The 241,093-nt window shown below is 39.7% G+C and overlaps 7 protein-coding genes and 3 long non-coding RNA genes across 20 annotated transcripts; 8 read left to right on the top strand and 2 right to left on the bottom strand.

The window, feature by feature from the left end:
* Nucleotides 1-3,354: 3,354 nt before the first annotated feature.
* Nucleotides 3,355-10,930, top strand: LOC105356741. The gene is made up of 2 exons (XR_910837.3): nucleotides 3,355-10,210; nucleotides 10,292-10,930. It is a non-coding gene; the product is annotated as an uncharacterized LOC105356741 (long non-coding RNA).
* A 12,851-nt stretch (nucleotides 10,931-23,781) lies between these two features.
* On the top strand, nucleotides 23,782-35,939 carry lonrf2 (LON peptidase N-terminal domain and ring finger 2). Of its 2 annotated transcripts, none has more exons than XM_023951119.1 (12): nucleotides 23,782-25,371; nucleotides 30,557-30,675; nucleotides 31,319-31,441; nucleotides 31,802-31,957; nucleotides 32,209-32,434; nucleotides 33,197-33,296; nucleotides 33,391-33,505; nucleotides 33,653-33,774; nucleotides 33,932-34,118; nucleotides 34,196-34,330; nucleotides 34,426-34,575; nucleotides 34,930-35,939. In XM_023951119.1, exons 1-12 carry the CDS (start codon nucleotides 24,627-24,629, stop codon nucleotides 35,086-35,088), a joined length of 2,337 nt encoding a protein of 778 aa, XP_023806887.1. In that variant the 5' UTR covers nucleotides 23,782-24,626; the 3' UTR covers nucleotides 35,089-35,939. The 2 variants fall into 2 exon arrangements, with proteins under 2 accessions (XP_023806887.1, XP_023806886.1); XM_023951118.1 differs by having other exon boundaries at nucleotides 34,909-35,939.
* Nucleotides 35,940-41,336: 5,397 nt separating this feature from the next.
* On the top strand, nucleotides 41,337-119,001 carry LOC101157981 (mitogen-activated protein kinase kinase kinase kinase 4). 5 transcript variants are annotated; one of them, XM_023951176.1, is made up of 31 exons: nucleotides 41,337-41,692; nucleotides 41,909-41,974; nucleotides 73,752-73,808; nucleotides 81,583-81,708; nucleotides 85,844-85,954; nucleotides 86,093-86,183; nucleotides 86,831-86,961; nucleotides 89,217-89,271; nucleotides 90,347-90,425; nucleotides 90,535-90,710; nucleotides 90,839-90,911; nucleotides 91,792-92,002; nucleotides 95,709-95,870; nucleotides 96,222-96,308; nucleotides 97,253-97,585; nucleotides 98,992-99,138; nucleotides 101,674-101,780; nucleotides 102,977-103,137; nucleotides 103,327-103,424; nucleotides 104,100-104,278; nucleotides 105,152-105,266; nucleotides 105,715-106,071; nucleotides 106,573-106,687; nucleotides 107,562-107,729; nucleotides 110,418-110,561; nucleotides 111,527-111,661; nucleotides 113,169-113,269; nucleotides 113,388-113,537; nucleotides 115,583-115,742; nucleotides 115,835-115,974; nucleotides 116,440-119,001. In XM_023951176.1, exons 1-31 carry the CDS (start codon nucleotides 41,636-41,638, stop codon nucleotides 116,521-116,523), a joined length of 4,176 nt encoding a protein of 1,391 aa, XP_023806944.1. In that variant the 5' UTR covers nucleotides 41,337-41,635; the 3' UTR covers nucleotides 116,524-119,001. The 5 variants fall into 5 exon arrangements, with proteins under 5 accessions (XP_023806944.1, XP_023806945.1, XP_023806946.1 ...); XM_023951177.1 differs by lacking the exon at nucleotides 97,253-97,585; XM_023951178.1 differs by lacking the exon at nucleotides 105,715-106,071.
* Nucleotides 119,002-122,099: 3,098 nt separating this feature from the next.
* LOC101157738 (interleukin-1 receptor type 2) lies at nucleotides 122,100-129,613 on the top strand. 2 transcript variants are annotated; one of them, XM_020713334.2, is made up of 10 exons: nucleotides 122,100-122,670; nucleotides 124,678-124,771; nucleotides 124,857-125,115; nucleotides 126,273-126,447; nucleotides 127,260-127,437; nucleotides 127,975-128,061; nucleotides 128,153-128,212; nucleotides 128,341-128,476; nucleotides 128,633-128,778; nucleotides 128,903-129,613. In XM_020713334.2, exons 2-10 carry the CDS (start codon nucleotides 124,687-124,689, stop codon nucleotides 129,052-129,054), a joined length of 1,278 nt encoding a protein of 425 aa, XP_020568993.1. In that variant the 5' UTR covers nucleotides 122,100-122,670; nucleotides 124,678-124,686; the 3' UTR covers nucleotides 129,055-129,613. The 2 variants fall into 2 exon arrangements, with proteins under 2 accessions (XP_020568993.1, XP_023806420.1); XM_023950652.1 differs by lacking the exon at nucleotides 122,100-122,670 and having other exon boundaries at nucleotides 124,518-124,771.
* On the bottom strand, nucleotides 128,234-134,899 carry LOC105356740. 3 transcript variants are annotated; one of them, XR_002872458.1, is made up of 4 exons: nucleotides 134,504-134,899; nucleotides 128,886-128,984; nucleotides 128,574-128,762; nucleotides 128,344-128,459 (listed from the first exon to the last, which is right to left on the bottom strand). It is a non-coding gene; the product is annotated as an uncharacterized LOC105356740 (long non-coding RNA). The 3 variants fall into 3 exon arrangements; XR_002872459.1 differs by having other exon boundaries at nucleotides 128,574-128,691; XR_002872457.1 differs by lacking the exon at nucleotides 128,574-128,762 and having other exon boundaries at nucleotides 128,234-128,459.
* On the top strand, nucleotides 133,766-157,646 carry LOC101157495 (interleukin-1 receptor type 1). Of its 3 annotated transcripts, none has more exons than XM_004081522.4 (12): nucleotides 133,766-134,071; nucleotides 143,964-144,041; nucleotides 145,084-145,336; nucleotides 145,530-145,722; nucleotides 147,490-147,661; nucleotides 149,327-149,389; nucleotides 149,809-149,944; nucleotides 150,038-150,189; nucleotides 151,235-151,378; nucleotides 152,916-153,083; nucleotides 154,463-154,722; nucleotides 156,788-157,081. In XM_004081522.4, exons 2-12 carry the CDS (start codon nucleotides 143,966-143,968, stop codon nucleotides 157,079-157,081), a joined length of 1,911 nt encoding a protein of 636 aa, XP_004081570.3. In that variant the 5' UTR covers nucleotides 133,766-134,071; nucleotides 143,964-143,965. The 3 variants fall into 3 exon arrangements, with proteins under 3 accessions (XP_004081570.3, XP_020568992.2, XP_020568991.2); XM_020713333.2 differs by lacking the exon at nucleotides 133,766-134,071 and adding an exon at nucleotides 136,012-136,032; XM_020713332.2 differs by lacking the exon at nucleotides 133,766-134,071 and adding an exon at nucleotides 143,788-143,830 and having other exon boundaries at nucleotides 156,788-157,646.
* A 4,045-nt stretch (nucleotides 157,647-161,691) lies between these two features.
* On the top strand, nucleotides 161,692-188,066 carry LOC105356773 (interleukin-1 receptor type 1-like). Its single transcript, XM_020713330.2, has 12 exons — nucleotides 161,692-161,792; nucleotides 166,195-166,272; nucleotides 167,131-167,383; nucleotides 168,169-168,361; nucleotides 168,980-169,151; nucleotides 170,110-170,172; nucleotides 170,451-170,580; nucleotides 170,652-170,803; nucleotides 183,265-183,408; nucleotides 184,980-185,147; nucleotides 185,341-185,594; nucleotides 186,773-188,066. Exons 2-12 carry the CDS (start codon nucleotides 166,197-166,199, stop codon nucleotides 187,127-187,129), a joined length of 1,962 nt encoding a protein of 653 aa, XP_020568989.1. The 5' UTR covers nucleotides 161,692-161,792; nucleotides 166,195-166,196; the 3' UTR covers nucleotides 187,130-188,066.
* Nucleotides 188,067-190,952: 2,886 nt separating this feature from the next.
* On the bottom strand, nucleotides 190,953-191,479 carry LOC110017430. Its single transcript, XR_002292835.1, has 3 exons — nucleotides 191,326-191,479; nucleotides 191,151-191,246; nucleotides 190,953-191,042 (listed from the first exon to the last, which is right to left on the bottom strand). It is a non-coding gene; the product is annotated as an uncharacterized LOC110017430 (long non-coding RNA).
* LOC101157257 (interleukin-1 receptor type 1) lies at nucleotides 191,171-203,456 on the top strand. Its single transcript, XM_011489235.3, has 11 exons — nucleotides 191,171-191,256; nucleotides 193,903-194,113; nucleotides 195,103-195,271; nucleotides 196,176-196,350; nucleotides 196,496-196,564; nucleotides 198,404-198,530; nucleotides 199,586-199,725; nucleotides 199,873-200,013; nucleotides 200,162-200,329; nucleotides 201,158-201,346; nucleotides 203,057-203,456. The coding sequence occupies exons 1-11, from the start codon at nucleotides 191,193-191,195 to the stop codon at nucleotides 203,248-203,250; spliced, it is 1,647 nt and encodes a 548-aa protein (XP_011487537.2). The 5' UTR covers nucleotides 191,171-191,192; the 3' UTR covers nucleotides 203,251-203,456.
* Nucleotides 203,457-224,166: 20,710 nt separating this feature from the next.
* Nucleotides 224,167-240,509, top strand: LOC101157014 (probable ribonuclease ZC3H12C). Its single transcript, XM_023951145.1, has 6 exons — nucleotides 224,167-224,611; nucleotides 232,831-233,692; nucleotides 235,820-235,959; nucleotides 236,036-236,270; nucleotides 237,290-237,396; nucleotides 238,763-240,509. The coding sequence occupies exons 2-6, from the start codon at nucleotides 232,920-232,922 to the stop codon at nucleotides 240,160-240,162; spliced, it is 2,655 nt and encodes an 884-aa protein (XP_023806913.1). The 5' UTR covers nucleotides 224,167-224,611; nucleotides 232,831-232,919; the 3' UTR covers nucleotides 240,163-240,509.
* Nucleotides 240,510-241,093: the final 584 nt, after the last annotated feature.

The following is a 241,093-nucleotide window of genomic DNA, read 5'->3' as shown; positions in this document are numbered from 1 at the left end:
GATGGATAGATGGATGCATGGATGGATGCATAAATGGATGGATGGATGCATGCATGCATGGGTGGATGGATGGATGGATGGATGCATGGATGGATGCATGGATGGATGCATGGATGGATGGACGGATGGATGGATGGATGGATGGATGGATGGATGGATGCATAAATGGATGGATGGATGCATGGATGGATGGATGGATGCATGGATGGATGCATAAATGGATGGATGGATGGATGCATGCATGGATGCATGGATGGATGCATAAATGGATGGATGGATGGATGGATGGATGCATAAATGGATGGATGGATGGATGGATGCATGGATGGATGGATGGATGGATGGATGGATGGATGGATGGATGGATGCATGGATGGATGGATGGATGCATGGATGGATGCATAAATGGATGGATGGATGGATGGATGGATGCATGGATGGATGGATTCATGGATGGATGCATAAATGGATGGATGGATGGATGGATGCATGGATGGATGGATGGATGGATGGATGGATGGATGGATGGATGGATGGATGGATGGATGCATGGATGGATGGATGGATGCATGGATGGATGGATGCATGGATGGATGGATGGATGCATGGATGGATGGATCGATGGATGGATGGATGCATGGATGCATGGATGGATGGATGGATGCATGGATGGATGGATGCATAAATGGATGGATGGATGGATGCATGGATGCATGGATGGATGGATGGATGCATGGATGCATAAATGGATGGATGGATGGATGGATGGATGGATGGATGGATGGATGCATGGATGGATGGATGGATGGATGGATGCATGGAGGCATGGATGGACGGATGGATGGATGGATGCATGGATGGATGGATGCATGGATGCATGGATGCATGGATGGATGCATAAATGGATGGATGGATGGATGGATGGATGGATGGATGGATGCATGGATGGATGGATGCATGGATGCATGGATGGATGCATAAATGGATGGATGGATGGATGCATGGATGGATGGATGGATGGATGGATGCATGGATGGATGGATGGATGGATGGATGGATGGATGGATGGATGGATGGATGGATGGATGGATGCATGGATGGATGGATGCATGGATGCATGGATGGATGGAGGCATGGAGGCATGGAGGCATGGAGGCATGGATGGATGGATGGATGGATGGATGCATGGATGGATGGATGCATGGATGGATGGATGGATGGATGCATGGATGGATGGATGGATGGATGGATGCATGGAGGCATGGAGGCATGGATGGATGGATGGATGGATGCATGGATGGATGGATGGATGGATGGATAGATATTTTTGCTTACAATGGACTACCATTGTATGTTTATGTTTGCTGTTTACATTACCTTAAGAAACATTTTATTTTTTTATTTATATGGAGAAATTGTTAGAAATCACCTTCCAAAATAATTTAAATAATTTATTTATTAGTTTTTAATTGGTAAGAGCAACATCTTTATAATTATAATCGCTGTATATGCAATTAACATAAGTTAAGAACTGACTTTAATTTCTGATCCCCAAACTTTGAAAGTGCATCAATTGATGAAAAATAGATTTTGTGTAACGACCCTTTCCAATGTAAAATTGTTTTGTTCTTGCTGCACTTTTCTGATGATGGAGGACATTTATAAAGAAAATGAACCTTTAATTGAAGTTTTGGGTGTTTCTTTATTCATATTGTTGTAAATCAGGAGCAGAAGAAAATGATTGCTGGAAAAAGAGTGTATTTGTTAGGTAGAAAATACGCTGAGTGGGCCAGATGCTCCTTCTTTTTTTGTTTTGCTCCATTGTGTTGCATCCACTTATAGACGACTGGATCCAGGTTCAACTTAGTTTTCCTCGTCCCAACTGGCGCCTGGCTCAGAACTGTAGCACTGCGTGCCATTTCTGTTGCACTGCCAATGTTAGTTTGGGGGTTGTAATTTTTCTGCTCTGCAGAAACTATGTCCTCCAACACAGGTTTTATGATTCATACTCAAAAAACCACTGAGAACGCTTTTCATGATCAGAGTGGGTATTTAACCTTTTGAGGAAAATACATTTCAAATCAGTTGATCAATTTCCTTCAAGGCTTTCGCTTAGTTGTTAATGTAACTCAAACTTTCACCTTTTTCTTTAGTTTGTTATTCTGAAAATTGCGCATTACCAGATCAAATAGATTTTTTTTAAACTAACAGACAATTCATCGAATGATGTTAGCTTGTACATAAAAATGAGTCGTGAACAGGTGAATCAAAATCAGTATTTCTGCAAATATCCATCTCTGACATGTGGCACTGTGCCACTTCCAGCAGGATAATCTTTAAGTGAAGCCTTCCTCATGTTTCATGTACTGCTGGCTAATGTTCTAGAGAGAGGCAGAGGCACTCCTACGATGCAAACAGCCCGTGTTTTTCCTCCATGACTCATCCTTGTTGTTTACGGGAATCATTTGAAAATCTTCCACCACAGAAAATTCAAACTCATCACACACGTGTTGGATTACGGCGAGATAATCGTTTTTGATGGTCCACCACGTCTTAACGGTAAATGTATGCTCGTCCTTCCTTCCGCGTGGAGAATCAAGAAGCCATTTGTTTTTCAACAATAAGATTCAGTACTGCAATATTAAACTATATTATCAAAATAACTAATACACTTTATATGATGAACTCACAGTACATAATCCTGTTTCTGCGCTAATTTTTCACATGCACAGCAAAATAAAAATAAAAATGCATGAATATCCATGATTGACAGAATAAACTGTAGTCTTATTCAGCTGGATAGATGGCAGAGCTACTGTCAGATGTTAATCCAACGTCGACACCTGTTGAGTTCGGGGATTTAGGGTAAATGAAGGCAGAGGTTGAATTTTTCATTGAAAAACTCTTTATCAGTGACTCAGATGGAATTCACATTGTTGGATAATTGATGCATGAATTAAAGATGATCATATGAGACTTAATAATCTCTAAAGAAAATGCTGGTATTCTTTTTATTTTGAATCTTTTTTCACTGTATGTATGTGATAACTATTTACACACATATATTTTTCTTCCCATACGTGTGTTGCTGAAAAAGATTTAACACTTTAGAGCACAAAAATAAAATATTGTTATGGTTTTATATATATACATATATATTATTTATTTATTTCTGTGAACGGCTCAGTGATTGGAATATTTCTACCTTTTCATTTCAGTCTGTATGTGTTTCTGATGTACGAGTTCGACGAATCGTCATTCATTTCCTCCGTCAAACTGGTCTATATCATAAGATTTGATTAAATTCTAAGGAACACCTGTGGGGGGGGGGGGGGGGGGCATTACACATCCTAGTGTACAGCCTGCCGGACACTATTCGAAGAAGAAGAGTCTCTCTATAGCAGAGGTATTTTATAAATCCAGGCCTTGAGAGCCGGTGTCCTACATGGTTTCCAACCAATCTGCCAATGAAGCTTCTTTTTGGCTAAACACACCTGAACCCGATAATCAGCAGCAGATAAGGCGAGATTTCTTGAAAACCAGCAGGAGGCCGGCCCTTGAGGCCTGGATTTGGGCACCCTTGCTCTATAGGAACAGAGAAACAGAAGAAGAGCATCGCTCGCCATTCCCTCAGCTATAAGGCAAGCAGAGCAGGAGTGTTTCCCCAGAACAGTCAAGCAGAAAAAAGCAGGGGTCTGCAGGCTGAGCTGGACCTGGACCGGCACGATGCAGACTGCAGCGAGTGGAATAAGAGCTGCAAAGAGTCTCCTGTTGGGTACAGAGTGGTCAGGTCATTCTGTCAGGGAGGACGCAGTGGAGTACTCAAATGCAGAGGAACAAAACCATTCTCATTCACCAAAACACAACTGTTGGTTTGCTTCATTGTTGTTTGATGTTGTTTTGATTTAAAAAAACAACAACCCTTTTCTAACTCTGGTCCTTCAAATATTCAAGATTCAAAGGTTCTTGACAGCAGCACAACACATTGAGCAAATGAATGATGCAAAAACTTGTATCTTTTCAAAATAGATAGACTTTATGAATGTAAAAAGCTTAACATACCTCTTCATGCTTCCATTTCTTTCTGCTTACTTTCCATCTGATCGCTGTGTTTCTTTGGTTGAAACAAGCTTTTGTTGCTTTTGTGACCATTTTAAACTCAAATAACACATGTTGACAGTATTTATTCATTTGTTACTCATTAAATAGAGTTACAGGCAGGCTGTAGAGAATAGGTACTTCACAAGTATAGGACAAGTTAAGATTTGACTACCACTCTTCTAATCTTTCACTTTAGCTTTGCCTACACAAACAGTTCTGTCAGTATTCCATGAAGATGCACCAGATTCTTGCTGTGATTTAGGATTCCAGGTATTCAGTCTGCCTCTGCGAATACTCAGTCTTTATTCCCAAGCTTTACTGAAGCATGACCTGCTCACATTACTATGCTTTTAGTCCATTTTGGAGAACAATTATGGTGCTTGTCATGTGGTGCCTGTCCAAAATATCATAAAAAGACGTGTCTGTGTCAATGTTTACCTGTGGTCATCAAGAGTCTCAAATGAGGAGCAGAAAGAACGTTTAAACATTATGTACCTTATGGCTAACAGAGTGAAATGACCGAGAATCATCTTTGAAATACACTTAAATATTGTCAAGAACAGTAAAACTAAAGTATCCCATTAACCAGATCCGTTTATAGTAAATTGAATCTTTTTTTCCAATATGATTTTAGGTGTTTTTCCTGCTTAGAAAAAGTTTTTTTTTTTATCTTTTTATTAAATCTGTAATATTAAGTTTAAGAGTGTAAACAGTGCAGTGTTTTGATAACTATTGGTGGTGCATTCAGATTTTCACTCAGATTACAGAGAGACACAGAGTTATTTTACTATTTACATATTTCTCCATAGGTTTTGTTACAAATATTATTTATTAGGGTTAAGTTTATATCTGTATGTTGAAGTTAAAGTACCCACCCATAAATTATCCAGATTGTACTGGCTGCATTAAATGGGAAAGTCCAAAGGCAGACAATAACAATAATAATAATAATAACAACAACAATAATAATAATAATAGTTAAATAAAGGGCATTGGTAAAAACTGAGCTAGAATGGGCTAAAACCAACAGTTCAAAAAGGGTCACAAGACAGAGAATCTGACTCAGATCAACTTATTACAGTCTACTAAAGACAATAAACAAAAATAAAGCATCTGTGTGTAAAGATTAGTTACCTTAAACCTGATTATGAACACGAGACACATTTAGAAAAAAGCTCTACCTAAAAACACAAAGGAAAATTTAGCAACAGTTTTTTTTGGCACAAAGTTTCAGATAACTAACATGAATCATAAGAAAACACCTAAAATCCCCTCATTGGTAAGTTTGTTGAACTCTGCACTTGCGTGTTTTCTTCAACCCTTACAAGAACCTAACTGCATGGCAGTTTACTCCCCACTAAGGCTGGTTCCCAGTCAACAATAAAATTGCTGGTACTAGGAAATTTGTAATAATACAAGCAAAGACCAATAAATGATCTTCTTTGTTGTTATTTTGCAAACAAACAATTTGCCTTATGCTTATTTAGCCTCCATGACTTGAAATAGTTGTTTAAATTTGAACTTCTGATGACAAAAGCATCCTTTTCCCTCAGCATCCGAGGGTGTTCCTCACAACGTAACAAATAATTTGTATTTACTTCTCAAGATAGTACATTTATAAAATGATCATTTAAGTTATATATTATCTGGATTCATCACAGATGAATTCATTAAACAAGCTACTATCATGTGACCTTTAGTCATTTCCTATTTTTAACAAAGCTGCAGTTTGTCAAGAGGCAGAAAACTTCACCTATCTTGCTAGCACCGTCGACAAGCCGGGAGGAACTGACCCGGACGTCAAAGTACGCACCGCTGAGGCAAGAGCTGCATTCCATCAGCTGAAGAACATACGGGGAGCAACAGATCTGACTCTCAAGCTCAAGATAAGGATCTTTAACCCATACTACTCTACGGACTACCACTAAGCTGATGAAGAAACTCCAGACCTTCATCTCAGAAGAATCCTGGAGGTGCGCTGGCCCAACATCATCAGCAACCAAGAGTTATGGGAGCAGGACGGAGCAGCAACCAGTAGGAGAAGACGTCTCCAAAAGACGATGGCGATGGATTGGCCACACCCTGGGAAAACCTGCAGCTAGCACTACAAGGCAGGCGGTGAGATGGAATCCCCAAGGGGAAAAAAAAAGGAGGGAGACCTAGGAGTACGTGGCGCCGAGATCTGGAAGCAGGGGCCAATAGCATGGGGAAAACGTGGGGGACAGCTGGACCAACTCGCCCAAGACCGCTCTGCCTGGAGAGCTTTTGTTTGCGGACTATGTCCCAACCGGAGTGACAGGCGGAAGAAGAAGAAGAAGAAAAAGAAAAAGCAGTTTGTCCATAGTTTTTTAGGTTCTGTTTAGTTTCAGCAAAACATTTTACGTTTCTCCATGAAATGTAATATCCATTTGTAAATTCCTGTTTTATTTTGAAATTTTTCTTCTGTCCTGAGTCATTCTCCTATACAGTCAATTGTGATTCAGGACGTTTTTGTCATATCGCTGTCCTTTTTTTTGTCTAGTTTGTTTATACTCTTTGCTTTTAAAAAGACCTTAATTCCTTAATTCCTCGGAATTCCTGAATTCCACATCCGCCCTATGGACAAACTCTAAATACAATGCAACCAGCACTTAATTGACTACAATAAAAGAAAAATATGAATTCATTATTTTAAACAATAACACTTTAGATCAAAATCCTTTAAACTTTGACTTTACGCTTAAACCTACTGCATATGAATTTTGCCCAAGTTGTTCAAAATCAAATGTGTGGCAGTATTTCCCTATAAGAAAAACCCAAAAGCTTTATAAATCTGCTTTAACAGCTCCACTTTTCTGCCTTCCTCTCATCAGATCTCATACTAACAACACATCTTGCTACAATATTAGCATCAGTCCCTCTTGGCAACGTGAGCCACCATATATTCCTCGGCAAAGATTGAGTTTGCCAGGCAACTGATGGCTCTCCCGGTAGTGACATAGCTTCACGCTGGCGGCGGCTCTGCAGAGGCTTGGGATGCGCTCAGCTGCAATGTGGGAAGATGTGAAGATGTCCTGCAGTTTGGTGGTTTTCTCTGCAGCCTTTAGGACTGATTGGTTAGCTGAAGCAGCAGCTGTCTCGTCTCTTGAGTGTGTTGTGGTTTTCTCATGTTAGACGACTCTTGATTGTTGTCTCTCTTTGTGTGTAATTTGATTTGAAGCCACAATCTAGCCTGATTATCGAACTGTTGCAGCTTCATTACACTTAATGTGCAAATAAACGCAACAGGCTCCACAACAACCATTTCGCGATAAGAACAAAACAAAAGCAGAAACAGGGAAAATGTCAAAAGATGTCCTTTTGGGTCAACATTTTACTTTTAAATGGCATTTTAATCCCTGGAGATTTAGATATCTACAACTCAATGGGTCCATTCTTCACCTGTGCACACAAATGATAAAATAACTTTCCTTTTTTTTTTCCAGAGGATATCATTACATTATTTAGGAACTATTCAACTGAATTTGTATAGTGGAGAAATTGTGCAAAGTGTTACTAAAAACTATCAAGTTATTTAGTTTTTTTTGTTTATTGTGATGCTGAAGTTTATGTACTTGCTGTACTTATAGAGTTATTTATTTGTCTGTTTTGGGTGATGTAACAACAATGTGGAGGTTTGGCAAAATCATCTAAAGTACAACTTTCATAACTTGTTTTTTAATGCCAGTAGTTTCAGATGTTCTGTTCTGTTTCATGGTCACAGGTTCAGAATATCATGCACTTTGGCAATATAGTGGGTCTCATATGGAAGATCTGAATCTTTTAAAAGTTTTTCTGGAAAAAAAATCATGCTTTGTGGTTTGTGGAGGATCCGGATGCAAAAGAGCTTGTCAGAAACTTCAACCAAAACCAAAAAAAAGGGGGGCTGCAAAAAAGCAACATGCAAAGATGCACTTTAGAGCACAAATCTCTAAAAATTTTGACTTTTATAGACTTGGGGAATAATCACACTGAAGACCCCCTCCAATGAAAATTGTGTTCTTGGAGTTTTTAACATCTTCTTGTGGCATTTCTTTCATTATGGAGGACAGATATAAAGAAATCTGAGACTAAAATTGAATATCTGGGTATTCAAATTGTTGTCAATCAGGTGCAGATGAAAAGATCTGCTGGATAAAGCTTGTAAGTGTGACGTTACTATAGCAACCCTCAGGCTCCTCGCTACGCTCAATTCTGATGCATTGTAGACAAATAGATCCATGTACGTCTTTGTTTTCCTCGTCTGAGCGGACATGGATAGCTCCAATATTTTTGCTGCACCAGTAACGTTACGTTTGGGGTGTGAGGGGCTCTGAGGTAGTTGGGAGTTGGGTCATCTGGACCCTACAAGACTGTGCGCTGAACCTTTGAACACGTCAATGTAAGGGTGGGGTCATCTGGACCCCATACGCTAGCAGAAGGGTTAGTAACCCAAACTTTATGTAAGCAGTTATCAAAACTACAGCAGAACTAAAACAAACCTAAATCAGAAAAATAAAAATATTCAACACACAGTTCTTGGACAAAATGAGAACAAAATAACTACAAACAGTTAACCCTATAAGAAAAGGGGACAGCTCTCTGATGCTCCTGAAAGAAATCAAATTGAACCGGACCAGGGATGAGGGCGGTTGGAGAAGGGTCAGAGCAAACAGCAAACAATGAACTATAGAGAACTAAAAGTATTCTTAACTATATCGTTGTGGTCCATGCAGAATATAGTCCATTTAAAATACACGTCAACTATTAAAGCTAAATGTTGTGTTTGCTTGATTCTTTTTGTTGAAGAATTTGTGAAAACAGTCAAAGCACACATTACTGCTATATCTGAACACATTTGATGTTTACCATTTCTCAGACTTTTAATATTTACGGAATAATTTACAAGTAAAAAAAAGAAAGAAAAAAGACAGGATTTGTTTTCAGGGGAAAGTATAGAGAAAAATAGTCCCTGGGTTTGTTTGTTTTTTTCTTTTTTGTTGGGGCGGTTTATCCAAACTATCGGTTTGTCACTGAGACACATCAATGTTCCTCCCCTTATTAACCCCATAACTCAGCTTCCCCTTTCAGCTGACCTCACCTTTTTAAATAACCCTCTGTGTCTCATCTCACACAGTCAAAGCGTCTCTAGTGCCACTCAGGGAACATGCATGAATGTGTTTTCTCTGCTTTGTTGGGTTCGGTTCGCCCTTTCAACAACTGTGATTTGTGATCAAATTACCTTTTTTTGCTGGATACAGGTCTCACCTGGAGAGTTCACCTGACAGCACTGATAACAATTTTACTTTTTAATTTGAGTCTGTCGCATGTAATGTAGTGAAAAAGCAACAAAAGTTGATGTTTTGTGATTTAGTAAAGTGACAAAACCACAGTTAAAAAAAAGCCTAAACACGCACAAAAAAGGCACGTTTTCTATTGTTGAATAATTCTACAAATATTTAAACCAAATCAAACCATTTTTTAAAACACATTTCATGCATTTCTAGCTCAGAGTGAAAAAAAAAATAATAATAACCTTTTACATAAAAACTATAAAAAAAGAAAACTATTAAAACACACACAATGTCCCCAACCCCTTGATCTCAATACCCCCCAAATTACTAAACAGAGGGATTACTAAATACAATTTATACAATTTAAACTATTATTACAGCTTTAGGATCCATCTCTGCTTCAGCATCAGTATTGATAAAAGGAGATAAAGTACTCATGTCGGTTGTGATCAGTAGATTTAGTACTTGGTCCCATAACTCACATATTTGTATGTGCAGTGTTCTGTTTCCTTTATTAAATGTACTGCAATCACTTGTACCAATGTCAACTTATTTAGATACATTTTTTTTATTTATTGTTCATCACTGACTGGTTAATATTTTTTTAAAACATTTTTTGAATCATTTATAATATATACTAGTAAAAGAATAATATTGTAATTACATTAATTATGTCATGGTGCCTCTGTCAGACTCCTCCCCCTCCAGCTCTGCTCTGCTTCTGAATGCCACCAGCTGTCGTCACTCAGCTCATCACCCTCTGCTGCTCAAAAGGAGACCCAGCTCCAGTATTCAACGCCAGTTCGTTGCCCCTTATGGTGACTAAGCCCAGTCTTGCCTTGCTATGGGTTATCTTAGCATGCTCTCGTTCCTGCTCTAACCTTATTCTCCTGCCTCAGGAAAACCACTTCACGAGTGACGTCAGTGTGGACCTTCTTCCAAGCCGCCTGGGAAAACCCGAAGACCTCTCGGCCTACGTAAACTGTGTTAACACCTCCAGCCACGCCACAAGCCACTGTCTAGTCCAGACCTCGCCAAGCCAACGCCACAACCATCCACGGAAAAAAAAATTATTTCTTCCCTGCCACTTGCCTGTCTTCATTCTGGGTTCCAGCATCTGGGTTCGCCTCGCCTTGAAAATCATGAGAAATTTAAATAATTAACTCAAAAAAGAAAAGAAAACTGGGGTTTGACTTTATTTGTGAAAGCCCCGTTGGCATTAAAAGGGAAGATCCCCATCAGTTCATTAACAATTTTGCACGGTCATTAAGTTCTGTCAAAAAATTCAGGAAGGGGGTGAGGTAGGACACAAAAGGTAGGAGACCTTATGGCAGGAATTCATTTGATAAATAAACTTAAACAACAACAAAGTGTGACCCAAGGGGAGGAAAATGTGACAAATCCGATGACATGACAAGCATGAACTGAAAACCAGATATTTAAATTTAGTGAGGGTCATTTACTGAAACTAGAACAGCTGTGAATAGAAACTTAAACCTGATGTGAAGCAGAACCAATAAAACAGATCTGACAACAAACCAAACTAAAGTCCAAATTGTATTTAATCTGCTCAATCTCTATACTATACTAGAGTGGCTTTCTTCTTTACCTCGTACCCGGTACTTGAGTAGTATTCTTTTTGAAAGTTACTCTTCTTTTACAATTTTTGGATACTCCACCAGTGTCTGGCTACTTCCCACATGTCATGGTGATGCAGTGTGTTAGTGTTTTCTCAGGCCCCATTACCTTTTATGTTTTTCCTTTTTTCCTATGAGGAAACGGGCAATTGATAGATCTCACTTGATCTTAGAATGATGTGGCTCTTTGCCACACAAAAATTTAGTGAAATGAGCCTGAACGCTAAAGACCACTGAACCGGACACTCCCATCTGTGCCGTTTGTGTAAAAGATTTGGTCATTTATGCTTTTAAAGTGAAAAAAGGTGCATTCATTTACAAGAAAATAGAGCAACAGAAAGAGCTTGACTCTTACATTTGGTTGATAAACATTTAAATGTCATGTAAGATGCAGTTGTATTTTATTTTAAAGAAGAAATTTGGCACACTTGAATCTCTGGCTTTGGTTCAGCTGCCTTGGACAGCTTCTTACTGCAGACAACTTATTAATATTTTATGTTAAAAGAAGAGGGAAAGCTTTAAAATCAGTCACTTTCACCATTACGAAGCAGCTGGTGCACATTCAAATGAAATAGAGGCTGTAGAAGACATTCATAACGTAAATCCCCAGACTTGCTTTGTTCTGTGCATTTGGTTGTAGTTGTTACATAACGAGATATAAAGAAATAAACAGATTAAAACTAATTAGCTTTATTGCTGCCGTCCATAGAAGGAAAGTCTCTGGACACACAGTCATCATTCTGCTCTTCTGCAGTGTGCCTCCATAGTCACTCAGCTTCATGATGATCAACCCCTGGTGACCAATGCTGTGCGATCGGACTGAGTCACAGGACACCGTCCACTGGTGAGAGACAAGTGAGGACATGAGAAGAGGCAGTCAGAAATGGCATGCACCGTTTACAGAGCATAGCACCACCCAAAGACTGGATCCTTTTTTTCACGTGGTTATTTCCCATGTGCTCAAATAATCCCGGGTCTGGGATTTGGCTGGTAACCTTCCCAATCTTTGCACCTCTCCAACAGCTTCGAAAGTAAAAGGTAATCGATTCCATTGTTGACCCACTAACCTATATTTGCAACTTATCCTTTCAAACAGGAACATTTCCACAAAAAATGAAAATAGCCAAAGTAATTCCACTACACAAATCAGGGGACAAACACCAACTAAGAAACTACAGACCAGTGTCTTTACTCTGCCAATTCTCAAAAATACTAGAAAAGTATTCCTCATAAAACTTGAAAGTTTTATACAAAAACACAAACTAATATCCGACTATCAATATGGTTTCAGAAAAAACAGATCAACGTCCATGGCCATTACGCAACTAACCAAAGAAATTATAAATGGCACTAACAATAAAGAGTTCGCAGTAGGAGTGTTCGTCGATCTGAAAAAGGCTTTTGACACATTGACCATAACATTTTAGTAAACAAACTGGAAAAGTATGGAATACGAGGACCAGTATTAGAATGGTTAAACAGTTACATTAATAACAGGTTGTCCAACTGGATGACTGTAAATCATCCCTGCTAAATTTAAACTGTGGAGTTCCACAAGGGTCAATATAAGGTCCCATACTGTTCATCCTCAACATCAATGACATGCGCTTGGTATCAAATACACTCAAATACTTTCTATATGCAGACGACACAAGTATAGTCTGTACAATAGTAAAAACAGTAAATACAGAATTAGGGAAACTAAAACAATGGTTTGACAAAAATAAACTGTCCCTCAGTGTTAACAAAACTAAATTCATGATTTTTGGAAATCGCCACATTCCTGCAGATTTAGAAATAAAAGTTGCCATTGATAATCATGTTCTGGAAAGAGTGACTGAAATCAAGTTCCTTGGAGTAATTCTGGACGACAAAATAAACTGGAGGCCACAAATGAAGCAGGTCAGAGCTAAACTTGCCAAAAGCATAGCAGTGTTGGGAAAAACGCGCCATACTCTCACTCACAAGGCACGTTTACTAATATACTTATATATTCATCCATAATACTACCATATTTACAGTACAGTGCACAAGTTTGGGGAAATACTTATTAAACAAACCTACAGTGTTTATATATCTTACAAAAAAAAGCTGTTCGAATTGTCCATGGAGTGGATTATGGGACACATATAAATGCTCTGTTTTTAAAGTCGGGTTTATTGAAAATATGGGCTCTAGTGAAACTGAAAACAGCTCTCGTCATGTACAAAGCCAGACACAAATTACTTCCAATAAACTTACAGCAACTGTTCAAAGACAGAGACGGGAGTTACAATCTAAGAAAAAAACTGAATTTCAAAAAGCAGTGCATTCGAACAACAAAAAAGAAAATGTGTCTATCTAATTGTGGTGTGGATTTATGGAATGGATTGGATGAAGATTTAAAAAAAAGCAAAAGTTTACAAATATTCAAAAAATCCTACAAGAAGTCACTATTAGAAATGTATAAGGCCAGAAACGATTAGTTAAAAAAAATGTCACTTTAGCACAGTTGCCATGCAGAATTGTATTGTGAATGTTTTGTAACTATCTGTAAATAGCAATATGCGTATTGAATACGCACATCATAAGGTTTTGTAAAAAGGGGTGGGAGCAGACAAGATTTTCTCTTCAACCCAAGCACGCTGTATTATTTTATGTCTTTTAAACCACTGTGTGCTGACTTTCTCATTTGTTTTGTGTTTGAAATAAACTAAACTGAAACTGAAACTGAAAGTTGTTTTGGACAAAAAACAATCAGTGACAGATCAGATGACAATTTTGTCCCAGCATGCAACACTGTGTTGGGTGCATGCTCCTCGCCCATTGCCTAAGTGTCCTGTTTTTTTTTTAAATTATTTATATTTATTGTTTTCCTAATATTCCACACATTTGGGTTATATCTCATCCTAGTCCATTTCCTGTGTGTTCAGCCTGTCTTAAATCCATGGGCTGCAAAAGATACCTGAAAAGATTATCACAATTCATTTTGGGTGCTGTCTGCAGCTGCAGAGTGAAGATCTACCCAGTTTTTTTCCACAGAGCATGAACTATTTCCTCACTCTTGTCTTTTTTCTGGTAGTAGCTGTGTTTTTGTTCACAGCCCAAGGGAGGTTTTTCAGTTTGACAGACTTGTTTGTAAGCAATTATAAAACCTCCAACCTGCTGCATGATTTGTGTGCTCAATAAACAGCCTGCCGAGATGAGCAGTGGGGAAACGGATGCAAACACATCTGTAGTTCAGGCGTCAAACCTCCACACTACAAGTTTTAATACAAGATTGTTCACAATAATTACTGAGGACTGCCTAAACTCTGGACCTTAACATCTTCTGTCGCACATAATCTGTCATCTTTTGTCACACATCACACCCAAACCTGAAAGTCTGTCTTGTTCACACCCAGATTGTCTATTTTGCTGCAGCTGAACTTCATGTCTCTCCTTTCAAATGCAAACGTCCACCTCTGCAGATGTTCCTCCACCTGCTCACTGCAGATCACAATGTCATCTGCAAACATCACGGCCCACAAAGATTCCTGTTAATCTCACCAGTCAGCCTGTCCATCACCACAACAAACAAGAACTCAAAAGCTCAAAGCTGATCCTTGGTGCACTCCCACCTCGAATTTGAACTCCTCTGTCACACCTATTGACAGTACGAGAGAACTAGGCTCAATGAGTGTGACGTCACCCATAAAAAATGGCTTACCTCCAGCTCCAACCAAATGGAGTCAACTCAGTCACCATTTTTTTTTCTATGTGGACGTCACCATGTTGGAGCCAGAGGACGTTGGTATGCAGTGATTGGTCTGAATCAGTCTATTTCTCTGTTTCTATGCCAACCACTCTCCCTCCTTTGTGCCCAACTGGTCATGCAAGTCTTCCTAGCACACCCCTGAACATGATTTCCACCATCAAGTTAGTTCATCTGCTTTCCTTATTTCAGATGATATACCAACTACTCGGTCTCCCTGATTACTTTGGTTGTAGCTTTCCTCCATAAAATCCACACAGCATTCTTCCATCTTTCTCACCACCAGAGTCTTACCACTGCAGACCAGTTTTTCGAAGTGCTTCATAAAAACAGGTCGAGAAACACATTACATCATTTCCTGCCACCAAGCTTCAACTATGGTAGTGGGACTCATATCAGGTAGGTGTTAGTCAGCTTATAGGAATCATGTGGCTCGTGTGGCGGCATAAGGAGAAAAGAACAGACATTATTCTACTTTACTTTCAGTGGGGATTGTGTAGAAAGAGAAACTGACTTCTGGAAGCTCAGATGAAGGAGGGCCTGATGAGCTGCTGAAAAAAAAGCTCCCAGCAGATACTAAACTTCTTCATTGCAATGAGCAAGAACATCACTTAGGAACATCTGGTGTTCTTCAATCAATGCTTCATAGAAACTTTGTAACATGCTGCATTTGCATGAGGTTCACCAGTTGCACAGTGGCTCAGAGGAAAGCTCCCCAGAGGCTCACAAACGTGGCACAGAAGATTTTTGAATTTTTTCCAACACCGGAAGACCTGCACTCTGCATAAAGATAAAGCATCAACATCACATCCCAGACATGGTCTGTTTGAACTATTAAGACATAGAACAAAGCTAGAAAAAAACAGACTAAAATACTGCTTTTATCTAACAGCCACTCTTAATAATAATAAAAAAGAAATTCACAGTTTTTATGGGATGTGAAACAAAACTAGACAGATGGTGAATGAATCTGAGCAATTTTTCCATTTTGTTTTTCTTTTCTTTTTTTCAAACTTTGTTCATTTCCGTATTTATTTTTATGTACTAATTTAATGTATATGTAACTGAATGTTTATACGATTCCTGCACCATGACTGGTTGGCACTTTTTAAATGTTGTATGAGTGAATGGTGCAATGACAATAAAATGATCAATTCTACACCGCCATCCTCCACTTTCTGCCCACATCCCCCTCAGCCATGACTTTCCAGTCACTGATCTCTTTCAGGTTACGTCTGCACCGATGTAATCAACCGCACAGTGACGTAGACACCAAAAATCTCTGAAAATCCCTCATCAGCTCTTTATTACTTTATGAATAACTTATTTATTTATCATTTGTAAACACATTGTGAGGTGTAATGCAGCTTTAGTTTTATGCCAGGTTTAAATTTGAAGGATTGTTTTTTTTACTGTTGAAAAACTGTTTTGTAATAGAAAGGACATGATTTTTTTTTTTTTTTTTACAAAAGCAGGCACTGCCGAGCAGAGTCAAATACATACATGGTGATGAACAGGAGGAAATTGCCTTCAGGTCATATAAGTAGCCGACTTGATGAGTGAAAGTTGTGAGAAAGGAAGACAGAATCAACAGTCCCAAAAGGGGGAATGGGTCCTCACCTGGCATCAATCGTAGCCTAATGAGGCTGATTTTAAACTGAATCAAAGGTGTGTTGCTGACAATGAAGAAAAGAGAGTGTGGGCTCTGACAGCCAAGTGACAGGCAGCGTTGATTAGGGACACCAAGCCAGAGCATTAGCTGTGATGTCTTATAGGCCCAGATAGACGTGACACAAGGGTCAGTCAGGGAAAAAGGACCTCTGAATGTTTTCCCTAACCTGCAACACTGGTCCATGAGGCAGTGGTTCCCCCAAAAGAAGGGCTCTGTTGCTTCCTGTTCTGACATAATGCACACATTCACTGACACGTATACAGCTTGCGGGAAAGCTGCCACACCAGATAAAAGGCACCCAGATGTAGCAGGAGGAATTCATATGAGCAGCTTTTTATGGCATTAATTACTCAGATGAGCGTGCTTTGATGTTATGCATTCTGTTCCTGGTTGTGATCTACTAATGCTATGGAGTCATGTAGTGACTCATGCCAGAAGGAGAACAAGGTCAATTTTAACATCTGACTTGGTAATTTCCAAGAATAAGCCGTGTTATTTGGGTACGAACGTATCTGTGAGCAATCCCTGACGATCTATGATGAGCTGCAGGAACCACCATAAAGCTGAAAGATTTTAATGAGTACCATTAAGGCTGATGAAGTATCCTCTGAAGTACTTTGAGACCGTCGTTTCTGACTGTGAGAAACTTTCTCTGCTTTTGTCAGACTATCAGTAACTGTGCAAATGCATTTTTTAGGGGTGTAATGATTCATTTGAAAAACAATTCGATTTACATCCTAATTTGTGGTTGACGATATGATTCATAGCCAATATTAGTCCATCTTGAACGATTCGATTCACTGACCTAAAATCAATCCAGAACATCTTTAGCCAAAAATTCCACCAGTGTAACTCAGAGAGAAATACCTGGTACTGAACAGGGGAGGTGAAGTTTTCCAGTTTCCTTGTTTTTCCTGCAAGATAACCAAGTCTAAATTAAGTATGTGTACAAAAAAACAAGCAGACAAAACTTAATGTCAAATCCATTCACATTTTAGTTTCCTAAAGTTCAGCCCACTGTTGTTTTTCCACATCCAACTGGATGGTCACATGTCTTGGCTAAATTTAAAGCGTCTCCATACACTGGACTGAAATGATGGGCCGATCAGTTTGTTTCTAACATCACATGTTCTGTGATGCACTTGCCGTTTTTATTTTACAGTAAAACAAACCTACCACGTCTCAATCCAAATCATATTTTCCAAGATTGATGTAACTGTTTTATTCCATTCCATGATTGTATAGGTCATTTTAGTTAATTACTTGCTTCAGACAGATCGATCTGGTTGGATGGTAGGGAAAAAAAAGTATTAATTGATTAAATCGATTAATGTTGATCACTTGGTTGAGTCTTTGTTTGAAAATCTGTCTACCTTTGGTAAGCCATGAATTATAGGAAGATGGAAGTGACCCAAAAAAACGTGTGTTCTGTTGTTTTGTTTACATATAATAGGAAAGTCCCCCACCACAAATTGCTATTAGATCTACATGACCATAGCTGCTTCATGTCACACCTGACACAGGTAGTAATCAGCCGCAAGAATGACAGAGGTTCTGAAAAACCAGCAGGAGGTCTGGAGAACACTACTGGAACTGTGGGGTGAGGAAAACTTTTATGAAACCTTGTGTTTAGGTTTAGACTGCCATCTTGTGGTAAATGTTTTATTTGTTCTTCAGAAGCACCTGGGCAGAATATTTAATTTAAAAAAAAATCACAAGAATTTAAATTCAGTGTAACAGTTAAACAAAGATTTATTTTACTGCAAAGATGCTGAATTTTTGTTAGTTTAACACCAGCATTGAAAAGCAAAAGCTTATAAAAGCTCTTAAAGGAATTTCTTACATTAATGGATAATTATTGTTGCTTGATTTGATTTTTTGTCTGGAAAATATGGCTTGCGCTGTCAGAATAAAACCAAGGTATCAAATCAAATCAGTAATGATTAGTGTAATCCCTAATTTAACCCTTTGAACATTTTGGTATAAATTCACAAAATTGGGCTAAAGCTTTGTGAAAGTGAATATTACTTAAATAAGTGTTTTACCACAACAAATAGGTCTATGTGAAATGTTTGTGAATGCACACACGCATGAGTGTCATGAAAGTTTATTTGTGTGCTGTGCTACACAATCAGGTAACTGTACAATCAAACGAGTGCCTTATTCACTTCACATTCAAGAAATTATTTAAGCTAAGGTTACCTTTATCTCTAGAAGACATACTGTATGTATATGTTTATAAATTATTTTTACACTGAAGTTAGGTTTCTAAAAATAGAGTTCAAATTTAGGGTCTTGAAATACAGACTCTACATTCATGATTTAAAGAAATAATGCTTTTGTCAAATTCTTTTTTAAAGGTTTAGCACCTTCAAACTTTGTACACAATTTATTTACTTTTACAGGCAAAGTTCATTGCATCGGTCACTTCTTGCTGTTCTTCAGGCTTGGGACGGAGCACTGAGCAAACTTTGTGGTATCGAACCACAAAAAGCACTTTTGGTTCAAGGCTCATCTTTGGTGATAAGCATAAAGAATTATTTTTTTCTTTTTAATCTGTATGTATATGGTTAACAGTATATTTTTAAGCATCGGTTTAGGACTTTAGACAAGGTTTGTTTTAAATTTGCCTTTTAACCATTTTAAGTTTCAAGTCTTTATTGCTTATTTTGCCTTTTTATGTCTTGACTTGATTTAATATTTCCAACTTGACCTGGAATTTGACTTTGCCATCCTGACTTGACTGTCTTAGACTAAATCTTGTACATCAACACTCAAGACTTATTTAAAATTGACAAGCAATAACTTTATATCCCAGAACTAGTAAAACACTCATAATGCTGTAATATACAGCTAAAGTTAAATTAAAAATAAGACATAAAAACCACCCATGGTTATTTTATTTTATTTTTGCAAGCTGTGCATTTCAAAAATATTTTTCTGACACTGTTTCCAGTTTTGATCAAACAACTTTTTCGTCCTTGTTTTTTTTTTTAAATTAATACTAAATGTAAATAACTTTTTATTACGATAATTAAGCTAGAATTTAACCTTTGCAGGTGTAAGTATGCCTCAAGAGTAAGGTGGATCTGCGTGCTCAAATCACTGTTTATTTCAGAGTTTTTTTTTTTGTAATTATGAGTATTAGTTCAGTATTTGTACGGTAAATGGTTGATAAAATCCTGATGTAAACATTATCAATTTTTAATACAGTGAATGCAACTTGGGATAAGCAACGACGGGAGTGTCATCCTCACATGCGCCCAGTCCAGCGGAAAAGGGTACATCAGGTGTTCAAAGCACCATGGCAACCGCAACATCCCTCCCTCTGCCCCCCCACTGTTAGCTGCATGTGTGCGAGCCAGCAGCAGGATTTTTCACGTGTTCCTGATGGCCGTCCCGATTATTTACTCCCACTGACTGAGAGCACATTGACAATGAGCTACACGAGCTGGAAGACAGGTGCTCTAAGGGAATGACCGTGTGTTATGGGGGTCTGCTTCTCATGTGTGCATGCATGAGCGTGCATGCATGAGCGTGCATGTATGCGCGAGTGTGTTCATAAATAATGGTTGTGGTTGTTACAGAATCAGGCCGTCAGGAGTCCTTGCACATGTTACTGAATGATAAAGCAAACGCATGATGCAGACTAAAAAATTTATTCTGCTGAGGCAACAAATAAAAAGGTAAAAAAGAATCAATTATTTGAGCTAGTTGTAAGAAGAAGCAGATTGAGCAATAAATACGTTAGAAATATAGTCGTTTTTAAGTTTATAATTTATGTTTTACTTTTATTTTAATTCTTCTTTATGTCTTGTCTTCACAGTGTTGACATTTGGACGTTGAGTCTGTTATAAAAATTCTAATCTACTGAATTCTATTCTATTCTATCCTATTCTATATTAGGTTTTAAAATGTTTTCTATTAACATGCCAGAAGACGTCCTGCAGATATGTGATACTATATTATAGTTAAAGTTTAGCTATTTTTCAAACCTTTATGGTGAGAATAACTCATAACAACTCATTTTATTGATTTGCTGTATTCAAGGGATGCAAAATGTGTTGATAATTAACTCTTTAGCTAATATTATTTGCACGTATTTATGTGTGACCAAGCACAAAAACTGAAAGAAATTCATGTTAGACACACTTAAAACATGAGGCCAAGATGCAAATTGCTGCAGTGCTCACATATATTCTAACCCTAACCCTAACTCCACCCTAACGTCACTTCCTAATTATTTATAAATCAATTAAACCATTTTAAAAATGTGTAGTCTGTATTATATTTGACACAGTGCAGAAATAAGGTGCATTTTTTCTGAACGCTCATTAATAGTTTTTGCATCTTAGGCTTACAATGTCGTCACCAAAAACGTACTGACTCACCCAATGTTTTATAACTGATGCTATCTCTCAGGTTTTGTTGATTTAATCAAAGGGTTTTAAAAAAAAAACTAAAAAAAACCCCACATTCAATTCCAAAATATTTGAATTTTCTGAATTTTCAATTCAATTCAATTTTATTTGTAAAGCTCAAATACTGGTAATTGTAAAGTTAAACGTACAATCAAAAGGATCATAAATGCATACAATTCAATAGGATAACACTAAACTTTAACTAAACAGACTAACTAAACTGGGCATCCCTGCCCTTAGACCTTCCTTCGCCGTGAGGAAAAACTCCTAAAAAACGGATTTTGGTCTGAAATTTTAAAGAAGTCTTGAGTTTTCATGCACAAGATGTAATTTAACATATAATCGGTTCCACATCTGTGTTCATATTTGAAACATGCTGCTTTCAACAATAAGTTTCATTTGAATAATAATAACTTAAACTTATGTCAATAGCCAACATGATTAATGTGTTTAGTTGTAGTTTTTTTCTGCAGCAACTGTCCTCCCTGTTTATGGTTGGTTTTGGGACCAACTCCATCAATTTGGTGTGAAAAATTTTGCAATGTCAGCTATTTGTGCCTTTGTTTATAAAAGACAAGATGGTGAAGGTAAACGTGGTACCACTGCATGTCTGACATTCTTTATTTTTTCCTGTTTTTAATGCTCCAATGAGAAAACAAAGACAATATTTGTGTAAAATGTCGGTCACTGAAGCTTGCTTTGTTAGGAAAGGGTGTATTATAGGAAGCATGACAGGTTTCTGCAGACTTGTTATGTTGCTATGAGGCCCGCTGTCCCATGAGAAATGAATTGTATTTCAGCAGGAACTGTGACATGTCCAATGAGTTTGATTTTCCAGGACAATCAATATGAGTCACCCTGATGTTTTTGTACAAGAGGATGTTTCTCTCTTTTGATTATGGAACATATTGGACACCATGTTTGCCACAGGGAACTGAATCTCAGTCGTTTGTCATTCTGATGCAATGAAATATGCTTTAAAAGTTCCAGATCAGCAGCCACGTTTCCTCATCTTTAATAATGTCTTTGTGGGCTTAAACAGAATGAACTCACATCAAACTTCAGGGCAGAACTGTCAGACTGTCTTTGCAGATTTGGGTTGAGTCTAAGGTGGTATTCAGACCGAGAAAACCATTTGGTTGAGTCCTGAACCCTGCGTTTGGTCTGTATTCAAACTGCAGTCCAGCTGCCTTTCCTGGTTCAAACCAAATCTTGTAAACAGAACTACATAACTAAAAAAATCTCTTCACTCATTGGTCAAGATTTTACGAGGACAAAGTAACTAGAGGCAGAAATTATGGAAGTCCTGATTCAAACTTTATCATTTTAAACGCCTGTATCGGTGTCAGGTACAACACTGTTTACTGCTACTTGGGTCCAGCTGAGGCATGCTGCAGGGCGGTTCTAACAGGAGGACGTCTAAGAAGGTACGCTGATAAGTGTTTATGACTGATTGTCGGGAAAACAGCGAGATTACATGAGATCAGTGAGATAACAGTAAGAAACAATGTGGATCACGTCTAAAAATGTTTTGATGAGCCTGCATCAAAACATGCATTTCACTGAGTTGCTGTGTTTCATCCCTTTGATGTTATGGAATTATTTCAAAGAGAATTCTGTTCATTCTCTAACAGAATTCTGAGACTTCTGTTAGTTTTTACTAAATATCAGATCTGTGAAAGTAACTTTTCTATAGTGACGCCTACATTTATTTATTAATTCTCTTTCTCTCTTTTTTTTAACACTATTTGCTTATTTATAAGTCAGGGTAAAACAAGAAATCAGAATTAAGCAAACAAAAATATGAATAGCCGGGTGGAAAAACATAGGCAGAGGCAAAAATTGAGACAAAATAAAATAGCAATGCTTTTGCAATATTTGGATACACCTAAATTTATATCCAGCAATAAAAAATTCACTGCTTTTGCTTTTAAGTAGATGCAAAATGAAAGTGGTTTGATGCATTGTTGCATCAGTAGATGTCAAGATTCTCTATTATTACTTAAAACCCTCAAAGTGACACCATCACCCTGAGAAAATGATCTGTTTGTTCTACAGCTAAAACTATGGACCAACTAAGCAAATTTGATTTTATCATTTTTTAATAAAAATATAAAATTGAGCAGAGGATTTGCTAAACAAAAAAATTAATAAAACACTAAAAGGCAGCCAAGAATGATGGATGAAGTTACTGCTGCTTCAGGATGTTACTCTCAGTTCAGTTAATGTAACTGGGACACAAGATTCACAACTAGGACACTTTATTCTGAAACTTAGAGAACTCAGATCTCCTCTGTCACTCTCTTTTTTTCTCACCCATGTTCTAATTAAAATAGCTCAGTGTTTTAGAATACCAACATCCATCATTTCTAACTGGAGTATGGCTATTTATATTTGAATTCCTTCATTAATGGGGTGATGGGCTGCTGTTACTCCCTGCCCAGCCTGAGTCACTTGGACTAAATGTACCTTTGTGTGGAAGCTGTCAGAATTGGGTCACAGCTGTTGTGAAAACGTGTCTGGAACCACAAAAAATGTTAATTGACTCTAAATGAGAGGTCTTGAGAAGAGACTGCTCTTTCTGCTCATGTGAGGTGGCATACTAGGGTGTCCTGGTGGAGGGGAAAAACTAAACCTGACACGTTCCTTATATAAAACGTTACATAAAACATTAGGCTGGCGCATAAAAACCAGCAAAGAGTGGGGAGTTTTATTCCAAAAGCAAACAATAAGGCCTATCTTTTCCATCAACAACACGTGCTAAAGCTATAAAACTAATACGTGTTAATTGTTTTTAAAACAAAAACCGACTTTCAAGCATTGATTGTAGCCTGTAAAAGGTTATACAAGAATATTAAGTTATATAAGTAAGCCACGGAACCAGCCAATAGTCGCTCAGATCGTGGGTCACGTGTCACGCTGCGCTTGCTTCGGACAACTGTATATGAAATCCAAAGACGGTTTTAGCTGTCCGTGCTAGGTGGTTAGCTAGTAAGATGTTTTTATTCGGTGGAAACTTTATTTTTTCGTGGGATTTCGCTTGCGTGAGGGACAAACCATGAAGTCCGGGTTCGTTCGGGGACGAGAAGAGGAGAATATTTGGCCCGAAACAACATTTTTTCAGACTTCTCCGGGCGGCAAAGGAGCACTCGGGGTTAGCTAAACAAGCGTTAGCCGTTCTGCCTGGCTTCAGTTCCCGAGGTCTGTTATATAAAGCCAACAACCGCCAGATCCACGGAGCTCGGTGCTCTGTAGCTAAAATGTGATCAAAGTGACTGATTGATTTGTCATTTTTCCTAGTTTCTTCGCTTGAGTTTAGTTGGAATCGTAACTGTAAAATGTCACTACTGCCTAGTCGGTGGAAAAAGGGCTTCCTACTTGATGAACCGGGAGGACTTAACTAATGGATCAACCAAAATAATCCGTTACACTAGTGTAACTCTTTCTGTGGATGGAACATTGTTGCCCAGCAAAAGAAACAAAAAATGGCGAACTTCAAGAAACCCGTAGCTCCTTAGCGCTCATTTCTTCTTTAGCTTTAAGAATTCGTCGGCTTTTTTGGGTTGTCACGTAACAACAAATGTTATAAAAGGTTCTCATTTGATCGGAAATGACTCTAACCTACTTCCACTGGCAGCTCTAGCCTAACACTGATTAACAAACATGGCAATAAGAAAATCTTAATTCCCGACTGTGGAAAACTTTGTCTGCTTCTGTCAGACTATCCGTGACAAATATATACCGTTTTGGTCGTTCGGTGTAACGAAGATCATGGAGGCGGGAGTTGAATCCCACCGCACCGAGCAGTTCCTCCACCCGCTCTCCAACCCGGGGGCTGCCGGGATCTGCCCCGAGATGCTGGAGGTAGCAGAGGAGGCTAACCGTGCGGGCGACTACGACCTGGCCGTGGAGATCTACAGCTCCCAGCTGTCGGATCTGCAGCATCCGGATCGGGGCTTGTACCTGAGAAAGGCCGACTCTCTGGCACGCGCTGGCCGGATATCCGAGGCGCTCGACTCCTACTGCATAGCGGCCAACCTGAGCAAAATTCACCCAGAGGAGCTTCCCCATCTAGTGGACACTATAGCCCGGACTCTGCGGGAGAAAGAGCTGGGTCTCCCCGCGACGTTCAACGCTAAAACCGGCGGCTCAGGTGGCGACGGAGCCCCAGAGGACGGAGACTGCGAGGAGGACGAGCCCCTGGATCTGTTTTCGTGTCGCATGTGCAAGTGTTTGCTCCACGAGCCCACCACCGTGGAGTGCGGACACACTTTCTGCAAACGCTGCTTGGAGGAGGAGGAGGACTCCACCACCACCACCAGAGGCTGTACACAGTGCAAGCAGGCGCTGAGCAAAGGCGACGGGCGGAGAATCAACGTGGTCCTCAGCGGCTTGGTCCACAAACTTTTCGCAACGGAGAGCAGAGCCAGGAGATTCTGGATTGAGGGGGAGATTTTGTGGAAAAAGCAGAACCAAGCGGAGGCATTGGAGAAGTACAACGCAGCAGTGGATCAAGGTGAGTGACAGCCTTCAAATGTTCATGTTTGCTTGCAACACTTAATTTAAGTCATCAGAGCGCTTTAGACAGCGCTTTATTTAAGTTGGGTGTTATTAGACTTTAGATTGCATGCATCTATAGGAACAGGGAAACTCTAATTTAATGCATAAAGTGAACTGTGCATGCCCCCTAATGTGTCATTATCTACAGATTACAGCTAAAGTTGGGATGTTTGTTCTGAACAGGTGACCTACTTTTCACTTCACTACCTCGTGTCACCACTAAGCGGCGTCACTGTGGGCATTATGTGACGCACTGCCCGTTACCTAAGTAGCACACTTCCTCCCCCCTCTGCACCAAATCACGATTTCAGATTCAGCCCATCCAAATTACTATTTCACTTCAGTTATTTGACACTGTCATGGGAAATTATGTGTGTTTACTTTTGACTTGGTTACCTCCACAATGTCATAATCCGTCTTATATGATCAGTTGTTCTATTGGCTAACACCTGTTTAATAATATACAATGCTCAGCATCGACACTCCTCCTCTTGCACTGCTGCTGTTTCATAAGTTTTGTTGGATAACAAGCAAGATAATAAGTTTTCATAACCTTCACATGTAACATTTAAACGAGGCAAGTCGTGTCTTTTATGAAACTTACCTTTTCTTTCCCTCCATCTATTATTTTGTTCTCCGTTCATGCAGCCAGATCTGTCTGAGCCGAACACAGAATGCCACACTGTGTAGTGAGTTCCAGCTTGTTGCACAACCCTTAATAGAAATTATAAAATCAATGTGGTGTCTGTTAGATAAATTCAAGCATTTTGGTGGCACTGTTTCCTAAATCCTTCTCCCAGGATCAATTTTGACTCATGCCATCTGTGTTCTGAAGGATTCTGGGTGACAGGAGGACCGAGTTCCTTCACAGTGTTGTCACTGCCAGACAGTGTTTTCCCAATAAAGACAGCAGGAGGCCTTCTGGTGTCTGCAGTGTAGGATGGGTGTTAATGGTTTCAAGAAATGAGATTCAGCCCTTCTCTCCAAGTTGCCTTTTAAGGGCATCTCCTAGTGTAGTTTTCCAAGAAAAAGAGAGGGAAAAAACATGCAAAGAAGTTACGGCTGACATTTTTAAGCTGTAGAGAAATCATAAAAACTTGGGATATAGTGAAATATTCTTTAACCAGACAGACTTCAATTGTTCAGTTACCTGTTTTTAGTTCAGATGGAGTAAACAAGGTGGAAATGAATGTAAAATGTGACTTATAATAGAGGTTAGGGTTTCTTAAGTGATTTATTTATTTATTTTTGGCTTTGTCTGGGAGATTGAGGCTTTTTATGGCAGTCAGGGGGGGGGGACTATCACAAGGCCACTGAGCTGGTTTGTTCCCACACACCATAATTTTAAAGCACAATATTCAGTAACTGAATGCCTGTTACAAAGATGTTACTCATTCATTCATTTTCATCCGTTTTGTCCCTTTCGGGGTCACGGGGCTGCTGGAGCCTATCCCGGCCACTTGTGGGCGAAGGCAGGTGGCATCCTGGACAGGTCACCAGTCTGTCGCAGAGAGATGTTACTAGTAACGTTTTTTAAATGGTGCATTCACGTTCATTATTTCATTTAGAAATCTCAAATTTTAGTGACCGTTTTCCTAAACGAAGAAGGAATGAAGCATCAGATGATCCGCGGACAAATGTAAAGCTACGATTGTCGTGTTATCCAACAGAAAAAAGGGTCCAACTGTTAACTTGTTAGAATGTTGATTTTTAACACCGCTGAAAACCCTTCCTACATGCTTTTCTATACAGAAATGCTGTTAATTCGCTCAGAATTAACAGAATTCTCTTAAAAACAATGCCATAATTGAAATGTGATCAGATGGATGCAGGCTCATTAAAACAATGTTAACGTGATGCACATCGTTTCTTACCATTTTCCCAACAATCTATGTCATAAACACTTAGCAGCCTACCTTCATACCCGACGTCTCCTCAGCACCGCTTTTGCTTGCATCCTCTGGTTGCTTGCATCCTCTGGTTGCTAGCATCCTCTGGTTGCTAGCATCCTCTGGCACGTCTTCTTGTCAGTAACCGCCTTGCAGCATGAACGGCTGTACTAAAGTAATAAGTAAAAAGTGTGGTTTCCGACTCAAAACTGGTGATCGAAAAATAAAGTTTTAATAAGTCAACTGTCTGAATAAGGACTATGAAGCGCAGCGTGTCCATCTTTCTCTTGTTGTGTTGACCCGCCCCCGTATTCCTGGCCAATGACTGAAGAGGTCTTTGGTCCCATAGACCAGTGTTTTTCAACCAGTGTGCCACGGGAGATGGCCAAGTGTGCCTTGGGAATTTGCCCTCATTAATTGATGTAAAAACATTTAAATCTCCAGGATTTCAGCTCTTTGTTCATCCAAACAGGCCCTGATAAAACACTGAGTAGTTAGGAATATGAAAGATCATAAAATACTTTTTTCTTTGTGTTTATTTGATTCTATTAAAGACATTGTATTAAGAATAACGGTATCGCGATTTAGCCGTAGCGTCAGCTGTTTTTGGAAAAGTCCCGCCCCTTTAACTGTCTCCACCAATCATTCTTGGAGGCTCAATCTTAGTCATCAGTCTGACCAATCAGAAGTGGTTAAAGTCTTCACTTCCTTGTTCCGATTCTGCTCACAAATTCTCTCAGTTCCAACAAGAATACCAGGTAAAGCTCATCTGTAGCGGTGTAGCTTTCCACATAATCCGGTATCAGACCGTGGAACAAGTGAACGGAACTATGAAGAAATGATCGCCGGCCGTTTTCACACTACATCTCCCATGATGCATTGGTTAAAGTGACAGCGTCTCAGCGCACAATGAGTCGTCCTTGTTAAACGTCTTGAAACCACAACGAACACACATCAAACAGTTTTTAAATCTTCTAACGTAACTTTTATTACATCTTTCAGAAAAAAACAGCTGCAGCTTCCAGCTTTTTCTGCCACAATTATCACAAAAATGCATGTGAGATTGCGGAGGGGCTGTAGATCAATACAGACTATGAGTTTCTCCTTTTTATTTTTTTAAATTTTCGGATGCTGTTGTGCCGCGGGATTTTTGTCGAGGTCAAAGTGTGCCGTGGTTCAAAAAAGATTGAAAAACACTGCCATAGACAACGTGAAGATGTCAGAAGCAGAGCGTTTTTTAGAAAAAAATAGTTGTTTTTTATCTGATGTTTTCATTATGATGTGACATCCTCTCTGTTTGCATTTCACGTAGTGTCCATTGTTAAAAATAACACCTACAGTTTTTCTTTGTATAATAATGGAATAATTAGGTTGGAAATTTGTTTTAAATCTACCAGTCAACTTTTCCGTTGAGTCAAAAATGAGATTTTGATCTCTGTGGGGTTGTGTCTTCAAACTTGGAGCATCAAACCAAACGGAGCAAAATCCGTTTCCAGGCTGTTGCTACCAAAAATGCTCTTCCCAGTGCGTTCTAGTATTTCTCTTTATGAGATGCTCAAGCTAGCGAATTTGGAATGAAAAGTAGGATATATTTTTTTGTGGTCATTTTCGCCCAACTGGAGCTGAAATAAATGTAATTTGAGCATGAGAAAATAAATTTAAAAATCCTATTCAAATAATGTCTTTGAAGATTATTTTAGTCATTTATGTCAGCATTATTATAGTTGTCTTAAATTTTCTGCATAATTTACTTAACTAAGTTAGAAGTTACACTGTGTGTGATGCACTAAGACTAAGTAAACTTTCCCAAGGAAATGCATAAAAAGGTGTCTTTACCTGTTTGAATTCATTACACGCATAAACGGCATTTAAACTACTTCTGTTTTTATGAATATTAATAGAATTAATAATGATGATGCATTTTCAGAAATCACTTTTTAACCTGTTGATTGCAATTTTCTGGCAGGATTTGTGTTCCCTGTTTGCTCCCGCCATACAATTGTTCGGCAGAGATGTCAAGATGGATTCAGTTTACTTAACGTTTCTCAAGTTTTCTTATCAAAAACAGTTGTTTTTTTTTGCTTTATTTTTAAGATAGAGTTTTCACACAGTGTTTCAAACCAAACAAAGGTGAAACTTGCATCTGTAAAACATTTTATTCCTACATTTAAAAGAACAAAGTACAGATATACAAGAAAAATCCTCTTTTTTTTCTTCCTTCAAAACACGAAATCAGCCACTTTCACGTGTTCTTTTGGGACAACAACTGAATGACATGACGTATGTAAAACAGCACAATCCGGTTGGGTAAGAATAGCAAGGAAAATGCGCATTTCCAGCCCACACGTGCACATATTCCCCCTTCCATGTCTCAAAACAAAACTCACACAGTCCTTATTGCGGTTAAAGTCCCAGTCCCTTTCACGCACCGAGCTGTGTGAAAGTAGTTCTCTATATTTGACCCGTCCTCTGGGGGAGCGGTGAGGTGCAGACACAGCTGTGCTCAAGAACCCCCCCAATCCAACCCCTTAATGCTGAGTGCCAACCAGGGAGGCTCTGGGACCCATTTTTAGAGTCTTGAGTATGACTCGGTTGAGGATTTGAATTCACAACCTTCCGGTCTCAGGGCGGACTCTCTACCAAAAGGCCACTGAGCTGATTTTTGCAAAAAAGATATTCAATCCGTACGGAAAATCCCAAAATGGGCGGACAACTGCACAGAATGAAAAGAACCCCTTATTTTCTAAAGCTTTATTATTCTGTATTGTCCGTGCCGTCACAGATAACCTCCTTTTGTTGAAGAGTTTATTTTGCAACTTTTGTGAGATTACTTTTAGTTGATTTATATTTGACTTTAACATTAAGAAAATAGTCTTTAGTTTCAGAAGAAACAAATGTTTGCTTCTCAGTGTTGCAGGTCAAACAAGCCAGTGAATTAAATGACAGACAATCCTGTCAATCGATAAACAAACAGGTGAACATTTCTGCAGGAGCGTCACCAGATCCACATTTGATAAATTCATGTGTCCAATTACCTTAAAACGAAAGCAAAAAGGTCAGCTTGTGCTGCAATGAAAATAATCTACTGGCAGGTGCCTTATTCTTAAATGTATTTTCCTTGTCCACGTGAATCTGTTCTCATGCTACATGTTTCATTATTGGCCCACTTTTGCTAGACCTAGAAACGCCCGTCCGTCCCTCCCCTGGAGGCAGACCCTCTGAGCTGATCTGTATCTGTTCTTGTGTGGGCAGGGCCCTCTTTAGGCCGGCTCTTGTGTGAACGGGCCGAGCTGCACATGGAGATGAGGAACTTCGCTCAGGCGGCGCAGGACGCCAACACGCTCTGCAGGTTGAAACCTCTGTGGACAAAGGTGAGCTTTTGGTGACCCTGAATCAAAGGGATTTGAGGCCAAAACCCTGCATGGGTTGCTGTAAAGTGTTGTTTGTCAGTGATATCTTTTCTGAAGTGTGCACACTGTTACTGCCAAGAACAGCTTGTTTCCTAATGACAAGAGGAAAGAGTTTTTGTTGTTTTGTTTCTAACACAAGCAGTGCAAGATAGGCAGCTATGACCTCACTTTTTTCTCTTCAGTTTAAAAACCCATAAACATTTTATTAAGGTAAAACATCCTCTTTGTTTTAATGTCTACTTCTCCATAAATTTAACTTTTTTTTTTTTAAAACTGCTAAAATATTTTTTTCTGCACTCAAAAACCTTAATAATGGGCGTCAGTTTAGCTCAGGTGGTATAACAGGTCATCTGACAACCAAAGGGTTGGCAGATCGATTCCCGCTTTCCACGAGCCGAGCCGTGTGGGATAAATAAAGTATCAATTATGATTATTATTATAAAATGTCTCCTTGACTAAATTACTATCACTTACTTTGCATTTCTGTCACATAACTGTGCAGACTCTGAACCGGCTACGTTCACATCGGGCGTTTGGCGCACGTTCAAGAACGCTCGAAATGTTTCTGCTTGATAACACGACGACGTCTCTGTTCTCTTGTTAGGCCCACGCCCTCAAGGCCGCTGCCCTGAGCAAAGCCGGCCGACACGATGAGGCTTTCCAGGAGTACCTGCTGTGTGTGGCGCTGAGGCCCAGCTGGACCAAAATGAAACTGGAAGCTCAAAAGGTGAAGTTCTTTTTCTCCTTTTTTTTTTTAATCATCCTGATTTATTCTCATTTGATTTATACTATTTTGATTTGTTTTGATGTTTTATTCTGTTATTTATTTATTTTTTTTACCACAAAACAATTACCAAAATAATACATTGAAAGGATACGGAGCCCCTAAAGGGACATTTAAGTAAAAAAAAAAAAAAAAAACCACCTGTTGATTAACTCAACACTGCCAAACAGTGATTTGTGACCAGGATATTCTTGTCGTCATACTTTTAAGGCAGAGGACGTGCAATGACCTCACGCTTCTGTTGCTTCTTTTCATCTCCGTGGCCTTTCGACATCAGTTAATGACCGCATTTTGTCTCCTCAGGTCCTCAGCGAGCTCTTCTCCTCTGTGTTTGAGAACGAGGAGCTGACAACCCCATTGCACCCTCTGCAGGGAGGCCTGGCCTCCAGGCTCATCAAACCCCCGGCGTTGCTCAGGTCCCTCAGGCCGCTGACGCAGAGAGCTGGCTGCTCCTCACAGGTTGTTGAAAAAAAAGATCCCAATGTCAATTGTCAATTCCATAAAATCTATTTTTTTACAAATGTAACCTTAATGAAGTGAAGTAATTCAAATTGTGGTTACATTCACATTTCTGTTATTTTTGACATTATTTGTGATTCAGTTAGTTTTTTCTTTTTAATCAGTTTACTTTGAGTTTTCAACTTGTTTATGTCTCAGAACCTTGCACTATGCGATTGTTAATTTATGTCTCTGTCTGGCGATACGTGTAGGAAACGGAGTTCAGCGTGTTCAAAAGCGCTCCGGCGGATGACTTGTCCTCCAGATCTTCTGCTCTGCCTCCTGGCAAATCGGATCCGGCTGCAGGAGAAGGCAGCTCCAGGAGTCTGCCTGACGTTTTAGCTGCCTTACCGGCTCCCCCTGGTGGCCTTAAGAGGAAACGCAGCACTGAAGACCCTTTAGCAAACTTTAACCTTCCCTCCAAACTTCCTAGACCTGGTAAGGAATAAAGCTTTACTAAAAAAAATAAAAAATTAAGGCTAGTTTAGAAAATCATACTTATTCAGATTTACTGTTAACTAATGACATAACTACAGATTTCATTGATAATAAAATTATATAGGTTCATCTCCAGACTTTAGCCGGGAGTTTTAAATGAAAAGATCTTTTTTTCAACTCAAATCTCTCATCGTGTTTCAGCACTGCAACATCAATAAAGTGCAAAGTAAGGCATAATATGAGGAAAACTTGCCATTTAAGATATCAGTGATCACTATTGTGATTATGAAATAACTTGTGATAAATGAACAAATGGCAAAACAGCCAGTATCATCATTTCCATTTCTCTGCAACAGCTGAATTTAATTAAGAGTCTACTCAGGAGGCAAACATCTAACACTAAAGGGCTCCATCCGATTGGTCAAATGCATAAAGGGATATATTTAATTCATTAAATACTTCATAAGATTGTTTCAGCACATTTAAGGTAACCATTTATTGCGGTTTTCAACAACTTTTACGATACGCGTATTGCACAGTTTGATATAGTGAAGACCATAAATTTGCGATTTATTGTGCAGGCCTAATGCAAATAATGTTGCAGTGAACGGAAGCTGAGGAGACTAACTCTAAGTACTATTAACAGATCTGAAAAAAGTATTTTTACCCCAACATGCCACAAAAAGGTTTAGTGAAGTTGATGAGATTTTACCCTAGAAGGACTTGAGATCTCTGTTTATGGAATTGTGTGTCCCCTTGCAGATGAACCGTGCACTATTCAGGACGCTGCAGTAGCTGGAGGAAGGCTTGTTGCCACCGAACTGTTGGACAGCGGAGACATGGAGTGCTCACTTTGCATGAGGTGGATGTTCTGACCACATCTGTTTGGTTTAGAAGTTTGTTGTTTTTTTTTTTTTACTGATGCCATCATTTGATCTGGTCCGTTTGTCCTACAGATTGTTCTATGAACCTGTCACCACCCCCTGTGGACACACCTTCTGCCTCAAATGTCTGGAGCGCTGCCTGGACCACAACTCTAACTGCCCCCTCTGCAAAGAAAATCTAGCTGAGGTATGCATGCAGCACCGATACCGTTATCCTGCCTGCAAACTTAATTTAGGGTGGTTTATAGTTTTACATGCATTTAAAATGGATCAAATAAAGGGCTTGTTTCTCGTCGGTGTACGATCTTGACTCCTTTTTTTTGTGGTGTTGAAGTATCTTGCAGCCAGGGGTTATAGTAAGACCTTTCTGATGGAGGAAGTCCTGCAGCGTTACCTTGGAGACGAATTGGTGGAGAGGAGAAAGATCCACGAAGAGGAAATGAAGGAGTTGTCCAAGTGAGTTTAGCTGTTTAGATTTTTGAGACATTTTAAGTGGAACTGCATGAGATGTTTGTGCTGTGTGATGATAATTCCGCTCCTCCTTGGTTTGACTTTTGCTGCAAACATTCCCGTGGAAACCCCCACCAGCAGAACCGTTTTCTGTCCGTTTCAGTTTGAATCAGGAAGTGCCCATCTTTGTGTGCACAATGGCATTCCCAACCATCCCGTGTCCCCTGCACGTCTTTGAGCCGCGCTACCGCCTTATGATCCGCCGCTCCATGGAGACGGGAACCAAACAGTTCGGCATGTGCATAGCCGACGAGCTGAAAGGCTTCGCCAATCACGGCTGCATGCTTCAGGTGAGGAGGGCCTCTACTGGTCTCGGCGTCCGTTTGGTTCCCGTCGGACCGGATTCATTCCAGGTCAACTGTTGCAGGTACGAGACGTGAAGTTCTTTCCCGATGGGCGATCTGTGGTGGACACCATCGGCATATCGCGGTTCAAGGTTCTCAGCCACGGCCAGAGAGACGGCTACAACACCGCCAAGATAGAGTACCTGGAAGACTCGAAGGTGAGCCGAGAGACGGATGTGTTCCCCACGGGCATTTCATCGTGAGAGAAACCTGGAGCGGTGGCAACAGAAGCTAATTGTATGTTTTGAATCAGGTTTATGGGGAGGATCTGAGCGACCTGCTGAAGCTGCATGACTCTGTGTATGAGCAGGCCAGCAACTGGTTCACCTCACTGAAGGACAACATGAAGAGTCAGATCCTCAGCCACTTTGGACATCTGCCCAGCAAAGACCCAGACCCACAGGTATGAAGACACACACTTTTACACCGTCTTGTGTTGAAACTGGAAGTCCTGTCATCTGCTTTAATGTTTTGGGACATGCAGACATTTGAAGACCCACTCCGATCCTCTTTTGATCTATTTTAAAAGTCTTCCCAGGGGTCTTTTAACTATAATCATGCCGTTTTTAGCCATTTAAAAAAACAAAACTGTCGTTTTCTAGGACAGGTTTTGAAGAGCAGTTCATTAGAAATTCCCTTTTTAGTTGTGGGCGAGACTGTTGGCACAAAGCAACCCCTCCCCCCTTGCTGAGAGCTCTCTGTTTCCATGTTCATGAAGCATGACTTGCCCTCACAGATGAACCCGGTGTCTCTGCAGGCCAGCCCCAGCGGTCCCGCCTGGTGCTGGTGGCTGCTGGCCGTCCTGCCGCTGGAGAGCAGAGCCCAGCTCACCATCCTAGCCATGACGTCATTCAAAGACCGCCTCATCGCAATCCGGCGGGTCCTCATCTTCGTCACTCGCAAGAGGCCACGGTGATCCGGCATCTACCCTGGGCAGGGAGGGAGGGGAGGGGAGGGTGCTGCTGGGGCATCTATGCATTTCAGAAATGTATGGTTTCCTTCTTTCCCTGTCGTACCCATAGGCACTAACTGATGCTGCTGTGTTGGCGTCGTTTCCCCTCCTGTGCTCCAGCGTCTCTCACATGTTTTTGTGATATGTAGCCTTCTTTGGGACGTTTCTGTTGACGGCGCTCAGGCCTGAGGACATTCCTGTCGCCTCCAAAGCCCAACCGCTTTCAGTCAACGCTCCTCGTCTTTGGTTTGGAGGCGAGTCAAAGCGAGGGCGCTTCACCTCAGAACACTTTAGGGTGGTTTTTACTGAAGGAAATGGGCACTTTCTCACAATAAACTAACTCATTTATGGAAAATTACACAAGTGAATGTACCGATGCGGCTGTAGCATGTGGATTTACTCCCACCCCCCGCCCCCTTCCTGCCTTACTACATTTACAGAAACAGTTTTGGAGCATCCGATCCGATCCTGCACCAGCAACCGTCCCCCTCGCTCCCCCAGCTAGAAAAATACCTCAGACTTTTCTGTGAGGAGGCACAGAGAGTCCCAGCCATCACCGTGTCCCAGCAGAGGGGATTTCTCCACTGTTGAAACCACGAGCGTCTGAGAGAAGATCAAAGAAAGACGGTGCACAGTGTCACTTCTGTTGGAACATGCAGACAGAAATGCATCTCTCTCCCTACTGCTGATCTGGAACTCTGGATTGTAGCATATCTTTATAAGAAAACAGCTGTAGTGTTAGGAGTGTGTATATTTCTCTGTTTGTTTTTCTCTGCTTTACCATAATCTGTACCAGTAAACCTCCGTTTGACTCATTTCTTGTGTATCTTGCATTACTCTGCAGCTCAGCTCAGCTTTCAGAATAAAATGCACTTCATTTGTGAAAGAAAGTTGCAGCATTAAAATGTTTCATTTGACCCAAATGTTGGACCTAAAACAGGAAAAACCAAAGGCAAACGAGGACAGATTTGATCCAAATCTCTCTAAATAGTTTGAAGACATGAACACTGTCAGATTTGATTTGAAAAGGTTTATTTCAAGTAATCAAAGCAAGAATAAAGCACCAAACAATCAGCAGTATCAATTTAGGATAATTAGACATTAAATTAAAGATTGCTTCAAAGGGAGAGGAAGGAAGTGAACTAATATAATCCCACCCCTGATCTACCGCTTGACATGATTTATCAATATCCGGTTCATAACTTTTATCAGACATTTAGGCCTCACCAGCGCAGTTTCAGGTCATTAAGTATCAATAAATCCCATGACAAAGATTAAGTTCTTAATAATTATGTAAAATAGACAAATCCAGTATGGATATCAACATAGCACATGCAGATCAATGATCAAAACTATGTGCAGGTTATTTTCTTTAGTAAAATCAAGTGAAGTGATATAATTAGAGATCAATCACTTTAACCATCTTCAATAATTGATTAAGCAATTTTATTATAACTATAAAGTAATGTTGTGAAATAAAAAAGGGTCCATATCCTGTCGATTGTTCAAGGTTGGTAATTCTGTCTCCTGCTGATTGATTGACAGCCGTCCTTCAGGGTTTTTAAGTTCTGCAGATATTGTTTAAGGTTATTTTCCTTCTATAGCCGTTTCTAAAGTTAGGTTGATGGAAACTGCAGACAAAGCAGTATTTATAACCTTTGTATCATGTCTAACCTCAACTTCAAATACAAAAATGACAACATTTTATTCAAACTTCAACAATTGCTCACATTTTACTTTTTATTTATACCCTAAACACAAAAACTGGTAAATAGAAGGAATTGAATCTCTGCAGTTCTCCAATAAGGATTTAATTTGAGGTAAAGTTTCAACATTCAGTGCTTCTTATTATTATATTGACAAATATTGCATATATAGTACATGTCAGTCCTAATTGAGTGCAGATTTCATTGAATAAACCAGATTATTGAACTTGCCAGAGAGTTGAAAGAAAACAAAAACACCTAAAAAAAATTAGAAATGTTCGTCTTTTGGTATATAAGCTTTCGCTGTTTCGCACATTTGGTTTGGCAGAGATCTTTACACCGGGTGCCTTCCCTGATGCAGCCCTGTATTTTACCGGGCTGGGGACCGGCACAGGGACACCCGGACTTGGGCCCTCTTGTGGCTACACTCCGTTTATCGTCCAACAGCGGCCGTTCTGTAAGAGACACCAATCAACGCCAATAAATGCCGGCGTAAATACAATATGTGTTCGGCCTGTGGTGTGATGTCATCACCAGTCGCCCCCGTACCAATCTGGAAGACCGAACGCGTATTGTACCAACACCGGCTGCCATATCTTTCGAATAAACGCCGGGCTACTATTGGAAGATATGCGGTAGTTAGGCAGTAGCACATGGACCCTCACTGGGAATCAAACCCTGGTTTAAAGTTTAAAATGAGACCAAGCATCAAACTGTTTCAACCGCTTTTTTGTTGGAGGATTCAATCCTTTTTACATGCAGTGTCATCTCTTTCTGAAAAACATAAAACTTAGTTTTTTATTAATTACTTGTGTATGCAGTATTTAGCCTTAATTATGAGCAAATGAACTACTGAATATGTATATTTATTATTTTTTAACATAAATAAAATATCCAAAAACTACATGTTCATAGTATAATGTACTATGTATGTGCAGTCCTTACACTGTTACAAAACAAGTCAAATCCTGGTTGTAGTGTTCAGGTTTGGTTTTGAACCACCAATATTTTGTCACCAATAAAATGTAAGAAATATTTTTTCAAAATTATTCTTGAATTGTACCCAGTGAAATACCTTTTTTTTAAAAAACAAATTTTAAAAATATCTGGACACAAACTGTTCATTTAGCCTTCTCTCACCAGAAACAGCTGAAAGGGTAGAAGTTATGTTGCCTGATTTGAAAAACGATCCATGAAATGAGTTGAAGCTTAAGATACATTAGCTCCAGTCCAAAGATTCTTCATCTTTACCTTAAAACTGTTTAAATGGTTAGTGGAGGTCACTGATGCATTGGCGGTGTGCATATGTCATGTCTTGTGTCGTCTCCGCATCACACTAATGTTCATGATCTGCTGTGTCTCTGATTTCATTGAGACTTTTTTTTTTTTAAATAAATTAAATTCATTAGTTTCTCTCAATTTGTTTTGTATTAACACCAAGCAGGTTTAGTGTACTTTATCTAAAAAAGAAACAAAAACATTCATGCTTACATTTCCAAATAGGCGAGGCTGCATCATCATAAAAAAAAAAGAGTTTCTGCTTGTAGTAGAAGAACAGACAAAGTAAACGCACGAGTTTCTGATCTTATTTCCAATTAAATTGTGATGTATTGGTAACAAGTAATTGAGTTAAATTTATTCAACCTGGTTTCTTATGTCTATCCAACTCGATAGTTGTTTTTACAACTCAAATTTGCATATTTATCTAACTAAATGTAATTTTACTCCAATTCAATTAAATGTTTTTCCAAATTAATTTATTGTACTTCTTGAACTCTCATATGTCTATTTACTCATTTTTATAAAATTAAGGAAATATTGTGGTTATACATTATCTATGCTTTAAATCAACATGACTCTGACTGCAACTTCAGTTCTTATTCCATTGAGATGCACTAGTGGTGCTAAATGTCCTCATCATCCTCTACCTCCCTCTCACTCATGATGCAGAAAGAATTAAACATAACAGGACAAATAACTCGGCAAAACACAGTAAAATAGCTAAACAACTAAACACATTTGGTCAAAAACCCACACTTAAACCCAAATCCGTTCAGACAGGCAAAGGGAACGGTATCCCACAATTCCTTGCGGTGCCGATCTAACAGCAGCACCAAAGTTACACCTACTTAATTGAATTAATTTGAATGCAGGTAAAATCAATGTCTGATAACTACGTGTTATTTTTAAGTTTAAGTTTATCTTAACTAAAGTATATAATGAAGTTAGATCAAAAAAGTTCTTTCCAACATCCAGACGTGGTCTTATCACCCTCTCATGGTGGAAAAAGTATTATCTGAGCTTCTTCATCCACTAAATCATCTTCAAATGGACACGACATGCTGCTTCACCTCTCTGACAACAAACTAACCTTCAACTAAACCTGCTCCAGACCAGGTTATGTTCAGAGGATTAGTTGCCATGACAACTTGACCTACCCTGAAACACACCTCCATTTCTGGAACGGAAAGCTGAGGTTATCCACTGCCTTAGCCTCAAACTTACCGTGGTAACTAGCATAACCTGCTTTCTGGAATACCCCCAGAAACACATTTCCCCCGTTTTAAATGACAACAGGATTTTCAGAACAATAAGATGAATGTATCAGTGGATGCTTCTCAGCTACTTTATAGTAAATAAGCTTGATCCCGTTAGGTTCTAACACTTTAATATGATTCACACAGTCTCCCCTTTGCTGAAATTGAGATTTATTACTTTGTTTTTTTCCCTTTTTTGTAACTCTTTCTGTAATACCGTTTCTGTCCACAAGAGGGCATTGTTTGCTCGGGAATAGGCAGCACAGAGTAAAGTGACCTCTGGAAGGGACTGAACACCTTCAGCATATTCATGCTCCATCTATTTGACCCATACTGCATGTTACACAGAACACAAGTTTGGATTTTTTTTTAAACTCATCAAATTGTATCTGTTTTTGGCTGAACACTGATTAAAGTTATGTGAGATTCTTAATTCTCAATTCAGTGTCACAATCTTCTGTTTACCTGTCGTGTCCTAAGTGAAGGTGGGCTGGGGGGTCGTCCTGGAGGGCTCTGGCCCCTCTCCTCTGGCCCTCTATGGCGCACAGCTGCCTGCACTTTAGGCTAAATTGTTTAAGTGTCTCTGTTTAAAAGAAAAAAAACACTTTATTTCTTTCTCGGACATAGTTTTTTATGATAAATTCACCTCTGTGTTAAACTGTTGGTGTGGTGTAAGCCTTCCCACACTTCCCATTATCCCTTTGATTACACTCTGCTAGCTTACAGCCCCCTCACAACGTACATGGATCGGTTTTTCTGCAAGTGGATGCATCAGAATGGAGCAGAGTAGGGGCCTTGTGGCTTTCCGTAGAAGTTCCTATATCACACCTACAAGCTTTCTACAGGCAGCATTTTTGCTTCTGCTTCTGATTCACAAAATCTGATGAAAGAAATACAATTTTTAGGTTAATTTTCCTAATACATGTCTAACGTCATCAGAAAAATGCCACAAGAACTTGTTAAAAACACCCAAAAACATGATTTTCATGGGAGTCTTTAAAATACTATAAACAAAGGAATGTTATTTTTAACTTTAATCATAAGAAATGGTATGTCAATATTTTCTACCGTTGTTACATTTGTTGCTAATTTTGTTTTTAAGTAAAGCTAGTAAAATAAAATATAATCTTTTTTTTTTAAAATATTTTTTGTTATAACCACCTGTAGTTAAACGTCTGTTGTTTTGCCTGTCTATTTGATGAGCCCCAAGGTTTATTAGCAGGATATTGATGGCGGAGTCCCCCTGAAATAGGTCCGTGTAAGCCCCTTGATCAGGTGGAAATATATAAAAAAAAAAAAACTAAACATTTTTTTAAATGAACTTTATTAACAATAATGCACTTACAAAATATCAAACATTGACACCCCACACTTTGTGCAAATGACACAATTTTCACATCTGCCAGGAAAGTGAACAAAAATGTCAAGAAAGCTGTAATAATAGTAATATAAAAGAGGCAGAAAAAAATAAAACAAAAATAATAAAGATAAAGGATTTTGCTGAGATGTGACCATGTTTCAACTTTTTTGTTAGTGCCTAAATAATTCCATACTATTTACATCCAGAATAATTTCTTTCTGACAAGTGTAAAATACTGTTTTTTGTCAGCATATTTACACTTGTGAATGAAATAATTATAACTATAATTAAATAATATAATTAAATAATCATAATTAATTAAAAGTTAACTTTATAAATTGTCTCTGCATTAAATCTCCTTTGAATAAAATATCCAAATTCGTAGAATCATTGCTTTCAGAGTCTGTGATGTGATGTCTTGACCACGCCCATAATTAGCCCCCAGGTGTTTAAGCACGATGATTGGCGGAGAACGTCCGTTTATGGTTTATGGCCGCATTCTGTGTCCCCCTGAAATAGGTCCGTGTGAAACCTTGTTCGGGTGGAAAGATTAAAAAAAAAAAAAAAAAAAAAAGCTTAACATATGGGGCGTGTGGAAGGGAGGGGGCGGAGAGTCGACGTGCACACACACAAACGGGTGGAGGGTGGAGAGCGGAGGGAGGAGGCAGGGACAGGCAGGAGCTCAGGCCCTCTCTGGGCGGAATGTAGCGGCGGCGGCGGATCCCTTTAGCCGGACCAGAGAGAGCAGAGAGACGCGCTGTGGACGAGGAATAAAAGCTCCGTGATTTCACCTGGAGGATGAGACGAGCGGCGTCCGTTTGAGGAAACTTCAAAGCACGCCGTCGTTGCGTTTGATTGACGCCGATTTTTTTTTAAATTTATTTTATTATTTTTTTGTTGCGAAGAAGATGGCGAACGATTCTCCGGCGAAAAGTCTGGTGGATATAGACCTGGCATCCCTGAGGGTGAGCGTTTTTCCACACTGACATTTTTATGGAAATATGTGTTCAAAAAAATCTAATATTTCTGTTTTGAGCAAAGCTAATGTTAACTCAACCCTGCGGTAGGTTTTCTTTGTCTAATATTCACTGGGCGCTGCCGGTAACCACACCAAACGAACCCTTTGCTATTAATGTAACGAGTTAATCAATCAAGATGTTTTTATTTCCTTTAAAATTCAGGATCCAGCTGGGATTTTCGAGTTGGTGGAAGTGGTCGGGAATGGCACCTATGGGCAAGTCTACAAGGTTGGTAGTTTTTTTTTTTACGTGCTTCTTGAGTTAAAGCCCCTGCCCAAAATAAAACAGGCGGAAACTGAAGTCAAAACATTGCATTTATGCACCCCCCCCCCCTCTCTTCTCCTCTGGGATTGAAGAATATGTTTATTACAACATGCACCCCTCCCCTCCTTCATCTGGGACTGGTGCGGTCTGGCCTGGATTATCCCTGATAGCATTTTGGCCTAACAGCTATGTCATCCATCCATCCATTCATTTAGTTGTAGTGATGCAGTTCAGCTGTGATGTTGTCCATCCTCCTCATCCTCACCCCATCCAGAGCTTCATCTCACTGATGGGGGGGCCAACATGACAAGGCTGGGCTGTAGCCACGCTGACCGACTTGTGCGCCATTGGGGTGGGCGGTGTTTCATTGCGCATTTGCCATCGCCCAGACGGGGGGCCTTCATCTGGAGGAGCTGGCTCTTCAATCCTCTCAACGCGCTGATAATCGAACACGTCCGTGTCGTGGAGGTTTCCTGCCCTCCTCACATACCCCCCCCCCCCCCCCCCCCCCCCCTGTAAAGGATGAGCAGCGACATCATCCTGTTGTTGCCTGGCAGAGATAAGAACATGGGAGCTGAAGGCCGGGTTAGAGCGTCTGCATCAGCCTCCGTTCGCTCGTTTTCAGTTTGAAGTCATCACAATCAGCTGTTGGAGGCTCGGGTTTCACGCTCCAAACCCCGTTGCAGCTCTGGCTTTGAAGAGCCGTGATTGGGGCTTATTTGCTTGCAGCTACTTTGTGAAGCAAACGCTTTATTATTCAGCTTCCCCAACAGTCCCACTGTGAGTTTTGAATCTTTCCACACGCTGTAGGTTGGTTCTTCTTAAAGCAGATTGCTCACACTATGATATCCTCCATTGCTGCTGCTGCACACTCAGGATTGGGGAAGTCTTCATCCGGCTGTAAGCAGAACGAATACCCAAAAGTCTTGTCTGCTTGTGATGCATGTTTTAGTGCAGACAGGACTGTCCGTTGTTGTTTGTTTTTTACAAGCATAATTAGGAAACTGATCTTACAGAATAATTCAAAGGTTATTTTTTTCAATTCCCTCATGAGGCTCCAAGAGTGACTTAAAGCAATGAAATTCATTTTAAAGGCTTGCTCTTTGACTCCACACCGCCCTCGGCAATTGCGTGTTCAAGCATCTGCTGTCCGTGAAAAGTCAACGTAAAGGGTTGTATATGTGCGTTTCGGGCTTCTGCATTCAAAAATGAAAAAAGAAGAAGAAGCCCTTTCTTGTCCGTTTTGAACACTATGGGCTAAACGTATGTCCAAGAATGCACATCTAACCCTTGTGCTGTCTTGTGGGGTCCAGATGACCCCACTCCCAACATGCCTCCAAGGCACTTTAACGTTGGGTCATCTAGACCCCACTAGACAGTGCTCTCAACCTTTTTTCTTAAATGATTTGTGATCTTCACTGGTGTCCATGGATTACATGAAATCCTCTCCACCTTTATCCACCTTTGTCATGGTAGGAAGAACACGTCAATGTAAGGGTGGGGTCATCTGGACCCCACAAGATGGCACAAGGGTTAAGAATGCACGTCAGATGCCCGGTGTGAACGTAGCATTATATGGAAGACAAAAGCAACTTTTCAATGAAGTCCTTATGACTTTTTGTATACTGTTATATCATCATTTATACTTTATTTGTGGGACTATAAATCGCTCCGCGTCCTAAGTTGCAGCCTCCAAGAATTACAATATATATATATATATATCTATCACCTAAGCTTTTTATCCCTTGTGCTATCTTGTGGGGTCCAGATGACCCTACCCTTACATTGACGTGTTCTCCCTACCATGACAAAGGTGGATAAAGGTGGAAAGATTTCATATAATCCATGGACACCAGTGAAGATCACAAATCATTGAAGCAAAAAGGTTCAGAGCACTGTCCAGTGGGTCTAGATGACCCAACTCCCAACGTTAACACGTGAGCCTTTTTTTTGTTTGTGTTGTTTGGTAAATCATCTATAAGTCCCACCTCTGGCCAAACTATGCAAAAACCGCAACTCAAACTCCAAAAAATACTGTATATGGGATCTTGGAAATACTATCTATACTATATCTGCTGGAATGTACACATTCTGGGTTTAGCTGCTCAGAATTCTAAGGCAGTTTTGGAGAAGATGCACTTATTTCTCTCCTTGACCCACAAAGCTTTCTTTTTTCTTTTCTTTTTGCCTCCCTTCTGTGTTTTGCCCGCTCATGTGCAGTTGATCCTCAACACTCTGAGCTTCTCTAGCCAGCAAACGGCAACCAAGTGTGACCGACTGAGGCGTTGCAGCTGTGTGCAACGGCAACAGCTGTAAGGATAGAAGAAAATAAAGGGGGGGTGGAAGAGACAGAGACGCTCTAAAATGACTATAGCATAAATGCTCAGAAGAAAAATGCTGGAGGATTGAGATGCATTCTCCAGGGCCAGTTGTTTTGTAAGTCCATCATTTCTGCAATTGTAAAATCTGCTGCTACTCTTTTTTTTTTTTTTACTAAATTGTTTGATTTGAATCTATTTTCTCGGTAGAGAGTAGATCTTAGTGTGGCTAAATGGCAGTTGCTGTTAAAAAATACTCTAAAGTGTATATATACAAAGTGGAATAAGTCTCCTTTTCATTTGTGAGGTGTTGGAAAATTCAAATAACAGCTAATGAGAAAGGCAGTCGTCCCCCCCCCCCCCCTCTTTTGACTGGAGGGTTAAGACCACACTCGGGCAAGTGGAGCTGGGAATCCCCCTCTCAGAGGAAATGGTTTAACCCATTTATGACTTGCAGAGTTGAAGACCTTCTCTTTCCTCAAAACCTCAAATCTAATTGTTTCAGGCTCACTTTGAACTGGAACGTTTCTAACTGGAACAAAGACGGGTTTTGGGGATTTTATTCCCCGCCATGATTTGTGAGGAAACGCTGAGATGGCGGTAGGAAGTCATCAGCGCCACTAGAAGTCTGTGGATTTTCCTTGACGGTCAGATTAGAAAAGCCTCCGCCATGTTCCTATTTTCACGCACCCACCTTTGACTGTATATGAAAACTGGACTGAGTGACCCCGCCCCCATGGCATTCCAAACAGGAAGTACCCCCTTGCACCAAGAAGCCAAAATCCCACAGACTTTTAATGAGAAATAAACAGCTGTTACTCATTCTATTTTTCAGAATAACCATGTTCTTGTTAATTAATTCTTATTTTGTTTTCCAATATATTTTTTTTCTTTAGTGCAAGTAATTCAAGTTATAGACTGGCCAATCAGATGCCTCGATAAAAGTATCAGGAGGCCGCCTGCCCCCACCTGAAAGTTTTAACAAGTTTAACTGACAGGTTCTCCCGAGCCCACTTTCAGGGGTAGGGGTGTGGAAACCAGCTTCACCGCTGATTGAGAAGAGTGGTTGCCATAGAAACGGCAGCTGCGGTTACATGGACAAAATTAATCGGAAAGAATCCGATTGGACTCATTCGGAGACAAAATTTCTTTCTGATCGAGATAAGTGGGCTATGCCGATGGTTGATCCGATTGTGGATTGCTGGCTTTTATGACATGCGTAGACGGTGTGGCGCTGCCGAGGAGACTTCGGACCGCAGTCCGTCCGGCCGGCCGCTCTGCGTGAGCGAGCTGCCAAACTCAGGAGAACCATGTCTCCGGGTAGAACCCGAGCAGAGGAGCGGTTTTGGGACGGTGTGTGAGCTAACGAAGGTGACTTTTGAGTGCAGAAATGCCGCAAAGTCCTGAGAAACCGTGTAAATAATCATGTGAATTTGTGTTTCCAGTCGTGTCCAGACAAAATAAAGACTGATGTTATTCCCGCATATTTACATGCAGCCAAGATGCAGATTGTGGGCATAGATTTTTTTTAAAGTTTACTCACAGCTAAATGTTACATATAATGTATGTATGGCACCTAATCCTAACCCTTCTTCCGGGTCCCTTTGCCCAAGAATAAAGCACCGGCCGCACGGATTTTGAAAATTATGAGCAAATACGCACTTAAGAATAAACATGACAAGAAAAGAAAGTTTAGAGGTTCTTCTTGCTCTTTGCCGCAACTTTGTTTACAACAGAACTCGCTATTTCTTCTTCTCCGGCCATATGGCTGGTATTTTAGAGAGTTCTGCGCATGTCCAAGTGATTTATTCCCACTGAAAGAGTGGCGTACGTAAACGTTTGTTATGGTTGGATAAAGGTTTTCTGGGACCATGTACACAGTTCAATTCTTTGATCAGACCAAAGGCATTTTGGACATGTAACCGCTGACTCAGACAAATTCAAACCCTTCGCTGATTACTGATGTTGTTTGCTCCAATGTTGCGATATCCATATCGCAAAAAAAGGCTGATTCAATTGATTTACTTTTGTTGGAACAGGAAGCAAGTCATTTTCTATGGGTGATGTCACACTCGGTCCAATACTCATATACAGTCAATGATAGTCACTCAAAATGTCTCAGGGATTTGTGATCTACTAGATCCTGCTGTCAAACCCCATTTCCAGCAAGCAGTACTAATCAGGTCATTTGTCTGATGATTTGGTCATTTTCTCCACTGCTAAGTCATAGTTTCACCTGAAAATTGTATTATCTAGAAAAGTGGAGTTATTCTTTAATAATAATTTGATTTTTGTTTTTTAAAATTAAAATAGCTTTTCTTTTGCCAGTGTCTACTTTGTCATGGAGGAATAGTGTTTCCTGCAGCTCAAGCTGTTTGTTTTTAATGAAAAAATAGTTTGATTTGTTCATTCCGCTGGGATGACACACTGTACCTGTGAGGGAAAAATGACTAATTGTTAGCATTTCAGCGCGAGCACAGACTGATTATTTGAGTCTTGATCACACTTTTTACACGGACGTTTTTCATGTTCTTACCAATAAAGACTAGAAGTTTAACTCTTTATAAAGTTGTATAACTTTTATGTAAATGCTGCCCATTTTTACTAAACGTTTATGCTATTCAGCAGTAAAGAACACAGATGATAAAAAAGCCGAATGTCTACTTTTTCTAAAGGCCTCCAATTCCCTTTTGCATGCATTTCTGAGAAACCACTTAGTGCTGCCCTGTGTTTCAATCTAAAAGTGTTTGATGACAATAGAGAAATGCATCACATTTGAGGAAATGGAAACAGGAATCAAATTAAATGTACTGTTAAGATAAAAACAAAGTTTTCACTTCCTTTGCACCTGTCCTTCCTGCCTTTCTTGCCATTCTTTGCTGTTGATAAACTGCAGTTGGGTGTGACGCCCTGCAGAGCGAAGTTGATCAAAGGATAGTAAGTGGTTGGATTTATCAGATCCTTGGCAGGTTTGGAAGGCACGCAGACGCCGGAGCATGCACACCTTTTTTTTTATTTTTAATCAGCAACCTGCAGAGTAACTGTTGTTAAAGAAAAAAGAAATCCAAGTCTGACCTGAACTTAGCCCCAGTCTGGCTTGAAACCTCACCGTTTGAGCCCTGTGATGGACCAGCCAACCATCTAGGTGACCCACCTTCGCTCGGAAAGTAGCTGCGATAATCTCCGCTGACCTCAAACCGGGTCAAGCGGGTTTAGAAAATGGACGGATGTATATGACCACTAGTATGTCGTCAAGCAGAAATAAAATACCCAGCTCTTAATTTTACTCAAAACCAATACAATATAAATGTTTGTATAAATATATCTTAATTTCATGATCAAAAATGTTTTGGATTAAAATGTGTCTTGGAAAAACAAGGTTTTTTGGGGGGGTTAGTATTTAAACATCTATTAATTACAACTTATGCTTCTTCCCTTTTTAGGCATTTTCTGAAGTACTTGGTAATCCAATACTTCCAATACTAAACTGCTTGAAATAGCTATACTATCTTTGTCGGACACTAGAATGTTTTTGTTTTAGAAATGGGTAAGGCGTGAATTAATTGATTAATTTCCTTTAATTTATGTATATAAAATTTGTCCCTGAAGTGTTTTCTTTAATATGTAGCAGAGATTTGTGTTTCACAGAAGAATGTTTTGAAATGATTTCAGCTTAGTGCGGTTCTATTAATAGTGGAGCCCCAGCTATGTAAAGTGGAGGAACTACAAAGCTGTCAGAGGGAATCGACTCATGCAAAGCTGGCTCACCAGCCTTCCGGCTATTCAAACTGGAATGTTAGTCGTGTCTGCCCTGACCTTTAACAGTGCAGGAAGTTCAGCCTGGCTGCAACGACAGCAACCAGACCGGCAAGCAAACTTGTTTCCAATAAGAACTTCGCTTTCCAGCCTAAGACAGTGGTGCTTTAGTGACCTTTCCAAATGGAGGAAGAGGAAGCTGTTCCGAGGATGGCATCAACAGGAACTTCACTTTTGTGTAGATTTATGATGAAGTTGGGCTGGCTTCTTTTAATGATTGATTGTAGAGATATGGAAAGAAGAACCAAACACTGCGATGGCTTATTTTTTTCTTTTTTTGGTTTGATGTACTTGCCTTCTTTTTGTCTGAGTGAAAATTGGACACAGAGCCCCAGACCATATCTAGGTCACACTCTGGGATGCTAACTGCAGACGCATGTTGCGTTGGCGCTGCAGACGCATGTTGCGTTGGCGCTGCAGACGCATGTTGCGTTGGCGCTGCAGACGCATGTTGCGTTGGCGCTGCAGACGCATGTTGCGTTGGCGCTGCAGACGCATGTTGCGTTGGCGCTGCAGACGCATGTTGCGTTGGCGCTGCAGACGCATGTTGCGTTGGCGCTGCAGACGCATGTTGCGTTGGCGCTGCAGACGCATGTTGCGTTGGCGCTGCAGACGCATGTTGCGTTGGCGCTGCAGACGCATGTTGCGTTGGCGCTGCAGACGCATGTTGCGTTGGCGCTGCAGACGCATGTTGCGTTGGCGCTGCAGACGCATGTTGCGTTGGCGCTGCAGACGCATGTTGCGTTGGCGCTGCAGACGCATGTTGCGTTGGCGCTGCAGACGCATGTTGCGTTGGCGCTGCAGACGCATGTTGCGTTGGCGCTGCAGACGCATGTTGCGTTGCCGCTGCAGACGCATGTTGCGTTGCCGCTGCAGACGCATGTTGCGTTGCCGCTGCAGACGCATGTTGCGTTGCCGCTGCAGACGCATGTTGCGTTGCCGCTGCAGACGCATGTTGCGTTGCCGCTGCAGACGCATGCTGCGTTGCCGCTGCAGACGCATGTTGCGTTGCTGCTGCAGCCTCTCCAAGTGGATGGACTCAAACATTAGCTGATGCATGGACGCTGAAATCACAAAAGTCTAGGATGTGCCATGTAGGATTAAGAGATAATATTTTTATGATGTAGTGCTGTAAATGATGCGTAGAGTGCTAACAAATTATTTCTGTTTAAGTTCTGTGCATGTTTGTGCAGGACAGCTGCTGTGAAGGGTTGACGGGGCAAAGCTGATTCATAGCAGAGAGGGAGGGGGATGAGCTTGAATGTATAGATATATTTTTTTCATTTTGTCACTTTGAGCTTTTTTTTAGAAGTCCTTAACACACGTAAACTGTGAAAGGATTTCTTTGGATTTCAGTCGAGTTTAACACCTTTTCTGGACTCTCTCTTGGGTTTTGCTTTACTGTTCCACATTAAGCGGTGGCGGTGGATACACAGGCTACAAAAAAATCCCCAAAATCCTTCACAGTTTTAGGAGCTTTGCCTCGTGCAGCTCCTAAAACGTAAAAAAATCATGAGCTTTCCGTATTCTCATACGATCAAGCTAATATTAGACAACTAGCACAAAACCAAAATAACAGGGATGTCTGTATCTAGAAGGGCAGAGATACCAGGATCAGACAGTAGATGATAGAAGATTGGACATCAGGCAAAGGAAGTGGTTAAAAGTAGCAGTGGAAGGCTAGTAGAGATGGTAAGGATTCACCCTCAACCCTGTTTGGTAGGATAAGTTGGAGGGGGTTGTTGATGAAATTCAATCCACTATGGTGGCTGTAATCCCTTAGCATGAGATGGCACACGCCTGAAGCAGAAGGAGGGAATTAAGCTTAGCGTGGATCAGAACCAACAGAAAAAGATATTAAAAATAATTTGCTGCTTTTCAGCTATTAAACCTCTAAAACGGTACTTTTTTACGTGGAGGACACCGATTTTTCTCTGTTGGTCTGTGAGGATTTATGGGAACTCTTAAGTGCCTGAAATTAAATTTTGTTATGCAAGATGTGAACAAGTAGAACTCTACTAAAAATTATATACAAGCCTTTAAGGTTTAGTTTAACACATTTCTTGGAAATCCACCCTAATAAATAATTTATTGGGAAGAAAACTATAGTTGAAAATGTTTTTATGAATATTTCAATCATAATGTCAATACATTTACAGTTGAGGTTACATGACGTTGTGTTTACCTATGGATTTTAATGAAAAACATGGGTTGTAACAATCAAAGATCATCTTGGCTATATGACTGTGTAATTTAAAGTCTAGTGGTGTGGGCTGATGAAAGCCTTATCCTATATGTATACCCGGATACGGGCTGTCTGTTGACGGAAAATGGGCAAACCTATATGGGGCGCGCAGAGGTCCCGCACAATTGTAGACTGCTCGGTGAGTGCATAAAATAAAAATGTTTATGCGTGTCTTTTCTACGGGCAGGCTGCAAGAGACATAGCACAACTTCAAGAGACAGATCACATAGCGCCTGAACCAATTCGCCCAATGTGGGCGTCCTACGGACACATACCACATACACACCATGGGAGTGCGGCATACGCACATCGTTGGTAAGGGGCTAGTAGTCTCTGACCTTTCTAATGACTAGAGTATGGTGTAGGGGACAGTGTACGACATCATTACCTGCAATTTATGTAGCCTTGTGAATCTTTTACAATACACTTAACACACATGATAATTATACGTTCCATTTTCAACAACGTCCTTTGAGGTGGGAGTACGAGAGTACGAGCCTAATGGGAAATGCAGGGACACACCTGCTCTCCCCTTAAGATGCATCAACACAACAAAGCATCCCGCATGGCGCCCTGCATGCTGATTCCTGAAAATATCGGACAAGTTGACCGATTGTGATAAAATGTCTATTTATTGCAATTCCTAATCAATTTTACGAAGAACAAGATGGTCAAGATGCCGTTTGCTTTTCAAAAAACTTGTTTTGCAATTCCTTTATCTTATATGTTAGCCTAATTCCAGTATTGGCTTATATTTAGCTCTTCTCGTCAGCCACTATTTTGATTGTGGCCATGAAATCGCTGTTAAACTTATTAATTAGTCAAGTATCTATCCCAGTTTGCATTGCATGGCCAGAAGGCCCTCATTTTTTGCTCCCTCAGCCAAGTGTTCACAAGTCAAAAAGATGGTATCATGTTCCCAAGGCACGAGTCACGTGTTTGTTGGTTTGATGGGTTCCATGCCTCCCTGCTTCTTCCCAGGACTCCCTGCGTATTGATTTTCCACAGCAGTTGTGCTCATCTGGTATAAAAGGCCCTTCATTCTTTTATCAGTGACCTCCTCCTGCCTGATAAAAAACCTCTGAAAGCTTCTCTGTTTCAAGCTAAAATGGCTCCTACATGGGGCTGGGCTGGCAGATGGAAGCAACAAAGTGTGTTTTGGTTTAGTGTCATCTTGTCACTCTGATTCTGGGAGTGTATAGATTGCTCGAGTCCTTTCAGACAATGTTCTTAACAATGGAAACGCTTTGGTTTTTAGCTTCAGGTAAAGAATGGCAGATGCTTCTTGGGTTTTGTTGGAAAGCCAGTTTGTTTTAAAGACCTCTCTTGACCAGCCTTCCTCCTGAGCCTTTGGTGTTGAATAGAAGTGGCTTTGCTGGTTTGGTGGATAAAAGAAACGTGTGTCTATCCTCTTGCCCCCCCCCCCCCCCCCCCCCTTAAGGCAGACTCTAACAAACTTGGCGTCTCGTTGGGGTTCTTAATGACAGTTGCCCGCCTGTCTGAGCTTCTGTGGTTTAACCGGGTGGACTTTGTGTCAGTGTGTGTGTGGTTGTCAGGAGTTTACTAAACTGGTGACCATCTGGACTGGGGAGCTACTGTTAGGCAGGGGGGGCTTGTTTGTCCTAAGTTCAATCTGAAGAGAAGACTTTAAGAACAGAGGAGTGGAAAGACAAAAAAGCCTGAGATCTATAAATGGTTCTCATTTAAGGGCAAAGGTCATTAAAAGAAAAGATGTATCACAACTTTAAATAGAACAGGACACAATGAGGAACTGCTAAGAAACTGAGATGTGACACAAAATATTGAAAATTTTAAATTAGGGCTACTTTTCAAGGATATATGCTATAAATAATTTGCTGTAATTGCAGTACTTTTACTTAAAACACAATATATTTAGTATACATGTCTACCCATACTGCCTAAATGGTTTTTCATTGATGACACAAAGACAGCAGTTATAAAGGTGACTGTGTAAAGTGTTGGATTTTATGTAACAAAGGTATAGAGTGAAGTGTCATTTATTTAGGTTTCCTTTTCTACATAACCTGTTGACATGATAGTGAAGAGTTTATGGATGTTTTGGATCATTTCAGGGCTCTAGACTGCAGACATTTCTATTTTTTTACTCTTTAGTCTAACCCTTTTTCTTTGTTCTCTTACTCTCAGCACTGAAATGCAAACATTAAAGTATTTATTACTTATTTGAATGCAGTAAGAAAGGCATTTCTGGCATTAGAAAAAACATTGTTTTAGACCTTCAAACTGGATTTTACTCAGTTCTCTCCTCTTTGTGCTGTCAAAAACAGAACTGTCACCAAATGTGACATCATATGGATTAGTTTGTGTACTACACAATATATTATGGTTTTTAATTGCACTCTTGGGTCAAGTCCCTGAATACGTTCTGTGTGGAGTTGGCATGTTCTCCTTGTGCATGCGGGGGGTTTATCTGGGACTGGTTAAGGAACTGTCCAGATGAACTTTGCAAACGTCTATAGCTTGCTGACACAGTAAACAAGCCATTAAATTGGGTTTCTCTGACAAACTGGAATCCAACCGAATTCAAAAGTCCGAAAACTTTTATGTCTTTACTTCTCTTTCTATTCACCATTAACCTCCTTGTCTTTATATCATTCTTAAAAACACAGAAGCATGTTTGTTACTTTGGTTATTAAAACATTCTGTCTTTCTTTGTCGGAGCTGCTCAGCCTTTTTCAGCCATGCACACATTCAGGCAGCTGGCAGGCAGACCGACGGCCTCATTAGCTTTTGTTTTCATCTGCTTCGAAACACCATGAGCTGGTTCAAACTCTCATCTGACCACAAATCCTGCCGTGTGATTGGACAGCAGGGATGAGCCTCAGCCAGCTGACTGGAAGCCCTGCCCCTGATTGGCTCAGTTTGTCAGAGCACTTCCTCCTGTAGCCGGGCAGATTGCACATGCTCTCACGAGGACTGAAGGGTTTTAAAATGCATATAGGAGCAGTCATGAGACACAGTCTCAGCCTGAAGTCCACAGGAATCATTTCCTGTTACATAAATGCCCAAGAAATCTGGGATGCGTTTCTTTAAAGGGAGTTATTACTTTAGGAGTAATGTGTTACATTTTATTTATTTATTCTTGAACAATTCAGTATGCTTTAGTTTTAAACGTATGATGATTCAATTCAGTTTCAATTCAGTTGTATTTAAATAGCCCATTACAACAAAGTTGTCTCAACGGGCTTCACTAATTGTACAAAACATTAAATTGGTTATTACAGTAGCTGATTGCTAAACTAAACTAAACAGGCTAAACCACACTGGGCATCCCTGCCTTAGACCCCCCTTTATTGATAATTGGATGCTTTTACATTTTTAAAGTCCTCTGCATGCACCTGTAATAGTAACTATGCAAATTATTGATGGTTGTATCCATTCTGATCATCTCTGGTTAAATAACCAGGATCGGAAAACTCTGACATAATTTATTTGTTTATATTGACACTTTTTACAGTCAATTTAGAAAATGAAATTTGAAGTTTTTGCATCCTTTTAAAATCATCATCATCTTAACATATTACAACGAAATGCATGTTGATGTATTTTAAATATTGTGATGAGATATAAACAATTAAGTCCTGAAAAGTCACCATAGCTAAAGTGCTTTTTTTCAAAATAAAATGATGTATATTTCTACTCTTTAATGAATAATTATTACATGTTATAATTCACGCTTTTTTTGTCTAGTAATCACATACACCTAAGAAAATGAAGCTATTTCTAGACATTTGCAGCTATGACTGAAGTAAGAAAACTGAACAAAGCAAACCCTTAAAACAGTGGTGGGTCTTCAACGTTTGATTATCATTATGTAAGTCTGTCTGTAGACCATCTTTAGGTCAGGAAAAGGTTTGTAACATCATAACAATACAGCTAGCAGCATGTTAAAATGTTAGTGGCGACTTGGTGCCAGAGCTGTGGTTTAAATCATAAAGACACATAAGGAAAACAAAATGGCGTTAAAGACCCACTATGATAAAAATTGTGTTTTTTCACAAATCATTGTAAATCAGGAGCAGACAAAAAAATGCATAGATCCATGCACGTCTTTGTTTTCCTCGTCTGAGCTGGCTTCTGCCTGACAGCTATATAGCTGGATAGCAGCAGTATTTCTCGCTATTTTTGTTGCACTAATAATGTTAGATAGGAAGTATGAGGGGCTGTAAGCTAGTGAGAAAGCTTTTAAAATGGCTCAAAAGATGATCCAAGAGTGCAGATTAAAAGTGGAAATCATTCAGTCTTTTCATTTCTGTCCCTTTTGATAGTGAGGACAGTGGAGTCTGATGTACATTGCATTGTGTGTTTGTGAAGTGGTGAAAAGAGAAGCGTTGTTGAATATTCCGCAGTATCAAAGGTGCCAAGAGACTGTCACACTTGGCAGCTTTGCCTCTTTCCATATAAAGCCTGTTGCTGCACTATTGGACACAGACCCATGAGTTCTTGTGCACATTTGCTTTCCACGTTTAAACCTCCCACAGTCTGTGATGAAGCCTGTGCTTTGTTTTTCTGGGTGTTTGGCTTTGAGCATGCTCAGTGCAGCTGCTATACAAGTCAGTTTAGTGTCAGATAACCCCCCCCCCCCCCCCATCTCTCTTTCAGGGGTTTTGAGGTTGTTTTGATAACTAGTAGTGAAATAGTTTTGTACACAAGTGAGCTCCTTACAGGTGGGAAAAAAAGCTTTTAGTTACACGGATTTCAATAAAAATTAAGAACATTTCTTTATATAAATAAAGAAAATGTGTGTGAAGAAATGTGAAGAAACTGGATTCTCTAGAAAGGACTGTATTATATTAGTTCGTACCCCGTCAGTTTCTTGCACACAGACATAAATGAATAATGACTTGGAGACAAAACTTATCTTTTGTGGAGGTTTTACTTCGTACAAACACGAAGGGGACAGACAGATGAACATGGTGCATTCAAAGTCCGAACCAAGGAGCTCAGAGATGGGCTTGGTATAAAAACCCTGCATTTGCATATTCAGAAGATCGTCCGATGGACCCCCGTGTGAAAATCACGCCCTGGAAGAGACGCATAAATCCTTATGTTTCACGGGCCAATCTTTTCCAGCATAAGTGAACACAATCACTTTGCTCCCAAATGCAATCTCTTTTGCTGCACTCGCCGTGCACAATAAATCAGGACGTGAACTGATTGCATCTGTGGTTCAATAAAGGCCCATTGCATAAGACTGGCCTGCTTTTAGCTGGATTTGCCTTGTAAACTATTTATTATTAGATGTTAAAAAAAAAACTAAAAGAACTAGAGAAACGCATCACTCTTTTTGTATCAGCACCTCACCTCCTTAACCTCACGTGATTCTCTGCAACCCAACACGATAAGACTCCGGATGTTCAACCAGCTGTGCAAAGTGCACCATAACCCTTTAATAATTAGTTATGACCCATAACTAACCATTATGATCCATAACTAACCATTCTCTCCTTTTCCTGTTCTCCTCAAGCATGTCTTAGATGCTTAGCGATTCTACATATCAAACCCACCCTCATTAATAAAACTAGTGTTTGTTGAAGTATTTTACATAAATTACAAAGAAAACGAATACGTGAGCCCAGTGATTTTTAAATTCTTTTCTTTTTCCTCATCTTTTGCTTCCTTTACATCATAAAAAGACCAGAAATATGTAATTTGAAGGAGTCTCCCTGGTTCATCTGTAATTGAAGAGCTCCCGGGTCAAATTTCATCCATCTATATTCCCTTTTTAAGTTTTGTACTAATGTGTTGAAACACTTTTGACAGCTTTTTTGCTGAAAAACTTCAGGATGCTGACGCAAATGTAAATAAATATATTTTCTTAAATTCTAAAATCCACATCGCATTTTTACTAATGATTTAACACATTTGATTATTTTTCTTACATTGTGTTTGAAAGTCCCATGACCATCAAGAACTAAACAATGGTGATGGGAGCTTTAAATATGTACCACCTAAACTTTATTGGGTTGAAAAAAGCCTTCATTGATATTTCTGCGGTTTGTTATGGAGTCACGTTCAGAAAATAAGCTTTACTGCCCTACCATGGAGTCCTAAGTGTTTTCCTTCTTTTCTCCCTTAGCACGTCTGCTAATGTGACGGATTCAGACGTTGCTCCTCCTAACAGTCACCTCTTCTTCATTATTCACCTGTCTAATGAGTCACAAGCATTACTCAAGCTAATGAGAAATTTTGGTTGCAGGAATTAGTCACCCGTTCTGTTTTCAACACAGACGATCCACTATATCTAAAGAAACTCCTACCTGGAATATAAAGCGAATCAACCCATTTTATTCTGAACATTTTTTTCTCCATCTCAGTATTTGGAATTGAGTCGTCTGTTTTGCACAGATGAGTCAACTGTAAAGTCTGGGTTGACTGTCGTGTGTTTAGATCTGCATGTGATTCAGATTTACAAGAAACAAATGCATCCTTACATCGCTGGCACTTTCATTTTTGAGTTCTACTTAGTTCTACTTAGCTTGGATAACTCCTTACTCTCACAGGCAAGTCTCTCAGATAACTCCGATGAGCTTGTTTATCTTTTCTCATCGTGGCGTTGCTCTGCAGCGAAGCCGCTTTGTAATCACCCCTCGCTCTGCTCTCTTTTCTTATCGTGTCTCACCGCCGTCAGCCCTCGCTCCACATCGTTTGATCCCGTGGCGACTTGTGAGGCATGCTGGGATTGATGTTTATTTTTGGTCTTTCAGCTGATGAGCTCGACTGGCCCCAGACAGGAAACGCCGTCTCTCTCGCTGAGTGTTGACAGTGAAGAGATGCTGCAGTGTGGGTCAACGGGTTTTAAAGATGTGACCCATGTTATGTCACGCGTTGATATCACTTCAGTCTCACCTTGTGATGATCTTGTACAAGGCAGAGTAAATTGTCTTTTTTTCTTTTCTTCTAGTCTTAAAGTCTGACTCCAATCATCTTTCGATCTATTTTCTAAGTGTTCCCAGTGGTCTTTTAATTATGATTATGCCGTTTTTAAACTAAAATCAAAACGCCTGTGTTGTTTTCTAGGACTTATTTTCTGTAGAGCAGCAGTAATTCATAAAAAATTTGCCTCTGAGTTGTGGGGAGGACCGTTGGGGTGGAGTGAGCCTACCCTCATTTCTCATGATCCCTTCACTTGCATACAGCCCCTCGAACTCCAGACCTAACATTAGGGGTGCAACAGAAATGGCGAGCATTAAAAATAAATGTAAAAGGCGCCACCCAGTTTTGAGGACAGATACCAGCTCAGACGAGGAGAACAAAGACGTTCATGGATCTATTTGTCTGCAAGTGGATGCATTGGAACGGAGCAGGGAGCTATTGGATCACCGATTGTAGTTTGTACGTAACAACTGCAGCATTTTTTCATCTGCTCCTGATTCCCTTTTTTTAATAAAGAAATACTTAGCAATGCATTTTTTATCTTAACATTCTGAATATGTGTCTCCATCATTTCTTGAACTATTGTTGATATTGGATGGAGAGGCACATCTGGGGCTAATTGTCCAAATGAGGGCAAATTCAACAGGAGGTTTGACTGTTGTTGGGGCGCAACAGTTGTTTCAGCTTCAGCCAGGACGTCCTGTTGGCACGCCATGGGTGGCACGAGGGCTGGACGAAAGGATAGTGAACGGGTGACGCCATCCCTGAGATCAAAATGGATCAGGCCGATGCAAGTCTTACTCAAGTGAAGACCAGGAGACACAGGGAGAAACTTGTCTTTATCTGGATTCAAATACTTTGAACTTTATCGGCCATAATATTTTACACTGGATTATAATTGATTTATTTTTTATTTTTTTTTAGCTTTTTAAAGCTCAAAGATTTAGCGACGCAGTGTTGGATCAAGGTGTTGGTTGATTTATTTATTTAAAGATATTAATAAAACCAGTATTTTCAATGAATACAAGAAGCATGTTGGAATCTATTCATCACATCTTCAAAAGCAATACAAGTTATTAATACAGACTGGCATAAAAAAGCTGTTGTTGTTTAAAAAGGTATTTGTTTTAGAATTGGTAGGGATTAAAAACAACTGGCACTCCTGATGGCTCATTAGTTTGGCGAGTTGTGGCAAGTTTGGAACAGTTAACATCTTGATTTTGAGGTAAAGAGGTGTTTAAAAAGATGGCAGACAGGCTGCCTCGCAGTTCCTTTTTTGGTTTTTGGCAAATCTGAACATTTTTGTTAACATTTTGGCAGCTCAGATTCCTCCCATATAATAATTGCATCAGGAAACGAGAAGGATCGCCTTGCTTGTGTTTGCCTTTGCTCTGGTAGCTCCCCCCCCCCCCCCCCCCTTCTTTTCCATCTACTGCAGAAGCTGTGTCTGACGGACTGCTGCTTCTATCTCCCTGTGGCCCAGTTTGACAAGTTGCTGTCCCGCATTAGTCTAAGGAGGTAAAAATAAAGATTAAAAGGAAAAAAATTGTTTCATTATTGCCTAGATACAAATTTGAACAAAAAAAATACTTGAGAAGATCACATCATTTACAGTGTTTGAGGTTTTTCTGGATGACAGACTTATGACCCATCCACAGTATACCTCGCCTTCAACAATCAGTAACTGGGATAGGCTCCAGCAACCCCCGTGACCTTATAAGGGATTACATGGGTTTTGAAGAAACATGGATAGATTAATGGTCGAAAAGGATGACTCAATGTTTCCATCATTCTTTGACAGATGTCTGGTATCTGCTGCTGTTTGTGGTTTTGATTTGGTTTCCCTCATCCAGGTATTATCCAGATATGTGATCTTTGCCAAACCAGACCCACCCTCCTGCGGTGTAGGTCATGTAGGAGAGAGCTGATGCTTATGCAGTCGACGTTGATTCAAGGCTTTGACCAAATCTCTCTTTACTTCTTTAATCTCATTGGTCTCTACAGAGCACCTGTGTGGTTCCTATGCCACAGAAGAACCTTTTTCTTATAAATCTAAACCTTTAGTAAATGAATTTAAAGACAGATTCACAAGTTAACTGTGTCAACAACCAATTGCCCCAAAAAAAAAATTATGATGATAGCCATAATGGTACCTCTGTATTTTTTATAGGGTCCATTTAATTAAAATTCTTAAATTTTCTCAAAAATTGACCGTGTGCCTTGTGGTCTGGAGCCTGCCGTAGTGATACGTACTGTGTGGCAACAGAATGACCTGAAAATCCAGTGTATTCTCTTGTATTTTATGTTTTATTTGAACATTGTTGGCAGTTATTGTCAATTAGTTGACTGATCTGACATGTTGAACTTTGCAGAGGCTGTGTATTGTAGATAAGGGAGGCAAACATGACAAACAATGCAGATCACTAGAAAAACTTCCCATCAACCTGGCTGTCCAATCACCTGGCTCTTGTACCTAGACATTCTGGTTAATGTGATTCTACCACGTCATATGACTCTTTTTGTTTCGCTTAATGTACTCTATAATCCGGGGTCCATGTGTATAATAATAGACCATTTTTTTCTGTTTGTTTTTTTTTAAATATTGCATCTTATAATCAGGTGTGCATTGTGTTTCTAAAAACTTGTTTGTATTTAAGCCTAAAGGTCTCGATCTGTGATCATGTGTCTTCACAATCCTGTTTTTTATGGAAATGTATTCAAAGGAGTACACTTTTTAAATATTAAACCCATCTGATGTAACCACAATTATTTTCAGCATATTTCAAATTTCTTGGTAAAAGATCTTAGATAATCAGCATTCCTATGACCTTTTATTCAACTTTGATACAATCTCTACCGAAAACTGAATTCATTCTTTATTGTTTTGATTTTTTTGCTTGAGGTTTTTCTTCAGATATGAGAACAAATGTTTCTTAAGGACACGGGGCCTCTGGTTTTCTCTTCAATTAGAATTTTTGTTTGAGTTGAGCCTCATTCCATATTGTTTAAGGGCTTCTTAGAGTTTGTTTGATTTGCTTTTCAGTATTGGTCATGACTTAAATTCTATGAGGGGCAAAAAATAGAAAAAAAAAAAAAAAGAGGCAACAGTGAGTCTGTGTTTACCGAGCTGCTTTTAAAATATCCCCACCATGTCACCCTGTCTGCCAGTTCAGCTTTCCTTTTTTAAGCTGCGTGTGTTTTTACTGGTGGTTGAAACTTCTCGATCTCACTTAGGTGCACCTCACCCTTCTCTGTGCTGGAAAAAGAGCAGCTTTCTTTCATTACAGCCCTCTGAGAATGCGAAACCATCCTCAGACCTCACTCTCGCCATGTATAATTACCAGGGTTAGAGCCCCCCTCCCCCCAATGCAACCCCTTTATTACCATTGCAACTCTTTGAAGAGGTGATAAAGATGTCGGTGTCGAAGGTTCCAGTGATTTCAATTTCACCCCATCTATAAGCTGAGGGAGTAGTCTGCACCTTCTTAACCCTTGTGCTATCTTAGATGACCCCACCCTTACATTGACCTGTTCTCCCTACCATGACAAAGGTGGAAAGATTTCATGTAATCCATGGACACCAGTGAAGATCACAAATCATTGAAGAAAAAAGGTTCAGAGCACTGTCTAGTGGGTCTAGATGACCCAACTTTAAAGTGCCTAGGATAGCACAAGGGTTACAAATGATTTTTTTCAATGTGCCGCATTCCTAATTGTTGGAAAGAAAACCGTCCCGGTCAGCATTTCACACCAACACAACGTCTCATCTGGTACCAGCATCTTCTTGGGAGGGAAGGGTTAAGCTGGACATGTCACTGCTAGGATTCTTCGTAGGGGGAATCTGCTCCAGAACTAGGCTTTAAATGACAGAGCAGGAACAGGAGAAGATGATTCACGGGGAAAAGTGATCAGTTTTCTCAGCCACGGCTCTAAAGATCTTGGCAGAGTCTGAGGCCCTTTGAAGAAACTGTTCCCATCTTTCTTTTTTCTCCTTCCTTCCGCTCATGTGTTCAGTGGTTTGTCTACCTGCCAGCTCTACCAGGACACTGAACACTGCAGCAGCTATCAAAGGGCCAAATCATCAAGGGAACTCGGGCTTGGCTCGGAACTGGGCTTGGTTTTTCTGCTTAGTCAGATGCCTCTTGTATACATATGCTAAGTTGAAGTCAATTTAACAGTGAGTGTGAAGCAGACTAATAATAGCTGCTTTGTCAAGTCAACCAGTTTGGTTGGTGTTCTGTTCAATACGTGGTCACAAAGTCCACCCTTCATACAAACGGAACAATGTTATTTTTACTTTTAAAACCATAGTAGCAGCCTTTAGGACAACTGTGTCAAACTCAAATGTGGCCCTCCATGTCATTTTATGTGGCCTGCGAGAGCATAAAAGTTTTTAATTTCTTAAAATAAAAATAAAAAATTGGTGTGCTGTGTATTTATTCATATCTAGGGGGAATCAGACTTAAAATATGAGATTGGCCAACTATACATTAGGACTTAAACACCATCCATATGACCTAACCTGACAGAATCAAATTTAAAAGGATTTATACTAGAGTAACAAACAAACGTATTTTTTTATGCACATGCAATTGTCACTTTAAAAAGTTATAATAAATAAATTATGAGTTATTTAACATTAAGGAGTAGGTACATTTATTTTTCATTACATTTAGTTACATGTATAAGTTATATCTGCCCCTTTGAGGACAGACACTATGCTGATGATTCAATCGATGATGGACAACTGTACTTCTTCTTTCTTTCATGTTTAGTAGTTTTGATATTTGAACTAAAATTATTTTAAATAAGCAATAATATTTAAGTCTGGCCTACTTTAGGGAAAATAATCTTTGAGTACTGTTATTGTACCTGTTATACTTTAGAAGTATCACATTAAGCTAAGCACACGTGCACTCGTACCATGTGGTTGAGAAGCGGCTGGTTCAAGGAGTCTCATAGCCCTACCGTAACTCTTCAAGCAATCAATCCAGCGGATTCTGAGGCGCTGATATGAATCACTGTACAGAGTTGAAGTGCTTACACCATCGACACAAATCCACAAAGAGGATTTTTATTGCAGAGAAAAGCAACTTTGCACCAATTGCAACACATTTTAAACCTGTAAGTGTTGGCGACTATGACCTGCCTTCATTTTTCTTGAATCATGTCATCACCACAGCTTTTGAGCAATTAATATTTTTGTTTAAGAAAAACACTTTCACACAAATAATTGTTGGAAACTTTAAATTATACAATAATTTAAAATATATTTATTTTTTTGAAAAATGCTACACGCTAAAATAAATTAGACATTGGATCCAACGGAAGCATTCATATTTAATATTCATTACGAGTTTTCTGCCACATACACACTCAAAAAAACAACATTTTAGAAGTCCTCTAGCTTTCTTCTAATAGGTGAGTGCACAGTGGTATGTCACGCACATGTTGCTCTTGCTTGTGCAGTTTTGAGTAATTCTATACTCCTTTCGACCTCTGTCCTAATTATGCTGTGGACCAAGCATGTGTGAGCCAGACGAGGTTTTGCATGGCCTATGTGATCATAGTATTACATGCAAGGTTCATGATGGATTGTCCTCCAACTTATTGCTAAAAAACCATTTTGGTCCATCACTTATCCAGTTTGAAAATGCAAAATACAAGTTAAATGGCAAGTCTTGGAAATGTCCAGCATGAATTTGTTTTAAAAGTAGAATTAAGACAGGGTAGGTAGGTTTCTGATTGCATAAAAAATGGTCAAAGAGTATTAAGTCGGTATGCAGCACTGTGTGTGTGCTCCAACTGCAGAAATGCAGGACATGCATCAGGGGCTGTGTGAAAGTAGGCCACTTCAAACTGCCCAGACAAACACGAAAAAAACACAGATGACTAACCCCAGCACACGCGTGTCATCCAGACGAGCTCCGTCTGACGCCGGCCGGTTGAACACACATGCTGCTCCTCCACTCGCGCTCTGTTTCCTCTCTCACATGAAGGATCGCAGCTGAATTAGCGGAGATGTGCAGCGATCCATGAGTGAGGAGCAAGACTGAAGGCCTTCTGTTATTTTCATTTGGTTTCACACTTAAAAATCTTCTTTAAAATCGCATATCAACATAGTGGTATTTAAAAAAATAAACCTTTTATTGTTGTCGCAGCATTATGCTGTTTTCATTGTTTCCAGGTGCTAATAATTCATTACAATACTACAAATATGTAATCATTGTGCCAAAGAATAAATATTTTACTCAACGACTCATTGCAATTCAAATGTCTGTGATACAACTATTATGTTTTGATCAGTTTTGTGTTAAACCATAAACAAACATGAATTGCATTCAGGAATACCAAGGTTATAAGGTTATAAAATTGCAAAGGATACAAAAAAAAGTCTGATCAACCTTTTTTGATTCTTTTCAGGCATATTTAGTTAAGTAAATATATATTAGCTTGTGTGTTTGTTTTATTTATTTTCATCAGACAACCTATAGCTGTGGTTAATATAATTGGGATTAAAAAAATACTTTCTTAGTATTAGGAAAAGGACATTTTATGTCTGTCTATGAGATTTGAGGTAAGTAAAGACTTGTATGGTAGCTTAGCTGTTTGGTTTTGAGTTATTTCAGCATCTAGAGTTAGAAAGGCCAGTGTAATAAGTTCATCAAGTTAAGACTTTTCCTGGTGTGGTCATGCACTGATCATGTTTAGGTTGAAGCAGCTCCTGGCTCTCGGTAATTAGCTGGTGTCACTGAACCATTGTCTTCCTATTTTTTTCCACTTTTGCATATAAAAAAAAAGTTGTATCAGAAATTTAGGGGGAGGATTTACAGACATTGGACATTAAAAACTGAAATTCTGCGAAAGAAATGATTATTTTCTTTGAGCTTCTAAAACTGGTTGGTCTTCAATTTACAAGTGCATGCAAAAAAAAAAAATCTGTGTTCCCTTTGGAGATCTTTATTATTGTTTCCAGACTATACATCTGTAAATATCAAAGGAGTTTACCTCACTGTAGAAAAACCTGCGCAATTTTTGTGATCCAAAGCCAACTCTATACTTGTTTGGTGTCCAACTTGTTGCTGATTGCATGGATCTGATGATGTCTGGGTCTAATTGAGTTAACAATCCATGTTATCAGCGGCAAACAGTGCACAGATCGCTCCAAAAGAGCATGGAAGTAGAGCTAAAGGACCAGGATTGGACAGTCCTGAAGTAGGAAATGTCGTCAGGTACAGACTCCTATCAAATGGCTCTGATTAAAGGATGAATTTAAGAAGCTTTAAGACTCAGTAGCTCTCAGTATCCCTGCTCCCGTTTCGATGCAGGGCAGAAATGGTCTGTCATGCGAAGTTAGAGTTGGTGGGTGGAGGTTTCAGGGATTCAACGTGATAGTTTAAGAGTTGTGTTTAAGACGCACTTGAAGGGTTATGTCGTAAAATAATTTCACTTTGTTTCTAGAATGAAGTTATTTTTTGTTTCTGCCATTTCATTATAATTTTCAGATAGGGCTGGGCGAAATGGCCTAAAAAAAAAATCTGATTTCATTTTTTTTAATTAAATTTCCGATTTTTTTTTTTTTTTTTTTTTTTTCCCCCCCGACACCCCCACCCACACACACACTTAAGGAAAGCAATAACTGCAAACGGCAGACAACTTAAAGCAAATTTTGCTTTTATTTCATCTAAAGCAAAACAAATGTAACCCCCATTTCTGGGATGAATAATAAATTCAGAACAACTCTTGGAATCAAAGTCCCAGCTGTATTTTAAGTCACACTTTGTAATCTAGACTAAAAGGAGACAAACATTCACCTTGAGAGTAGCACCATTTTCTAAAGCATTAACAATACAACTCATATCTGGGGTCTAAGGTTTTAATTAAATTAATAAACCCCGTCTTCTCCAGGGTATATATGGGTACCATGTTTTTGGCTATATGTAAATATGTAAAGCGACCACTTCGGTTATTGTTCGCCACCGTGCCCCTTTCCTAGGGATGGGTACCGAGCTCCGGTATTGAACGAGCCCCGGGGCAACATTCTTCAAGACCGCAGTATCCGTAAGATCTGACCTCCACGGTTCTGCTATCGGTGCTGGAGAAGTCGCATTTTTTTTGTGTCCCACTAGATATAAACCAGAGCTGTGACGACGGGGGATTTTTGATCACTGCGGTGATGAAGCAGCAGGAGTCGCGGTTGTAGAATGAGTATGAGTATGTGTGTCAGCGCGCTGCGTGTGTCGGAGGAATGAGCGCAAGCCGCGCGACAGTGAGTGACAGCGTGCACAAGTGTTGTCGGCGTGCACCAGTGTTCATGTTTGGTGATAGGGAGGGAAGGAGAACAGTAATAAAAGGTTTCCCGCAGGTGTTGGAAAAGGTTTGTGGTGCTACTGCCTAAATACGTAGCCACAAGTGGCAGTGCCGGTCCACAGCCTGGATAAAATACACAGTCAGGAAGAGCACTTTCTTCTTAACCATCTGATCCCCTGATGGGATAGGCCTAAAGATGAACAATATTTTAAAAAAAAAACTTCGAGGTAAGTTTAGAATTTTTATAATTTGGAATTGGTTTAAGCCCAAAAAGTTATGACAAACCAATTATGGTGAAATATGAAAAAAGCATTAATTATTTGGTGCAATTTATTCAAAACCTATTGGACCCACTGCCATGACTTAGCCACTTTAAGTATCTAGTTTTCAGTAGTTATTGTTCTGTGACTTACTAAGGTATCTAAACTGATTACCGGTTTCTGTTATTTAAAAGTAATCCCTTTTCAATATTGTAGTCAGTTTTATGTGATTCATTAAATCAATCCTGTCACACTGATAAAAGTACATACCGGTAAGTGTATGAAGCAATTCGCATTGTCAGCTGTGTTTTCCACATTAATTGTCATTGTTATGGAATAGGTTTGCAATCCCACTGCAGCTACTTTTTACAATTCTAGAAGGTTTCAGAGAAGTAGTCCAAAAATGGAGCCTTCCACTCTGTGTTACTCAGCCAAACTGGACTACAAGGTTTCTTTGACATGTTTTCTAGCTTGAATCCAGTCACCTCCCAGCCTGCGTTATCTCCCATCCTTTTACATCTGTTTACAAAGCTTCATTCTGAGCCTGCGAGCAGGCCTTTCCAACAGAAAACTGTTGCCTGATTCATTTCTCTGAAATCTTCCAGTCAGCCAACATCAACACTAATGAGCCATGGAAAGAGAATAATGAGCTTTAAGGAGTCCATCTCATCTTGGGGTAGACGGTTTTTGGAGGCGGAGTCGGCCCTGGGTCGCTCTAACATCAGGGCCAATGGCTTCTGACAGCAAGCTAATTCCTCCAGTGTTCCTACGCGTTTCAGTCTTAACCAATCAGAGCATCTGATGAAGCAGTGATTTTTCATAGCTCCTTCTCTCTGACAAATATTCAATTTTTCATATAAAAAGGTCTTTTGTGAAGGGGGAAATTTGTCTGTGTTCATGTTCAGACCAGCCTAGTGAAGCTCTGTTTTTAGTTCAATCACATTTTTAAGATAAATCAGATACTAATCGCATCCTGATGTTCATTTGAACAAAGCATTCTGTAGATTAATCTGGATGTGATCATGCAGATGGTATCTGGCCTTCCTTAATTACATCTCTGTGGTTTGTGTTAAAGTTTTTCTCTTTTGCTCTTGGCATGCAGGACAGATGGCAAAACAAAAACGTGTCTGATTTGGGCCAAGTTTGATTTTAGTGCTTTATCTTTTTAAATTTATTTCTTTGAGGAAAAAAACTGATTTTAGTTTGGCTTACTGTCTTTCTTTCATGTCTCCAGATGTTTTCTCTTTTAAACCTTTAGCCCCAGAAGACTGGAACTTCGCAGTGCAATAGGGACAGGAAGGATATCGCCAGACTAAACAATCTAAAAATGATGCAGAACAGTCTTGATTTTATTTTATTTTTACTTTGACTCACCAAATAGATTCAATAACGGTGTAGCTTACACTGACCTATATTTGATATTTTTTATTTCATTGAAAAAATATCTAGTCTTTTCTGCACTACCATACAGGCTAATTATCAGTATATCTCATACATTGACTCCATCAATCAATTGGATAATTATAACGTTAGCGATCTGGCGGCAGTGTGTTTGGGCTGCACGAGTTCAAGTATTTTAACTTTGGCGTCAACCAATCAACAACTCAACTTTAGCGCGTGAGGCGTTGATTAAGTGATCAGAGGGTGGAGTCCTCTTGAACTTAAAGACATTTTTCTTATTTATTTCGAGACAAGACAAAAAAAAGTCCTTTAAATTTTTTCTCATTTTTATCTTATTTCTCCTCTGACTAATTCGGGACAAGTCGCCAAACGGCGTCACAGAGAGACGGAAGTAGCACTGAAAGCGGCCGTCATTCAGACGTGATACCAGACATTGGAGACGTGATAACCAGCGTAGAGCCTTCATAATGAATCAACCTGATCTCTAAACATCATTGGTGTCATTGGTGTTAAGAGTTTTATTCGACGTGAACGCAAGATTAGGTTGAAGCTGGACCATTCTGTGCCTCATATTGAAATTTTCAACAAATTGGAGTTCTGCCAATTTGTGGTGACAAACTGTAGATGTTTTGCTGATGGTGTTTGTTAAAACGACCATTGGGGCTTTGGCATCCTTCATTATATGAATCTCTGAAGGGATTCACATAATGTTGTTTCAGCTGCTTCTATATGCCCCGCTGGAAAGGCCCTAATGTTGTGGTTTGGTAGCCTGGTTCTGAGCTTTATCAAGTTTCAGCCTCCCTCATAACCCCCCCCCCACCACCACCCCACCTCCAGGTTTCTAAAAATGAGTTGATGGGTCATTACGTTATGGAAAGTTGCCCTGATGGCCAGACTACCAGATCTAATTACACAGCTTGTAACAGCCCCAATACAATCTTTGCTAAGACAACTTTGCGGTTGATTTACAATCGTATAGCACCAGTTTCTCAGGTAAGATGCGGTGATGAACAATCACGCAACTGGCCCTGCTAAACTGTTCGAACTTGTTGATGAGAATTTAAAGGCAGCTGTTCTGTGGAGTCATGCAGAAAATGATCCCTCCTCTGGTCTGGTCTTTTCTTTCTCTATTATGATAAACACATCAGATAAAAAAAGTTTTAGGTTGGGTTATTCATGTTTTCGTGATTTCTGGCACCCTTGTTTGGGTCATAAGACTTGTTAGTTTTCATGCTCGCTGAGCTACAAAGATGGGAAGTGTGTGATTTGTGCATGTGTAAAAGTTTGTGTATCTCAGCCAAAGCTTGCACCTGGCCTCCTTGTGTATATACCCCAGAGCTCAGAGGAGGGGGCAGATAAAGAAGTCCTTGTCCCTAGAACCATGACACACAGAGAAGCACATGTGCATGCGCACACACACACATCCTTTTATTCTCGCCCAAATCGGCACAATTTCCAGCTTCAATCTAAACCCAAACTATATAAATGTTTAGACAACAAACTGTTATGATGGCATAAGCGTCCCTCGAAAATGACTCTACTCGGCTGGTATTTCCGTGCGGGGGACAGTCACAGAGCTTCTGTCTTCCTTCATCCTAATTCACACATGCAGACAGTCTGACACACACTCGTAAATTTATATTATCGTTGTGGCTTCTTAATTTTTTTTCTGTCTCCACAAAGCCCCAGACACTTGGCTCCCTCCCTTTTCCCGCCTATTCTTTTCACTCATCCTCATTCTTTTCCTACCATCCTGTGGAGACTGGTAGCAGGACTCCAAAACTCATTTAGAGAATTTAAGCAAAAAAATAAAAACATTTGCTTGGTTTATTTGTGTTTTTTCCTTTCCAGATATTGCTTCTATTTCTCAAAACATACATACAAAAATTAAAATGATGTTTGTGTAAATTGAAAGTTCAATAATTTAATATCTTAATTACAACATAATTAATTATATGATTCAGATCTCAGTGTGGTTAGACTGTTGTGAAAGTCTCTATATAATAAGTTTTAGTTGCATCTAATTCCAAGATGAGGTTCCAGAGATGAGAAACATTTAACTGAGCAGTTTGTAGTTAGATAAGCGTGAAGAGAATGCTGTAAGAACTGCTGTGATTTGTTGAAACAAATGAAGCTTTATCTAAGGTTAAGGCAGTCTTTAGTGAAGTCAGGTTCCCCTTGCTGTCCTTTTCTATAAAACTGCTTTGGCCAGATTGTAGAATTAAAAAATGACTTAAAAGAGCCTTTTACATTGGCTTGTTTGTAGTTTATAATTAAATTCATATTGCTGCATATTAACTCATTTGAATTACTTTTAGACAAAAAGTGACGTGTTAATTCAGTGTCAGAGCTCATATACGGCAGATACGGACGCAGACCTGCAGAACAGGGGGGAACAATCAACCTGACAATATGGCAAGGGGCAAACAAGCTGATTGTGGTGATGCAGCCTGACTGCAATATTAAGAACAAGAACAGTTTCATAAAGTCAAGGGCTGATAGGAGCTGAGAATGTGGAAGGTAAAAGTTCCTTCTGCTCTATAAAAGTAGATTCAAGAGATTCCAAAGGACAGAATTAGAAATAGCTGTTTTAGTGAGTAAATTCTCAGACATCCGGTAAACGAACTAAGTGAAAACAAAAAACAAAAATATATATATATGTTTTTTTTTCAAGTAAATGAACACATTTAAAAATATATTTTTTTTTTAAGAACAGTTGTTTTTTCCCCTCATTTTGTTTGTTTTTGAATTTATACTTTTATTCTATTTTTCATTTATTTTTATTTTTAGTCAAAAGTCATTTAATTCTTTTGTGCTGCAAACATTTTACAGTTCTTCTTTAGGGCTGCACAGTATGAGGAAAACATACAATATTAGTGATAAATATTGCGATGGCGATATAACATGCGAATATAACCAGCAAAAACCTCTACCGTTAATACGTCATTTCCATTTCACTGCAACTTTTCAATTTAGATGAGAGTCAACATAACTTAAATTCTGCTCCAAATGACCCTCAACTACAAAGGAGGCGAGCATCTAACAAACATGAGTTGCATCTGATTGGTCAACAACGTAAAGGGCTCTATCCGATTGGTTAAATGCATAAAGGGATATATTTTGATTCGTCAAGTACTTCTAGCTGCCATAAGACTGTTTTAGCACATTTAAGGTAACCATTTATAGCAATTTTCACTGTCATTCGCAATATGAATATTGCACAGCTTGATATTGAGATAACGATAAATTTGCGATTTATTGTGCAGGCTTAATCGTCTTGCTAGTCCTAACATTTTTTCATGACCTTTTTTTCCTTATGCAAAAGTTTCAAGTTATAAACTGACCAGTTGGATGCCTCAGCAAAAAGAAGGTGGTACCTACTAGGCTAAACGTCAAACTTCTAAAAGTTTGACAGATTCTCTTGAGACTTCCTTCAAAGCATGTGGACAACAACCTCACTCCTGATTGGCAAGAGTGGTTGCTATAGAAATCCTGACAAAGACCGGTTCGGACCAATCACTGTTTACTGATGTGGTCTGGCTCCAACTCAGCGGCAGCTGTATTGCGAAAGAATAGCGACTGAAATAACTTTATTTGGTTGGAGCTGGAAATGAGTCGTTCTCTATGGGTGACATCACACTCAGTCCAGTCAATATGTAAAACACAAGATTTCTTATTTGTGCATAATCACAAATCTGTAGTTATACAGGTGTGATTTATTACAGTGATTGATCTGCATTTTGTGATGCTACAAAAGCCCAAGTTTTTAATTTTGATGTTTGATTTCTCTATACCTCAAAAAATATGCGCTTTTTCCTTCATGAAGGACTTATACTCTAAAGAAAATACACACAGAATCTACATCAACATGTGAAAAACAAACCGTTGCCAAACACAATTTTTTTTTTTTCACTTCCTGAGCCCTGCAGACGTTTCCATGATGGAGGAAACTGGTTCAAACAATCCCACACACAGACTTGAGGAAGTTTACTGAGGATAAATCATGGTGTTAGTCACGGGAGAGCAGATGACCGAAGAATTATATCATATTCCAAGGAAGCATGGAGTCAGTAGGGAGGCATTAACCTCAAGTTTCAATAACTGCTTTATCTATGCCGAGCTATAAAAGTCTACTAAAAGATGAAGAAGTTTTAAATCCTTGTAAATTCATAGAAAATGTTTTTTAAGTAAACGAAAACCAATGTAATTAAGAAACACAATTTACTTCATTTTTTTTGTTGTGTTGTTGTTGCAACATCAAAACATAAGTGAACTTGCGCATTAAGCATTTGTTTTTTGTGGAAATTAGTGTCAATTTTAATTTCAGTTGATACATTTGACTGAAACGTAAAAAAAATGTGCATCAAAAATATAGAAAAATATTTAGGCTACCTTTTCTACAGAGACAACTGAAATTAAATAAAAAAAAGTTACCATCAATATTTGCAACTCTTTTGGCTACTTTTTTTGGAAACGTATTGCATTCAATTAAAAACCTTTTTTTTTCGTGGATAAAAAACCCCCCAAAATAAACGGGGGTGATCAACATTTTCAAAAGCAAAGAACTCCAAACAGGCTGGGCCCTAACCTCATCTGCCCATGAAAACTATACGATGACCGGCAATTGAAAGTAGAAAAGCCACAAGGTATCCGTGCAATAGACATGATCATTTATGTCCTCGTCACAATACTACCAGTCTGTTTTGTTCTTCCTACTTTGGCTTTTCCGTCCACAAACATTGCGGAGAAAAATGTTGGTTGTAGTTCTATTGACCAGTATCAACTGTTTATTTTTGTCTGTAGTGATGCATAAAACGAGTTTGTCTTGATGTGAAGCTGCACAGGAAGGCAGGGACCGTCAATAAAGTACACAAAAACACCCCAGACGAACAATTTCTCATTAACTCGCCATAAGTTACCTCAAAAACATCACAAGTAGTCATTATTGCTAAAACAAACTCCACAGAATTTCCTAGTATTATTACTCTTTCTCGTAGAGTAAACCAGCCTGTTTGAGTAATGCAAATAGTAGATGCATCCTTATTTTCATAGCGAATTCTAAAAAGAATTGTAGCAAATTCAGAGAACATAACGAAGTTGACAAAGTTGACCACACCCACAATGGGAGCATCCAGCTGGTCACCCACAGACTTTGCTGCTTTGTGCCTGATATTCACCGCAAATGACTCAAACAAAATAAACAACCTGTTCATTCTGGTTAATATTTAATACTTTCCCAATATTTTGCTCTGTATTGTTTGTGGATAAAGTACGTAGGAAAAACAAAATTGACTGGCAATATGTTGACGAACACATAAACTAAACGGATCGTGTCCATGAGACGGACACTTTGTGGCTTTTCAACTTTTAGTTGAAGGTCGTGTTATCCTTTTCGTGAGCAGATGAGGTTAGAGCCCAGCCTGTTTGGAGTTCTTTGCTTTTGCAGGTCTTAAAAATGTTAGAAAGAAAATCATGGAAAACATTTATACAAAGATCAGCAGCCTTTGCAGAGAGTGTAAGCTGAACTTTACTCAAAATAACTCTCAATATTGTTTAGTTGCAACACATTTAATTCAAAACGGCACACTTATTTTTTCAGTTCATCATGTCTTAGCACAGTGTATATCACTCCGCCAGGCTCCTGACTACGGTGGCCATGATACTCCAGCAATCCATCAAGCATCGTGGCTTAGTAGTTTATCATAATGAACATCTGGTTGTCTTTTGGAAGCAATCCTGTTGTTTCCACCATGTTCCACCTGTAGACGTTTGTTCTCTTGTAGCTTTCGCAGATTCTCCCCTCAGTCACCCTTGACCTTTTCACCCGCCCGGCTGCCTTCACAGACACATGCCCCGTGGCTAAACTGAAATGGGTTAATCCCGCATCACACAGGCTGTGCACTGCGCCAAACCGTTGCAGACCGAGGGCTCAGGTGTCATGAATCTATTCCCCGCAAAGGAAACTTTATAGCTCAGCTCATTCTACAAGCATGACGCGGTCATTTTCGTCTCCACTTCCCCATCTGTGAAAACAGTTAATCACTGTCAATATTTCTGACTCGCGCCAACAATTTTACCTATGCAGTACAAAACCATTCTAATATTTTGGTTACTTTACAAGAAAAAGCAAGGGAGATGGGCTTTACATACTGCTTATGTTAATCTATGTTGCACTATGATAATAAATCAGTTTTCTGCACTGGACATGCAAACATCTGTGACTTCATTTTCCAATTCTTGACAGGATTATTTAAACATGCACTGTAGTATTAGCCAACCTTGTCGGATTTACTGATGTTCGGCCAACTCCTCATGCACAGTAATTAAGAAATGGTAGTGACTTTTTTTGTCCTTTAATATCGGTTTTCACCCTTTTAACAGATGGCACACAGATTATCCAATGAATGTGTAAGTGGTGCTTGATGACAGCATGAAGACGAGTCCTTCACCTCATCTTTTTTCATTTGTGTTTTCAGGGTCGACATGTTAAGACGGGACAACTGGCAGCCATCAAGGTCATGGACGTCACAGAGGTCAGTGTCTAACAGAATCCAGGGGTTTTCAGAAAAGCAGAAAACCCAAGTTAGAAGGGAATTTGTAAATAGTCAGTAGAATAAACAGCTTCTCTATTCAGCATCTGACTGAAGTATATGTGTTGGGATAAAATATATGTTTTGTGTAATAATTTTATGAAAACAGACCAGCCAAACTACAATATTTTCCACAGTATAAGGCGCACGTACAACTTTTTTCCTCAAACGACAGTGTGCCTCACTGTCTGGAGCGCCTTATGTGTGGATTCATTCTGGTCGTGCTTAACGATGTCAAAGTGATTTTGAGAGGAACACAGCGCTCGGTCAAAATGTTGGTCTGTTTTTAAGTTGCAAACACGTTTTGGTGTTATTGTGAATTTGCTAACGTGGCTAACATGTAGTGGTGTTGAACTGTGTGGTTATTCTTTAATTTTTTTTAACATGTAACTAACAAAGTTGGGAATTAACATAGTCGCAGTAAGGTCTGGTTTAGGGGTAATGTGGAAAATAAAGTAATCACGATAAATCCAATGTTCAAGTTTTTGTGAATTAGATGGTATGATTTTCATTGTTTTTTATTCAATTAATTGTGTAATTGGACATTTCCCATACTCCCTTGCTCTGTAGCTGCTCTCTAATCTACTGTAAGTTTTTTCTTGCAACAATCACAGACCTTTAGGTCTTTTTTTGTGTGAAAGTGTTTGGAGCTTCATCTGACGCACAGGGGATTCTGCGTGTTTTGCTGTTCACTTGCAGGTTTATCTCAGAAGTCTTACTAGAATTTCCTTTTTGGTTTTATTAATTACCTTTTAACACCAGAGCTTTAGCTCCAGCGTTTACATTCTGTTGACTTCTGTAACTCTTCAGTCGTTTACGTAATTGACGTAATTCCATCCGATTCTGTAGTGGAGTAAAGCAGCATCAGTTGATTCTGCCAAGCATCAATATGCAACGCTTCGCTAATGTTTGCAGTTGCAGTTTTGTGCTGCATATCAGCGAAAGGTACGTGTTGATTGCGTAAACAGTCAAGGTGTTATTTAGGTGTCACCAGCAACATCTCCGGTGTTAAAGGGTTTAGTGAGGCATGAGGAAAAAACTAGCAAAGAGTTTTGGGTCACCTAAACCTTTCCTGCAGACTTTAGTGTGTATTGGCTTAAAGCGTCCCACAAGGTGGGAGTTTAGTGGGTTTTAAAGAAAGACACCACTGGTTTGAGCTCAGTTTGCATTATTGTGCTGTCATCCAAACTCCAACAATGAAGACAGAGCTGCTTAGATCTTCCACAGCTCTGGCTCTAGTCGAATGTTGTCACAGAGAGAATTAAATCTTGCGAGCAGGAGCTGTTTAAATCATTTCGTTTGGGCTTGTATGTAAACCTTCTTGGCTAAGAAATCTACATTTTTGTTAAATGGTTAAAAAAAAATAGCTACAGCGTCAGAGGCAAAAGCAGAACTTTAGCTCTAACCATAGAGATCAAAGGGAGCAGTGAGGAAAAGATCAGGGGATATTTGATGGAAATATGTTTATGCATTCAGACCAGCTGAGTCACTGAAGAGAATTGCACATGCTGGGGCGTGGGGTTCAAGTCTTTTAAGTAACTTTTCTGTTTTTTTTGTTTGGTAGTTAAGACTTTTATAGTGGTTCCTTTTCCGTTTGGTTCACACGATGAATTTATCTGGGCACCTTTTGAAAAATGGCAGGTACACAGTGGAAGTTTGTTTACCTCGTAACATCTTTATAAAAGGAAAAAAAATCAGATTGGTAAACAAAAAGGCAAAGATGGACTGTTGGGCGTAAAAAAAAAACATGCAACATTTTAATTGTCCAAAAATAAAGAAAAAAATTACATTTTTATGTTGCAAGCAAGTATTTCAATGTAAAGCAGCATTTTGCTTTAAGGTTTTGGCATACATGTGTGCAAACGCTTTGGAAGCTAAAATTATAGTACACACATACTGTCTTTGACAAAGCCTGTTCCTATACTTGGAGTCAACATATGGCATCTTGAGAGTGGAGTGTTAAAATGAAAAGATTCCAGAGTTGTTGGTTTTATGGGATGGGTCTAACTGCTGGTATTTGAGATTTATGTGTGCTTGATTTAATGGCAGGGCTTGGGTTTAAAATGCTGGCATGTGTTTGTGCATGTTTTGCTCCACAGTTAAATATGCCATGGAAATAGGCACTCTGTTTTGCAGCATACTTTTGCATGCAACTGTTTTTTCTTTGCTTTACACCTAGAAACACTGGGTCACATGAATATTGTTTAAATAAGAGAATGACCAACAAATGATGCGTAGAGAAGTCAAAAATCACACCACAAATCCTCAAAGTCAAAGTCATGGGCTGTAGTGTTCCGTCGTTCCTTGGTATTAAACACATTTTTGATGAGTAAAGATCACAAGCAGGAACCACAGTGACATTGCAAATGATAACATCACACTTCAAAGCAGTTTTACTTGGTAAATTCGTTTTGAATGTGTGTTTCGTCAGGAGTGTCTTGGATTGATCTCAATTTCCAACCCTGTGGCTTTATGTAAGAAGGTGTGAAAAAAATCCAAATTGTTTTTCAGATTAAGAGGCAGGAAGGAAGGGAAGGGCAGTATAGCTCCTATTTTCAAAATGAAAGGCTCTGAAGGGGCCACACAGTAAATGAAAGTGTTGGAGACATGTTGTAGTTATCTCTCTTAGAATGATTCATAAACATTCATTAAGTCCATTGAAGTTCATTTAAAGTGCATTGGTTGTCTCGCTTGAATCAGTCTATCTTGCATCGTTCTCTCTGTGTGGAGTTTGCATGTTAGCCTTGTGCATGTCTGGTTTTCTCTGGCCACTCCGGACTCCTCCTCCCACAGTCCAAAAACATGCTTCATGGGTAGGGCTGCACGATATGAGGAAAACTTGCGATATGCGATATTAATGATCAGTAGTGCTATAACGATAAAACTTGGGGTATGTAAACAAATTGCAAAACAACCAAAACATCATTCCTCTTTCATTGCAACAGTTTAAAAATTATACTCCAAATGACCCTTGTCGACATAGGAGACAAACATCTAAGATAAAAGGGCTCCATCTGATTGGTCAACAACGTGAAGGGCTCCATCCGATTGGTTAAATGCATGAAGGGATGTATTTGGTTCGTCTAGTACTTCAAGCTGCCATAAGATTGTTTTAGCGCATTTAAGTTAACCATTTATTGCAATTTTCACCGTCTTTTGCGATATGCATATTGCACAGCTTGATGTCGCGATAACGATACATTTGCTATATATTGTGCAGGCCTAATCATGGGTTAATTAGTGTCTCTAATTGTAATGGATCTGGTCTGGTGACCTCCACATTGCTTTATGCACTCACTTGTGGTGAAAAATGCACCACCGGTGATCAAGCTGCTAGTGGCGCAGAAGTCAGCAAAGATCTCCCCGTTTTCGTTCATTTCCCCAAGTCCTTGGCGGCCCATAACCTCTTTGTATCTGCTGTTGTCACTGCCAACCTTGGCGTTGAAGTCACCCATTTCAATGATGATGTCTCGCTGTGGTCAACTTTGCAAAATGGTGGTCAGTCCGTTGTAGAAGTTTTCCTTTTCTTCTTCATTGCTGTTTTTGTTGGGGCATAGCACTGGATAATGTCCATGTTTATCCTTCTTTTGTTAGTTCGGAACGTCGCCACCAGGAGTCTGGAGCCATTTGCCTCCCATCCAATAGGTGCTCTCTGTGCTGTCCTGGACAGCATCAATGCTACTCCATGCATGTGGGGTGAGCTGTCTACCTCGTGTCTGGAATATAGTATCAGCTCTCCCGAGGCGAGCTTCATCTGACCGAACAAGTCCACCTAGATTTGCTGATTCCCAGCACACCGAGGTTGTAGTTTTTCATCTCAGCCGCCACCTGAGCAGACTTGCCAGTTGCATACATGGTCCTGACATTCCATGTACCGATGTTGATAGTGGCCCTGGTAGAGATGATGGCCGTCGGCCTGGCAACTTCCAAATAAGTCTGGCTTCCACTACCAGGCATCGTAGTACCTCCAGCCAGAGGTCCATCCTCTCCCAGGTCTGGAATTCCTGTTATATTTCCTGTTAGCTCCAGTAGCAGTGAAGGTTTTTTATTGGGACAGTCTGCTGACCCTTCGCCCAACCCTCCTCCTTCCTCTGTGCTTGGAACCGGCAAGAGATTCTAAAGAACCTCCCAAGCGTGGGGACCGCTGGAAGAACTCGCCTAAGACCGGTCCGCCCAGGGAGCTCTTGTATGCGACATATATCCCAACCGGGGGTAACAGGCTAAAGATGAAAGAATTGTAATCAGGTTTGATTGTGAGTGAGTGTGTTTTTATGTGACTATAGGATGGATTGGCAAAAAGTCAAGGGTGTACCCTGCCCATACCTAACAGTAGCTGGGATAGGCTCCAGCAATCCTATGATCCCAAAAGGAAATAAGTGGGTTTAGAAAAATAGATTAATGAAAAAAATAATATGTTTGTCCTACCTCTTTTTTCCTGTGCTTTTTTGTTCTTCCAAGAACTTTCTTTGTGCTAACAGTTTTTCTCGTTCATTTTCTCTGGCTAGGTCTTGTAAAACCTACAGAGGAATAAGCACGATGGTTGTCCTCTGTCTGTCAATGTTTTTTCTTAGTGAATTAGAAATGTTTTTAAGACCTGTAGGCTCAAACTGCCCTCAATAAATGTTAAAAAAAGATAAACTGACAGGTTTAAAATTGGTGCCCAAGACAAGTTCCCTGGAGTGGTTGCTTGTTACAGACATGCCTTCTGGTCTCTCAAAGCCAAAGCCTCTATTTTCCATGATATTTCCAATTGGCGGCCCGCCTGTCCCTTGGGGTCGTGGTTTTGTCAGCTTTTGCTCTCATTGTGTGCTGCAATACTTTAGCAACTATATGGCCGCCACCGAGTCTCCCCATTGTGTCATGCCCAAGAATGATAATGAGCGGCTTCGGGAGTCTTTGTTTTTGAAAGGCAGACTTCAGGGGAAGGTGAAAACGTGGCCCGTAACGATGCATAAAACTTGCTCCGCTGGTCCATTGTTTTTAACCTTTTTTGAGCCAATGTACACTTTTTCCTAGACAAAAATCCTGCGGAACACCAGCAACTAAAGATTAAAAAATAAAAGGAGGTAAACTATAACAATCTTGTGTGCATTTTTTGTAATTATTGTAGCACAAAAATTTGATGTTGCAGCTGTTTTCCCTAAAACTAGCTTTAGTTTTCAATAAGAATTTTGAACTAAATGAGTTGAAAATTCCTCGTAGTCCCTATAGGAGACACTTAAGTCCGGCTGCAAGGACAAATGGGGCAGACAAGGGCGAGTCAAAGTACATGGGCAGCTTTTATACGGGGGAAAAAGAGCGAGAGAGGCAGTCAATGCATGACAGAGAGAAGGTGATGTCATTATCTCTGTGCTGCATCTGGATCCTGGCATGTAGGTCACAGTTTGGCTGCCAGTTCTCCATCCAGCTTTACCTTGTTTGTCCACTGGGTGTGTTTTTTTTTAATGTTTGCTGTTTGTTGAACCAGTAGTTTAAGGTTCTAAAAAAAATGGCAGCAGTGACTTAACCTTATTTTGCTCCATCACAAAAAAAGGGAGGTTTATGATAGAAAGTCATAGCATTGGTGTAGACTTGAAGGATGATGGTTCTCACAGTGCTGGTGCAGGACTTAAAGGTATGGAAATTCTGTACAGATTGTTGAGCAGCATTAGAGTAATTTGATTGAAATTGATTAGGATGAAAAAAAAAATCATGGCAATTTATTTTATTTTATAGGCAAATTTGATCTATTAAAGGAATTTAAACTACTGTACAACATCTTCTTTCTCTTTCGGCTTGTCCCATCGGGGTCGCCACAGCGAAACAACCTCTCGGTCGAGGATGAGTCGCATGGTTAACTTGGCAATGTTTTACGCCGGATGCCCTTCCGGACGCAACCCTCTCAATTTATCCAGGCTTGGGACCGGCAGAGAAGGGAATAGGGAGCAGCCCGGATTCGAACCCTGGTTTCACGGACGGAAGTCGCCGCAGACCAGCACGAGCTAAACCGGCTCCCAGACTACTACTGTACAACATGATGTTGACAAAAGTTGGCGATAAAAACAGAAGTGCTCAACTTTGAACTGGTGGGGAAAAGCGGGTACAAAGTTCCATCTTCACTTCATCTTCATTGTGTTCGTGGTCAGCTAATGAATCGTTTCTAAACTACGGACACACTGAGCCTTTGACTCTAAACGCTAAAACGTGGGTCCTTGAACGCGAGTGTTTTAATGCTGGGCTTCACCCTTTAAAAGGCTTTACTACTTAAGCCGATTGAGTTTAATTCCATTTAAATCAGCTTTTTATTAGAAGTTGGGCCTGTTTGACTCTTTGAAGTCATTTCTGTTTTGTAAACAAACCATAATAAATCAGATTAATTCCCAAGCATTGTTTATGAATACGCAGACATCATCAATCACTCACTTTTTGTTGGACTTTTTTTCTGAAAGTTGCATTAAAGAACGCAAAACGATGGCTCTCTTCTTTAGCATAAAAAAATCTGTGGGTTTTGTATCCACTCTGACCTTATCAGTTAATGTTTGGAGATCATATATTTATCTTACCTTTACTATTCCCATATGGTTTCATCAACCACCGGGTTGACTGACGGGGCAGACCGCTCACCTGCTGGGAGTCTGGCTCAGCCTCTGCTGCCTCTCTGCTGAGTGGATTAGCAGGAGGAGCTGGCCATCCAACTGATGTGCTGGCCTCCTGACTGGCTGGCTGGCGGGCAGGCTGGCAGGCAAAGTCACTTGCTGTCTGTCACCAGCACCACGAAACAGTTAAAAAAAAAAAAAAAAGCATGTTGCGATGTTGTACTTAGGATGTGTTTGCAGGGTGATTCCTTATAGATCTGCTGTTAAGTTTTAGTTTTGGCTGTAGGAAAAGACCCTAAACTCAACATGTGTTGCTCTTTTCATATATTGTCAACATAGTCATAGAATTAAGCGAAAACATTTTCCAATGTCTGATAGCATAGAAACAGTGTAAAGTGTTCATAGTCAAGCCCAGCTTTCTGGACTCATTTAGAGATGATGTTTGTGTTGGTTAGCAGAAAACTGAGCGGTAACTAATGGGTTTTTATGGAAATAGAGGGATGTTGCAGCTTTTCTTGTGATTTTAAGCTCTGTAACTCTAACCATGACTCTAAAATGTCATTAGAGGGATGTGTGCAGCTAAGAAAGCACCAAAACATTGATGTGGTTTTATCAAACTCCGTGTTAACTGAAAATTGACATTAAAAAAGGAAATGGGTGGATAACTGCAGTCTGAAATCTCTGTTATATTCTTCAGGTTAGTTGTGTTCATTTATCATTACACTATGTTGTCTAGAGAAGCTGTCCAGCTCTAAAGAAATCACATTTTCTAAAGATTTACCATCAGTACCGAACAAAGCCAACATGTCTCAATTTGCAGTGTTCCCAAGTTCCTGGTCAGCTCCTGGGAGTTTTCCTTTGTGGTCATCCAATGTGGTTGGAATTTGTTTGGTAGCCCAGGCTGCAGTGAAAGTGTCACGTCACCCTTTAGTGCTGCATTATGAAATGGGAACTCCTGGTTTCATCAAAAAAAACTAGAAAAAAGTGACATGACCGTAATCTCTAAAAGATGGTTTGATAATATTTTTCATCTGCTTTGTAATATTATAAAACTATAATGAAGATGACATAAAAAATCACAATCATCAGACTGTCCTACAAGCAGAAATAAAAATGTTAACTTTAATTAATTTGTCCCGCAGGATGAAGAGGAAGAAATAAAGCTGGAAATCAACATGCTGAAGAAATACTCTCACCACAGAAACATAGCTACATACTATGGAGCCTTCATTAAGAAAAGTCCACCAGGTCATGATGATCAACTCTGGGTAAGTTGACCAAAACCAGAACATAATGCTTTGCTGTTAATGCAAATTTAAAGGGAGCAGAGGTATTACTAAAGTACTACTTGGTGATCTATTTCAATCTCGTTTCAGCTTTAAAATATCAAAAACAAAAAGGTTCTTATGTTACAATGCAAAAAGTAAGTGAAAAGTTAGCTCTGTTGAATAAGAAATGGAAAATAACCATTAAAAAATCACTGGACAATAGTTACTTTTTATGGATCATAGTTTCATATTTGTGTTTTTTGGTCTTGACAAAATTATCTGAATTTCTTTTTTTAATTTAGCTTTAAAAAAAGTGTTATTACAAAAAAAAAGTAAATGTTTTTCTGTTAACATTGCTAAAAACAGTGCTTGTTTAGTCTGCTAGTTTGGAGTTTGTCTGTCATATTTAACGGATCAGGTCTAGGAAAGACTGTCAGGTGCTGGACATTTGTGGCCTGATGACTGGCTTGTGGTTTGAAGCAAAAATACTGCTTTAATGAATAGAGACCCACTGTGTTACAGTACATTTGCTCCATAGATAATTCCCTGAACACAAGCAGACCCTCTGAGGTTTGGGGTTTCCCTGTGATCGGGTTGATATATCTGCCCAAGATTTAAGGGGGAGTCGTGTTTCATGTTAGGGAGGTTGCCAAAAAATACGCTGGCTCCTTAATGATCCTAGATTTAACTAAGTACAGCGATGCCAGCAACATGAAGCCTCACAGGGTTGAATCAAAGGCACCAAGGAAGGTGAGTTTGGTTCCATACATGTGGGCGTCACAGCCTTTAGAAAATTATTTACATTTTTTCAGGACTATTTTCTTCCAATACAGATTTTGAGGCAGGAAATTAGACCAGAAAAACCTTTAGGTTATCACATCAGACTGTAGGAGCAAAAGTTAAAATCAACAAGCTATACTTTTGAAGAGGAAACAAAAAAAGTCGGTCCAAACCATTGGTTGTATATGAGAACTGGACCAAGTGAGTGTGATGTCACCCATAGAAAAAGAAAATGGCTCACTTCCTAAATTAAGTCAAGTCATTCACTTTTTTTTCTTTTTGCAATACGTATAGTGGTGGACAAAATTGTTGGTACCCCTCAGTTAAGGAAAGAAAGTCCACAATGCTCACTGAAATTACTTGAAACGTTCAAAAGTAACAATAAATTAAAATTTAGTGAAAATTAAATCATCAAAATCAGCCATTACTTTTGAGTTGGTGATTAACAGAATTATTTAAAAAAAAAAAAAACTCATGAAATAGGGCTGGACAAAAATGATGGGTCCCATAACTTAATATTTTGTTGCACAACCTTTTGAGGCAATAACTGCAATTAAAGGGTTTCTGTATTTGACAATGCGCCTTCTGCACCTGTCCACAGGTATTTTGGCCCACTCCTCATGAGCAAACTGCTCCAGTTGTCTCAGGTTTGATGGGTGTCTTCTCCAAATGTCATGTTTCAGCTCCTTCCACTGATGTTCAATGGGATTCAGATCTGGGCTCATAGAAGGCCACTTCAGAATAGTCCAACGCTTTTCTCTGAGCCATTCTTGGGGTTTTTGGCTGTGTGTTTTGGATCGTTGTCCTGTTGGAAGACCCATAACCCGCGACTGAGACCAAGCTTTCTGACACTATGCAGCACATTTCTATCCAGAATGCCTTGATAATCTTGAGATTTCATTTTACCTTGCACAACTTCAAGACACCCTGTGCCAGATGCAGCAAAGCAGCCCCAAAACAGAACTGAGCCTCCTCCATGTTTCACAGTAGGGACAGTGTTCTTTTGGTTGGATGCTTCATTTTTGAGTCTACCAACATAGAGCTGATGAGCCTTACCACAAAGCTCCAGTTTTGTCTCATCTGTCCAAAGGACATTTTCCCAGAAGCTTTGTGGCTTGTCAACATGCATTTTTGCAAATTCCAGTCTTACTTTTTTATGATTTCCTTTCAACAGTGGTGTCCTCCTTGGTCGTCTCCCATAAGGTCCACTCTGGCTCAAACAATGACGAATGGTGCGATCTGACACTGATGTACCTTGATCTAGGAGTTCACCTTTAATGTCTGTGGAGGTTGTTCTGGGCTCTTTGGATACAGTTCCAACTATCCGTCTCCTCAATTTGTCATCAATTTTCCCCTTTCGGCCACGTCCAGGGAGGTTGGCCACTGTCCCGTGGGTCTTAAACTTCTGAATAATATGTGCCACTGTCGTCACAGGAACTTCAAGCTGCTTAGAGATGGTTTTATAGCCTTTACCTTTACGATGTTTGTCTATAATTTTGTTTCTAATGTCCTGGGACAATTCTCTCCTTCACTTTCTGTTGTCCGTGTTCAGTGTGGTTCACACCTTTTCCCCAAACAACAATGTGACTATTTGTCTCCCTTTAAATAGGCAGACTGACTGATTATGGGTTTGAAAACCGCTGTGATGTCAATAAAAGGACACACCTGAGTTCATCATGGGCAATTAGTTCTCAGCCTTTTATGGAGGTACCATCATTTTTTGGCTGATTTAGATTATTTTTCAATAAATTTTATTTTTTTGTTGCTTTTGAACGTTTCAAGTCATTTCAGTGAGCATTGTGGACTTTCTTTCTTTAACTGAGGGGTACCAACAATTTTATACACCACTGTATACCGCCATGTTGGAGCCAGACGTCTTCAGTAAGCGGTAATTTGTCCAAAATCTGTCAATTCAAACATTCAAAGTGGGGTCAGAAGGCAGCACATACTTTTTATTGAGGCATATTGTCCAAAAAAAAAAGCCAGCAGAGCAACGATGGTTAATCAGAGCTATAATGACTAACGGCCGTTTTTTTCTCAATAGATGTCAAGCTCTTTGCTTTCTCCAGCTCTGGGCTAACTTGAAAGAACTGGTTGCTTGAGGACATAGAATCAACACATTTCCTTTGTTTAAAAAAACAATATTAACCATATTGTTAATATTGTCTGAACAGATATCCATTCAGTATGAGTCAACAGATGTTTTCTAGCTCAAATTTGGAGCTGGAGTGCTTCTCTGCTGCATGGATCAAGCAGAAGCACAGGTCTGCGCCATTCTTATTAAATAAGTGTACTGAGTGGAAGGTGTGTTGATTTTACTGTCGGGCTCAGTTGACTTGGGTGGTGACCCCTAACCTTCTTCTTTAAGCGGAACAGTGGAAGCCACATGGGATTTTGGCTTCTTAGAGCCAGCGGGAACTTCCTGTTTGGAACCCGAGGGGGGAGGGGTCACTCAGTCCAGTTTTCACATACAGTCAAACACATGTAAAAGTATTTTTTCTTTTTATTGTGCTGCCCCAGAACACCTCATTTTTGTTTAGAAATATTAAGATGGAAATGTCAAACATGATAAGTCGGTGAGCACATCTCAAAGTCCACAAAGATCAAGAGTTGGTGTGTTTGACACATTTATTTCAACTGCAGCTCAGCTTTTTGCTTTACATGCTATTTCTGCAATGATAACCCGAGGTTTTCATTGACCTGAGCAATGGCGAGATTTATCCGGAATAAACGACTAGCTGCTAATGATCTTCTTTGCTGACCATCACTGAAGACCTCACCCAGGAGCAGTGAGCGTTTGTGTGCATCTTCAGGCAAAACTGACAGACAATACAGCACCATCTGAAAGGTCATTAAAACAAATAATGTATAGTGCAGAGGCGGATTAGAAGCAAGCTTTACTTCATCGTCGTTTCGGTGTGGAATGCGCCTAATTTTCATGACTTTCTTAGTTGCGCCAAGAGTTTTTAAGACTTTCATATCGGCGGTCTTTTCCCTTCCTTTGGGATTTGTGTTGGTGCTTTTTTTCTCGTCAATGCCGTCTCTCAAAAGCCACACTACTTCCTGTATCAATTACTGCTCAGAGGAAATGTGCGGGAAGATGTTTTTTTCTCCCCATTATCCTTTCACTCCTTCGAGTGTGTCTCGTTAGCGGACTCTAATGGGTCACACGGCACTGTAGACGAAAAGAGGAGCTAGAAATTCCTCTCATCTGTTTGCTCAAATCCTGAAGCAAGTTTTGCAACAAAAAAATAAGGGAATATAATCCTTTGTTGATGTGAAACTGTGTTTTTTTTTTGTTATTTAGGTGGCATGAGTATCCAGTCCTGAACATAACTCTGCTGTTCTCTTCCAGCTGGTGATGGAGTTCTGTGGTGCTGGTTCCATCACAGATTTGGTGAAGAACACCAAAGGCAACTCGCTGAAGGAGGACTGGATCGCCTACATCTCCAGAGAAATCCTCAGGGTGAGTTCATTTACTAATACTTACTATCACTCAAATATGCATGCTGTGTGTCTCGTGTCCAATTCAGCTAACAGAAATTAGCTTATAAAAGACAATCAAACGTGGTTTTGTGTATTGATGTGGTGTTTGTTTGGGCAGGGATTGGCTCACCTTCATGCTCATCATGTCATCCACCGAGACATTAAGGGACAAAACGTGCTGCTGACAGAAAACGCAGAAGTCAAACTGGGTACGAGCTGCTTTCCCTTTTGTCCTTTATCTTCATCCTAATGTTTCCCTTTCTTGTGAAAGGCTTGATGCACAGGTGCAGTAAAGCTCTCATGGAAAAGATTGACTTTCTCACTGTAATTCAACGGTATATGTGTTGTTTAAAAATGAGTCCTTAACATTTTTTGTTGTTACTTGTGTAACTGCTGAAAAAAGGGTTACACATTTTAGTTGGGAGGGTCCCTATGACCTCTACTATTCATTCAGCTGCCATTTAATCCAGGACTCGGGGAAAATCAACCTGAATACTATTTCTTTATAATCAGAAATAAATTAGATCATGATGGGGTTGAAGTTGAACGTCTAAATCAGGATTCAGGTCTGCGTTTCTATGGAATGATTTAATTTATTTAACCTTGATTTTGGAGACTTTACTAAATGTAGTTTTTTTTTTTTGAGGCAACGCTTAAGACTTCTTTAACACTTGGGTGCTTTTTAGCAAGGTTCTAAACGGTTTTGTTTCTTTTCCTCCATATTTTTTTAATCTGTGGTGATTGCAGATTAGCTTTTGATCATAGTTATGATCCATAAAAAAATTTTAATTTTATTTTAATGCTAGCCATCTGTAAAAATGTTGAGTCATTTCAACTGGTTCCGATGTGTCCCCAGTGGATTTTGGCGTGAGCGCTCAGCTGGATCGGACGGTGGGTCGGAGGAACACCTTCATCGGGACTCCATATTGGATGGCTCCAGAGGTCATTGCGTGCGACGAAAACCCCGACGCCACCTATGACTACAGGGTAAGAAGTGGGTAACGAGCTCGGCACAGGATAGAAATTTGTCGCATCTAAAATGTCTTGTGGCTGGATTTACTATACATTTAATACATAACCTCGAATGGGAGATTTAGCTATTTCTTTTCCCAAGTTCGTAAATGAGAGGATTTAGTATTTAAAGCTCTTGACTCAGTTGTGTCTGCATGTCCAAAGTGGGGTAAAGTTGACATGTTTTAATAGCATTCAACACCAAATAATTGAAAGCAATTACCGTAAATTCCGGACTACAAAGCGCACCCGATTACAAGCCGCACCCACCCATTTTCACGTGTTTAACTGCTTTTAAACATACACAAGTCGCGTCGGAGTAAAAGCCGCATGGATTAGGCAACACAGTAAACCTGACCAATCACATCCTGACTCCCAAACCAAGTGAGATTTACAACCAGACTGTGGGAGGAGTCAGCCTTGCCTCGGGCTCATGCATTCAGAGCAGGGGTGGGCAATTCCAGGCCTCGAGGGCCGGTGTGTCTGCATGATTTCCAGATAGTCTTGCCCTACTCATGGCTGATTACCTGGTTCAGGTGTGTCCAGCCAATAATCTTGCCCTACTCATGGCTGATTACCTGGTTCAGGTGTGTCCAGCCAATTAGAACATGCCAGAGCAGGGTATGTTGGAAAACATGCAGGAATGCGGCCCTCAGTGCCCACCTCTGATTCAGAGGATACCCACACCTGCTAAAAAGCATGGACCTCTATTCTGTTCACAAGTTCCTCAGTAATGGTTTTTTAATTAATTTTTTTTTTGTTTTGTTTTTTTTACTTATTGACAATCTAGGTATCATACATAAAATTACAAACAGTAACCATATAATCAACATTACATCCCTCAGTTATGATGAGGAAATTTACATCCGCGATCCCCCATTTCCCATAAGTCTTAGGGGCTAAAGGCGGGGCCTCGCCACACTGTTGTACGTGTTTAAGAATGAGCAAGTATCAGCAGTGCATGGAGGGGTGAACGGGAACAGCTCTCCTTCCGCTTGTGTCGCGGCAGCGTTATGGGAGTAACAGGGCTGGTTAAAAAACACACCAGTAAAATAAAGCAGCGACGACTGAAAAGCGCGCGCCTCAGCGCGGCGCGTGCGTAAGAAGTTTCCTTTCACAACAAACACTGTAGCTCCGCGTATGCCTCTGAGCTCCGCGCTCGCCGCGTGCGCTCCCCTTCCTATCTTCTCCGACACCTCTGGCCTGGGCGGCTCCAGGGAGGAGCGAATCGTGTTTGTGCAGAGCAATCGGACTTAATGCTGTACGTTTTGTGGATGAGGGGCGGATGCGTTGTTACTTGTGGGAGCCATCAGACTGCCATCGACCCCGCAGCTCTATGTGATGAGCAGCAGGAGAACATGTCTCCAGCTCACACGGAGGCTGTGAGCTTTTCAATGCAAATTTCGGGACAGTCCTTAGAAACCGTAAAAACGATCACGTCGATTTGTGTTTCCAGTCGTGTCCCGACAAAATAAAGGCTGATGTTATTCCCACATATTTACGTGCAGCCAGCCGAGTCACTATGACTCAGAGGTAAATTCACTCCATGCGCTGTTCTCTCCATCACGCAGCTCACCAGCTTTTCCAAACCCGTTGGTGATGGTGGATTTTTTCACGCTGCTTTTAACTATTGCTTTTAACTTGAAAGCTTCATCATATCGTAGCGGCGATCACGTGCACATTGGGTCTAATGGCACCAAAGGATTCTGGGATGCGGCCGGGCATGCGTGTTTCGTTGAACCATGACTGAAGTGTCTAAGACCTGAAGTGAGGTCCATGCTGTTTGGCTGTTTAATGTGTTGAAAAACAAATGACTTGTGCTTGGTGTCAGATAGAGAATTCAAACCATTCACTGAGTCCGAAAGTACGTACATGGTGCCCGCCAATTGAATCCATAAATTAGCCGCGTCACTGAACAAGCCGCAGGGTTGTTAGCGCAGGCTTATAGTCCGGAAATTACGGTAGATTTATATTTGTATATTATAAAATATTTAGGGTATCTGCTGCCTTTCTTTGAGCTAAAACTGGTTTTAATGTTTGATTTCTTACAACAGTTCTGTATGAACAGTTTCATGTAATCAAAAAAAAACATTGTTGATGTGTTGAATTTAAATACGTTTTTGTTTCCTTTTAGTTTAGAAAATGTATTGTACCTGCACTTGTTCCACATTAGTCATAAATGGTGTAAGTATGTATAAAAACCCTAAATGAAGCTTTTCCCCCTCTGTCAGAGCGACCTGTGGTCTTGTGGAATCACCGCCATAGAGATGGCTGAAGGAGCGCCTCGTAAGTACAAGTTAACAGAAAGGAGACTTTCAGTCAGTTTCAGAAATATTTTACTTCATATATGCAGACATTTTGTTTTATTTCCTGGTTGAAATGCAAATATTTATTAAGCCTTACACAATAAACTTTTCAGATTAATTGTAATTTTTTAAAGGTAAAGCCACTGATATTAATTTGATCAAAGTTTAATAAAAAAAAACTACAAGAATGGCATCTATCATGTTTTACATATCTGTTCATAGGTCAGTTTGAGAGATGAACTATGTAAGGGTTAATGGCCGACGAAGTGTGCGGTTACTACTTTTTAACGCACGCCGTGGAAGCCTGAACCGTCCGACGCGAAGTGCGTTAAAAAGTAGTAACCGCACACTTCGAAGGCCATTAACCCGCTTATACCATGGTCCTTTACAAAAGCAATACATATTAACCAGATTTTAGTCCTTAATTCTTGGTTTTTTTTTCGATTTGGATCACTTTTCTCATAAACAGCGTACTATATGTTAGGTGATGCGGCGCATCGCGCCGCATCACGTAACATATAGTCCGCGTCGCGCAGCACCACCGCTGCAGTCAAGATTCGGCGATATATATATATGCTGATCGTCCCGATGGGTTGAATAAAGCATCAATTCAGAGGGAAAGTTAATCGCTTACCGCTTGTTTTTGCCCAGATGATGAAGCTAAAGGTTGTTTTATAGAAGCCGGCGCAGTGATACAAGTCATTTAAGCTAGCCGACCGGAACTTCTTTTTTCACCGTGCAGTTATCAGGTTTTAACGCATACCCAGCAGCCAATCAGAATCAAGTATTCAACCGGACCATGGTATGAAACCCTTTATTGCAATAGATAGACCTGACTGTAAAAGGTACACATCAAAATATAAGGTTGTGTTTTTACACACCTTGACTAATTTGGTTTTGCCAGAGAATTTCAATTGAAAGTTACTAAAATGACACCTGGATATGTCTTACTTGGGGAAGTGTTTTCCTTTGTTTTCTTTCTGTGGCTGCAGTTTCTGAGGAGTCACATGTCCATTAATGTCTGTTTTGTCCTGTTTGTGTTTTCTACACTGCAGCTCTGTGTGACATGCACCCAATGAGAGCCCTCTTCCTCATCCCCAGAAACCCTCCCCCTCGGCTCAAGTCCAAAAAATGGTACAGCCGGCTTTCCGTCCTTCACCCCCCGTGCACACTCCAAGCAAAACAAATCCACGTACATCGCTATGACCATCCTCAATTTACTCCAAGCATGACTTTCTTGTAGGTCCAAAAAGTTTTTTAGCTTCATCGAGGGTTGCTTGGTCAAGAACTACACTCAGCGTCCTCCCACCGAGCAGCTGCTGAAACACCCGTTCATCCGAGACCAACCCAACGAGAGGCAAGTCCGCATCCAACTCAAAGACCACATCGATAGAACCAAGAAGAAGAGGGGAGAAAAAGGTTAGTCTATAAGGACAACCTGTTGGATGTTTTATTTTGTTCATTTATGAAACATTCAAAACATTCTGTAACTTTTTTTTCCTTTGTTTTTTTTTTTCAATTCTAATTTTTCTTTTTTTTATGTCAAGATGAGACTGAGTATGAGTATAGCGGAAGTGAAGAGGAGGAGGAAGAATCATCTGAGCAAGAAGGAGAGCCAAGGTATTTTTTAAATGTTTTATTTATAGTTATACCATGGTCCGGTTGAACACTCGATTCTGATTGGCTGCTGGGTATGCGTTAAAACCTGATAACCGCACGGTGAAAAAAGAAGTTCCGGTCGGCTAGCTTAAATGATTTGTATCACTGCGCCGGCTTCTGTAAAACAACCTTTTGCTTCATCATCTGGGCAAAAACAAGCGGTAAGCGATTAACTTTCCCTCTGAATTGATGCTTTATTCAACCCATCGGGACGATCAGCATATATATATCGCCGAATCTTAACTGCAGCGGTGGTGCTGCGCGACGCGTACTATATGTTACGTGATGCGGCGCAATGCGCCGCATCACGTAACATATAGTACGCTGTTTATGAGAAAAGTGATACAAATCGGAAAAAAAAAACAAGAATTAAGGACTAAAACCTGGTTAATATGTATTGCTTTTGTAAGTGACCATGGTATAAGCGGGTTAATGGCCTTCGAAGTGTGCGGTTACTACTTTTTAACGCACTTCGTGGAAGCAACCGTCCTCCGCTTCGCGTCGGACGGTTCAGGCTTACACGGCGTGCGTTAAAAAGTAGTAACCGCACACTTCGTCGGCCATTAACCCTTACATATACATATATATATATATATATATATATATATATATATATATATATATATAACTATGTGTAGTGTTATATAAAAAAAATTGTATAAAGTTTATGAAAAAAAGAAGAGGTAGAACTTTAAATAACTAGTACATGATCCAAATAATGAACTACTATTACTAAAATTATTATAAGACGTCATATTTAAAGAATAAAGCTCGAGGTTGTGTTAAAACAGAAAACTTGATTCGTGTTAATTAAACTACTCTGTTTCGTCTGTCTATGTAGCTCCATAGTAAACGTGCCGGGCGAATCGACGTTGCGCCGGGACTTCATCCGACTGCAGCAGGAGAACAAGGAGCGCTCGGAGGCTTTGCGCCGCCAGCAGCTTCTGCAGGAGCAGCAGCTCCGGGAGCAGGAGGAGTACAAGCGGCAACTGCTGGCTGAACGACAGAAACGAATCGAGCAGCAGAAGGAGCAGAGGAGGCGTCTGGAGGAGGTGAGCGTTCGGCTCGCTGTCATACATGAAGACACAGACGTAAATGCATGAAGTCATAAGGATTAGATTGAAGGGTGTTGTTGCAGTGAGGCACAGAGACTCAGTCATTTAGACTTTTATTTTCTAAATATGGATGGCAGACCTAAGTAACTAATAATAATAAAAAAATCATCATTTAAAAAAAAATTTCGCAGTTGGTTCTGTTTTGCATATTATAATTAGAGAAAACAAAAATGTCATTAAAAAAGTTAAACAACAAAAAGTGATAACCGCACGCCCCACAAAGAAGTTTCGGTCACTTAGCTTAAATCTTCTGTTTCACTGTGCCGGCTTCTTTTAAACAACCTTTAGCTTCATCATTTGTACAAAAACAAGCGGTAAGAGGAGAAATTTCTCTGAACTGATGCTCTATGTAAAACATTAGCATATATATATATATATATATATATATATATATATATATATATATATATATATATATATATATATATATATATATATATATATATATATATATATATCGCAGAATCTTGACTACAGCGGTGGTGCGCCGCCTTGTCATGTTACCGTGTTGGCTGCACCACTTAATAAATAGTCCGCTTTTCGTGAAAAGGAAAAAGTGTAATTATAATTCAAGTATTAATTTCTTTTTCTCTGTATATTCGTTTTATGACCATAAATACACTTATTAGTCCTTTTAGAAGGACTAAAAACTGGTTAATATTTATTTATTTTGTAAGTGACCATGGTATAAGGGTTAATGGCCTTCAAAGTATGCATTATCACTTTTTAATGCTTTGCGTCAGACGTTTCAGGCTTCCACGGCGTGTGTTAAAAAGTGATCATGCACACCTCGTCGGCCACTAACCCTTACTTATACTCCTCTACAGAAATCTGTTATGGAGCTCAGAGTAGCCTTTTTAGTTTTGTTTTTTTTCTTCTTTTTCAAAAATCAATACTAATACAATCAATACTAAAACCTGAACCCTGACATCACATAAGTCTTTCCAGCAGTCTCAACATAGCTAAAAAAATCTAGTCTTAGGAAAAGACATGAGTGATTTGTAAGGCTTCATGCAGACAGCCTTTCCAAAGAGAGCACAAAAAAAAACATTTTGGAAAGTTTCTTTGAGCCAATAGGGAGGCAAGAAGCACTTTGGACTTGAAAGGAAAAAGAAAGCTGCATTTAACAGACCATAAGTCCCTCTGGAAACATATGTTTATTGCAGTGCATCATTACCATGCACCCAGCCTGCTCTCTAATGTAACCAGGACGCTGCTAATAAAGCTGTGTATTCAGTTTTATTACTATATATCAAGAAAAACACGTGTTTTTATGTCATGTATTTAACTGCCGCATCTTAAAGGGGGCTCATTCAGAAAACTGTCCTACATTAAAACCGGTTGATGATACAAAAAGGGTTGGGGGCCAGTGATTTATGAGACACCACAGCTTTAAGGCCTGTTCACACCGGGACGAATTTCGCCGGCGATTTTCGCCGACGTTTAACGCCTCGTGACTAAACAAAGGGCACCAACGAGAGTGTGCACACCGACGCGAAAAAACGCCAGGCGTTAAAGCGTCAAAAAAAAAAAACGCCTCGGGTTCGTTTTTTTTTTTTCGACGCGTCGCGTCGAAATCTATTCGACCAATGAGAATGGCGCTTTTGCTCACGTGTCTGGAGCTTCTGAAGTTACAGTAAAACACAACTTGGGGGCGCTCAAACACAAAACTGCCTTGCTGAGCACACATACCAGCGAAGAAGATAGACGACAAGTAGCGTCTACACAGCCGCGAAGCAATAATGACGGACATTCTAAAATATCCCCGAACCAAGCACCAGTTGGAGCTACTGGTGCTTGAAATATTCACGTTTTCTTTGTTTGATTCTGACAAGCGTGTAAATACTTGCTCTCTTCTTCTGAGTGAAAAGCGACTTTAAGAAGCGTAAAGTTGCGCAGCGCCACCTTGTGTACAGGAGTATTTCTGTTTTACATTAAGCGCCATCTAATGCCAGGGAATGAAATTGCATGTTCACTCCACTCATCGTCAGCGAAAATCGCCTGGGTGTGAACACAAAAAACGTGGCGAAAAACGCTGGCGAATAACGCCTGGCGAATATTCGTCCCGGTGTGTACGGGCCTTTAAAAGGAAGATCAAAAAATAAAACCTGCAGGAGTGTAGGGAGTTAAAAGGTCAGAAATATAGTTCTGGGTTTGTCCGTGCAACACTCTAAAATCTAAAATCAAAATCTTAAAATCTATTCTAAATTTAACAGGAATGTAGCGATAAAAGCAGAGGGGGGGGGCATGAGTGCGCTTATTTATTCCAGTTAAAAGCCTTGCAGTAGTTCTTGACCAATTGGAGACGTTTAAAAGACTTTTTGTTAAAAAAAAAGCAAAGAGAGAATTGCAGTAGTCTAAACGTTAAATGTAAATACTTTTGCTCAAGTGAAAATCACCTGGCGATGGTGCTCTAGGATTAAAAGAATCCACCTTATACTGTCATTATACCAGACTTTTTGAAAAAATTTAGATTAAGTTTTTCCTCGATGCATCAAAATAATAGGCAATAAAAATAATTATTCACCCAAACCTACATCTTGCATTAATGTTCCTTTTGTAAAAATGTAAAAACAAAATTTTTGTCCTACCCAGCAAAGGAAAACATAGAGTGCAGTGAAAAAAAAAAAAGCAGCCTGACGCCCATGGTTCTTTTTCTTTTTTTAAATTTATTTTATTAAGTCATTTATTTCTGTGTATTTATTTTCAGTACATGTGAATAAAAGTGATGTCGATTTAGTTTTACGGCCCAATAATACTTGTTTACTGTAGGGCAGGTGTGTCCAAGCTTTTGCACACAGAGCCAGATTTAGTGAGGTAAAAATGTGTGAGAGCCAATCATTGGGCCCTTATAATGACATTAAATGCCCTACAAAGTTTTTTAGGGAATGAGATACTTTTAATTTCTTCATATAGAACAAAAAGACATTTAAACTCATTTTATCAAAATTATAGTGACTTACTGATTAGAAGATCAGGTTGTTCCCACAGGTTTACAAAGTCTTATTACGGAATTTAGCCAATCGTGATCAAGAAATCCTTCACAAAGTAGTGTTCCAGGCCAGTGGAAATTTGGTCCATGGGCCGGACTTTGGACATGCCTGCTGTAGGATCTGTTTTGCCATTTGTCAAATGTCATTTTGATTTGATTTGATTTGATTTGAAATGGTGTATTTCAAGCAATCAAATAAGAATAATACACAAAAACAACACAATCATCAGTTATACATTCATACAATGACGTATCAAACTTATGATAATTACAGAAATTAATAAATATTGCACCCCCGTTCTACCAAAACCATTTCATTACATGATTTATCATTGTCCGCTTCCCAGCTTTTATCAGACAAAATTGAGAATCCTTAAGTATCAATAAAGCACATGACAAAGATGAATTACTTAAATTATTATGTAAAAAACAATTTTGCTAAACTTTCCCTCAGTTTCTGCTCTACATATATATTTAACATTGATAGGAACATTATGGTGGTGCTAGAAAAGCCGCTCAGTGTTGAAATACTTTAAAGAGTAAATTAAAGCTGCCACAGTTTGAGCTCCATTTGAAGTTTTGTTTCCATCACTCACCGGAGCCTCTGATTCTCTAGATGGTCAACATAAACATTCTCTCTCCCGCTCGCAGCAACAACGGCGTGAGCGTGAGATGAGGCGGCAGCAGGAGCGCGAGCAGCGCCGCCGCGAGCAGGAGGAGAAGAGACGCATGGAAGAGATAGAGAGGCGCCGCAAGGAGGAGGAGGAGCGCAGGAGGGCCGAAGAGGAGAAGAGGAGGGCTGACCGAGAGCAGGTATCAAAAACAGAACAAAAAAACCCTAAAAATTACTCTCTCTTTTTTTCGTTTTTGGTAATCTCTGCCAAATATGAATTCTGTATAAACAAGGTGTGTGCCTTTAAAATCAATCTTCTTTATATCCTTTTATAGTGCCTAAAGGAGACTCCAACCCAAAATCAACAAATGAAGTTTTAGCAAACATTTTAGGAGAATTTCGAGAAGTCTTTCTTATACCTTCATACATTGAAGGGACGTTTTTTTTCTGGGGGGGAAAAAAACTGCTGACATTTAAAAACAAAAAAAAACAATTAACTTTTCGAGTAAAAAAAAAAAAAATGACCAGACAAGACGGCTTGCGTTCCACAGGAATACATTCGCCGCCAGTTGGAGGAGGAGCAGAGGCACCTGGAGATCCTCCAACAGCAGCTTCTCCATGAACAGGCCATGCTGCTGGTGAGTGTTTGACCTTTGACCTTCCTCCAGCCCAGGATCCCTCCCTATTTTGCCCCGTCGTCTTTTACAAAGCGACATAAAACTTAAAAAATAAACAAATAGCTTGGTTTGGAGCTTTTTTCTTCTATTTTGTAAGCCTTAATGGTAATCTTTTGGTGTTTTTCCGACTGCCAAGTTATTAGATGTTAGTATCTACATCTTTTTTTTTGTATGAAGTAACTTTTTAAGATCTGGAGGGAGCCATTAACAGCAGAGGTCAAAACGGAAGTATTCTGGGTTTGGTGCAGCGGACAGGATGTTTACAGGCGATCGTGATGCTATCACTCGGAAACTAGTCATCCAGCAGGAAGAGAAGGTTTCCCCTGTTATATTGCAGGTGCTCCTGTCCACATATGCTGACCTACGTGTTGTTTTTGATTTTTCTAAAGTTTCTGCTTCTCTAGAGAAGACATAATGAAAGGATATGACCACCTCCGGCTCCGCTCTCTGACTGAATCCTTATCTGTGCTTTCTGGTTCCCACAGTCACCATTTATGAATTGACTTCTAAAATCCGCTGTGCAGTGTCCTGAAAGGTTCATAGTGAGGTTTGTTTTTTTTTTTGCAGCAAAACTAGCAGCAGGAGATGATTGAAAATGTACATGCAGGACTCCATGGACACTCAACTAAGCGACTTTTTTAAGAAGAATATTTTGTCTATAAGAAGTATTTTTCCTTTAAGCTTTTGAAAAAACATGTTTTTATGCCTTAAAAAGTTTTACAACCTAATGGGTCACATGGCTTTGCCCTCTGAGATGCTTGTATAGATAGTGAAGCGTGTTCAGCAGTTTGAATTTCAGTACCTGCTGTGTTTGGTTGGACAGGAAGTTGTTAAACGAAACTTTTGGATCTGACATCCTTTGTCTGTCAGTGGTGTTGATTCATCTTGGCCCTACTTGCTCTCAGGAGTATAAATGGCGGGAGCTTGAGGAGCAACGCCAAGCCCAGAAGCTCCAGAGACAGCTGCAGCTGGAGCAGGCCTACCTGCTGTCCCTACAGCAAACCCAGAACCAGGATAACTCCAAAACAGCTCAGCAACAAAGTACCAAACAACCACTGAGCATTGAACCAGACAGGGAAAATCCAGGGAAAACCCCCAACTTGGATGCATCCAAACAGAGCTGTAACTCTGAGAAGGCACAGCCCAGTCCTGTCTCCAGTCTGGACAAAGCTTCAGAACCAGAGCGCCGTGTGACTGACCTCCAAAGCCCCGCCCCTGACTTTGAGCCAGTCACAGAGGTGACCGCCAGCCCTGACCGCTGTAGAATGCTTCCTCTGCTTGTGTGAACTCACTTGATGATGGCTTGATGTAGGATGAATGGGCAGCTTGCAGAGGACTTCTCTCATCAGAATGCATTAACCTTTCTATTAACACAGGTCAAAATAATACAGCACCAATGTGCCTTAGCAGTCAGAATACTAGGAAAAATAGGACATTAATAGTCTAACCAACTTATTTCCTCATTCTAAGCTGGTAATGTTGGTTTAGTTGTTTGTGTCGGTGATGTGGGTAGGCCTTAGTCACATCCGTCCTCGTGAATGGAGACGGGCTGTTTGCGAGCGAAAAATGGGCTAATCTGTACGGCGCACACAGGTCACCCACAGGAAATATCAAAGTACTGGACCACTCTGGGAACTCGTAGGGTGTTTATTTTTACATGTATGCTGCAAGCGAACATTTACACAACATGTAAGGGTGAAGTAGGTGAGATGCAAAAAGATGCATTAAGCATACCCAATTAAAAGCTTTTGCACTTTTCAGGCTAGATGAAAGAGGTGAAAGTAAAAAGGAGCACCTCTTAAATGGTCCACTCCTCAGCTGTTCCACCCCTAATCTGATCCACACCTCAGCTGTTCCACCTCACAGCTGTTACACTCCTGAACTGTTAAACTTCTCAGATGATCCATCCCTCAGCTGTTCAACCCCTAATCTGATCCTTGCCACAGCTGTTCCACTTCTCAGCTGTTCCACTTCTCAGCTGTTACACTCCTCAGCTATTCCACCTCTCAGCTGTTTCACGTTTTAGCTGTTACACTCCTGAACTGGTAAACTTCTCAGAAGATCCACCCCTCAGCTGTTCTACCCCTCAGCTGTTCAACCCCTAATCTGATCCGCGCCTCAGCTGTTCCTCCCTTAATCTGTTCCACCTCCATCTTTTCCACTTCTTGAAATCAATGAAAAGGAAATTGAGAGTGAAATGTCAAAGGCTTTATCAATAATAATTGTATACTACTTTCCTGATGGCTCTTGAACAAAAAAACCTCAAAAGCAACAAATAATGCGTTTCACATATCAAAGGGTCACTTGAACTTTTGCGTTTGATGTTGTAGAAATGTTTACATTTGCTCTAACTGGTCTTCCTCAGTCTCTATCAAAAGCCGAAAACTCATCTCTGTTAGTCTTTGTGGTTCTGTCTTCCTTCTAACATGAGGTATAGACATAATTTTTTTTGTAAGCTTAACACTGCTTCCCTCCAAAGGATGTTTGCTGTGGTGGTTTGCCTGCATCATCTGATGCTCTTTAACCTCGGAGCGTCTCTCATGTGTGGGAACAGACTAACCAACCCTTCACCCTCTCCTGACCTGTCCTTGTTGCCCTTTTTCCTGAACCAGCACTGAAGCTCCCGTCTGTGTGATCTTCACAGGCGGACGAGCGATATCGGAAGAACATCCAAGGTTCTCCTCAGTCTGCTCAGACCAAACCACAGCAGCCTCCAGTGCCGCCGCGCTCCGAGTCGTATGCCGACGCCAACTCTGAAACGACAGCCGTGCACCGACCTGTGGAGCCACAGGTAAGAACGCTTCCTCACCTTCATTTTTCTTCAGTTCTTTGATCCCTGGGGGTTCACCGTGTGAGGCTTCGACAGAGTCATCTTAACAGGGTTCTCCTTGTATGTTCTACGTGTATGTCGAATTTTTAGGGTTCCAGACCTGCATCTGTAACTGTAATTTTATAATAACGGGGATTAAGGAATAAATATTAATTGCATCTTTTCCTTCTTGGATGCTTCAGCACAAACTGGAGGAGGACGCTCAGTCGTAGAAGGATAGCTTTCCTTGCATTTGAACTCTCATTTAAATCCATCTCAAATATTCCCATTTGCAAAATTCTCACAAAGTGGTTTCTCTATAGAGCTCTTTCACTGTAAGCAACATCTGAGCAGGCTTTGTGGTTTTCAAGTAGCAGTTAGTTACAATGAAATGAGTTTCTTTATTTGATTTTCAAAAGAACGGATCGGTGTTCACATACCTTAGCTCAAACCTTGTTTGCTAGTTACACGAGTTGTGATAAAATCCCTGAAACTATTTTAATTTGACCTTGTGGCAAAATTCATTTGTGTTCTGGATTTTCCACCGGCTGTGTAACGGGTGTTCTCTTCCTTTCTCTCCTAAAACCCAGATTTACTAGCCGTCATCATGGTGGGCTGTTAACTCTGTGTCAGCTTCACATCTGGAGTGTTGTTTCACTTTGCATCACTAATGCAGGCCCTCTGTATTTGAAGTCAGCTATTTCAGTTCTTTCAGTCCTCATTATCAATCTGAACATGTGTCCGCGTAAATTTGGCCAAAAGAAAAGACAATTTTGATGCCTTTTTGCCTGCAGAGAAGAACGTTTCTATCAGTGTAGGTGAATTTTGAGCCTTAGAAGCAAATGATAAAACAAGGATTCTGTTTTTTTTTTAAACTCAATAATATCTTTAGTGGCTGCACAAACGCCTGCATCATCAACGCCTGCATCCACTTAAACACAAATTCATCTTGTATGAAAAGACTCCTTCTGGAGAGGCCCCGCCCACAGTCATCTCAGCTTCTAGAGCTGTAAATAACTGAATTCTCCTGAGAAATTGGCTGCTGTCAAACATGAAATTTGACAAAATGATGACAAACCACAAACATTTTTTTAGTCTGCATTTACTCAGGAGGAGTATATTGTAACCATACAAAAAAAAAAGTTTTTTTTAACCTAAAATCTATAGACCAGTGGTCCAAAGTTACCAGGCTGCAAACTGATACCGGGCTGCAGAGAAAAAAAAACACAACCCAAATGTTTTTTGCTTTATGTTTATTGTGATTCTGATGTAAGTTTTATTTTGGAAAAATACTGGATTCTCCCCAATCCAATTCAGTCTTGACGTGTGGAAAAATATATCCACTACGTTCTTAAAGGGGCACTGCTTATTTCTAAATTAAAAACATCAAGCTAGCAAAAATAACAAAAAAAACCCAACATATTTGGAAAGTTTGGCTAAAAAAAGAGCCAGTAAGAAAATATGACCTCAAAGGATAACAGATAAAAACCAGGAGTCTTTACTCCAAATATGGATTTATTGCGTCATTTGCTCCCACACACCATAATAAGGATGCATAGTATTCAGAACTGGCTGTTTACTGTCATGAGGATGCTGCTAATAAAAGTTTATCAATTATATTTAGAAAAATCTGTTTTAGTGGCAGTTCTTTGTATTTATCAGTCACACCTTAAAGTTGGACAAGGCTGAAAGTGGCATCTGATTTTTATTTTTTTTAGCTTCCACTTTGACAGTTATGGGTTAAAATCTATATCATATTTTATTGATTCCTACTCAAAATCTAGTGTACAAATAAAGTAAAGCAGCAGATATTTTACAGAGGATAAAGATAAATTTACCCTCAAAAGTTAAGGGAAACTGGAAATAAAAAAAAAAAAAAAACCTAGCCTGAAAAAGGTGAGATCTCAATGTAAAATGTTTGGATGTTTTGTCTCACTTTTCACTGATGGGTGTCTCATCCGGTAACAAAGTAGTGGAGATTCACTGAGACCTTTTTAAACAGAGCTAGAGTCTGCTTTCGTTTCACAATTGATGTCCTCTGTGCATTTGAAACAGTTTGGATGTATTTCTTCTGAAGTGACATGGAAGTGATGTGGGTGTTGCTGCTTTTGGTCTCACCTTTATTCTTTTGTTTTGTTGGTGGGAGGATAAGATGCAGTCATCTTTTTGCACAAAGATAATAATTGCATTAAGATTTACAACACTAATTTGAAACCCCCATGTGATTGGTTTAAACATATTTTTTTCCTGAGCTCAAGGTGATTCTTTTGTCCCAAAAACATAGACTTACTAGACAACTGTTGTGGCTGTCAGACAAAATGTCTTCACTCTAGAATTCCATCCCTTTGGAACACAGTTTAATTGTACTTAGCTAAAGTGGTGGCCCCGATGACCTTTAATTTCCCAGGAAGGTTAACCTTATTTGGCAGCGTTTGGGTTTACGCTGCTGCACACTCGTGCCTGCAGAGTGAGAGTGAGTGTGTGTGAGTAAGCTGGTTGATCTTTTTATCGTAAAAGGTTCCTGTCAGAACCACATCAAGGTCCCCTGTGTTGTCAAGGAGAGACTCGCCTCATCACCACGGAAACGCCTCACACAGGGATGCAGTGAACAGAAACACTGTCAGGTAAACTGTCCGGTTAGCTTGAACAGGACTCACTGCTCTGTAGACGAACACTTTTTTCCTGTTAGTCCTAGTTAGGTTTTGTTTTTTCCAGTAATCTGAAAATAGTATTCTGTCAGTTCTTTAAGTGCAAACTATAAAACGAGCAAGAATTGTCGGCGTAGCAACAGTCTAGCCTTACAAGCTAAAATACCTTTAACCTAGAATAGTGTAGGCATTAAGAAAATTAAAGTAAATGCGTACAATTTTAAATGTTTTGAAAAGAATTCTAAATTTTTATTCATTGAGATTCTTATACTATTTTCTCTAAAACCTTTCTCTTTATTTTAAATTGATACAAACTTTTGAAATGCTTTTTTTTTGTCCTTAATTGCTACATAATTTTTAATCTAAACATGTATTGGAAAGTATAGCTGATCTGAAATGAAGATATTTAACAATTTAAAGTTTATGAGGGATTTTAATATCTGGGGTATTTACTTCATGTTGATATAGAATTTTAAAAAGCATTAATGGCAAGAAATCTAAAAACTAGTCATTAATTTTTCTCTTTGTCTTTAAAATTTTACTTTTTGCTTTGAAACACTGCATGTTTTTTATTCCATAAAAATCCACAATTTTAAAAATGAATAAGTCACACAAGTTTAGGTTTATTAAAAATTGGTGACATAGTGAAAGAAAATTATTGGAAAAACGCACAACAGCGATGTCCTCCTTATATAAGCCAACATGTTAAAGGAGCCGAGAGTCTTGGTTGTTTTCAGAGATTAAATATAACGTTAAAAATTAACTTACACAAAAGGCCTAGACTAATTTAAAGATGAATTCGACATGTTCAACAGTTGTTGAGTGTCTGCAGGCCTGCAGTCTTTGTCTCTTCAGGAAGTGTAGGAGGGCTTTCTGTGTAACCTTGAGTCTACTCCTTGTGTGAATGTGATGATTAGCACATACTCACTATGTGCGATTATCAACTTCTATCTGTTTGTGATTATTTTCTCTCCTTTTATGTGAAATGTTTGTCCAGAACTGCAGCAAAAACAAGAAAAGTGACTCAACTTAAAAAAACAATCTCTTAAATAACTAAAAATATCTGACATATTCGATTAAAAATCTTAGAAGCAGTTTTTAAAACACTCCAATTTGTAGGATTTCTAGCTCCCCACAGAATGTTCTTGACTGGTTGTCTGTTGCCCCTGCAGCTCAGCAGAGCCTCGGCTGCTGTGGGAACGAGTGGAAAAACTGGTTCCCAGAACAACGGGTAATAGTGGCAGTGGAGGCTCCAGTTCCTCCAGCAGCTCCAGTAACTCCAGTTCTCAGCCCAGTTCTCACTGCGGCTCTGGAGAGAGGTTCAGGGCCCGCTGTGAGTCCACACGACCTTTTTCCAAATCATCTCTGAAAACGCACACACGCACGGGAGGTGGAGAACACAAATGAGACGTTTCCAAGTGAAACATTTGGCTGGAGTGTCCGTGTTTGCACATTTTCCCTGGTCGCTTAAGTCTTGAATAAACTGACCCCCCCCCCCCCCCCCCCCCCCCTTCTACTTCAGCCTCTTCAAAATCTGAAAGTTCACCCCTTCAGAGACCTGAGAATGCTGGGAAAAAACCAGAGGAGAGAAGAGATTTGGTCAAGCCGAACAAACCAGCGGTGAGAGTTGACCTGCAGTTGAATAGCCAGTATGGTAATGTGTAGCTGGCATAGATCTAGATCTAGAAGATAGTGTTCTAGTGAGCTCAGACTAACAGCGTGTTGCTTTGAGACTGATTCAATCCTGGGATGTGTGGTGATTTGCTGTGGCTTCATTGAGAAATTCCCTCCTTTTTTTTCCTGCTAATCGAGCGCTCCTCTGAAATGATGTCATCTGCCAACTTTGCAGCACTATAATGCAACGAACTGCTGGGTTCCTTTTGCGCTGGATGACTGCCACTTGAACTCATGCCTGGTTTCTTTCTTTTTATTAGCCTCGATGAACTTTTCTTCTTTTTTTCATCTTTGCAGCTTTGATTTCCGTATCATTCTTTGAAATAACCCACTAACTAACTCACAGTAACTTGGAGAACATCGGCTGAACAGTCATCTCCCTCCTTGCTTCACTGGTTTGGCTTTTCTCCTCTCACGTTGGCCTTCCATGACTGCCAAACACCGTTAACCCCTCTTCTTTTCCAGCATCTGCTTTCTAGTTTGCTACGGAAATCCTCTTGGAATGCCTTCCAGAGTATTCACTAATAACTTGTGGTTAAATTTCACTCCAACAAACCAAAAAAGAAAGAAAAGTGAGTTTGGCTTAATTGGGTGTTTTCCTGTCACGCCATGATGTTCTAGGACCTGACTGCTTTGGCCAAAGAGCTGCGTGCCGTGGATGACGTCCGTCCACCAAACAAGGTGACGGAGTATTCATCCTCCAGCGAGGATTCAGACACTACAGATGAAGATGATGATGAAGAAGTGGACCAGGAAGCGGGTGAAGAGTCGACCTCTGGCCCAGAAGACTCCAAAGCTGTGTAAGTATTTATTGTAATAAAAATAATCATCAGTTCCAGGAAAAACACCAGTTTCTCCATGTTGCATTATAAACCAAAACTCTACTCTAAATGTAAAATTGGACAGCATGCAACAAAAAGACAAAACTTAGAGGATTTGGACTCAGTAACACATTAGAAGAAAACCACCATCAAGGTTTATTATATCTGGAGAACTGGGGCCCTTCAACACTCTGCATGCTCTGCACTCCCCCCTCTTTTTCCACGGTGGCACCAGCTGCCCGCTGACACCCACTCAACAGCTTTTCCACCTCTCAGCTGTTACACCCCTCAGCTGTTCCAAAACACAGCTGTTCCACCCCTCAGCTGTTACACCTCACAGCTGATTCACCCCTTAGCTGTTACACTCCTCAACTGTTACACTCCTCAATTTTTAAACTGCTCAGCTGATCCACACTTCAGCTGTTCCACTCCTTCGCTGTTCCACTCCTCAGCTGTTTATCCTCTCAGCTGTTTATCCTCACAACTGTTGCACCTCTCAGCTGTTCTACCTCACAGCTGTTCCACCCCTCACCTGTTGCACTCCTCAACTGTTACACTTCTCAACTGTTCCACCCATCTGCTGTTCCACCCCTTAGCTGTTCCACTTTCTCAGCTGATCCACACCTCAGCTGTTTCACACATCATTTGATCCACCTCAGCATTCTCTGCCCTCAGCTGTTCGACCTCTTATCTGATCCACCTCAGCTGTTCTACCCCTCAGCTGGCTGAGCTGCTAAAGAAGAAAACCAAAATCAGAGAATACTACCGGATGTAGTAACAGTTACTTTTAAGGGTTTACAGTAAATTACAACCTCACATGGTTTGTAGAAAACTTGTTTTCCTTTCTTACAGGTCGTCCAAGCTGAGCAACGGCGAAACAGAGTCTGTGAAAACCATGGTAGTTCATGAGGGTGAGAGTGATGCTGGGTCAACTCCCTGCAAAGACAGCACGCTCATTGTCAGACAGGTAATGGGTCCAGAAAAAAACCAACATCAGACATTTCACTTTCCATTTCCTCTTGTTGCTTTGGTGCATTTCTTGTCTTATCCCAAGTGAGTGTTCATTTTGTTTGCATGTTGTGTTGATCAGTTTTAGTTACTGCATATTTTGATTTTTCTCAACTGTAAAATTCACTTAAAATGCTCTTCAATTACAGGTTTCATGTGTAGAAAAAGACTTTGAAGTGCCTTGATTGGCTTTTAAGCAACGACATATGCAGTTATTTGTTAGACGTGCCTTTAAGTGGCACCAGTGAAGAGCTTTTTGAGACCTAACTACTAATATGAGTTTATCTTTTCACCTGTAGAGTAGCCACTGTAGTTTGCCCTTTGCTCTAGCAAACACTTTCCCTTCTCCTGAGCTCATCAGGAACACATCTAGACCCAAAGTGGTGTACCCCTCTTTCTACTTCCAGAGTGAAAACAGGAAGCACAAGCCCCCGAACCAAACACAGACCCTCTTGTCAGGTTTTGCGCCAAGCCCCGGCTCTGCGTCGGGGCAGGGCCTTGTACAGCACACCCCCAGTCCCCAGCATCACCACCATCACCCCCACCACCATCCCCCCCATCATCTCCACCACCATCACCCCACACAGCACTCGGACAGGAACGGCTTTGCCGGCCGCATCCACCACCTTCCAGACTTGATCCAGCAGAGCCACCATTCCCCCCCAATGTCCTCCGCATCCAACTCCCCGTCCTCCTCGGGCCTTGCCAGTCCCTCATCCATGTCCCCACAGAGCCCGCTGGAAAATCTGGGCATCCTCATCGAGGTATGTCCTCCACCCTCGGCGCGAAAAGCCTTTAGAATGAACTTCTTTAAATGCAAAACAGAAAGCAGAGTACGCTTTTAATGAACAAGTTCCTATGATTATTAAATTAGCTTCCGATTGAGTGACATTCTTACATTTCCCAAACTGTAGATCATAGAACAAATAAAGGGAAACGGCAAGTATGCTTTAAATTGTAAATACTTTTTTACATGGCCTCTTTTTCCCCTTTTTGTTTTATATTTAGTTCATATTTGTAAATATATTTTTCCATTAACAGTTTTTGTCTTTTTTTTTGCCTATTAGTTATGAGTTTACCCTTACATGGAATGCTTATTGCATTTGCATGCAGGAAACAAATACACCTAGTCTGCCTCCTCATTTTGTGTCCAATGTCATTCAAACCAACTGTTGTTTATGCGGTTTGTCTTTCTTTTTTTTTTTAAAGTGTGATGTCATTTTTCTGTTTTGATGAGGACAGCGTTCTATTCTCTCTTCCTGTAGAGCCAGTCCAGTAACAACATGCAGAAACACAAGTCCTCTTCGTCCTTCACTCCATTCATTGACCCACGCCTCCTTCAAGTCTCTCCATCAACCGGCAGTGCCCTCAACAACGTTGGTGCGTCCTTCAAAGCTCCTTATCTCGATGTGCTGCTTAGCATGACAGCATATAAAAAATAAAAAATACCTCATCAAAGCAGGTCAAAACTATGAAAGCTAAATTTAAGAAATATGTTGTAGTTTTAAAAATAGCACAGGATTTTGAAGATTCTGAAACATTTAAGGATTCAAAACTGACAGTTAAAGACAAAAGTGCTTTTTTTTTTCTTTCTCTACTAGATTATCTTAGAAAGTGGTAGATGATCCGCACTTTTTCCTCACTTTTCCAGAATATTGCTAAGTGCAAGGGGATCTATATTTAAGTGTTGATTGCTGGATTTCCCTCCTGCATTTTACATCTTGCATCAATTGACTTGTCTTTAGAAGTGTTTATGCAGACTTCATTCCGTCAAAGTTTTTCTCAAAAAGAGCGTCGGGATTAACATACAGATGCTCATCACGTCTGTTAACTTTAATGTATTTGTAATTATTTGGTTGGTACAGAAAATATCCTTCAAAGATCGTGTTTGTCTAGTAGAACCTTCACTTTCTGCAAAGCTGTAATCCAGCTAAAACAGAGCCGCATTCTTCCGCCAGCATTTGAACACCTGATGTTCTTGCAGATTTCACAACAGGATTCAGGAAATATCACATACAAGATTGTTTTTGCTCTCCTGCTATTTCAGTTGTTGACTGCTCCTGATAAAGATCAGGCCATACTTGTTTTTTATATTTGCTGTGACAATAAAGTTAACCACAGATCCTGTATTTGTGCTGAAAACTCCCTAATGGATGGATATTTATAACCCCGACCGTTTGACTGACCCTCCTTTTGCCTGGTAAACTCCCCGTCCCTCACCATCCTACATATGCCCTTTCTTTTGACCTTTTAGGCTACAGCAATGACGCGCGTCTGGCAGAGGCGCTGAGAGCTGACCCGTCACGGAAAGGCTCAGTGGTTAACGTAAACCCAGTCAACACGCGCCCTCAAAGTGACACGCCGGAGATCCGCAAATACAAGAAGAGGTTCAACTCTGAGATCCTGTGTGCAGCACTCTGGGGTAAGCAGGAAATTTAGCTTAGAAACTAAAGGTTACTTCCTGTGTGTACGGAGTTGCCACATTATACTGTTCAGTTGATTTCACTAACTCAGAGACTCACTCTGGTCACCTTTTTTAAAAGCGTCCCCAGTGGTCTTTTAATATTTATTAGGCCATTTCTAGACAAAGTTTTAAAAAAAACTTGTTGCTTTCCAGGACGAAGCTTCTGCCCAGTGGCAGGAGTTCATTAGAAATTCATCTGTGACTTGTGGGTGGGACTGTTGGGCATCACCCATATATAAGGGTTATATGTTTACACTCTCTCCGCTAGCTTACAGCCCCTCACATCCCCCAACCTAACATGACCGGTGCAACAAAAAAATGGCAAGCAACTTTGGAGCTATCAGTTTTGAGCCAGATGTCAGCTCAGCCGAGGGAAACAAAGACCTATGAACCTATTTGTCTGCTTATGGATGCATCAGAATGGAGTGGAGCAGGGAGCTTGTGGCCCACCTAGTGTATTCTCTACATCACAACTACAAGCTTTTTTTAAAGAGCAATTTTTGTCTGCTACTGATTTTCTAATAATTTGAATAAAGAAATTCTCAAAAATGCTGTGTTAAGCTCACAAGAACCTTTTTTTAAAACACTAAATATGTTAATTGATAAATGGCATATACTCAGACCCAAAGCGTGCCACAGTCACAGTTTTATTCATCCATACACTCTTACACACAGTTTGTGGCTCTGCTGCCGAACAATTGCACCAATCTACAACCACCAGGGGCAACGTGGGGCTCAGTGTCTTGCCCAAGGACACTTTGACACACAGGCGTGCAAGGCGAGAACCGAACCTGCAATCTTCCAATCAGAGGTTGACCGCCTTACCTCTGCACCACGGCCGCCCCAAAAACATGACTTTCTTCATAACGGGTCTTTTAAAAATTTAGTGGCAAATGTCCTTCAATAATCTGTCATTTCTGAGTTGGTAATCATAGAAGCTCCCACAAGTACCAGTCCCTACCACTGGGTGGCAGCCAAAACCTAATGGAACAAAATTTGTATTTAAAAAAGGATGACTTCTAACCCCTCAACCAACAGATTTAGCTTTATAGAAGCGGGATCATCATCTAATGCTGATTTATTAAGTCATTGTCCATTTGGAGAAAATTAGAACCAAAAGTTGTGTATATATGTGTATATATATATATATATATATATATATATTTTTTTTTATTTGACACGTGCTGCCATGTAAAAAAAACTTCATAAAGAACCTTGGTTGTGTTATGTTTTGAACTGAATGCTGAACTTTAAAGCTCACTGATTTTGCTAATAAATTATGCACTATTTGTCCCGAATCAATCCTCCTCAGACATAAAAAAAAAAGATAAATGGATAGAAAGCATTAGTGTTATTATATAATGGAGTATGATGGAATTAAAGGCAGCCATTGTGTCTGTAAGTAAGTTTTATTTATATAGCGCCTTTCACAGATAAAATCATAAAGCGCTGAACAATAAAACACATACTATACAGTAAAAGCGGAAAAACAATCAAATATGATGTAAGGCAAAACTAAATTGAAGAAAAATAAACCTACAATAAAAATACCAATGAAATCAGTCAGCTAAAAGCATTTTTGAATAAAAGTGTCTTTAGTTGACTTTTCAAAGAATTGATAGTGTCGGCCACATGAAGGGACAGAGGGAGGGCATTCCAGAGTCTGGGGGCTGTTCCCTGGAATGACCGGTCACCTCTGGTTTTATACTTGGTCTTAAAAATCTTCAAAAGATAGGGACAGAGCAAGTCTGATAAGTATTTTGGGGTCTGTCCATTTAAAGCTCTATAGGTTAAAACAAACATTTTATAAATCAACACGCCACTTGATTGGGAGCCAGTGCAAGGAGGATAAAATGGGGGTAATGTGTGCCTTTTCGTCTGATCCTGTTAAAAGCCTTGCAGCAGTGTTTAGAACTAACTGAAGACGGTTAAGAACAGATTTATTAAGACAAGTAAAAAGAGAATTACAATAATTTAAAGGAGAAGAAATAAAAGCATGGATAACCATCTCTAAGACTGAGTTAGATAAAAAAGCCAGCAGTTTTGCTGTGTTACGTAAACGATAAAAACAGTTTCTAATACAGGGCTGTACAGAGGAGCTCAAAGAACCAAGACGCTGGGAAATTATTATGATTGTGTTTTCTGGGGCAACTATTGGTGTTTCCGTCTTTTCTGGGTTTAGCTGGAGACTATTAATTGTGAGCCAAGATTTAACACAGGCAAGGCAATCTAGTAGTTCTGTAAGTTTGTGGAGTTCTGAGTCATTGAAGGAGCAGTACAGCTGAATATCATCAGCATAGAAAATGGTATGACACATTTTTAAAGTTATTCCAAAGCTTTCCAAGTGGGTAGATGTACATTAAAAACAACAATGGTCCCAAATCAGATCCCTGGGGCACACCATGTAGGAGTGGAGAGGTATCAGAAAGCATGCCATTTATATAAACAGAGAATGTTCTGTTAGTCAGGTAGGAGGTAAACCACTTTAAAACAAACCCAGCAATACCAAACTCATTTTCTAATCTGCCCAACAGTATTTTATGATGTACTGTGTCAAATGCAAACACAGGTGGGTGGGTGTGCACTGGGTTTGACTCCATCCAGACTCCATCCTAGCCTCATTTGTGTGTTTCTGTACACATGTAGGAGTAAACCTCCTGGTGGGAACAGAAAGCGGACTGATGCTGTTGGACCGCAGCGGTCAGGGGAAAGTTTACCCCCTGATCAACCGACGTCGCTTCCAGCAGATGGATGTCCTGGAAGGGCTCAACGTTCTGGTCACCATATCAGGTTCTGCACATGCAACCAATCGGAAAAGAAAAAGACTGATTCAGCACATTTCTATCAGATTTAGTTTGAGATGATAATGTATGGTTGATTTTTGCGTATGTTTTTTTATGTCTAGTTGAGCAAATTCCTCCGGCACCTGCATCAAAAACCTCGATTGTTTTTTCTTAAACAGAGAGCTTTTCTTTTTTTCCCTTTTTACTTCTTCTTTTTCTCAACATCATACACACATGCCCAGTGTTCAAAAGTGTCACAACATATATTTTGAGCTAAACGGATATTGAGTAAATCTCCTCTGGGTAAAGACCATGTTATGTGTGCAATAATGACACACGGCCGAGCTTTCCATGATGAAAGGAAACGCCATCGAGCAGCTCAGACGTCGGTTTCGTACACGAGACCATCATTTACTCTGTAAAATAAAAATTAGGAAATAAACCAACGTCCGAGTTAATTCTCAACCCTCAAACTTCCCGTGCTGTGTGCGATAATTCCTCAGATGACTGAGACAATATCCTGACATCTTATTATATCGTGTAATCAGATTACAGTAAGAAAATTTAGACTAACACCTCAGTGGTTTTACTCACTTAAGCATAATTCTTAATCTAAAATTGAAGTAAATTAAATTAACATAATAAATTCCCAGATTTATATTTATGAATCTCATTTTATAATAAACATTTGTGACATTTTATATACTGTATATATGTAGTACGGCGACTTTGAGTGCTAAGAAAGGCGCCTTTATAAAGAAAATGTTTTATTATTAAACTTTAACAAGTAACATTCATGAGGATGAATATAAAAATAAATCAAAAATTGTACTAAAACTGCAAACATTCCACATATGAAGTTAAGTCAGAGGACATCTACACAGAAAGCAAGCCGTGCTTGATGTGCATGCTGCTTGATTTTCAGAATTAAAGTCTTGCTAATTGTGCTTTTCTGTTTCTCGCCAATAACAGGCAAAAAGAACAAGCTGCGGGTCTACTACCTGTCCTGGCTGAGGAACAAGATCCTCCACAATGACCCCGAGGTAGAGAAGAAGCAGGGCTGGACCACCGTGGGAGACCTGGAGGGCTGCGTCCACTACAAAGTCGGTAGGTGGCGTCGCTTCAAGATGCAGAAACAATGCGGACTGAGAAAGCTGCATCCATGGTTTAATACTATAGGATGCACTTTTTCCCCTAATCTACACTTTTTGTTGTGCATTTTATCCCCCACATTGTCTGTGAGGTTTGAGTTGTTGCTAGTTGAAAAAGGGCAAGAAAAGCACACAGTCTCCAGCAAGCATGCATAATGTTATACAGGTTACAATTAGGATTATTAAAGGTCAAATTACAGAAAAAATGTGCTTCAAGACTCAAACATGGTTCCTTGACGTCAAGATCTATCCCCGCTTTGTCATTTATCCGTTTTTCAATAAATGTCTACCAGAACCCCAGAGGGCCAGATGTGAAAGAAGTGCAGAAGTGTCACATATACAGTGGTTGCCTGGATGCCAGACAAGCATGCAAGTGATTGATGGAAGGAACTGCCCACGATTAAGCAACTACAAGGACAGACATGCAGCCACATAGACCTGTCTAAAACGCAGAATGTCCTTGGTGATTTTGATGCCCCTGAGCAAACTCTGGCACTTCCAGGTGGAAACCCCAACCGCTCGACTTCAACAGTGAGGCGGTTTCCTGTCAAGGGGCTTTAGGTTAGTCCATGGACGTACACCACTGTTGTGTAAAACCCAGGATCCTATCAAAGAAGCCATAAACGTAACAGCTAGCTGTCATTCCAAAGTATGATTTATAGTTCATCCTTCTTTGCTTTTCCTTCTAAAAATGCATCTCCTTGGCAACGCACATTCCAGCGACCACTTCCTATGAAAAGTCTATGTCAACATACGTAGTGCAAGTCTCGGGCTTCTGCATATAAAAGTCACACAAGTTTCTATGACCGTTTTCTGGCTCTATGTACAAAACATAGAATGCTCGTTGAAGGTTAAACCAGGCCGAACTTTGGCCAATCAGGGACTCTGATCTGGTCGTGACATATGGATGGTGTCCTTTCTAATTCAGTGCCAAACTTTTGAAAATTGATCATGAAGGAGGAATTAATAACTGCAACTTGTGTCCGGCTGGAATGATGACACCAAGTCTTTCATAGATTTGCGAGACATGTGCTAGTTAAGAGTAGAAAAAAAGGAAGAAGCCCCTCCCTGCTTGCCCAGTGTGAACACTGGGGGCTAAACACGTGTTCTTGAACACGGGTTAAATACCCTATGTGTATGTGAAAAAAGCAATTCTAATGAGCTGGAAAATTATTTTCCTGCATAATTTGGATTTTTTTCTTGCAGACTGATTTAGGCATCATAGAGCTTCTTGGAGGCTCAACTTGAATGTATATCAGATGTAAAATGAAATGTCTTCAAGCACCAAAGCCTCTTTTTAATGAATGAAATATTAAAAGCAGTATGACCGTTAGGAACGTCAGTGGCGTTCTTCTAATCATCAAAGTGTAAAAACAGAAAATCTCTCCCGTCATCTGGTGAAAGTTTTGTTCCGGTCTTTTGTCTCTTTGACCTTTTTTGTCTTTCTTGTGATTTGTCCACAGTAAAATATGAGAGGATCAAGTTTTTGGTTCTAGCTCTGAAGAATTCAGTGGAAGTTTATGCTTGGGCGCCTAAGCCGTACCACAAATTCATGGCCTTCAAGGTAAACCACCTAAAGCTGGTGTGCGGACTCGCTTCCTGCTTTAACAAACCACCAACGCATTCCAGGTGAAGGCTGCTTTCTTGTCATGCTGACCTTTTGTCTGACCTGCTCCCCTCAGTCTTTTGGTGACCTGGTTCACAAACCACTGCTGGTTGACCTGACTGTGGAGGAGGGCCAGAGGTTAAAGGTCATCTACGGCTCCTACTCAGGGTTTCACGCCGTGGATGTTGACTCCGGGGCGGTCTATGACATTTACCTGCCGACGCATGTAAGTGTCCTCTATACATATAATGTAACGCAACATATGCAGTCATCCTGATGAACCTTTCCTGTAGGCCCCAACTAGAGGGCTGCATTGGGATCGGGTCCCGCCGGGTCCCGCGGGACCCAACCCAAATCTCGTGGGATTGGGCGGTTTGAATTGTGCTGCGGGCGGGAGCGGACGGCTAAAAAAAACCCCGCGGGATCAGTGCTGGCATGAATATCTCATGAATATATATTAGCGGACTACGTTAGGCTGTGCGGCTGTTGGATTCTTATGTACTGAAGCTCCTTGAAGGCACCAGGTAGAGACGCCCAATGGCCTCTGTCATCTAACCTGTTGTTGGGGGTGTGCAACGCCCCGCCTCTTACTAAGAGCGCGCTTCAGGCCGTCTGTCTGCACGCACACACACGCACACTTTTAACAGAACAGGATTTTTAAAAATATATTTGATAATTAAGTTGCACATTACACAAGAGGAATGCATGAAAAGATTAGGCTGGAGGAGGGACATGGTTCTCTTTAATAATATCAATACAAATACGTGTTTTTTTCCTGCTGGACGTGAGACTATACAAAATCAATGCATCTCTATTACTGTGCGGGACTAAATTCTATGATTTTTGCGGGTGCGGGCGGGAGTGGACATACATATTGCGGGAGCGGGCGGGAGTGTAACGCATACGTTGCGGGAGCGGGCGGGATTGGTCAAAAATTCAGCGGGCGCGGGCGGGAGCGGGATGAAGAAAATAGTCCCGCGCAGGGCTCTAGCCCCAACCCCCCCGAGTTGTGGACCGAGACGGTCTGTGGGACAGTTGGTGCCAGGCCGCAGAGAAAAGAAAAACATTTTTTCCATTTTAATAATAATCTTATTCTGAAGGAAGTTGTATTTTGGAAAAAACTCACTCATTCTTGACACATTTCACGGGTCAAATATACGTCTGCTACCTTCCTAAAGCAGCTGCACTGACCGCTAAATTGAGACCAAAACTTCAGAATAAAAGAACGCTGCACTTAACAGACAAAAACTAGAAGTCTTTACTTCATATAAGGATTTATTGCGATAGTTTTTCCCACACACCATAATAAGAATGCTTATTATACCATGGTTCGGGTGAATACTCGATTCTGATTGGCTCCTGGGTGCGCGTTAAAAAGTGATATACCACAGTGATAACCGCACGGTGAAAAATAAGTTCCGGTCACCTAGCTTAAATGATCTGTATCACTGCGCCGGCTTCTTTAAAACAACCTTTTGCTTCATCATCTTGACGAAAATAAGCGATAAGAGGTGAACTTTCTCTCTGAACTGATGCTTTATTCAACCCATCAGAACGATCAGCATATATATATCGCTTTATATCCTCGAATCTTGACTGCAGCGGTGGTGCGGCGCGACGCGGACTATTTGTTACGCCGCACCACATAACAAATAGTTCGCTTTTTGTGATAAAAGTAATCCAAATTGAAAAAAAACCTGGTTACTATTTATTTCTTTTGTAAGTAACCATGGTATAAGCGGGTTAAAGGTAGATGAAGTGTGCTTTATCACTTTTTAACGCACACCGTGGAGGCCAACTAACCCTTACATATTCAACAACTGACCTTCTTATGTTCCGAGGATGTTGCTAAGAATGTTGCTCAAATAGTGAATTTACATGTATTATTATATTTAGAAAATGCCAGTTTTAGATTGTTCTTCTCGGACAAAGCTGAAGCCCTCTATATCACATTTCGATGATTCCTACGTGAAATCTATCGCCCAAATATAGTTTAAATCACCAGCCGTTTTTTTTTTTTACAGAGGATCAAAAATAAACGTTCCCCTCATAAGTTAAGGGGAAACTGGAAGCTAAAAACTAGTTGGACTCCCACTTCTGCCTCGTATCGGCGTTCCCTGTAAATATTGTTAGGCCTTAAACCAGTCCGTGGCCTGAAAAAGGTCGGGGAGCAGTGCCTTAGGCCTGTTTACCGATTCTGTGGTTGTTTTTGAAGATGTTGTTGTTTTAAAGGAAACCACCTGACGCCACGCCGCTGTGTTTCATCTCCAGATACAGACCAGTATTCAGTCTCACGCCATCATCATCCTGCCCAACACGGACGGCATCGAACTGCTGGTGTGCTACGAAGACGAGGGCGTTTACGTCAACACCTACGGCCGCATCACCAAGGATGTGGTGCTGCAATGGGGGGAGATGCCCACCTCAGTGGGTAGGTTTGTTTTGCCTCATTCTTTTATGACATTTCAACAGGAAAATTCTCAATGGTGCCACCTTTCTTAAAATGTTTGCGTGTTCCCGCAGCTTACATCCGCTCCAATCAGATCATGGGGTGGGGGGAGAAGGCCATTGAGATCCGCTCCGTGGAAACGGGCCATCTGGACGGAGTTTTCATGCACAAGAGAGCTCAGAGACTCAAGTTCCTGTGCGAAAGAAATGACAAGGTGAGACCTTCACAGTGAGCCTGTGCTTGTCAGACGTTGGAAGTTCCTGCAAACCCGATCCGGGCTGCACGGTTCTGGTGAAACCACAAGCCTGCAGTGTGAACGTTTAACCAGCGGTTTGTCTAGTTTGGTAGTTTTTCCTGCAATTAAATGCTGTTTAATCCAAGCTCTGACCAAACGGACTCTAAAGGGGTTTTGGAGCACCAAGCATGTCAGGTTTTACTCAGCTTGTTGTGGTTTCGGCTGTGGCAGCAAGCTCACTACTTGGGTTTCTCTTCTCTATTTTATGGATTTTACTTCCTGTTTGTCCAGCCGGGCGAACGGAGTAATAGATTCCTCTTCTGCACCTCAACATCACGTGGATTTTTAGCCGCGACAGCTCAAATAAGGGAAATTGTAGTATGAGAAACCGATCGGCAAAATCGAAAGAAAGTCGGTGTCATCTCTTTCCTGTCTCTTCTTCAGGTGTTTTTCGCATCCGTTCGGTCTGGAGGCTCCAGCCAGGTCTACTTTATGACTTTGGGTCGAAGCAACCTGCTCAGCTGGTAGAGGTCCACACCCTGCTCTCCTCCTCCTCCTCCTCCTCTTCCTCCACCCTCGCTAACACTGGATCTCAGAGCCCGCCACTGACGACTTGTCAACCTTAGGACCACCAGAAGAGAACAATCACCAACCCTTTGAAGCAATCGATACCCAGGACGTTGGGCTCTGAGCCCGGCAGCTCGCCCGGCTCCCAAACCCACAAAGTGAGGACTTGCTTACAAAATGTAACGAGCGGTTAGACGAATAAAAGAAGCAGACGCGACAGAAATGTGAATTCATGAAACCGAGGTGCACGGCTTCTGTTTTCCTCGGTTTTCTTGGTGCTCTTCAGCTTGCCGTGGGATACAGTTTGTACCTCTTTCATTTCCAACTGCTGGGCCGATCAGTTTGACTTCGAACCCGCCGTAGTCAATCTAAGGCTGTCATTCCCTCTTTTGGGAGGAGGTTCCTCTGTACCCGCTTTGCTGATCTCTGATCAGATTCTAGATAGATTCTACAGCAACGTTGTTGACAGGAACTTAAAGGTTAAAGTTGAATACACGGGGACACAGCATGGGGGGAGATTAGTGTGGAGATGCTTTAATAACAGCATGACACAAAGAGGAAGACCTAAAGATGCAGACTGATCTCAGAATAGTATTTTTTCTTTTTCGTTTTGACTCATTCATTATTGAAGATAAGTGTGACTATGTGGAGTTTAACAAAAAAACCAACCCTGCATTTTATCTCCCGATTTGAACATGTATGCACAAGCACCCACGGTCCACACTTTGCTTGCTCTTACTCGGAAACACGTGAAGTGATGAAAGTGCTGTGGGCGTGGCCATGAAAAGAAACCCAAGCTGTTTTATGTGCAGTGAGAAGTTCATCCCCCCCACCTGTAAAGCATGACTGGAGGGCGTAGACGAAGCAGAGAGGAGAGCTCGGCAGGCGAGAGCGGCGTCGGCGGCGATTTAGGATTTTTCTGGGAGTCGGTTTCCCTGCAGGAGGTGGACTTCTATCTTCCATTTCATATTTTTTGGCTCACGTCACCATTTAAGTTTTTTTATTGTTTGTATATGTATTCAATGCACTAAGTGTCAAGAATGTAGAAAGACTCTTTACTGTGTGGTGGTCCAAGGCATGAGACGATGTTTTTGGCTTTGTAATCTTGTCACATGTGATCAATCCTAGATGTTCATGTTAAGACGATTAAAAGCTGCATCAGCAGAACCTCTTTATCAGGTGTAGATTTTTTTTTTTTTCCAATAGTTCCCCTCCGTTTTAGAGTTGACCCCCCCCCTCCTCCCCTCCCGCCCACCTCCACACAGCAGACACGCTTTAACACAAAGTGATAATTGTCAACGCTCTGGAATTTGGTGCAAATCATTTTTTTTCCCCTTATTTGGCTCCTTGTGGGAGAAAAAAAAAACTAAAACCCAATTTTATTCATTTGTTTTTTGTTTTTAAGTATTTTTTTTTTCTGCTGCTGCTCCAATATGTGAAAAACTGAGCTCCACTGGCTGAGCTGACCTCACTTAGCTGGGCTTTCCTCCGTTTCTGCAAACACTCAAACATTGCACACTCACACAGGGGGCACAGCAGAGTCCACTTTGTAATCTCACTTCATGTCAAAACATGTTTTTTTTATGATTTTGTTGTCAGGGCACACTTAGTCTGGCTGTATTTTTCCACCAGAAGTTAACGGCCCACCAACGAACAGCGATGTTCATAAACTTGTTTGAGCTCCCAGTTCTTCTTCTTTTATTGCATCACAGCTAACACAAAATTAGAAAAAAGGATAGTTTTCCCCAACTGTAATCCAATCCAGGATGAGCTTTAAAGTGAAGTCTGGTGAAAAAAGTCGCCTCTTGCTAATTTAAATCAAAACTAAAATGTAATTTATTATGAAAACCACTCAATTCTTTTCAAAAAGAAGAAAAAAAAATCACTTGAAGCTTTGTGTATTAAGTTTTAGATGTAGCTGAGAAGCCTATGTTGTTTCTGTAGGTGTATGTAAAAGTAAAATACGATTGCAGTGACTTAATATTATTACGCTCACTTAGGTGGGGAAATTGTTTACAGAGGCAATTTTCTTTTTTTTGTTACAATAATTTGCATCACAGTATTTATGTTTAATGCATCTTTATTAATGAATTCTGTTTCTGCTTTTTGAGCCTGGTTTTTATTGGATATATAAATATACATAGATATATATATACATATATAAAAAAATCCATTTTGTCATCTCTCCCCTCACTGATGAACCTACTTGCAGAGCATTAAAGGACATGTGTTGTTCATTTCAGGTATTCACAATGTGCTGCTTTAGCGTTGCAACATTGCAGTGATGTTCTTTGCAGGCTTGGATGTGAGGCGACGTGTTTCTGCCGTGCTTCTCCAACTCGTGTCCTCTCTCTGTGTATGACAGGAAGTCGTGTATTTTATTGACTTTTCTTTTTTTGTTCTTTAAAATAAACTTTAAAAATAATTATAAAACCAAAAGAAAGGAGATGTTATCCTCTTCCTGAGGTTTCTGCTGTGGTTTGTTCTTTAAACATACTCGGGGGAGGGGGGGGGGGAGGGGGAGGCATTTTGTAAGAAGTTGGCTAACTGACACACTGGACACGCACATTTTGTTCTCTTTCTCCAAATTTCTTTTATTGTTTTTAAACTAAACTCAACTCTACAACATTTTTTTTCTTAAAGTGAAATCCAAAATTCTCTAAACTTTGTAGTAATGCCTGCTGTAACCGAAGCCCAATAGTTTATTTCCTCATCATCTGGTGTGTTCACATGAAAAATGTCAAACCTGCGTTGGAAAATTTGGACTTGGGTATGAGGCCATCCTGTGGTGTTGGTCTCTCAGGTTTCAGGTTGAGTTTGTGTCTGGGTTCAGATAAAAGGAGAAGTTACCGCTAAGGACATTTTTTCCTGAGTTTGTCTGAAAAGGGCCATGATCATGTGCAGCTGAATTAAGAAAACACATGTGACAATAAGAAATAAAAAAACTAGAAAACGTTGCTTGGTTTATTCAATGGGTTACAAACTCCCCTTAATTTTCATTTTATTAGAGCAAAACGTAAAAATTACAATTTGAAAAGTTGAGGTTTTAATTTGAGATGCTGCAATGTAAACTCTCGTTATGGTAGTAGATTCATTACAAAAACAGGATCCTGACCTTTAATAATCAGATGTAAATTGAACGTCTGTTTCATTAAATCCTTGATTATCATAGTTTAATTTTATTTCTTTCCTACTTTCAGGGCCGTCTTTATTTTGTGTATTCATTGATGTTGGGGGAACAGGAAAAAGAATCATTTCTGAATCATATTTTCCTTATTAATTTTGTGCATCAACTTGCTTTTGCCTCACTTGGCAGTGTTCCACATTGTCTACTCCCACGGCTGAGGGTCAGATGATTTATTATTGCAGCGATCAGATTTTAGTTTGTGTTTGCCCTAATTTAAAATCTGCAGATTCAAAAGGATCTGACATTTTCGGATGCGACGTGAATGGATTTTACATTTAAAAACTGGTTTGTTTTGTTTTTTGTTTTACATTCAGATGGAGGATTAAAATGGGAATTGTGAGTCAAATTTATAAACAAATCGTCATTAAAAACTCGTTTAGGGACCCACAAAAAAATGGAGCGATGGTCCGTCTTTTATAAAAATGAATGTAGGAGAATTCATATAGAATTTTGGAATTTAATTGGAACTCTTTTTCATTTTACAAATGTCTTGGAACAATCCTTTGATCTCTACACGCCTTTATCTGGCGTAGATTTTTTTTTCTTTCCAAAGCCGTGTTAGTCCCTAAAACCCAGTTTTGGCTCCGTTTTTTAAGGCCCCTTGTGGCCGGGATAGGCTCCAGCAGCCACATAAAACAGAAGGAAATTAATGTAATCTGTTTTTTTCCTGCTCAAAAAAAAAAGAATTTAAAGCTGTTTATAGAGCTGATTTAAAAAAAATATGAGAAAAGTGACAAAGATGTGCAGGAAGCCCTTTTTTATTGATCCTTTAAGAAAACTAAATGACTTTTGCATTTCTACAAGCTCTGATGTTTATTTTAAGGATGAAACAAATATTAGGTTCCAGTTCTTTTCTGCGTTCTAGCTTTGTTTCCCGCCTTTTTTCTAAAGCTTTCTCTTCAGTCTGACTTCGTGTCACACCTTGGCTCTGGTAATGATCACGATGATCCTCTTTGTTTCTGATATGACTTCATACATTCCTTTTATCCTGCCATTCCCCTGCTTTTGTGTGTTTGATTACCCCCTCTCATCTTTTCTGCCCTTGTATCCCCCATCAGTGACTATCTGACCACATGTGGACCAAGAGTAGCGAAGCAGGTGTGTAAAAACTAAAATCTCAGTGTCAGGATGTTGCAGATATTGAGGTTATCTCAAGAATTCCCAAAACACGCAACATCCGCTCTCTGTGTTCCGTCATGTGGCCTCAATGAACAGGCTGCTCTGCAGCTGTGACCTTTAGCCTCTCAACAGTGGGTCAAAATAGACTTTTTTATTTCTATAACTCTTATATTAACCCCCAGCTTCTTAAAAATTGTTCTGTTTGTTTTTTTAAATAGAAGTCTTTAGGATGTTGGCTTGTTGGAGCCAGCAGGTACTTCCTGTTGGGATTGTGATCAAACGCCTGTGAACGGGCTTCAGGTAACATGTGAGGATTTGTTTAGCAGAATGAGCTCCATCGCACGGCCTGGTGACAGACTGACGGTAAAGCTCAGCGCTCTGCTGTGTTCATGTGTTGCCGTGGACCTCCCTGCTTTCTGTGACTCCTCATCTTGCCTCACCTCCATGTCTACTTTGGAAAAAATGCCCATTCAGGATTAACACTCAAACAAACTGAGTAATATATGGATAAGAAATCAGAAGAGTGGACGGCATCTCAGTCACGCAGGGAGATGACAAAGCAGTGAGCTGTACATTAGTAAAGATCAGTTTTTACAACTTTCCTTCACGTCTTCCTTGATTTTTGTAGTTACTCATCAGCAGCGTTTGATTTTAGAACTATTAGAGCTGCTTCCACAGCGAAACTCCTGCACATTTATTTTACTAAACCAAACTCCAACGGTGTTTTGATGAAGAAATCCAAATAATTCCACTTGTTTTGGGGGTTCATAAAAAACTAAATTTACCATTAAATTCTGTTGTCTTTTGAAAATGTACTAATTACATAGATTTGCATATATTGGCATTTTTGTTAGTCTGGTACAGGTAAATCATTTTGTCATCAGAATTTAGTTTAATTAGCTATAATTAGATGTTTTTTTTGTTTTTTGCTCCTTTTCATGCTATATTTATAATCCAAAAGTTACAAAAAATAATTTATTGGACAACCATTTTTATAAAACATTTTTTTAAACGTATAAAATGGTCCAAGAATTAACAAATCTAAATGAAAGTTTCTGCCTTTCAAACTAAACCAACATGACGATAGTAATTTAATATCTTTGTGAAAATGTTTAACATCAACAAGCTTTTCAGTTCTTCTTTTCATCTCTGAAAACAATTGAAACTGTTAATTAAATATTATTTAGTTGAAAAAAACTAAATCTGACTATGATAAAAGCTGCAAATTCAATTATGGATGATATGGATTTTTTTTTTTAACTAAATTCTGATTTTGTCACTGTATATGTATGAAAAACCAAAATCTAGCCCAGCATCCATCTGGATGTGCAATGATAGACGTCATGTTTCAATATGTACAGATCTATGCATATAAAAACCATTGCGGCTTTTAAACCTGCAAAAGAAAAGATCTAATTTACTTTACTCACACTGTTTGATCAGTCACAGAAATGTATTCTAATGTCATCGGGGATACAGGAAGAGAAACAAAACTAAACATTTGTCAAGCCAAACTTTTTTAACAATGAACCTTTCTCACACAATGTATGTGACAATGTTTGTGTACATCCTGTGTGATCAGCAGACATGAATGGGGAGCTGTGCAGTACACTGCGTTACATTGGGAAACTTGAGAAATTTCCATGTGATGAGGGGTGGGAACCTTGAAACGGGAGCTTAGGTTTCCCCAGAGCCAATAAGAGCTGCTCACTCGCTGCTGTAGTCCAGGCTGTCATCACCACCACCTCTTCTGTTTGGCAGAACCATCTCACTGCTAAGACCACCAGGCTCACCTGAACACTGTGAGTACCATTTATTAATAATCGTAAAGCCATATATGCCTCAGAGTGGGCGTTGATTGTGTTTAGGGGTACAGGCTTTTATTTTGAAATGCAAAGAAATATCAGCAAATGTGAAGGATTGCACTTTTTTGTGCTCAGATCGAATTTTGAGGATTTTTTTTTTAAATTCACATTTTGATGTCCTGTTAAAAAACAGAAAAATGTTGAAGGTTTTTTTTTATTTTTAAAAATTTCATTTTTATTGTAAATACTATGTAAAATATGTTGCTACATTTTTAAAAAAAATATTAACACGTGTTTTAGAGCTTTAATGTGTATCAATAATCAAAAAATTATCAAAACGTTTAAAAAAATACGAAATCTTATCAAACTTTACCCAGTTATTAATTGTTTAAATGGTTTTTATGCTTATTTTACAATTGTTTACGTTTTATTTATTTTTTTGGTCAAAGTAAAAAATGCATAAAAATGTTAAAAGTTGATTCTATTGTTTCGTACTTCTGTTTAATTTCCTGTTACTATAGAGAGAAAATAGCAATAAAAGCAGAAAATGAAGGTTTTGGGTCATTCACTTGTTTTTTTTGTTTTTTTTGATTAATGAATAGTAAATCCACAAATTCAAAGTGTCTGCATGAAAAAAACGCGCATACAGAAGTTTAAATTAGGTAGCGTACCATCCATTGACCAAGTTTCCATTAGGGGCTGAAATGTGTCTCAATGAGCGTTGACTCAAGGATATGAAGACCTAATTACAACACTGACACTCCCACAGAAATCACTAATGTGACCTCTACAACCACAACACTCCCACAGTTTATGAATGGACCGCTTCTCCATGACATGCTGAAACCAAGAGTTGTGTGTGGAAAAGATGGATCACTCGTGCATGCGTGAGTGCGCCTGAAAAAGTAGGGACATGTGTCAGCTGATGCCTGCAATTACAGACACAGAAGCAGAAGTGAAAATAAGATGGCAGTTTATGGAAATCATGTCTTTCTGCTGCAAAACGCATCTGCAGGATGTTAGGAGTTATCAGTTCTATCAGGTGAAAGTCCAACTGAATAAAATAGTTACAGAACAGGACATATGGGAAGCGTTTGTGATGGAAATGATGTCATAACACATTCAAACTGGTTAAATATATGGCAGAATTATTAATATGGATATGTTTGCAAAACATTGATTAAAAATGCATGAAATTATAAGATATGATGTGAAGTATAAAGATTGGCAAAGTTCAGAGGATTTTCATTTGACATCATCAGCAATTTAACCCTAAATAAAAATAAATAAAATAAAAGCTCATTTTTCATCCATAAATCTATCATTTTTAGCTATTTTTCACAAAAACACCTAAAAAACAAATTGATTTCTGCACAAATGTTTGACAATAAACTTTGTCGTAATTTTTCTATATAAACCTGCATTTGAAACAAAGTATTTAAAATAAGAAAAAGTACAGGAAAGTATAAAAATGTCACTTTACCCATGTATTTTGTCCAGTTTCTACAGAAAATGTACTTTGAAAACCTAAACGTAATCACAGTTACGTAATAAAGTTGCCAATTTAGATGAACTTTGGCCTTCTAAGGTGACTCATCACACTCATTTGCTCAGGCCGCCGTAGTTGAATTTGACGCCCTGCGAGGGGGCGGGATGATGGGAGTGTCTGATGACGACTTTAAGACGCCATGAGTTTCAAACGCTACAAAAGAGTTTCAATCAGGGATAAAAAATAAAAAAACCTGAACTGAAGAAAATAAAGAGCTCAGGACAAAAATATTCATGCATCTTATTTTTGTTTTCCTGCACTCCAGAACGTGATTTTAGTTTGAAAAGCAAGTGTTTTTTTCTGTAGTTTTTATTGGTAATTATTGTTTTTTTTCCATATTTTTCTTTAGTGAATATTGTCGGACTGAATATTTTCCTCATCAGAGAGTCGGGACAGATCCTGCTCGGTTGGATTCTTGCATTTGTGGATCTCTGATCTCAGATCTGTTCCTGTAGACTGCCACCATGGTCTGCTTGGCCCTGATGTTTGCTGCTGTCATCACTGTACGTGTTAGTGGACAACCTAGGTTACCTCCTCTGCCTATCAAAGGTAAGCCCAATGTGTTTTCCCTTTTTTCTAGTCATTTTTAAAAAATTCTACAAATCTAAAAGCATAAATCTTTTTCCTGTTTCAGACGGCTGCCATCAGGTGGATCCAGAGGTGGGGATTTTCAGAAAGGAGGGCGAGGCTGTAATCCTCCATTTCCCAATCTTCAGTGGTGTTCTTAAAGCGCGTAAAATCCTCCCACCAGCGGCAAAGTTCGTCATCAGTAAGAAGAACGGCACCGATGCAGTGACCTATGAGGCAGAAGGCCGCGTCCAGCAGCACGCCACCCAACTCTGGTTCCTCCCAGCTCAGGCGTCCGACTCAGGGGAATATTCCTGCACTTACAGGTAAAAAGCTCTATTTCCTTGTGTACTGTATAGTCAAGACCCACCCCAATGTAAATGGTGTTCTTAACATGTTTTTGTGGCATTTTTCTCATGATGGAGGACAAACTAATGAAATTAAGCTTAAATTGTAGTATTTCTTTTTACAAATGTTAATCAGGAGCAGGCAGAAAAATGTTTTTCGATAAAGAGCCTTTTTGTGACAGAAAATATTCCGGGAGGGCCTCCAGCTCCCTGCTCTGCTCCATTCTGATGCCTCCACTTGTAGACAAACAGATCCGTGCACGTCTTTGTTTTCCTCGTCTGAGCTGGAATCTGGATCTACACTGTACGGCTGAGCAGCTACGATATTGCTCGACATTTTTGTTGCACCGGAACTGCTAGCTTGAGGTTAGCTAGTGGGAGAGCGTTTAAACAGATGGTTGATGGGAAGTGGGGGCGGACTTACTCCGCGCCAACTGTTCCACTCACAACTCCGAAGGAAATTTCTAATGAGCTCCCGCCGCTCTGCAGAAAAACTATGTCCTAGAAAATGACACAGGTTTTTTTTTTTAGTTTTTTTTTTAATTTTGGCTAAAAACTGCATGATCCTAATTAAAAGACCACTGAGAACAACCTTTTAAAATAGATCAAAAGAGGACAGGAGTGGGACTTTAAAGGACCCCCTTAAATTAGCTTGGATTAGAATTGAATAAAAAGAAAAATTCACTTGCCAATACATGAGAAGACAAAAAAAAAAGTTTTCCTACTGGTTATAACTAGAAAATAATACAAAACACAGGTTTATTTACAAAATGCATCAAATATGATCTAGAGGGGAGTTTTTTTATCGCTGTTTAGATATTTTGTACTTTTTAAAGCAAGAAAACTAAACTTTCTTTTAAGCTGGTTCATCCAGCAGGTGACGTCTTGAAGTTGAGTCATGGCATCTAGACTGAAAATGTTAAGTCCTGATGCTCTCACTCAACTCCAAGATATCCTTCTTTTAAGTTTTTCATCAGTGTTATTTCACAAAGGTGCCCCACAAACGAATATTTCGAGTTTTAATCTCCTTCCATAAAGGGTGACCTACTTGTTGCTTCATTCCCTCTGTGCAAACATATTTCATGCAACAGCTCAGCTCTGCCTCTGACTGAACTCATCCGTCTGCACCTTTGCAGAAATGAAACCTACTGCGTGACCGGGAGCATCACTCTGAGCGTGTTTGACAGCGGCTCCGTTGACATGGCAAAGCTGTCCTATCCGTGGACAGCCACAGAGGGAGAGGAGCTGACAATTTTCTGTCCGGCTCTCGGCTCCTTCAACAAGAGCAACACACTAATAGAGTGGTTCAAGGTGAGTTTAGAAAAACCTGCAGATCTGCTTCAGCACTGGATGTTTCATGCAGAGCCCTGGATTTGGCATTAAAGCCAAATAAATAAATAAACTGTTCTTTCAAATTTATCAATTTAGTGTTATGCGTGCACAAGTTGGTAATTTGTAAAAACAAATGAGTATTTTATTAGTATTTTGTGCCCACAAGTTAGTATTTGGAGCATACAAAATAGTAAAATGTAAGCACAAATTAGCATTTAATTGATATTTTGTGGGCAGAAATGAGTAGCAGGAATTGACAAAAAGTAATCTGGCTACAGAATGTTAATTTGTGGCTACAAAATGCTAATTTGAGCACACACAATGCTAATTAGTGACTGATTAGTGGCTAGAAAACTGTAACTGCTATTTGGTCATTTTTATTTTGTGGGCAGAAATTAGTAACAGGAATTGAAAATGCTAATTTGTGACAAAAAAACACAGATTTGTGCGCAAAGAATGCAAATTTTGAGTGCACAAAATGCTAATTTGTGTATACAAAATGCTAATTAGAGGCTAATTGGTAGCTACAAAACTGTAATTGGTATTCAGTAATTTGTATTTTGTGGGCACAAATTCATAGTAGGAGTTGAAAATACTAATTTGTGTCCACTAAATCCAATTTTTTATATTTTTTTGCCAACAATCACTGTTTTTTGTGTCCAGGAAATGCTAATAAAAAGTTCATTTGTGCCCACAAAAATCATAATTTGAGTGAACCTTCTTTTTTTTGATGACATGTCCAGGGCTCCGTAGTTTCAGTACGTTGATCCTAACTTTCCCTTCTCTGACAGGGCTCCAGCCTCACTGCTCTTCAGCCGAGTCAGAGAGACTTCTTTCACTGGGATGGAGGGATGCTTCTGATTCCTGCTGTGATGTCATCGCATGCAGGTCTGTACACCTGCCAGCTCACTGTGCTCATCAACAACCAGCAATACAAAGTCAGCAGGACCCTTCAAGTCCATGTGCAAGGTTAGTGATCTCTAAAGGCTCTGATTATATTTGGAGTTTAAGATGTTTTATTTTTTTCTCTTTAAACTCAAAATAAACCTGAATTTACCTGCAGGTGACTTCATTAAGGGAAGAAAAAAAATTTCCAGCAAGAAACAAAATTTAAAAAACTAAGAATAACTTTTGGTAAATTTTCCCAATCAATGGAGGCGTAATTTAACTCAACAAAAATATTGCTTTGTCTGAATATGAGACATCAAAACTTAGCTTTTTGACATTTTCATCAGTTTATGCAGAAGGTAAAGCTTATTTAAATTGATTACATTTTCTCCAAAAGAAAAATTGAAAGTTATGCTGCACAGTGATTGCTAACACAGCAGTGATCACATGTCTAGTCAATATATGAATAATGATAATTTGCTCTTCAAGCTTGTCATCTGACATGACTCATCGGTGCCCTCTAGTGGGCAAACAGGAGCATTACAGCAAACCCACACACCACATGCCTTTCATGCCTTTAAAAGTTTAAATGCTTAAATATTTTGCTGTCTGACTCAGAACTGGAAACCAATCCAACAACGTCTACAACCTCCACAACCTCCAACGTGGACATGCTCATCAGCAGCACCTTCAGCACTTTCAAAAGTAAGTCTGTCTTTTCTTTCTTTTTTCGTTGAGCAGTTTTCTTTCTTATTCTGATATTCCTAATTACTTTTTTTTTATGTCTCCTCTCCAGAAGTCAAACCTCCTGCAATCGTTTCACCTCTCAATGGGACCGTTTTTGAAAGTTCCCATGGTGCGTCAAAACAAAAAAAGTCAACTGATTTTGCCTGAATAATAGTTATATATGCAACAAAATCTATCTTTGGTGCTGATATATTACCTGCAAAAGGTCTAACGCAGACTCCTCTCCCTTTCTTTCAGGTTCGGGGCTGGAAATGTTCTGTCAGGTGCTCACCGAGTGTCCAACAGCAGATTCAACTTTGGTCATGTGGCAGGTAGACGAGCAGTCAGTGGAGTCCTCTTATTTGAGCAGAAGAGCTCTGCAAGGAGGGAGAGAGTAGGTTGATTTAATGAACCAATTAAATGTTTTTTTCTGAAGGAAGATGGGTAATATTTACTCAGAAAGAGTCCACATGAGAACATTTTTCTTGTACCTTTTTTAGTGTTTTTGCTGAAAATCTTTACGTTTTCTTTTCTGTTTCCGTCTCTCCAGGGTAACCAGGGTGTCCACAATGTGTCAGATTGAATTGAGGCTAATTATTGCGGATATATCTGAAGAAGATGACCATGTGGAGATAAAGTGTGTCGCTCAGAACGTGGGAGGGAGACAGGAAGTTGTTGCCCTGATTAAAGTGGAAGGTTTGTGTTGTTTTTGTGTGTTTCATTAACTACTTTAAATGTTTCCACCAGCAAACGTTGCAATAACTGAGAAGAAAGTAGAAATGCATTTTGGGAAAATGGCTCACATGTCGTTTCTTCACAGACGCCACCGTGACGTGGGTGATCGTAGCAGTGGTGGCCTTGTGCTTCTTCCTGGTTGTGGTCTCCATCTTCCTCTATGTCCTCTTCAAACCCAAAGAGAAGAAGAAGATGGATTATTTTCTGGCTCGGCAGAGCAGCACTTTTTCAGTTTAGATACTCGATAACTTCTTTATTGTGTTACATCACCTCATCCTTTCATGGAACCAAACAGCTGTTTTTCTATCTGTACAGCGGGACTACTGTAGGCATTTGGTTTTCTGAAATATCTGCTTCTTGTAGAAAATGTAATGATATAGTTAAGTTATTTTCTTAGGATTTTATCGTTAAATTTCTTGTGAAATTATGAAAGCAGGTTTGTTTCAAACTACTGAATGTAACTGTTTGACTCAAATGGTCACGATGCTCCACCTCAGACTTGAATTCTGTCAGAAGCGTTTGCTTGCAGTTGATCCAACGGCGTGTAACTTTAACACAATTCTGTATTGATATTGTTTTGATTGTTTTTCTATTTGTGTATTTTTTGTTTTGTTTTTATGCAGCAACGTTTAATGAACATAGTGTATTTCTTTTTTACTTTTGTGCTTCTAAATGCTCCTAACTTACCTTTGCACATTTATTTTCATCAAAACATGTTGTTTTTGACACTGTGCTGTGCATTTGGATGTCTGTTGGTCTGTGAATAAACATTATGTGTTTGTACATTCCCAAATGATTTATAAAAATGACCCTTTGACTCATTTATCTTTTCACTTAAGGGCCATAAGAACCAACTACATGAGGCAAAAGTCCTTGCAGCTATTTGTATCCCTGAACTGTGTCATTGCTTTGAGAAGTCCCGCCCACTCTGTTCACACACGCACACACACACACACCCACACACACACGCACACACACACACAAAAAAAACTCTGTCTATATATTCACAGAGAAGTAAACACTCACCGTCCCAAAAACCTTGAATAAACAAACAGCTTCAGGTGAGCGACCAGTGTTAGGAACAGTATTTGAACCCCATATAACCATGCATCTTACTTGATATATGCATTTCTGAGACCTCTATCTCATTAGTACGGAGCCCTCCAGGTGCCAGTCGTTAAGAAGAAAAAAATCAGATAAGCAGTGCCCACGGATTAATCAATTGTGCTTGTACTGTTGTGTATGGAAGCAATTCTCTAGCATAATTAAAAATAAAAGTCAAAACCAGAAATGCTTTTTCATTTTCAAAATCTGACTGCATCAAATGTCTTACAATTAAAATGAAAAATCAATACTTCAAAATACTTTTTCCTTTTCTACTTAAAAACCACTGCAATAGTGTTGCATTATTCAATCCCACTTAGCATTTCCAGAGGGGAGGCAGAGCGATGACATCAGTGCTATCTCCGTGTGTCCGGCTGGCTGCAATGCGGCCAGGCTTGTAGCTTTGTGTTAGCAGCAGAGGAGAGGGCTTTGGTTTTGAAATTCTGATGATTTTACACAGCTTCTGTGGTGTCCAGAACAAAATAAAGGCTGATGTAATTCCCAGATATTTACATCCAAGATGCTCATCGTGTCATTGCCAGGGAATTACCCAAATTTATATGATGGTTTACAGTTTCTCAGGACTACGTAGCAGCATTTCCGCCTTCTGCGGTCCTCCTTCGGACGCAGCGCGGTTCGTCGAACCCCCCTCCCCGGACAAGCTTTGTCTTCGGACCGGCAGTCGCCCCACGATCCAAAGTTCCAGATTGCCGAAGGCGGAAGTGTTGCTACGCAGATCTGAGAAACTGTAAACCATCATATAAATTTGGGTAATTCCCTGGCAATGCCACGATGAGCATCTTGGATGTAAATATCTGGGAATTACATCAGCCTTTATTTTGTTCTGGACACCACTGGAAAGACACATTTTTATTTATTCTACAGAATTGCTTCCATAGTTGTACAATCGTGGGCTTTGGTTGTGAACAATCGTGGGCGTGCACACATTCCATGTGCATGTCTCTGAGCAGAGCAGCTAGGGAGGGTGCTTTGTTACAGTGTGCGCAACCGAGGAGGCTTTGGAGCAACCGAGGAGGCTTTGGACCGCAGTCCGTCCGCCTGTTCTGCGTGAGCCGACTGCTGGACTCAGAGGAACTGTGTCTCCCGGGAGATTTGGATCTCTACATTTCCTTGAGGAGCGGCTTTGGAATGAACAGTCCTGAGAAACTGTGCAAACAATCACGTAAATTTGTGTCACTAGTCGGGTCCAAACAAAATTAAGGCTGATGTTATTCCAGTTTAACCCTTGTGCTATCCTAGGCACGTTCACATCGGGAGTTGGGTCATCTGGACCCCACTAGACAGTGCGCTAAACATTTTTCTTCAATGATTTGTGATCTTCACTGGTGTCCATGGATTACATTAAATCCTCTTCACCTTTATCCACCTTTGTCATGGTAGGGAGAACACATCAATGGTCATCTTGACCCCATAGGATAGCACAAAGGTTAAGTTTATCCATGGCTAAATGTTGTTAGCACGTATCAACCTAATGCTAACCCTTCTTCTGGGTCCGTTCAGCCAAAAAAAAAAGCACTGGGAGCACGGATTAAAAAAACTATAAGCGAACATGCACTTACTAATAATCAAAAAAATAATAAAAGCCTGTTTAGAAGATCATCTCGCTCCATGTCGGAGCTTTGTTTACAACGGAATTCCCAAATTCTTCTTCTATGGTTGTTTGGGGGTCTGCAAACACGGCTGCCGACGAATGATGACGTCACAGTATTTGATTGGCTGTACTTTGGTCCGAAGACATGTAAGATGGGGTGTATCCGAATTCCCATCCTAACCCCTATACAGTGCACTATTTAGCGTTTTTCGCCATTTTGTAGTGCTGTCTGAATCTAAAATTTCCAAATCCAATGCCCTAGAAATGTCCCAGAAGTCTCTGCGAAAAACCAGTTTACATCGATGCTCACAAGATCTACGAATACAGACCACAATGCATTGCGCCGGAACAATTTTTGTAATAAACCATCAACGTTTTTAATCTTCAGAACTCAGTAGACTCATAAATAATCTTCGCAAAACGCTCATTTTAGTCAGATTTTAACTTTGTGAAATTGGTGATGTCATTTCCGCCGTTTAAAAAAGAAAAAGTAGTGAACATGGTATCCGGATTGCTTTTAAAATTCAGGGCACTACATAGTGCATAGTGCTGCACTATATAGTTTTTCAGTAGTGGGGTTAGGGTGGGAAATCAGACACAACCACGGTGATCAGTCTAGAAAAATCACGGAATGACCATAGAAGAAGAATTTGGGAGTTCCGTTGTAAACAAGGTTCCGACATTAGAGCGGAATGATCTTCTAAACAGGCTTATTTTTATGATTATTCCTAAGTCCATGTTCGCTTATAGTTTTTTAAATCCGTGCGCCCAGTTTTTTTTTTTTTTGGCCGAACAGACCCAGAAGAAGGGTTAGGATTAGGTTGATACGTGCTAACAACATTTAGCCATGGATAAACTTAAACTGGAATAACATTAGCCTTTCTTTTGTCTGGATCCAACTGGCAACACAAATTCTCGTGATTGTTTGCACAGTTTCTCAGGACTGTTCAATTAAAAGCCACCTCCGCCCATCCCAAAGCCCGTCCTCTGTCTGGAGACAAAAATCTCCCGGGAGACACGGTTCTCCTGAGTCCGGCAGCCGGCTCACGCAGAACAGGCGAACGGACTGCGGTCCAACTCATCCTTCATTGCGCACACCGTAACAAGGCACCCTCCCCTGCCTGCTGCTCTCCTCAGAGACATGCACATGTAATGTGTGTGCGCACGAGCACAATTGATTAATCCGTGCGCACTGTTTTTGTTTTTACCCCTGGCGGGCCCAGTACATTAGCATTGTCCAACACTTGGTCCATGTTTTCTGCCCTGTCGTTCACCATTATTCCACTAGGGGCAGTAGAAGAGCTTTTCCTGCTCATTTTAAAACAGCTGCTTCCATGAAATCTCAAAAACACTTTAGTATGGAAGCATTTCTTACGGAGCCCCTAAAGAGCCATTGATGAAAAAAAAATTGAAGTAAAAAAAAACAACTAACTAACGGGTGTGCACCAGTTAGTATCGGGTGCACACCAGTTAGTTTCAGGTGCGCACCAGTTATTTATTTATTTTTTTTACTTCAAAATTTCTTTTTTAATTCAATTTTTTTTCATCAATGGCCCTTTAGGGGCTCCGTAGAAAAAGTTCAAGAGAGTGGGTTACAGAAACTTTAAGTGAAGTTACATTTTCTTGCCAGCAGATGTCGCTGCAGTCTTATGAGTGCTCAATGCAACAGCTGTAAATCTTTAAATTGACAATGAAAACAAAAAAACACACACTACCCTGTACATTACTCTGCAGGATTAAATTTGATTTCAAAACTGCGATAAAAAAAATTCTTTTGGTTTCTTAAAAATAATAATACATTTACAACATCTGTTGTTCAGTCACAAGAGAAGAATGAAAATGACACCCAGAGAATCTGCTTCCAGCCTTTTGACGTACCTTGAGTCACGTAAAATAGGCTTTTTTACGTCAGTAAAACTCACAGCTGCACCACAAAACCAATAGAACCTGGCTTTTATGATATCTGAAGTCCAAAGAAAACACAAATGAATCATTTACAGGAAAAAAAAAGCATGATTCATTGATTTGTGGCTTTACTTTACAGTCAGTGGATGAGATTTTCTCCTGTTACACAGGTTTTCTCTCTGTGGCCACAAGAGGTCCTTAAAATGCCAACCTAGGGTGTCAGGAAAACCACTGGTGTGGGGGAGCTGGACTGACCTGCCGAACCGAACCAGCACATGAGTGTCCCTCACAGTCCATGCCAGCTAAAAGGCTGGTCTCCAAAGTGTAAACATTGAGGGTGCAGAAGATGTGTGCGGGCTGAAGTGAGGAGCAGGGTTTGAGGCTGCTCTCCTGCCAGCTATTGCTCAACACATTAGCTCATCTACTGACTTTCAAAACATTCCAGAAAAGGAAATTGCAACATGTGCTCCAGAGAAGAGGAAGTCTGAGCTGGGAAGCACACGTCTCAGCTTCAAGTCAAAGCTTTTAAGAAAAAAAAGAAGAAGAAGAAGAAGAGGAAAAGATGTTTTTATTGGACTTCTATGTGAGCTGATGAGGGACAGTCTTCACAGCAGGGCTACTATCAAGCTGATGGTGAGTTTTCTGTTTTAAACAAAATCACTGTATGACTGTCATGGTTAACCCTACAGGACACCGCGTGAAGTGTTACATCAGTGCAGGGCGGCACTTTGGATTTAGCACAAAAAGTAACGAAAACCCTTTCTTATTGTTGGGGTTATTCCTGTTGACATGTATGAATATTGATTTTTTTAATAGGTCAATTTTAATGCTAAACAGAAAAACATGTTCATTAAAGTATTAAACACATGCTGCACAAAAAAAAAGAGAGTTTGGTAATCTGAACTTCCCTTTTTTGGTGTCTTTTGCAAAAACAAATTTTTCCGTCATGTTATGTGATATTTAACATTTCCTTGAGATACAAGCTGAACTTTAATGATGCCACATTTTACTCAGGTTTGGACAAAAACAACTGAAGAAAACAGAGTAATAACTAGTTTCACTGACCTGACCTGAGCTGTAGACACTTTTTTTCTCTGGAGCTGCGTTTATAGAACATAATTACTTTTCCCGTCTGTTGTAAATCTAAGGATTTTCATTGCATGAGGGAAGACAGGAGTGTTTGTTCAAATCTTTGCTCTGTTAAACTGGCAGACTTGTGATTCTGCAATGCTGGAACTGACCTCATTTGTGTTGATCTTCATCAAGTTGCCTCCTAATATGAGCTCTAATGGACTTTGCACATTTCTCAGATTAGTGCTTAACTAGTTGAATCAAAAAAAGCTCCATGCACTTTGTCTTTTAAAATGTTTTTTAATTGTTTATTACTGGTACTTTTTTTCTTCTACTCTTTTGTTGTAAGGTGACTTTAAATGTCTATGAAACGCGCCTAATGAATGAAATGAATTTTTATTATTATTATTGTTATTATTATTATTATTATTATTGCAGTATTATCATTATTATTATTGTTTTGTTGCATTTATTTTGCTTTAATATTAACAAAAATTTTAATCCACTGCTACCACTAATGATTTTCATGCTAACAATAGAATTTTATGATCCTTCTTTTCCTTTTTAATGTAATGTTCATTCATTGTCATCTATTCCTAATAAAAGTTTAATTAAGGTCAAATCTTTTCTGCTTTGTAAAGTGTAAAAACACTAAAATAGCACCTACAAGTCACAATGAAACAGAAACTGGCATCTGTCATCATTTTGATCAGAAAAATCAGCAGTTCGTTGTGGTTTTGTCAAACATTGGAGCCAGAGGTCGAGATTATACCCTTAACAAAGATTAAACCCTAAAAGCAAATGCTTATCAACTGTCTCTACAGCCGAGGAGAAGGTTCACAGAATAGATCGGAAAGGCAAATAATTGTTTGTTGTGGCTTTGCACACACGGGTTTGTGTGCTTCCTTCTTGTGATTTTTACTTGTCAGTTGTTGTTGATAAGGACGGAGTCATAGCCAAATACATAAGTGCAGGGAATTCCTGTATGTGAGGGGGAAAACACAGGTGTTGGTGTGCATACATGTACAGCAACACTGGGTTTTTTTGATGGAACCATTCTGTGGTTTTAAGACGAGGAAGATCTTTTAAAAAAAGTTTTAACCTTACAGACTACTTTTAAAGTAATTTATTCGCACTTTTTACATGTTTACCATTTAAAAATATCAACAAATAAATACAAATATATTAAAATTCAAATAAAAAGCTTCTCATTTAGCCCCAATAATTGTGTTTATATTCTGCTTATAGAAAACTTGGCAGCCTTGTAATTGTTCATGGCGATCTTCTTTTGGGGTTAGATGTCCTCAAAGTGATTTAAAATGCAAATAAAGGGCCGCAGAGCTGCGCTAGCGTTGATGCTGTGTGTCCCCTGGAGGTGTGACGGAGACGTTAGTGAATAATCAACTGCAGGCCGGAGGCTGCAGTCCTCGCCGACAGGTCAGAGGTTAGGCTTCCTCTCAGAGCTCCGCCAGCCGTGCAAATGTTCTCATCCTTCCTCCGTTTGTTGGGTCGCCTTGTTTGAGGTGAGTCCAAGGATCCTGCTTAGCTTTGCTGATTTGATGACACAACGGGTTGCCATAATAAACAAGTAGCATAGAAAGAACAAAAAAAGTTTGCATGTGAAATGAAGGGGTTCAAATCGTTCGTGCTGATGCTTGATGAAGGTCACACAACTTTTGTAGATCTTTGTGTAATGTTTTGCTGAATTTCTTTATTTCTTGCGTTGGCATTTATGATGAAGCTGTTAAGGGAGCTGGCAGTGCAAAAAGTTTACACTTTCCACAAATCTAAAATTGTTTCCAAACTCGTTTGACATCCTTTCTCACTGCCCTGCAACAGACTGGCGACTTGTTCAGGGTGTACCCCGCTTCCCCCCTTGGCTCCAGAAACCCTGTGACCCCAAAAGGGGTAATAGCGGGTCATGAAGATGGATGTTTCTCACATCAGAAACACAGCAAACTCTTGTTTTTTCAAGTATCTTATTGATGCACACTGAAGCCATGTTTTTATGTAACCGGTCAACAGTCAAGCTCTCTTCCATCCATCCATCTGCCGCTGCAGGATGAGCTCTTAAACTGTTTAACTGTTCTGTTTTGATCAACCCCAGAACTATGAGTCCATCGACCCTTAATGCCATGAGACTTCTGCTTCCAAGGATTTGTCTGACATCCTTTATCTCTCTTATTTAAATAGGAATATTCCCACGTTATTCTCCTCCTATGTAGGTCAAAGGTTTGAGTGCTAATTCCTGTTACTTTATCGAGTCCATCAAAAGAATATCTTCTTCCCAGAATTTGATCCTCAAAATAATCTATTTTCTACATGTCGGGACAGTTTATTCAGCTTTCTTATTTGGTTTTTGTTCATGAGGGTTGAATGACTAAAGAAGTCTGAACTGTGAGGGAAAGTGTGACGATGAACAAGGAGGGATTTTTGCAAACAAGCGCAGAAATCTCAGTGACACAAAACCAATTCCTAAGAGGAAAACTGCTTTTTTAAAGACAAAAAAATACATTTTATTGACATAACAAAGCTGATTTTAAACAACAGAACCTGAATAACTTAAAGTCCCACTCCTTTTATCTTTGAAACTATTGTCAAAGTGTTCCACGTGGTCATTTAATTATGATTATGCCACTTTTAGCCAAAATCAAAAGACCTTTGCCTTTTTTTAGGATAGTTTCTGCATAGCAGCAGGGGTTCGTCAGAAAGTTGCCTCTGTGTTTTTAGCAGGACCGTGTGGCCCACCCAATATATTTTCCACGTCACAAATGAGCTATTTTTTCATCCGCTCCTGATCCACAACAATTTGAATTTAAACAATACTCAAAACTGCAATTTTACGCATCATTTTCTTACTAAATGTCCTCCATCGTTAGAGAAATGCCACAAGAACAGGTTAAAGACACAACAAATGCCATTTTCATCAGAGCGAGTCTTTAACTATTTTCAATGGAGCACAATTCTATAGTCACAAAGTTTTCCTGATAAATTAGGGGATGACGGCTCATATCAGCAGCTCAGCACTGTTTACAGAACTGTTGTAAAACCATCACCAATAATAATTTAATTCGTTATCTGGAAAAACAAACACACCTCACAGTTAAAGTAAATTAGTAGTTTATTGGCAGATAATGATAAGCTTTTTTTCCCCCTCCTTTTAAAAAAAAACAAAACACTTCCACATTTTCTCTAAAAAATGGGGGATATTTTGATTTAAATAATTTTTTTTGCTCTTGAATAAAAGTTTTTGCAGAGAAACAAATATCTGATTCAGACTATGTGGGCAAAACGGAATAAAGGTTCTGTGGAGGACAAAAACTGAATATGTGTGAACTTTATTTATAGTCACTCCTCATTTGTGGCAGTGAGGGCTTCAACCTGGAATACACGTTTGAACTGAGAGCAATAGGTCTGGGTTTCAGTTCTCCATTTTCACAGAAATCCTATTCTCTTCCTCTTTTAAGAGTCAGCACTTTCTGCTTTGCTTAGCATTTTCCCATCGTTCAAGCAACCCGCTGAGCTCTGCCCGTCAGTCAAGCTGACTCGGATCCTCCCAAAGTATCTTCACAGGCCTCAACTTGTTTGAGCCCAACCCGAATGTTAAAGGAGCATGAGGACGAGATGGACAAAAAGATGAATTAGAGTGAGGACAGACGGGCACATCATGACAGAAGGAATTTTGTTTTTTAAAACATGTGTTTTTGTCCTTTTGATGTGTCACAACATGAGTTTTATGAATCATGTCAGGTTTGCATATGGAGGCTGAATCCCTGCCAACGTTAATTATTACTGTTACTAAAACTATGCTTTACTTTTCTCGTCTAAATTAAAAAACTCTAATTCAAACGATTTATAGTAGCAGCCAAACAGCCCATAAACATCCTTCATTATTGGTTTTTTTACAATAACAACCGGTGCTGCGGCGTCATTTCCCGTCAAACCTTGTAAAACATGTTTGTCAAACGCTTATCTGTTGCCTAAATGTTCGTGCTGTGAGGACCTTGGACCTTTGCTCTGTTGTAACTTCTGTCACTCAGACAGATGGACAAAGTTTGCGTGACTGAACCCATTCCGGGGACAACACGCCCATCACCGAGCAAACAGAAAGCGCCACTGGTTCCCTTCTGTGGGTTGGCTGGAGTGAAATCAAACATTGCAAAATTCGTTGGGTTGCTGGGGGGCCGTTTTCTGGAAAAAGCACCCGTGTGATTTCCGTCATGCAAGCGTTTTGCTGCAACACTCGGTCTTACAACATATATGACCGCAGCGCAAACAACCTGCGTTGTTTCTGAGCGGAAAGGTTTCTGATGGAGATTGGCCTTTAGGTTAATTGAATCTTCCGTGGTAAGAAGACCATCCTGTCAAACAAACAATAACATGAACTTGTTGCTAGGAGACAGTCCAGTCCAATAAGGCTCAGAGTGCCAAGTTACAGACATGTTGGAGTGTGATCTGAGGGATGACGCATGATCACAGATGTTGAGCATTGAGCTGTCAGTTACTATTAATCATTAGAGCCGTGTTTAAACATTTGTAACTTCTGCCTGATGACAGACATAAAGGGAAGGGTTTTTTTGCTTGTCTGCCTGCAGGTTTAAATATCCTGCGGTGATGAGAGGCTGCAAGAGGCAGCGCAGTTTAACCCGTCCATTTCTATACCCACTTTTTCTCCATACAGGGGCGCTGGAATCTACTTGGTTATTATCAGGCGAAGGCAGAGAACACCCCGGGCAGTTGGCCTGTCCATCACAGCGAACACAACCACACACTTTCAAATCCACAATTTAAAACCACAGACTAATCTATCAACCGTCCTCAGGCAGGAGTTGATTTGGTCCTGAGAGGGATTGAACTGGAGAGTTGAACCAACCTCCCTGGAACCCCCCCCCCCTCCCCCCGGGGAAACACGCTGAATCCTCTTCTTCGAGTTTGCAGCTTTCCCTTCCCTGGAGCCATAAATCATTTTCTTAGTTTTGTCATTTCAACTAATCAATAATCAAACTGGGGCTTCTAGATTAAGTCTTCTGGTTTCCCAATCAGGATGTGATTGAACTATTTTGATGAAAATGGAGACAAAAACGACAACAGATTTGGCTTGAATGAAGCATCGCTGTTGAAGAATTCCGGATGTTTGTGCAAATCTTTGTTTAAAGACCAAGATATTAACATGATGGTACATCACATTTGAAAAACACTTATTTTTTTATTCAGACTGTACAACAGAGAGAGATCACAGGTCTTCAGCAATAATACAACCAGGAGTCCTTCCGTGTTTGTGTCAAACGGGACTACAATTCACAAATGAGATTCATAATACCCAGTAGCTTATTAAAGAAAGAAGACACAGAAAAAGGAGGGTTAATGAATGCTATCAACGCTCATTTATATCAAAGATACAATAGTAGTTAGTTTGTCTAGATTTGGTAATTTTTTTTTTTTTTTAGTCTTAATTGGGAAAGACTTTTAACCTAAACCTCTGTGTATTGCTCAAGGACACTGAGTCTGTCAGTCTAAGACAGGGGTCGGGAACCTATGGCTCGCGAGCCATATATGGCTCTTTTGATGGTCACATGTGGCTCGCAGACAAATCTTTAATTATAGTTTTTTTTTTTTTTTCATTAGACCAGTCCTTCTCGGGCGCGATGCGATGCCAGAGGCGCGCAGTAGTAGCGGTGCTTAGAGAGAGAAATCTGCGCCAGCGCTATCAGTTACTATTATCTATTATTTCACAGAGTTTGTACCAGCTGGAAACTTGTGAATTGACGTGCCTAAAACTGCGCGCTCCCGTCTCTGAGAAAGAGCGCGCAGTTGCGGGGACGGGATGTGTGAGGGAGAAAGCAGAGGGTGGGGGTGAGGGGTTGTGGGGACAGCAGGTGAATCGCGCAGGGATTATAAAAACGTAAAACCCGCTGCCCGTCACCCACTGCGGCGTGTGAGTGTGTGTTTGACTCCAGGTCTGCATGTGATCAGTCTGTCTCACATCTACAGAACATTCAGACCTAAGATCCCGTTTAAAGTCTCAACGCCTGCATGAAGCAGAAACTCACCACGTATCAACCAGACTAGACCATCAGCAAAACTACCACGAGAAATACTCACCATTTATTAGCAACAGCATAACGATGTTATTAAAAAGAATCCACAGACTTATTGTACTTTAAAAATGTTGAAATTAAATCAAATGCACACATTCACTTGTATATTTAGTTTTAAACAAATTGTCGCGGACTGAGTTGGATGGCTGTTGAGCCGCGTTAAAAGTTCTGGAGTTCATTGAACGCGTCAAGCAGAGATCTGATTGGCTCTCAGTTCTGTCGCTCAGCCTGTTGTTAGGTAGTTTGGACCAATGGGGTTCAGCTATGGGCCGAATAAGGGAAATGGGAGGGGCTGCAGCGGTAGCAGGGGAATATAAAGTTGGGAGAAGCGCACTCGTCTCGGCGGGAGAGATTCAGGAGTTGCTGAATTAATTGTTCGGCGTTTGTTGCGGTCTGCAGTAATCGGAATAAAGAACTTTAAAAGAGGTTAAGTCTCCGTGCCTCAGTGTGGGAAAAGGACACTACATTATTGTATGGCTCTTTCGAAATTACATTTCAAAATATGTGGCATTTATGGCTCTCTTGGCCAAAAAGGTTCCCGACCCCTGGTCTAAGATATTGAACTCCCAGCTAACCCGTGCCGGGGCTAGAACATTTTGATGGGGTGAGGGGGCAGAGGACTTTGGATGGGTGGCAAATGAGAGCAGCAGAGTTTCATTACCAATGAAAGGATCAAAAACACATATTTCAGACTGTTTTATTTGTCTTAAAGCTTCTTAGGGGGCAAAGCTTTTTGCTAGGGAGGCAGCAGCCCCCCTTGCCCCCCTGTAGCGCCGCCCCTGCAACTAACCAATAGGGAGGAAGCATTGGGACATGAAGGCAATAGAAGAAACAAAAAACTTCTGATGGTAAATAACATTAACTTTATGTGCATTAACAAAAACAACAAGCAGAATTTAGTTTGTCATTCATAGTCTTTATTCGCTGAAACAGCTTTTTTTTTAATTATCTACTTTATTACTGTTTATGGACATTTCTAGGTCAAAGGTAGCTAATAAGAGTTGTTTTTTCCAAGAGCTTATACTCAGTCATGTGACTCATTTTCATTCACCTCAGCCTCCCACGCAGAACTCCCAGAAATGTCTGAGCCGTGACCCAGAGCTCTTCCCAAGCTCCTCGCCTCCTCTCTGCCCGAGCTTGTTCCAGAGGAGAAGGATCCAGCCCTGAAGGCTTCCAATACCTCCGATTTCAATGCAGACAACCACACAGACAGGTTTAAATCCCAGTCGTTCCACGCACTGGGCCGTACTCACATCTTTAGCCAAAGGAGCATTGTAACGCACTTGTCACCTTTTGGGTTGTGTAGTGCACAAAGAAAGGTGCAGCCTCTGTGGTATGTTGCCTCTCCAGTTTCTTAAAAGCCCCCTGAAGACTGTTATTCCTGCTTTTGAGCACAGATCAAACAAGAAACGGTACCGACAGGGGCTTCAAAAACAGAACTCAGGTTTCCAGAACAAAGAATCTGCTTCTGGTTCAAAAAGGACAACACCTAAAATACCAGTACACAAGTTCTGTTAAGTATTTATTCGTCCTGCAGTATTAATATCATAAATATTTTTAGATTAGAGTCTATTATTGCACTGCTTGGGGTTAGGATTCAGGTAGGCTGCCTGTAACATTATTATCTTCATTGTTCTTTGTTTATTTCCCCTTAAAGACCCATTCCAATGAAAATTGTGTTTTTAACAGGTCCTTGTGGCATTTTTCTGTTGATGGAGCACACATTTCAAGAAAATTAAGATAAAAATTGCACATCTAAGTATTTCTTTACTCAAATTGCTGTGAATCCGGAGCACACAAAAACATGCTGTTGGATCAAAACTGTGTGACTGGATAGAGTCGATATTGCACGCCCTTTTTGTTGCACCGGTAATGTTAGCTTGGGGGTGTGAGGGGCTGTAAAGTAGTGAAAGAGAGTGTAAACAGAGAGCTCTCAGTTATGGGGGCGTTTCTTCGCACCAACAGTCCCGCCCACAACCCAGAGGTGAATTTCTAATGAACTCCTGCCACTCTGCAGAAACTATGTCCTAGAAAACGACACAGGTTTTTTTATTTTGGCTAAAAATGGCATCATCATAATTAAAAGACAACTGGATCCCTTCCACCACAGATCAAATGATGATCGGGTTGGGACTTTAGACTCTATTCTCATATGGAAATGTACTTGTTTATTTGAAACTTCAAAAATCTACAAGTCTAAAGGCTTCAGATTCATTACACATTCTAGTAAACCACAGACTCAATGCCATCGACACCTCTGGTTTGTTGACAAGTGCTGTGGTCCCCCTAATCTACATAAACTGAACCCGTTACACTAATGAGATGTTCCAGAAGTAGTTTCAATTTACTTTTTGTGTGTTAAAAAAATCCCTCAATGCAAAACAGAAAGGCACAGGGTACATTTTAAGGAAAGCTTGGAGGATTTCTAGAAGAACCAAGAAGAACATCTGGATTATGTTTGATTCTCCACATTTTTGAAAGAAACACACACACTAGCAGACGACGCACAGCTGAGGGGTTGGACACAAATACAAAGATTTCTCTTCTATTGACACTTTGAACTAAAACATATTGAAAATCAAGTTTCCTTCAGTTCTACATAAAACAGCTTCTTGCTTCTTTGATTCTTAAATAACACAAGTTAGCTGTTGGCATTAGTTGCTTACTTCATTGCCATTGCTTCAAACACAGTCCAAGACAATTTAATTGTAATTTTCTGATTTTGAATGCTGTATGTTTTGATTTTTGGGACTTTGATTCAGGTGAGATGAAACTGTTTTAGAGGTAATTGAGCAGAAAAAACCCTGGGGTTGATGGATTTAGACTGATTTTTCTAGAGAACAAATTGTCTAGGAATACCCTCCAGTTGGAGGTTTACAGCAACTCAAGTATCACGGGATGGATGGTCTTTCATTTATTCATAGAGGATGATGGGAAGAGAATAGAGAAGATTAATGCAGAGAACAAATCAGGAGCCAGTTTAGCTCGTGCTGGTTTGCGGCGCCTTCCGTCCGTGAAACCCGGGTTCGTCTCCAGGCTGCTCCCTGTTCCCTTCTCTACCTCTGCCGGTTCCAAGCCCGGTTTGAGAAGGTTGCGTCAGGAAGGGCATCCGGCGTAAAACATTGCCAAATTTACCATGCGACTTGTTCGCTGTGGCGACCCCTGATGGGAGAAGCCGAAAGTGGAAGAATGCAGAGAACAAATCAGGATCAGAAACGTTTGGGTAAATCATATATTTGAAATAATATGTACCGGTACACATGAAATAACATTTTCGTATAGCCCCTGTTGTTTAGTAGTGTGTGTATTCTGAGTTTTAGTTCACTTCTGAGTTTTGTGTATGTTTTTAATTTCAGCCATGGACTTAGGATCGACACTGAAAAGCATTCTGCTTTTCATTTGGATTTCAAAACTGTGTGCAGAGATGTCAGCAGGTGAGTAGAATTCCTCTTTTAGTTCTTGTATTTCTACTTAAATCACAGACTGTAGGTAGAAACTTAATTAATGCAAGTTTTTCTGTTATGTATTTTTTACTTTGCCTCATTAACTCGGTTCTTTAGTCCAGTAGACCATGAGAAACATTTGTAAGTAAATCTAGAACGGCAGGGGAACATTTGCAGTTTTCTACACGCAGCTGTTAATATTTTTTAGTCTTTAAACACTTAAAGACCCACTCTGATGAAAATAGTGTTTTTAACATATTCTTCTGGAATTTTTTTATGATGGAGGAGACATATTATTAAAAAAAAAAGCTTAAAAATGCTTTTCTGAGTATTTCTTCATACAAATCTTTGTGAATAAGGAGCAGACAAATGTCGATCACCATTTTTGTTGCACCGGTAATGTTAGGTTGGGGGTGCGAGGAGCTGTAAGGGAGAGAGAGTAAACAAAGGGATGAAGGGAAGTCAGGGCAGTCCCACCCACAACTCAGACGCAAATTTCAGATGAACTCCTGCTGCTCTGCAGAAACTATGTCATAGGAAACAACACAGGTTTTTTAGTTTCTCACTACCAACGGGATCATCATGTATTCAAAAAAACTGGGGACACTTTGAAAAGAGCTCAAACGATGATTGGAGTGGGGCTTTAAAGTACCCCCTTAATTTTGTAAGTAGTTTGGATTAGAATTAAACAGTTTAACTATTTATTGCCTTCAATAAATCATAACAAAAAGGAAAAAATTCCTCTGCATGGAGCCAATAAACTAAAAACCAAAGAAAACATTTTTTTACCTATATTGGTTATAATATAAAGAAATAAAACCCAGACAAAGTTTTTTCTATTCCCTTGATTTTTTGTCTTTTAAAGATCTTTCGTAAAGTTCTTATTCATCCAGATGATGTCTTAAAGTTGACTGACGGCATCTGGACTTCTCTTCCTTTTGGCTAAAAACGACATAATCATGATTAATTAAAAAAAACGCTGACATGTGGCATCCCAGCCGTTCACCGTTCATTCCTCCTGTGTGCGTTACAGATAACTGCACCAACTACAAGCTGCAGTTTGAGCGGGTTTTCTCTGTTCCTGGAGATGTGGCCATGCTGAACAGCACGCTGGTGTCTCCGGACGTGTTCGACTACACAACTGTGCCGTACAACATCACATGGTACAACTTGAAAACCGGAGAAGAGATGAGCAACCTGACCCACAAAGTCTTTGTTCTGAAGGAGACCTTGTGGTTTCTTAACGTAACAATGGAGGACGACGGGGAATATGTGACCATCCTGAGGTAAGAGTGCAGCTTAAGACCAAACCTTCAGGACCCTAACACCAGTCTGACATGACATCCGTCTTTACGATCAAATCTTCCATGTTTTGTAAAAAACTTACACCCCGTATTGTACCTTCAGTGTCTCATTTAGAGGTTACTTTCTTTTGTGGTTGTGTGTACTTTAGGCTTTTTTGTCTACGTGTTTCTACAGAACTCCTTCTCACTGCTACACGCAGTCCACCAAGCTGGTGGTGGAGACGCCAGTCTCTGGGGAATGTGGGAGGCCACAGAAAGCCTACCAAGAGCTTACAAAAGGGGTAGCGGACACACTGAACTGCCCCCTGATGGGGTACATCACGAAACTGCACAGCTACAACATCTCTTCTTCACTTCGTTGGAACAAAGTGAGTAATATGAACTGGTATAACAACCCTTTCTGTCATGTGATTTATTCATACTTAAGGATTCTTGATGACCTGAAACTGTGTTGGTGAGGCATAGATATCTGACAAAAAGTTAGGAACCAGATAATGATAAATCTGGTTCATAACAGGGGTGGGATTATATAACTTCCCTTCCTTCCACCCCATTTCAAGCAATCTTTGATTTAATGTCTAATTATCCTAAATTGATACTGCTGATTGCTTTGTTTTGTCCATTATTCTTGCTTTGATTGCTTGAAGTAAACCATTTCAAATAAAAAAATTAAAAAAAGTTGTTAAACATATTAAGCACATTAAACATTTGATTCGATCTTTTGATTTAAAAGCGTTGGGACCGAGTATTAGAAATGATTACTGATTGTTTTACCAAGTGAACGCGATTTCACATTTAATAACTGAAAACAATTGTTGTGTAAGACCCTGTTTAAACTTTATAGCCATTTGAAATCCCTCAGATCACATTGGTTACAAGGACGTCGGAATAGAATCTCCCCAATCCCTGTGAAACGCAACACAAACTTTTGGAATTTAACGCCTGTAGTACGTGCATACGCCATTTACCCTAAACTTCTATGCAATTAGAAGACACGATAGCGGACAGAGCTCGAGAAAGTTGTGGTTTATCTTGTCCCAGGATTTTAAAGACAAGTTGCTATTACTGTATTCCAGGGGTGGGGGACGGCCCATATTAAATGATTTAATGTGGCCCGCGAAACTGCAACAAATAAATCGATAATCCTTATAAAGGTCTCATTTTCCTGTCAAATGGTTCTTCTACAAATAAAGTGACATTTGCTTGGATGTAGAAAGTTCTTCAGCATTCATGTGGTTTCGGAAGATTTGTTGTTTTGCTGCTGTTTTCTGATCATTCCAACCGCACACGATCGCAGCATTTCTCTGATCTGGCATTTGAGAGACGTCAACCCATCGGTGTAATTGGCTCTAAAATGAGAATAAAATCCAAAATGTTCAGTTTTAAAATACATACATCAATTTTTTAGTCAGTTCAAGCATGTTTTGATCCAGATTCAATGTTGTTTCTTTCTCGGATGAGGTGGATTACCAAAACACTCTACACATTAGCTCCTGGTCCAGTCCTTCTGTCAAATTTTAGAACCCTCTGTGGCACCACGAGTCAAAAAGTCCACCCACACCCCTGCAGTATTCTATATACAAGAGGGTAGAGACATTATTTTATCCTGACTCAGATGAAAAAGAAAACACAACATTTTTACTGCATATTTACAATCTCATGCAACTGTATCTTTAGCTACTTTCAACTAAGATATGGAGCAGGTGGCACATCATGAAATGAAAAAAGTGTTTTTTTTAAAGTGTAGTTATTTGGTAAGTTGAAGCTTTTCAATACCTGGTCTTGTCTGGACCAATAATTAACCACAAACTTATTTATGTAAACATAAGCATCTTCAGATGTAAAAAACAAGCTTTATTTACATGACAAACAGAATCTCAAAGATCCCTATATATCCATTTTTAATAAAATACAGAATCACTGAAACACTGGAGACCATCGGGTCATCAGGCTAGAAAAGTATACACACAACTCAGAAGTTTGTGGCAGTTATTGCGAACCGTCGCAAGCAAAGCCGGCCAACCTTGTGGTAGGAACGCATTACGATTGACGCCATGGCCAATCGCTATGAAGCATAAGTCGGGCGTAATGGGATGTCAAGCTGCAAATGTTAACTTTTTCTTTTGTAATTGTAGGGTTGTGACCCCATAGCTGATGGAACAGACAAGTACACCTACCGTGGTCAGACCCTGCTGTCCTTTGACTTGGTAGATTCCGATGACGATTCCTACTACACCTGCACTCTGACTTTCATCCTCGGGGGTTTTGGAGGATCTGTGTCGGAGACCATTGTAGCCCCAGTCATAGGTCTGAACATTTTCGTGCCTCACAGAGAAGTGCTTGTTACTGTGGAATGCAGAACTGTAAAATTGTTTGTATTTGCCTCATTGAAAGCCATTCTGCAGCTTTTCACGGCAGCAAAAGACTCAAGTCCACACTGAAAGGGTCACAAGTTCATGAAGGAGCCACAGACATACAAATAGTTGCTCATGTTTACAGTCACTCCTTCATACTTAGTCATTCGTTAGCCGGAATAAATATTTATCTGGGGGTAGGGGGACTCAGGACTCCTGGGCGGTGGCAAACTTCTTGTCCGAGTCTGTTGGAGCTTCAGGGAGGAATGGAACTTCGTGTTACAATAAAAACGAATCTACACCAACTTTTTTCTTTATAAAAACATATAAGAAAATCCACACCTGCGCTTTAACAGTGGGAGACTTAGACAAAGAAAGAAACACATTAAAGTCTGTTTTTCATCCAAAAATTCACACTATAGCAACTTTACAATAATATGTTTTAAATCTACAAACAATGAATACATGTTTGCCTCAATAAAGCCTTAACCTTTATGAAGTCCACCCCATAGAATCAGGATGTTTTTTAAACTCTTTGATGAAATACAAAAAAGAATTTGGAAAAGTTTATACATTTATGAAATACTGTAGATAATAGCATAAATTATATTATGATGGGGGATTTATGCGTTTTTGCTCACATTTTTAGTTTAAGGTTATTAACCTATTTATTTAGCTACTCTCTCAAATATGATTCACACTTTTTAAGCATGGTGTAACTATTAAAAATATATCTAGCAATATATTTTTGATTATTTCAACACATCAAGAGGCCATTTACAGTGACTAACAATTGGATGAGTTATTCTCACTATAAACAACAAAATTAGCTAAACTTTTCCAGCCCAAATTGTTTTTGAGATTCCACGGAAGAAACCATTTTGAAATGAACAGGAGAAGCCCTTCTACTGCCGCTAGCGGAATGGTGATGAACAGCAGGGCAGAAAACAAATTCTGTACAATGGGTTTTTAAGAAAAGTTTTGATCACACTAATGTAATAGGGATCTCCGAAAATCCTGTATCAAATATAATACGATGCACTGACTAAAATAGAAAAATGCATCCATGCAATACTGTTTTACAACTATGCATGGCTGTACTTATAAATAGAGCTAATCTTGCATGATATATAATTGTGTAATTACTGTATATCTTTATGCAATATAATGTTTACCATTAGGACTTTTTTGGGTCTATTTAACAAAAACTTTACTAATACAATATGCAAGATATTATCCATACATCTATAAATACATGTATTTACTCTATCTATTCATTTGAATGTTATCATAATTGTAGAGATATTTTAAAAAGTTAAAATTCGGAGGTTTAGAGCAGACGTTAATGGTGCCATCTTCTGCAGTGAAGTGAGTTACTGTTCAGATGTTTGTACTCATATACACAAAACATGACCCAACCCATGTTTTTAATAAGATCTGTAAGTACAAAGACTCTTGTCTGTTTGCTCAGCTGATGAACGGGACTAAAAGTGACATAATGACCTCAATGAACCCCAATAATCATCCTCTTGGTATTGATCTATCCGCTAGGAAACATTGAGATTTCTAAAAGTGTCCAGTACCTCATGTCTTAATTATTATTTTTTTATCATTCCAGATGATACTTCTTTTGGTCCTCAGGTGCACCAACCAGCAAATGAAATCATCAAAGCAAATAAAGGTGGTAAACACATTTCCTAAAAATTACCACAAATAAAGTTACCAAAAACTTCAGATTGCCTCTAAAAGTAACTAGGGGTACTAAGACCAATATTTTTTTGTACCATACAACTAAGCTAATTGGTATATATTTTTTACCTGAAATTTGATATTACTGTTTAATAAAAGTAAATACAATTGTTACAAAAACATTTTAACATATACCCCAAACCCACTGAATTCAATTTATTTTTATATTACCAACAGTGTTTGATCTTAACAACCACAAAGATCATTTTTAACATTCTCTAAATGTTGAGGCTTTGTTAAAAACCATATTTGTTTTTTGTGTGTGTGATTTTTTTCTCTCTTTTATATTTCACATTCTACAAAATGTTTACTTTTAATGTTCAATGTTGTGTTTTTGTTCTGTATTTTTAGGGTCCAACTTTACCAAAAAGTGCCTGGTGTTTGTGCCAGGTTCTGGGATGTCCTTTGTTGATGTCCTCTGGTTGGCCGGAGACGACTACATTTTCAATACACAACCCTCTGAGCGCATCTACACCTCTGAACAGCGGTCAGCGCCTTCACCGCTCCGTTCTTTGGATCTTTTCTGCCATTGTCCACCAGAACAGACCTAATCTTTGGTTTAATCTGTTGTTCTCAACAGCATCTGGACTCAAGACGATCCCAAAGGGTTTTGGTTTGAGACGCAGCTCTCTTTCACTGAATTAAGAGATGAGGATTTTAACATCAACTACACTTGCAGAGCGCACAGTTTCAGAGGCCACCCAGAGGCCTCTTTTACTTTGGTCCCAGCAGGTAAAAAACAAAGAATCCTTAAAGTACCTTCATTTTAGTGTCTCTATTTGTGTTCAACCGAAACAGAATCCAGTCTATATTGATTATTTAATCACATCTGCTCTTATGGGGGGATATGGGCTGTCTGTGGGCAAAAATGGGCAAAATGTATGGAGCACAAAGGTGGCCCAGACAAAATATTAAGGTCATTAACCGCTCAGTCGGGCCGTAGAGACACTATGTTCGTTTGTGTTTTTTTCTATGGGCTTGGTGTGGGTTACAGGTCATAGCGAACACTTAACACATAGGGGTGATGTAGGTGAGGCACAGGCACGTCGTACAGATTACTCACCCCAAATCCTGCTCGCTGCCCAATGAGCCCATTATCACTGTTCAAGCGGTAAGTGCATAGCATGCAGCCTGACTGTCAGAATTTAGGAAATTAGACAATCAGAGTGTAGTCTGTGTGGACATCTTAGACACTTACGTATCATCTACACACCCCTGTGGGTGCAGCATTTGTGCTCGGCCAGTACACACACCTTACAAGCAACTACAGTGTGGCGTGAGGGCACCGTACAACAGCATCACCTGTCCACAACTTAAATCATCTACAAATTCTTCACGATACACCTACCAAGCGCACGACAATGGTACGTTCCATTTTCATGACGTGTCCATACAAGCCTCAAGGGAACTGCTTTAATATTATTGCTAATGCTCAAAATGAGCATTAGCAATAACGCTACAGGGTGAAACTACTTAAGTCAAAGTATGCTAGTGTTAGGGTCACATGCGTGATCAACCACCAAAAAAGAGTTACTGGATCAACAAAGCCACGACTTAATACCTGTATGTCTGAAAAAACAAACTGCATGCTGGGTTTGTCAAATGATGCAATTACATGGTTTTTATCAAGCTTTACGATGATCAGAGGAGAATCATTTTTTCTTACAGTTAAGAAGATTAACAAAATGTTGAAATAAAGAAATTCTTGCATAAATTGAAATAACATGAATGGATACGTGACTAATGTGGACTATACGGTTGTTCTTCATCCCTACAGATCCAAACATCATGCTTCCCATCGGATGTGTTCTCAGTGGCGTCATGGTTCTCTTCATCACCACTGTTACTGTATATTACATTTTCAAGGTTGATTTAGTGCTGTGGTTCAGAAGGGCTTTTCCAGTCCTCTATGCAAACAAAGGTAATACGTTCTACAGGCTACATGATTACAAAGCAATGACATAACTGATGCCATAAACCCGGCTGTGGCACAGACAACCACATCCTTATCACAGAACAGCATGTCTGAATGCACGCTCAGACTGTCCAGGCATGCCAGCATTTTGCACACCTGAAAAGTTTTTATTGCCAAAAAAAGAAAACTGAGTTTTAAAAACTATCAGGTAAAAGCAAAATTCTGTGTGGCTGTTCCACCGGAAACGTTGAGAAACACAACATTAAAAAGACTTGAGGTTATGCTTACCCCTTATGCTATCCTAGGCACTTTGACATTGGGAGTTGGGTCATCTAGACCAATGTTTTTCAACCAGTGTGCCGCGGCACACTAGTGTGCCGTGGGAGATGGTCAAGTGTGCCGTGGGAAATTGCCCTCATTAACTGATCTAAAAACATTTCCCATCTCCAGGATTTCAGCTCTCTGTTCATCCAAACAGGCCCTGATAAAACACTGAGGAGTTAGGAATATAAAAGATCATAAAATACTTTTTCTTTGCGTTTATTTTATTTTATTAAAGACATTTTGATAAGAATGACGCGATTCAGCTGCACCTTCGGCTGTATTTTGGAAAAGTCCCGTCCCTTTAACTGTCTCCACCAATCATCCCTAGGGGGCTTAATCACATGTCATCAGTCTGACCAATCAGAAGTGCTTAAAGTCTTCACTTCCTTGTCCCGATTTAGCTCGTAAAGTCGCTCAGTTCTAACAAAAATACCAGCTAAAGCTCGTCTTTAGCGGTGTGGCTTTCCAAAGAATCCGGTATCAGACCGTGGAACAAGTGAACAAAACAATGAAGCTCCGAAAAGCGATCTTTTGCCGTTTTATGCACTACATCTCCCATGATGCATTGGGTTGTGAGAGTGACAGCGCACAAGGAGATCTGTTGTTAAACGTATTGAAACCAACGAACACACAACAAACTGTTTTTAAATCTTCTGACTTAACTTTTATTGCATCTTTTAGGAAAAAAAACAGCTGCAGTTTCCAGCTTTTTCTGTAACAATTATCTCAAAAATGCATGTGAGATTGTGGAGGGACTGTAGATCAATACAGACTATGAGTTTCTCCTTTTTTTTTACTTTTTGGATGCTGGTGTGCCGCGGGATTTTTTTTAAGGTTAAAGTGTGCCGTGGCTCAGAAAAGGTTGAAAAACACTGATCTAGACCCCACTAGATAGTGCTCTGAACCTTTTTTTTTCAATGATTTGTGATCTTCACTGGTGTCCATGGATTACATGAAATCCTCTCCACCTTTATCCACCTTTGTCATGGTAGAGAGAACACGTCAATGCTCATCTTGGCCCCATAGGATTAGCACAAGGGTTACATATGTTTGTTTTAAAGGAAGCTCTCTGTTCTTCTTAAAGAATTTCAGTCATTTTAATGTTAATGTAGCTTTTTGGGATTAGTTGAATTTATGAAGATGAGAATTCATTTATTAACTCTATTCCAGATTTCCCTGTGAGTGCAGATCTCTAATGTACGTCTATTTTCTTTGGCAGATTTGGATGGGAAGGTGTTTGATGCCTATGTGGCGTATCCGCAGCATTACGGCTTTGGCTTCAGAGAGGAAGTGGAGAAATTTGCTCTGCAGATGCTGCCTCAAGTGTTGGAAAAAGCTTGTGGCTACAAACTCTTCATAGCGGGCCGGGACTGCCTGCCTGGACAATGTAAGGACAAGACTTAAACCACTAATAACTGATCAAACTTAAACTTTATTTATTTGTATAGCAAATAAACACAAAGCGCTTCACATAAAAGCACATAAAATAGGAATAAAATATGATAATTAATCAAAGCAGAAAACATACGACAATCACACACATTTTCCACCCCTTCCTCACCAAATTCCTCCCTCAAATGTAACCCTGAACAGAAACTTAAGAACTGCAGCTTTAAGAAACAGTCTGGCTCAGTTCTAATGTGCAGAAACGTTATAATGGGGATCCATTTATTCCAAGGCCAAGCCCGACCATGAGGGTCATTGCCACAGCGCCCGCCCAACAAAGAGCAGCTCAGGGCCCACTGTACGGCTATTAGACCACAGAGCGGGACTCCAGCCAGCCCAATGAGAACGAGCAGTGCAGGAACAGCACCCCCTACAGGCGGAGCTGTTAGACCACAGACAAAGAGGAATCTCTGGGGTAAAAAACATCAGAAAAAAATAAAAATAAAAATATAATCATACATTTAAAAAGATATTACAATAATAGCAATTCAAAAAATAAAGTAAATGAAATATCCTTCAACATCATAAATATGATAATAATAAAAAGGGTAGTATATTGAAAAAAAATATTAATAATAATAAAAAAATAATAATAGCTGTCATGTAAGTAAAAAAAATATTAGGAAAAGGAAATAGATGAATTTATAAATAGATAAAGAATAAAATAATTAAGCATTTACAAAAGTCTTGGGTCTCATATCTTAAAAGCAGACTGGTTTAATAAAAAGGTCCAAGACCATGAAAACCATCAAAAGAACTTTAAAAGCCATCCTGAAACGCACAGGGAGCCAATGTTGTGGGCAGGACTGTCTGGTGTGGAGCAGCGCCGCCCCCTTTCCCTCTCTATTGCTGAGAGCTCGCTATCTACTCTCTCTCCCTAGCTTACCACTGCAACAAAAAGGGCGAGGAGTATTGCAGCTATCTCGTTGTACTGTTTTCAGCCAGATTCCAGCCCAGGCAAGGAAAACAAGAACGTTCATAGATCTAGTTGTCTACAAGGGGGTGCATCAGAATGGAGCAGAGGAGAATATTTTCAATGTCGTATTTTCAAATGACATTTTTTTTGTCTTCTCCTGATTCACAGTCATTTAAATAAAGACTCAGAAATGCCATTGTAAGCATGAATTCTATATATGTCTCCTCTATTGTCAGAAAAATGCCAAAAGAGCATGTTTAAAACATCTGAGTGGGTCTTTGAAAGTAAAATGTCTAATAAAATTAAAAATGCATAAATGATAAATTAACTTTTGTGTTTCAGCATCACCTTTTTTTTTTAATAACTGTACTTCTGGTTCCCAAAATGCTTGTTTGCGTTTGCAGCCATGGTGGACTCTGTGGAGGAGAACATTCAAGCCAGTCGCCGCTTCCTCCTGCTCTACACCGCCTCCACCTTCATCTCCAAAAGACACACAAGCAATAACAACAACATCTTCAAAAGCAGTGATGAAAGTGTCGACGCTGAGAGCAAGACCTGTGAAAGCAGCATGGATTTAGACAGCAGCAGTGCGTACACGGACACAAGGCAGCACCTAGAATGTGTGGCTGCCATGCACAGAGCACTGCTGGAGAGATCCCTGAAGGTAAGACAGGACAGATATTCACACAGCCATTTTTGTCTCCTCTGAAAGCCTGAGGCAAGTATCTTATGCAAAGTTCTTCTATTATTGAAGACATTAGTCGACCGGAAAAAAAAACAACAAAGTTTTGTTCTTCTTTTTTGAGGGCAGGCTGACAGGAAGTACACACTCTGCATCAAAGACGAGATTAAAACGGTTACAAATTGGGTAGAGAAAACAAAACCTCAATGAAAGCTCATCTAAAAGATTGTAATCAGTCCTTCATATTTCATGTTCTTGCTCACTTGATCACATTTTGTGTTATTTTGTGTATTTTTTTTGGATAAGCCAAGATTTACTGATATTATTGCGCCCCACCCCTTACTTTTACTATATTTTTAGGTCTACTGAGGAGTGTGCACATTTTTGTAGTTGTTTTTAAGCACAGAGGCCTTGAGGAAATGCAATAACTGTTTAATTACACATCAGTACTTTCTTATAATTAAAAAACAATAAATTACTACACAACTGTGCTTTTCAGATTAGCTGGAATTGGTTTTGCACATTGTGCACATTTCATTTAAGATTGTTTGAAAATACGCCAACTAATATTGTAATATCTGAACATGGTACTCAGCTCATCTCCTTGTTAAAAATATCCTCATTGATCAGAATAAGGTGTGCACTTAAACATGCATTACAGCCTGAGCTTGTGCTGAAATAAGGTTGACTCGATGATTAGATCATCAATCAGCCATGACAGAGGTCATAAATCTGAAATGAGATGAGATGAGTCTAGGTTTGAGCTGGCTGTAAACCGTACATTAATATTTAGGGTGAACACACACCTGCCGATTGGTCATTAAATGCACACTCCATCATACTTTCAGTTTGATTACAAACTAATATGACCAATCGTGTATAAAAAAAACTGCATTAAATTGAGAAAATAAATTCTTTTTTGGTTCAATTTGAACCCTATATACCATTTGTATTATAAATTATACACACATTTTTCTGAGACACCAATACCATTAAGATAATCCAAACATCCCTTAAAAATCCAAATTGGTCCACGTTTTCTGTCCTGTAGTTCATCATCATTCCACCAGGGGCAGTAGAAGGCCTTTCCCTGCTAATTTTAAATGGTTGCTTCCATTAAACCTTAAAATCACTTTTGGCAGGAAATGTTTTGCTATTTTCAAAACTTTGTGGTGGAAATAACTCACCTCTTGTTATTCATTTTTCGATGACTACTTGTTGCATCAAAAGAATGCAAAATTTACAGTTACACCATGTTAAAAATGTGTGGATCAAATTTGAGACAGTGGGTAAATATTAAATGGTGTATACTTGTTCAGAGCTTTTCTACCTTTCTAAAAGACCCAAGGCGCTTTACAGTCACAGACCCATTCACCCAAACACATATTGTGGCTCTGCTGCCGAACACTGGCGCCAGCCTTCCACCAGAGGCAAGTGTGGGCAGGGCGGGAATCGACCCTGTAATATTCTGATCAGAGGTCGACCGCTCTACTACTGCACAGCCCCTCCCCCCTCCCCAAATGAGGTGTTTTTTTCCTGGGCATTCTTTTTTCTTTTTTTTTTTGCATCTTAACTAACATTGCTGTTAGAAAAAAATGTACAAAATCCCCCAACATAAAATCCACAAAAAACTAAAATTGCAATTTTTTTGTGGATTTGGTGTTGAAAAACCTCTTTAAAAATATATTTTTGACTTTTCTTTTAATTCCTTTATGTAGTGGGCTTTGCAGGGTTACCAAAATACTCTTTGGTTCTAAGTAGGGATGCAACGATTTTCTGTCCCCACGATTCACTTCAAACCTCAATTTTTGCTTCAGTTTGATAAATCATCTGTGTATAAGATAACAATAAAAGGCTAAACATTAAATTAAATTTGGTAACACGCAAGTAACAATGAAGAAAAACCTTTCAGTTGGCTTATACTAAGCCTATTGTAATAATAGAAACAATAATATTTTTTTCTTAAATTGAGCTTAAGGAATTCAATGATTCACTTTCCCCACAATTCTGGGGCATTCCTTCTTTTAAGTCAATTTGTGTCTTACAGGTGGTTCTGGTTGAGCTGGAAGAGATCTCCCCAGATCAGCTGGCTCTCTTCCCAGAGTCGGTGCAGCATCTGAGGAAGAAGCAAGGCGCTGTGTGTTTGTGGAAGGATTTCAAGACCAGACAAAAATGGAGGACCCTTTGGATGACGAGAGAAGATGAAGGACCGAGAAAAGACTCGCCGTTGTCGGCGTCCTCCTGCCCTTCCTCCAGGTTCTGGAAAGAAATAAGATATCACATGCCTGTTAGAGGCAAGAGGGTGGTGTATCCAGAGAAAACTGCTCTGTTGAATGTATAAAAAACGTTATTTTTTCTTACAAACGGTTTAACTCCTCATGCACAGAACAACTCAGATTTGAACTGATTTGTCACAGGGATAAAGAGGAGCGGATTTTCAGGTAATAGAGCAGGTGTGCTTTAAAAGATTAACCATGCAACAGTAAAAGAGTCAGTTACTTTTGGTGCAATCACTTTAAAGCTGCTTTTATTCTGGTTAAAATAATAAAAGCTCCACTCTTATTTTGTTTGCAATATGTAGTCAAACCAAAGTGGCCAGTCAAGGAAAAGTAGGTTCACCAATAGACTGATCTTACTGTTTGGGCTCTCCAGAGTTTAAACAACTGTAGGAGTTCCTGGTACATGGTTTCAGAAATGTAGATTTTGTAAAAAATGTGTATAAAGATTATAAGGACTGTGAATATTAAGTATTGTATCTGTGATGCATTGTTGATGTTAAACTTTGAGCAATGTGAAAATGGGAATGTTTGAAAGCAAATTGTTGCAACATGAAAGCAATGCACAGCTGCTTTGCAGAAACCACTGCTTTGAATTGCTGTGAATAAACTAAAAATATCTTGTGTTTATTGGTCATTTGATACGTTTGAGTTCTCCTGCCATATGTACCACACCAGAAAGCTTTAAAAAACTCCAAACCACTCTCTAAAATCTAGAAGAAGTACAATGCAAGGCAATGGAGCCATTGTTGGCCGGGCAAACACAATTTTATATGTGCAAAATAAAGTATTTCCATCTCAAATAGTGTCTCTGTGCAGCCAATAGAGGTTATAATAAATCTGAAGCACTACCAAAAGCTAAGTTTAGCTTGTAGCTTAGTTTTGATAATTGACTTTATAAGCTTCCATTGATCTATTTTACTAAACCCCATTAGCCCTATCCAGGTCACTGGGTTGCTGGAGCCTATCCCACCTAAGTTTATTATATTAAGTTTACTTGAGTATAGGTATAGCAAGTCTACCATGTATGTATAGTGTGTAAAGTATACTAACTGAACACCTATTCAGACTAAATTGGAACATTTTAAGTCTGCAATACATAGATGATATATAAAAATCAGGTACCGGTACACTGACTCAATTTTAGTATAGACTAAGTATAGTTGTAGTACACTTAAATAGACTACTATTTGCAAAGAGAGGGGTACACCCTGGATAGGTTACCAGTATGTTACATTACCACACAATCACATCCACACATATTCACACCTGGAGACGATTTAGAATCATGATCTAACCTTTGACACATGTTTTTAGACTGTTGGAGGAAGCAGGAGTGGCCTGAGAACATGAATGCATGCACAAAGAGGACAATGCAAACTTTGTGCAGAAAGGTCCACCCCGGGTTTCTTCCCAGCACCTTCTCGATGTGGGAGTGTTAACCACAAGCCAGCTCTGAAACTCAGTTAACCAAAAAGTTCAAAGGTTCATTTACTTTCTTTCAAGACAAGATGTCGAAACAGGATGACCTAGATTAGGATTTAGCTTTAAAAAGAAGAGAATTCTTCATGTTTGGTACTCAGACTAACAGAAAGTCAATTAAAAACAAATAGAAGAGGGATTAATAAAAGCAGAAAATCAGAACATTACCATGCATACATTCTACATAGTATGTTATTGGTGCATGTTGACACAAGAACGGAGTCATTGGTTTTTGTAAGTGTAAACTGGCTCTGATTTAGAAGTTGGTCATGAACAAAGGACAGCAGAGTAACAATTATGAGCCATTTGATTGACCCTACAGCCAGTCTATCTCTGGAGCTGCAGAAGACGACTATTTATCCAGAACAGCTTCTTGTTTTCGCCTTATTAGTTTGAGGATTAATGCCATGCAGGCAAACCTATCAGTACCGTTGCCATGCACCCTTCGTCCTGTCCGAGCAGCTAAAAGTCAATACACAAAGTGACAAATGGGGTTTAAATCAACACACTCAAAGGAGTATTAGACAACCCCTAATGTAAAAGCAAAACATGTCCTTCACAAGAGACACTCAGCTGCAAAAATCTGTGTTTATTTGCTGGACTTGACAAAAAAAAAACAGGTTGGTGTGCACAGGAAGACATCTACGTAGTTTGTGCTGCTTTACAAGCCGCCGCACTGTTAAGGCTGAATTCTGAGGCACTTGAAACCACAGTCTTCCAGCATGCAGAACAGAAGCGGCTTTGCTTCACTGTGACAACTCACTTTGTCCCACGGTGATTTGCTTGTTTGATTTAGTCAATTCTTCAGCCCTGTCAACACATGCAAGAGGTTAAAGGAGATCTGTCGTTATCTTTGATATAGATGTTCTGCTATTAATTAAGTATACCTTGAAGAAATATGATGTAAAACCCAAACTGTGAATTCTGTGTCTGTCTCCAAAAACACTTTGTCATGACGAGTAAAAATGAATAATAAACTCATCAAAATGACTATTCAATTACAAACCTCTTTTCTAAAGTGTTAAAGTATTAAATGCTATTTAGCGTTCACAGTTTCTGAGATTTATTCCTGTCAATAGAATAAATCACTTCTCATTTTCGTGTGTTTCCTCTGTCAGGAATGAGCATGTAAAAAAAAAACGGTGTCACTTCTAGAATGACATTCCCTGGGGTTCTTGCTGTGTGTTTGTGGTTTAAAAAAAACTTTAAGCACAGGGTTCGTGGTTATGGCAATTAGTTTAAAACTGAATGTTAGTCAAAAAGGAATTGATTTGTGTCCATGTATGAAACTTCTGAACAATGTGGGGAAGCCCAGATGAGGCTGTGCAACGGCCCCATCTCATCGAATCATCAAAAACATGAATACTGTAACTTTAACTTTGAACAAGTTTTACTACAAATGTTTGTGAAATGATTACACATCGATTACGATGATTTAACCCTTGTGCTATCTTAGATGACCCCACCCTGGATGTGTTTCTCCCTACCATGACAAAGGTGGATAAAGGTGGAAAGATTTCATGTAATCCATGGACAGCAGTGAAGATCACAAATCATTGAAGAAAAAAGGTTCAGCGCACTGTCTAGTGGGGTCTAGATGACCCAACTCCCAACGTTAAAGTGCCTAGGATAGCACAAGGGTTACGACGGACAACACTGGATCGGTTTGGCGGTTTGTTCATAGAGGTTATGATGATGTGAGCTAAGCAAACAGATGAGAGCTGAAAGCCTGTGTTGGACAGCTTTTACCATTACAACAGGAGGTTGAGTAGCTTTGGACACACAATGTTTATTTGTATTGGGGGCTAAAATGTATTTCTATATCTTTGCATTTCTTTTCAAGGGTACAATACATGAAGAAGGGTGTGAAGAAGTTGAAGAAGGATCACAAAAAAGCACAGGATGGGGTGGGATTGCTGAATAAAGAGACAAAACGTTGCTTAAGGTTTCACATGTAGATACTGATCTTATTTTTTAAGCACACATACGAACCATGTTACAAAGATTGCATTTTATCATCTTTGAACTTTGCCAGAGTTAGATCCTTTCTCTCTACAGCAGCACTAAAACATTAATACATGTTTTAAACTCTTGAATAGATTATTGGAATGCCCTTCCTTCTGGAACTGAGAACAATACTATCATTGGGCTACAGCCTGTTCTAAAGTCAACTGCACGTCTTTTAACTAGGACCATAAAGAAGGAGCACAGTCAGCTTTAAGATCAATTTTAAGGTTTTATTAAGGTTTTTTTTGGTTTATAAAAATTTGAATGGATTTGGGCCTTCAATTTTGTCGTATTTACTTTGTGTGTGATCCTCTTTAGTGTATGACCCTCCCAGAGTCCTCAGGTCCTCAGGTGAAGGTCTGCTGGTGATCCCAAAAGTCCAAACAAAGACCCAAGGCGATGCCACGTTTCAGCACCGTGGGCCTCACCTGTGGAACTTCCTGACCAACTGCCTCAGATCGACCACACCAGACAAGACGTAGACTGTGCCAAGGGGCGCCTGAAACAATCCAGTGAGGTTTAAGGTGCTGGCAGCACGGAAAGCATACATGAAGCGCCACAACCAAGTGGCTGGAATAATATACAGAAACGTGTGTGCAGAATATGAACTGGAAACCCCAAAGTCAAAATTGGAAACACCTCTGATGGTGGTAGAGATTGAGAGCATAAAGATCGTGTGGGCGAACCAACCAGACATTGTAGTGGTAGATAAAGAACAGAGGAAAGCCGTTGTGGTGGATGTGGCAGTACCAAGAAATGGCGACATCAGGAAAAACGAACACGAGAAACTGGAGAAAGAGGAACTCGGGGAAGAACTGGAGAAAGCTTGGAAGGTGACAGTGGTTCCCATGGTATTCGGAGCACTTGGGGCAGTAACCCCTGAACTGGAGGAATAGACCTTGGGCGAAGCACCACCTCTGGAGGGTGGAGAGTTTCATTAAAATAGTATACTTTTATCTAACACACACATTGCAAGTTACTAATGACATAAAATGCCTAATCTGTTTACTTTTATTGTACAAAAGGTTGTGTTTTTTTCTAAAAATGTGATTGTGGTCTGCTTGTCAAAGTGTCTGATCGGCATATGCAAGTGGTGGTACCCACTTGTGCTGTTGGCAGCAGCACAACAATCACAGGCTCATTTCTACCTGTATGTGGGTCGGGGTATAAATGGCTGATCTGCAGTCCTCTAGAGTCAGTGGTGGCTTTCCTCTCAGAGCTCTGTGGTGCAGAGAAAACCCCTCTCATCCTTCCGTCTGTAGCTGCCTCAGCATTTCCTTCGTAAAGGTGAGTGAGCTTACTCTGCTTCGTTGTGATTGTCAGATAACAAAGTGCAGCTGCAGTGCTGCGTGGCCTCATAACCAGAGATATGAAGGTATCTTGAAGTCCTCAAGAGCACACTGTTCAGATGGAACGTGATTGCTCTACAAATGTCTGCTGGAGTTGTAACCACAAAGAGGGCATGCTCCGATCAACACACAGGGCGTGTTTTAGAAGCAATCTGCACATTTAAGCAGTTTAAATAATAACAGAATTTGAACCAAAAAGTACTTGAAGGACTGCCTTGAATGTATTGTTTGGGTTTGAGCTCTTGTGCTACTTAGGGTGTATTCAGACAAGTTTCCCACGATAAATCTGAAACAAATTTTCATCTGAATGCACCCAAGCGGATCCTGGTGAGCGTTTGGAATGACTGTGTGCCCTGGGACAGACTGGCGACCTGTCCAAGGTGTAGCCCGACTTCGCCACAACAGTAGCCGGGACAGGCTCCGGCAACCAGTGACCCTGAAAGGGATAAACCGGATTTAGAAAAAAAGGATGGAAGCGTGGTGTTATGGTAGTAAAGTGGCATATAATCAGTCTATTGTTGTTATCTTTTCCATTTTCATGACTGGGCTTTTAAGATTACATTTTCTTTGTATTTTGTTCAATAAATTTCTCCCAAAAGTCCAACTTAAACTCCAGAGTGACTTATGTGATTTATTTCTTCTTTCTTATGAATTTTTTTGGCTGCTGCGACTTCTATTCCAGAAGGACCAATATTTAAAAGAGTTGCTTTAAAAATGCCAAGTATTTTGGAGTTTGCAGCATCAATAGATTTACTATTGTATAGATATGATACAAGTAATAATGACAAGGTTTAGAAAATCCTCATTAGTACTAGCCTAATGGTTTACTTTACTTTTTATATTTTGGTTAATGATCACTGTATTTAACTAAGCAAATGTAATTTAAGTGACGTTTTTGTTTTGTTTTATTTTCTGTCTTTTTAATCAATGCATTTCATCATTTCTGTGATGAGTTTGATAGATATGTTTACATTTTTTATTGCTTTGAGTACAATGCTTGAAATCAATAAATCAAAAAGTATATATATTTTTTAACTTAATCATTAAAAACTATTCACTTTTAGTTTTACTAGTTTGGCCTTCTCAGCCAAAGGGATGAGAAGGTCCTCAATGTCTCATGTGGTCTTGATGAAGTTTCTGGTTACAAATGTGTTACACTCTAACCAACAACCTCATCACTACTGTAGCACTGATTACAGCTTTCGGAAAACTACCAACGTTGCATAAAGCCAGAGGAGGACATTTCCTGTTCAGACTTTACAAAATACGACCAAAAAGTGGATGAATTCACAACAAATTCAGAGTTAGCCAAAAATTATGTTACTTATCAATGTCTCATTGAAAACTTGTCTTAAAAAAGAAAACCAGACCATTTAATAAACAAACACATTGGAGTTTGAAAACAGTCTCAGAAATCTAAAAAAGCCACTTGCATTGTCACACAGCTGGTTGGATAATCATTGCAAGTGTGGAAAACTTCCAGAATTGGGGACAAAATAGAAGAGAAATTTGTAAGTTTCTTGTGTGCCATCAAATTCTAACATGACCACAGAGAAAGACCCAATAGCGCAAACAGATCCAATCATGAAAAAAAGAATATATTAACTCAGAAAACAAAGAAAATGAAAGTTTTTGGTTAAACCTAAACTCCAAAATAACCTCACATTTTAAAACATTCATGTTGTGTTGTTGCACTTCCTGTTTATGTTTATGTTCAATCTTGTATTAACTCAAATAAGGGTTAACAGTTTTTAGTTAGAGTCTTAACTGAATGAAAACGAAAACTTTAATGGAAAGTTTCATGAGGCATAAAAACGGGAAACTTTCACTTTGCTGCAGCCCTTCAAACACTTTGTTCTCAGAAGCACATTTTGAGTTTCTGTACAATTCATGTTTGTGGTTTATGCGTTTTGTTTTTGCTGCACATTCAAGTCTCTGCATCCGTTTTCACACATTAGGTTGCCACTGTTGTCTTGCGAAATTTTCCATCCTTGACTTACCCCCTCCCCCATCAAAAACGGACCTGTTCAAAAAGAAATGTTGAAAAAGAATGAACCAGATTTGGTAGTCAAGATGCTCTAAATGGGAATGCCATCAAACAGCAATACAACAGGATCTGAGGAGCTCTGACTTGTCAAAGAGGCAGTAATAGAAAGGAGAGATGTACTCCTGTTGCTGTAATAGAAAAATAGGAAACATAGACTTTACAGGATGTGGGGTTTGTTCAGAATGTGCGTAAAAATCATTGCATACAATCAAGTCCTCATTTCTGCAAGTTCTTAACCCCATAATCATTTGTATCATATTTGATACACACATTTCTAGAACTCTTATCTCAAAACTTGCCTTAACCATTGCGCTATCTTAGATGACCCCACCCTTCCATTGACGTGTTCTCCCTACCATGACAAAGGTGGATAAAGGTGGAAAGATTTCATGTAATCCATGGACACCAGTGAAGATCACAAATCATTGAAGAAAAAAGGTTCAGAGGACTGTCTAGTGGGTCTAGATGACCCAACTCCCAATGTTAAAGTGCCTAGGATGGCACAAGGGTTAAAAACCCATTGTATTTTACTTTGTCCATGTTTGGCAGTTGAAGGACTTTTCCTGCTCACTTAAAGTTGGAGGTTCCATGAAATCACAAAAACGCTTTTGGCGGGAAAAGTTTTGCTAATTTTCTAAACTTTACAGTAAGAGTAACTTATCTATTGTTATTCATTTGAATGGATTCTTGTTGCACTGGAAGAATGCTAAATTTGTTGATAATTAAGTCTTTCTAATACAGTTACACCCTGTTGAAATCGTGCTGATTCAACCCTTTTCAACAAGAAATCCAGTACGCACAAATGCATGACAGGCATCAAAATCACAATGAAACAACAAAAGTTAATGACAGTTATAGTGAGAAGTCCAGTCTAAACAGACGTGTTTTCATCTTGAATTTCCCTGATATCTGGGGCGAGGGAATTCCAAAAGTGCTCCCCCCGGTACTGAGGTGGGAAAGAGGAACAAACTGAGGGAGGATGCCGATCAGAAAGAGCAATCAGCAAGCTACTGATAAATGGGTGTTATGGAGCGGGTTGAGCTGTTGGAGCTTATTTGGGGGGGGGGCTGAAGCAAAGACAGTTGTAATGTTACACGTCGAACCCAAAGAAATACACAGCTGTACTATATCAAAGTTCTTCATGACTGTGCTCTCAAAATTCATCCAAAATCATCCAACAAAATGTGGTTAAATCTGGATTTCACAAATCAGTGTGATATCGTGGGATGGAGGCTACACATCAGTCCAACAAGTTACATTGTTCTCGTCACTACTAATAATGCAAACTCCACCACTGTCTCGCAAACAGAAGCAACAATTGGTGAAAGAAGCAAAAACAGTTTAAATTTCATTAAATACTTTTTCTTTATTGTGACTTGACATTGGCAAACATAATCACTGTCCCAGGCACTTCAATACACTAAGGGTAATTAACTGACGGTTGATCAACCTGAACCTGGTGAGACTGACAAGGAAAACAGAACATGACAAAAGAAAACAAAGAAACACGACAAAAATCCAAGTGCAGGATTCTCACCAGTCCACATGTGGAGGATTTACAACCATCTTTCCATTGAAAGTTGATCCTGCTCATCCAAAGATGTCTGCAGGATCTTACTGGAACAGTTGCACTTGATCTCTGATTTACAATCACATAGTAACTATAGGACGTTGTTGATTGGACTTTGATTGACATTGAGCGATATTGAACAAATCATTTATATTTTCATCCAATTATTGATGTCCCAAAATACCTACTTTTTGGGTTTCTCATTTTGTTTTGTTTTTATAACATTTGATTTTGTTTTTTAAAATTTATTTTTTTCCTGCTTATTAGGCTTGGTTTTCTAAAATATATTTCTAAAAATGTGTATATATATATATATATATGTAAATTTTGTTGTTGCTTTTTTATTTGTTGTTATGGTCTTTCAAAAATTGTTTGCGTCAAGTCTCATGTTGATGTGATTTCCACTTCAGGGCCACCGTAATTATGTATTTTAGTTATGCATTTTGACTATTTAAATTTAACTTAACCTGTTTTATATAGGTATAAAAAGTGAATGTTTGATGGTGAAACGTGAACATGAAAGTAAAATAACAAAGAAAGTCTTCTTGTGAAATGAAATGGTTTTTTTATGGAGTAAATGGAGTATTGTTGTTCAATTTTGATGAGCTGCAAAACCTGAGGTCAAATCTTCAAGAACCACAAGTTTGTCAACTCACACTGTTCCTTGCAACTTAAACGTATTCATCGCCAATATAACATGCATTTGTGTTTTTTGTTTTTCAGCCATGAACTTAAGTTTGACGATATCAAAACTCCTAGTTTTTCTGTGGACGACATGGACGCGTGCAGAGATCCCACAGAGTGAGCTTAACCACATTTATTTATCTTTATCAATCAGATTTATGATGAGTTTACATAGAGTGCGTATTTATCAAGGAGTATAAATGTCCTCTTGTGCACAAATTAATAATAATAATAATAATAATGGATTGGATTTATCTGCGCTTTTCAAGACACCCAAAGCGTTTACATTGTGTCCATTATTCATTCACTCCTCATTCATACTTGGTGATGGTAAGCTACGGTTGTAGCCACAGCTGCCCTGGGGCAGACTGACAGAGGCGTGGCTGCCAGTTCGCGCCTACGGCCCCTCTGACCATCACCGGGATCATACATGCACATTCACACACCAGTGGAGCCACGCTGGAGGCAAGGAGGGTGAAGTGTCTTGTGGGAGCGGGAATCGAACCGCCAACCCTTTGATCATTGGACGACCCGCTCAACTGCCTGAGCCACTGTCACAAATTAAGAACTGCATGGGTCGTTTTAGGCCAGTATATAACTTTCTAACCACGTTTAAATCATTTCTAAACGATTAAGATAAAAACTTGATCAAAATAACTGCAGAACATAGACTTAATAAAAAGAATTACTCCTCCATGCCATTATTTTAAAATGTTCAATTATTTAGATGTCTTAACAAACCAGTAAAATGAAAGTTTTACTTTTAACATTGACATAGACAAGCTATTAGTTTTGACTTTCTGGCTTCAGCTGCTTTTAAAACTACTACGGATTGGAGATCAGAATATGAGAGTGTTCAGTTTCTGACAGTTTGAGCGTAAACAGACTTCGGATTAAAGTGACCGGAGGTCCATAATGAGTCATTCCAGGTTTGGTTCAGCGGTTCGTCGTTCATTCATCCTGTGTGCGTTACAGATAACTGCACCAACTACAAGCTGCAGTTTGAGCGGGTTTTCTCTGTTCCTGGAGATGTGGCCATGCTGAACAGCACCCTGGTGTCTCCGAACGTGTTCGACTACACAACTGTGCCGTACAACATCACATGGTACAACTTGAAAACAGGAGAAGAGATGAGCAACCTGACCTACAAAGTCTTAGTTCTGAAGGAGACCTTGTGGTTTCTTAACGTAACACTGGAGGACGACGGGGAATATGTGACCATCCTGAGGTAAGAGTGCCGAGTCTAACACGTAACCTGCAGCCTCTCAGACAAGGTTGGCAGGGGAAAATGGATTTTATTTTCAAAGACCAGCTTTGTGCCGCTATTCTGAGTAAAATTGCTGTAGTTATTGTAAAACTGCTTGATTGTTCCATGCTTATATTACTGATTTAAAATTTGGGGAACCATGTAAAACATACTTAAGTTGAAATGTTATTTTGCACAAAGATGCCATAAGAATGATATACTTACAGAGATCCATCTAATCTATTATTCAGTTCATTAAAAAATGTTAACATTTCAAGATGTAGTTGATGAAAATATTTTAAATTTCATGTACAAAGCACTTCAGAATTGTCTGCCACACAGTATGAAGAGAAAATGTAAGCACTCATAGTTTAGAAGGATGTGAGATTTTCTCATTGCCAAACCTCAGAAGAAAAACAAACTAAGGAGGTCAGAATATGGAACAGTCTAAAACAATCAATTAAAGAAACCAAATTACAAATCACTTATTATTTTGAATAGAATGTTTTTAAGTGAACCACAAGCAGACCTATACACTATATTACAAATATGCATATGTTTAGTTAAAGTCCTTTGTTGTTAATAATTACTTTACTCCTTTATTTGCGTTCTTCTCCGTGTATAAAAGGGGCAGCAAAATAAGTTTTGCTTTTCCCTTTCACCCTTTCACTTCCTTAGTAAAATAACTTATGTAAGATCATTGGTTTTTTGTTGCTTTGTGGAAATGAAAATAAATACAGGAAACTAAAAATTATTTTCATGCTCAGAACTCCTTCTCGGTGCTACATGCAGTCCGCTAAGCTGGTGGTGGAAAAGCGTGTTTCTGGAGAATGTGGAAAGCCGCTGAAAGCTGAGCAGGAGCTTGATGCTGGAGTGGCGGGCACACTGAACTGTCCCCTCATGGATTATATTAAAAAACTGAAAGGCTACAACATTTCTTCTACAATCACATGGTTCAAGGTCAGTAAACCCCCAAAAAAATCCAACTTTTTTGTGTACTTTATCTCTCATTTAGTCACCTTTTTGTTTGCCCTTAAAATGGCATCATGGTCTGTCAATCAATAAACGTTCAGCCAGAAAAAAACATATTTTGGTAGCTAAAATCTGACAAATAATAAAAAGATTTATCCAACCAAAAGAGACAACGATAGTGTATTTTTTTAGCCCTGCAAACATGATAACTAACATCTGAAAGTTAAAAACGGTATTCAAATGTATTTATTAGTGTTCATTTCAACCACAGTGATGAAGCAAAACTTATTTTCTTACTTGACAACTGGATCTGGTAAAAATCTGTTTTCCCCTAGTTAATTTCTTAATTTAATTAGTTAATTTATTTGAGATTATTCATATTCAGAAATAATATCCATGCAATACTGATTAATCACATTGTTAGACTATTATCTGTCTTAATAACTGTCTTGTACTCAAAAGTGAACATCCTTAAAAATGTTTGGGTATAAACGAAGCCATACGTCTAATCATATTTAGAATAAACCAAATCATGTCAATGTAAGTAATAGAGGACAATAATATTTAAAGAAAATAAAACAAATTGTTGATCTTTTTCGACTGTAGGACTGTGACCGCATATCTGATGAAACAGAGAAGTACAAATACAGGGGCAGGACCAAACTGAACATTGATGAGGTGGATTCCAACCACAGTGGCCTTTACACCTGCACCCTCAGGTTCACTCTGGGTGGCGTTGTTGGATCCGTGTCGGAGACCATTCATGCAACAGTCAAAGGTTTGTACATTTTAATGAAACAGGTAAAAAATGCTTTCAGTGGGTTTTAGTCTTTCAAGATAATATGATAATATATTACCTTTGGCACACTAAAGAACACCTTTTTAATCCATTTTAGTTCTTTTCCTGAGTTATTTTCATAGCTGGAAGTAAAACGGCTCAATCTCTGGTTTTTAGAGGAATACTGAGAAATGCATGAACGGATCAAAATGCAGCTTTTGGGTTTCTTTATGTGAGTAATGAACATTATAATACACAAAAATGTTTTTGCACAGTAAAGGCCCTTTGAAAACAGCAAAGAATGCACAGATTGGAAAAGCAAAGCTTCTAGGGTTCCCAAAAACATGTCAAAAAAAATATTTTAATACCTGATTTGTTTCACACAGATAAGCCCCTGTTAGATTTGTTTGAAAACAAATCTTTGCTAGTCCTGGTAGGACAGGTGAGCTGCAAAAAGATTAAAATCTTCAACATAGAGACACAAAAAGTTACAATAATGTTTGAGTGTGGTACTTTCACTGCTACCCTGCAAAAACTGAATCTTAAGACTCTTGTTTAAAAACAATGTCTTTAAAAATGATCTTATCAAGAAAGTTTTTCAAAGTTTTCAATAGCAAAATAATTGTACAGCATGTTTTCGTGACTCGAATTTCTTTATTAAAATAAGAACTCTTTTGGTAAGACTTTGTTTTGCTTATTTGAAGGAAAATTTTGACTAATCTGTAGGGGGGGGGCTGTTTGTGCTGTGTGCAAAAAAACTGAACATAAAAAGGAAAAATTGCATCAGCAGTACATGTATTCAAGGATCTTTAAAATGTCCAAACATTCAAACCAAAGCAGGTAACGTAAATGTTTTAAAACGTTTCTTTTAAATGTGCAAATACTGAATGCACATTTGATATTTATTGGATCTTTATTCATCTAAATGTTGTGTTTATTGTTGTCTTACCCAAACCAGATGAGGAGTATTCTGTTCCTCATATAATTGAACCAGCCAATGAAACCATCAAAGCACAGAAGGGTGAGAAGTCACGTTGACTGTATGACTTTTTGATTCCGACTACCTTTTTGTCTCTTTGTCCTCTCTGATAAAATAATATTGAAAAAATAGCTCCAGACTTTGGAGATTGTCTTCGGAGTAAATGAAAGTTCTCATTTCAGATTGCACTTTTTTATGGAAACATTGGTTTTCTTCATGACATTTTTCAAATATCGACTTTTAGGGTCTCTGCTTTGGCTGTTTGATGTTGAGTCTGAGGGATTTTCTATTTATTTACAGTTTGCCATTTTTTCATTCAGGGTCCAGTTTCACCAAGAAGTGCCTGGCGTTTGTGCCTAAAACCGGACAATCGGTAGATCCTATTTGGTATGTCCGAGACTTCAAAGCCAGCAACAAAACTTCAGAACGGATCTATGTGTCAGAGAAAAGGTCGGCGCATTCCTCCTGCCTTTTAACTTTTCTGTTTACCTGTTTTGATAAACTAACTGTTTGAGGGGTAGTTCCAGGAGGTGTGATGCCCCTGCAGGGTTGTTGGTTGAAAGGCTGCTGATTTTCTCGGAACTGAGGGAAGACGATTTCAACCTCAACTACACGTGTCTGGTGCAGAGCTCCAGAGTCCAACCCCCGGCGTATTTTACTTTGATTCCAGCCGGTACGTGGGACATTTTGTTCTTGTTTACTTGCTTCTTGTGTTTGTGGAGTCACATTTTCTGACACTATCGCCGGGGATGACTTGGGCTCAGAATGGCAGATCATTGCAAATATGAATATTTAGGGTCTAGAGAAGTGGTCCCCAACCTTTTTGTCACCGCGGACCGGTACAACGCAAGACACGTTTACCGTGGAGCAGGGGTGGAATTTTCTCTTTAGTAATAATAATAACAATTAAAGCTACAAGTAGCATTTAGCGGGCCCGAGCACGTGCGACCGCATGGCACGAGCGACCGCCCCGTGAGCAACGCCCTGCTCGAGCCATTCTCGTCGTTTTTTCTTGTCCATTCTGGAGCTCCAAGCTATTGTTAATACGACAGCAGCCTGGGGGGGGGGGGGGGGGGGGGGGGGGGCTGTAATCTGTTGCCTTAAGGGACAAAGACTTTTGCATATAGCATGAAAAAAATTCACGCAATGATGATTATTGCTATCACTGTCCCTAAGGATGAGAACAATAGAACTCATTCAATTTCCACTACAATGTCTAGATGAGTGTCAGCTATGTCTGATAACTTGGCCAATTAGCTGGACCGGGATCTTGCAAAGTGCAGGTGGTTAACGTCCAGTGTGATGAGTCTGTGGACGGCAACAGTACAGCATAGCTTTTGGTTTCCACAAGAGAAGAACTCCTGACACATCTGCCCTAACAGACAACTACAAGAGGAGTTGAAATGTATAACACGGTGAAGGAGTTTTTGTGCAGAAAAAGGTACAATTAGAAAAGCTGGTAGCAGTGACTGCAGATGGGACTCCTGCTATGATCAATAGACAAACAGGTTTCATCACTCACTGTAAAGCTGACCCAGACTTTCCAAAATGTCTGCATTACTGCTGCGTCATTCACCAGCAGGCCTTATGTGCAGAAGTGATTGGCTCTGGACATATAATGACTCTTATTCTGAAAATCGTAAACAACCTCAGCTGCAAAGCAAAACAGCACAGGATTTTTAAGGTGCTATTGGAGGAGATGTCTGTTGAATATGGTGAATATGAACATTGTGAATCTGAACTTGCATTCTTGACTGACATTACTGGAAAACTAAACCACTTGATCTGCGAGCTGCAAGACAATGGCAAAACTATTTTTTTTTGACCAGCCTGCCTGAGCCAGTGTTTTTCTTGTGGGGATCTTTTCTGCCAGGGCTTGTCAGCTTGGTCAGTGGATGTTGCTGCAGTTGTCTACCTTGCTGGGACAGCTGGAGTTAAACACAGCAGCTCACGGCTCTGAAGTGGACCCCGTTGCTGTCCCAGTCTGGATGGGCACTGTGGCGATGTTCCAATGGCCAGGCTGGCTCCTGGTATAAAGAGATTCCCAAATACCATTTCCTAACCGCAGAGCCAAGGATGTGTTTACATGTTTAGGTCAAAAATGTGATGGACAGCTTCATGTTGTCTAAACATGCCACCCTGTTATTAATCCAGTTGATATGGTTCTCCATCTGTGTCTAGGTGATAGAAAAGCATTTTTTTTTATATTTAGAGCTCTAAGCAAACAAACAGTTGCCTATATAAAAGAGCTTTTACAATTGTGCACTTTTAGCAGGTCTCTGAGTTCATGTGACCAATGTATGGTGGATTTTCACAGACCTTGTTTAAAACTGAAGGTGAGAGAGACTTAGAGAAATGGCTTCATTGTTCTGGAGTTCTTTGTTTCATCCACAGAAGAGTAGAATTGGTGATTGATTTTGAAAAGCTGCTGAAAAAAGTATCTTTTTCAAATTGCAATTTCTAACTTGGGTTTTACATTTTGTGTTCCATTTTTTGTGCTTTAATTGGGAAGCATTTGTTATTTGTTTGGTGTTTTTAAGGTTCTGCAAATATACACATCATTTTTTAGAGACATTTGTTATCAGTTGTGTTTGTTGATTTGTAGTTTAATTTCATTGGATGTATAGATGTCGTGTGGGGGGGAGGCTCGAGAGCAGGTAGGACCCAGGCGCAGAGACGGGAGGCAAACGGGTTCAGGGCAAGTGGGTTTATTTAACTAACAAAAAGCGCTGCAGAGCAGGATGACAAAACTAAAAACAAAAACTTACTGTGGCATGGCAAGGGACATGGACGCCAGACAAGAAGACGTGATCAACATGAGCAGAAGTTAATGGACCAGCACAGGAGGAAGGCAGAGACAAGACAGCCACTCATCCTCCCCGCTTACAGCACTTGCTGTTGGCGGGAGATGAGTCAGACCCAGGCCACTCATCCTCCCCGCTGACAGCACATGCTGTTGGTGCTGTGACCTCTGACCCTACAGTCACCACAATGCAAACGCACACCCTCCACGGCAGTGTTTAACCGGAGAAAAGCTCCTCTTTCCTGCCAAGGAGATACAGACAGGGCAGACAAGACACAGGTGAACACGATTAGGGCAGATGGGGACCAAAGGAAGTAAAACTCAAGAAACATGACAAGACAGGAAACCTTTCAAAATAAAACAGGAAACAGAACCAAACAAGACAGAACAAGAACTAAAGCGAAAAAAAAGACAACAAACTGAAACCATGACAATAGAAAGGAAAAGAAGTTCAAACATTGATTATAAAAAAGGATATAAGAGATAAAAAAAAAGAAAAAGGAAAAGAAAAAAGATAAAATATTGATTTAATTGCATTTTGAATGAATAAAAAACAATGATTAATAGAATTAGAATCAGAATCAGAATCAGGAATCAGAAAAAGTTTTATTGCCAGGTTCAGTAGAGCGCACTTTACAAAACGAGGAATTTGACTTGGTGTATAGTGCAATTAAGAATAAGTTAAAAATTAAGTTAACAACAACAACACACTATATACAGTAGAGTAAGGTGAATTAAAGTGGGAGCACAGATGGGCTGGGATGGTGGGGCCTGTAAGTGGCACCGACAGTCCTTTGGTGGGCGGGGGGTGGAGGGGGGATCACCTGGGGGAGTTGGGGTTCTGTTCAGCAGGCTGGCTGCAGTGGGGAAGAAGCTGTTCTTGTGGCGCGAGGTCCTGGTCCTGATGGACCGGAGCCTCTTGCCAGAAGGGAGGGGCCGAAAGAGATTATGTCCTGGATGAGAGGGGTTGGCTACAATCCTGGCTGCCCGCCTCCAGGTCCTGGAGATGTGCAGCTCCTGGAGAAACGGGAGGTGGCAGCCGATCACCTTCTCTGCTGAGTGGATGACGCGTTGCAGCTTGGCCTTGTCTCTGGCCGTGGCCGCAGCGAACCAGACTGTGATGGAGGACGTGAGGGTGGATTCGATGATGGCGGTGTAAAAGTCTACCAGCATCTTTTCAGGGAGGTGAAACTTCTTCAGCTGCCTCAGGAAGTACATCCTCTGCTGGACCTTCTTAGTGATGGAGCTGATGTTCTGCTCCCACTTGAGGTCCTGGCTGATGATGGTTCCCAGGAAGCAGAAGGACTCCACAGAGGTCACCGGGGAGTCACAGAGGATGACAGGGGGGAGGGGGGCTGGGGCCTTCCTGAAGTCCACTGTCATCTCCACTGTCTTCAGAGCATTAAGCTCCAGGTTGTTAGCGCTGCACTATGACACCAGCCTGGCTATTTAACTCCTGTAGGCCGACTCATCTCCGTCAGAGATGAGGCCGATGAGTGTGGTGTCGTCAGCAAACTTCAGGAGTTTGACAGACAGGTGACCAGCTGTGCAGCTGTTTGTGTACAGGGAGAGTAACAGGGGTGAAAGGACACAGCCCTGGGGGGATCCGGTGCTTGTGGTCCGAGTATCTGAGACGAGCTTCCCCAGCCTCACATACTGCTGTCTGTCCGTCAGGAAGTCTGTGATCCACCTGCAGGTGGAGTCAGGCACATTCATCTTGGAGAGTTTTTAATACTAAAGATGTATGAAAGACATACCGAAAAAATATGTCTTTCAGTGTTTAACTGGCTGTCTTTGGATTATGCATGCCTGAGTAATGGCCATTCTTACTTCTCATCTCTCTGTTCACTGCTTGCTAATTTACATAGCAGGGGTCCCAGCAGGAGGGGGCGGGGTTGTAACACGACTCCTTCAGCAGAGCGAGGCTGAGAGAGGCTTTGACATGTAAGATGTTAGATGTTAGAATGCCAGATGTTAGAATGACCAGTTCATTTTATATCTATGAAAATATTCAGGTAGCTATGGGACATGTTTAGCTATAGGTCTGTGAAAATTGGTGTCAATTGTTGAAACATAAGTTACCATAAAAAAATGTTTGTTTGGAGTCTAGACAGATTTAACACAGGTTTTTGGATGAAAAAGGATTTTTTATAAATCATCTGTTACACTTTTAAGTCTGAAAAAAATATGGAAGGCAGCAAACACAGATCCCTACCGTTTTTAATTTTTTTGTGCTGATATTTGAAAGATAAGTTATGCAAAAAAATAGGTGTTTGCAGTTTTGCCTAAAAAGACGTTTTCGGACCTTTTTGGATGAAATGTTGTCTAAAAGTTCACCTGTAACTTCAATCATTCTGAATTTTTTTAGGAAGCAGTAGCACATAAATGCCTATGAAAGTTGAATTCTTGGTGCTGATAACCTAAACAGAATTTATGCTAAAAATCTTTGTTCAGTCCAAAATTTCATTAAAAAAATCAAGTGATGAAGTTTCTCGTAGACCCTATAGTGTTACATATCAAAGCTGGAGGTTATTAAAGGCATCTAATTCTGAAATCTCAGCTTCCTGAGACAAACGGCTGATTTATAATAAATTTCTATTATTTGGGTGCACATAATCGACCACTTCCTGTTACGCAGGCACCGTCAGGTGTACACCCATGAAACTTTACATGATGAGAGAAGACCCTTCTGAGTATCTCCAGTTTTAATTTCATGCACATCGGACAAAGCAAAGAGAAAATACAGGGCAGAATGTGCCCCATGCAATAACTAGGTGGCGCTATAGAGCTCGTCCAAGATTGTCATATCCATGGGTTCAGAATAGAAGCTTCATCATATCCATTGAATTTCAGTGAGATTGGACAAGGAATGTGCACGTGAGAGCAACTTTTGTGTGCATAGCGAGATGCCCAACTTTGCCGCTCTGTCACGACCACACCCCCGCATTGAAAGTTATGGTTTTTTGTCAGAGTAAACTTCAATGGCTTTTCAACAGGTGGACGTCATTTTCAGGTGTGTCGGCTCATCCTACTCGGAGTAGTGATGCTCCAAGTAAAACATGTCATTTCCTCTTGCCAGCAGGTGGCACTACACTTTTTCCAGATTTTTTCACTGCAGATGTGTTCAGAGTCAGACTACAATCATGCACATCAATTTTGGATCAGATTGGATTATGCATGGCTGAGTAATGGCCATTTTTCTTTTCATGGCGCGTTTTCGAAACGACCTCCAATTTTGACGCGCCGCCATGGTCACAAACATCCATAAAAACTTAAAAGCTTTGCAATTTAACATCGGACATGTGTCTAGTTTACAAAACCAAAGTTTGGAGTCATTACTCTCAAATCTCTAGGAGGAGTTCGTTCTAGAGCGAGGCCTGCAAATGTCCAAAATGAAGCAAAAATGACATATTGACCTCAATATATCAGACTTCCTGTGCGAGTGACAGGTGGGTCCTTTCAGACTTTTTTGTAAGTCTCCATCTGAAGAACATGCCCTGTAAAAATCAAGCTTGTACGTTAAAGCGTATGCGGGGCGTCGGGACAAAAGTCACTGTAGGTGGCGCTATCGAGCCGTTTTTGTGCGCCCATGCCAATCTCCTATAAAATACGAAATTTTTCGCGACTCCTGATGTGTGTGCCAAATTTGGTGAGTTTTGGGGTATGTTAAAGGCCTCAAAAAGGCGACTCTTCCGGTAGAATAATAATAATAATTAAAGCTACAAGTAGCATTTAGCGGGCCCGAGCACGTGCGACCGCCTGGCATGAGCGACCGCCCCGTGAGCAAAGCCCTGCTCGAGCCATTCTCGTCGTTCTTTCTTGTCCATTCTGGAGCTCCAAGCTAATGTTAATATGAAAGCAGCCTGTGGGGGGTGGGGGGGGACTGTAATCTGTTGCCTTAAGGGACAAAGACTTTTGCATATAGCATGAACGAATGAGTGAATCAGCAACGCCCTGCTCGAGCCGTTTTGTGTCGTTCTTCCTTCTGCATTCTGGAGCTGCAAGCTACATTTAACATGACAGCAGCCTGTCGGCGGAAGGTGGGGGTGGGGGGGGACTGTAATCTGTTTCGTTTAAGGACTGATATTTTTTCATATATTGTGAAAAAAAAATTCAAACAAAGCTTTGTTTAGTCCTGCTCATTTTCTCATCCAGAAGGCCTTTTCAGATTAAAAAGTTGTCAATCAAGCAATGATGATAATCACTAACACTGTACCTAAAGATGTGAAAAATAGAAGTGATCTAATTTCCACTACAATGTCTATACAAGTGTCAGCTATGTTTGATAACTTGGCCGATCAGGTGGACCGGGATCTTGCAAAGCGCATGTGTTTTTGCATCCAGTTTGAAGATTCTCTAGACAGCAACAGTGCAGCGCAGCTGTGTGTTTGTTTGTTTTTTTGTTTTTCTTTACATCAAGAGAAGAACTCTTGACAGAACTGCCCTTACAAACAAATATAGGAGGAGTTGAAATGTATAACACGGTAAAGAAGTTTTTGTGCAGAAAAAGATACCATTAGAAAAGCTGGTAGCAGTGACTTCAGACGGGACTCCTGCTATGATCAATAGACAAACAGGTTTCATCACTCACTGTAAAGCTGACCCAGACTTTCCAAAATGTCTGCATTACTGCTGCTTCATTCACCAGTAGGCCTTAAGTGTAAAAGTGATTGGCTCTGGACACTAAGTTGGAGATATGTAGGAGGCATCTCATTCTGAAATCTCAGCCTCGTGATACAAACGGCTGATTTTTTATGAATTTTTAATTATCCAACTGCAACGCAATCAACCACTTCCTGTTTGGCGGTGGCTTGCGCAGGCACCGTCAGGTGTACACCCATGAAACTTTAAACGATGAGAGAACACCCTTGTTAGTATCTTCTGTTATAATTTTATGAACATCGGACAAAGCACAGAAAAAATACAGGAATGTGCCCCATGCAATATTTAGGTGGCGCTATAGAGCTCGTCCAAAGTTGGCATATCCATGGGTTCAGAATGGAAGCTTTATCATATCCATTGAATTTCAGTGTGCACGTGAGAGCAACTTTTGTACATGGCAAGACGCCCAACTTCGCCGCTCTGTCACGACCACACCCCCGCTTTGAAAGTTATGGTTTTTTATCAGAGTAAACTTCAATGGTTTTTCAACAGGTGGACGTCATTTTGAGGTGTGTTTGCTCATCCTACTTGGAGCAGTGATGCTCCAAGTAAAACATGTAATTTCCTGTTGACAGCAGGTGGCGCTACACTTTTCCTGGATTCTTTCACTGAAGATGTGTTCAGAGTCAGACTGCAATCATGAACATCAATTTTAGATCATATTAGATTATGTATGGCTGAGTAATGGCCATTTTTCTTTTCATGGCGTGTTTTCGAAACGACCTCCAATTCTGACGTGCCGCCACGGTCACAAACAACCGTAAAAACTTAAAAGCTTCGCAATTTAACATCGAACATGTGTTTAGTTTACAAAACCAAAGTTTGGAGTCTTATTCATAAATCTCTAGGAGGAGTTCGTTCTAGAAGGAGGCCTGCAAATGACCAAAATGAAGCAAAAATGACATATTGACACCAATATAGCAGACTTCCTGTGCAACTGACAGCTTGGTCCCAAGGGACTTTTTTGTAGGTTTTCATCTGATGAACATATCCTGTAAATATCAAGCTTGTATGTTAAAGAACATGGCGGGGCTCGCTAAAACAAACATGGTAGGTGGTGCTATTGAGCCGTTTTTGTGCACTTATGCAAGTGCTGTATATATAAGTTGGAGATATGTAAGAGGCCTCTCATTCTGAAATCTCAGCCTAAAGAGACAAACGGCTGATTTTTTATGAATTTCTAATTATCTGACTGACACGCCATCAACGACTTCATGTTTGGCGGTGGCTTGCGCAGGCACCGTCAGGTGTACACCCATGAAACTTAAAACGATGAGAGAAAACCCTTCTGAGTATCTCCTGTTGTAATTTTATGAACATCGGACAAAGCACAGAGAAAATACAGGGCAGAATGTGCCCCATGCAATAACTAGGTGGCGCTATAGAGCTCGTCCAAAGTTTTCATATCCATGGGTTCAGAATGGAAGCTTTATCATATCCATTGAATTTCAGTGAGATCGGACAAGGAATGTGCACGTGAGAGCAACTTTTGTACATGGCGAGACGCCCAACTTTGCCGCTCTGTCACGACCACACCCCCGCATTGAAAGTTATGGTTTTTTGTCAGATTAAACTTCAATGGTTTTTCAACAGGTGGACGTCATTTTGAGGTGTGTTTGCTCATCCTACTTGGAGCAGTGATGCTCCAAGTCAAACATGTCATTTCCTTTTGCCAGCAGGTGGCGCTACACTTTTTCCGGATTCTTTCACTGCAGACGTGTTCAGAGTCAGACTACAATTATGAACATCAATTTTGGATCAGATTGGATTATGCATGGCTGAGTAATGGCCATTTTTCTTTTCATGGCGTGTTTTCGAAATGACATCCATTTTCGACCCGCCGCCACGGTTACAAACAACCGTAAAAACTTAAAAGCTTCGCAATTTAACATCGGACATGTGTTTAGTTTACAAAACCAAAGTTTAGAGTAATTATTCACAAAGCTCTAGGAGGAGTTCGTTCTAGAACGAGGCCTGCGAATGACCAAAATACACCAAAAATGACATATTGACACCAATATAGCAGACTTCCTGTGCAACTGACAGCTTGGTCCCAAGAGACTTTTTTGTAGGTTTTCATCTGATGAACATGTCCTGTAAAAATCAAGCTTGTATGTTAAAGAACATGGCGGGGCTCTCAAAAACAAACATGGTAGGTGGCGCTATTGAGCCGTTTTTGTTCACCCATACAAGTGCTGTATATCTAAGTTGGAGATATGTAAGAGGCATCTCATTCTGAAATCTCAGCCTTGTGATACAAACGGCTGATTTTTTATGAATTTTTAATTATCTGACTGCAACGCCATCAACCACTTCCTGTTTGGTGGTGGCTTGCGCAGGCACCGTCAGGTGTACACCCATGAAACTTTAGACGATGAGAGAAGACCCTTATGAGTATCTCCTGTTGTAATTTTATGATTGTCGGACAAAACACAGAGAAAACATAGGTCAGAATGTGACATAAAATGTATTTGTCAATATCTAGGTGGCGCTATGGAGCTCGTCCAAGATTGTCATATCCATTGGTTCAGAATGGAAGCCTCATCACCTCCATTGAATTTCAGTGAGATTGGACAAGGAATGTGCACGTGAGAGCAACTTTTGTGTGCATGGCGAGACGCCCAACTTCGCCGCTCTGTCACGACCACACCCCCGCATTGAAAGTTATGGCTTTTTATCAGAGCAAACTTCAATGGCTTTTCAACAGGTGGACATCATTTTGAGGTGTGTCGGCTCATCCTACTTGGAGCAGTGATGCTCCAAGTAAAACATGTCATTTCATGTTGCCAGCAGGTGGCGCTACACATGTTCTGGATTTTTCCACCTCTGATGTGTTCAGAGTTGGACTACAATCATGCATATCAATTTTGGATCAGATTGGATTTTGCATGGCTGAGTAATGGCCATTTTTCTTTTCATGGCGTGTTTTCAAAATGACCTCCATTTTCGACGCGCCGCCACGGTCACAAACAACCGTAAAAACTTAAAAGCTTCGCAATTTAACATCGGACATGTGTTTAGTTTACAAAACCAAAGTTTGGAGTCATTACTCCAAAATCTCTAGGAGGAGTTCGTTCTAGAGCGAGGCCTGCAAATGTCCAAAATGAAGCAAAAATGACATATTGACCTCAATATATCAGACTTCCTGTGCGAGTGACGGGTGGGTCCTTTCAGACTTTTTTGTAGGTCTCCATCTGAAGAACATGCCCTGTAAAAATCAAGCTTGTACGTTAAAGCGTATGCGGGGCGTCGGGACAAAAGTCACTGTAGGTGGCGCTATCGAGCCGTTTTTCTGCGCCCATGCCAATCTCCTATAAAATACAAAATTTTTCGCGACTCCTGATGTGTGTGCCAAATTTGGTGAGTTTTGGGGTATGTTAAAGGCCTCAAAAAGGCGACTCTTCCGGTAGAATAATAATAATAATAATAATAATAATAAACATTCGAATTACAATAGGGTCCTTGCACTCCGTGCTCGGGCCCTAATAATAATAAACATTCGAATTACAATAGGGTCCTTGCACTCCGTGCTCGGGCCCTAATAAACCTAACAGATACAATAGGGTCCTTGCACTCCGTGCTCGGGCCCTAATAAACCTAACAGATACAATAGGGTCCTTGCACTCCGTGCTCGGGCCCTAATAATAATAAACCTAACAGATACAATAGGGTCCTTGCACTCCGTGCTCGGGCCCTAATAATAATAATGAACGTAAATCCACTATGTAATCATGTGCAAATTTATTAGCGGTGTCCTCGTAACGTCACACCAACAACAGAACATCACATGAGCAACATAGTTTTTACCGCGACACACTCTGGTTGCTATGGTAAGTGTGACGGATGTAACAGAGAGAATCCGGTCACTTTTCAAAATAAAAAAAAATTTTTCAAAAAAAAAAAAAAAAAAACACAATAAAATCGAAATTATTTTTTCTTTCTGTGCGTCCGGGTGCCAAAATTTCCCGCGGCCCGGTGCAAAGTGTCCCGCGGCACGTTACCGGACTGCGGCCCGGTGGTTGGGGACCACTGGTCTAGAGGATGGCCCATACCCCAAACTGGTTCCCCCTTCACTTGTAGTGGTTTTGTGAAGTTTCAGACTGTTTTCTGTTACAAGGTCAACAAATTAATAAATAATCTATTAAATTTATTTATGTAACTTTATATTTTTGGCTGAACTGAGATTGACATTCAGTCACTTTACTCGGTACCACTTGCTAGTACCGGGTTGGAACTGCCGAAGGTTCAACTAAGCTAAACCAATCTGACCGTTGTCCTCTGACCTGTGGCATCAACAAGACATTTCTGCCCACAGAACTGCCGCTCACTGGATATTTTCTCTTCTTCAGACCATTCTCTGTAAACCCCAGAGATGGTTGTGGGTGAAAATCCCAGTAGATCAGCAGTTTCTGAAATACTCAGACCAGCCTGTGTGGAACCAACAACCATGTCAAAGTCACATCAATCACCATTCTTCCCCGTTCTGATGCTCGGTTTGAGCTGCAACAGATCGTCTTGATCATGTCTCCATGCCTAAATGCACTGATTTGCTGCCACATGATTGGCTGATTTGAAATTTGCATTAATGAGCAGTTGGACAGGTGTGCCTAAGTATCAGGTGAGTTCATCATCTGTATATCCCACATTTATTTCTCAAGCCTGAGACATATTGAATGCAAATGAATGCATATCTGCTTCAGCAGGACTTCAGCTCAAACTGAGCACAAGTTTCGTTAATCAAGCAGATTTGTGGGTTCACATAATATCATAAGGATTAAAAAACAAGTTTTGTTTTTTGGTTAAAAAATAACAACCTTGTTATAATGCATTTGATCACAGCACAAATCATTTTGGTATAAAATCCTACCCCAAAAACCCTGAAAAATAAAAGTAGAACTTAAATTTAGGTAACTGTGTTTAGTGCTCGTACCACAACTGAAGTTGATACCTTAAAAATAGAGACAACATGAACAAACAGAGAGCAAATGTTTGCAAACTCATGACAGAACCTCTTTAACTCTGGGCTGAAATGCCTTAATTTTGCCTTAATGCCCTACATTCCCTTCTACATTATTGAACTTCCATTTAAGGCATTGCTGCATGTAAGTGATGCTGTTAAAAGTTTTGCAGAAACATTATTGTAAATATTGTAAATAATGACTGATAAATACATAAATATCGTACCATACCAGATGGTATGCTCCGGGTTTTTTTTCTTTGATTCTTTGGGACAGCTGTGACATGTTGCAGAGGTTATGCTGCTGCAGAAAAGGCCCTAATCATTACTCCACTGCCACTATGCTTCACCATAGGTGTCACAGTCGTTGCATCTGCTCCAGAAAAGTCTAACAAATCCAAGCGAGACATGATCAAAGGCAATAGAGACAACAACAAAAAAGCCATCAGGTTGTTTTGACTTTTAGAATTTAGTAAAAAAATTAGAAACCGACAAATTTCTGAAAATGAAATTAGAGGTTTTAGCTTTCAGGAGTAATCAATTTAAGGCTGCAAACCTACGATTTTGCTTTGTTTTCAGTTTTCAAAAAGGTTTTTCCCCCCACCATTGCTGTATTACTTCATTCACATTTTGAGAGTTTTATTCAAATTCTACCTGAATTATTTCTTACAAACTTACAATTGACTTTCTTTTTTCATTTTTTTCTCTACAGAACCAGACGTAATCTTTCCAGTTGGATGTGTTTTTGGGAGTCTGATACTTTTGTTCATCATATGTGTCACGATCTACTACACTTTTAAGATCAGCATTGTCCTGTGGTTCAGAGAAACTTTCAGCATCTTTTACACAGATAAAGGTAAACCTTTGTAGCAGCAAGCTGTAAATAAATCCACACGTTCACACAACAATTCAGCGCTACATCTTTAGTATATACCACCTCAAACACTTGTGTGTTTAGGAATCTCTCGATCTTCCTCAAAAATGACCGCGTGTCACAACTGCAACCTAGCGGAAGAAGAAAAAACATTGGAAACCACCGTTGTGGTCACCTTTGGTGTTTGGTGAGATGTCATCAAGCCTCACTGTACCAACTGTTGGACAAAAGTTTGTAGCGTCACATCATCAGGAAGTTTAATTAAAACAAAAAGTAAAAAACAAAAGAAAATCCAGAGAAAGTCCAGATGTGAAACTCAAGGACAACAAATAGAAAACAAGGACATTTTAAATTTTGAATATTAAAGAGTAAAAGTTTCAAGAAAGTAATAAATAGTTGCACAAGAATTCTTAAAGAGAATTTTATAACACTTGATTAAAGACCTACTCCAGTAAAAATGATGTTTTTGGTGTTTTTAACATGTTCTTGTGGCATTCCTCTGATGCTGGAGGACACATATAAAGAAAATAAAAAAATGTAAATTGCATTTCTGAGTATTTATTCAAATCACTGTGAATCTGAAGAGGATGAACAAATGCTGTTGGAAAACGGTTGTAGATGCATCCACTTGCAGACGACGAAATCTGTGTGCATCTTTGTTTTCCATCTGGATCAAAACTGTACGGCTGGATGGCTCCAATATCGCCCGCCACTTTTGTTTCACTGGTAATGTTAGGTTGGGGGTGTGAGGGGCTAGTGGGAGAGAGTGTTAAAAAAAGAAGAAGAATATGATGGGGAATGAGGGCAGGCTTGCTCCGCACCAACAGTCCTTTGCTGTTTTAAAGAGCAGGCTGGATGGATCAAAAATAACAGACAACAGATTAGTGGATGACAGTTTCTTGAGAGCTTGGAGCTGGGCAGAGAGACAGGCAGGCAGAATAAAACAACTGTTTCTGGCGCCAAATCTTCCAAATGGCTGAGCTGGAGTCAGCAAGGGGACAATCTGGCACAGAGTGGAGGAACTGGGCTTTATACTGTTGTCCTGATGAGGGAAGTGACTTCCGCTGAGAAGGTAGTGGCGCAAGAGATACACACACACAGACAGAGGCAGGGATCCCAACGCATCCACAACTCAGAGGTGAAGTTCTTATGAACTACTGCCCCTCTGCAGAAACGATGTCCTAGAAAACACAGGCTTTTTGACTCGGGCTAAAAATGGCAGAATTGTAATAAAAAAATACCACTGGCAACACTGGAAATATATCAGAGATCAGGTGGAAGTGAGTCTTCAACTATTTTTTGTTATTTTTATTTTTTTTATTAACTTTTATGTATGGTGCTTGGTTTGGAAGCACAACGTTACACGGGGTTTTAGGAAAACTTTCAGCCAACATTAAAGAAACCTGAACAAAATCAAAAAATTATAAAAGAAAAATACATAAAACCACTGATAGCCTGTTTTCCCTCTTGGATGAAACTGCTGTTTCAGGTCTCGTCTCTGTCTGAACGCATGACTACCTGCACAATGCTTACTAAACTCTTGTGTTCTGCAGATTTGGATGGAAAGCTGTATGATGCCTATGTGGCGTATCCACAGCCACAGGCTGCTGGGTTCAGTGAGGAAATTGAGAAGTTCGCTCTACACACACTGCCTCAAGTGTTGGAGGATTCTTGGGGCTACAAAGTCTTCATTGAAGGTCGTGATGGGCTGCTTGGCCAGTGTAAGGACCCAACAGGATAATCTGCCTGTAGGAGCTTCAACTGACAGAACCTTAGCTCTGCCTGCTTTTTTCAACCGTTAAAAGTAGCCAGACGGGCTCACTAAAACTTGTTGAATATGTGGCATTTTTTATTCTTTAAGCTCATTAATAACTTTTTGCAAGTAAACTGTCTCTTCTGTGTTTGCTCCCTCAGCCATGGTGGACTCTGTGGAGGAGAACATCCAAGCCAGTCGCTGCTTCCTCCTGCTCTACTCCGCCTCCACCTTCATCTGCAAACAAGAAACCAACGGCACCTGCAGCAACCGCATCTGCAAAAGCAGAGACACAGTGAACAAGACCTCAAGCCAGGCCTGTGGGGACACAAGTGATAAAGTGTGCACAGACACCACGCAGCACTTTGAATGTGTGGCTGCGATGCACAGAGCACTGCTGGAAGGGTCCCTGAAGGTAACGCTGCAGAGTTTCACAGCACATGGAATGTTTGTTAAAAGGCAATAGATATGACGGTTAGGACTTTTGAAAGCAACTCAAAGCCTTATGTGGATTTTAAACAGGTGAAAACATAAAAAAGAAAAATAAACAACTTTTTTTTGGCAATTCCTTCTTACCCAAAAGCTCCGTTGTCAGTGGATTCCCGAACGTTGATGTTTTAATGCTAATGTAAAAACACTCCACAAATACTTATAATGAACACATTTTTACTCAGCTATATTTGCTTTCTAAACTATATTTTTGAGTTTGTCTATGAGAACAAATACAATTTTCAAGAAACTGCTGGTTGTTCTAAGAGTCAGTGCCTCCCATGCATGTAAAGTAAAAAAAGATGGGAAGGTGAAGCAGGATCATCATACAGTAAAAAAGCCTTAAATTCCACTGAGAGCTGATCTACTCTACTTTCTGTGTCCCTGACGTCTTTTGTTGGTTGCATTCCAAATTTAAAGTTAGTTTTTCCAACTTTTGATGATTTTGTAAAGACATGCAGCTAAAAGCGTTTGGTATTTCAGGGTAATTCACTTTTGTGTTAAATTTCTCTCTGCTTATAATATATAAATATAATTAATATGTATCATTTTATTACATTTTTCCTACCTTTTCATAGCCATTTTCTAAAAATGTAACCAATTATAACTTATTAATATAAAATATATATATAAATATATATATTTTTGGTTACATTTTTCCTTATTTTCACTTATACTGAAGCAGACAGAATTTTAACTAAATGAATCACACTAAAATAAATATATTATGATTTAAAATTGACCAAATTTGAACATTTCTACTCTAAGAAGCTCCTGTCTGCCATTTTTGTACACATTTTCACAAGATTTGGTTCTCATTTTAAATTAGTTGCTGTTGTATGTCAATCAACAGCTTGATATTTGAAAGGTGAACTTCACTCGTTTATACGTAGCACATGCTATCAAAATCTCTCAACTTTTATCATAGTCAGACACAGAAAGACTGTAAAAAATACCTGTAATGCACAAAATGTTGAATCCTGTCAAATATGATCTAAAAAGGCTTCAAAATACTGAACCCTTCAAATTAAGATTGGTATTCTCTTTTAAGAGGAAATAACATGTTTTTAAAACTTGTAATTGAAAGAAAAATCTGTTTTCCAGGTGGTTCTGGTTGAATTAGAGGAGATCTCCTCCGACCAGCTTGCTCTCCTCCCAAAGTCAGTGCAGCACCTGAGGAAGAAGCAGGGAGCTGTGTGTTTGTGGAAGACTGTGACGAAGAGCACAAGACGGAGGACGTGTTTGAGGACAGAGGAAGATGAAGAACGAGGGAGCAAGGACTCTCATTTGTCAGCATCTCTCTGCCCCTCCTCCAGGTTTTGGAAGGAAATGAGGTATCACATGCCAGTCAAGGGCAGGAGGCGGGAATCCAGGGAAAACTGCTCTGTTGGTGGAGGTCATGGAGACGTCCGGCACCCAAACCCCACGATTCTTAATGTTTATAACACCAAAACCAATTAACCAAGGAGCAAACAAAAAATAACGTGCTGACGTGAGACATTTGCAGATAACAGACAAACTGCATCTAAAAGGTGCCGCAAAAATAATACTTCCAAAGCTCTGCAAAGGCAAATTTACTGGAAATGTGTGTGTGGTTTTTGAATTTTGTCAATTTTTTTATTTATGATTATTCTTTTGATTTATAGCTAATTTATTGCATTCTTCTTCTGGGGGTTTTTCGCAGCCCTGATTCTCAATATGACAAAATAATTTGATTGGAGTCGTTGATAATTCATCTTTAAAGGAGCAACCTCAATAAGCACTGAGATCGATCTCTCTCTCTCTCTCTCTCTCTCTCTCTGCAAAAGGATTCAAAATGTTTCTTGCCTTCTTTTTAAATTGTAGTGGTAAAAAATGCCACATCAAATCCATTTTCATATTAAATTTAGTATGTATATGTTCTGAATTAGGAGTTTGTTTCTTTAAATTTACTGCTGCTATAATTTAAGCGAAAACAAATGAAAATATTATATCAAAAATCCAAATCTGTGAAAACATCAACTTATTTACTTATTTAAACAAATTTCAAGTGTGAAGGCTCAGCTTCCATCAGGCAGTGCTATTAGGTTCAATCTATTTTGTACTGAGGTCAGAACATTTCTGGACTTTTGACAATACAATACTTTTTAGTATATTTTTTCACAAATTGTTTTATGTTTGATCACTAAATAACGTTTTCTGTGTTGAATTGTGTGCCTTCGTGTGTGCATGCATCCTCTGGACCTGCATCCATGGTTTGTTCTTTTTGCAGAGCCAGGTTTCACTTTTTGTCAGAGCTGTGCAGTTGACCTCATTTACCTTTTAGTGGTTATTGTTTTCATTCCTCTTCAAAACCTGTGTAACCTCTTGAACATTAACCAGCTTCATTGAAATAAAGTGATGATACCTGGAGTGCAAACATTATTTAAGCATCATTTGAAGATGTTGAAGAGAGTATTTATACACTCCGCCTCCACTTTGTGCTTAACCACATGAGTCTTGACCAAGGACACTTGAAAGACCTGGGCGGGCAAGGCGGGAAATGAACCTGCGATCTTCCAGTTAGACGTCGACCGCTCTACCTCTGCACCAGATTCAAATCTAAAACAATCATAGAATTATGTTTTTGTCTGACCAGCTCCTAGAAAAACCTCTGCACAAATCGTCCCAAACAGTTTAGCTATAATGTAGATGTTTTATTAATTTTTTTATGCACAGTCAAACACCTGCTAACCACAGAGACAAAGATGCGTAACCATGAATAGGCCAGCACCTTTAGGACTGAAACCCACACAGGTTAATGGGGACATGTTCAAGGTGACATGACTCAGTGTTGGAGGCTCTACAGCAAAAGGAAGCAGCAGTGTTGACCAGAGACGGCTGCTTCAAATGTATTCCTTCCTGCAGCAAAGAAATAAAAATGTCCTGTTCGTGTTTCCTCATAGTTAGGATGAGCTGAGCGACTCATCACAGTTCCTTCATAGTAAAGCCCTGTTGGTTTGGACAAAAGTGGAAAAATGACATTAAAAGCAGACTTAAACAGATAGGACCCCATTAAAATCCGGATAAAGGACATTGGTTCCAATAATTATCTGGAAAGATATACTAAAAGTAATAGTAGATGAACGATGCCTTGACATTTCTTGTGGTTTGAACCTTCCTTACAAAAGCCTGTTGCCCTCTTTCCTGTTTGAAGGTAAAGTTCTCTTTGACCCTAAAACCTCCTCAGCTGTGGTTACGTCAACCATATCTCCATGTTTCTGTAAGGAGAGTGGGTTTTTCTTTTCAACGAGTGGAAACTTCTAAAGAGGTCAGTAGAACATCGTATATGTCAAGGAGACAAAAACCTCAGTGGCTCTCAGAAAGTCTCCAGACCTGAATGAGTAAGTAACATTACTTTTTCCCCTCCGTACTTGTATATTATTAATTCTTTCTCCTTTTTTTTAATTTATGGAAAGATTTATTGCAAGGCAATAATTTCTGAAACCATAAAGAAGTTGTTTTAATTTAAGAGCAACTGTGCAGAAAATTGGAAAAAACGAAAAGAAAAACGATTGTGGCTGTTTTTTAAATGTCAAATGTTTAAAAGCGAAAAACAAATCAAACTTTTTTTTACTACAAAATGTCTGTGCCAAAAATATTGAAAGGATGTCAAAAAGGTCAAAGATTCCACAGTTTGTCGATTTGAACAAACATTTGCTTAATTAGAAGGTTTTCCTTTTTTTTAATGAAGGTAGATAACAGGTTTCTTCACTATTGCCAAGTGAAAAAAAAAACATGTACGTTGATCTGCGTAGATCAGAAATATCTGAGGTAATGATAATAATAGTGAATAACAATATTGGTATATTTATTATAATAGGTCAAAGTAAAACTATCAGAGGCAGTTTAGCACCTCACCTAACATCCGCGATGGAAGTTTAAAGAAACTTACGACCAAAAGACAAAAATCAGTAAGTTAAAAAGCTGGGATTTTAGGTTATGCAGCGTTAAAAGGAGTAAGAGGGGACGCTTGCTCTTGCAGACCTTAGTCAGGAGATGCTAAAGGAAGAAATTATGTTTTTTGAGTCGTTTTCACCTGGTTAGAGATGTGATGTCGTCCAGGTGAGGTCAGCAGAGACGAGCCTCAAAACTTCCACCCTCTGCACCTCCTCTTTCACAGACCTTAGTGAGGTGGTGCCCAAGGAAGCGAGGAAACATCCATTTCTAAAATAAAAAACCTGTCTTTTTTCATAAGTATCTCGACGATATGAGTTGTCTAGATAAGGTCAGCAGAGACCAGCACTGCAATTCAATGCCGTCCACCCTTCTGCACCTCCTCTTTTACAGACCTTAGTGTCTTAGTGTCTGTTTGTCTGTCTGTTTTTCTATCCTTTTTTATTTATTAATGTATTTATTTTAAATGTTTTTTATGTCTTTATGTTTACTCGTGTTTTACTCTGATAATTTCTCATTGATGTTTTATTCTGTTTTTCTTATTTTAACCTTGTACGGCGACCTTGGGTGACCTGAAAGGCGCTTGAAACAAAATTTATTATTATTTATTATTAGTGAGGTGGTGCTCAAGGAGGCGAGGAAACATCCATTTCTAAAATAAAAACCTGTCTTTTTTCACAAGTATCTCGACGATATGAGTTGTCTAGATAAGGTCAGCAGAGACCAGCACTGCAATTCAATGCCGTCCACCCTTCTGCACCTCCTCTTGTGCACCTTAGTGAGGAGGTCCTGAATGAGGTGAGCAAACCTTTCTAAAAAAAAAAAAGAAAGAAAAAAAGGAGTATTTTTCAGATTTTTCATAAGCGATAAGATTCAAAATTTGGTTACCTTTTTTAGACCATGTCCTTGACTTTAGAAGCGACCCCGTGAATTCTTGTACATCTTAGCACGACTGTGTTCAATCCCTTTGCTTAACATAGATTGGTAGCACCCTATATTGTTTTGTATAATTATTTTATTTTATTTTTGTCTTTCTATGTAATTGTTTTTTAAAATTCTGTCTTTGAAAGTTTTTTTTGTTCTCCCTCATCTAAGAAAATCTTTAAATAAATGTTACATTTAAAAAAACGAGACAAGAGTCATGTGGGTGAGGTCAGCAGAGACGAGCACTGAAGCTCAAAGCTGTCAAGAGGAGGCGCACTATCTTTCCTTTTGGGTGAGCTTAAGTTCCCCTTTTAAAATACAGCTGACTATGTTAGACAATTCTCCTCCAGAATCAATACAGCTGTTATTCCCTTTGCCACAAAAAGGACAAAAACATCAGCTAATCCCATTTACAGAGAAAACAGCTTCTTGTTAAATGTTTGCATACATGAGGCTGCAGGTCCCTGGAACTTCCTTTGGACTTTATTGGAAGACTTTCTTGTGTAAGGCGTCCAGTTTGCGCCTTTTCACTTCCCTTTACGATGGGAAAAAAAAAAATCACACACTTCAATAAATGTCTCTCCAAGCTTTATATATTCTGTTGTCAGTTTAAAAAAAAGGTCTCACGATGGAGAACACACACCTTTGTTGAGCCGTGACCTGCTTCTCACCACAGGCGATCAGAATGGCAGCAGCAAGGCTCTGCTTACTGGCTGCACTGCTGCCTCTGGCTGTCACCCTGGACAATTGTAAGTACAGATTTAAACAGCTGGGTGTCTATTGTTAAACTCTGAAATAGAATATATTGTTGGAGAAACCTCTTTGAGATGATTTCTTTAAGGATTTGCTGACTCTTTAATGGCTTTGTCCTTAAAAAAGTAACATTCCGGTCCATATTGGGAGAGGAGCAGCTGAATTTAAGCATAAAAACATTAGCCTTAGGTTCATCCAAGAAGGTTAAAATTACACGATTGTTGTTCCACAAAGCTCCCCTGGCATTGTCACAGAAACCTGCTGAAGGCTGAACGGTTGTTTCTTTACTGAACTAAAAGCTCAGTTTGTTTTCCAGAAGTCAACCCTATTTTTGCTTAGTGTCAAACTCTGTTGCAGCTTCCCTTTTTTTTGCCTAAAACTTTATGACTGAATGTATACATTTGGATGTCGACGAAGACTCTCATTCATCCAGGTTGATTCCATCAAAGTAGTAGGTTTAGGGGCTGTCATCTGGAATTAGCTTTTAAAGTTGAAGACGTTTCACCTCTTATCCAAGAGGCTTTGGTAATTCTGAATTAGCTGGTAAAAGAGCTGGTATATGTGCTCATAGGGGAGGAGTCAGACCTAAAACTGGATTGTATTGTCAACTTAGCCTACATGGTTTCGGGTTGTTAAGAGTCCTTTGTCCTCAGCTGGAACTGGTTCCACCTGGGTCCTTAACAGCTAAAAGAGATGACCAGTTTGGCGAGGGAGTCACTGGCTCCCCAACCCCTAGCTGAGGACAAAGGACTCTTAACGACCCGAACCATGTAGGCTAAATTGACAATACAATCCAGTTTCAGGTCGGACTCCTCCGCCATCCCATCAGCACATATATACCAGCTCTTTTCCCAGCTAATTCAGAATTGACAAAGCCTACTGGATAAGAGGTGAAAAATCTTCTAACTTTAAAAAACTAAGTCTAGATGACATTCCCTAAACCTACTACTATGATATACATTTGGATGTTTTAAATTTGATCAGTACAGAACTATAGCTCTGTTTTAGACAGACGGTGTAATCGAGAAATATTGAGGCCAGTAGGAGCTGACACCTTCAAATAAGGGAATTATGTCACCTGGCACAGAGAAAACGAAAAAGAACTTTTTTTTGTGCTCCTATTGACCGGTCAAAGATACCACAAAAACAGGTTCCTCAAAAAAAAGTCAAAAATTCTTACAGTTGTTTTTTTTAAATAGGCAGCAAAAATCTACCATTAGGATCAGTGAAATGGTCGTACAAAGAGTTTTTATGTTGAGAAAAACATTCTAGTCACTAAACTAAGATTGACTTTCTTGACCAGGCTTCTTTTCTTGCAAGACAGAAAACAAGATATTTTTTTTCTGGAAGCAAGATACTTTTACTTTCTTAAAATTCAGGTTTTGCAGAATATAAAAGTAGTTCTGGTTTGATTAACGCTCAGTTCTTTACACCTTAAGAAAATGGACTCTACATCAGAAGGGTTCACGTTTCTCGTGGATTAAATGGAGCCAGTTCAGCTGTTTTCAGTCGTCTACAGACATAGCACAAATTGTTTCAGACATGACCTTTTTGAGAGAGAGCCAACGACCAATTTCTGGAGGAAACGTGTACTTCCACTGACCTCATCTTCATTTAGAGGGAAGTTAGGAGATTTCTGACTGCTGCTTCTGCAGCCTGACCATTCCTAAACAGTATAAAATCGATGAATGAATGGATGCTCTTAGTAAAACTTTGCTGTTAACGTGTCTATTTTGGTTAAACAGGAATTTTAGCAAAATCTACGTGACTGAATATGTGTTTAAAATAACTTAAAAGTACTTTCATATGTTACTGATTAATATTAAATTGACACAAATAACCCTTAAAAAGGGTACAAAAACAGATTTTTTTGTATAATCTGTTTGCAGCAGCAATAAATAAAAGTCTTCTTATTAGCAAACATCTCTAATAACCAAATTCCTCTAGAATTACTGCATTTAAAAGAAAAGAGAAAAGTTCCAGTAATGCCTTTGATCTCAGTCATTTCATGTTTTCTCAAAGAGTTCAAAAATGATCTTTTCTTGTCCAATGAAGAGGCATAATTGAAAACTAATCTGTATGATTTAGCATTAAAAGAAGTCTAGAGAAGTTATCAATAGGACATCATGGACTCCAGTCATGGAATACTGATCAGACTGATCTTCTAAAAAATGCAAACTCTTTGACTTGCTACAAAAGTACATTAAAAAAATAGACTTTTAACCACACGTTTGTGACTTCATCGCAAATTATACACAGAATATGTAATTTAAAGATTTTTTTTATATTCTTCACATTAGATTACTTGTTTTTTTCTTTTATTTTTTATTTCTTTTAAAAAACTTTTTATTATTTTTTATTTCTTTTATTTTTTATTTCCCTTTTAATTTGGAGTCTCTTTTTATCTGGGGGTTGTCCCAATATTATAGTTCTATTTTTCTGCTATCTCCTTTTGTTTTCGTGCAATGATGTGATGGAAATACTGTATGTCAATAGATATTTATTTAGATATGTATTACATAATGTAACAAATTAATACATTTAGTTTAATTCACAGTGCCATGTGTCAAACTAGGGCTCAGGTTTTTCACCTTGGCGTCAAGAAACCACTGACTTTGCCTTGTTTGCTCTGCATCATCCAGACCACAAAGAGGAGGCAGACACCTACCATGCGAGTGTCGGCCACCTTTTTCTGCTCAGTTGCTCCTTCGTTGATGCTGGTGCCAATGTGACGTGGGAGAGAGGAGGCGGCAGCAACACAAGCCTGCCTGCTGGAGTGGAGGTCAGGGACGGACTGCTGTGGTTCCTCCCTGTGGAGAAGTCTCATGAAGGAGAGTACAACTGCAAACGAAGGTAAAGCAATACATGGATATATATTCATTCTTTAGTTAAAATGTAGCTGTACTCCTACTTTTTTTACCAAATGTTTGAACTCTCATTTTAATTATTGTTCAAAATAAAATGTGTCATTTTAAAGCTGCACAGGCATTTTTCGAAGTTTAGTCTTTACATTTGTTTAAACCCGTTAGAAGCAATTAGAACAAGACAGAAAAACATTAGGCTAATCATGATGATAAGAATCCGAAAAGAAATATTTTTACAAAAACACAAATAAACAGAGAGGCAGAAGTAAACACGAAAATCACTGGCAGATCAACAAAGCAAATAAAATAATTCTTAATACAAAACAAAAAAATGTGTGAAAAACTAAACTCTGCAGAAACTCAAGGCTCATGAAACATATGTGAAACAATGAACAGCTGTGATCATCTTTTGTAAAAGCGTTCACAGTGATCTTTTAATTATGATGTCGCCGTTTTTGGCCAAAGTAAAAAATGTGTTGTTTTCTAGAACATAGTTTCAGTTGAGCGGAAGAATTTCATTAGAATTTTTTTCTTATTTTTTCTTCCATTTTTTTTTCCTTGTTTATATTTTTAAAAATGTTCAATTTTTTTTTATTGTGTAATTTTTTTACATATTTTTTTATTTTATTTTTTTAATTTTCTTTATTTTCTTTAAAAAAAAGAAGAATTTCATTATTTGCCTCTGAGCTGTCGGCGGGACTGTTGGAGCAGAGCAACTCCATACCCTCTTCCCCTCCCCGTCCAGTGTATTTTTGACATCACAAATAAGCTCTTTCTCAAACCACTTTTTTTGTCTGTCCCTTATTCACAATAATTTAAATAAAGAAACACTCAAAAATGCAACTTTAAGCTTAATTTTCTTTAAATATGTCCTCCATCGTTAGAGAAATGCCACAAGAACATATAAAAAAACATTGTTTTAACTTGTTCTAATTGTTTAAGTGTCCCTTATCTCTGTGTTTGTTTTGCTTCCAAAAGTAATAAATTGGATTCAGCAAAGAGGAAGTTTAGGTTGTCGCTGTCAAGTGGACAATGTCCTGATCCAAGGGAGATTCTCTCTTTCCCGATGGGAAGCAGTGAAGGTCTTCCATGCAAACAGACGGAGATCTTCAGACTGAACGCAACAAAGAAGGTTCGGTGGATGAAGGTACGAAACAGGTTTTTGTTAGATTATTGTCTCATTTTAATTTACTCTCAATTTGGCTTGAAACCAAAAGACCGATAGAGTAGATGTGTCCTTAGCAAAAAGTAGTACACTGGAAGTTTATTTCATTAAATTGAATGTAGGTATCAGTATAGCAAGTTTATTATGGACCATGTACATTTAGTTCAGGAAGTATATTAACTAAATACTTCTTCAGACTAAATTGTGACATTTTAAGTTTACAATATACAGATAGAAAATAAAAAGTAAACTTCAAGTACACTGCCTCACTTTTAGTAAAGACTAGGGTTGTGTCCGAACTCTTACCCTAATCCCAGACTACTAAAAACTTATATAGTGCGGCACCACATAGTGCCCTGACTTTTAAAACCAATTCGGACACCATGCTCACTACTTTTATTTTTTTTAAACGGCGGACATGACGTCATCGATTTCACAAAGTTAAAATCTAATTGATATGAGCAATTTGCAACGATAATTTATGAGTCCACTGTCTTCTGGAGATAAAAACGTTGATGGTTCATTAAAAAAATACATTTAAATACATATTTTAGGCAAAAATGGTTGAGACGCAATGCATTGTGGTCTATGTTCGCCGATCTAGTGAGCATCGATGGTTTTTCGCAGAGATTCTGGGAAATCTCTAGGGCACTTGATTTTGTAATTGTAGATTCAGACAGCACTATAAAATGGCAAACCCACTATATAGTGCACTATGTAGGGGTTAGGTTGGGAATTTGCATGTAGCTTCAGTGTGCTTGTAATACACTTAAATAGACTACTTTTTGCTGAGGGCTGCTTCAGATCAGCTTCGCTTCTTTGAACATGTTGCCTCTTGAGATTTAGATGTTTTTCTCAAATGCTGACATTGAGCTTCTGTGTACAGGAATGTCATCCCATGCAACAAAATGAAGAGCAGGTCATTGTGAGTGAAAATGGCTTCATGAGGTTCAACGCTCCCTCGCTGGAGGATTCTGGGAATTACACCTGTCTGATAGACGTCAGCTTGGACGGCAAGACGTACACAGCTGCACGCAGCATTCAGCTCACAGTTAAAAACGGTATGTGCAGGAAACTTTTGTTACCATCAAAAGTAAATATCTCAAATGTAACTTATTTTGAAGGGACAATAAGAAGAACACAGCTGGTGACCAACAAATGTTAGTGTGTGCTTTCATCTCACTTTTACCCTTTTTTTACTTTCAGAGCCTCCAGATTTTTTCCAAGAAATTCACATTTTAAAACCTCAAAAGGCTAAGATCCCAGTTCAAGTAGGCAAGTATACAAGAACTCACCAAAAAAACCTTCTATTGACAAGCTCTTATCACTGAGCGATGGATAGCTTTTCTAAGGCTGGAAAATTGGTGCTGAATGGATAAAATTCTTCAAGATTTATATATATATATAAAAAAAAGTATATATATATAAAAAATATTATATATATATATATATAAGGCAGAGGTCAAAGGTAATTGACCAAATAATTACTTACAAGAGAGGTACTCAAGTACTGAGTGACATTTCTCATTTGGAATCCAAAATATATTGAATTAAGATCATTTATAAGGCTCCTAGTCATAAAACGGCAAAATAAACATTAAAACAAGCTAAAGATAACAACTTCACTGAACACACTTTGCTGAGAGAATACATACTACCTCACAGGTGTGCCATATTAAGATGCTGATTAGACAGCATGATTCTTGCACAGGTGTGACTTACCTGGCCACAATAAAAGGCCACTGAAACGTGCTGTTTTGCTTTATTGGGAGGGGGGTCCGAGGGACTCAGAAAAGCGGTCATAGCAGGTGTGATCACCACATGCCTCATGCTGCACAACACATCTCCTCTGCATAGAGTTGATCAGGTTATTTATGGTGGAATGTTGGTCTGGTTCTCATTAATGACCGTGCCAAGTAGGTGGATGTTGGCAGGAACTGGAACATCATGTACACCGATCCAGAGCATCCCAAACATGTCCAGTGACATGTCCGGTGAGGCTGCTGCCCGGGCAGGGACTGTTTTCAGCTTCCTGTGTCCGTGTACAGATCCTTGCAACAAGGGGCCGTGCATCATCACGCCGCCGCATGAGGTGGTGTTGTTGGATGTATGGCACAACAGCGGGCCTCAGGATCTCGTCACAGGGTCTCTGTGGATTCAATAAAGCAAAATGTCACGTTTCAGAGTGTCCTCCTATTGTGGCCAGTCTAAGGCCCACCTGTGCAATGATCATGCTGTCTGAGGAGCATGTTGATAGGACACACCTGTGAGGTGGGATGTATTATTTCCGCAAAGGAGAGGTGCCCACTATCATGGGATTTAGACAGAGCTGTGAACAATAGTTGAGAGAAACAGCAATTCTGTGTTTGTAGAAAATGTTTGAGTTCTTCTCTGTGCTTTATTCATGGATGAATTTCTCATTATCTCAACGTCTGAAGCGTGGTTTTAACTGAACCTATTGTAACCACTCCGCTGTAGTCATTCATATTTCCGGGGACAATGACGTGTTTGTGGTCGACCAAATGATGTTTCAACTGCTGTTCGTGTTTTTTATTTTTTGCACATTTATAGAAAAAGCAACAGTTTATTCAGACAGTGATACTTGTTCATATGCCAGATTATAGCAGGAATGCCAATTGCTGTTCCTAGACAGGATAACACAAAAACATAATGAGACTTTGAATAAGACATTAGATCCCAACAACAGGGCAGTGTGTTACTAAGAGGTATAAATCATTACAATCTTATGTAGTAGGTTTAGGGGCTGTCATCTGGACTTAGTTTTAAAGTTAGAAGACGTTTCACCTCTTATCCAAGAGGCTTTGTCAATTCTGAATTAGCTGGTAAAAGAGCTGGTATATGCGCTCATGTGGGGGGAATCAGACCTGAAACTGGATGGTATTGTCAACTTAGCCTACATGGTTTCCGGTCGTTAAGAGTCCTCCAGTTTCAGGTCTGACTCCTCCCACCTCCCACAATACAACTGTAATGAAATGAAAACATGTTGCATCATATCACGTTTAATCATGACAAATACTTTATGTGTTTTCCTGCCATGACATTTTTCAACATGCAGGGTGTTGACCTTTGCTCTCAACTCCCATCAATGTATAGGGATGAGAGCAGAGCTTCAGTGTTTAGCTTCCATTGGCCCCAGCGAGGACTCCGAGATCCTCATGTTCTGGACCGTAAATACGACTTTGACCGAGGACTATGAAGAGCTCAGTGAGTCCTGGAAGTTGTGAGTCTCTCTTTTTCTGTTACACCGTTAAATGGCATCTATTGGTGTAAACAACATAAACATACACAGGATTAGAACCAGATAAAGTGTTTGTTTTGTTTTTTTTATTGTTTTTTTCACACTTTTTTTTATTTTATTGTTTTATATTAGAGGCTCCAGATGTGGAACCTTTTCAACTTAAGGACTGTAGGACAACTTTATGCAGATATTCTTGGTCCAATCCTATCATCTAACAAACCAATATGATAGTAGAAAACAATTCAAGCTGTGGAAAGAATTGCCAACCTCACACAGAAGCCCTTTACAAAAAATAACGTAAAAAAACGTAAAGATACCTTAAGGACAGTTTTTTTTTTTACCTCCAAAAGTGAGATAGAATGATTTTTAAAAAAGTTTTTGACTTGAGACCACATACTTTACTTGGGGCATCTGATTTATAACTTAAATAACTTGCAAAAAGGAAAATTAGGATTATCAAGAACATCTGCTCAAAAGGTATGTGAGCAGAAGTAGTTATTCTGACAAATAGAATGAGTAACAGCTGTTTATTTCTCATTATAAGTCAATAGGATTTTGGCTTCTTCAAGCCAGCAGGTACTTCCTGTTGGGAATGTCAGGGGGAGGAGTCACTCAGTCCAGTTCTCAGTTACAGTTCAGTCTATTTGACCAAAAAAAGAGGCCTCGTCAAAAAAGGTTAACTTTCTAATACTTTTTCTTTTATTATTATTATATGTACTGACTACGTTTTATGTTATTAACAATTAAATCAGGGCTTTGCCCCCAACTATATAGTAGGTTTTAGAAAAAGTCCAGACTTTTCTACTGCAAAACACCTGTACAGTACAACACCTTCACACATTTACCATCACATACAAATAAATGAACACATTAAATTTAAAAAAATAAATGTTCACAAGCTTCTTATGGACCAAATTTTGACATAGTAAAACATTTTAAGACACCCATTAAATTCCTATTAAATCTAAACTTTCTTTCTTTCAGTTTGGTAACTTGATCACGGATGTTTGACAGCTTTTATTTTTTTCCTCTTTAAGTATCAGCAACAGTGGCGTGGTGTATGCTCAGTCCACCTTATCCATTTCCAAAGTTCTCCGTCACTTCCTAAACGTTCCCATTAAGTGTCATATTACAAGCCCAGTGGAGAGTGAGTTCGGCCTCGCTTGGCTAATAGAAGGTCAGTGCTTTTAAAAAAAAAAAAGTTTCCTCATGCAAATATTGCCTAGTCTGAGTGATTACTGAAATGCTGAGCAGAATCTTTTCTGGGTTTTGCTCTTCTCAACCTTTGGCTTAGTTCTGACCTTCCACATGTCTGCCTCCCCAGCCAATCACAGCGCTGTGTACACATATGTGGCCATCTGCATCGCTGCGTCCCTCATTATTTTGCTGCTGCCGGCTGTTTTTTTCTTTAAAATTTATCTGATTTTGGGTTACAGAACACTGACGGCACATTTTTACAAAAAAGGTGAGATATTTTACTTTTTTGTTTAATTTTCTCTGTTGTCATAAGACTGTTTTATTTGAAATTGTGTTGCACAATCAACAAAAACATAACGAGCCTTTTAAAGAGTTGGATGTCCTAACGAATTGACTGCAATTTTAATTTTTAATAGTAGTTTCAGATGGGAAACTATATGACGCCTATGTGAGCTTCCTCCAACCCAAATCTCTGAGTGTGGCGCAGGAGGCGGAGTTCGCTCTTCAGATCCTGCCAGAGGAGCTGGAGCGACAGCAGGGTTACTCGCTGTACATCAGAGGACGAGACGACTCCCCTGGTGAAGGTTGTACAGCTTCTATGACACACTCAATGGAAAATTGAATAATAAAAAACGAGAGCAAGGAAAAGGCAAACGTGGCAAAAGTCAATAATTTGGACATTTAAAATCTTTTTGTCAAAAGTTACATTTTAGAAAACTTGATAATGTCATTTAAAACATTTCCAAAAAAATACTTGTTTTCCTTGTAGTTAATATATTATTCTTTTGTTTAGTTTCTGCTCATAGAGATGAGATTTTGAGCCAAAAAAAGAGAATTGGTTCTAGGATTGACTGTATAAACTTGTCATTTAAATTGTACTTGGACAGAGTTTTATTTTGTGGAAATCTAGTTTGGCCCAATAAGATTATTGTTTAATTAGATCTCATATGTGGGATCTGGTATTTTTACTCTTATATTTTGTGATGTTTATCAAATTTTTATTTGTTTAATGTTTTTTAGTCAAGTTGTCTTTTTTATGTATTAACTTGTTCTTATTTATATTTCAGGTGTTTTAGACTTTTTATGCACTTTTTTTGCATTAACTTCTTTTAATTTTCATATTTCAGCTGTTTTTATATTTTTACTTTTCTATTGATCACTTTTTCATTTTAGACTGTTTGAGTGCTTACGTTGGCTGGGGTGTCAACATAGACACAAACACCCCAGCCTTCTCTTTTACTTGTTTTTGTGCATTTTACTATGGGGGGGGGGGGGGGGGGGGGCTTATTCAATCATTTGATTGCATGAGTGGGAATTTTGCATTCTTGTAGGTTTTTATATGCAGCACCTTGAGGTGTATTTTTTACATAAAAGGTGCTAAATAAAATTAATTTGAATTTCATTTCTTACAGCGATACATGACGCCATCACTGCCACACTCCGCCAATCACAGAGACTGATAATCATCCTGTCATCCGATAACAAATCACATGAGCCGTCCTGCCTATGTGAGAACCAAAAGCAACTGCTGTATGAGCGGACACTTGGTCTTCATGATGCTCTGATGCTTAATGACCCCAAAGTCATTCTGGTGGAAATGGGTGAGTTTTTCCATAGCCATAGTGATTATTTTAAGGAAATCTCATGATAGGAGCTGCTCGTATTCTCTTTACAGAAAAACATGCAGACATATAGCAGTACAAGAATAATCACTGAGGAACTGAAACACACAATATTTGTTTCATACATAAACAATGAAATCTATAATAAAAAAAATGCAAAAAATGAATGCTTATTTATGCTGCTACCATCAAGACAAAAGGCGTGGATCATGTAAAGAACAACAACACCTGTAAACAAAAGTGTTGGTATTGTTTTGGGATTAAAAATATCCAGAAAAATCACTAAAGCAACTTGAAACCTAAGAAACATGACAATTGCTGAAAAGTGTAAAAAAAAAAGAGTTTTTTAAACAAAATTATTTAGAAAAGTAAATAAACCCCATCTGACCCTTAACTGCAAAATGTGTTTTTAAATTCTGCCTGCTTGGAGCTAGGATTATGTTTCTTAGAAGAAATAAGGATCCTTTTATATAGTGAGAAATCAAACCAAATCAAACTACATGTATAAAGCACTTTTATGAGCTTCACAGACTAAGAACAATTTAAAACCGCAGTGATAGGATACACAAAATGCCCTCAACTGTCCCGACCCCCCACATCCAACATAATGAAATACAAATGACATGAATAAAACTCAAAATAGAAAAAGAAATAGAAACCAAAGTGGTCCCACTGCAACAACCCCGTACCATGAGAAGGGCTGGTCAGTGTGTGGAGGATCGGCCTGAGGAAATACTTAAAACAAAATCTAAAGGAGTTAAATACATAAAAGGTAAAGCAGATGTAAATAATCAAATAAATAAATAAGTAATCAAATTAATAGATATTAAATAATAAGTACACCTTACAAGGAAGGTAAACATTGATGGTCACTAAATCAATTGACCTTGAAACTAGCATTTTTTTAATAAAGTATAAAGACATCAAATATTTAAATATCTAACAAAGATATATATATAAATAATGAATCACAATAAATCACAGACTTGTCCATCAATCAAACAGTGTTCCCTGTTAATATAGTAGGTGGAGCTGCAGCTCTTGGTTTAGTTCGATGACTGATCCCTGAGTAAATAAATCTGACAGGATCTGCCCAAAAACTGACAACATAACAAAAAAAGTCCCTTTTAGATTCACAAACCAGTATGTAGCCTACTTAGGAGCTCTTTGGATTAGACCCTCAAACCAAAGTTCAGCAGCAAGTAACAACTCAGAAAATCGACTTTTTTGCATCACCTATTACCTTAAATTCATTTTCTGCAAGGTTATTAGATCTCATTATTGGGGTTATTTACCCCAGCTCTTAGATTACTGTATTGTCATATTGCAGTGTGAGAAAAGAAAAAGGAAAAACCAGTTTCCTTTGCTGCTTCTGTGGGTTCAGTCAAACATCTGAAGCAAAGAAAAAAAACTGTCTGAACTCAAATGCACTTGACTGGCATCAGAATTAGAACATTTTATATGGGGGTGGTGGGAGGGGGGCAGAAGACTTTGAAATAGTGGCAAATGAGAACAGCAAAGTGGAGGGCCATTCAAACAATTTTATTATTGTTATTTACACATAATAACACTAACAAGAAATAAACAAACTGCAATAAATGAATAAACTCCAGTCACATAGCGCCCTCTGAAAATGATGCCGTGGAAATATGGATCTTTATTCACATCTTTATTATTCTTTGCTTCTAGATGGTCCGGTGGATTACAGATTACTGCCAGAGTCTCTGGAATATATCAAAAGACAGCAAGGAGCTTTAAAGTGGAGAAAAGCCTTCATGAGGAAGAACACGCTCAGTAGCTGGCTCTCAAACAGACACTTCTGGAAGAATCTGAAGTATCAAATGCCTTCAGTCCCTGCGAGGAGACGCCGGCCTGTCGTCTGAAGCGGGGATTCAGCATCCATGAGCTGCTTTGATCACTACAGTTTTAAAGTTATTGTTTTCTATTTTGGAACAGTTGTGTTGAACTTTCTACAATTGTAATCTTTATTTTTATTGCTATGTTGTGTGCAACTGTGTAAAGATTTTTGCATGTGTAATTTATTTGGACGCTTTGAACTTAAAGACATTAAAGACCCAAAAAAATAGTGCTTTTGGTGTTTTTAACATGTTCTTGTGGCATTTTTCTGATGATGGCAGACATTTGTTGCTTTTATTTTGTACGATGGCAGTCATAAGATAAAGCAGCTGAACCATTTTCAGAAGAGAAGGGCGGCTTTCAGATGAAGGGAGATAAGGAAGCTAATTTCTTTAAGCTAATTTGAGTTTGATATTGACTGATGAAGTGATAAGAAGCACAAATTTTGGGGGGTAAAGAAAAGTAGAGAGTAAGAAGTAAAGATAGATTAGAAATGGTTTATTTTAAAATCTGGGAATAGTGTGATTTTTAAAGATATTTTCATTTTCAATGTTTAGGGGATTCAAAAAAACCCTTGGCACAAACCTTTATTTTGATCTACAAAAAGAAGAATTTATTTATGTAGAACTGTTTACAAAAAATGTCAAAGTGCAGCACAATATGCAAGTTGAATGCAAGAAAAATTTATACATGAAAAAGAGTTAAATACAATAAACATATAAAACACAAATAAAAGGCATGCAGTTGTAAAATGAACTAAAAGCTTGTCTGAATATAAATGTCTTTAAAAGAATCAACAGAATCGGCCACACGGAGGGTCAAAGGCAGGGCAAGGGCCTCCAGCGCTGCTCAACCCTGGTTGTCAAGATCTACACCCTGCCTGTTTTCCAGCTGTCCCCGCACTTCTCGGTGCTGATTACCTGAATCAGGTGTGATCAGTCAATCAGAACATGGAAATATCTGCGTCAGCAAATCAGCAGCAAGGGGGAAAGGGAGCGCTAGAAAACAGGATCTCAAGGGCCAGGATTGAGGAGCCCTGCTGAAGAAAATTGAAATGTCTTACTTTGGATCTTGTGTTTCTCAGGGCTGCACGGTTGTGTAATGCCTCACAACAAGAAGGCTCTGGTATGAATCCCAGCTGGGCCCTTTCTGTGTGGAGTTTGCATGTTCTCTTCACACATGTATGGGTTTCCTCCGGAAACTCCAGCTTCCAGCCACAGTCCAGAAAACAGATAGATTGCCTCTAGGCGTGTTTTTTTGTGACCGTGCAACAGACTGGTAACCTGCTCAGGGCGAACCCTGTCTTCCCCCAACAGTGGCTGAGTTGGCTCCAGTGACACTAAAGAGAATTCAGCAAAGATGAATGGATGTGCCTTTCATGCAGTTAAATATGCAAAACTTCGTCTTTGTCCCCCATTGTTGGGGTGAAAAAGTCTTAATGCTCCACTTGTCTGCTACAGGAATCATTCCTAAAGTTGTTCTGACAAAATTGTTTCCTCAATCATGTAGCAGCAGCAGCAATCATCTTCCTTGTGTCGTCCAACCAACGCTGATGTTTCAAGAACTTTCCAGTTTTATCGCCCATCCATAGAACGTGCCCCGTTTTTGTAAAGTCAAAAAGTCAATATTTCAGACTTTTTCTTTGTAAATCATTCATCTAAAATGACAGGAAACAGCAAAGCAAAAAATTACATCAAACTTTGTAGCTTTTTATCATCTTCAAGCACTTCCTGTTTTGCATTTCAGAGAATCTTTTTATCTTTCCAAATGTATATCTCAAACAGGATATTTCATGTGGTATCTCTGACTAATGTCCTTATCTGAAATACCCATCCTCTCCTCTGACCAACCACTTTGGTCTCTCCAAGTTTGCATATTTCTTATGATGATAAAAACCAGTCTGTAATATATAATGTGCTGGGAAGAGTAAGATATAAGGTTTTTGATTTGATTTGAAATGGTTTATTTCAAGCAATCAAATAGGAATAATACACAAAAACATTACAATCATCAGTTATACATTCATACAATGACGAATCAAACTTAGGATACTTAGACATATTTATAAATATTGCTTGAAAGGGAGTGGAAGGAAGCAAATTTATATAATCCCAAACCGTTATACCGTAATCATTTTATTACATGATTTATCATTATCCGGATTCTAGCTTTTATCAGACAGAATTAAGAATCTTGAAGTATCAATAAAGCACATGACAAAGATGAATTACTTAATTATGTAAAAGTAACTATTTTAGAAATCAACATGGCAAATGCAGATCAGTTATTCAAAATATATGCAGATTATGTTACTCATAAAAGTCATTTATATGATTAAAAAATAATACTGTATCGGTAAAATAGACATAACACTGTTTCAAAAATCTTCCTAGCAATAAATGCTCAAGTATCAAAGTTAAAATATGTGCAAAATGACATTAGGAAAAATCATGAACCAATTTTTCAATTTTTGGAGCAAGTGAAGTAATATTAGAAATCAATTAATTTAACCATTTTCAATAATTGATTAAGCATTTTTTATGTAACTATTTATTTTTTATAATAAGGTAATTTGATTAGGATGCCTATGTTTCAAATACATGCGATGACATCTTACTGTGGTGCACGTTAATTCAAATGTTCAATGGGGTAAGAGACAAACCCATAAAAGGGCATCCACACAAGCTGATGTGTGCGCAGTGATTGCTGTGAAGATATAAAGCTGATCTATGTAAGTAGCTCTCAATTCTCTGTAACCACCAACTACCACGTCTGAAGGTAGGAAAGACTTTCATTCCTGTCTTTGAGCTTTGTTTGTGTCTTTAAGGTTTCCTTTCAATCACAATATATTTTCCTTAGAATTAAAAGGACGTCGATTATAGAAAAACTTAGAAGGTAGCATTAAATTTACTCCATGTGGCATCAGAGCAGAGTCAGCATCGGTAAGATATGAGGACACAAATGCAACAGATTGCGCTCCTAAATGGGAATTTTTTGTTTTTGTTTTGTTGGTTTGCCTTCTAGGATATGTTCACTTTAACATTTTTTCCTACTAACACCAGATTCCATGGCAGCAAATGCTGCGTTTAGATGACGTTTTCCTGAGTGTTTAATGACACAGACTATGGAGTTGCCCACCATGTAAACGAAATCTGAAAGTCTGTTTCAGAAATTTTTTAGTTCAATCAAAACTGCTAAAAATTTCCCAATAACAGCCCTGTTAGAAGCTGATTGTTATACAAGGAAGATTTGGGAAGTTTTTCCATGTAAGGTTTTTTTTTTTTACTGAAATTTTGATATTTTTAGTAATAAAAAAAACATTCTGACAATTTTTCAAGCAATATTTGTCAAGCAGCATGGAGAAAAATGTTGGCTACCATAGCACGCGGCACGGCAGAGTCCTGTTGAGCATCAAACGGCCTCTTTGGTTGCAACGCGCTGGAATGATCTGATCTGTAGAAGTGTATGAGCTACAGTTTAGCCATAAAAGATTATTTCTAATAACAGCATTTTATTATTTTATTATTCAAACTTCCTCTAAAATCCTCAAACCAAAAAGCTCACAAACATTATATTTTTCTTCGTGAATCAGATTTTGTCATCATCTCTGCGTGCTGATGCTGCATACACATTTGAACTTATAGGGTCAGAGAAACAACATAATATGGGTTTTATTGTGTCTCCTTGTTAGTCAGAAAGCTCTCTCAATCTTTTAACACCCACTGTTGAGGAAAATATTTATTTTTTATATTGTGGACGCTGATTTATAGTCTCTGTTGCTCGAAGGGGGTTACATAATAGGTTATATACGTTTCAGTTTCAGTGGAAAGGAGTTCTTTATGTGAATCACAACAGTCAACCCAACACATGAAACACAACAGTAACATTAACTTTTTTTTTTTTAACCTAAACCTTATTAGTCTCCTTCTTAATTTCCTGGACGTTGAGATGGTTTGAAATGAGAAAAGCAAACATGTATTCTTGTTATGTGCATAACATTTGACTGTATAGCTACGGAGCCCGTGATCTGACATGCGTAAAAAAATAATCATTTTGTTCCCACGAAATAATAATTCAGGGAATGGGACATTCATAAGCACGGATGTGAGCAATACTTGGATTTACAGCAGATACCTTCACATATCTGTCTGTGTGTGTCTCATTACAATGCATGGAAGACACATTTTTGTTAATGAAGAAACAGCTGTTATTTCTATTGTCTCTTAGATTTTTAGCAAATATATTTGAAAACTGAGTAATGTAGTACCAGTACCTAACTTTTGTCAAAATGTCCTCTCATTTGTAGACGCTTCCAGGTGCAACAACATGAACAATGAGAGCTTTGGGCTCCTTGAGGGTGACGCATTTTATTTTTCTCCTATTTCCGTGAACAACCCTGACCTCCCTGATGAGGATTTCACGTGGTACAAAAATAACCCGCAATTTGAAAACATAACGACGGAGGAAGAAAACCCCATACACTACCATGGTGGAGGACTCTTTTTCCTTAACATCAGCTCCGCCGACTCTGGTCATTACACCGCACAGTAAGATGTTTTTTGCATTTTTTTTTAGGTAAATGGGTTTAAAATCTTATCCTGTTATTTCTCCTCTTCCAGACAAACAATGCCTTCAGGAAACTGTCAGTTACACCATGTGACCATTACAGTTTACAACACAAGCAGCCGAGGGCAGACCACCTATGGACGCAACCAAAACAGCCAATTGAACAAAATGCTGATATGTCCGACACCGGCCCAACAGACATGTGAAACTTTCAGTGGGATCTTTACCTGGTATAAGGTATGGACGTCTGACTTTAGCATGGCTGTACACGGCAATTATGGTCATATTTTCACTGTTTCTTGATTGAAGAACAATCAACGTATGTTCATGTGCAAAAGAAATCATGCAAGTAACGCAAGAGTTTTGGATTTATTCAGATTCAGAGGATGTTAGTAAAGTACCTAAAGTCAAGATTAAAAAAAAAATGTTTTCATTATCTTAGAAGTTGGTGAAGAGTTTTTCAAAGTATCTAATAACTTCTAGTTCACAAGAAACTATACCACGTCTGCATTTAAAGATTTGCTTCTACAGTTTTTCTTAATTGTATACACACATTTCCTGAAAGCACGCCTCGTATTCTCAGAACTCTACACACAAATCCAAAAGAACACACACAATGTGCAACACCCCTCAATTCTCCTGAAGAATCAAACTTTACATTAAAAACAATGTTATGTCCTCTCAAAATGGGATTGTGTTTTCAAATGACACACACAACCTTCATATGACAAGACATTTATAAGAACCAGCTGAACACTGAAGTGCTCAATGTAAAACACCATGATGACTGGAAAACACTTCTCCATTCAACTTAACGACATAGGACTTTTCTTGGTTCGGTGTTACACTGACTACAGACAGTACATATATAAGTGTGTTGTAAGATATTTGATCATATTATTTTTATACTCTGAGTAAAAATACATAGTAAAAGTTTATTTTATATTTCCTGTGAAACAAATGTACATCGCATTCGATATGGTCCTTGGCCTTCCTCGTCCTCATCCTCCTTGTCCTCCTCCTCTAACTCTTTTACTCCTCTGGCTCTGCCTCCGTTCCCATTGTTGGCATCCATTGCTCAACAACAGAATTGAATGCCTTTTGCACTTTCAAAAGGCGTTTTTATGCTTGTGCTCTGAGTACTAATTGTAAAACTGTGTGACTGGTGTTTGCCTTCATGATGAGTCAATGTGCACATTTGAATGGCAGTGTGGTCTTTGTGAAAACAAGATATTTTCTGCATGAAAAATGTGCCAAAAGCAGAGAATTGTGTGTAGTGTTTTAAAAAAAAAGGTTTTAGAACTGTAATTTGAGTGTAAAACAGGTACAGTGCTTAGCAGTAATCGTTTAGCAGAATTGCTTCAGGTGGTTGGTGAATGAGTTATATGTTGTGGTCATTGTGTCTCAGGTACCAAAATTTGAGTTTAAACAATTGATAAAAACTGAAATTGAGATCCTGTAATTTCAAAGTAATGGCATTACTTTCACTTTTTTGTGACATCTCTTGCTGCAGGATCGCAGTCTTCTTCAAGGCGAACACGAGCCAAAAATGAGGATAAATGAAGCCTCCAAAGCCCAAGAGGGCATCTATACCTGTATGTGTACCTGGACGCACAACCACAGAGAATACAACTCCTCCGCCTCTAGGCACTTAATTGTGTTAGGTGAATATTCTCCTGAATTAATGGACTATTTGATTCACCTAATAATATTCTGGATTAATAACAACTGTTGTTCCTCCTTTAGAACCAATTCACCACAGGGATGTACAAATCCTGTCTCCAGTCAACAATGAGCAGTTTTTTGATGAAGGTAATTAAACAATATTCAACATCACGCTCTGTGTTTTCCAGAAAAATTGCCAGAACTGTTTTTGTTCTTTTGGTTCTAATAGAGATGAAGAGATAGCTGAGCCAAAAAGAAAAGCTCTCAATTTACCGGTGGATCTTTGTTCCAATACTCACCTATGGTCATGAGCTCTGGGTCATGACCAAAAGAACGAGGTCCTGAATACAAGCGGCTGAAATTAGCTTCCTCCGTAGGGTGGCTGGACACTCCCTTAGAGAAAGGGGGAGAAGCTCAACCACTTGTAGAGAATTCAGAGTAGAACTGCTTCTCCTCCACATCCAGGAGCCAGTTGAGGGGGCTCTGGCATCTAGTCCAAATGCTTCCTGGACGCCTCCCTGGAGAGGTGTACTGGATATGTCCCACTGGGCGGAGGCCCTGGGGAAGACCCAGGACACGCTGGAGAGACTATGTCTCTCGGCTGGCCTAGGAACGCCTCGGGGTCTCCTGAGAGCAGCTGGAGGAAGTGGCCGGGACAAGGGAAGTCTGGGCATCTTTGCTTAGACTGCTGCCACCGTGACACGGTACCGGATAAGCAGATGGATGGATGGATGGATGGATGGATGGATGGATGGATGGATGGATGGATGGATGGATGGATGGATGGATGGATCGATCGATCGATGGATCGATGGATCGATGGATGGATCGATGGATCGATCGATGGATCGATGGATCGATGGATGGATCGATGGATGGATCGATGGATCGATGGATCTAACACAGTATCAGTTTCCAACCTGAGGCTCTAAAGCCACATGGGGCTCTTTAATTCCTCTATTGACCCTTTGACTTTGAGGGGGGAAAACCTAATAATGTGAAAAAATAATGGGCATATAGTTTAGGTTACTTTGATTTGGTTAAGTTTTGTAATGTGTGTTTAGAATTTTCAATTGGGGTGATATTATGTTTGTATAACAAATTGTTGTATTTTTCCCCTTGTTTTTACCATTCCTGAGATTATAGTCAAATTTACTAGAATTTTCTGAGTAAATGAAGAGGCAGTGTGTACATACACATGCCAGATAACAAATCTGGCATGTGTATGTATATGTATGAAAATTGTTTTATTTAGAACCATATATACTCATACTTCAATGATTTCTTTAATGTTGTTAATTTTAGTCTAATTTCTATGAGGTTTAACCAGTTTTAGCCCGTCTTAGCCATTTTCCAGATTGATAGAAAATATGATAATACAAGTTAATTATGTTGTCTGTTTAACATTTCCCTTTGCCTTAAATATTTTTGCCAACTCAAAGGGAATATTTGCTTCATATTAAAGTTGTTTTGCACTTCTGGTTTGAGTTACTTTAATTTAAAGCAAAAGGAACAACTTGAAACTGTGAGGTTTCTTTAAACCATTCTCTTTATGCTCAATTCATGCTAAAGCACAAAGCTCACAGAATGAAGCTGAAATGGTTTTGCTCCCTTATAGGTTACAGCATCAAGCTGAATGGCTCCATTTTCTGTGGGAACAATGTGGCTCATAGTTGTGAAGCTTTTTGGAAGATAAATGAGAAGAATGTGACAGGGATGGATGGATATCATCAAACCATCAGCACGTAAGCCTGAAGAGTAAATAAACCAATTCCAATTTAATGATTAAGATTAAAAATCTGAATGTCAACAGTTTCATTGGTCAAGATTCATTAAACTATAATAATTTGTGAAGAATTTGTAATCCCTCAATAACTTTTTTTCATTTTCGAATAGATAGAGCAGATAGGTATTATTAAAACTTCTTTAAGAACATGTCTCTTTGTGCTTTGTCAGAGAAAATGAGAACCCTTCAAAGTACACCTACAACACTGCAACCCTGACTATTGAACTGTCAGCTCAGGATTTCCAGCATGTGTTCAAATGTTCTGGTGAAGGATATTACAAATCAGCTTTCAAGACTGTTACTCTTAAAGCAAGAGGTCAGTGAATGCATCACAGATTGCCCAACATTTGCTTACATGTTGTCAAGAATATTTCACTCCAAGGTTTTGGATGTGTGCGTGGAATCCATGTTGGAGACGAGGAAGATGAAGGGGATGGTTTTCAGGGTTTTAACTCACATATTTTTTGTTTTCAGACAACAGAAGACTGTCGCACACTGTATAACATTATTTGGATTATTTCATTTATAAATGTGTTCCATTGGGCTATGATTTCATTTAGAGAACAACAAACATGTTCAACTTAAAATGAAAACATGATGGATCATTTAAGAAGTTCATTGTTAGTTTTAGATGTTTACTGAGGTTTACAGTTATGCTTCCTATTGTCAGAAGTCAAAACTCTCTTTCCCACTCTGGTCACCTGCAGAAACCATCTCCAGAGTTCTTAATGCACTTCATCTTCCAGCAACCCCAGCGCAAAAGTTTCTGGATGCCACCCACCTGACTTTCATTTGCAACCACTTTCGGTACACTTATGAACCGCACTGAGCCTCACTCAGTGAAAAGTATTGTTTGTGCCACTCTGTCTTCCTTACCTAGTGTTGTATTTTGGCCTTAGTTTCCTGACCCGGTTTCTGACTCTGTTTGCCTGCTGCCTGCCCCGACTCTCGCCTGGATCCTGATTACTGTAGTTTCCTCTCTGATGCTCCCCTATACGCCTGACCCTGATTTAGCTTTGTGGAGTTTTAGCTGAGCAAATAAACTTGCTGCGTTTGGATCCAGCTGTCTACCTGTTCTTGCGACACCTATTACCTGTGCATGTCAGTGTTTGTGTTTTTCTTTTCTCAGAGTCAGCCATCCCACTCGTGATTGGATGTGTGTGTGTGCTGTTTGCCTCTGTTTGCACTGCTGTCCTCATCAAGTGTTTCGCCATTGACCTCACTCTCTTCTTCAGACCCTTCTTTCCTCTCAGCAGAAACAAAGGTAAAGAGAAAAAAAGGTGTTATTATTTACAAAAATTGTTTAGCTTCCATCAGAAAATCAGAGATAAACCCCAAAAACTGACAAGAAAAAGAATGAACGTCATAGGTGTGTTGTTGATTGCCAGTCTTAAAAAAATTATAAAAACATACACTCATGGCCACCTTTTTAGGTCCATCTTGCTAGTATCGGATTGGACCTCTTTAGCCTTCAGAACTGCCTTAATCCTTTGTGGCATAGAGTCAACAAGGTACTGGAAACATTCCTTAGAGAGTTTGGTCCATGTTGACATGACAGCATTACGCAGTTGCTGCAGATTTGTCGGCTGCACGTCCATGATGCTGATCTCCCATTCCACCACATCTCAAAGGTGATCTATTGGATTGGGATCTGGTGACTGTGGAGACAATTTGAGTCCAGAGAACTCATTGTCATGTTCCAGAAACCAGTCTGAGATGATTCCAGCTTTATGACATGGCACCTTATCCTGCTGGAAGTAGCCATCAGAAGATGGTACTGTGGTTACAAAGGGATGGACATGGTCAGCATCTACTGTATACTCAGGTAGGCTGTGGTGTAGAAACCATGCTCAACTGGTACTTGGGGCCCAAAGTGTGCAAAGAAAATATCCCCCACACCATTACAGCACCACCACCAGCCTGAACCGCTGATACAAGGCAGGATGGATCCATGTTTTCATGTTGTTGACTTTCTGATCCTACTATCCAAATGTGGCAGCAGAAACTGAGACTCATCAGACTAGACATCGTTTTTAACCAATCTTCTATTGTCCAGTTTTGGTGATTCTGTGTAAATTGTAGCCCCATTTTTCTCTGTTTTTGGACCATTTTCTGTAAACCCTAGAGATGGTTGTGGGTGAAAATCCCAGTAAATCTGCAGTTTGCGAAATACTCCGACCAGCCCATCTGGAACCAACAACCAAGCCGCTTCCAAAGTCACTTAAATCGTCTTTCTTCCCCATTCTGATGCCCAGTTCGGACTGCAGCAGATTGTCTTGACCATGTCTACATGCCTAGATGCATTAAGTTAACAACTGTTAACAAGCAGTTGGACAGGTGTGCTTAATACATTGGATCTGGATCTGATCAGCCCCTGTGAGCTGAGTACTCCTGTCCTTGGCTCCAACAAAAGAAGACATTCGCTTCCAGAGTGTGAAAACCGCTGTTGTGTTGAAGGCTGATGCTGCTTCCCACCCCCCCTTGACCTCGGCATCCCTACAAGTCCCCCTCCCCTCAGTGAGCACTGCCTGAGACTCACTCTGCAGCTGCGCTCAGAGTGTATCACAGGGGGACCCCCCACTCCACCCTACTCCCACTGAGCCTCGTGTACTGTGTTGTCATGTGATTATGTGCTTCTGAGTTTAAACGGTGTAGTTTTTTCTTGTATCTACACATTGCATCAGACATTGACGTTGAGATACGACTTTTTGTCTCCAATGCCCCCCATTGTAACCCATCTACACCCATCCCTAAGTAAGGCAGCGCACTTATTGCTGCAGCCTCAGTCAACTCTGAACTGTGTATGCGTTTTTGTTGTATGTCTCATCTTGTTCGGGTCTGTACTGGAAATAATATCGTATGTCAGTGTTGTACATTGTGTAAAGAGAAAGAATATTTATTCCTTAAGGCTTCACACTTCCTGTCACCCACACCCTGCTGTACAGTGGAATTTTGGGGTATAGTTGTCTTTTATTAATTGTGTTTTAATTGTAAATAAAAAAATTTCCTTAAACATCTAAGCCTGATTGTCATGAGTCGTGGGATGTTACAATGAAAGACTGAAGGTAATGGAAGAGCTCCTCATCTTCATTCATCAAAGACAGACTTTGTCATAACAAATCAGTTTTATGAATAACCATAACCAGAGTTGGCTCATAACAAATACTGAGAGCAGAGTGAAGCTGAGAAGCATCTTAACCCTCCGTCGAAGTCTGAGCACCACCAAAGGTTTTGACAAATCACGAGGTTGACTTTATTCCACAGGTTATTTTACATACTACAAACACGCACAAGTACACACACGTACACATGCTAAATGGAACATTTATTTTTGCCAGTTACTCCACTACTTTTGTCTACGGCTGAGATATAGAAATACAGTTTATCATATTAAGGCTAACGGTAAATTTTGGAAGCTGTTCTGGAGCTGGGATGCTACAACAACAAATGTCCTCAGCGTATGGTGAGTTTCATTGATCTGGGATTTTCAAAAACACCTTTCTTATATTCTCAAGCAACAGGTGAAAATGGTTATCTAAAAATTAAACTGCAGACTTATTTCCCTCTGTCTTATTATTACCTCTTTTCTTAAGAAGAGCAATAATATTATTTTTTTACTGGATCTTCAATGGCTGGAGTGAGGGCTTCTATGTTTATCCAGAAGAGGGAGACAAATTCCTCTTTATAATACGTTCTTCATCTTTAGCAAGCTGTTAGTCAGTGGAATTGTGGCCAAAATAGATCTCAGTTTAAATATCTAAATATTGAAAACACAAAAAAAAGTTTCTTTAAAGGCCAGAAGAAAAAAGGAAACCAATTAGAGGAATGAAATAAGAAAGCCTAGCACTATTAGTATTTTTTTACCAACTCGTGGCATCAAGAAAACAAAACCTACTCCACCTTCAGTCACATGATCTGTGACTCGATCAGCTCTCAGCAGCCGTCCGGATTTGCATGTTTTCCACACGCTCGAGTTTCTGTTTTTTCTCTCTGGTTTTTCCAGCTTACTTGTTCATTTCAGAATTGTATATGTTAAGTTAATTGTTGATTTTTAAATCAGCCTGGGGAGTCAGTGAGTTCAGGGAGTCAGCTGGTAAAGATGCAAATGATGGCCATCGGGTGATGATGAGAGCATTAACGCCTGTCTGAGGTCCAACACTGCTATGAAGACATACATCTGTTCACACCAGGACATTTGTTTTATCATTTTAGGATGTGTTAGAGTCCCGTTTAAAACAGTTCAGCTCGGATGACCCTAACAGTAAGTCAGTAAGAGACCTGCTTTATTCTACTCACATTGCTTATATTCCCTCCTTTAGACGCAAACGTTAAATTCATATAACCTTTTTGTTAAAAGTTTGATTTTTAACAAAAGCATGTTTTGAGAAAACAAGTTTTTGTAAGAATCAATGTTGTCTGCTACTGCTTTTCACCCCCAAAAAAGTAAAATATTTTGAGTTTTACAAATCTTGTGAAATTAATTATTTTACAAAGTGTCTTTGTGAAAATATCAATTCACAGAAATGTCAGAATATAAATATTAGACATAGTTCACAACTTCAACTGAAATGATTTTCCGTGCTGATAGCTGGATACTCTTTAGGATTTTTATGGTAGATTGTACGATTCACAGCTCTGCTAAATAGCTCCATACCATTATACTACCACCCCCATGTTTAACAGTTGACGCTGCTTTTTTTTTATGCTGTTAGTTTTACACAAGAAGCAAATAAACAGTACATCTTCTAAAATTGTCTCAATAGTTCATAGAACAAATGCTCATACTGTTAAGAATGTTTATTTTATTTACTTATTTTAGGAACAAGCTGCTCTGCATATGACCAGTCATCATTCTTTTTTTGTTTGTTTTTTTGTCGACCAAGACAGCAAGCTTTTTTTCCCACCTGTTAAAAATAATTCTGTTCTCCATTTTCTCCGAATTGGCTGGTCCATTCCAGACAAACGTTTTGTGAGTTATTTGTTCCCATGTTTCTTTAGATTTAAGGCGTGCTCTTTGCTTTATTTTTTCTTTTTTTTTAGTGTTCCACTTTCTCAGACAGGTTCTGCTGTAGTGACTGTGATTGAACAGGATGGACGAAATCAGGCTGCTTTGAAGCAAAATAAATGAATGTCTGCTTTTAAAAAAAAATACTGTTTATTTATGATTTATTGGTGGGAAAACATCTTTTTTATGTTGGACACATTTGTCTGGATTTTTTAAGTTAGACTTTCTAAATCTGCACAGTCTGAAAATGAAAGGAAAATAATGGAAAGATGGTGTCTGCCCATCATCAGTGAGAGTAACTCGTTGCAAAAGTATAACAGTAACAAAATACTTTTTTGCTGTAAAGTGCAAGGTGTAACCATTGCACTTTTCAAAAAATCATTACTCCTTACATGTTTAGTACCTCATTTATTAACCAGATTAACTACCCAGAATGCATTGTTTAAAGCAGTGAATGTACAAAGCATTGACAGATATAAGACCTCTTTTTTTGCGCCACATCACCACCACTGACATATGTTTGTCACTTTATATGTCACTTTATATTGTATTCACCACAGCAGGCTTTACAAAGAAAGTAACTCGGACCAACGCTCATTGTAATTATAACAGCCATTTTAAACAGAATAAACAATCACTTGCACAAAGAATAACTTGCACATCGGCGTAGGATGTGATTATAGTGGAGGAGCTAATTTTGTTTTTTAATTTTAATGCTAACTGAAAAAAGCAACGGTTCTGTCTTGGTCTAATGTTTTCTTCTTTTATTATTCTTTTGGTCTAATAATTACCATATTTCCATCTGTGTGGAAAAGCAGACAATTGACTACAGTTTCATCGTGACTGATGGAGCTACAAGTAATACTTAATTTAAAAAAATCATATTTGAGTGAAAACTGTCTCATAGAGAATGTATTTGTAGAAAAGAAGGGATCCCAGCAGTGAGCCCTGAGGTATATTAAATAGTTTTCTACATTTAATTATGGGCTCAAAGAACACAATTCCCAATTTTTTTTTTAATGTTCGCATTCTGTTGCTTTTACTCTATAATAATAACCACAGTTTGTGGTTTTCTGGGATTTCTTAGATCGTGTCGTCCTTATGATGATGTGAATTCAGTCTCAATCTCAATCTCAGTCTTGTTTGCCCTTTTACCTCCTTTTCTCCACTCCGCAGACATGAGTGCATGCTGCTCCGGTCAGGGTTTGTGTGGCACACTCCCACAGAGCATGCCGGGGTGTGTGTGTGTGTGTGTGTGTGTGTGTGTGTGTGTGTGTGTGTGTGTGTGTGGACCAGGACCAGGGGGGTGGCTGTGTGACGTTTGGCCCGGCAGCTGGGAGCTGCTCGGGTCTTTTGTCTGTGTTTGACCCTGCTGACCCGGCACTCGTCCTAATGTCACACACACCTGCACACAGTCAGACACATGACCTCACACACGCACACACATTCAGGCACGCACAAGGATGTATGTAAATGTGTGGGTTTGCTATAGCACATGCTGTCCAAACAAATGGTGTTGAAATAGGCCAGGCCCTGGAGGGACAATCTATCATGACTTAATCAGAGTGCTTGGACTTTGGGTGGACGTGTGTGTCTGTGCATGTGTGTCTACAAAATTGTGTTTTTGAATAAGTGGAATTCAAAATTAAAGATATTTGCAACCGCTGTTAATGCTTTGGGTTTCTCTAATGGTGAAAGAAGTAATAAAATGACTCGGTTTCTCTACTTGGGGCTGTAGTTATAGTTACATATAGTTTTTTTCTTCAGACAGTCTGTTTTATTTGGGCAGATGTCCAAGTTCATCTAAACTCTGCTGTGAACCAAATCTGTCTTCAAACGAGCGGCCGTTCTAACTGCCTGATGCTCCAAGGAGGTTTGACTTAATCGTGTCCACTCCTAGGAGAGCAGTGTGAAAGCAGATTAGATAGAATGAAGCAGAAACATTTCGTAAAATTCCCAATCAGCCCAATACGTATTATGTCTGACTGTATGCTGATGACATAGAGTTGAGTCTAAGCACTGCTGGTCTTCAACAATTGATAAACAACTGTTCTGCTTGATAATGATATTGCATTTAATGCAAGACCTTCAAATGCTGAGCCTGTGTGTACTGATAAGATGAAGCATCTTGAGCATGTCATCTCAGAGGACATGTGAGATGATGTCAATATCTACAGCAGGGGTCTCAAACTTGTGGCCCGCGGGCAATTTGCAGCCCCAAAACAACATTTTGCGTCCCCCGCCTTAATATGAAAGTTTCATGATAGTGCGTTCCACCAGTTTTTTAAGAATGACACTTTTCAGTGTTGTGTGCAAAGCTGATGGACCAGCAAATCACAGTGGGGTATGTGACTCTTGGGGGCGCGTTACCAGGCTTGAAGCAGGGAAACATTTAAGGCAGGAAACCTGACAGCCCCCTCCCCGGACCACATTAAGGAGTTCCCTACTTTCCTTTTTGGAACGTGTACATTCGGACATAATTTTATAAACACATTCAACAGATGCTGAACTTTTTTCTGCACGGATCCAGAGGAAGGTTGAGGTTATGGTTACGCGCTGTGGCGTATTAACCCTTGTGCTATCATATGGGGTCCAGATGACCCGATCCTTACATTGACGTGTTCTCCCTACCATGACAAAGGTGGATAAAGGTGGAAAGATTTCATGTAATCCATGGACACCAGTGAAGATCACAAATCATTGAAGAAAAAAGGTTCACTGCACTGTCTAGTGGGTCTAGATGTGGAGATTTGTCTGCTGGACTAAAGCTGACTGTGATGTGATAAACACAAAAAAGGCATTTTTTAGAGCTTGGATTGTCGTACAATTGTGCTTTTAAAAAAATGCAAAATCCCTTTGAGTGAAGTCCAGAGGCTTGGTGGAGTTGCAGTTAGTAGGTCCAAATTACGTGATTAAACCTCAGCAATGTGTCACACTTGTGTGCCTCTCCAGCTACTCCATCTCCATTACCTCAAACACGAGCCTGCAGGAGCAGCAGCTGGTGTGTGTGCGTGTGTGTTTGTGTGTGTGTGTGTGTGACGTTGACATGGTTTTTTTTGCTGCCTCCTTGTCCTCAGTGTGTGACCTTAAGGGCATCGGCCCTCAGTCCAGCCTATTGTGTTCTCTAAGTCCTCGCTGACCCCTCTACACACAAACACACACACCATCATGTGGCGTTGTGGTTTGTTTGGCCTTCCTCTCCAAAGATGGGAGCATGTGTAGAGGCTGTTGGTATAGCGTTAGGCCTGTAAAGTGTGTGCTTTTGGTTGCTACCAGCTGGACAGTCTTCCTCTCCATGCATTCACCCCTCAGGGTTTGTTAATAGGCCGGAGTAATCCATGGGTCAGTTTTCTCCTCCCTGCAGGCTGATCAAAACTCCTCTACAAACCCCTGCTTTTGTCTTACTAAAGCATCCATCAGTCTCACCCAAATCTTCACCACGCTGCAGTTATTTAGTTTTATCACTTAGCTGAATAAGATCAGTCACTTTATAAAATGTCCCAAATTTTTATAATTTTTACTCGAAATCGAAGTAATCTTTACAAAAAAACAAGAGGTGCAACTTGAGTTTGTCACATTAAAAAACCGAAGGAATCAACTGTATGACCAAGTTGTGACATTGACATCATGTTAAGCAGGGATTTAGTGTGGATACATATCTTCTTCCAGAACCATAGAAGAAATTTCTAATTCGTCATCTGCATGTGTGATGAAAAAGTTTGCTGTTGGAAAAGCTTGCAGTTGCGATGTAGAAACCACAATCGGCGGGCCACAATCTCCCTGCTCTGCTCCATTCCGATGCATCCATTTGTAGACGACAGCATCCATGCTCGTCTTTGTTTTCCTCGTCTGAGCAGGAATGCAGCTCAAAACTGTACGACTGGACCGCTCCAACATTACTCAGCACTTTTGTTGCACCAGTAATGTTAAATTGTTATTGTGAGGGCTGTAAGCTAGTGGGAGAGCGAGTAAATAGATGGATGATGGGAAATTAGATCAGTCTTACTCCACGCCAGAAGCCCACCCACAACTCAGAGGTAAATATGTAACGCTGCTCTGCAGAAACTATTCATTCATTCATTCATTCATTCATTCATTCATTCATTCATTCATCTTCTTCGTTTATTCCCTTTCGGGGTCACGGGGCTGACGGAGCCTATTACCCACTTGTGGGCGAAGGCAGGGGGCTCCCTGGACAGGTTGCCAGTCTGTCGCCACAATCACACACCCATTCACTCTCACACCTATGGATAATTTAGATTAACCAATGAACCCATGAAGCATGTTTTTGGACGGTGGGAGGAAGCCGGACACCCCGCAGAAAACCCACGCATGCACTGGGAGAACATGCAAACTCCACACAGAAAGGTCCCCCATTGGTGTTCTGGTTCAGGTCCCCCAGCCGGGACTTGAACCAGGGGCCTTCTTGCTGTGAGAAACTATGTCCTAGAAAATAACACAAGCTAAAACCGGCCTGATCACAATGAAAAGACCACTTTGATGGATCTGTTCCTTAACCCGTGGAAAACTGGGAACTGTAATTTGGCCCTTTGCTTCAATGTTACAAGTAATTTATGTTGTTAAAAAAACTTTGTTTTCAGGCCGAATCAAGTTTCCCTGTTTTTCCTCAGAATCAAGGTGGTACAGTCCAAAAATCCCAGAATGAGAGCACCAAAGGTGGACAGGAAAATTAACAGATTTTGTCTCAAGATACGTGTTTTTGTCAGCCAATAAAAAAGTTAAAGCTTTGTAAACTGTTTTTTTTTTTTTTGGGTTTTTAATCAGTGAGGTTCCTACAGAATTTGAATTAAATAAATATTAATCACATTCATCACCGGATGGTTATTCGGAGCAAAAATGTTGCAAATCAAATCTGGAAACAAATTAATTTAGGTTTTTAGAAAGTTTTGATTTGAGTCACTGTAACATTTACACAAACCCATTCTTAGTTTCATTTAAATGAAATGTTTCAGAAAACAAATCTGTCAATCAAACAACAGGATTGTCACTGAAACTCAGACAAACAACGGCAGGATTGAGTTTAAAGGCTGTGATCATTCGCTCTCATTAGGTGACATCTCCATATGTTTCCTCTTCTGTCTGAGGCACAGATTCCCAGGTCAAACAAAACCGCTGCTGTTGGTCCTGCGTAAACATCAGCCATCAGCTCTGTTCCTGCGCAGCACGGCGCAGCTTTGAAGGTGCAGGCGGGCAGCCGGGACGGGGACACCTGTTCTATGGGCAGATGGCCCACATGGCTCCTTCTCCCCGAGGGGAAAACCCGTCAGATGAGCCCCAATTAGGGAGTCACTGCAAGTCAGAAAAGGGCCGGGGGGCCGGGGGCACATGGTGAAGGCTGAATTTTGATTTTCAGATTAAGCTGTACTGGGGAATTTTGTCAGTTTTCTTAAATATTGTTTTTTATTTTCATTTGTAAATAAAACCCTGAGATAATTCACGCATAATGTCTTAAAACCCTTAATTTGCAGAACAGAATTCATTTCAACGTTTGCTGTAAAGCTGCATTTGGTAATTTGACATACCATATTTGTTTTTTGGCATAATTTGGCCAGGGGTGTGAATTATACAAAGGGTTAAAAGCTAGAGGGCGCTGTATGTGTGAGTATCAGTATTTGCTACTGACAGCAAGGCAGAAGAAGAAATGCCGCTTTAGTCTTATGTCAGGCTTGTTCCAAATCAACAGAGGATGACGAATTCAATGGACTTATTGATTTGCAGTCATATAAAGTTTAGTTGATCTGTTCTTTATGTTTGTCTGAACAATTGTTCATATATTGTGCTAATATACTAGATTCCTCCTATGTTTCATGAAGCTAAATAATATGTCTGTGCCTTGTATCTTTGTTGATTTCTCCAGTTTTTTGGTAATAGACCCAGTGTCCTTAAAGTTGTGTCTTTGGATTTATGAAAAGAAGACATTTTCTCCTTTCATGTGGTGTTTTTTAATTTGCTCGTTTTAATATTTCCTCATTCACGCAGTTATTTTTTGTCCACAAGCAGAAACAAAAGATTGTTCCAAACTGGAATCCCTGCTGTGAGCGCTTTGCAGACCTCTGTGGATCACATGAACCAAGTTTCTGAGGATTTAAATTAACAGAAAAAGATTCTAGCAACATGAAACATCAGCACAGCTGAGCTCTTTTGACTACCCTACATATATAAAACATGGATGTAAAACATGGATTTGATTTTTAATTATTACTTCATAATATGCTAGGACTTTTTTCCTCTACCAGAGAAAAGAAATTGTCCTGTCAAAAATGTTTTTAAATCTGCCGAAAATCCAGTTCCCCAAGGCTCACCCCTTCACAATTGATATCATGGAGAATTCCCAAATGTCCTCTGCATATACTGAAAGGAGTCAATCAATAGTATGCAGCAACTGGAAGATATTTAGAAATGCGTCGCTGGCAGTCTGAGGGATTTCTAGAATTAGGCTTTTTTTAAACCTTTAATTATCCTTTTTTCCCCTAATTTTCTGTGCAAAACTGGTCTTATTAGATCAAATCTGTCTGAGCCAAGGGACTGCTGCTGCTTTCAAAATGATGAGATCCTTATATAACAGCCGATGATAATGAAGACTGTAGAACAAGAACCAGTGTAGACTTTAAAACACTTTACTACCAAAAAGTGAAACTTTTTTATTTTCTATCTTTGTCCTGTGTTATTTGGACATTAACAATCACCTTTACATTAAAAGTCATTTTTCTCATATTACAACTTCAATGAGGTTTTTTCTTTGAAATGTTACGAACATCATATATTTTATCATGTTCTTTTTTTTTTTGTTTTTTTTTTTTTACTGATAATGTGTTTGTAAGGTAGATGGAAGCAGAGGATTCTATGAAGCAACCATGAAAAGAGACAAAGACAGAAAGTTTGTGCCTGTACAATAAATACTGCAAGATAGAACCCCCTATCTCAGATGACCCCACCCTTACTTTGACGTGTTCTCCCTACCATGACAAAGGTGGAAAGGTTTCATATAATCCATTGACACCAGTGAAGATCACAAATCATTGAAGAAAAAAGGTTCACAGCACTGTCTAGTGGGTCTAGATGACCCAACTCCCAATATTAAAGTGCCTAGGATAGCACAAGGGTTACAAAATGTATGTGTATTTTTAGTGTTGCTATTTTGATAGAGCTATATGGTAACAAGGCAGTTTTCCTTTTTTGGGGAGATCTATTCTATTCTATAGTACCATATATGACATCTATTATATTTCCATCCAGTTGGAACACGACCTTTTTTGTGCTTGAAGTGTCAAATCCGCAGACAGGAAATGTTTATTTGTTTATTTGAAGGTCTGTCCCACCAAAAATTACCTAATGTCCTGTTTTTTCCCCCTTAATTATTCTTTTTCCTATTCTATTGAGTCATCCTCATTTGGACTGTACCCTTAAAGCATGTTTTTGGGTTTGCTGGTTGTCGTTTCAGTCGTGTGCGTTTGAACGCTTTCATTTCACGCTTTCTCTCCTCACAGAGCCCACAGGACCTTTAAAACAACTCGCCTCACCGTCTTTGTTAGGCCAGCCGTCTCTGCTGGGGCCAGGTGCTCCTCAGAGCTCCGTCATGGGTCCTATGCGTGTGTGTGTGTTTTTTTTTTGTCTTCTTCCCCCTCATGTGTCTGCATTTGTGTGTAACAGCCCAAAGCATGATGTGTATGTGTGCAGCTGCCCGCCCGCCGAGAGCCTTCCTTTGTGTCCCCCTCCTCACCATTGTCAGCTCATGTCCTGTCGTCCATTCACAGCTCCAGCCTGAGGATGGGCTGCCGATGCTCCATGTATGTGTGTGTTTGAGAGGCTTAGCTGGGGGGGGGTTAGTGGGCGGGGTCATTTTACCACATCTTGGTTTCACTGCTGGTGTGATTGAAGTGTTGTACAGAAGAGGCTTTGGTGAAGACAGGAAAGGGAGATGCATGTGATTGTGGCCCGTGGAGCAGAGGGGAGGAGACGGTAGATGAGTTACACTCCATCTGTTGTCAGTCGCTCTGGTGAGCCTGAAGCATCAGGAAACCCCAGTCTGGCAATCTAAAAAAAAGTGGATTTTGTTTTGGGGATTGCTGTTTAACTTTATCCGGAGACTCACACTTTGGTTGGTTTTCTCCCTTTCCAGTGGATGCTCGCAAGTCACTGTTTTGACCTTTTTCCAGGACGTTTTTTTTTAATCAAATCTGGGCTTCCTGTGTTTATTTCATCCCTGGCTACTTTAGGAAACTGACTCTTTTTGCACATTTGAGATTTGCTGCAGAGATGACCAAAGAAGAGGCATCGGGAGAGCGACTGTAGGAGTTGTTGGCTTTTCTGTGTTTGGTTGGCGTGCTGCTGTTAAAGCAGTGTGGTAAGTCCTCTTCCCCCTTCATGTCTGCTTCATTTGGCTCTGCATGAATCTCTGAATATTAGGTATGCTGTGGACAGAGGAGCATTTACTTTTCGTGAGTCATAATCCTTTGTCAGAACAGTTGAGTATTTGTTTGGGCTGAAATGAGTATTCAAATACTCAAATATTTGCAATCTGTTCCCACAAATCAGAGTAATTGTATATCTTTGCTCTAAAATGCAGAATAATGTTAGATTTAAGCTTATAAACTAGACAAACCAAATGCACGACTGTCACTGTCAGTAAATAAAACTTCAAAGTAAAGATATCAAGTGTTTTCCACATTGATGTAGCTATAAAAAATAAGAAACCGAAGTTCAGTTAACCGCAAAAAGTTCTGAAAAAGTCATCCATAGATTAGAAGGGAAAAAAAATGAATAAATGTGAATCAAAAAACAGTACAAAAATCAATTTCACCAAGTTAACCGGGAAGTTGACCTGAAAAATACCTTTTCTTTTTTATCTTTGTTTTTTTCTGTTATGTTTTGTTGATCCTGCACTCACTAATGGTAAGATAACGGTGATAAATAGATGTTATTTTTAATGCTTCAATTATCAAGCAAGAAGACATACATATAGTAACCAATCAGACATGTTTAGATAAAATAGTGAGAATTGTGGTTCCACTTGTGCGTCATTGATCTTGAATCATGTCGGGACGCCACCTAAGTAACCCATAGCCCCACTATTTTCTGTGTCACTTTTCATGAAGTGCGCATTTCACTTGAGGAAGCTTTTGTGTCAATTATCCCAGTCTGAAGCCAGATCAGGAGTGATCAATAGAGGAACAAAAACACCATGAAGAAGTGATCAATAGGACGTTCATGGGGGGATTTCTGAGGGGAATTTCGGTTTTTTTTCCTCTCTATTGACAGCATCTGAAGCCGTCAGTGCAGCCGCTTAACTACTGAGGACAAAACTGGTGGTTCATGTCACTACGCGCCTGCCTAGGCTGTAGTCATGATCATGCACAATCAAGGCTTGCAGTCTGTACAACTTAAGGGTGAATGAGTGCATTACCCAGAATCCCCTTCTCTCAGAGGTTGCCCACCAGACAGACAGCATTGATGTGTATTGCTGAATTTGGGCACCACCAGTTGCAGCAAAGAAGTGAGAGGAGGAGGAGGTGAATGCTTTCAGGGAGGTCCCATGTGGCTTCAGCAGGCATCTGTTATCTCCCCCTCCCTCCCCCCATGTACCACCCCCACTCCCCCAAAACCTGCCCCCCCCTCCAAAACCCTGGCGACCTCCGCCAAATCAGACTCGGTCACTGCCGGGCCCGGCCGGCGAACGGCAGCCGTGCGGCGGCGGCGTGCCCTGAGGGACCGTTCGGGGTCTGCCCTCAGGGGAGCTCATCTTTCTCCACATGCCCCCCTACCACCCCCCCATGGGAGCTGACCCCCCAGATCACAGTGCAGAGGCAGCGCGGGCAGGATGGGTCACTGAGGTGGAGGATGCAGCATCTGCTCACTGTGGAGGGAATCGCTCAGTCATCCTTCTGCACATCTCATGCACACAGTGGAGTCAGCTGTTAGAGCCAGGTCCCCCCCCAAACCAAAGGGATTCAAAGCGGTTTAAAAACCCCCTGCAGGTCCAAATGTGACCATTCTGGCCAATGTTTGAGAAATTAGCTAAAGAAGAGGAAAGATTCCAACAATGCATGACTCAGGAGAAATGCATTCTGTGACATAAGCTGTTTAAAGAGACTAATCAGATCCAAATGCCACTTTTCCCAGTCACAATGAACATAAATCCACGCATTTTGACACTTTTTAACTTGTTCAGCAAACTATTTCATACTTGCAAAGATTTAAAACTTTGTTTGTCGAGCTCTTTGACCAGGTTTGATGTTGTTTTCTCTTTGCTCTACACTTTCTGAGCTTTTCCCACAGTCAGCAGTCCAGCATTTTTGACTCATTAACGAGGAATGTATTATTAAATATAATAATACATTTATTGTAAAGTTCAATAAATGTTAGACTGGCACTTATTGTTATCATTTTGGAAACAAAAAGTTTGAGTTATGTTCTAAGAACAAGTCCTAGTTTTATATTTGATGGTGTTTTTTATGTGTTTGTCAAACAATAGCTGTCTAATTTTATAATATCTCGTACTCAGATCATATTCTCATTTTGTTCACATTTTGTCCTAAAATGGGTCATTTCCACTTCTTACACCAGTTTTTGTTACTGTTTTTAAAATTAACTGCAGTTCAAACCATCTACTCATTATTGGACCGTCCAACATTCAACTTTAAGTATTTAACAGCCTTTTTAGCCTATTTTTCCCATTTTGAATGCCTGTATGGGCTTCTTTGTTTCTAGATATGGTATCTCTTTAGGACATTTCTTGTTAAATGACAGATAATTTGACTACTTTCCAGTGTTTTTCTTCGTATGTGTAGTGTTCTTTTCATATTTTTGGCTACCCCTTTTTTGCAGTGGCTTGCCTGAGTGGTAAAAATGTATGCTTAGTTTTTATGAAAGCCTATGTACATTTTCTCATCTTCAATCCTTACCCACATCAGGATTGTCAAGCTTCTTTGGGATGTCTGGTTTCTGCAAACGTGTTGAATCCCATCTCTCCTTTTCTGTTTTTTTTTTTGCTGCTCATCTGGGTTCACACATCGCTGGTATCATGTGTTTGTCAAACAATAGCTGTCTGATTTTATAATAATCAGGATTTGTTGTGAATTAGGTGTTGAATATTTAATTTTCTTCAGACGGGGGTGTGTGTGAAGTGTGTTGCTTTGGCCTTGAGGAGGTGTCACAGAAAAAAAACCAGACTGTGGGTTCGGTGTTGACTGTGATGGCAGTCATTTCTGCTGACTCCGCAAAGATCCTGTCTGTGCGTCTGATGTTGCAGACTCTGCCGCATTACTGAGCACGCGGCTGCATTTTTTTTGGAGGGGGGGGGGGGGGGGGGTGGGGGGTTGAATGGGTTTAAAGGCCCCCAGCCTCCGTCTGTGCATGCTGCTCAAGCCGGGGAGAACAATGCCTCCATCACAGGGGGACAGATTGGGTGGCAGCTGCATTGTTGAAGGACGGCAGGCCAGACACACTTTTCAACCCCCCCACCACCACCACCACACACACACCCCATCCCCACAACACGCACAGATTCACTCTCACTCCGTCCCTTTGTACATCCTTTGTTGGTGGCGGACTAAATTATTCCAGCTCTCTTGTGGCATTCAGAATGACAAACTGCGGCCCGGCAGATTAGACATCGGGGGGTCGGGACGTTTGGGGGGGGGCTGCTTTCCGGTGTTTCAGTTTAGGAGATTCCTCATTAAAGCGGTCAGAACATTTCCATGTAAACACTCAGCACTAAATCAATTACCGAAGACTGATCCGGATAAAAAATGTACATTTATAAAACAATTTTTTCTGAGTTTCAAGCAATGACTTTGAGTACACACCGTCCAAAGTTTCCAAGGATAACGTGTAGCGAACAAGTTCTAGGTTGAGTTCGAATTCCTTTACTACTCACTATTCAGTCTTTTTCATTCTTTTGTTTTTAACCCTTGTGCTATCTTAGATGACCCCACCCTTAAATTGACGTGTTCTCCCTACCATGACAAAGGTGGAAAGATTTCATGTAATCCATGGACACCAGTGAAGATCACAAATCATTGAAGAAAAAAGGTTCAGAGCACTGTCTAGTGGGTCTAGATGACCCCACTCCCAACGTTAAAGTGCCTAAGATAGCACAAGGGTTAATCTATTAACTTTTAAACCATTGACCTTCATTGTTTTACAGTTTTTCTCAGTCGCTTTAGTACAATTCTCAGATCAGAATTTAAGGTTGCAAATACGTGTGTGCATTTCTCAAAACAATTTGTACAAACAGCAAAACACTATGGATTTCTTGCAAAAGCCTGTAACTTGCTCAAAATCTTTAGTTCATCTCTCAAAACTAAGTCTTTATGTCATTGAACATGTCAGTGCCATCAGAATGTCAAGTCCTTGTGTCTTTGTCTACGTACAAGACAGTCAAATTACTTAGTCATGTTGTCAATATAACTGTGTACTTTAGAGGGAGGTTCTGATGTAAACTATGGCTAAAGTTTTGATGACAATTATTATAAAATGTAAGTTACACCTTTTTGTTTGATTGCAAGAGACTGGACAAGATTCACATTTACACTTTTATTGTTCATATTGTAGTTTGTTGACAGACCATGTCATACCAACATAGAAAAAACCCACTGCAAACAGTAACACAAAGGGAAAAAAAAGATAGGACAATATTCTGTACAACAGTACAGGCAGTGCAGTAGGAACTGGTGTGGTCTTCCTACACTTCTCATCCACATCACAGCGAACATCCTCTCTTGCAATGCAGCGAAATATGTTTGTCACATTATGACAACTTGGTCAACCATTTTGCAGTTAATGACTTATACGATGAACTAATGACTAGGTGTTTTGAAGCGTAAGACTATTGCACAGTGAACTATATGAGACATTTTGATCAACATGACATAAACAATTGACAATGCAGCAAAGTGCAGAGAATTGTACATAATCATTTGCATGGATGTACCAAAGAAATTGCAACTTGTTTAAAGAAGTGAGAAACTGCTTATATGATGTGCACAAGTGACATCATGATGTGAAGATTGAACACATAGTTTTGGGAATTTCATTCTGATCTGAGAATTGTACTAAAGCGACTGAAAAAAAAACTGTAATGTGTGTTTTTTATGATTGTCAGTAGATTGCCATTTTAAAATTTCCTCAGGGAAAATTAAAGACCCTATCTATCTATCTATCTATCTATCTATCTATCTATCTATCTATCTATCTATCTATCTATCTATCTATCTATCTATCTATCTATCTATCTATCTATCTATCTATCTATCTATCTATCTCTCTCTCTCTCTCTCTCTCTCTCTCTCTGTCTGTCTGTCTGTCTGTCTGTCTGTCTGTCTGTCTGTCTGTCTGTCTGTCTGTCTGTCTGTCAATCCATTTTGTAGTGTGAATCTACATTTCCAAAAATTTAATTTTTCTTACAAGCCATCCACATTTTACTGTAAGATATTCAGTTTATTTTTTTATTATTATTATTGATGTTGGTTTGCATTTGTAGAAGCAAACCAGCATCTTCTACACGTTTTACTTGATTTCAGCCGGCCTCTTTAACCCTTGCGCTATCTTAGATGACCCCACCCTTGCATTGGCGTGTTCTCCCTACCATGACAAAGGTGGATAAAGGTGGAAAGATTTCATGTAATCCATGGACACCAGTGAAGATCACTGAAGAAAAAAGGTTCAGAGCACTGTCTAGTGGGTCTAGATGACCCAATTCCCAATGTTACTGTAAAGTGCCTAGGATAGCACAAGGGTTAAGCGGATCTCTTCATCCAAATATAGCTCTGAACATTTCAGAGACTCAGAAACATTCCCCTCACTGTGCATGGAGCAGGTTGAAGCTCTGAAAGTACTCTGCATGGAGGGGTATTTCCACAGCAAAACAACCCCCCTAAAACCCAAGAGTGCTTGTTTGTTGTCTCAGAGAAAACTGAAGCCAGGCCACGACTGGCAGGTCCACCTCACCACCGTCATTACAGCTGTTGGATGACTGCTCGCCAACCGTCGCCTGCGGTTTGGGTTGGATTGAAAAGATGTAAACAACATCATCAGTGACAGAAATAAACAAACTGGCTCAGAGCTTTGAGACAAATGGAAGGACAGAGAAACTTTCTGAAGAGCCGGAATATAATTATTTATTGTAGTTGTAAAATGTAGAAGACAAATGTTTTTTTATGGGTCATTAAGAAGATTAATAACTTAATCATCTACTTTTTTGCTTTGAAAAAAACTCAAAGTCTGCAGGCCACACTATGAGGGTGCTTCAAGGGTCATTACTCTGATCAAAATAAAAAAGAAAAACAGTTTTGATAGGATCTGAATCATAGAACATGTGCTTTAAAATTATTTATCCAAAAGAAATCTTCTCGAACACGATGGCAGTAGGGTAAGAGGACTCGGTCATAAACAATAATAATAAAAATAATAGTAATAATAATCAACTTTATTTATAAAGCACTTCAATTATCCATGCAGACCCAACATTCTGAGTAATAAAATAAAAACATTTTAAAAATGGATTAAAATAGATTAAAAGTGCACAAAGAAATCAATTAAAATGTGGTAAGATAAAAGAAAGAGAGGGAACCAGTTCACTGTGGTCAAGTTCAAAAAGTGGGTTTTAAGAGAGGGCATCGCATACTTCAACTTGAGGAAACATAATTGATTTGAAAACAGCACCTGATCAAGGTGCCAAACAATAAAAAATATATTTAAAGTAAAAGGGGGTATTCTTATATAGCAGGATACTTATTAATTAGAACTAAGTCCCATTCACCCACGTACATACTCTGATGGCGGCTCCGCTGCCGAACAATGACGCCAACATATGACCACCATGTGGGGTACAGTGTTTTGCCCAAGAACACCATGACGTGTGGGTGAAGTGGAAACTGAACTTTTGACATTCCAATCAGAGGTCGGCCCCTCTATCTCTGCACCACAACCACCACCCACAGGAAAATAGAAATGAACCAGTTCCCTCTCCCAACTCGGGGGTGCTGAAATTCTTTTAAAAAACCTCCTTTGTCTATTTGGGCTTTTTGTAGTTTGTACCTTTTTGGTATTCCACTTTTGGTATTCTGCTTCTAAATGTACAAATCTAGTCTTTTTCTCCTTGAATTAAAGCCAGAAATGTAAGTATTACCTCTTCAATCAAATCACGTTAGTAGGACATCAATCACCCTATAGGCACAAAAATCACTGAATAAATGCAGCTAAACACTTAGTTACTATTTGCATCACAAAAGACCAAAAAACAATAAATGTTAACCACTTTTTGTTTCTTTTAATATTTATTTCACCTAAGCTGCAGCTCTTGGTGTTATTTTTGTCTTTTTTGTTCTGTTTTTGACTTGTCTTGTTTATCTTCTGGTCTTCTTTTGTTGGAAGGAAGAGTGAAAAACTCATGTGTTCAATGGTTTCAGCTCAATACGTGCTGCTGCTCTCAAGAAGCTTCCCAAAGGTCGCTTAGTGCAAAGAAAGAGTGAAGATAGATCTGTCAGAGAATATGACAATTCAAAGTCAGTTGGAGTTTGACATTTTACATTAGAATTATTAACCTCCTCTTTGTGCACTTTTTGGACGAATAAACTTTATTTTTTTATGTGCAATCAGTTTAAGCTGCAGGTTTGTTGCCCATTTCAAGTGTTGTAAAGAAACAAACCTCTTTCAACAAGGCACTTTGAATTTAGAGACCCTATATGTTATTTTTAGGGTGGACACACAAAAATAAAGTGGGTAACTTGGCTGTGGGGAGTCTAGTTAGCTTGTGCCATTCCAAGTTCTTCCCTCTTTTATATTAATTTATTGTCATGAATTGCTATTTATCTATTAATTTAACTTCTAACACTGCCCTCAAAGTTGGAAAATTCAGGTTTCATTTCAAGACAAATGCTTTTAGTTTGATCCAAAAACGTTTGTATGGTTTTGTGCTGTTTCTTTCTTTGTTTCATCTACTTTTGTCTCGTTTTAATTTGTATTTGTTTCAATCAGTTTGAAGGTTTTTATTCCCTTGAGTCTTTTTGTTTCAATGTTTTATACCATAAACTAGGTTTTCACAGGTTAATTTTATGGTTTTTTTTATATGCATGTTGGAAATGTTTGCTTTGCTTTAGGAACAGAGTGGATCGAGGACTTGTGCCATTATTCATGTCATGTCATTTCAGGTTAGAACACAGAAAACTATATAATATTTAGCAAAGACGTAACATTTTAGATGCAACATATGTACCATAAACCATATCTTTAAAAAAATGTGCCTTTGAATGTATCAAACAATTGTTTTCATATTTTATTGGCGCTTCACGTACCAGCATGTCTACACATCAGAATGACCTGCAGGGCGATTCTCAACTCCATTGTGTGTGTTTGTGTTTTTCTTCCACTGACTAAGTCTGCTGAAGTGTGACATCAGCTGGAGGAAACCACTCACTCACCTGATGAGTTTTTATAGAAGCCGGCTGCTGATTTTGTCGTCAGTTTGGTTTTTTCCTGCTCACTGAATATTTTAATAAGTTGTGCTTCAGTTCCCTATCGCCTGATTGTGTGTTTGTTGTGCTCACCTCTGAACTTTCTTTCCAGGAAGCGCTTGGAGGGGTTAAAACACCAGTGGCGGTGTCAGGCACGAGGCGGACACGGAGGACCTGGGCCTGGATGCATGAGTGGGCTTCATGGGCCTGAAGGACCATCTGGAGGATGGAACAGGCCACATCCTCAGCCTGGGGCTGGATCTGGATTACCTCCACGTAGATGGTGCCCTGCAGAAGGCTGGTCCAAGTCATGCAGCCAGCCCCGGGGTCCTGCAGGTCAGAGGAAGTGCCCCTAATAAGAGCAGTGGCAGCATTGGTGGAAGTAGCACGAGTCTGAGCACTCGGTCATACTACAGCAGCAGCAGCAGCTGCAGTAACTTTTCAGAGGAGAGCGCCATCTCTGACAGCGAGGATGAGCGACTTCAGGCTGCTCCCGGTTCTGAGTCCAAGAAACCTTTACAAGATAGGCCTCAGCAACACTGGGGAGAGTCCTCCTCGGACAGCCAAGTGGCCAGGCTGGACCTGGAATCGACCCTGCAACCGGGGGGCTCTCAACAGACAAACAGATCCCCTCCTGCCGACCGCATCACAAACTACTGCACCAAGGTGGAGTTTGCACTCAAGCTAGGCTACACCGAAGACCTGGTGCTGCTGGTTCTGAAGAAACTGGGCCCAGATGCGCTCATCAACGACATCCTGGGAGAGCTGGTGAAACTGGGAACAAAGACGGAGCTGCAGCTGCTGGGAGGCTCTGTCTCTCACTCCCTGTCATCGTCTTCGTCAACCTCTTTGGCATCCTCTTCCTCCTCCAACTCCTCACTGGATTCCTGCCGGCTAGTGTCCCTGCCCCCCATGATGGAAGACAAAGACAACCTAAGGCCCGTCGTCGTGGACGGAAGCAACGTGGCCATGAGGTAAAGGAGCAAAACTTACAGAAACATGACATGTACAGATTTCTTCTTCCTGCTTAAAGAGTCTATTAAAGTATCATCTGAAAGTGTCTAATTACTGTTATTATACAAGTTTGGCTGTTAAAGACCCACGCTGATCATCTCCTTATACCTCGCAAAAGTGGTCTTTTAGCTATGACTATGACATTTTTAGCCAAAATACAAAAAACCTGTGTTGTTTTTCTAGGACATAGTTTTGGACTAGAAAAGAACAGTTGCGGCCGGTACCATGATTGGCGCAAAGCAACCCCGCCCCCACTTCCTGTCACCATCGGTTCACATGCTCTCCCGCAAGGTTACAGCCCTTCATACCCCTAATCTAACATAAGCGGTGCAACAGAAGTGGCGAGCAGTATTGGCGCTGGCCTGCCGTCCAGTTTTGAGCCAGACGCCAGTTCAGGCGGATGCATCAGAATGGAGCAGACCAAAAAAAAAAAAAAACGTGTTTTTGACGTCACAAATGTAATCTTTATCAAACAGCATTTCTTTGTCTGCTCCTGTTTCACACGATTTGAATAGCTCTTTGAATGATTAATTTTTGGACATATGATCTTCATCATGTGAAAAATGCCACAAGATCCTGCTAGAAAGAGCAAAAAACACTATTTTCCTTGGAGTGGGTCTGTAAATGCAGCTTTTTATCAACCTATTAGTTCATAGCAAAAGTCTTAATTATGTTAAAAACACTGTTTCTCAATATTACTTCTGTTCTCTTCTTCAAAAATAATCGTACATTATAACCCCAGTATTTTACTCAGTCAACATGAATCACTTTAAAAATGTCCCAGGAGTTTCCCAGAATGCAGCAGGTTGATGGACAGCTTAGAGCCCCAATGGAAGGAAGATGAGGTAAATCTCAGAGGTGTTACTGTATCAGTCAAATCTGGGAAGGAACACACTCATCGGCTTTGATTAAGGAGTTTCTGCAAAACTGAATGCAGTCGACTAGTGTTTGGTGCAAGAAAAAATACTAGGCAATAAAATTATACACGTCTTTTTTTTTTTTGCAGTCAAACGTTAAACCAACACCACGTTGAAAAAGGTTGCAGGAAATTTGTCTATGAAGACTCTCATTCATCCTGGTTGATTCCATCATAGTAGTAGGTTTAGTGGCTAGGGAGCCGGTTTAGCTCGTGCTGGTTTGCGGCGCCTTCCGTCCGTGAAACCAGGGTTCAAATCTGGGCTGTTCCCCTCTGTGCCAGTCCCAAGCCCAGTTGCTTTGAGAAGGTTGCATCAGGAAGGGCATCCAGTGTAAAACATTTTACCATGCAACTTGTTCACTGTGGCGACTCCTGATGGGAAAAGCTGAAAGAGGAAGAAGAGTGGGTTTAGGGGCTACTATGTTACAGGAAATCAGCACAAATAAATTGGTGTCTCTGCTTCATTTTGGGGTTTCCCCTATCAAACATTTTCTTTAACTGCTTTGTTTAGATTTCTAAAATGAGACAGAAGGTTGTGTGTTTTGTTGTGTATGTCCCAGTTCTGTTGATTCAAAATTGACCCATAGGTGTTTGTGTGAGTGTGTGGCCCTGCAACAGTCCGACGACCAGTTCAGGTGTACAACGCCTTCACCCAACAGTAGCTGGGATAGGCTCCAGCAACCCCATTACAACAAAAGGGGATTGGCGGTTTCTGAAGATGGGTGGATCCAGACTTCTGTCTGCAAGAAATATGAGTTTAATTTGCAGGAATGATCTGCTGTAAGTCTCCCTGGGACATTTGGAAAAGGTTTTCTCTAAAAGCAGAATGTATTTGAAAGCATCGTGTGTCTTTTTTATTTAAGTTTTTTTTAATTAATTGACAGATGTATTTGATCTCTTATCAAAGTGTTTAGACGAAAAGGATTATATAAAACTTTTGAGCAAATCAAAAAAAGGAGGAAAATATTAAATATGGACAAATTGGTAAATTGAAATAAATGATTGGTTTTTTTTTTTAAATTTATCCTAATTTTCTTTTTTAAATTCCCCAACTAACCTTGGAACTCTGAGTTGCCTGTTTCCGGTAACCTGCCCCAGATAAGAGGGTGTTTGGTTGTGTAATCACAAGAGCATCCTTGAACGTTCTTTTTCATTCATTCTGCTCCAACAGTCACGGAAACAAGGAAGTGTTTTCCTGCCAAGGCATCCAGCTGGCCGTCGACTGGTTCTTTGGGCGAGGCCACCGAGATGTCACGGTGTTTGTGCCGGCCTGGAGGAAAGAGCAGTCGCGTCCTGACGCTCTCATCACAGGTGAGGGTTTTGAACACCTGAACATGGAACACCCAGAAGAGCTCTGCAGCCACTTCTCCACCCTCTCCTCCTGTAGACCAGGAAATCCTGCGGAGGCTGGAGAAAGAGAAGATCCTGGTTTTCACGCCGTCACGGCGCGTGCAGGGCCGCCGCGTGGTTTGCTATGACGACCGATTCATTGTCAAACTGGCCTACGAATCAGATGGCATCATCGTTTCCAACGACAACTACAGGGATCTGGCCAATGAGAAGCCGGAGTGGAAGAAATTCATTGACGAACGCTTACTGATGTACTCCTTTGTGAACGACAAGTAAGCAAGGCACACCAAACATCAAGTTAAAGAGACAATGATGCAATGTTTTCTGTAGAAATGCTATAAAAAAAAACTAAAAACAAAGTCGTGTTTGTTAGTGTGCTGAAATACTTGGAAAGAAAATCCCAGAACATAAAAAAAAAAGATGCTAACGTTTTACCTTTTTAATCCTGAATCCTGAAGCAGGATTTTCTGTTTTGTTTTTATCATAGTGTAAAAAGTAAGAAGACTTGCGTTTGGTTGATTATTATTTAAAAATGGGTCCTAAATCTTATAACTGTAGAAAAGCAATGGTGCCACACTTGGGACAGGTCTCTATGGATGAACTGCAGAGCTGTATCTGTAAAAAAGATGGTGTCTTTTCCCACCAAAGAGCTTCTCCAGTCCAGACTCTGACTCTGTTGGGTGAATTGAATGATTGAGGATTGATGGGAAAAGCAGTCCAAACCTGCTTGATCCCCTCTGGGGTCACAGGGTTCCCAGCGACTGGACAGGCCCCCAGTCGGTGGCACAGACTCACATTTACACCGAGGGACAATACATCAACTAACATATAAAACCTGTTTTTGGACTGTGGGAGGAAACCAAAGAAAACCCACACAAGGAGAACATGTAAACTTCACAGAAACCGGTATGGATTTGAACCAGAGCCTTCTCACTGTGACGTAAAAGTCCTAAACACTTCACCACCACTGAACAGAAAAAAAATATTACTAACAATTTACAAATTATTTCATTTAACAATCAGTATTCATAGTAGCATCTATAAAAACATGCACAGCCACAACAGGCTGGCCCCTCCTCCTCATGCTGGTCACTGGATTCAATCTTTAATCTTTAACCCTTGTGCTATCCTAGGCACTTTAACATTGGGAGTTGGGTCATCTAGACCCACTAGACAGTGAGCTGAACCTTTTTCCTTTAATGATTTGTGATCTTCACTTATCCAGAAAACCAGCTGTAACGTTTAAAAAAAAAAGAGTTCTTGGTTGTGACTTTGTGATCTGTGTGTTCAGATTCATGCCACCGGACGACCCACTCGGGCGCCACGGGCCGAGTCTGGAGAACTTCCTGAGGAAGAGGCCTGTTTTTCCTGAACATAGAAGGCAGCCATGTCCTTATGGTAAGGAGGCACAATTGGGGGCCCCGGGGGGGCAAATCATGCTTTCTGTAAACTAAAAAATGAAGTGTCCTTCCTTTTATTTAAAGTCCCTCCACGATTATCTTTTGATCTATTTTCAAGGTGTTCCCATTGATCTTTTAGCTATGATCATGCCTGTGTTGTTTTCTGGGACATAGTTTCTCCAGGGCGGCAGGCGGGAGTTTATAAGAAGTTCCACTCTTAGCTGTGGGCAGGACTTTGGCTCAGAGCAAGCCCGCCCCCCTTCCCCTCCCCATTGCTGAGAGCTTGGAGCAGGGAGCTTGTGGCCCGCCCAGTGTATTTTTCATGTTACAAATAAGCTCTTTTACAAGCAGGAATTGTTAAACAAATTGAATAAAGAAACACTCAGCAACACAATTTTAGGCTTAATTGTCTAAATATTTGGCCTCCATCATCAGAAAAATGCCAACTTTTGGAAAGTTGTTCATTTCTTTTAATACCTTGTGCTATCCTAGGCACTTTGACACTGGGAGTTGGGTCATGTAGACCCACTAGACAGTGCTCTGAACCTTTTTTCTTCAATGATTTGTGATCTTCACTGGTGTCCATGGATTACATGAAATCTTTCCACCTTTATCCACCTTTGTCATGGTAGGGAGAACAATGTAAGGGTGGGGTCATTTTGACCCCACAAGATGGCAAAAGGGTTAAAGTAGGATGGAAAGAAACACAAAAATCTTTCAAATTTGCTCTGGGATTGTTAAGTGAAGCTACGTTCACACCGCCCTCAGCTATGCACTACTTTCATTAAAAAGACTGTAAATGTGTGTAAATGCGCTTTTCGGACTTCCGTGTGGAAAACTGTTGTGTTCACGCGTGGCTACAAATACTTCTACTACATTTTTTGGCACTATGTACGAGATGTGTGGCCTTAGAGCGTGCATTGAAAGTTAATCCAGGTCGATCAATCAGGGATTCGGACCAGGTAGTGCCATACGCATGCCGCCCCTTTTGATTCCTGAGAGTGCCATCCATTTGAAAATTGATCATAGAGGAGGAATGTCCTGCCGGACACCAAGTCTTTTTCTATATCGGAATAGAGCTGTGAAAAAAATGAAAACCTTAAGAAAGATTCAGAAGATTTGCACCACTTTGATATTTTGCACCAAGTGTGTGCACCATTCTTGAACATGTGCCACATGCCCAGAGTAAACGTTGTTTACAGTTCACTGTCACTAAACAGGAATCTCTCGAACATTTTAGCTTGCTAGTCATTCAATTTACTCATTTTTTTAAAGTCACCTTCAGCACCTCAAAATCAGATTAGGATTACAAAAACATTAGAAAATTCCAATGTTTTCTAACGTGTTCCTGTTTTTTATTTCAGGCAAGAAGTGCACCTATGGCCATAAGTGTAAGTTTTACCATCCAGAAAGGGGCAGCCATCCCCAGCGGTCTGTGGCCGATGAGCTCCGAGCCAGCGCCAAAATTTCCGTAGCTTCCAGAGGTTTGCTGGAGCAAGCCCTGTCTGTAAAAAGCCAAACTGAAGAAACGGCTGAAGCTGAAACAAAACAGGCCAATAGACAGCCCGACCACAGTCCTTGGGGTTCCTGTTCTGACCTCATGGAGGATGGACTACAAGCTTATTCCAAAGTAAAAGGCCGTAGAGGAAGTGACGGCAGCATTGGCCGTCCTACCCCTTCAGCAGGATATCTGGAACTATGGGAGCTTCCTGCAGGAGATAGTAAAGGCCCCAGGTTTGTTGGAGCAAACTCTTCAAGCCAGGTTGAAGCCTATCACAGGTCGGAGTCCCCAAAAGTGGGGTACAGCCCCCTGATGAAGGCCTATTCAGGATTGAGTGCTATGATGCCAAAAACCCCAGAATGCCTCTTGTCGACTGACCTGCGAGCAGCTTTACATCCATCAGTTGGTAGCAGTGATGGATCTGACTCTTTCTCTCCTGACAACACTTCAGATCATGGCCTCAAATGCCACCATGACCGCTCTTGCCACCATCACAGATTTGGTAGCCTGTACACTCATCCTGCTACGCAGGTATCTCCGGGATTCAACCAGCACTCGCCTCGCAGCTTGTCACGTCCTAAAACATTACCAAGACCGCAGGCCTTTAGCTCCGATGAGCCTTCTTTTTCGGTTACCCCTCACACGTCTCCCCTGAAGACCACCCCAACCTACATCCCACCTCATCCGACATCCCAGCACCAGCAACCCTGGCTTAGCAGTTTTCCAATGGAACCAACTCCCTATTCAACCCAAACAAGCACGGCCGGTTCTCCTCTGCGGCGCGATCCCATGGCCTCCCTATGGAGGGAAGGAGAGTTTCAGGACTCAAAAATGTATGAAGGTTCACCGCTTTACTTAAGAAGAAAGGATTTGAGGTTAAACCAACAGCCTCCTCATCAGATACACTGGGGTTCAAACTACCAGCCAGTGCCCAAGACTTGCTACGACCTTTTTTCCTACAAGAGCTTCCCACCAGTTCACGGGAAGACTTGGCAGTCTCAGTGGAGCCAGCAGACGTCGCCCCGCACTCTGGCGGAGGCAAGTTTGCAGTTTTTCCCACAGAGCCCCCTGCCTCCATCGCCCCCGCGTTCGGGGCCCGCAGCCTCCGGTCACTACCGGGACCTCAGGGAGAGGATGTTTGACAACTTGTGTGGGATTTTCCCTCCAGATCTGGTGAAGTTAGTGATGACCAGGAACCCTCACGTGATGGACGCTCAAGAACTCGCCGCTGCAATTTTGATGGAAAAATTACAACGTATGTAATGAGGATGAAGTGACATTTTCCTCTTTTGCTGGTTATTAATGGTACTTATAATAATCGTGCTAAAGTGAAAAAAAAAGGTTGTTTTTTTTATACTGCAGGGACGTTTTAGCATAAATTACTATTTTTGTGAAGAGGTATCCCAAAACTGCCATATTTTCAAAAAAATATGCCTGATTTTTCAGCACTTAAATGTAAAGAAACTTGAATTTTCCACAAAAAAGAGCTGTTTTCATTTGTGAAGTACATCACCATGGGCGTCAGGTGGCATTTATTGGGTTTTCATTTTTCAATGTGATTTAATTATTTGTTGCCTTTTAATTTATTTATATGTTATTTTTTAGGTTTTGAAATGCTTACGTTTTTGCACTTTTAGTTCTTTTCCCCTCTTTGTTTTATTATTTATTATATTTTTTTAACAGGGCAATCATTATCAGGGTATTTCTCAAGGTTGTTTTTCTTGATGGGGGAAAATATATATATTTTTTAAAGTTACGGTAATGTGAACGTTGGGTGTGACATTATCTGTCAGATTATAAACATATCTGTAGCATATTTAATGCTGGAAGAAGGAGACGGAGAAGAAAAAAAAACATGTTCTTGCCTCTGCTGACAGGTGGCAGATCATTTGTCGTGAGATTTTGTGGATTTTCCCCACAGGGAAGTGAAACTCTGAAGAAAACAGCAAAAACTCCACCTAAAAAACCCCGGGCTGTTCTTTACCACCCAAGATGCACCACGTCTGCTCTGTTAGCGCCGTCAGCTGACTTCATGGTGCTTTAACTTTTAGATTTAAATTGTTTTTATATCACAATGACCTTCTCAATTGTAGTAAACTGGTGTGATACACCAAACTGCTTAGGAGGGATTGAAAAAAGTGTTTTTAATTTATTTTATGTTAATTTATTGATTTTTGAATGCGTTGATGTCTGT

This window comes from Oryzias latipes, chromosome 21 (genome assembly GCF_002234675.1).
Source record: "Oryzias latipes chromosome 21, ASM223467v1".
Taxonomy (NCBI): Eukaryota; Metazoa; Chordata; class Actinopteri; order Beloniformes; family Adrianichthyidae; genus Oryzias; species Oryzias latipes.
The sequence above is the reverse complement of the archived record's forward strand: the minus strand, read 5'-3'. Positions and strand labels throughout refer to the sequence as shown.

What these genes read in the sequence shown, in the direction of transcription:
- LOC101157981 (XM_023951176.1), top strand. Translation starts at nt 41,636, where the DNA reads ATGGCGAACGATTCTCCGGCGAAAAGTCTGGTGGATATAGACCTGGCA. An exon ending in ATCTGGGCATCCTCATCGAG is followed by an intron (nt 106,072 to 106,572) that starts GTATGTCCTCCA and finishes CTCTTCCTGTAG; the next exon opens with AGCCAGTCCAGTAACAACAT. An exon ending in GGAGATGCCCACCTCAGTGG is followed by an intron (nt 115,743 to 115,834) that starts GTAGGTTTGTTT and finishes GTGTTCCCGCAG; the next exon opens with CTTACATCCGCTCCAATCAG.
- LOC101157257 (XM_011489235.3), top strand. Translation starts at nt 191,193, where the DNA reads ATGGCAGCAGCAAGGCTCTGCTTACTGGCTGCACTGCTGCCTCTGGCT. An exon ending in GGCTGTCACCCTGGACAATT is followed by an intron (nt 191,257 to 193,902) that starts GTAAGTACAGAT and finishes TGCATCATCCAG; the next exon opens with ACCACAAAGAGGAGGCAGAC. An exon ending in AGTCATTCTGGTGGAAATGG is followed by an intron (nt 201,347 to 203,056) that starts GTGAGTTTTTCC and finishes CTTTGCTTCTAG; the next exon opens with ATGGTCCGGTGGATTACAGA.
- LOC101157495 (XM_020713332.2), top strand. Translation starts at nt 143,797, where the DNA reads ATGCAGAGAACAAATCAGGATCAGAAACGTTTGG. An exon ending in GGACTGCCTGCCTGGACAAT is followed by an intron (nt 153,084 to 154,462) that starts GTAAGGACAAGA and finishes TTGCGTTTGCAG; the next exon opens with CCATGGTGGACTCTGTGGAG. An exon ending in TGCTGGAGAGATCCCTGAAG is followed by an intron (nt 154,723 to 156,787) that starts GTAAGACAGGAC and finishes TGTGTCTTACAG; the next exon opens with GTGGTTCTGGTTGAGCTGGA.
- lonrf2 (XM_023951118.1), top strand. Translation starts at nt 24,627, where the DNA reads ATGGAGGCGGGAGTTGAATCCCACCGCACCGAGCAGTTCCTCCACCCG. An exon ending in TGAAACTGGAAGCTCAAAAG is followed by an intron (nt 31,442 to 31,801) that starts GTGAAGTTCTTT and finishes TTGTCTCCTCAG; the next exon opens with GTCCTCAGCGAGCTCTTCTC. An exon ending in GAGCTGGCTGCTCCTCACAG is followed by an intron (nt 31,958 to 32,208) that starts GTTGTTGAAAAA and finishes CGATACGTGTAG; the next exon opens with GAAACGGAGTTCAGCGTGTT.
- LOC101157014 (XM_023951145.1), top strand. Translation starts at nt 232,920, where the DNA reads ATGGGCCTGAAGGACCATCTGGAGGATGGAACAGGCCACATCCTCAGC. An exon ending in GGAAGCAACGTGGCCATGAG is followed by an intron (nt 233,693 to 235,819) that starts GTAAAGGAGCAA and finishes CTGCTCCAACAG; the next exon opens with TCACGGAAACAAGGAAGTGT. An exon ending in AAGGCAGCCATGTCCTTATG is followed by an intron (nt 237,397 to 238,762) that starts GTAAGGAGGCAC and finishes TTTTTATTTCAG; the next exon opens with GCAAGAAGTGCACCTATGGC.
- LOC105356773 (XM_020713330.2), top strand. Translation starts at nt 166,197, where the DNA reads ATGAACTTAAGTTTGACGATATCAAAACTCCTAGTTTTTCTGTGGACG. An exon ending in GAATATGTGACCATCCTGAG is followed by an intron (nt 167,384 to 168,168) that starts GTAAGAGTGCCG and finishes TTTCATGCTCAG; the next exon opens with AACTCCTTCTCGGTGCTACA. An exon ending in CTACAATCACATGGTTCAAG is followed by an intron (nt 168,362 to 168,979) that starts GTCAGTAAACCC and finishes TTTCGACTGTAG; the next exon opens with GACTGTGACCGCATATCTGA.
- LOC101157738 (XM_020713334.2), top strand. Translation starts at nt 124,687, where the DNA reads ATGGTCTGCTTGGCCCTGATGTTTGCTGCTGTCATCACTGTACGTGTT. An exon ending in GAATATTCCTGCACTTACAG is followed by an intron (nt 125,116 to 126,272) that starts GTAAAAAGCTCT and finishes GCACCTTTGCAG; the next exon opens with AAATGAAACCTACTGCGTGA. An exon ending in CACTAATAGAGTGGTTCAAG is followed by an intron (nt 126,448 to 127,259) that starts GTGAGTTTAGAA and finishes CTTCTCTGACAG; the next exon opens with GGCTCCAGCCTCACTGCTCT.